The sequence below is a fragment of the Scleropages formosus genome, chromosome 18, assembly GCF_900964775.1.
Source record: "Scleropages formosus chromosome 18, fSclFor1.1, whole genome shotgun sequence".
In the NCBI taxonomy this organism is placed as follows: domain Eukaryota; kingdom Metazoa; phylum Chordata; class Actinopteri; order Osteoglossiformes; family Osteoglossidae; genus Scleropages; species Scleropages formosus.
The window spans coordinates 10209235-10497592 of NC_041823.1; the positions used below are offsets into that span (position 1 = coordinate 10209235).

The 288358-nt window shown below is 44.4% G+C and overlaps 8 protein-coding genes, 1 long non-coding RNA gene and 1 other non-coding gene across 26 annotated transcripts; 2 read left to right on the plus strand and 8 right to left on the minus strand.

The window, feature by feature from the left end:
* Positions 1–555: 555 nt before the first annotated feature.
* LOC108940616 (protein lifeguard 1) lies at positions 556–5418 on the minus strand. Of its 3 annotated transcripts, none has more exons than XM_018762880.2 (10): positions 5316–5418; positions 4311–4556; positions 3924–4002; positions 3608–3661; positions 3341–3431; positions 3196–3233; positions 2834–2921; positions 2016–2105; positions 1343–1390; positions 556–899 (listed from the first exon to the last, which is right to left on the minus strand). In XM_018762880.2, the coding sequence occupies exons 2-10, from the start codon at positions 4543–4545 to the stop codon at positions 750–752; spliced, it is 873 nt and encodes a 290-aa protein (XP_018618396.1). In that variant the 5' UTR covers positions 4546–4556; positions 5316–5418; the 3' UTR covers positions 556–749. The 3 variants fall into 3 exon arrangements, with proteins under 3 accessions (XP_018618396.1, XP_029101779.1, XP_018618395.1); XM_029245946.1 differs by having other exon boundaries at positions 4311–4601; XM_018762879.2 differs by having other exon boundaries at positions 4311–4635.
* A 1037-nt stretch (positions 5419–6455) lies between these two features.
* LOC108940485 (double-strand-break repair protein rad21 homolog A-like) lies at positions 6456–18527 on the minus strand. Its single transcript, XM_018762710.2, has 14 exons — positions 18374–18527; positions 14168–14350; positions 13794–13923; positions 13343–13442; positions 12625–12725; positions 12018–12236; positions 11729–11836; positions 11346–11483; positions 10890–11113; positions 10221–10374; positions 9728–9876; positions 8604–8762; positions 7889–7972; positions 6456–7394 (listed from the first exon to the last, which is right to left on the minus strand). Exons 2-14 carry the CDS (start codon positions 14309–14311, stop codon positions 7203–7205), a joined length of 1902 nt encoding a protein of 633 aa, XP_018618226.1. The 5' UTR covers positions 14312–14350; positions 18374–18527; the 3' UTR covers positions 6456–7202.
* A 4989-nt stretch (positions 18528–23516) lies between these two features.
* Positions 23517–76131, minus strand: LOC108940524 (exostosin-1a-like). The gene is made up of 11 exons (XM_029259932.1): positions 74327–76131; positions 39152–39245; positions 34841–34948; positions 32357–32476; positions 31478–31610; positions 29824–29942; positions 29119–29214; positions 27136–27225; positions 26717–26877; positions 26291–26462; positions 23517–25156 (listed from the first exon to the last, which is right to left on the minus strand). Exons 1-11 carry the CDS (start codon positions 75325–75327, stop codon positions 24971–24973), a joined length of 2280 nt encoding a protein of 759 aa, XP_029115765.1. The 5' UTR covers positions 75328–76131; the 3' UTR covers positions 23517–24970.
* A 95-nt stretch (positions 76132–76226) lies between these two features.
* LOC114912555 (uncharacterized) lies at positions 76227–79297 on the plus strand. The gene is made up of 3 exons (XR_003798317.1): positions 76227–76505; positions 76635–76676; positions 79022–79297. It is a non-coding gene; the product is annotated as an uncharacterized LOC114912555 (long non-coding RNA).
* Positions 79298–85597: 6300 nt separating this feature from the next.
* Positions 85598–101521, minus strand: LOC108940681 (carboxypeptidase Q-like). Of its 2 annotated transcripts, XM_018762994.1 has the most exons (8): positions 101387–101521; positions 99795–100248; positions 99309–99516; positions 98609–98816; positions 90414–90525; positions 88675–88766; positions 87101–87302; positions 85598–85966 (listed from the first exon to the last, which is right to left on the minus strand). In XM_018762994.1, exons 2-8 carry the CDS (start codon positions 100246–100248, stop codon positions 85806–85808), a joined length of 1437 nt encoding a protein of 478 aa, XP_018618510.1. In that variant the 5' UTR covers positions 101387–101521; the 3' UTR covers positions 85598–85805. The 2 variants fall into 2 exon arrangements, with proteins under 2 accessions (XP_018618510.1, XP_018618509.1); XM_018762993.2 differs by lacking the exon at positions 85598–85966 and having other exon boundaries at positions 86788–87302.
* Positions 101522–106421: 4900 nt separating this feature from the next.
* LOC108940474 (syndecan-2-like) lies at positions 106422–130741 on the minus strand. The gene is made up of 5 exons (XM_018762685.2): positions 130166–130741; positions 112736–112844; positions 110216–110361; positions 109959–110094; positions 106422–108096 (listed from the first exon to the last, which is right to left on the minus strand). The coding sequence occupies exons 1-5, from the start codon at positions 130229–130231 to the stop codon at positions 107933–107935; spliced, it is 621 nt and encodes a 206-aa protein (XP_018618201.1). The 5' UTR covers positions 130232–130741; the 3' UTR covers positions 106422–107932.
* Positions 130742–131153: 412 nt separating this feature from the next.
* Positions 131154–131226, plus strand: trnar-acg (transfer RNA arginine (anticodon ACG)). The gene has a single exon. It is a non-coding gene; the product is annotated as a tRNA-Arg (tRNA).
* A 7369-nt stretch (positions 131227–138595) lies between these two features.
* On the minus strand, positions 138596–204335 carry LOC108940645 (focal adhesion kinase 1-like). 13 transcript variants are annotated; one of them, XM_018762911.2, is made up of 36 exons: positions 204184–204335; positions 187840–187866; positions 182608–182729; positions 180238–180464; positions 179716–179882; positions 175898–175985; positions 175289–175368; positions 175045–175107; positions 173102–173156; positions 171835–171975; positions 169597–169674; positions 169064–169171; positions 167919–168036; positions 167219–167249; positions 166146–166198; positions 162920–162937; positions 162205–162261; positions 161321–161341; positions 160073–160170; positions 159484–159568; positions 159071–159171; positions 157950–158065; positions 157766–157866; positions 156614–156703; positions 156296–156500; positions 150270–150381; positions 149404–149490; positions 148383–148505; positions 148151–148282; positions 145298–145360; positions 143275–143314; positions 142754–142857; positions 141473–141481; positions 140073–140228; positions 139901–139981; positions 138596–139273 (listed from the first exon to the last, which is right to left on the minus strand). In XM_018762911.2, the coding sequence occupies exons 3-36, from the start codon at positions 182675–182677 to the stop codon at positions 139061–139063; spliced, it is 3291 nt and encodes a 1096-aa protein (XP_018618427.2). In that variant the 5' UTR covers positions 182678–182729; positions 187840–187866; positions 204184–204335; the 3' UTR covers positions 138596–139060. The 13 variants fall into 13 exon arrangements, with proteins under 13 accessions (XP_018618427.2, XP_018618429.2, XP_018618430.2 ...); XM_018762913.2 differs by having other exon boundaries at positions 204122–204197; XM_018762914.2 differs by lacking the exon at positions 204184–204335 and adding an exon at positions 199892–199935.
* A 4707-nt stretch (positions 204336–209042) lies between these two features.
* Positions 209043–214253, minus strand: LOC108940647 (solute carrier family 45 member 4-like). Its single transcript, XM_018762922.2, has 8 exons — positions 214028–214253; positions 213716–213917; positions 212432–212620; positions 212140–212319; positions 210509–211524; positions 209948–210047; positions 209595–209806; positions 209043–209507 (listed from the first exon to the last, which is right to left on the minus strand). The coding sequence occupies exons 2-8, from the start codon at positions 213900–213902 to the stop codon at positions 209244–209246; spliced, it is 2148 nt and encodes a 715-aa protein (XP_018618438.1). The 5' UTR covers positions 213903–213917; positions 214028–214253; the 3' UTR covers positions 209043–209243.
* A 1809-nt stretch (positions 214254–216062) lies between these two features.
* Positions 216063–235855, minus strand: LOC108940649 (diacylglycerol O-acyltransferase 1-like). 2 transcript variants are annotated; one of them, XM_018762923.2, is made up of 17 exons: positions 235178–235855; positions 231106–231193; positions 226207–226247; positions 225418–225503; positions 222950–223002; positions 222556–222661; positions 221539–221667; positions 220431–220505; positions 220220–220323; positions 219762–219800; positions 219621–219662; positions 219491–219535; positions 219202–219314; positions 218413–218478; positions 218138–218225; positions 217185–217247; positions 216063–217084 (listed from the first exon to the last, which is right to left on the minus strand). In XM_018762923.2, the coding sequence occupies exons 1-17, from the start codon at positions 235438–235440 to the stop codon at positions 216914–216916; spliced, it is 1572 nt and encodes a 523-aa protein (XP_018618439.2). In that variant the 5' UTR covers positions 235441–235855; the 3' UTR covers positions 216063–216913. The 2 variants fall into 2 exon arrangements, with proteins under 2 accessions (XP_018618439.2, XP_018618440.2); XM_018762924.2 differs by lacking the exon at positions 235178–235855 and adding an exon at positions 233421–233449 and having other exon boundaries at positions 216780–217084.
* Between the last annotated feature and the right edge of the window lie 52503 nt (positions 235856–288358).

A 288358-nucleotide genomic window follows, 5' to 3' on the forward strand; every position in this document is an offset into this window, starting at 1 on the left:
GGAAAAGGTGAGTTTTCAGACCCTTCTTGAAAATAGACAAGAGTTTCCGCAATTCTGAGTGTCAGGGGAAGGTCATTCCACCACAACGGATCCAGAACCGAGAACCTCGGAGCTTTGCCTTTCGTGCGCGGGACCACCAAGCGAGCAGAAGTAGCCGAACGAAGGGGGTCTGACTGGGGTCTGGAAGGGGTCTATCAGTATTCAGCCGTGTTTTTTTGTCTTTGTACCACGTTTCTCAGAGAGCAGCCAGTGTTGACTGTGTGCTTTTTCAGGGTCGACCTCATGATCTGTATGTGGGCCATTTAAATTTTTTTTTCTTTCCTGATCTAACCCGTTCAATAACTATACATTACTTCATGTTTCGAGATGCCAAATAGCCGAGATGAGGCGGAATGTAAAAAATGTATTTTCTATTCCTAACGAATGACAGACCAACCGTGCCAAAAAGAAATTTTTAGGAATAAAGAAAAACACATTTTCAAAGTACTAGAGGCAACCGTGTCAAAGGTGAAATCACTGTAATTACCTTTATTTATACATATTTGTATTGCTCACATCTTTACGGTATCTCATATAAATACAAACGAGTATAGTACAAATAACACTGGCAGTGTTTAACATTTCATAAAATGTTAACTAATTTGGAGTAAGTGGTAAGACTAGAAACACACAGCAGAATTTGACAAGAAACACGTGCACCAGACACACGCTTGGACGCGGGCAGCGGATGGACAGACGGAGACGGCGTGTCAACGACTCAGCCCGAAGAGCTGCAGTATGAAAAGGAAAAGCGAGACGATGTCCAAGTAGAGGTTGAGCGCCACGAAGATGTACTCCTCCGGACTGACGCTGTATCTGTGTTTCCCGCCCAGCATGAACTGCGTGTCGATCACCAGATACTGCAGCCATGAAGAGAACGAGTGATTATTAAGCGTACGCTTTACTTTCTGTTCTTCCATTTTCATTTTCGGCTGCTGCGGATTTATCAAAAACACACAGAGACTTCACGCATCACTAAGCTGCAGTTAAAATACTCAACATCCTATCTCTATGAAACGTTTACGTTTATTCGTTTAGCAGATGCTTTTCCACACACACTACGGGCAGTAAAGAGTCACCACTTTGCTTGACTTTTGGACTGTGGGAGGAAACCAGAGCACTTGGAAGAAACCTACATCCTCGCTGCGCGTGCAGTTTGCATGTTCACGACGGGTTTCCAACATCTTTATGTAAGCATGCATAAGCAATAATAATAACCAGCAGAAGATTGATCGCTGAGATCACCTACTACAGAAAGCGAAAATAAAACCATGTGACGCACCCGCTGCCTGAAGGTACTCACCACAGAAAAGATGAGCGTCCCGAGGCTGGCGTACACAATGTACAGATACTGTCGGTGGAAAGACAGCGTGTGAGTGAGAGAGTCGTGCACTTGTGTGTTTCTGCAGTTCGTAAACGTGGCCTAATTCAACTCGCCGTGCCAGAGGGCCGAGCGCAGCAGGACTCCATCTCTCTCTGCACCAGTAGAGCATGGAAAGGAGCTCAGAGAAGGAGATGAACGAACCCGTGGTCAATGCTCGACTGGCACTAAAACCTCCAGGATTCGGGCCTCCAGCATGACGTGTTGAATAGCCCCGGTGCCCCGACGCGAACGGCTGCCTCTTTCAATTAGTACGCGTAAATATAAAATTACATTTACTCATTTTGCTCAGTTTTCTCCAAAGCAGCTTTGTGCGGATGCTTACAATATTTACCCATTTATACAGCTGGGTAATTTTTACTGGAGCAATTTTAGGGCAAGTACCTCGCTCACGGGTACTGCAGCAGCAGGCGAGATTCGGACCGGCGGCCACCGTAGCCGAAGGCACCGGCTGTGACTGAATACAATATCGACTGGCCCTAAAATTAATCGTACATTTATGTTCGTATTAAGTGTAACAGGCTATGAATAGATAAGCTGGTACTATACATGTGTTGAGATATTTTTAAAAAAGAAAAAAGAAAAAAGGACTCACGTGTGAGCGCAGGATTGCACACAGGATACCGAAAGTGACCAGGGACCAGCATATGGCCCAAAGGCTTCCACTCAGTGCTGTGAAGTCCCACTGAAAAAGAATATTGGAAAACATTAATGTATTGCCATTGTTTTCGAAGGGGTGCAGTGATGCGGCGGGTTTGGCTGGGTCCCGCTCTCTGGTGGGTCCGGGGTTCGAGTCCCGCTTAGGGTGCCTTACTTGTGGTGGACTGGCGTCCCGTCCTGGGTGCGTCCCCTCCCCCACCAGCCTTTTGCCCTGTGTTGCCAGGTTAGGCTCCGGTTCACAGCGACCCCGGTCAGGACAAACAGTTTCAGCTGTGTGTGTGTGTGTGTGTGTGTGTGTGTGTGTGTGTGTTTGTACACATAGTTTTCGAACTGGGTTTTGAGCAAACCTCTGTATGTGACCTGTACCTCTGACATGGACAGAATGCTTCAAGTCAGAACTGAAATTAATTAGTGCACATTACAATCACAAATGAAAATAAATCATAATTCAGATAAATACTGCTATTTTAAGAGATTCCAAAAGTGCAACACCGAACTGTCACTTTTTAGTTAATTTAATAATTATAAAAGTTTAATTATTATTTACAGTTTATTTGTTATTGTAAAACACAGGCCAGACATGTTAAACAAATTTAAAAAAAAAAAAAAAACATCATGAAATGCTATCATTTACACTTTTCATGATTTAACCCGATACGTTCTAGAAGAGTAAGAAGCCGCGTTCCCGGCGGGGTCTCGAACCGCCCCCACCTTTACGCCTGACGTGTGACGTAGTGCTGTGAACGTCCTCACCTTTGTCTGCATCGCAAACACGCTCAGAGCAAAAGAGACGAAAGCGGTGGCCCCGACAGCCCAAAGCACAGCCTCAGCTTCGTAGAACCTGGACACGACAAAGTCATCGTCAACGCGCCGCACGCGGCTCCGAGCTCAGTAACCGTGAACCCAGACTGGGGTCGTGGCGGGGGGGGGGGGGGGGGGGGGGGGTGCCTTAGCCATTCCGCATCCTTGTGGTACACCGCAGATGCGCTATGCCAACCTGATGCTGTGTGGCAGGGGTCTCACTTCTGGCAACAAGCAAAGCTCTCTTGTTGCACAGTAAACAATGTTTACGAGAGAAACGTTAAGGTGCCAAGGATTGTGTCACATGTACTCACACAGTGACCGAACCCAGCGCCAGGCCTTCCGCCGCTGTCTGTACGGGGAAAGAAAAAACAGGAAAAGTGAAACGGGGCAAAACATAGCGAGTGAGTGTGTGTGTGTCTGTGTGTGTGTTTTAGAGCCAAAGGCCTCGGCACATACAAACAGTGCAAGGAAGATGAAATTCAGCGGCACTTTTCGCCGCAGGTTTCCACAGCACGACAGGACGAGGATGAGCGCAAACACTATCGCCCTGGTAACACAAACGAAGCATTACATGTGACAGATATGTGTCAATGTGCTCAACATCTTTTCACGTTTTGCATTTTATAACACGATGTGACAAAACACGACCTGGATTATTTTAAAGGCCTTCAATGTGAGGAAACTTTCTAAAGAGGTTTGTAACTATGATCTTTTGGCACTTACAGCATAGTGTATGTGAACCAGGTGCTATGTATCGTCCAGACTCTGAGTTCATGCCTACGAAGGGGGGAAAAAAAAAACAAAAAACACCTTTTACTTCTTTAAATTAGGTTTAAAGGCTCCGTCTACTGCACATCGGAGGGCAAGAAAATCTAAATGTTAAAAAAAATTACAATCAACAAAAGCAACAACCAGCGGATGACTAAGGATACTTTTGATAAGTGACGTTTAGGGTGTGAAATAAAACGTAATGATTACATTCAGTGCGATATTGCGGCACTTGGGTGTAGCGGTAATGAGCAATAATCATATTAGTCACCAGTAGAGAAAGGCGCAGATGATGGCTGTGGTGACCAGCAGCTGAACCATGAGCGTCAAGTAGACCTTTCTGACGAAACCTGGAGGAATGACGAATAAATGTAAATATACAGAAACTGAATTGTCCCGGCAAAAATTGCCCTCCTCTATCGATGGGTAAATAATTCTAAGCAGCTTACAATATAAACCTCACGCTGTCGGTCCCTTAGGAGAAAAGCATCAGATGAACGAATGAGATTCGTTAATTCGAGGTATGGGATCATTGTTCTAAATATGATTTGCATGTAATCTCCTCAGTGATTATTACGCAACATTTCGATGTATGATTTACGGGTTTGATATTCGTAAAGATTTACTGTGTTTTACAGTTGGACCGAGTATTTATCACCTCTCCTGATGGCTGCGTCCGAGAAGCAGCTGAAGTCCTCCAAACCCTCAGAGTATGCCGGTGGGGCACCGGGGGTCTGGCCCTCGGCATTCCCTGCGCAGTCGCCCCCCACGGAGCCCATGGCCATGTTTCCCGGGGCCACCTGGAAGGTTTCTGGTGGCGCTGGCTGCTGGGGGTAGCCGTTGTAGTTGTACGGTGGGGGCAAGTCTTCCGTAACGGTGGTGTTTTTCGCCATTTCCACCCAGCCTTTTGACAGAGCAGTTTTTTTTCTTTTTTTCCCAAGGCGGGTGTCTGGTTTTATTCGGAGGTTAATAATTGAAAGAGCCTATTTTTGTCAAAGGTGATGGATCTCAGGTAGATGTTGAATACTTTGACTAAAGATAAGACATTCTATCATTAAGGTAAACCATGTACCCTAACATAATGGGTATTGTTATCCGACACTGAGACATTAACGAAAACTGTTTCATACTTGATTTTAAATGCATTACAATTGAAAATAATTAAAGACGTATCGCTATTGACCTGTGCTTATCGCCCAGTCTCTCACTTCCTGAAATTACTTGTTCTGGCCAAAGTGTAACTCATTTACCTAATTTGTCCTGAAACGAAACACATTCAAAATATAAACATACTATGTTTTTTACTGCCATCTCCATATACGTTGACAGTTATTCATTTAGCCGATACTTTTCTCCAAAATAACTTCCAATGTCAAACTACCTACAATTATTTACACATTTATGCAGCTGCCTAATTTACTCAAATTTTTAGGGTAAGTACCTTTCTTAAGGGTACTACAGCTGGAGGTAACATTTGAACCTGCAACCTTTGGGTCCAAAGGCAGCAGCTGTAACTGCTACACTACCAGCTACCTCATTATGCACCTCCCACGTAGCTTGACTTCCGTCTACGGTAATTCACCGCCACCTACGAAAACAGCCGTTTAAGGTTCTCTCAAGACATTTACCACTTTGGTCTGGAGTTGTATTAATAATTACTTACCTTTTACAGTACTTAGGCTGGTAATAAGCGTTGATTGAGAGCGGTGATTCCCTAAGCAGGTCTGCTGGACGACACCTGTCCCCAAAGTGCTGATCTTTAGACTGGGCTCACGTGACCAGGTGCTAAACCATTGACTTTTGTTACTCACAGATAAGCAGGTGCTTATTCAAACATGGCTCAGTCAGACTGTTGAAATTTGAATCCAAGCAACACACATTTCCCATTCACTGACATGCTGAACATACTAAGTGTATATATGTTGCTGACACCCAGCCGTTCACTTTCATCCACTAGAGGACCCATCTGTAAGCGTATCCAAAAGCAAGGGTATCCAAAAGCAGTGTCCGATACACCTTACAGAGGATATTTAGGACGTTTTTAAATATTTTGGTGCAAGGCTTTCTAGAAATCCTAAAAAAATGTATCCAAATACGCACCTTTTTTTTTTTTTTTGGTGTCTCTTAGAAGGTTATGAAAAAATGTTTGCTTGCCATACATTATTTTCACGACTGGTGATATATTTTTTTTTGCATAATAGAGAGCTAGTAAAAATTATTCTTCAGACTTCGTCCTTCTTAAACATCTGTGTCCCTGTGGACTCATGGTCCAAAAAGCAATTCTGCCAGAATGAAGAGAGTACAGAAATTACTAAAGTGCTTAAAATCTACATTATTTGTGGTCCTTATTACTTTAACACTGTAGCATTTGAGTACATGCAATAAAATTTTGATATGGGGTTAGGACAAAGTGGAGTCATGTGCTTGCATTAGGAAGAAAGAACTCTGGATGGGATGATACAGCAGAAACAGCATCAGATCCCCAGACAGATGAGGTTTTTAAGGATTGAAAGTCCACAATATAAAGGAAACCACCTGAGTGTAATTTAAATAAATCAGTCTATTACAACAGCAGCAGTCTTCAGAAAAGTGTCTAATAATAATAAACTATTTGCAAATGTCTCAGTGAGAGACATTATCACTATGACTTGAGCGAGTCCTATCGTGCTTTCTGAAATTTGTGTTTCATTAATGCTACGTTTCATTTTGATATTAACATATGCATACACTGAAAAAATTAGGCACTTTCCATGACAGGCATAAACCAATACCTCTGTTTAAACGGCGCTTGTTTATTTAGAAAAGTTATGTATAACAGCTGCTATATTTTAACTAAACAAATCTTACAATCTATTGCAACAACATGATATCAGTGTCCAACAGTAGCATTATCTACAATTTTGAAATCAATTTTTTTCAGATGTACAGGCATACAAAGTTTGCCTATAAACATGACTTAAGTTGAAGCAAATTTACAAACAGTCGTACTGAAAACGGGTACATATAATAAGTGCAAACACAACGGGAATTTACCGTTTTAAATGTAAGAAAATACAATAAAAGTTTAAGGAAACATGACGGGGAGCCATTAACTAAAAAGCAAATATACGAAGAAAATTATCTTCCTTCCAATAATCTTTTTTAAACCTGGGTGCTTTACCTGGGTACGTATTGATACTGCAAACATCTTTAGGCCAAGTAGGAAAAGCAGGGAACAACTCAATAAGGCAATTTTAAAAACTCTGATAAAATTAAGTAAAACTTATATAAAATGTTTAAACATTGTTTAAACAGTCAATCTGCAGTTCTTTGAAATATTGATATCAATAAGCGATGGTTTCAGAGTGTAATAATATTCAGTGCTATGCACCCTAAAGTAAAAATTGCTTTTGCCAATATTTTTTTTTTTTTTAAAGAAAATTCTTGTGATGAACAAATAAAATAAGCATGAAAAATTGTGAAACACAACCAACAAAAGTTTTAAGGATAAAAATTGCTCAGTCTCTAAATGATATATAGGTGGCGTTTTCTTGTTTATCTGAGTAAGTTTTTATATAAGGAGAAATCTTGGCCCTGGTGCTGCAATGATGTCGCTGTACGGTGCAGCTTGAGTAACCTCAATGGCCTGCTGCTTCTTCAGCACCAGGAAGCTGTAGAACTTGGCAGCTGCCTGCTTCTTGTTGTTGCTCCTGCAGAGATCCATGAGGCTGATGGATTGAACTCCTGTCTTGGATATGACTCTCTGGAATGAGGGAGGGAACAAGTAAACGAGGCATCTGTAGCAACAAGGTTCTGCCAAAAAGAGGCAGCAAGGCGGTATCAATTAAAAGTAACATCTAGCCCATAGTGGAATATTTTAAAGCCTCTGATGGACTGGTGCCCCATCCTGGGTGTGTCCCCTCCCCCTCCAGCCTTGTGCCCTGTGTTGCCGGGTTGGGCTCAGGACAAGCGGTTTCAGCCAGTGTGTGTGTCTGTGTGTGTGTATAACAATGATGTTGCAGACTGAGGAAATTGAACACGCTTTTGTAGATTACTTTGGAGAAACCTAATAAACACATAAGTGTAAGTTTGCTTAAAAATAGGCTGACTTTACACACTCTAAGCTGTAATGGAAATGTAACCTAATTTTTTATTTGTACTTTGAACTCGTAAGAAAACTATAATTATTTTCCTCGCAACCAGTCTGTTACCAGAGTCCTTCCATGTTTATGCCTTTAATTCTGCTGTCACTATTACCTGAAGGGCATGGAGCATTTGTTGTGTCCTCTTGTTCCACCTCCTCTCCTCCTGATCCTGGTCTCCACCCTGCCCCTCCTCCTCCTGTAAATCAAACAATCAATGAATCTGAACATCTTAAATTAATCCAAATTTCTAATTAGGCAGATCATCACCCAGCACTAGCGTAATTAAAATTAGCCGTCACTGAAATATGCCTGAACTTCTCAAGAACATTGAAATTTAACTAATGTCATTTAAACAAGGACTATAACTAATGCATTTCACCCTTAAGAGAGACTTGTTTTTAACACATACATGTAACTGTGTCATGGAACATAACATGAAGAGGAAAATATGTTCTCATAGAACAGAAAAACCAGAGCAACTTATTTACATTTAATTATTTAGCAGATGCTTTTCTCCAAAGCAACGTCCAATTAACACTAAATAGAGTTAACAGCCCACACACCTTCTTCACCAAAGTGACTTACACTGCTAGATACACTAATTACAATGGGTCACTCATCCATACATCAGTGGAACACGCTCTCTGTCACTCACACACTATGGGTGAACCTAAACAGCATGTCTTTGGACTGTGGGAGGAAACCGGAGCACCCAGAGGAAACCCACGCAGACATGGGGAGAACATGCAAACTCCATTTCTACAGATGAACCTCGTGTAAGGCCCCCATCTAGCTGAAGGGTGATTAGCCCTGTTAGAGCTCCTAACCTCCTCTTCCTCATCATCCTTGTTCTTCTCTTTGCCCTTCTCTCCTAGCAGGTCCAGTTCTGGGATAAGCTGAGCCAGACTGGCCGTCTCTTCTGGCGGGAGCTCCACTTGAGGGAGGTCAAGCTGCTGCGACACTTGCTGTTTCTCTAGCGTCCCCATCTGCAGGCTCAGAGAAGAGAGCTTGGAGAGCACAGCTCCACCACTGATGAGCACAATAAATATAGAACATACCACACCACATTTCTGTTTTCAAATACATTTAATGTTGCTTCAAAGAGTTTTCTCCAAAGTGAGAACCACAGGTAAAAAATTTTAAGATTGTTTATACCAGGAGTTTTACAAACTTGTCCAGACAAACTTCATCATAAAGTAGACTAAGGATGAAAACATTTTACTGAAGCACTTTTTTCAATTGGACAAGCTCAAGTCATGTTCCTGGGAGTACCCGAATAACACGAGGATCAATACACAGTTCCAGTTATGTTTTATACTTACAAGCAGGATGAAGATGGCACAAATACACACAGTTCCCGACTTATGATGGGGTTACGTTCTGATAAACCCATCGTAAGTCAAAAATATTGTAAGGTTAAAATGCATTTAATACACCTAACCTAACAAACATCATAGGCTAGCATACGTGCAATGGCCATTACGGGCTTGCTGCCTTCATGCTGGGCAATTATCTTGAGTTTCCCCTCAAGAGTAATTGCTCTACTGTTCTTCTCCTCACCAGTAGCAGGAGACACAGATTCGTAGATATTATGGATCCACAAAACACAATGTAGATACTGGGGGTATCCAAAAAAAACGCTGGCAACACAGAACACTGTATCGGTTGTACACACTAGTGACTGCGTGGCAGACTGGGAAATGCAGATCGCTGCCGCTGCCCAGCATCATAAGGAAGTATCGTACCACATATCGCTTGCCCGGGGGGGGGGGGGGAATCAAAACGCAAAATTCAAAGTACGGTTTCTACTGAATGCGTATAGTTATCGCACCATCATAAAGTCAAAAAATCGTAAGTCGGACCATTGTAACTCGGGGACCATCTGTATATCCAGGTGTGTTATCTGGGAAATGTTTGAGGGTCTAAGTTCAAAATCATGTCATTCACTCACGGGTAATGAAGGCTCCGTGTTCTTGGACTTGCGCTTCACGGCACGTTGCGTCGAGGGAGGGGGCATGACAGACTCGTCCAGGGTGGTCCTGCTGCCTTCCATGGCCGACACCTGCAGCAGCATGCTGGGCTCCTCCAAGATAGTCTGGTCTAGGAGAGGTTGAGAAGGTTTTTTTTTTTTTTTTATATTGAACTACCATTGTGTTTCCACTGATTTCCTGAAGGTCATTCTAATACAAATATTACAAAGAACAAGTTTACATTGTTTTAAAGATTTTGGACATGTGGTCATATAACAAGTTTTTTTGTTTTTTTTATACATACACAGAAAGGTCACAGTCTGGAAAAGTGTGAGCAAACCTCAGCAAAACTATTAACCTGTAGAGGTTCTTTACAAAAGATCTGTTCTCCCCGTGACCCTCCTACAAACTTTTTCCCCTCTAAAGGGTCAGTATGTTTGTTTGTGGAATGTTATTCTTGGGAGAGGAGCCCACCAATGACATCTCTCTGATGAAGCTGTGCCTCTTCTCGGGGAACCTCAGGGTTCTCCAGGTCCTTCAGAAATTCGTCTAGGCTGTCTGCTTCACCCCCCTTTCGTCTCTTGCGCAGGTCATCTGGCACCAGTGGAGTCAGGCAACGTGTGAACACCTGACCAAAAAACAGTGTTTTGTCTCATTTGTCTTTCTTTTTGTTACCACTACACACAAGCAAATGCATGGCAAGGCCACTCTAGAGCTAAATGCATTTACAGGTAAAATGTATCACTTCACTTTAAAGTACTGTCAGGCAGATGGCAATCTCTGTAACCAAAGAGCAATTTAGCTTTGACTTTGTCACTATAAGCCACATATATGAACCAATATTGTAAAAGGTGTATTACTACAAATTACTAATATGTTCCTCTTGACAGGTGATTTCCAAAATGAGAACGGAGCTCTAGATGATTACTGAAGGAAGCTGGAACACATACCACATTTAAAGGTACAAGAGAGGTCACATTAAGAAATGATACAATCTCATGACTCCTTCACTACCTGCTGTTGTACTATCGACAACATTTCTGAACAAATGTCTGAAAGATTCTGCTGCCAGGCAGTACAGACGTAATAATCAGTAAGTGGTTTTCAGCTAAAGGCCGTAGCATTTCCTGACATATCGGGTACCTTGAGCAGCCTGCTGTTCCACAGGGGCTGAGCAGGCAGTGAGAAGAGCTTCTCCACGCCGCCTGTCTCCTTCCACATCATCAGCTTCTTTGTAGGTGGGGCCAAATCCAGTGTGGTGACAATGTCGGAATAGTCGCTCAGCTGGGCACGAATGGTCTTGCTGTCCAGTTCCTTCACACTGTCCACTATCAGCTTCCTCTTCCTTTTTGCCTTGGTTTCTTTGACTGCAATGAAAACACAGGAATGTATTCTAGCTGTTACAAAATACCAGTTCTTGCTATATAATATCGACCCCAAATTATTTCTTCAGGTTACTATTATTTTGCTGCTTTACTGAAACATTTGCACAAAGGCACTTACAGTTTTTCCTAATTATACAGACTGATACTTTACTGGAAAAGTTTAATAAGATTGTTGGGTTTCACCACTATTAAGATTAAGATTTCTAGTCTTCACCAGTGATGTCTATGGGCTCCAATGCAAAGGCCTCCTCCTCATTGTGTACCAGGGTGGTCTGCTCAGTCTGATCAGACTGGTCTGCCATCACAGGCTGGGGGTGCGCTGGCCCTGAGTCTGGGCTGTCAGGAACCCCGTCTACATTGTCACAAGAGAGAAAAAAAATAAAAAATTCCTGTAGACAACTTTGTAATGCCTGAATAAAAACTGAAGTAAGGACAAATAAACGGAGTCATAGTGTACCGGAGATATCCAACTTCAGCTATGATCAAGACATCAGAGAGAGTAAAATATATTTTAAGAACTAAATAAGTATTATTTTTCTCTGTATGACCTACGGTGAGGAAGAGAAAGAATACTGCTCGGTGTAGTCAATCACTTACCAGAAACATTGTCAAAGTCATCATCATCATCTCCACCATGGTCCTGAGGCATCATCACACTGTCTGTGAAAATGCCTCCACCATCATCATTGCTCAAGAGTTTATCCACTGTAAAAAGACATTTACAGGATATTTTTATACTAATTTTTGGAAGAAGAAACAGAAGTTATTCCTACTCCTGAATACAAGTCAGTACACTTGTTCATTCACGTAAATACTTCTCAGAAAGCTTGATGAAATACATCCCCATAACCCTCCCTAATGACCTGCAGTTCTGTTGACCTCTTACCCAGCATGCCTCCATCACTGCTCTCCATGGGGTTGTCTCCAAAGTCATCCTTGTACTGGTCATCATAGGTCAGGTGACTGGACTTCTCTGCCATTTGCCCTGCACTTGTCTCTGCCTCCAGCAGAAGGACAGTAGAGGTCGAAGGCCCATGGATGATGTCCACATCAAATGCATTCTCTTCACGCATTATCATCTCCCGGTCATCCATACCAAAGTTACCTGGAATACCGGAAACATTTACATTTCCTTGTTCACTGTCCATGGATACTATTCTTACTGGTTGAAAGAACAAAATCTTGAGAAGATGAGGAACTACCTATATAACAAGCCCCTGCATTGCAGGGTAATGCTAATTTCACTAACTTGCAAAAAAAGGTAAAATATCTAGATGATGTAAGACACTGTGCGAGGGCCTCCATTACACCATTCATTATAGACATTTGAGACATTTAAACAGCACAATGTTACATCACATACAGAAAAACAAGGTTTGTGTAAATTAACACCTTTTTAAACATGGTACTAATTGCACAAACTTTTAAACATTCACATGAAGTTAAACAGAAGTGGATAAACACATTGAAGAGAGTGCTCATGGGTAACATACCAAAGTCGTTATCCTGAAGGAGACTGAGATTTGCAACCTCCTCCCTCATAGTGATCTCTTCAACTCGACTCTGGTTCAGCTGCGGAGCCATGTCAATGTCACTAGAAGGACAATTCCAGACATCAGTGATAAAACAGCTGCAATGAATCCCATGCGAAGAGCCATTCACATTAGCAACATGTCTTGGTTTGTCCTGAAAATGATTTCATCATAGCAGTCATGTGGCAGGTCCTTTATTGAACCAGTTACACAAACTATAAACCTGTTGCAAACTGTGTTTCCTCAAAGACAGCTACTAATACGATATTTTGGCACTGGCCTGGCTAGAGAAGTATGGTGGCAGGTGCAATTTTTGTGGCTTTAATTTAACTACATTTCCTTGGCCTCCTGATATACGATTGTAACTCGTTGGGGGCAGCTGGAAGCATAGTGGTTACAGCTGCTGCTTTTGGACCCAAAACGTTCAAATACCACCTCTGGCTGCAGTACCCTTGAGCAAGGTACTTGCCCTAAATTTCTCCAGTAAAATTAGCCAGCTGTATAAATGAGCAAATAATTGTAAGCAGCTTACCACTGTAAGCTGCTTTGGAGAAAAGCATCAGATAAATGAATAAATGTAAAATTTAAACACTGGTCTCAACTGGCCCATTAAGAGCCCACAACCTACAGCACGTGCCATCTGTAACAATGCAAAATGCCCTTTGGCGCAAAGCCTCACTCCAGGTCTGGCAGTGGCTGATCAAAGTCGTGGAACTCCTCAGGAAGCGTGATGGCATTGTACGCAGCCTCACGGTTCTCCTCTGGCAAGTCCACAACCCCTGCGGAAGAACAAGATATCACGAAACAAGATACAAAAAAGTAATGTGTTATTTTCATATTAGAATATGAAAAACACACTGCCATAATGTTTAAATCCCTGTAATGATATTAAGCTGCTATCAAATGGACACTTCATGGTTTTTCAAACTGCTCAGCAAAATTAATTGCAAATGTTCCTACAAATATTTACCTGTATACGTGGTGCAAGTAGGTTGGAGCAAATTAATTTGGCATATTGATGATGAAATAAAAAGTTAATTGCTACACAGTACGCAAATCTTTATCAACTTGGACTGTAGGTGAACTTTATGAAAATTGTACAATACTAAAGCTATAAGTTCAAACATCACCTGGGCGGAAGGCCATCTTGATTTTGATGAATGCTTCATTACAGTCTGCCAGCAAGTATTTGGCTTTCCTGTGGTAGATTCTGACCACACCAAGGAGCAGGTGGCCTGAAGTGCGCAAGGCCATCTTCACCTGTAGTCAATGTAAAGCGGAAGACATGGTGAGGATGAACATACAGCCTAATACAGTAAACACATAATAATCCACTTCTTACATGTAAATTTCATACTTAAACTCAGCTAAAAGACAATACAAAGGCCTCCTTTTGTTGTCACGGAAAGCCATTATGCAGCAGGACACTCTTATGAGCAAGGACACTGTTTACTCCATTGTTTATTCCACATCAGTGCAAGGTGGCAGATGGCAGGCCCCACACCTTCGGGGAGATTATGCTCTCGACGCTGCTTTCCAGGTTGCACTCAAACACATGAGCCTTGGTCAGCTTCTTATCCCAGTGGGCAGCCAACCAAATTTTGGCCAGCGGCCCACGTTTGCTGAGGACAAAGTGGGCGTAGAACATCGTCCCAGCTGCTGCTCACAGCCAGGCGGACTGCCAAACCTGAAAGGAGAGGGGCAATTTGCAAGCTAAATTACAGCAGTCATGGATACTAGAGTGAAGAACGTCACATACATACAACACAGATGACAGAAATGGCAACATATCTAAATATCCATCTATCAATTTTAATAACCACTTCTCCTGAGCTGAGTTGCAATGATCCGAAGCCTAACCAGAAATCATTAGGAGCAAGGCATATGGGGGGACACCCTAGACAGGATGCCAGCCCATCACAGGGTTGCCACACACACAGTCACTCACCCATTCACACAGTAAATATGATTTAGAATTACCAATCCATCTGAACTGCATGTCTTTGGATTGTGGGAGGAAACCAGAGCACCTGGAAGACCCACGCAGATACAGGGAGAATATGCACTCCACACACATTGAGCAGGTATCAAATGAATGTCGTCTCACGCCACCCAGGCACTGTGAAGCGGCAACACTCATATCCAAACAGTCTGCACAAATTCTGTTTACTGTGCAACCTTCTCAGAAAGCGGGATTTTGAGATATTTCTCATTCTATCTGCATTTTTCAAAGATTATTTAACATGCTCTCCCAAGAAGGACTTTTGATATTTAAAAATGTTTGCTAAGTCTTTGACAGGAATTAATCTATTGTATCAGGATATAAAAAGATAATAAAGCTTGTAAGAAAAAAATAAGATGGCAAAATCCAGTAATTTTCAGCAGAAAATTGGAGGACACAACAACATGGACTACGGCAAGAAATCAAATCATTTGCTTTAGACTCAGATAATCAGACATACCTTAGGATCAAGAATATCAAAACCAATAAAATTCTTTCCTGGAAATCTAGTCTTGGATTACAAGCCAAAGGAGGAAAAAAAATCTATTCACTCATGATCATTAACTTGTCCAGTACAAACTCACAATGGTCCAGAGCCTATCCTGGAAGCTTAGACAGTGAGGCAACCTGTATGGGACACCAGTGACATCATACACAAGACTCCAATGAGCAATCACACACAAAAGGCAACTTTAAGGCACAGAATCACCAAAAACCCATCTGAATTTGGAAGAATACAGGAGCACTCGGAAGAAATCCACAAAAACATGCAAACTCCACACAAACTGAGCTGGATTAGAACCCAAAACCCAAAGACTGTCAGACACCAGTGCAACCTACTGTGCCACTACAACCTCCCCTTGCCCAGGAAAAAAAGTCAAATTGTCCCCAGCCACACAAATGGATTGACTAAGTATATCAGACTCTATTGTGACATAACCCATTTGTTTAACGTGGTTAGCAAGTCCCCTAAGATGAAATGGACAGCTCAGCTAGCTAATAAGTCTCTTTTAAAACTCCATATGTAAACTGTGGTTGTGGATTCAGACATGTTACACAAATGTCGGTTGTCATCTTCTTATGCAAAATATTGTAGACTAAACTATCAGTAACTAGTCTTTTTTCACTACAATGAGTGCAGCCACCCCTTAAATGCCATACATTCCAATGGAATCTTATGCATTTTAACTTTTGTGGAATCAGGTTGTGCAGCTGACCCTCCCCAAATTTTTTGCTACCCTTGTTATTTCATGATGCATATTAATATGACTTTGGAAGGCACTGCTTGTCATGCAACCCAGCTGTTGAGCTACATTACATCACTATAAAATAATTCCTCCAGCAACCCACTCATACAACTTTCAACTGATATGTGTTCTCACATCCATAAGTACACCAAAGTAATTTTTTCTAAGAAAAATTAATTTACATAACAGTAAGTATTTTAGTGTATTAGATTTTGAGTGGGGGTGAATTTTAGTATTTATTACCCCTTTAAATGAAAAATGGCAATGCATTATACATAACCGGGGGGGGTGCAGTGGGTTGGACCTTGTCCTGCTCTCCAGTGGGTCTGGTGTTCAAGTCCTGGTTGGGGTGCCTTGCACCAGACTGGCATCCCGTCCTGGGTGTGTCCCCTCCCCCTCCAGCCTTGTGCCCTGTGTTGTTGGGTTAGGCTCCAGCTCCCCGTGACCCCGTATGGGACAAGCCATTCATACAGTGTGTATGTGTGTGTGTGTGTGTGTGTATGTGTATACACAACCATGTATGTTACAGGTATTACTGTTCTTGTGAAGTACAAGCTCAGGGTGCTATATTCACATAAAGTTCATATGGTAAATCAGTTACATGCAATGGAAAAAATAATTTACCATACCCTCAATAAGCAATTTCTATTAGTACTTAGCACTTATAGACTTTTTTTTTAAAGCCAGGTCAACAATGGTAGTTACAACAGTTACCTTTGGACCCAAAGGTGGCAGGTTTAAATCCCACCTCAAGCTACAGTAGCCTTGAGCAAAGTGATTTACCAATGGATGGCATGGTGGCACAGTGAGTAGTGTTACAGTCTCACAGTGCCTGGGTGGTGTAAGAGGACATGAGTTTGATCCCTGCTCTGTGGAGTCTGTGTAGAGCTTGCATGTTTTCCCTGTGTCTGCATGGGTCTCCTTGGGATGCTCTGGTTTCCTTCCACACTCCAATGATATGCTGTTCAGGTTCACCCACAGTTTGCGAGTGACAGAGAGAGAGAGAGTGTGTGTTCCACTGATGTATGGATGAGACAGCAGTATAAGTCACCTTGGTGAATAAGATATGTGGACTGACAACACTACATAGAGTTTACTGGAAGTCACTTTAGAGAAAAGAGGCTGCTAAAATATGTTACTCCAGTAAAATTACTGAGCTGTATAAATTGGTACATTGTAAACTGACTTGGAGAAAAGCAGCAGTGAACTGAATAAATGTAGGAGTTTGTTGTGTCTGTATATGATTCGGTGTTTCATTATGTGTAAATGTAGTTAGAACTGTTACGTTACAGTCTGAAGGGCAGTAGTTCAAATACACCATACACTGAACTGATGCAAATGACCCTGCTGGATAAATGGAAACATCAATGTGAAGCTGAAAAAAATTCTAAGTTGCCTTGCACAAATGCACAAGCTAAAAGGTAATTAATATTAACCCATCTAGTATATACCTGGCTGTAATATCCTGACACTGATAATCATGAATGAAACCTGTCTCCTAATTTTGAGGACAACCAGAGGAAAGGTTTGAGACTGTCAAAAAGGAGGAAGATGATCATTTTTTATATAGTGATGCCATCAGCTCATATCTTACACACTGGTACAGTATATTATATCAATCTCAAAATCATATTTAAGTACTCTATACTATATAAATAATAATACAATGATCTGTAAAATAAGCACTCCTTATGTAATAAGTGGAATATAGGTAAGAAATAGGATACTGTGTTTATCATTTATGGTTATTAGGGACGAATGAAACCTGGGGACACAACAAAACTGGGTAATACCCGATCATGCCGTGCACTTTTAAATGAGTTTTTTTTTTTTTAAGTAAAATAAGAGTACTTTTAAATGTAGTTTGAAAACTACAGTATCTTTACTAAATCACTGATGTAAAGAGGAATGTGTTGTAGTAGGAGGCAGCCGGCAGGCAGCTTTGTGGTTAGCGCTCCTTCTTTTAGACCCAAAGGTTGTAGGTTCGAATCCCACCCCGGCTGTGTGTGTAGTACCTTAGGTAGCTTAACACTGAAGTTTGCAGAAACATCAGCGAAATGAAATGACAAGAGTTCGCGTGTCTCTGAATTGAGTATGACTCAGTGTTTCGTTTAATGAATAAAACCGCACATAAATAAAGTTGTAAATGTTCCGAGAAGGAGGCCCGCTCAGCTCGTAATCTGATCGACGATGAAATAAAACAAAAGTGTATCTGACTCACTGACTGAGCCTTAAGACGCGTACTACATCGTTAACCAAAACAACACGAATTTCGCTGATAATCTGACAGAAAAAAAACGACTCCTTTTCCCTTACAAACAGACAACTTAGCGAAGTAGAGAACAAACACAGCGACGTACAGTCTAGAGAGTTGTAAAGTGGACAGTAACGCGTGAGAATATCGCCTACTACTGCGCAACCGCGTCGACAAACAAGCCGTATTCACTTCATTCACACTCACCGCTTTAACTCCTGTTTTCTGTTTATTTTTCCCTCCTTTATTACGACCGTATTTTTTCAGGCTGCCTACGCGGAGCCCCTCCTCCGCGGAACCGACTAAAACAAACAAGATGGCGCCGGGACCCGTCTCCCTTCCTCGCGCCCAGTGTCGTTTTTAAAATCCACCGGAAGTTTACAGTCAAAATTCGGGCTCTCCCGACCGCGTGGGCGGGGCTTATACACCTGATTGACGCGCTGCGCTGCCCTGCCCTGCGCTGCTCACACATTCTCTCCTCACTTCTCACCGACGTTTCCAGCTTCGTATGATCAAAGGACCACGTTTGCCCTTCAGGTTTATTATTTTCACCATCGCTTTAGAACTAAGCATTTTCATCCACTTACACATTTTATCAAAAAGTTTTCCCACATTATCGCATAGAGCTGTGACCATAATCACAAAAAACACTGAGGAATCTGTGTGTACAGACGCAAACTTAGCACATGCACAAAATGTGACTTTCAGCGGAGAATCTGTTGACAGTGAAATGTAGTCAAACTTCAATCTGTGACTTACTAATTTTTATATAAAAAAAAAAAAAAACCCTTAGCTAAATGCAGCATAGGCATAATGGGAGGTTGTCCCCATAATGTTCAAACAAGCCTCATTCCCCCCCCCACCCCATATTGTAGTATAACTCCATCAAGTACTGTTGCTACTATTTTTCTGCTCCCTGCACTCGACAAGTTGCAACACCCCCCGAGTCAAAGATTACTTAAATTGCTGTTCAAGACATCTTTAAAATATAATTACTTTGAAAGTGCTCATCTCTAAATAGCAGAAGGGTGCTATCACTCCGGGCTGAAGTGCAGTTGGGTGATGCAGGTTTTCTTGAAAAGTGATCAGCGGAGAAACTCACTTTGGCACTGAGTGGTTTACATTTGACATTTACAGTTAGACACTGCTGTCATGTGCATGGAAGCAACACATTCACGGTTTTAGAAGGTCTGGGGGTAACAGAGAGGGGGGTGGAGGTGGGTCTGGGCTGCCAGACCGCGCTGTTGAGCCTTTCCGGAGGCATCGTGGGCCTAAACAACGAAAAACAACGAAAAACAGACGAAAGGGGGTTCCCGCTTGACAACCTCAGTGAAATACCCATGTTGGTACCCTGTGGTTGTGTTGGCTGGGGAAGGAAGTTAAGCTTCTTGGCCTCGAGTCATGGAGATGTATGTTGGCAATGGTGGATGTTGTTCTCTGAGGCTTCGTGGTGATGCTGGTTGGACTGGATCCTTGTGTACAGCCGTTGTAATATACGCACGGGGAGTAACATCTTGTCCTGTGTATCTTGAATGCCTTTTGGAATGAACCTGTATGACAGGGTTCTGACCTTGACATGGGTTAACTGGTAGCCTGGAAGGATGAAATTTAAATTGAAGTGACTAACCAGCCATCCAGTAGCAGTACTGGGCAGATATAAACTGATGTGAGAGCTGGGAGGAGATGGACAAAAAAAAAAAAAAAAAAAAAAAAAAGTTACAAGGCCACTGTGAATTGGCCATTAGTATTGACAAAACTGGAAAAAGACCCAACACAGACCCCTGTGGGACTCCTGTAAACAAGATCTGTGGTACAGAAGAACAAGATGCATGTATGTTAATTTATCAGCCCTATCGCATCACCTAGCTCCTGCTGATCTTTCAGCCACACATTCATGAAACTCCCATTCCACCTCATCCCAAACATTCATGACTCATCATCCGGGGAGTGTACAGCTAATTTGAACAAAAGAGAACTTTCTTGAAACCATGTGACGCATACTTCGTCATGGCACATTATTCTCCTGGAAGTATTCATTTGAAAAAGAGAAGCATGCCCATCAAGGGATGCAACCCAGAACAACACTTAGGTACACTCTGCCCTTCAAATGATGATCAACTGGCTTTAAGAAGGCTTCTGTCTGCCAAGAAAACATTCACCCTGTACCCTTACACTATCACCACCACACTGTGCCTTTTACACAAGGCAAGAGGGATCTTTGGAAGCATGCTGCTGATGCCAAGTATTGACTCTACCATCAACATGTTGTGATAGATATTGAGAATTGTCAGACCAGGCAAAACTTTTTCCCCACTCTTCAGTTGTCCAGTTCTGGTGATCCCCACTGTCACCTCATCATCTTGCTTTTGGCTGACAAAAGTGGAAGCCAGTTGATCTGGTTCTATAGCCTGTTTTCTTCAAGATTCAATGAGCGGTGTGTTTGGCGATGCCCTTCAGCACCCCATTATTGAACTTATTTTTGCACTCAACCTTTTTGTCAGTTTTTGAAATGTCCTCTATCCTCTAATTAACAAGATGTTTTTGCCCACAGAAGTGCCACTGAGGGGATGTTTTCTCTTTATTGCACCATTTTCTGTAAATTCTGAATGCGGCAGTGCATGAAATCCCAACACAATCAACGTCTGAAATACTGGGACCATCATCTCTGGCAACAACAATCATGCCACATTCAAAATCACTTAGATCACAAATATTTCCTATTGTAATGCCTAGTCCATCCCAAACTGAAACTGCCTACATGCTGTTACATACTGTACTGAGTCACAGCCACAAGAACCACTGTTTAGAGGAGCAGGGTGTTCGTGGTAACAAGTAGGAGTACCTAATAAATTGGCCACAAAGGTATTTTACAATGCACTTATCCTAACAGACCCTTGTAAAATCAGTTGTTAATATAGGCATGAGAATGCGAAAAAAAAAAAAAAAAATATATTTTTCTCTTATTTCCCAAAGCTCTGTAAGAAAAAAAAACCTGGCAAGATTTTTAGGTTTCATAATTTCAGCCAATTTTTAATTGACACTTTTTTCCAAAATTAAATATATGTGACAATGAAACAAAGAAGCTATTTAATAATAAAGGCAAATCATTCAACTAACATTGTCTAATGGGTATCTAATTAAGCTGCTTTGGCAAAGAACTGCTGGCCCAGATTCAGATTAGCATATTTTTTTTTGGTCAGGGAATGGCAGGCTCCTTATGGCGATGGTCACTGAAAATCGCAATATTTATTTTATTTCTTCAAGAACAGAAAATAAATTAGTTCTAGTTGCCTTTGAGAATCAGCATGTCACATGAAGCATTTGTAGGAGCAAGTCTCTAATTGTCCCTTTGTGCACATTTAACATAGCTGCTGCCAAGAACAGCCTAAATTTCAGTGCTACTAGAGAGCACATCCCTGGATCGTACACCACACATGCTTGGCACACCTGGCAAACCTGATGAAATTCACTCAGCCGTATACTATATAACCCATGTATTATCACAAGCTGGAAATTCGAACGTCACACAAAACGTTCATTAAAGTCGAAGCGATCGAGTCCATTATACAACGCCGAAATGGCGTTATGGCTATGATGTTTGAGTCTCGACCCATTTTTCCTAAAGCCAGAGTTATGCTTCAGCTGAAGTGCTGAAATACTGGAAATATACTCAAATGACATAGATATATCAAAGGAAAACAATTAACAGGCATATTAAATATTTATTTTTGTTAACTCAATACAAAACTGTAAGCTTCTGTCTATAAAATTATTTAATTACAAGAATTAAAGAGGTAGGAGGGAATCATAATTTTAGCCCAGTCTTTTGCTGTCATATTTTAAAAAAAAAAAAAAAAAAAAAGTTGAAGTCATCCATGCAATTTCCTGCAGAGAAGAAAGGAATATCAGTTACCAGTGCAGTATAATGGCCTTATTATGCAGGGAAATAAGCTATGGGAACAAAATCCTTTTTAAAAACAAGCAGTACAAGGAGGACAAGTGTCTTTCATTAAAGTCACATTGTGCCACCCCATTCCCCCTAAAAATAAAAATACAGTCCCACAACTGACAGTATTTTATCAGTTTTAAATTAACTATGTGGTTTATGAAAGGAATCCCCAAGAAAAGACACCAGCTACCCAATATCATAAAAATGGATTTACAAATTCATTGTGTTACCAGTTCAGTGTTAGGCTACTCAGCCCATTCCATTCGCAAAAACAATATTCCAAATCCTCTGGCTGATTGTAGTTCAAACAACCTGTGGCTGTGTTCCTTTCTGCTTGTGCGTATTCATAAGATTTCAGCAGGGCAGAAATGTAATTGAGCATAATTTACTATGAAACACTATGAAAGGTTGTACTTTATGCTGGATTCCTGAATTCCTCCAGCGGAGGAAGGGAGAGAAAGAAAAAGAAGAAAAAACCTCAGCAGCTATACAATATGCAGTCCACTCCTGGTAAACAAGGATATTGCAGTTTTTTCCTGAATATTTTATGCAAATCATCATGAATGAAGACTTAAAAACTAATGAACAGCCTATCGCAGACTATAATTTTACATTTAGGTATTTGGCAGAGGCTTTTCTCCAAAGCAGCATACAACGAGGGGTATTTAGAAGTATTTCCCACAACAGACGAAGGGCTTACATACATACAAACAACTATTGAAGCACAGCTTGTCTAATACCACCATTTCCCTGGTGCGCATATTCCAGTTGCTACCTACAGAAGTGACATACAAATAGCAAAATAGGCAGATATAAAGTAACAGGTGGTGAAGGACTAACTTACAGGGGCTTGGGGAGGGAAATGGGTCCGAAAGAGATGAGTTTGGGAAGACGCCCATCCAAACATAACTGTGTTATTTTAAAAAAAAAAAAAAAAAAAAAAAAAAAAAAAAAAAAAAAAAAAAAACAGCGGCTTGACTTAATCAGTACAATTTAACGTTTTTGGTTAAGCTGAAAGTCAAAGGGCTTTCTTACATTAACCTCTGGTTTGCACGAAGGGTTTAAGACGGAAAAAACCAAACGTCAAGCGTGAACCACTAAGTAAGGCCTGGACCTTTTGCTGTAACATGACTTATAGACACGAGCCCTACGTAAACTTGTGTATAATTTCCACAATATGTATATTATAGACAATGATGTCATTTAAACTGCAATTAAATATTAATTAGAAGTGAATTATTCTATAGCAGCAATACCTTACAGTCAGTTAGTTCCTTTCTATACAACGGACAATGCAAAGGATCTGAGTTATATTAAGCTTGCAAATCCAAATTGTTCTCATATCTCTTCAATGTGATGTCACGAAACTTAAGTTGGACTACTTACTCCTCCGTTCCCCCCCCCATTACTCATAAAATTTAAAGCAGTTTGTCTGTTATGTAAGGAGATTGTTAGATCATAGCTCAATCTGTCACTTCGCTCGTCACGTACATTGTGTGAAACAAGATTGTGAGTGCTGAGCCTTTTTTTTTTTTTTGCAAGAATCTGACAATAACATGTCAGCTTATAAATTGTAGTATGTCCTTCTTTGGGGATATTTATGGCGTAAATCAAAAGAGGTGCGTCGGATGTCTGAAAAGACGACAAAGAATGATAAAAGTGCGCGTGTAGACGTAAACTTGGCTCACTGCTGGTTAAAACCTGGATCGCACCACTTCAAAAAAGAGCCACTTGCACAGAAGGCCGCCGAGCCATCAGACACTCAACACATTTGAGCACAGACTAGCAAAGGCCCTGCTTTTAGAAAAATATATGTTTATTCACTACAAACAAATAACAGTGTTGTCCTTGCTTGAAACCAGTCCCTTGAAATGAATTCCACAAAGAGGGAAAAAAACAAGACAATGACAAAATATTAATTTGGCCATCCCTCAGGGGTCCTGGCAGCGAGATGGGGGATACTTAACTCAGGCTCTACGTGTAAGACACGAAGTGCTGCAATGTGCCTGTATCGAGAAAACATATTTAACGGTGTGTTGTGGAGAATTAAGCGAGAAGATCGAAGGTGTTTTAAAGTCGTTTTAAATGGGAACGGGTGTGGTGGGGCGGAGATGAAACACTCATTAAATCGTAACCCAGACGCTGCAGAGCAAGAGGTCTGATGATCCTTGGAGGAAGCTGAAACAGACACGGTGCCCACAGGTACGTGGAGGAGGGGGTCCCAGGGCCCACAGTCTCCGCTCTTTCAGTTGCGTCAGGGTTGATGGGCAGATGTGGTATTGGAGAGCAACCTCTCCAAACTCAGCTAAAATGCACAGAACACAAAGAAAACCTACAAATAACTTGATCATTAACAAAAAAACAAAACTAACACGAAGGCAAGAACTGTGCACGTGCAGAACCCCGCTCGCTCTATGTGGATTCTCAAAAAAGGAACCTTTTTGAAACGTTGGAGGCACAGCTGAGTCTTGGCTCAGTGGGAAAAACCTGGCTGCTTTCGCTTCTCATGTGGAGACTCAGGGCTTTGGGTGAGAAAAGAGGAGGGGAGAAAAAAGCAAACTGAGTTTTTTTTTTTTTTTTTTTTTTTGGCGAATTGATAGCTTCTTGAATTAACCGTGCATAGCTAAACAGAGAGAGAGTTGCTGCGAACAGGGAGGCATTACCTCCTTTTTTACCACACTTCCGCCAGAACACTTTGTGTTGAGGCTCAGCTGTCTGTTTATTGTAGTGATGAAAAATAAAGATCCTGATGGTAAAACAAACAAAGCTCCACCTGTCAAATCCCGAGTCACTCAAGCCCTGATCTTCCAGTTTTCCACCTGTTTGCATTTGTCGTCCCCCCCGTCCTCTGTATTTTAGGGTCTCTCAATGTCCCTGTACTTCTTCCGTAGAATTGAGACTTGGTCCTTGAACAGAACCGGGTCCAGCCTCATCTGGGAGTGGACCAGGGGCATGGAGCCAAACCAGCCGGCAAATTTGTTCATGCAGGTCTGGCGCTGAGCAAAGTGATCCGGGTCGGCCCAGCGAGATGCTCGGGAGGTCTGCGGAGATGGGATGGGGCGAGACGAGATCAGCAGGGTACAAACATGCCGATTTCCACTAGTTGTTTAATAGACAGCAATAGTGTGCTCTTTCACTTTTATTACTGATAATAATTACAGTGAAAGAGGCAGTATGCCAAAAATGTCCATCTAATGTGTAATTTTCAGTTTTTATGAGCACTGTCCTTTCCCATGTGTACTTTTGCTAATACAATGTCTTATGATGCTTAAGTGAAGCTGTATTGGCTGTTACACACCAAGTACGCAATATGGAATAACATCCGGAGGCATGGTTATGCATCACTCCAGTTTTTAAATAATGCAAAATTTTTCGAAAATGCTCCATCAAGACCAACACCTCTGTATTCGAGGAGCAAAAACAAAAATCCGTCAAACCCTAGCACTGCCGGCTCTATTTAAGTGCATTTTTTGACTTTCTGTCCTCTTTTTCTTACATTTCAAGGAAAAACAATCTGCTCCGAGCACAGAAATTAAGCTTTTTAAGTATGTTACCAAAGGCATGCTTTTTTGCTTAGGTGAAAGTTAGGAAACAACAACGACGACGACTGCAAGGAAGGTGAGCATCTGCCAAAGCCACAGGACGTCACTTTGAGACAAATGCCAGGAAGAACAAAGATAACAGAGAGAAAGAAGGTCTCTGTACTTCCAGACTAGATGCCATGAGGGCTGTGCCAAGCAGATGAGCATTAAAAAATAAAAGACAAATGTACGGAAGACGGAAAAAAAAAAAAAAAAAATGGTTCAATGAAAGATGTTGTGCCAACTGTAGCATAACTGCTCACAGCCAATAACGACAAATTACAATGCATGGAATAGCAAACATAATGAGGAAAAAGTGCTACTAAACACCTTAAACATACCACTACAGATTGGAAAATTCTTTTCTTTTTGTCTTTTGACTCCATTTACTTTCCATATTCTAGCCATCTGACGTTTCAGCTATCCAAAGCGACACGAGCAATATTTCAATACAAGCTGCAAATGTGAAATACGAAAATGGTGCGGCAAACATTTTAGCACCGAGGTTACAAGTGAATCAATGCGCTGCCTTCAGGAATCAAGTCCACGGCTCTCTTGATGCCCCGCACTTAAAGTTTCTTCACCGAGACGTACCTGTCCCATCATGGTTTCCTTGTACTGCTTCTTCTGCGTGACTTTAATGGGAGGCAGCCGGGTGACAGCAGACACCAAGAAGTTCATGAGGATGTCCTCACAGTTGACCAGCTGGTCCACCATGCTCTTCAGGCTTGCAGGCAGGTAATGGGTGTATAAGTAGTGGTAATATCTGGAAAGTTTGAGTGTAACCACAGACACAGGGGTCAGATGTAACATATGTACTTACCAGTCCCATTTTCCTTACATTCACACCTAGGCAGGTCAGCAGCAGATTAAGTAATCGCAACTGAACTATTAAAATATGCAATTACATAAAAAGGTTAAACTGTAAGTTAAGTCGATAAAGTAAATAAGAGGGGGGGGAAAAAAAAACGATCTACGGAAAGAAAGTCAGCAGTAGACTGCAGTGTTGTTCTGCCTCACTTGTGGTACAGAGCAGCTCCCGTGAGAACCATGGAGTAGTCATTGGTCCACTTAGAGGTGTAGCCCCATCGCTCCTTATTAGCGTCCCAGTAGTGACTGCGCGCCGGGTATCCCACAATCCTTTCTGGGAAACTGAGCCACACGGTGAAGGCAAAATCCACCTGCAAGAATAAGCAAACAAACACCCCAGAAGTAAATTTTTTTTAAAAAACTGATTAAACCATCTGACCAATTTTATCTCACTGATACCAAAACAGAAAACTACTTGTTATGTCAAAACCACCTATATGGGGAGGGTGGGGCCTGATGGTATTTTAGGGCAACTGGAAGTTCTTGACCGCTCGAGGTGCTTTTGGAATGAGGGTTTCAAGGTCTCAAGGCTATTGTGCATCCAGATGCATCCCTGTGTCTTCACTCACCTCCGTGGTGGACAACACAGTGTCCTCATCGAGGCTGAGCACCGCATCAGTGGCGATGGTGTCGTAAGGCAGGAAGCGGCTGCTCATCACCTGCAGGGGGCGGCAAAGTGCACAGCCTTCAAACAGCTGCAATAACGTACGGGAAAACACTACCGTAAGCTTGACTCTCCCGTGTATTAATGAACTTACTCTTTAACCCCATCGTTTTAGGTTTCAAATTTCACGCCTTAAAAAAATGCGCGAACAAAGGAAAGTCCGAGCGGCACCAAACTACGGCATCTTTAAATACACACGGTACAGCGCTCAAAAACTGAGCGATCATTCATTCACTTGGCTACGAAACGCCGTTTTGTGCCATCTGTACACAACACATGCTTTGAACGTGTGGCACACACCCACGCACAGTACTAGTCCCCCCAGCGCATTTTTTGCATCCCTTCTGCATTTCTATTCAGGTATTATTCGGTTGTTAGCAACTCCATACAAGCCACACCTTGCGCAACATATTTGTTCCTTTTTACCTTCCTTTTTCAAGTCCCTGCAGTACAGACGTTCCCCTGCACTGTAAACATATCTCTCTTTCCCAGGCTATTTCCTGTGAAGTCATACGCTTTACCCTCCCTCTCTCATAAACACATTCTTTGCTCAGAGCCGTTTCCCATTAAACCTCTTCCCTGCCATCCATTTTTGCTCGCCGTTTGCGCCCCTCCGCTCTCAAAGCCTTCGACCGTGCAGCTCGTGACAGCTCCTGCCTCGGTGTCCAGTCTGAATCACAGCCCCTCGCTTATCTTAAACCTTTCTGCAATCCAGAGCGCGCTCTTCCTCTCGCCACCGAAAGAGATCCTCCTCCTCCTCCCTTCCCTGCTCTTATTTCTGTTTTGTGCCAACTGCTCCCGATACCGGGAATCGTGCGCGTCCTTCAGCCGGTTCTCCTAGGAAAACCCGCCGATGGATCCTTTCCCTTCCTCGGCTCTCGTCTCACCGACAGACACCCATCTCCCAGACAAGGGCAGCAGAAAGCGACCTTGTCAGAACCGGGCATTTCAAGTCCTGCTACGGAAACTGCTGTTGTACCCTTTCCTGGGCAACTCTGCTTGCTCACCGAGACACGCTGCCAGGACAAAGCAAAATGTGAGAGACTGCGCAAGTCTCACTGGATGAAAACATTTGCTCAGCAATGGGTTCTGCTCGAGAACAGAAAGCAATTAATTTACAGGAGCGAACACTTTCCTGGACGGCATGAGGTCTCAGTGGTTGAGCTCAAGGACTGCAGAGGCAAATTCAGTCTTTGCATGGTGTTCTCCTCGTGTTCTTCCCCAGTGTACCCACACACACACTTTAGGTAATTTATCTATGATGCATTTGCCTCTGTGTGTGTGTGTGTGTGTGTGTGTGTGTGTGTGTGTGTGTGTGTAACTAGATGAACTGACATCCCTTCCACGGTATTTTGCACCTTATGTGGAAATAGCTCCAGGTCACAACAAGGCTCCTTGGATAAGTGGTGTCAATGAATGAATGAAGTTATGGGTATACAATTACCTGTAGAGGCAGGCCTGCAACACAATGTGTGTGACAGCATGTGGTGTAGCGATTAAGAACATGCAGCTTAAAGGTTGCAGGTTCGAGCCCCAGTCCCTGCCTGTACCGACCCTGAAGTGCTCCAGTACCTGCGCTGCATATTCCCCTTCAAGAAGGGTCTCAAAACATATCTCCAAGACGCAGTTCTCCGGATCACAGACCTCCGAACTGCCCCACAAATGACATCTTTGCTTCCTGTCAATTCTATACGCAGCTACACGTGCAACGCGTGCAGGCAAAAATAGTGGTGTTGGACTTAAGGGCTGTACTTCGACAATCATGTGACTGAAAGTGGACTTCTTTGCCTGTTGATGAAATGTACTTTGTTCACTCGGAGCTGTCTGCTGCTTTGGAGAAAAGGGATGTAAAGACTGGCGCGGCACGGAGCCTGCCGGGGCGCCTCACCTTCCCATGTCCCTCGAGGACAGTGACCGGCACAGCAGTGGGAGGCCAGCGGTGCTTGGGGGGGAGGGGCCTGTTGCAGTTCCACAGGATGAGGATCTGTTACCAGTCAGAAGGGGGTCAAGATGAATTTAGCATTTGGGATAAGGAAGGGGGTCAGAGGGTAGCATAACCTATATTTTTATTACTTTTAATATATAGTAAAGTTCTGTTAAAATGGTGAAAACAGTTGAACACTGAATATACACACACATGCATGTTATATATATATATATATATATATATATATATATATATATATATAATGTGTATATATGCATTTATTTCTATATACAGATTCATATATACAATTCCCCCAGCATGTACATTTAACTAGCAAAATAAATTCAAAACAAGCAATGGTAATAAATCACAAAGTATTCAAGTGTGGCCAACATGCCAACGGGAGGCCTAGATAATTACATCTTCCTGACTTTGATACTAGAGGACTGAATATTTAAAAACAATCTGTTTATTTCATCAAGCGTGGAAAAGCACTTTTCTTTATTTAAAGACATTTCTTAGCAATATACTTTGGAAGAGGCCACAAAACAACGAGTTTCAGCAGTACGGCTTCTTAAGCACGCATCCAAAAGCGTCACACAGAAATGCAGTATTATAAAGGTGCACGTAGAGTAATTCGTGTCAGACGGAGACAAGCTGCGCTACCTGAGCGCAGTACTGGGATCTGGAAACAGCAGCCAGGAGCTTCAGGATGGGCTGAGACTGGGAGACGAGCGGCGTGACGACGTGTATGACCGCGGTGAACCTGCGCTCGGGTCTGGTTCCTGCGGCACGGCCGAGAGCAAAAATACCAGACGTGCCGATTAGTCAGTCGGTTGTAACCGTTTCTGCTATTATCATCATAATCATCCTCTGCATGTTACAATATCATTTACTAAATAAACCAGTACAGGCACTCCTCACTTAACGACCTACCTGTTTATTGACCACGCGGACTTACGACCAGCTCTCTTCGACCAGTCGGTATTGTACGCCGTACAAGAACTTTGGTCGTGGAAACGGCGTCAACCATCTCATCTCGCATCACCCTTTCTCAGTCTCATTCTCGTTCCCGCAGCCGGTCAAGTATTCGCTACACCAGCGTTCGCAATCTCCAAGACTACATATTTCGTCTATAAATTTATACGTCATTGCGCACCCCGTAGTACAAGACATCGGCGAAAATATACTAAAAATATACTATAAATATACTGAAAATGCTATAAATGGGGCAAAGGTGACATAAAACAATATCTAAAGATGATTGACACAAACCCAATAGAGAGTACAGTATGCTTGAAATATCGGTAAGGAGCGGCTCCTCGCTTATCGACCAATTCGCTTAACGACCTAACCGTAGGAACGGAACTCGGTCGTTAAGCGAGGAGTGCCTGTATACAGTATAGAAAAATGACAGCCTTTATCAAACTACTTCAAGCATCCAAGACGTATGACAGTAAGGCATTTCAGAAGCAGCTACAATAACAATCATGTTAACAATAATAACACTTGTACGTATACAGTATATCACTTAAACACCCCCTGAATAAGAATACCAAGTAAATACTGGGGAACTTTTTCGCCGCATTATCTGAAAACGAAACAACGGAAGTAAACGAAATTAAAGCCGAGTGGCAATACTTGAGTGCAATTTTTAAAGCAGCTTTGATCTCCTCTCGCTTCGGTTGCTCTACTTCAACGAGCAGCATCGACGACCCCCTTGCAGTCATTACGGCGAGCTGAAGGAAGGCAGCGCCTTAATTGTTACTTCAAAAACACTCACCATTACCTCGTACCTAAATAGATGCATAAATACTGTCGTCCCACGCATCAGTCACGTACGCGTCGCTGAGCGTTGTTTTTAAAGGCTTCTCTTAACCTTTGCGTTCGCCCCTCATTTCCTCAAGCAGAGCATTTCAGGACAGCAAAATACAAACAAAACCTTCAAAAGCCAAGTTTTTTTTTTTTTTTTTTTTTTTTTTAAAATAAATCTATTTATGTAACATTTATATTTAGGCTATAATGCAGCGTTGTAGCAAAAAATTTGCCTGGGTGACCAGAAAGATATATTTTGAAATATGCAGCGGGGTTCACCTATCGTACCACTGAATCAGGACTTTTCACAATACCGTGGCTATGATATTTAGACTTTACTTAAAGCAACTGGCCGAAGCAACATAATTTGCATCCGCAGGTATGAAGGTGAATTTGACGTACAGCAATCTTCACGCGACCCAACTCGAAACGCGTCGGTACGCTCCGAACTCCTGGCCACCTGTCACGGTGTAAAGAGCGGTTCCCTCCACCAGGTGGGACTCACCCAGCTGGGCGTAGTAGAAGGGGAAGTCTCCCAGGTAGGTGGAGTACTGTGGCAGGGCAAACAGCCCCCCGGGAAGCCTGTTCCACATGAGGCTGCTGCGAGACGCGTGCCTGAGGACCCGGTCTCGGACGATCTGGGGGAAAGGGGGTAGAGACCCGGTTAGCATGGTTTTGGGGTTTGCGGGGAGGCTGCCGGCGACACGAGGCGCGGTGACCCCGGCACGGTAACGGCTATCGCACGAGGAAAGGCACGAGACGGGGAGACGGCCAGCTGCCATACATATAGCATACACACCACCTCAGAGTATTTTGAGTAAGTTTCAAGGTCATTAATTAAAACTTAAAAAAAAAGAGTCAAAGCCCGTGGCAAATGAGATGCCAGTGACAGGATAAAGAGCTCACTTCTTGGTTCTCTCCCTTTTCGGCACTCTGACAGTCAATACCGCTTCAGACCGTCATTTTGTCCAAGGCCTGAGGAATTATTTTCCCCTTTTTCTATCAAGACGACGTCTTGTGCCTTGAAGTAAAAACCGGTACATGCCTTACATGCGGAACACAAGCACTTTCAATAGAAGTGATTTCAGGACAGCCACCCACACCTAGCATGAGTAACAAACGAAACATCTGCTAAGACTTAACATTTTTAATAGCCCGGTTATGAAAGAACAGTGCGATTTAACAACGAACACAGCGGTGACTCTGATGCCTGTGAAAACTGACAAAATCGTGTTCAGAAGATCAGCTCAAGGTCAAAAAAAAGCATAGCTCCCATAGAAATAGAAATGCCCATCCGCGTATTGGAGCTGCTTGTTATTTAGCAGAATCCAACTCTTGTTATTTGGTGTCAACAGGTCACTCGTGGGTTAAGGTTGTAACTCACCTCTAGGGTGGTCAGTACGATCTTCTCCACAGAGGAGAAGTAGGCTTCCCACAGGAACTGCGTCTGCTGCCGCAGAGCCAGGATTTTCTCCGGGCGGATGGTCCGGACGATGGAGGGGATCTGGAAGGAGATGGATGCTCAGGGATCCGAACCGATGTTGCGTCTCAGGCACCGCTCAACGGTGGCCCTGGTCTTGCGCGGTGTTTCTCGCCCCAGGTCTCGATGGGCGGCAGTATGTTGAAGTGAACTAATCACGACCCCACCCGATCCAAGTTGGTCTCCTCCCTCAGTACTGGGGTTGTGGGTAAAGGCAGTCGTGACAATTTGCTAGGACTGGGGTGGAGAGCGGCGGGTCACGACTGGTTTGTTCTCAACATTTATAATCACACTGCAGATCTGCAGGACAAATATTCCAAAGGAATAAGGAAACGTGTCTTTGGTTTAATACGAGCCAACACTCTGCTTAAGTAAATGAATACGTCCACATGCTGACATCTGTATTCCTCAGTTTAACATCCACGACGCTGTTAATGTAAATTTAATCCTGATCATGCTGGTAAAGTACGGCATATTCCCTAATAGCAAGGAAAATTAATAATTTGATCATTCCTGGAAACGCTAGCAAAGTAACGGCCAACGGGTGATGCAGTAAGTGCAATGCAGGTGAGAAGAAACTGATGTGGTGTTAAGCGAGGCTGCCATCATACCCTTGTTGGGACTTCTCAACTTATTCCTGAGGGCAGTGCTGCAAAGCATGCTCGTTTAATCCATCACACAGCCTTCGTTCATGAATCGGACAAAAATCAGGCTCAATTTCCAATGAAATATTAAATGCATCAGCCAGAAGGGAAGGGCAAAGGGGGATGCTACTGCCTTTTCTGATTAGCTTAAATACCGATCTGTGTCAGTTTTGCATGTCCATGATGCCAGTCAAATCTGCCGGCGTCTGGCTCAATAAAGTAAATTAATATCCAGTGTGCCTGAGCTAATATACCATGTTCCAACTGGAGAGAGGAGGAGGAAATTAAGATAACCCAATAAAAGATTTCTCATATCCTGGACAGGTTCTTTTTGACTGGGACCAATAAAAAATACATTTAAAAGAGTATGGTGTAACCTTAGACTTTTCACTGGCACTGCACTATTTGCTTTAAACTAATTTTTTTTTTTTTTTTAAATCTATCACTGGATCCCAATCAAGTGTTGTACAGTGTACTCATACTTTTGACGGCATCCATACAAGAATCCATAAATGCACTTTATTCCTATATAATGGGCTCAAAGTACAGGTATACCCCACTATACAGAATCCTGGCTTACAGACTTTTGGTATAACGGCCTTAGAAAAGTTGTACCAATGTTCGATATTCAGACCGACTACTCCTGGTATTAGGTACTGTTTTTTAGGGTGTTTGGAGCAGACTTTTCCCCAATTATGTACAAGTAATGAGTCAATAAGGCACAGACTTCTTAATGTAAGATAACCTCTTCTTAATTTTGCATTGTTTTCAAGTTATTTTATTAGAATTGAGAATTTTTTTTTTTTTTTTTTTGAATTGTTCACGCACCTCTCTACATCTTAGAGGGCTCTCAAAACTCACCTCTTTCTGACTCACTTCTCCCCTGATTTCGTAAGTGCGCGATAAATGTGTATGTTTGTTATGCTTAATTTTTAAACAATTCTTTTTAATAATGTAAAGGCCTACACTCAGCTACTTGTGTAATGTGCACTGATTTATACAGTGGTACGTGACAAGTTGACTGTCCTCACAAATCACGTGTCTGCATCCAAATCTTTTCTTCTGTTTGTGTAACACACTGCTGTATTGGTTTCTAAGCTTTGGAGAAATGTGTCTGAAACATGAATAAATGTACTTTGTGTGTCTTTCATACGTTCATGTGCGCTTACTGTACAGTAGTTTAGTAAATAATCAGAGTTCCTAATTTAGTCTTAATTTCCTTCTTGTTTACTCTTAATAGCTTATCATCCTAATGTTTTGATTACCATTTCTTGAGTTTTTTTTTTTTTTTTTTTATTAAATAAAGTGTTTGTGGACATATTTTTCAAGTTCAGGTGGTTTTTATGTCATTCCTCTATATAACCTGTATACAGTGAAATGAAATGTCATTTCTCCGGGGACGATGGCGCAACACAGGACAGCATGCAGGACTACATAAAGTGCAAATGCACAACATGTTTGGGCATGTCCATAAAGTTCAGGAACACATCTCTTCCCCCCATTTAAAATCATAGGAAAGGACCGGCCAATTTACAGTCTCGGTATATGGACTATTTTCAGGAACAAATTAGGCACGTGTAACGGGGGATCCATGTACTGTATATAATAGTAAGACAGTCAGAAAAATGGAAAGAATCTGAATCAGGCCATTTACTTGTAGGAGAATGGAAAGGGGTCTTTTACTATACAAATGAAGGCTGGGCGAAAGGTTGCCGGTTGCGTGCGAGTCGGACGCGGCTCCCACCTGAAGAAGCAGCCTCTCGTCCCCGATGACAGCAGCCATGTTCCAGTCCATGATCTCAGAGAACGGAAGCTCCCAGCCATTGCTCAGAACCACAGGGATGCAGGCCGCCTGGACGCAGATGGAGCGAGCGCCACGTGTGAGTCACACATGAGGACTGCCAAAAGTTTGACCCAACAAAATTAACAACTACCGTTTACATTAACTCATCTAGCTGATGCCTTTGTCTAAGGTGACACACAATGTTAAACTGTACACTAAGCAAGTTAAAATTATTTACCAGTTTATAAAGTTGGTTTCCAATTTATACAGTAGGGACAGCTAGTAGCGTAATGGTTAGAGCTACTGCTTTTGGATCGAAAAGGTCGCAGGTTCAATCTCCACCTCCACCTCCAGTGCTCTTGAGCACGGTACTTACCCTTAATTGCTATAGTAAAAATTACCCAGCTGTATAAATGGCTACGTTATTGTAAGCTTGTAATAATGCTAACTTTAACATTGCAAGTCACTTTCGAGAAAAGCATCCGCTAAATGAATAAAGGTAAATGTAATACATCTGGTATACCATAGCAGGAGCAGGGATTTGAACCTAAGTCATTCGGCTTCGAACCGAAGAGTATAATCGTTACACCACCTGCCGCCCCAGGACATATTATACTAAGAATTCTGAGAATGCCACCAGCTGTGGAATAAACCTCTAAATCTTAACCGTAATTTCACAAGATCCACCTTGCTTAAAATGTACGGTAAGACTACTGGCCAAGTATACTTGCACATACAATGAATCTCATATGAGGGGTGACGCTTACTCACTCAAAATTCAGAACAATATGAGAGGTAGAAGTAAGCATATAGTAAAGTCTCAAGAAAACCACAAATAAATACTACCTAAACAGTAAAACTACTCAATTACTGTTACAATTATTAACATGGTAGCAGCACGATTAAACACAAATAGGTGTAGCTGGTGAGACAATATTAAATACATTAGTTAGACTAAAAACTATGTTGCCATTTCACATTGCAAACCGAATTCCACTTGGAGATCAGATGTAAAAAGGAATCGGGAAAATTGCAGAAAACCAAAACGCCACATGGCAAGGAAAGCAGCTGGTACGAAGCCCGATTCCCTCCCCTCTCGCTGTGTCCGCTTGCACCACGGCTACTTTGACAGAAGTCCTGCAGAAAGTAAACACCGCCATCGGCTGACTAAGCACAGATCAGCAGGTCTGCAATAAGTGCCGGAGAGAACAAGGATCCGCACGAAAGACGGAGGCTGAGTCATTACCCCGCCGCCGTCTGCGGCAACGCTGCGGAAAGTTTGCGAAAAGGCGAAAGATGATCTCGGAGAAGTTTTAAATCACTGGAAACACCGTGGGAGAAACGCAATGTTAATGAGCCCGAGCGTGGAGGTGGATTTGCGTTAGCTTCTTGTCATCCTCTGCAATATCTCAGGTGACCTTGCTCCATGTGGAGGGGTGGTGGTGCACTTCTGGTTGACGGCAGTGACCGTCACATCAGCATCAAGGTATGCCTGGATATCACGCATTACCACGGAAATAATGAGGTGTATTGATTACATGCAATGTGAGTAAAAAGCGGGTGAATAGTTTTCTCTCAATGCATTCAGTGAACGAGACTGTTGAGGAAATGAGGCCCCATGTCTTCCCAGCGCTTCTGCAGGAGTCCCCAGAAATGCACGACGCTCGCGTCTTCAGTTGCTTTCACTCTTCTGTCCGGCCTGTCCCACACAACGTAGCCCAGGCATTCCCACATTTTACTAGCACTGCGCATCTTGAGAGACATATAAACACATCAGTAACGTAACCTGAAGTCACTGGGTGTTTCGAGTCTTTCGACACTCTCGCCCAGGTGACCCGACCAGGGTTGACCGGACACCGGCCGGCGTACGTTTAGCGCTACCCTGAACCCACGGCTCACCTCACCTGCTCCGAAGCCACGTGGAAGCCCTGTCCACAGCCCCAGTAACAACTTTCATACCCTTCCTCCCCTAGAGAGAAGATACTTTGTCATTTTATGCAATGCAATGAAATTTTGTGTAGCAGCCCTCAGAACAATAGCAGCAGAAAGAACATAAAAAGGTAGGTCAATCGACTGCTCACTTCTCTGCTTGGGCAGGGTGGGCGTGATGGAGGCCACAGCTCTGGTAAAGAAGCTGTTCCTCAGTCTACCTGCCTGCGAGACCCAACACATTATGGCCCTATACAGAGACTTCCCTACAAATCCCTGCAGCTACTTCAGTGGACACACACCTTACCCTGTAGCATTTTGAGCAGTACTACTCCAGCAGTTCCTCTTATCTCACCATCTTTCTTTCATTGGCTTCTTCAATTGATTCTTCCAAAGGAACCGTAAGCTAAAACAAGATTACTTGCTTATAGGTTTCCAACAGCACCGCAACGTCTAGCCTCGGATGTTTCCGTGACGGTGGCTGGAAACCCAAGTGGCCTTCCTAAGTCAATCAACTCAGCCAACTCAGCAAACCAAGCACTGGCACCAGGAGTCCTGAACATTAGATCAAGAGTGATGAGCTTTGGGTTAAGGGCAGCACTTCCTGGACACAAGCTTGGGTTTGATCAACCCATGTAACCTGTGCGATGGTATCTCATGATGAAAGACCCAAACACACAGTGAACCCAAATGATGTCACTGATTATGTGTCTAAAAGCATCTTAAGATGTACAAAATGAATAAGCTGAAGAAAGCTTTCCCACCGAAACGCATCCGTCCCAAAAAACAAAATCTTTTGGCAAGCTTGAAGTGTGCTCTCCTATCATTGCTCAGAATGTTGCACATAACAGGGGGAGTCAAATACACAAGCCCTTCATTCCTTATTTTACTATAAGTTGAGGCGTCTTTTTTTTTAATAAATAAAAATGTCACAGAGTTGACAAAAAGCAGTCTGGGGACAATTATTCAAGTTCGCCTGTATAAAAGTACGTGACTGCACACAAAAAAAACAAACACAAAAAAAACACACACACACACACACACACACACACACACACACACACACACACTGGTGGTTAACTGTGCAGAGGTGAAAAAGCATTGTTTTCCAGCAGACATGTCCTCATTTAATGTTAACATCTAAATTTGCATTGTCTGTACCTTATTAGGGAACTATATCACGTTGAGGATTGACGTGGAATATGACAATAAAGAGTCAACCTGCTTAATGTTGCACCTTTCAATTGTTTTCATCCCAAAACAGAAAACGTTAGGAGGACCGAATTGTGGCACGGTCGCTCACGGCTAGGGAACAGTTAAGACTGCCGTTTCCCAGGCGACAGGTCAATAACGCACCGGCGCTGCCAGCGGGCAGTCCCGCTGAGGTTTGTTGGGACGAGTGACGATGGCGTTATCGCCAATTAAAAGCCTGAGACATGCTGGTTCGTAACTGAACAGAGGAACACTGATCAGGGTTAGGAGAGACATCTGCAAAAAAACCAAGGGTCGGAGCGCTAAGCAACAGAATTTAGTAGGCTAGTGTCACTCCTCAACTATGATTCTGAGGGTTTTCAATCCATTTTTTTATTTTTACATTGCTTAGCTAGCACTGGGGAAGAAAGGGTCGTTTTCAGTTGTCTCCCTGAAGTTTAAGGATAGAGGTTCTCATACCACCTCCTGCTGCTGTACCCATCAGAAAAGGTAGTTATCCTGAATTGCTTGGGTTAAAATTACCCCGCTTTGTAAATTGCGTAAATCACTGCAAGTAGCTTAAAAATGTAAGTCACTAAATAAGATTGGGAATTCCTTCTTATACAACTAGATGTTGTACTGGAACAACTGAGGGCAAGGGTACAACAGTAGGCAGTGTAGTGGTTATCTGAATTCCCAGGGTTCAAATCCCACTCTTGGTGGTGGTCATGATTGTCATCATGGTGATTGTGATGGTTACCTTGAGTGGATATGGTAAAATTTTCCCAACCATATAAATGGGTAAAATCACTCTAAAGCTGCTTGTATAAAATAAGGCACCTCAGAGAAAGACATAGAGGTTGACAATAATAATCTGTAAACAGAATTAATGGCAGAAAACCCCCATTCACTGTTAGGATGGATTTTGTTTGTCCTTATAAGTACATATCTGTTTATTGTGAATAAATGGACATTGGTGTCTAACAGATATGTTTCAGACCAGAAAGTAGTAAAGCAAAATTTCCACCCGGGTCTTGAACAAGGAACTTCCAATTAAGTCACATTTACATCCAATTCTTTAACTTGCCGTATTGTTTTGGGGCGTGCGCGCATGTTCATTTGTGCGACTGCGCGTCTTAAGTCTCTCCTCACCTGCAGAGCCTCCAGGAAGCGGAAGGAGCCGAGCCGACGTCCCCGGGGCACCAGGCAGAAAGTGGAGTTGTGCAGCATCTCTTTGTAGTCGTACCTGTAAAGGTGAATTTAAAAAGCAAGGTAATCTCACCAGCTCCAGCACCTTCTACATCAGTACCCTGCCTGTTGGAACACTGCACCTAGCTGCTCCCTCTGCTCCCTCTGCTGCCGACGATGCCCATCACCTTCACCCGGCTGTTGACACCCTCAATCCCCACCGTCCCGGCAGGATTCAGGCTCCTTTTCCAGCGTTCCAGCTGTCGCTCCAGGCACCTTTCCACCGAGGTTGCCAAAACTGGCCCCACAGTCAAGCGGGCTGCCAGGTGACCTCAACGAGCCCAACGCCCGAACCCCTTCGCCCACGGGGACGCAGACAAGGCGGCGGCTGACCGAACGGGCAACGAGCAAAGCCAACGCAAGCAAACAGTCAGAAGCCCGGAGTAAAGAAGGAAATTACAGCGTGCCAAGTTCACACACCAGCTCGTGGTCACATACATGAGAGCGTACCTCTTGTGGCGTTCTTCACTCGGCTCATGGCAGTAGACTATATTTTGTGTTGAACATCATTGACTGGAAAGTCAAGTGTGACGGCAGTGCTGGGCTTCTAATGCAAAGAAAAAGCAAGGGACCAGTAGGTGGCACAGTGGTTAGTGCTGCTGCTTTCAGACCCAAAAGGCCCAGGTTCCAATCCCACCTCCTGCTGTACTACCCTTGACCAAGGAAGTTACCCTGAATTGATAGAGTAAAAATACACAACTATATAAATGAGCGGATCTCCAAGTCGCTTCGAAGAAAGCCGACGTAACGAATGTAAATGTGTTTTCCTGCGGACAGATGTAGGCTCCTCGAGTGTTGCTTTGCTTTCGCCGTCTCCCGCCCAGTTCGTCCCATACAGATGTAGCCCAAGCGGACTCAAACTTGTCACTGGTGCTCTACCTGCTGTGTAGGAGAGCAGCTTCAGCACAATCCTGAACATCTCCTACTAAAGAGAACTTTTCAAAATTAATTACAGCTGGCAGCGTACTGGTTAACGTTTCTGGCAGTGGACCTAAAAGGTCGAAGGTTCGAATCTCACCTTCGGCTGTAGTACCCTTGAGCAAGGTACTTATCCTGAAATTGTTCCAGTAAAATTACCCAGCTGCATAAATGGGTAAATGATTGTAAGTACCTTAACGTTCTAAGTCGCTTTGCAGGGAAAAGAAAAAAAATGAGCTAATTGAATAAATGTAAATATAATTACTGCCAAGTTCCACTTCCTTACACAAAGACCCCATTATTGAAACAAAATTTTTTTGCGACTATTAAGGATGGGAACTGCTGGGCGTTCACGAGCGAGCGCTTCAAATATGAGCAGAACTCGACTGCGTAACGCGACGCCTCGTATGATGCAGCAGTAACGTACTAAATTAGCGTGTTAATGGCGGCAGTTAGGCCGACAGGGAGGCCCCGACAGCTATAATAAAGCCAGCCCATCACGGAATAAAATCTGTGACGTGCGATGTCCTCATCAGACTAAAACTCCCGTCTTCCAAGATCGATCCGCTCGGTGGTGCGGCGGGTAACGACGGTTCCTCGCTCCCCCCGATCTCCACATTTAGGCGCAGGTTCAAATGCGGCTCCGCGAGCGTACGGTTTGCACGTCCTCCTCGTATTTGGCATTTGTGAATATGATGTATACTTTTACCTCTCCTTGTCACCCCTTTAGGTTTGGGAAGAATACCACACTGATAAGACAACACAGCTGTTTTCAAAAGGCCCCCAAAGGCCCTATTACGGTAACCCAGCAATACTTCACTAGTCACAAAAATTACATTTGGCATCACGCGGTTTGTATGTTGATGCACTAGCGTGTATCCTGGACACGGCTTTGCACACCGAAGGCTGGTACTTACCTGCTGCCTGGAATCATTAAATAAACCAGAAGACTAAGTAAACTGAAGAAACACTGGTGTTTACATGTAAGAAGTTTAAAAATAAATAAATAAATAAACAAATAAATAAATAACAGAACCACTCGCAGTAGCGATGCTCGGCCAAGTGGGTAATAGAGTTCAGCGGATTCTCGCTGTTCTGCAACAAAACTATTACGGAGAGCCACCGGTTTGCCATCCCTCTCTTATCGCCAACAGCCTGCACCCTTGGCCCAAGCGCTCGTAAGCGCTCCGCCGCCCACTGTAAGGACAACGTCGACGACAGCTGGTTAAGGAGATGTTCCGCGATTTATCCGCGCTCCCCGGCGCCACCAGGTTGTCATTACGCGCCAGTTGATGCAAACCCAGGTAAGCGGCAGCCAAGGGACACAGCCGAGAAACGGAGGGAAAGCGTCAAACGGATTCAACGTATGTCCGGGGTGCAAGGCTACGTAGAAAACACCCTGGACGGGACACCAGTCCATTGCAGGGCAGGCAGCCACACGCACACAAAATGGGGAATTTAGAGCGACCGGTCAACCTGATACGCATAACTGTGGGAGGAAACCAGAACACCTGGAGGAAACGCTTCACCTCTACAAACCCATTGAATTCATACCTTTAAGTCTGATTTCTGATCAATATTTAGCAGATATGAAATGTTCCATTTGCATATGCGGCGAATTTTATTCAACTCTCTCTGTCAGCACCCCGTTTTCATTTTTGCTACTAGCAGCCCAGCGTTTACATCTGCCTGGTACCAGGTATCGTGGGAACGAATGCCATATTAGTTTGCACGTTGCCTCAAGGAGGCTGCTTTTGCTATGCCACGTTATAATAATACTACTATTATTAAATCTAAAAGGAGTAAACAATCACTTTTCAGTTCTGACTGCACTGCAGATTTTAAAAGAACATACGCATCCTCAAGAAGGTTCTTATTCCTGATTTCAGAGGAGGGGAAACGAGACGAGACGTGACGGAGTCGGATAGTACAGAACGGCACGGAGTTAGCCGGCCAACCTGGTCTCACTTTGATTTTGGATCAAGTGAGCAAATTGTGGTGTAAGGCAAACACAATCGAGCTGCATGACCACTGCCGCAGGGTCACGCTTCCACTTCCCACAATGCTCGAGCGTAATGCGCCGTGTCGACGGCGGGCCTCTCGGTGAGCCCTCTAATGGTTCTGCCAAACGGCCCCCCCAGGAGTGCCAAAATTATCAGATCCTGGCTACGGGTTGAACGTCTGAGTAAAACAGGGCAGCAAACGTAGAATAAGGTTGCTGAGAAAGCGGTCACTCTGTTGGGTGCGATCAAGCAATGACGACTTGCTGGTCTAATAGAGAATTGCATATTCTCAAAAAAGTGGAAAATCGCGAGGTGCCAAACGTCAGGGTCCGCACATATAAAGGTAAGACTGGGTCTGAAAATGCTGTTCTCAGACACAAGGAGAAACACTTGTAATATTTGGTTTTGCAGAGACAAATACTTCTGGTTTCAACTTCTTAATCACATAATATTTTTGTTAAGTCATATAAATCTTTTTAAAAAAAATCTGAAAACTTTTTTCCCCATAAGCTGGTATCGGGACCCTGCTACATGGGAGCTGAGGATACACAGAATCAGATCTTGTCTGAGGATCTTAATCTACCATCTATCTTGTATGAACCGTCCAAAGATCACAAGAGTCAGGGTCTAAAATGAACACAATCTACTTTGTTTAGCCTCTGAGAGCATGTGAAACAGAGGTTGCTTTTCTCCTTCGAAAACAAAGTTCTCCTGCAGGCTATGAGTAATTAAAGCTGGAAACCTGTCAGTAATTAATACGCAATTAGAATAAGAGTAAAAACCATACGGTTCCAACAAACACCTCTTAGAGTTTCCACACAGACGTGCCGATGAAGGCAGCGCGATAGCCGAGCATCACCTGCATCACGTTATTAAGTGACATTTAGGTGAATTTATTAAATCAAGAATCGTAGATCGTTTCCATCAGACAAGCAGCTGATGATGAGACAAGCTTGGCGGGTGATTCGGAGTATATTTCCGGAGTAACTGGCCCACGATGGACTGAAGCCTCCTTTCAGCGTTTGCTCTTTCTGCTGCTGATGACACGTGTCCAAAAACAGAAGCGGTCCACTGCTCCACACTGCCTTTTACCACTTTCAAGCCTCTTCAATATACAGAGCAAAGCCATTAACTAATATAAATGCTCACCGAGATCCACGGTTTTTGCTGGGTAACATTAGTCCATAAAATTTGCTGCCTTTGGACACGAAGGACCGTGGTTCAAATCTCACATCCAACCGTAGCACACGAACAAGGTACTTACTCTAAATTGCTCTAGGAGAAAAAAGAAAAAAAAAAAAAAAAAAAGCTATTTAAATTGGTAAATGATTGCAGGGAGCTTAACAGTGTAACTCGCTTTGGAGAAAAGCTTCAGCTAAACAAATGTAAATAATTAAAAAGCAACACGCACTTCTGTTATAATTTATGGTTTGAACAATTGAATCAATAAACCCCATGTTGCTGGACCTTTCTTCACTCCTTCACCTAGAAGCACCTGTTTTAAAAAAAAAAAAAAAATGCAATGTAACCAATCTTCTTATTATTCAGGCATACAAATACACGAAAGACAACATGCAACGGCGCTTGAATGTTATATGGAAGTCACTGTCTGTGGTACCAAAGGTGCTATTTTTAAAGGGGGCAGCTGGCGGAATAGTGGTTGATGCTGTTTGTTTTGCGGTTGAGAACCCAGATTTGAATCCCGCCTCAAGGCGCATCACCTTTGATTAAGTAAAATTTACCCAGGTCTCTCACTCTTGCCAGGCATCGCGAATCTGAATATGAATAGTACGAATTCGATTATAAATAGTTGTCCTGAACTCTGTTCAGCTTTCGGTCAGATGGCCAACTGTTGCTAGAGCGACATCCATAGCTTTTATGATTAAATGGATCCACTGCATTGCTGCTATTCCTCTGTTGTGTTGAACTTCAGCCTTGCCAGTCAGAAAGTGGTATAAATGCAGTATAAAAGGGTAAAATGTATGGAGCTTAGTGTACAAAACCAAGATAAGTCATTTTAAAGAAAGGAATGAGCTAAATGAGTACAAATAAGAATCTGCATCAACAAAACTGGTCAATATTCTTTAAACTGGGAAGTCCAGATTGCTGTGTTCACAAGGAGATGATATTAAATTATATTTTAAGAAGGGAAAAAAAACAACAGTGGGTTCACAGGTCAAGGTTTTCGAAAATACAGCAAATGGCATCTTTTGTTGTGCAAATCACCACGGCAATTCTTCGAAAAAAAAATGACAAGCCCTGAAAAGGTGGTCGAGGTTACTGTTGATTGTTAGGGCACTGCTCCGTTTTAAAGGGTCTTTATCATCCAGCTCGGTGAAATCACAGTTATCCCACTGAATGCACCTATTATTAAAAGAAAAGTCAACCTGCGTGCGTACAGAAAGGACATTAAAGCCCAAAAACCTCGCACGTGAACACACGCCATGGCGGAGATGCGCGTGTACGTCGATACACGCTTTCCTAAGCTCTCAGCTCGACCGCAGCTTGCCGTTATCGCGCCTTCCATTTGAAGACCCTTCCGGAACCACTTCAAATGAGACGTTCTTGCTAATTAAACTTCAAAGTTATTCCTGGAAAAGCCTGCAAAGACAACATCCGTACAGCACTTCAGCTGTGCATGTACCTGTCCGTTCATTACATGCAAATCTGAAGCATTTGCCTGAAAACACCAATTTACGACTGAAAAATGGATATTAATTAGTATGCCGTGTACTGATGACTGTGCGCCTCTCTCCCTTGTTATTAATACTGACAAACTGCACACACAACAAATTCCTTTGTACGTAAATAGAGGAAGTAAATGGAAGAATAAATCACCTGCTTCAGAAAGTTTTTGTAACCACTAAGTGTCTGTCATTTAACATAATTTTAAAATGACAATAGCTGAAATATTTTTTCATATCAATTGCTTTTAATGTTTATTTTTGGTGGTGTTGTAAATATTAGTGTGCAATCTTGACCTGTCTCCCATCATGGACATTCAAGTTACACATCCACTGACACTCCAATATGCGGTTTAAATTCATGCAAGAGGGACTCATCCGATTCCCTGGCAGAGCAAATAAAGAAATACAAGATACAATTTTCCATTTTCCCTTTTACATTCAGTGAATATCTTTATTTAAAATTGTGACAGAACCATAAAAAGACCTCAGGGTTGAAGGTGTCAACTTCGACAGATAAAGTAACACGTTATCACTATGTCAACCTATTAATCCCCGCCGACCTTACATTTACCTGATGCTTTTCTCCAAAGCGACTTACAGTGTTAAGTGTATAATTATTTACCCATTTATACAGCTGGTTAATGATACTGGAGCAATTTAGACTAAGTACCTTGCTCAAGGGTACTACAGCCAGCCAGAGGTGGGGATCGAACCTGCAACCTTTGGGTCCAAAGGCAACTGCTCCAACCACTACATTACCAACTGTCCCGACGACTAAGAATTAAAAGTGTGGAGAGGTAAACTGCCAAAAGGGAGGAGGAGGGGGGAAAAAAAAAAAAAAAAAAAAAAATGCATTATCTTTGCTCCGATGGCTCATGAATTAGATCTTTTCTAACTTTAGTGAAAAAGGTCACCACAAGAACTGTACATTCATTCATTTAGCAGACACTTTTCTCCAAAGCGACGCAGGTCTCATAGAAAATACAAATTTGTGCATTACATTAGGAGAAAGAGACATAGCTGCAGGTGTGATTAAGTACAAGGAAATCCTGCCATGAAACAACTTACTAGAATGAAGTCCTTGAGAAAGATAAAACAAAAGCCCTCTTTCAAAGACACTTCAACATTACAACAACACAAATACATGCAATTACAATTACCCTCAAATGGCCATCCAATATATAACACGAACTGGGTAAACCTTAGAAGCGAGGCCGGCAGTAGCCATAATCAGCTGTAAGAAACCTCCTGCAATTTCCAGACAAAAAAATCTTGAGGTAGTTGAAGCTGTATGCATCTCATCACAGTATAGGCTTCAGAGTTTGGTGGAATAAAAGCATTGTAGGGGTTTGAGTAGCAGCCCTTGATTTCTCCTTTCAAATGAGCACCGACACCAAGTACGGCTCGGCAGCAAGCAAATAAAGCAGGAATGCTCATTCACGAGCAAGAGTGCAACATGAAGACGTGAACGACCAAGAACGTACATCTCTCAAGCTTCTCATTTAGAAGGGCCAGGGGACCGAAGGTGAATGTGCAAAGAGGCTAGGTCAGGACTATGTAGAGGAAAAAAGACCCCCTACGATGACACAGCCGCTGCGGGCAAAAGGAAACACTTGTGCTTGCATCTCCCCTTAGAAGAGATGCAGGTGATCCTTTCGCAGAATCTTGTGGTCGGCACCATTGTTCGTTCAGTAGAGCGAAGCCGTTTAACAAAGCCGCACCATCACGCAGCACAGCGGCCCGCCGTCCTATACGTCGGAGGATTTGTGAATTCAGAATTTCTCCAAATCCATTCGAACGGGGATAGCATGACTCGTGCTTATTGCGAGAAGCATCACTGTCCGGGGCTGACGAAGCAAGTGGCACAAACTGTACTCATGAACACATCAAGGTTTAAGTGAGATGGCTGAACTTCTCCAAATGTCTTCAAGGATGTGCTGAGTTTTTTTTTTTTTTTTTTTTAAAATAAAGCTAGACATCATTAGCATCAAAGCACATTAAAGTGCAAATGAAAAGCGAGTCTTGACTTCTGAAGTACACTAAAGGGTTGAAAGATCATGAAAAAGGGAGCATGTGGATTGGGAAGAAAAAAAGTCAATATGAAAATGATCGCCTAGCAACACACAGAGATGGAGTGAAAAGGCCCAATTTCACATATCGTGCATCGCTTCCAGGGCTAACAGGAGCCTGTACTCATGAATAAAGGTCTCCCTGAGAAACAGACCTTTTGCACATTCAATGGGAGAAATGTAGAAATCCATCCAAGTTTTGCAAAATTCAGCATCCCGAAACGCACCCTAGTCATAAAAACACATTTTGCCCTCTGCGTGTCCATGTTAGGTGGAAGAAAGCAGTGGAAAAATGGGAGTATGAAAGAAAGTATGTAGTTTTCTTCTCTCTGCAGGGGTTCAACTGAAATATACATCTTGATATTACGCGTGTATTTCCGTCCATCACGCGTTCTGTTTTACTGGTTCACTTGTTTCTGTGTGTCGTTTTAACATTTAAAAAAAAAAGAAAAAAAAAAAAAAGAAAAAAAAGAAACAAGGTTTTCCATTACAACAGGGAACCCATATGTGCTCAGAGTGCTTAAAAACCATGGACTGGGTGGATCAACAGAGGAATTATCACTTACATTTATTCATTTAGCAGACACTTTTCTACAAAGCAAAATACATCTCAGAGAAAAATACAAGTAAATTTATCCTTTGTCCATTGACAGAATTTACCTTACTCCTATACATCTAGGAAGGATACTTTTAGGGGATATCTCAAATTCCTTTTATAAAAGTGAAGCTGCTCCGGATACCATGATACGTTAACTCCGAGAATGGGACAGGACACAACCTTGCTGGCGCCACATTCACCCAGCGATTTAAAAGATCAAAAAGTGTTCAAACAAAAACTAGTATCCGTTACGTTTGACACCAGACGCTCCTTTGACAAACTGGTTCTTGACCTAAATGTGCAACCTTCTACTAGATAGTCTAAAAGTTAATACTTGATTTGTAGGACATTTTAAATAAAACTTTGGAAAATCAGGTCACCCCACTGGACCTTTGTCCAATACAGGTGGTCCCTGACTTACAATGGGGTTATGTTCCGCAAAACCCATCGGAAGTCAAAAACATCGGAAGTCGAAAATGCATTTAATACACCTAACGTATCGAACATCGTCGCCTAGCGTACGAACGATGGCCATTACAGGCTTGCCGCCTTCGTGCTGAGCGGTTGTCTCGTTTCTCCTCAAGAGTAACTGCCCCCCGATGCTTCTTCCCACCAGTAGCTGGAGACGCAGATGGCAGACCGGGAGATGCAGATCGCTGCCGCTATCCAACATCGCGAGAGAGTACTGCACCGCACATCGCTCGCGTGGGGGAAAAACATCTAAATTCAAAATTCGAAGTACAGTTTTCACTGAACGTCTATCGCCAGCTCACCACCGTAAAGTCGAAAAATCGTAAGTCGAGGAGCATCTGTAGTACTATACGGTCACTCCCGCCGAATACTGCTAAATAACGCTTTGCCTTTGAGCTGCAATTTTGAACTGTACATATTTGCATCTTCTGGGTATACTAACCGTCTAAGCTGTTGCGACCAAGTTCTATTCTGTGACGTTTTATCTTTTAAGCAAATAAAAAAATGTAAGGGTGGATAAAGGGGCAGATGGGTCACCAGTGGCAGTACAGCGGTAACGGCGACGTTTCCAACCGACAGTGATAGAAAGGGGACGGGAACGAGCGTCGGCCATCTGTTTCACATTTATACTCTTCTGCAGCGAGACAAGAGCCTCTCATAAATGATGTCTGATCCTTTATTGAAGTGCTTGGCAGTGGTAACTGGCCAACTGCAATTATCACCCTCTGACATTCAGCACTGGATTAATTTAAGGATTATTCTGGAATAGCTATATATAGATGGCAACGTAGAGCATCGCAGACACGAAATGTCAGCAAAAAACTAACTATCATTATCCTAAGATGGTGCATTATTTACTACCGTTTCATGCTCTTCTCATATAAAATTTGTTTAAAAAGCAATAACAAGATTAAGTTAAATCTGAAACAAACGTGTGCTTATGTTACAGACCGGTCAGTTTCTTGCCTGAACACAAACACGTGCCGGTGAACCTTAGTGTCTTTTGAAATATTTGGCTCTTATCAGCGAGAATGCGGTTTCTCTCACAACCACCGTCGCCAGCAAAAACTAAAGAACTTATTACAAAGCTCATGAACTATGAAGAAGTTGACCCACATGTGCTTATTGAACCATATTATCCAGAACACGCGTGGACGCGCAAATACGCTCGCGCATACACACGACCTTCTCGACAGAGGAACATAATACCAGCGGCACCAGAGACCTCATTAGCCTCTTCATGAATCTTCACATCAGAGAAGAAACCCACTGGCAACGAAGCGACTAGTCAAGTACAGCACAGATTTTCATAACACAGGAGACGACACAGCAGGCTGCAAAGGAGGCTGCCCATTTTCGCAGCTCCCCAAAGGCCACAATCCTCCCCATCACATTTTGGAAACATCTTTTTTTAAAAAAAAAAAAAAATTAAAGTGGTCATCTAGATAGATCTTCTAAGACCATATAAAACATCTTGTAAGTGCATAAAAGCCCTACATCCTATTATTGAAACCGACACCATTCAATTTCGACTTTTGCCATTTCTACCATCTTAAAAAAAAAAAAAGGGGTATAACCTTTCAAGGCACATGCTTTCACACCAAATAAACAAGTAGTTCTAAGAAACCATTACCCTCAAAAGGCACAACTTCAATCGAGCGTCATCGTTCAACGCAACCGTGCCCCGCAGGAGACATCTGGTAGGCAGATGTGAACCATACCCTCTAAACAACACACACCTAGTGAACAGACCACAGCCCTGCATGTTTGTTTGACCCATGGTTTTTTTTAATGATTTACTTCTGTTGCTGCAAGTGGATGAGAGCCAGGTTTCAACATTGCTTGCAGTGTTGAAAACCATGTTGATGAAGCAAATCCTGAGCAGTACACAGCCCAACTCCATAAGTGAAGCACTCTTTGCCCCAAAAGGAATCGGTAAACATAAAGGGGGCTTTCTAAACCTCATTACGGAGTCATGGATTTCCAGCAGAAACTCGGCCAACTTCCCATTTTCTCCCAATCTGCGGAACGCAGCAGCTGCACGTGACATCTTCATCTCTTCAATGACAGCAGACTGAGGCAGAGTTATCGCGGAAATAAACGAAAGTCGATATCACTCTTTCAACAATTATAGTTAAGAGGAAGTCTGGAAATGCCACCCAAACTCTGACAATGATTTATATCTTGACTTGTGGGGGCACCAGAAATACCAACCATCCAACCAATCATTTAAATATGATTTCGCTTTGCCAGACGACAACTGCACTTATTTGGAAGTCTGTTAAGATGACCATTGGAAAAATCGAAATAAAAAAGCTCCAAAAGCCTAAAGCACAGAACGTACAAAGGTAGGGACATTCATTCAACATACACAGGACAAGACGTTATACCCCATGTGCATATTACAACAGCTGTACACAAGGACCCAGTCTAACCGTGAAGCCACGGCAGGGGGGGGGGGGACAGAACATACAATGGTAGGAAATGCTATATTAGTCCTGGTTAGCAGCAGATACATAGCAAATATACATAAATTATTTCTGGTTCACACATCGGTGGCCACTAGACTCATCATACACCCAAAGCCATACCAACTGCACAGATGTTTTATTTAATAGAAAAAAAAGTAGAAAGGAATCGTTGACATCCAGATAGTTTTATGCCGCTACGCATGTGACGTACATTGATTATATGATGGAAAGAAAGACTAACTGTACTTAAGAATCACACGTCTGATTATCTATGATTTGATATGATCTATGATTGATTTTCTATGAGATGTACGTTGCTTTGGAGAAAAACATCTGCAAAATGAAAAAATGTAAATGTATGAGGGTGTGGGACAGTGTTGCTAATGTTAATCCTATTGTTCATCATTAAGACTTTAAATGCACACTTCATAGACTTTCGTTAAATATGCATTGATAGTCACAGAGATCTATAGGTTACAACAATGTTGTTTCACATTAAATATGACAATAGGAGACATACGTCAGAGGCATCTTCACTAGCAGTGAAAGTACAGTCTTTCACAATCCACTTTTCTCGTGGTCTCAGAATATCTGCTCTGAAGTTAGTGACAGGGGGGAAAAAAAAAAAAAAAAAAGTTGTTCGCAGGAAAAAATTACATGCACGTAAAAAAGAATAACCAACCACTCAACACAATTCTGTTCCTTACATCTTCTGGCATCTGTTATTTTGAAATAGCAATTTTAAAGAAAAACGCTTTACTTTCCCCCCAGAAAGAAACGACACAGAGGGCTACACAGGTGGCTAAATTTATTCAAACCACACAGGACCTATGAAAACCTCATGTTCTGCTAAATATATAAATGATGCATTCATGAATAGAAAGGAGGAGAAATCCAAGAGGGGTACATCAGGGCGAATCTATTTAGCAGGATACTCGCGTGTAAAGATTAAAATAACTGAATAATTGTAATTCTATGGGAACAAATGACGAAATTTTCTACACTGATCTTTATCGTTGCCGAGAGTGGCAAATACAGTACAAAAACTTACCTGCTTGGATGATCAGTTTCTACAACTCAACTTCTCCAGAACTGGGATCCTTCACCTCCCAGGAGGTCCATCCATCTGTTGGGAACTCTGTCAAACTGGACCACTCACTTACATCACCTGGGAGTACCAACTGTCTCAAGTCTCAATCTTTCAACGCACTGATGCCATAACCCAGTCCTGCACAAACGTCCTGCATAACATGGGCAAGATCCACCCGTATATCACACCAAACTCTATACAGTTTGTAGACCAGGTCATGGTTATATCCTGCCTGGATGGTTGGAATTCTCTCCTGTCTGGCTTCACAGGGACCTCCATCAGAGCTCTCCAGATGATACGGAACACCACTGCACTGGTTGTGTTTGACCTGACAAAGCTTTCCTACGTTTCCTCCCCCTCCTCGCTTCTTTACATTGACTGCTTATAGCCGCTCACATCAAGTTGAAGGTCAAGGCCTGTAAGGCCATCAACAAATCTGCTTCCTGATATCTGCAGACCTGATCACTTGCTTTGCTCCAACCAGAGTGCTATGGCTCCTTCCTTGGTGGTCCCACGCACATAGATGCAAAATCAAAAGCCCCGAAAGTTCTGAGTTCCGGCTCCAATGTGGTGGAATGATCTCCTTCTCTTGCTCAGAACTGCCGAATCCCTCTCAACATTTAAGAAGGGTCTCAAAACACCTTGAGAAAACTGAGTCCGAAAGATGTCCTAGATACTCTATGCATTTACATTGTCGTTTGTCAGAAATACCTTTATGTTCCCTGCCAACTTTATAAGCAGCTACTCAGGTAATGCTGCCCGTTTTAAAAATGTGTGCTCTAGCAATTCTATATGTGGCAACCTGTGTAACGTGTGCCAGTTTAAATGGTGATATTAGACAAAGAGACTATTCTAGAAGTGTGTGTCTGCATCTGTATCTCCATATGTTAGCGAAATGCACTTTTGTTTGTACCGAGTTGTACGTCGCTTTGGATAAAAGTGCTTGCTAAATGAATATACGTATAAAGAAAAGTCAAGCCAATTATATTTGCGTGCGCGCATGCGTGGATGTGTGTTCAAAAAAAAAAAAAAGCCATAAAAAATTTCATGGGCTTCATTTTACTTTCAGATCTCATTAGGAAATCAAATTCCAAAACATCATCAAGGATTTCCATCAGAACTCACAGCAGTGCAACCCTCCACATTTTTATCGTGAGTTCAAAAAGAACTTCATAAAACATTTAGCGCTGCACAGAGCAGCATCTCCTGGCTTGTTAGAGCTCCGCATGACCTGAGGTTAATTCATCTAATTACAGCACAAAGACGCCACACACCACCTCTCTTCCCGTATCGCCGCTCGGCATCGACTGATCCCTCGTTTTCCCCCCCTGCGTTTAGTGACAATTCTGTAACTGTGTGCTGACAGACACTAGATTTTTATATATATATATACACACACACACACACACACACACACACGTATTTATATAGTTATTCATTTAGCTGATGCCCCCCAAGGAATCAAACCCACACCCACTGGGTCCAAAGGCAACTGCCCCCAGAATTACAAGACAAAACAACAACAGTGCTCACAGTAGCACAACTATTGTGAGGAGCGAAACCTCAGAATCAGGCTTATTATGTTATCAGCAGAAACTTGGAAGTGAGGAACGCCTGCACTTCCCTTAGCCAAGGAAACGAGGGGGAGAGAGAAAAAAAAAAAAAAAAAAAAAAACAGGATCGCTACAGGGCAGTGGGGTGGTTTGGGCCTTTCCTTCCGGAAACGTTTGCGCATTCCTGGGCTGAGGAAGTACTAAAGAGTGGGTGGTTCATCAAAATCCAGGTAAGTCACCACTTACTAATCCCAAAAAGTGTATGCCTGATGCAGAACAGTGTTTATTTACTACATTCCCAAGTTTATTATCACAAACCAGCTGCTCTCAACGCTGCCATGGAGTCCAGGACGTACCGAAGCAACCTCTCGCCGTGCCAGAACGGCCGTGGGCCGGGCTGTCGGACCGCGTCCTAACGGGCTCGGTCCTCGCGGAAAGCTGGCTGGCATCCGGTTTCGATGGCGCCGGACCACCGCCTTGGCTTCGGCCCGCTTTCACACACCGCCTCGCCCGCGCTTGCCTGCAGCCCGCGTTTGGAAACATCAAAGCCGGCGGAGCCCATCTGCCGGGAAGCTTATCTCGCGCTGCCCGAGCGTGCACCTCGACCTGCAAGCCATCCGTCCCCTGAGCACTGGGCACTTTGAGCTAATCCCTTTTTATGTCCATTTCTGCTTGGGATGACATCTGGAAATCTACAGCGTCACTCTTTAAACCCTCCCATCGTAGTACCGAATGTAGTCCTTAGCCATCTTACCAACCTTCTGAATGCCAAGCGCTCCCGTAGCACAAGGAGTGGAACATTACTTGGTGCATATAGTATAATTTACGAGCAAGTATGAATTTTTTTAAAAAAAAAAAAAAGTGCACTAGAAAAACAATTAAATTACACTTAATGGGATGATTAAATTGTTCCAACATATTACAAATTTTGTTTTTTTTTTTTTTTTTTTTTTTTTTTAGCCTGCCTAGTTTTCAGTAATAGTTTGGGGCAGCAGGGAGCACAGGAAGCATGGTTAGAGCCATCATCTTGAAATCAACAGCTCTGGCACCAAGGTACTCACCCTGAATTAATGGAGTAAAAATTACCAAGCTGCATAAACAGGTAAATAATAAGCAGCTCAGTGCACAGACAACACCGCGAGTTGCCTTTTTGCACCACAGTCCACTATTCACAATTGTGCTGCTTTACATGCAGAGCCGCTCTAGCTGTACATGAAGTATCATCTCAAAAGGAGAAGGTCAATCCAGAGTAAGCCATAGAAAGCATGATTTTTAATCATCTCTGGAAATAAGCAGATGCTCCTGGTCCATAGGGTCAAGGGGGTATAAGAGCTACCGTCAAATTTCAACAATGGCATCAAACCTTGACTACTGCAACTCAGAAAGATGATGGAAAGCCTCTTTCTTGCTACATAACAACACTCATCACTAATATTCTGTTGTTCACCCAGGTAAATGCAGACCATGTGACCTATGGACCACACTCCCACAAATACAGCTACAATGCGAGATGTGCTGGTGTGGCAAAACTTAAGGCCACATGGCTGCTCTATTTCTTTTCCTTTGGAAGCCTTCTGCTCTCACAGCCCTGCAAAGCACCACAGGGTGTGTGTGTGTGTTACTACAGTTTGTTCATGAATTGCATGCATTAGGCTGATTGTAACACACTGACAACGTTCACTATACGTGACATTCAAAGCCTTGTTTCAACACTCAAACCCTGTTAGGTGAATTTCATATACATTTCATACGTAGCTTTTCCCCTAAAAACGTTTCTGAACACGGTACTGAAGAACACTCGCTCAAGTAGCCGACCAACACTGGAGAGACGCTAAGCATTCAACTCTCGCATTAAATCGATCTCAAACTAAACTGGTGCATTTCCTGAAATTTCTTGCCGTCATAGGGGATGCGGCACCAACAGGGATCATACGTCACAAGACCTGACACTTGTGTGCACTGTAAAGGAGCATGAATGTACTAACGGCTTAAAATTATGACAAACGTACTAACAAGATTACACGAGCAAAAGATAAGAAGTCAGCCACCGCAAGAAGGCATACGTTAAATAAATTAAAAAATTTGTTCATACAAGATGGCAATAACCAATTCACAGCAGACATGAATTACAAGTACAGCGATAACACCAAACTCTTGGAAATTGAGTTCATGAACATCTAGCTCATTGGTGTTACTCTTTACATCTACTAAATGCGGTGATTTTCTGCAAGGACATTAATGACCTGTCATAAGATCATCCTCTCAGTCAAAGCTTCTCTGAATTCCGAGCCATTAGACGCCACATCTTGCAACTCCCACGTTCAGCCAGGATATAAATATGAAACTCTCAGAATGCCAAGAGTCTGGTTTTGGAGTATTAACTAGGACTGGCACGTCAGAGAAGGCGAGTCAGCGTAGTCATACGGCAGTATCGACCAGAATCCGAAGACGCTTTCCTCTTCCCGGAAGGAACCCCTCAACCCTTAAGGACCTCTCGGTTTGGAGATCTCCAGCTCCTGCCTGCACTACCGTGAGACCCCTTGCGCAAAACCAGAGTTCACCAGCTCATCTGGGTGTGAGCCCTCTCATATAGCATGCACGTACACACATGCACGTACGCTTCCATACATGGCTGGAGGCTTAATAATGACGGAGAACATCCATGAGGGCTCAGCGGACCTGCAGGGTCACATGCTCTTTTCTCATTAACTGAACCACTGCTCCAGAACTTAATTACTCCCCTACTGCCAAGAGTATACAGCGTTTAATGTCATTTCTCAACAGTCATTTGTTGCTCTTAAATGCAATTCAGGCCATTTCAGTGTTAACTACCATGTGAACCTCATATTTTGCCATAATAGCAGTATACTCTTAGGTAACCGTGGCCCAGCTAAATGCATTTAATTTAAAACACAGCACAGCTCTGACATTCTGGGTAGAGGCATCAGCTAAAGAAGACATGAAATTGTTCCAATTTGACACTCTTATTATTCTCTTTTTTGCTGCTGAAGGCTCATGACGGACCCGGGTTTGTATCGAAGAGGGATGGTGGGCAAAGCTCGCGTGAAGGGAGGTTCCTATAGCTGGAGGTCGCACCGACTGCCTGAGAAAGGTGTGCAGGAGGCTCCCCGTGGGAGGCTATGACATGGTGACGGAGAACAAGTCCCTCCTCAGCTAGAGAAAAGCAGAACGCGTAGCCTCACAATAACAAGTCGCAGCAGGGAATTCTCCAGGAAAAAAAGCAAGGCAGAAGCCTAGCGCACTGAGCTCGCGTGCCCCTTTCCGAGGGCATTTTCACTGACGTGCAGGAGTTGTTCCCCTTGATGCGTCAGTTGAGCACGGCAGTCTGCAGGTATCGGGGCGTCTGCCGAGGAAGTCTGGCCAATCTAACATCAAAGCCACACCGGTGACGGGATTTCAGGGCGCGAGAGGCGGCAGCGAGACACCAGGGCTGCTTTGAAGTTTCCCGAGAGTAGCTGATGGTTCAGACGAGAGGGGGGGGGGGATCTTTATTTTAAACTTTTGACATCGCCAACACCTCCGATTGAACTGAAAGCACAGGTTTGGATCGAGGCTCGGAAAGGAGACCTAGAGAAAAAAGGACCCAACCCATAAATACTCCTCCTAATCATTCAGAAGGAGCAAATGCCTGTCTCTCTCTGTGTGTGTGTAAAGTCTGAAAATAGAGATGTCTCCATCAAGCAGACCTTTTTCCCCAACTTAACTCTGTTTACTAAATAAACTAAGAGCAAATGCTGGTTTGCCGTCAACATCCGCATGCGCGCGTGCATATCTCCTCGCGTATGCATGCGGAAGAGAGATTTATTCATTTGCGAATTTCCACACTGTTCCATGCAGGCAGAAGGGGGAGATGGATCTCCCAGATCCGCAACATCACTCAGGCTGATTAATATCTCAGATAATCCGCCGGTTCGAGGCCGGGGAAAGAGGAAGCAAGGCACAAAGGCAGCAACTGCGGCGTTGCGGCATTAAGGATTAAGAGGACCTGGATTTGTCCGTGGTCTTAGCCCTGCCTAATTCTCCTTGTACATTTCAAAACATATTTTATTGTACAAGAAGGATAATGAGAGCCCTGACGTAACCACGAGCCAAAGGGGAGTAAGGCATTTGACAGGAATGCCGCATCGCGTTTGCACAGACGCCACAGTCTGGCACCTTACCTGCCGATGGATTCCCGAGGTCAGATTTCAGGAGTACCGCAACACCGTGGTACACAGGACAAAGCAAAAACGCTGTACTTGCAGGCAACACGAGAACCCGGACCAAAGGAACACATTCAGTCAAAGCTCACATCCGTTGGCCAGCCCATGATGATTTGTTCAATTTTCTCCAAAGCACCTTACTGTACATGACAGCGCTTCACAACAGATAAAGAGCTTTAGATACAGAGACACGTTTCCGAAATCCCAGACGCTTTTGTCCAATTCCATTTTATTTTTTTTGTTGGAACACGCCACGCAAGTGGTGCCATGTCGAATTCATAAGATGTGCAAAGGCGATTGTGGCACATGGCGTAACGCAAGTTTATGGAGCCGTTAGGAGATCGTTAAAGATGTGGGTAACTTATTTATTCAATGCTCTCCAAAGCAGTTTTCCATGTTAGGTTTTTACACTAAGCTACTTAGAATGATTTACCCTGTTAAACAGCTGAGTAATTTTTACTGTATCAATTCAGGGTAAGTACTGAGAGTGCTACAGCAGAAGGTAGGATTCCAACCGATGTCCTTCACTTGCAACATGACACCCTTAACCACGACCGTGTGGACAGCCCTAACACCATCAAGTGTTCTTTGTGCTGCTGTTCTTATGAGGTTTGTCATATGGAATTTCAACGTATCGTATACAGTGAGAGGGGGGCGCGGTGGCGCAGTGGGTTGGACCGGGTCCTGCTCTCCGGTGGGTCTAGGGTTCAAGTCGCGCTTGGGGTGCCTTATGACGGACTGGCGTCCCGTCCTGGGTGTGTCCCCTCCTCCTCCGGCCTTACACCCCAAGTTAGGCTCCAGCTCCCCGTGACCCCGTATGGGACAAGTAGTTGAGTGTGTATATATATTATATATACACACATACAGTGACAAAGTCTCATCTGCTATCATAGGTAGTCCCTGCAAAAAAAGAAAAAACAACCCTAAGGTGTAGTACGGTGTACCACACATACCAATTTAGTAAACAGCAGAAGAGCTCTTCTGACCACCTCCTCTGCACACAAATTTTTAGGGGGGCGGGGGGGGAGGAAGAAGAAAAAAAAAAACCTGCAGTCACAAACTGGGGAGTGAACATCTTGGAAGAGAAAGCAGTACTTGTCCAACGTTATGCATATCATTCTCCGTGCAACACACTTCTCGCGTTGCCATGTCTACGTGGGCAGATGCATAATGACAAAGACTAAGCGTACGAGGCTGACAATAACCTGCAGACACTGTCAAGCCTTGAGTATCGTCACCAACCAGCACGACGTGATGTCTCGCGCAACAAGACCAGACAGCCTCAAAATGTCATTCAGACATATAAATTGGTCTTAGAATAAAAGCAGTGGAACGGCTGAAAAATCTCCAAGCGGCACTTTAAGTGGTGAAATTCATTAGGCGATTTCCCTCCCATCTAGCCTTCATCCACTGAGTCAACTTCATTCCATCAGCTGCCTAGAGGACAAAAGACCCTTTGAACCCCCTCTTGTTGTATATTCAAAAGTAGACTCAAGATGTGTTGGAGTGTGGGCGTTATTTAGCTGACACTTTTCTCCAAAGCGGCTTACAGTAAGAGGTTTGTACAGTGAGCTCCTCACAATGATTGAATAGGAGGAATTCAAGGTAAGGACCTTGCTCAGGAGGTGGGATTCCCAAAAGGGACCTTAAAGTGCAAGGTGACGGATGTAACCGCTACAACACCTGCTGCACAGCCCAGGCTGCTGCTTTTCGGCCTCGTAAATTTATTACATATTTCACTTGAGCTCAGAATCAAGTAGTCAGCTAAAAACGTGACATTCGTTGATGAAGATTAAACTCGCTGAAGGGAAATGCCGTGCGAACCGGCCCCGCCAAACGTGGGAAAGCCCTCGGTAAAGACTGGATGCGCAGAGGAACTTGTGCCCAGCGTGCATTGTGATGCAACTCAACCCTGTGGAGAGCAAGGCAGTAATATCCTGGTGCTTTCAGTGCACTCGCTGACCTGGCTGTTCAGATCATCCTCATGCTGCCATCCACCCCCTCCATATAGCTGAAGCTCCTCAGCCCAGAAAAAAAAAAAAAAAAAATCAATCCATTTCAACCCAACATGGAATGAAAAATGAGAAAATACACTAATTCCTGGAAGATGAGATATGGCCGCTCTATAGACACTGAGGAATGTCACTATTGAGGTACCGGCTACATCATCACCTTTCATTTACTTTCTCAGATTAACAGATTTGTTACTGTTTTCCCTTCACATATACAGTATATCAGCTTCAACACGTAGTTCTAAGCTCTTTCAGAGTGTGTGGGGGGGAATTATGAAGTCTCTTCAGGTAAATGAGAAGACAAGAAAAAGGAGAAGTTCCAAAAGTCCCCCTGCTATCTTATCTACACTAGCTAAAGACCGATGGCATTCGCTACACACTCTGCGGTGTCCTAACAGCAAGCCTGAAAGTCTAAAGATGACTAGTGACTAAAAAAAGCAACCCAGAAGAGTAAAAAAAAAAAATCTGCATAGATTTGAGATGTCCACTTCAAGCGATAACCACAACAGGAATTATACGAGGACGGCTTGATGTTCGGTAACCGTAGCGATACTTTCGTACAAGTAACTAAAGAAACCAAAACGAGCTAAGAAAAGTTCCAGGGCGTAAGCGACATTTACATCTACTACTTTAGGAGAATTCTCTCAAAGCACTTTACAACTTCTTAACGGAAAGAAAAAAATAGCAGGTCCATAAACAGAACCATGGGGAACTTTGCATTTTATTTCATTCGCTATACACATGCGTGAGAACTGTGCAGTGAGTACGTGTCACAGCCAACTGACCAAAAATACCACCAAAAACAGGACTACAACATATTTTAGAATTTAGAAGCTGGGGGGGGAAATGTAGCAACTCACAGCTTGTCAAAAAAAAAGCCAAATGCAGGTTCTAGAATATCCACTGCAGTTATAAAAATAGACTAGAATTTGGAGCTAAATAAGGCAGTTCAAGGGTTTTTAAGAGAAACAAGAGGTAAAGGTTAGAAATTCTGCGGTTTGACACATCAAGCGCCATTTTTTAAGAAGGTATAATGATCGGCAGCTTGTTTGAATGCGGAAGGTGGGAAAGACCGCGGTACGGGACGCTTTAATGAGACGGGAAATAAAAGCAGGGAGACGAGGAGATCGGCAAGAGCTGAAAATTCTGCGAATCCGGAAAAAGCTGCAAGGGTTTACTGGCGCTGGAAAACGGAGAACATACGAAGGAGAGCGAAAGTAGGATGCACTCGTGAAAGCGAGAAAGTACGAGTGAGTCAATGATTCCGGTAACTTGCGGGAGAAAGAAAAACTTGCAAGAGAGACCACTAAAATGAATACATTTGCTGTGGCAAAAAGAGGCCAAGTGAGACTGAAAAAGTGCAAGACAGACCTGGAGGACTGAGGAAACACTCACCTCTTCCACGTGAGCGGAAGAGTAGTATACGGGGCGGCACGGCGGCACAGCAAGTAGCGCTGCCGTCTCATAGCGCCTGGGTGGCGCGAGAGGACGTGGGTTTGAACCCCTCTCGGTCCGTGTGGAGTTTGCATGTTCTCCCCGTGTCTGTGTAGGTCTCTTCTGAGTGCTCTGGTTTCCATCCACACTCCAAAGACATACTGTTAAAGTTCACCCATAGTGTGTGAGTGACACAGAGAGAGTGTGTTCACTGATGTATGGATGAGTGACCCAGTGTAAGTAGTGTATCTAGCAGTGTAAGTCACCGCGGTGAATAAGGTGTGTGGGCTGATAACGCTACATAGTATCCAGTGTAAGCCGCTTTGGAGAAAAGCATCTAAGTGAATAAATGTAAGTATACCTGTTGAAGTGGAATCTGCCACTGTAAAAAGAAATCAGTTTTTTTTTTTTTTTTAAAAAAAAAAAAAAGCATATCTTTTTTGCTTTTAATTGTACAGTCGTTCTGTCAGAAAACTACAATTATGCATTACGTAACGTCTTTCATCTTACCACTCACTACACATACAAAAGCTTCCTCAGTCTCCTTCCGACAGCTAGGGGACTTATTAAATTTTTTATTTCTGGGAAGGAACATTCTCAGTTGCATTTAAATCCAGACCGATAATTGCAGCCTCAACAATAGCTGCTGCTGCTGGAGTCCCGCTAAAGATTTCACCAGCCCGTAAATCTAACTGGCGTGTTTCGCTCCGGGACAAGCGAACCACTCAGCAGCGACTCCGGAATAATCATTTCCCTCGGATCAGAGACCCATGTGGAATACTGTCCAAAAAAAGCACCACACACACAGTTTGTATGATTAAGGAAAACACTCTAGGAAATTCATACAGAGAACACAATAACATCAGTCATCCTTTTCCTGCGAGAAATAACTTTTTACTTTGAAGACATTCACTCAAGTCAACCCAAGTCTTCAGCCACTTTCTAGTTAGAGACCAAAAAAAAAAAAAAAAAAAAAAAAAAGATGGGGATGTTGTGACTAATCAAAACGCAGGAGAAGCAAAAAGGGGTTGTGGTGTACTTTTTCTGTCAAAGAAAGGTCACGCCAGGAGAATCAAATGAAGAGCGTGATACAATGTTGCTTTCACTACGTTCATTCTAGTTATCTTGTACTTGAAATTACTATAAACTTCGTTATTTTCTTAACGGGGGGCACAGTGGCACAGCGGGTTTGGCCGGGTCCTGCTTCCCGGCGGGTCTGGGGTTCGAGCCCTGCTTGGGACGCTTTGCGACGGACTGGCATCCCGTCCTGGGTGCGCCCCCTCCCCTTCCAGCCTTGCGCCCCGTGTTGCCGGGTCAGGCTCCGGTTCACCGTGACGCTGCTCGGGACAAGCGGTTTCAGACAATGCGCACGCGCGTGCGTGCATTTGCTTAATTACTGCATTTGAAGGGCAACGCAAGCTGCTTCTGCAAATTTTATTTAGGAAGGGTCTAGCATATATGAAACATTTAAAAGACTTCATAAAATACACAGACAGAGTGAGTCTGTGTGTGGCATGGCTTGGGGAAGGCTCTAGGTCACATTACAGCAAAGGAATAATTGTAACATGAAATCACAGCGGCGGAAAACAGAGGACGCAAACACACAGTTAAGTACGTACGCAAGCAACGCCACAGAGTTGCGGACGGCAACTGAGCACGTGGCTTCGCGGTTCCCACAACGCAGCGCATCTCGGTCTCGAGCAGTCGTAAAGTACCATTTTCAAAGTTGGGTTAAGTTCTGGCCGGCGCACCAAACGTCACGGGCCTGAACCAGTTAGAGGAGACCATATAGATGAGCGGGTGGTATTAATAATCACAGACTAGATAAAAACCGGGTTTTGGGAGACTGAATAGTGGCGGAGAATGCAGTTCCATTCCATACCCTTATCAGTATAAAAAATAAAAACACACACAGTAGCTGCTTGACTTATTTTGGAGCTCAGTTTGTATGATAAGAGTAAAGAAGTTGTGAACCAAGTCTCACTTTGCCTTGTCGGCAAGGCGAACAACATTACTTGGCAATAAGCGTAGAGTGCTTTGGAACTCAAGAGTCCGACATCAGTTCGACCGTTTGCGACCTACCTTGGCTTTCGCATTTACCTCTTTTAAAAGCGAGATCGAAATGCCAGCATCGCTGTTCCCCGCCCTATTCAGAGCCAAGTCGAACGTAAAAGGACAAAGCGCACTTCCGCCACGCGAGCTTTTGTACAAAAGAAAGGGAACGAACGGGCTGTGCCGCAAGAAGCACATTCACCGGTGTGACACAAATTGACCGCTGAATTTTGCCTCCTCTTTATGAAGATTTCAAGCAAAGTACACAATGTTTGCCACTGCTGCCTCCCCCCCCCCACCACCACCATTCTGGACACGGGTTCACATTTAGTCTTGAAAAAAAGTCCATAATGACTACCTGCCAAGGGCTTAACATCAACTCGTTGTCATGGAAATGTCACATTCTAAATTTTTCACTACATGCAAGTTTAAAAAAAGAAAAATAAATCAAATAAGAAGGGAAGAGAACAGTGAACAGACAACATAAAAAAAAAAAGCGTAAAAGGAACACCTGTCAGCAACAACAAGAGCTACACAGGAGATACCCGAGCAGCAGAAACAAAAAAGATGGAAATGCACAGAACAGCCAGGAACCGTCCCTGTCGAAATGCTCAATCTTCCGTAGCGCTCGGAGGCAATTACTCTACAAACTAAAGGTACGAACAAGGCATGTTCAAGGAGAGAACACAATACAAGAGAAAACTGCCCAGAAAAAGACAAAAAAAACTTTGGAAACTTACTGTTCCTCCAATAAAGAAAGATCGCACATCCAGAAATGCGATGCCCTCTTTTAGAATTCCACAGCGAATACTACATTAATTCATTAACTCGCACCTTTGCATAACACAACTTGCAGAGTCAAGTTCGGTATACTATGCTACTTACAGTGCTTTACCCATTTGAGCAGTTGGGTAATTTTTCCCGTTTTACTAATTCAGGATAAGTACCAGGTTACTACGGCAGGAGGGGGATTCAAACCCAGATCCTATGACTTTGAGGCAGCGGCTCTTAACCCATGTGATACGTACAACAATACAAAAATTAGTAATAATAATAAGCTCTAACCACTATGCTACCTTTCAGGTTCAAAGATCAAATGTTGGAACCCCACCTCCTGCTGCATTGACCTTCAGTTTACCCTAAATTGATCCAGAAAACATTACCAACTGTATGGAAGTACATTTACACTGTATGCTGCTTTGGAGAAAAAAGTGTCAGCTAAATGAACAAATAATACTCACTCGGTATCAATAACCTCTTATCCAAAGGCAGGGTTGCAGTGATACGATTGATTTCCTAATGCATGGGGTGCAGGGCTAGACAGGGTATAAGCTAATATAGGGGAAAAAAAAAAAAAAAATACAGAACGATGTTCCGAAGGCCATTCCTATAAGGTAATGCCGCTAAAATTCGGACTAATAACTAAGTAACCGTACGTCCGCCCATAACACGAAGGGAAGCCAGAAGAAAACGAGGTCACATTCGAACAAGGGATCCCTCGGAAGAAAAACAAGGAGGACAAAGCGGAGTAGAAACGTGCAGGGCTACTAGCGGTCTTAAAACAGGCCTAGGAGTTTAAGAAAAGCAGCACAGGCTGCGCATTACCTGTGGTCCGTTGCTCACCGTGAGAAGTTGGCAGTGGTTGATAATGCGGGGTTAGAGAACGTACAGGAGAAAGCGCCATCGAGACAGCAGCACAACGGAGATACAAGAAATTGGGCCGCAAAGAGAGAAGCCGCTCCGATCTCCGAAGCTCTCCACGGTGAACAAGGAGCCAGAGCGGCTGCGCTCTCCAAAAAGTCACGTAGCCTCTCGACAGGTGGCGTGAAAACGACGCGTGTGAACTTTTCTTCCGCATCGGGGCAGCCGGTAGCGTAGCGGTTAGAGCTGCTGGCTTTGGACCCCGAAGGCTGAAGGTCACAGGTTCGAGTCTCGCCTCCAGCCGCACTACCCTTGAGCAAGGTACTTGCCTTTAAAAATCGCTCCAGTAAGATTAGCCAGCTATTTAAATGGGTAAATAATTCTAAAGTGGCTTTGGAGAAAAGCCTCAGCTCGATGGGAAGGAAAAAAAAGTAAATATCACACTTTTACGTAAAATAAGTAATTAAGAGCACTTATGGGTACTACGAGAATACCTGTAATTACCAACAATGGCATTCTCTGGAACGAGTATGCGTTACGAAATAAATATACCAGTAAATACAAGGCATAACGAGTGACAGCATGAAGCCCTTATTAAATTTAAGCCGCTAAACTCAAAAAGGCCAAATCGGTTACATAAGCAACGTCTGACCGGAGAAACATTCTTTTTCCTCAAGAAACGGCTCCGCTCGACAGCGCCGAAGAAGAAAGAAATGGAAATTTTCTGTCGACGGAATCCGTCTTCGCTATCTAACGAGCCGAATGGGGGGAAATAAACAGATCTGTGCGTCAGACATTTTCCAAGACTACTACATTTTAATAATAGGGTTTTTCCTGATCCAAGCTGGAACAGGTTTATGAAGCATATCTTCACCAGCACACTGTCCACACATCAGGAAAATTTCAGAATTGTTTTTCTTTTTAAAACGTATACAAAAAAAAAACCGGGGAAATAAGGTAATAATGGCAGCTTGAATATTTTTAGCTTTTATTTGCAACTAAACAACAACTAAGCTTATCTAAACGTTGTATTAAAAACCGTGCTTGAGGAAATGAAGACTAGTTAATGATTTTTCCAGTGACTTTCCAGTTCCAAGCCTATTCGTCCACCTTACAACAAGCGAACTTCTTTCCCGAAATACAACTAGGCTGCACTTGACGAATGGCCTCCATCATCAACCGAAACAAACGTCAAATTCCATCAGCAATCCATCACACAAGAATGGGAACCTTGAGCATCTGTTGGATAAAGAGTGTCTCATTACACACACACACACACACACACACACACACACACACACACACACACACACTGAGCGCCAGGGCTCTCCAGTAGGGAGCGTGTAGGTTACCTTCTGACCCGCCGGACACGACCCACAATAATAGTGACATTTCCCTTGCTGGATCACGTTGGACCCCAGAAGATGCGAGTGGCCAGCTTTGCCTTGCACTCAGACATTTTCTCCTCTACCAGAGGTTTTGTTTCCTCTCCTCCGTCGCCTTCTGGCTCCTCCCCAGAGCAGCGTTTTTCTGCACATCGCTTCGATTACTGATGCTCCTTGATGAATGTCATTATGTATTCATGCACTGTTCTATGTTAATAAACCATCAGAGGGAGCATGCTGGGAAGAGTGCTACACAAAAACGCCGGTTACTCTCCAAAAGAGAGGCGGAAACCACTGCAGAGACCTTTCCACCTCCTAACAGCTCATTTACCCATTTCAGCATGTTCCACATAACTGGGAAAGTGGGACTAAACTTGGGATCAGATGTTCCATCTCTTTTGACAATAACCCAGCCCAGTACTGTCAACTAAAATCATTTTTTTTGTTTAATGGCTTCTGCTATGCAAATACACACACACACACACATCTTCAGAACCGCTTGTCCCTCACGGGGTCACGGGAAACCGGAGCCTACCCGGCAACACAGGGCGTAAGGCCGGAGGGGGAAGGGGACACACCCAGGACGGGAACATGCTATACATTATACAGCCACATGAATAAAAAAAATGCTTATTGAAATTCTGAAAAAAATAGTAATGGCAAATTGTCAAATGAATGCGGCATGAACCGCAGTTCTCGTTTCAAAAAGCCTCAATCTTTACGAACGTGCATTAGTGATGCTCAACATTTTCCCATTCCTCATAAACAGAAATCCAATAATTCATTTGCAAACAGTTAAGAAAAAAAAAAAAAAAAATCCCAACAGTTTATGTGACGGATGCATATCACTGATACCTAGAAGCTCTTTATTAGTTATGGCACGAGATGCCTGAAGGGATTTAAAAAAAAAACACCCTTCAGTTTTAAAACTTATGGGACTCTCACCAGAGCTCAGACCCACGAGCATTATGCAAACAACATTCCAAGACATGAGAAATTCATCTTTTTTTGGGATCCCCGGTTTGAGCGCTGCACACATAATACTGGCAGAGCGTCCAGGATACGGGCAAGAGGCGGCCGGTGCCCCGCAGGTCCTCCAGCACTCGCAGCCTCCCTGGAGTTACTCGGTCAGATCAAGTTGTCGGAGAACTGCCAAAGAAGCTCCACCGTGCCCTGCAGCAAAAACACACTTGCCAGAATTCCTCTTCCCACAGCGCAGACCCTGGGGAATAAACAGGCATACCTGCAGCTAGGAATAGACCAGCAAACAGCATCTTTGAAAATGTGAGCAATCTCAGCTCCCCACTTCCAAACTGGTAAAAACTTTTTTTTTTTTTTTTTTTAATATAATTAAAAAGGGTGGGAGGATTTTCATGAGGAATGAGAATCCAACTATAAATCTACACTTCATATAGTAAACAAAATGTTCATATAATACATATTCCTTATAAATGTATAAGTATTTCTTAAATTGAGATTTAAAGGCAGAATCATAGGTGCAGAATTGTGGCTAAGCAAATCACACTTGCCCCACAGCTCCTGATCTGTGGGTTCCACTAAGACTGCAGTGTGCAGTTTGGATGTTCTCCCTGTGTTTGAGCGGATTTCCTTCAGGTGCCCTGGTTGCAACCCCACCGTCCAAAGACGTGTGTTTCAGGTGCACTGGTGTCTCTAAATTGCCCTTACCATGTGATGGCCATGGGATGCACTGCCACCCGACGCAAGGTATCCCGCCTTACACCCTTGCAATAGGCTCTGAACCACCACGACCCTGGATTGGACAGAGTTACTGAAAATAGATGGACGGATCATAGCTGCTTGCAGAGCGCGACTGTACACGTTCGAGCTGCAAGGGAACGTACCAAACGCTCGGCTACAAGGAGCCTTTCCAAAGATTTAAAGTGACAAAAATAACAGGATTATGCAGAAAGAACATTGGTCTGTGGAAATTTCTCCACAGCAGAAGAAAAACTGAAGACGTCTGAAAGCAATTTTCCTTCTTTTATGCGAACGCCTAGGTGGAGCCTGGGTGCAGGCCTTAATGGTTTAAAATCGAGCCGTGACCGAGCTGAGAACGCATGTACAGATGAGAAGCAGATTATAATTGAAAGCACAAAGAAATTTTCCAAGTGGCGCAAAAATATATCTCAGTTATAAACCATTTATTGTTTATTCTGCAGCTCAGCAACAAACCACAAAACCACAGATTAAAGTTCTCTTCCCCAGGAGACCGAAGAAATGATAGTTGAGGACCTATAAATATTTACCTTCACATTACATCCAAAGTAATATATGTAATTATGTTAAGAGAATTCTGGTCACACCTTATGACCGAACGAAAGCTCCGCAAGCACATCGGCCCAATTAATAACATCTCTGACGTGATCGTTGGGTAGCTCCTTACACCGGCTTCAACCAGCCAGAGCAATAACGCGTAACCAATTAATACACTGAAGCAACAGGTTTCTCCTTAGCACGGTCTATCGAATAAGTATGATGACCGGGCTTTTGCAAGAGATCTCCGAACTACAGTGCCGCAGAAAAGTAGCTGCTCCCCTCTTGGCGTCCTTTGATTGTTGCATGACGTTGACGTGCTTGTTGAATCCTTGGACTGGCAACTTGACTGACGGCGAGAGTCGAACTCGGCGAGGCCGATATTGAAGAGGGCTGGAGGAAGTAATTTCACCTGGCTGTGCTCAATCACATGACCAATTATTCCTTTAATTGGGCTCATCTCAGCAGGGCACAATTAATTCATCACGCAGTGCCGGTTGGTGTCGTGTGTGGCCGGCCACATGCGTTGTCGAGACAGCCACGTAGAGGGACCAAGGCAGGGGACAGCGGAATTTAACAAAACCGATTCATTTTAGAGCAAAGAGGATCAGATCAAGACAAGACTTCTCATTAGTCCAAAAAGCAGCAACCGAAAACAAAACAGCCTTCACCTCCCCAACTCTCTCCAAAGTCTTCAGGCCAACTGCTTTTATGGTCCTTCTACTGGGCTCAAAAGCTCTGCAGCTGGTCGTCATTATTCATCGTTATTTGGAGGGATGGCCTCTTGAGAGGTGTCAGTCAGGCACCACCCACCCACTTACACTTTCATAGCTTTGCTTTAAATCAAATAAACGTTTGAAGTGTATTTATTCTCTCAGGCCCTTTTCAGCTCTTTGCATTTTGGTTGACGACCTGCATCCGGTGTCAAAAATGTTCAATAATGGAGGAGATCAGGGAGGGGGCAAATACCTTTTCACAGCAGTGTAACTATTTCAGTACGAACCAATCGAATGCAGGACCGTGGTAGTCCAGAGCCGATACCAGAAGCACAATGTGAGAAGTAGGGTACACCCTCAAGGGGATATCAACCCATCACAGAGCAATCGCACACACTACAAGCATTTAAATGACCAACTGTGGGAGGAAACCAGAGCACCCTGAGGGAACCCACACAAATGCTGAGAACGTGGAAACTCCACACAGGCACTGCCGGATTTGAAACCAAGTCCAACCCCAGAGCCCAGCTCCTGAGAAGCACCTCTGCTTCCTGCCGAGTCACCCTGCTGCCCTATCACAAGCATCCAGCTCTTGCTGCCCAGGTGCTATTAAAAGAAAAAAAAGGTCCTTCTACACGTAAACTCTTCTCTTTATGGTGCTCCTGCCTTATCTGCTGCCGTCTTCAATAAACTGTTAGTGAGAATCTGGGAAAAGAAATCATACATAAACAGTTCCACCTGCTCTACCTTACAAAAATATTATGGGGGGAAAAAAGAAACACACACACACACACACACACACACACACACACACACACACACACACACACACACACACACACACACACACACCTGCCCACCAACTCTGAATCTACAGGAGGGCACACCGCCACAGACACCCTGAAGCGCTGCACTGTGCAGTCATCCACTGTTCGTTGTTTTTGAGCTCCATCTTTCACCATCTTGCACACCTTCAGGTATCGTGCCAGTTTACTGTTACACAAGCCTTTTGTCCAGGAACATAAAACATATAGAGCCTCGAACATTACAGGCTCATTATCAGCTGCGCAAAAGCCAGAATAGTGAGCGTGTGTGTGGCTTTGTCAGTAATCTAAAAAGACTCCTTAACTCCAGGTTAAATAACCATGTTAACAGATTTCTATTTTTAATAGCATATATTTATCTGGCTCTTTTAAAAAAAAAAAAAATAAAAAATTCAGATGCTGCTGTTTTAATGTTAACATATGAAGAACCCGGAGAAGAATGTGGGTCTTTCAAAAGCGAAGCGTCGCCGCACTACATAATGGATGCTGCGAAGTTCTGGGCAAAGCTGGTAGACCATTTAATTCATACCCAAACCACGGTCTGTGCTCTTTTCCCTTGATGTAGCCCACCACTCTATACAGTATTAGTCATGTTACATGGAGGATGCCAAAATTACCAGCAAGTTCTTACTCATAAGTCATTGTGACCTTTCCGTTTTTTTTTTTTTTTTTTTTTTAAATAAACAGCTGATTGCATAGCAGGTTACTGAAGCAGATGTTGAAAATATTTAGAAGTACATCAAAAACGATTCTCCTACTTACTGCACTAGACATCGCTGTAAAGCAACACATAAGCATAATTACTTGTAAAAGGTTGCATCACTTCATTGTTCTATTTAAATGAATGAGTATGCAGGTCATCCAACAGAATTTGGTATTTAAACATCAAAGAGAAACACTAACATGACCAGATAATGAGACTTTCTGTATGCAAGACAAGATTTCACATGTCACTCCCCAAAAAGCAGATGGAGAGCAAGATGTTCACAGAAAAAGAAACTTAAATTGCATGCAAAAAAAAAAAAAAAAAAAAAAAATTCCATAACACACTACCAAAAAGTACAGACACCCACAAGCATCTGCGTTAAGCTCCAGGAGGATCTCTGCAGAAAGTGGACCTCTTGTGGTAGACAACTGGTGGGGGGTGGGGCAAAGAGGACCACAGCATTATCGAAGAGGATATAGGAGATGGGAGCCCTGTATCTCCCTGCAGCATCTACCGCAGCACCTGAAATAGGAGCGGCCCTCCCTGGCCCCCCGGGATCACAAGGAGCACTGGCCTTGTACATTACACCGCCACCACCACCACCACGGATGGGGATGGTCGGGATCAATACTTCTACCTTCCCCCATGCACAGTGTTGCAACAGAGACGAGTCTTCCCATCACTTTAAGCCTGTGGTCTATAAGACAACTCTTGAAGCCTGTGCCAGCTACTATTGCTCAGGGTGCAAGAGGAAGGTTCTTCTTCTCTCCATTGAAAACTGCTTCTTTAAAAATATTCCTGCATCAAACTGCAAAGAAACGCACACACACACATATATCTGATTCACATGCACTCAGTAAGTGCAGAATGTTCAAATTAATGCTAGGGATCCCAGTGGGTTAATCAGCGATGCTACCAATTTCATGGTACGAGGCTCTGCAGCTGCATATAAACCAGTTAATCCGCAGCCTTGGCAAGCACTGAATGTCATGTATTTTAAAAACTTCCCGTGAATTAATGGCCAGAACGAGTCTAAGTTTCCCCGAGATGTCTCCGCATCCCAATTATTGTCCTGACATGTGCTGCAGGCCCTGTTCCCGCAGGAAGCGCGAGCTGACTTCCTTGGCTGGCAAGGTTGTTAAAGGAGTCCAAAACAGTCACCCACCGCTCACTAAAACGGTTTCTTTCCCCCAAAAATAAACACCTAATGATGTTTATTCTAATATCAAGTCAATACCAAGAGGAAGAGAGGAAAAAAAAAAAAAAACACTACTCAACATGGAAATATGCCAACAATAATCATAACGGATAATCTTGAAGTGTTTGGTCTAAAGAGGAGATGAACAGCTCACCCCGATGGTATAACTTATCTGATGAACTCCAGTGGTGGGGAGAGAACAACACAGAAAGAACACAGAAGGGGGGGAGAAAGTCTGCTCCTCTCCAAGGTCTTCCCAAATACATTTCACCGAAGGCAAGGGCTGTACCATCACCTGCGAGCAAAAGCACCACGGTGGCTTTCCCTGCAAAAGCACCGACCATCTGCCAGTTGCCACGGACGATCAAAGATGATATCTGCTCCAGCGTCCGGATTGTCAGGTCTTGGCAAGGGCTGAGAAGATATGATTTCTCCCTGACGGAGAGAGGTGATGATGAGCTCTGTGGGTAGATCATCGATTTTTAGCAGCTTACCAACTCTGCCATGGTGCATCTGTTGCCGTGACAGCAGATAAGTCCCACCCCCCTCCCAACAGTTGTCTACCACAAGAGGTCCAGTTTCTGCGGAGATCCCATACTCTTTACTTGACAAAGAGGAAAGACGGTGAAACCTGAAATTCCTGCCTTTCTTTGAACTCAGACCACACATTTCTCATCCCTCAGACAGTCCTCCAAGTTGTACCATCAAACACTGCAGTTACTCCAATTACTCAAACCTAAAATGCCCCAGTTCTCCTTACTCTGGGTCCACCTTTCTTGACACCTCCATTCTCTAAGTGAGCACAAAACAGGATGAATTCTAAGATTCAACAAGAGTCCTGCGACTTCACTGAATAACCATCAGTTGCTTTAACGGGTTTAGTTGCTCCAAGTGCCAAAAAAAAATCTGGTTTACTATATAGGAAAATTAACGTTTATTTTCATTTGAAAATCTTCGAAAAGTAAAATTTTACATGTGCATTTGAAAGACATCAGCAAATTACTGTAAAGGCACCACTGTGAAAAGCATCTAAAATGGGCAATCATACGAATGTCAAAGTGGAAGTTTAAATGAATATGACAGACTACAGATTCAATATTCATGTCTCCTCCAGATCAATACTTCTCAAAGCATGGCTTGCATACATGAGCCAAGGGGTCCAAAAGATGACAGTCACATCTACAAGTGTTGCTCATAACAAAAGCCAACAAAAATTTTCCAAAGTTCTTAGTTATGTCAATTTGTATGTTGATTATGACTAGTTAAAGTTTACTGATTACAAAAGTACCACTAGTTATTCTAGAATGACACTTTTAGTTTGACACTTTACAGCCATTGAAAGATTCCAGAAGACACCAGAACATTCTAGAAAGTACCAAAAAAATTCTAGAAAGCATCAGATCCTAAAAGGTACTGGAATATTTGGTGCTTGGAAGTAGCCAAAGTTTGCTACTTCCAAGAATGTGGAATATTTTTCCAAACACTGACATATTGCAGGAACTAACGCCCAAAGTACGTTTAATCTAACAAAACTGAACGGAAAATGCAAAAAAGAAAAAAAAAGACAAAAGTCCATTTTTAAAATTTAAACATGCCTACTATTCGCAGACGCATTACATCCTCAAGTAACATGACAGAATGAGCATCGTATCATCAAACCACCTCGGTCATCACTCCTTCGTAGGCACTGCACTTTATTTCTATGCATGGTATTCAAAACTCCATTCTGTTGTCATTGCTCTAAAAAAAAGTTTTTAAATTTCTTGTTTTTGTTCTCATTCTAGATAAAAACTGAGCACCAACTGTATCCTTTTGCTTGCACTAATTTTAATCTGCTTGTCACAGTAAAATTTAATTTAGCGGCATCAATTCATCCATCAACCAACATTTAAAAAAAAAAAAAAAAAAAAAAAGAAATTATGAAATATTTAGCCTGACATGAAACCAAAGTTCTCCAGCTTGGATCGAGATATCACCTCCTTATCTCATCAACAGCAACATTCTTCACATGAACTTTGTAATTAATGGGAAACTTCAATACATTCTTATGTAAAAAAAAATTCCATAAATACATTTAGTAAGAGATGTTGGAATACTGAACTGTGGAATTTATACTAAGAAACAGCTGTAGGCCACAGGTGGTCCATCGTATCTTTCATTTTGGCAAAGGGTCCATCTGTCCAACACATTTCGAGACCCACTGCTCTAGACTGACTTTGTAACAAAGACTCGTATAACGTACAGAATAAATGGCAATGCAGCAAAAGTATCCATTTCAAAAGTTACTTTTGGGCAACATAAAAAGAAAGCTAGCCTATAATAACTGACATGATAAAGAGGTCTTAAGTTTTCAGCTGTGCACTTACACAGCTAGTGCCTTGTTTGACTTGATGATTCCTATTATCATATATGGAGCTAATTAATAGCTTGAAAGCAAAGTACAGATGAAAGAAACAAATGTGGCAAAATTCAGAGCTTGTTTCAGTATGAATACATGGAATCAAAGGATAGAGTTAACCCGCTTACAGAAGGCCAACTACAGAACTAGATCAACGGCACAGGTGCCAAATGCAACGCGTGTGCCGGGAAACGACGAAGTCCTCCATCGGTTCACCGGGTGAGCCGCCACCTCGCATCCGCCGACAGCAGAACAGCGGGAGCGGTGAGGTAAAGCGAGGTAAAGCAAATGCCCGGATGTTCAGGCAGCGCCAGAGAGCAGGAGAAGAGCAGGCGAGGTGCTCAGGTAACCCTTACCTGTCGTACTCGGCGTTGTCCCAGTCGCAGCGCTCGTCCTTGTGTCTCTGCCAGTCCTTGCCGTGCTTGCAGGTGGTGAGAAGGACCATGTCCTCGGCGTTGTGGATGTGGTACAGGGCATTTCTGGTGTCCGAGCCGATGCCGGTGAGGTAGCGCTTCCCCTTGAACACCAACGTGTATTTCCTGAAAGGCGGGATGGTGTTGCACCTCAAGGAGCCCCTCTCCCCTCCGGTCCTGGGGTGCTCCCTGGAGAACAGCGGGATGGACACGTCGAAGTTGGGCCGGAACTTCTCGGTGCCGACGCTCGCCTTGGCCACCATGGCCCGGCCGGCGTCGAAGCCCAGGTCCTCCGCGTAGTCCGGCCAGGTCCCGGAGTACAAGTTGAAGACCAGGTGGTTCCTGCCACCGTTCCACAGGGGCTGACTCTGCACCTTGGTCTTCAGGTTGTGGACGTACTGGGGCGACAGCTGGTCCCGGTCCAGCGTGTCCAGGCTCAGGACGAAGAGGCACGCCTCCGCCGGGTCCGCCGTGTAGAACCTGGAGCCCTCGATGGCGCTCAGTACATTCTGATAACTTTCCGAGATCTTCTCGCCCTTGTGCCTGGGATAGACGTACACTTTAAAGCCGCTCCTCGACCTCGCGCACGCCGAGAAGTCGAAGCACGAGTCCATGGAGCAGCGCGCGCCCGCGGACGCGTCGCCGTCGGGCTGCGCGTGCCTCCGGCGGCTCCGCTCCTCCTCCTCCTCCGTCTCCAGCCGGTCGCCGGCGGGGGCGGCGGGAGCGAAGCGCTGCAGCGGGTCCGAGAAGCGCGGCCACGGCTGCGCGCGGTCGCGGGGACGCCCGCCGCGGGGGCTGCCGCGCACGGCTCGCCGGTTCACCCTGCCCTGCCTGGCGGCCGGGTCGCCCCCGAAGCAGAGGAGCAGGACGAAGCACGCGCCGCTGGAGAGCAGCATTAGCATCAGATAGCGCTTCTTGGCCTGCATGGGTCCCGCGGCGCGCATCCAGATGTTCCTCGACGAGCCCCAAAGTTTCGCTCTCACCACCGGCGTCACGGCGTCCGGCCGCGGCGCTCCGCCATCTTCCGCCGATCCGCCGCAAACTTGTCTCGGGGACAACCTTCCTCGGATTCCTCCCTTTCCCGAGCCAGCGACAGATGCAGCGCATGCATGGGGACCACTTTTTATGCGTGCACGGCGGCAGCCCCTCCGCCAGCGGCGCGCGCGCGCGCGAGCGAGCCCTCCGGGAGGCTGAGCGATCAATCTGCCCACACGCGAGCCAATGCGCACGCGGCTCGGCCACTTTTTAAATCTACTCCTGCTGCGGCGCCGGCTCGCGCCCGGTGCGCCGCGTCGCGCGGAACACTCGTCGCGCACCAACTAGTACCAACGTCGTAAACATTGTTTGCACAGCAGCCTATTGCACGTGCATTTATTTCATGGGTGGAAATAAGCGTCGCAAAAACACATCATGCGTTTATTTATTTCTCCATCATTTCTTCTTGGAAACAGTCCTACCCAGAACAAGCGCGTGTACACCACAACAACTGGCTGCAACACCCCCCGCTGAGTTCCCCGACACGACAGAATAAACAGCCACGCAAAAAAAAAAAAAAAAAAAGTGCTCGCGAACCGGAAACGTGTGTGACATTAACGACGTACAAAAGCGGTGCCTGACTAAAAGTGCATCTTAAACGGCAGATAACATCCCCTCATGTAGCGCCTTCCTGCTCTGGTTCCTACGCACCAGGTGTTGCGCTGGTTCCGCACGCGCACCTCCAGCATTCCTGGCTCCGCGCGACCGCAGCCGACGCCACGCTCCTGTCGTCACGCGACCGAACTTTTCCCATTGGTCCGCTCCCGCCGCGTGCGGATAAGGCGGCACTTGCACGGCACCCTTTGAGCGCGAGGGCCTGCCCGTGACACGCGCAGTGACGCGCGCCTCGGCGCAATTTTCGCGAGCGGTGCGAAGTTATACACGCTGACACAGGATGCTGAATAATATAAGGGAAAAATTGCATGCAACTCTGCCAGCGTATTTTTAGAAGGAAACTTTTTTATAATGAACTTCTCGTTTAATTAAAGTCAAGAATTCTTCCTTAGCATGGCGAGGAGCAGCAGCAAGACTTTGTGGATGAGCCCATAATGCCATATAATATGGCTGAATTTCTCTATTCTTTCAGGTACAATCATTGATTGATACAACCTATGAGTTTTGAAAGTGATGAAAGAGGCACGGAATGAGATGTACCTCCAGTTTGTGCACGAGTGTTTCGGCTCAGCCTAATCCGTTTTCACTTTCTCTGTCACAGGAAATCAAGAGAAAAGGAAAAGAAAGAAACCTCACAGAAGAGGTGACGCAGTTAAACGTTACACTTCTTTATAAATCGAAATACAAAGATCTTTGATTTTTGTGGATTTTTTTTTACTAGAACATTTTTAACAAGCTGGCATGAGGTATTTTGCGCTACCTCAACATTTCATTTCAATATGAGATATGTCACAAGGTGCGTCCAGCTTTTTGAAGCACCTGAGCTCCATCCTTGGACCTGAGAGATCCTTCAAAGTTGGGGTTCCTCACCCTGTAGATACAGATATCTGTACCATACTAGCACATACGTGTCCTGCATCTGCCACAGCACGTATCGTCTGTTTTCGAGGGACGGTGAACATTATGCAAAGGTCAACACGGGAATGCACAGTTTACTTTCTCAATATTTTTAACTGTGCGCAAGATAAAGGCGTACTGAAGAACTGTTAACTTTTTCCACTTAATTTGTGCATCAGTGTGCAGCAAAATTTTTTTATTAAGCATGATACAGTATAGCCAATGTAGCCGATGCCTTGGTTCAAGGCGAATTAGAATTTTTCACTCTTTTATCCAGCATGGTATTCTTGCTGTATCGATTCAGGGTAGGTACTTTGATCAAGGGTACCGCATTCACAGTGGGATTTAAACCAGGGACCTTCAAACTGCAAGGTGAAAGCGCTAAATGATACCCTACCTGCTGGTGAAATAGACCTTGCTGTGGGGAGCATCAGCAGGAGTGGGACTCAAACCCAGGACCCTCAGATTTAAACAAATAATTGCATTAAACTGGTCTTCAGTTGACAAGATGTTCGTACTGTGCGAATAAAGATTTGGAGCTTTGGCATATGCTTGATGCGTAAAATTAAAAGTTTAACTTGAGAAGAGTTTTCAGTTATAAAAGAGTTAGTATTAAGTCTGCAAAGCCTATCACTGGAATGTTTTAATGAGATTTATAATGACAGCCACATTTTGACAGCCAGTAATCACTGATCCACTCATACACATCCTAATACATTCTTATACAAATGCCTTATATTCAGTTTTCCCAGTGAGCTTGAGATGAGTTACAGTGACGCTGAACAGGAAACCGTTATCTTGTCGCCTCATAGCAGTGAATTTGAGTGGAACATTTTCACTGTATCTATTCTGTACAGTCATTACACATTGAAAATTAGCAATATTATTAGCAGTCCAGGCGGTTGTACTGGGTGTATCGCTAACTAGCCCACATCTGGTAGTCCGCTGACGGTGTCATTGGTTATGGTTATGGATTCTCTTTGTCCATGGATGGAAGCGGAACGACAAGGATGGCTGTTCTTGTGTAATTCAACTTGGAACAAAATCCCCTGTAAAAAGTCACCTGTGAGCAAATATGTCTGATGTATGACATTATATAAGTCTGAGGAGTCGTACGGGCTTTTATCTGCTCTCATCTTCCTTTCTGCTGAATTGTGTTTTAATCTTTCATTCGGACCGTCACCAAAAGAAATATCACCACGACTACACAAAGGTATAAATAGATATGCAATGTGCACAGAGAAGCCGAATATATTTTCTGGGGAGATGTATGAGGTGGAATAGCACAGAAAGAGAAGAAAGGGGAAGGAGAAAATGAGATGAGTGCTGCGATCCCAGATGTTGCTCTGTGGCATCCTCCCAGGTTCTCATTCCACAGACCTCTGGCTTTACACTTTTGGCTTAAAAATAGATCTTCGTGATGCATCACGATGCTATCACACATTGTGATGGAAGATGAATGCTTTCTCCCATCACAAGATTCGTGTCGTCTATTGTGGAAATCCAAGGCGAGAAACTCGGTGTCGCCTACCCCCTCATTTTAAATAAAAATCAATAGCAAAAAAACGGAGTTGCCTCAGAGCCGTTACCCACTCAAGTCCATACAAAATGATATTTGAGGTGGATTTACTATGCTCTTTTGATGCATGAACAAAAAAACTTGAAATTTTCAACCTTCCTTTCTTCATATACAGAATTAAATTGCATTGTTTTGGTTTGTGACTTATCCATAATGACTTCAATTTTATTTGTTGTACTTACTCCAAAAAGACTTAGAGGTTTTGTTGCAGCAAAAGTTGGCTCTACGAATGATTAACGTATGGGATCCGAATACTTACGACAACAGCATATTTCAGTTATTTTATTTTCCTGAAGATATTTTATAACAAAAACAATGTCACCTTGAAGTAATACATTTTGAGTTTCAGTGTTTTGAAAGAAAATATGAGAGAAAACACCGTACTATAATTTACTGCTTTTGATTCAGTAAAGTAAGAGAATTGGTGTAGGGTCTGAAAACGCTTGCAAGGTACTTTACGTATGTTCTTCACGCCTGTTGGTCCACTATTTCTCTCTGTTCTCTCTCACCAGCTCAGCACCCTGGAAATTCTTATCCTTCAATGTTAAATCTGAGCAGCTTGGCTACCTACAACGACCCCCCACCTATAATGTGCTGGTCAACATCTGGCAGTCGCAGCAGCACCCTGTACCAAAGCATCCACACGGCGACCTGGGCTCCATTACCTGTGCCAACCCAGCACACCACCAGGACCTGGGTGGGTTCTGCCAATGGCCTGATGGGTAAGCTGGAGCTTTCACATGCAAAGCAGATGGGGAAATTACAACACAAAGAACAGAGATGGAAAAATGGAAAAATGGGATGAAAAAGGAGTACGTATTGTGGTTGTTCTTACTGCAAGAGCATATGTTCCACAATGATGTGGTCGTGTTTTAGGGCCAATGGATACATGTGTTGCTTCATGTATCAAACATTGGAAAAGACCCCCACCCCCAAATTCCTGGTTGCATAGGTTTCAGAGGGCACTGCTATTTTTTCTGTTCAGTGTAAAATGTAACGTGAAATGTAACATGTTTTCTGATATACAGTATATACAACCTCTTCTATTACATATGTAATAATGGCTTGAATGCAGATTTGGACATTTTTACCTGTTTGTGTCAAAGCTGTTATGTGTAAAATGAAAGGTATGCTATTGCAGAACAGAACAAAAAAATGAAAATTTTTTGTTTTGTATAAAAACATCTTTGTAAGTTGCCTGGGGAAAGGCATAAACTAAAATAAATAGACAGGCAGACCTATAGATAGATAAAATCATTTTTGCAGGGTTGTGCAGAAAATACTCATCTAAAATTGAAAAGAACCATGTTCTTTCGTATATGAGAGGGAAAGAGCACCTTAGTCAATACTTAGGTGTCGAGAAACAGGGTTTAGGTGTTCCATATGTGTTCAAGGCTCCAAGAAGCAGAGTGACTGAAGCTGCTGTTTTGGGACACCTCAATGCTGGTCTAAATGGACACACTCATCCAGCTGTATTTAGCAGTATTGTTTCAGGTTTCTGTGTCAAGTGAGAGTTGCAAAAACATGACGTTAAACGTATGCTAATGCAATCTTGTGTTTTGGCCCTTTTCCCTTTGATGTTGCAAGGGAAGAATAATGTGGTTAGCATTATATGGTATTCAAGAGGCACTCCAACAAAATCCCATCATCCGAAACATGTTTTCTTACCTTCAAAAGCCTGGTTGTAATTGTCCTCCCATCAAAGTGACTGCGTTACTTGGAGACAGACCCTCAACATAATTTTGGTAGGTGAACTGGAGAGTTGGTGTAACAGGAATGAGAATAATTGCTTTGTGTGTGCACTGAAAGCCTGAACAGATTTATATCATCTCTGAATTGTTCATATGTCATTTGCCCTTTAGGTTATGCTATTTGCCTCATCGTTGAAACCCATGCAGGGGTGCAAGGTCACAAATTGCATTAACAGTGAAACGGCTTATTTACGTCTCCTGAATGCATTTGGCTTCAACCATCAAATACTAGGATTCTCGCCAGACACGTTCTGGTCACGTTATGGTCAAGTCATGAGACTCAAGACATTTTCTTTATCAACGTGATTGCTTCTAAATTTACCCTTCTGCCGCTGACTCACAAACACTTATTATGTGAAATGGCTTGTGCAATTTTGCAGGAGAGTTAACCGCAGTGAGGGGACTGCACAAATTTGGTTTAATTTGTTTCTGGGAGTCAAAGACTCCAAGGCCACACAGCCTGTCGTCTCGGCGCGGTCGATGCACAATGCATCTCTGTGCTCTGATCCAGAACACTGTTCTTGCAGCTGACGTTGATAACAAAGGGCATTTTATTCTTCAGAAAAATATGCTTATCTTTGGCTAAGGCACTGCTGGAGAGTTTCGTAAGCAGTTCTGTAGCGTCTCTCTATGTGTTTAGACTTTTTCTGACCTTGCGTTATTCTGTTGCCCACATGCTGTAGTATGTTGTATTTATAGTAGTCCTTTTCTTTACTTGTCATATTATTAGGCCAGATGGTGGCACAGCAGCAAGTGCTGGTGCTTCTCAGCTCCTGCCTGAGCTTTGGGTTTGGAGGTGGATTTGAATCCTGCTCAGTCTGTATGTATTTTGCATGTTCTCCTCATGTTCATGTGGGTTTCCTTTGGATGCTCTGGTTTCTTCACACAGTCCAAAGACATTTGTTCATGGTGAATTAGAGGCTCCGCATTGTTCTTAGTGTTTTTTGGGAGGCGGCGGGCAGCATAGTGATTAGAGCTACCCCCTTTGGTTTGGGAGCTTGTGCGTTTAAATCCCCTCTCTCGTTATAGTACCCCTTGGCAAGCTACTTACCCTGAATTGCTCCAGCAAATTTGCCCAGCTGTATAAATAGGTGAAGTCATTGTAAGAAAGTCAACACTAAGTCACTTTGGAGAAAAGTGTCAGCTAAACGAATAATGGAATATGCAAATGCATTTGTGTGTTTGCCCTGGGATGGAACTAGGTCCAGAATGTTATGCCCTGTGGTTCTGGGACAGACTCCAGACCACTGAGACAATGCATGGGACAGATTATTATTAATGTGGATATTATTTGATAATGTCTGTTATTAAATGCATTGAAAATGAATTAATATTCTTAAAACAGTTAGTATAGATGGATGGATGTGCCATCAAGACAAATCTAACAGAGACCACTTGCATGGTGGCCGAGGGAGGGGAGGAACAGAAGAGGATTGCCCAGGCTTTCTTCCGTGCATGTCTGAGAAATGCAAAAGATGGGAAGAAGCATGCAAACTCCTCATACCATGAACTGGACTTGAACCCCACGCTCACCATACACCTTAGAAACTGACACCATGTCTTCATAGTTACTATATACACTTTGACATTTACTGGAGCAGTTATGGTTAAGGGGCTTGGTTAGGACTCAAATGAACAACCTTCTGATTTTCTGTACTCTGTTCTTCTTTTGCATAGCCACTATGGCACCCTGTTGCCCTCATGTTAGTTCAACACTAGGTACCTAGTGCTGTTCATCCCTCTTGCTGGTACAATGTGTAGCCAAGTATAGAGACTCCAAAGAGACCAAATCTGCCACCCTTCTTCAAAACAATGCTGCTGTAATCTACAACCTCAAGACAGAGTGCAACAAATCCACAGTAAATCTATCTCGTGGGTGACGTAAATCACTTGTGTGCGTTCCCACTCCTGCACAAACGTCACAGAGAAGGACAAAGAATCACTCACTACAGTAAACAGCCAGTGACAGTAATGGCATTATTCCACATCAAGGAAACAATAATGTAACGTTAACATCAGTCCCTCCTGAAATGCAGCCAAAGAAAACATCAAGACTAAGTGTAATGTATATTGAAACGCTGAAACTAGGGGGGGGAGGTGTAACGGTGCAACGAGTTGCATGTCTTAATGTACCGTAACGCTTGCATAACTGTCAACAAAAATACCATTAGAACACATTAGACTGATTTGCTTAAACACTGATTGTATTCACCAAGACTATGAAAAGCTAACATGTAAATCAAGTTAATTTTTACCTAAACTAAAAACTTAGGAAAAACAAATTTTTTCTCCGTGTGTCATTTGTAGAATTTAAACAATTTTTGACAATATAAATTTCAACTTCCCCACAGATACTCTCTGAAGACTGACCCATAAATTTTAGAATAATCCACAGTAAACATATGGCTGCTTAATGCAGCAATTGCAAGGGGGGGAGGGGGAAAAAAAAAAAAAAAAAAGAAAAAAAAAATCTTGACAACCGCTTGTCCTAAGCAGGGTCCCGGTGAGCTGGAGCCTACCCAGCAACACAGGGCACAAGGACAAAGGAGGAGGGGACAGACCCAAGACAGGACAGGACGCCAGTCTGCTGCAAGGCACCCCAAGCGGTGGTTGAAACCCCAGACCCACCACACAGCGGGCACAGGCCAAACTCACTATGCCACCACGCCCCCCCACATGTCAAGATTTGCGCACACACACACACACACACACACACACACACACACACACACACACAGTCCCTAACAGGGTCACAGCCAACCGGAGCCCAACCCAGCAACACAGGGCATAAGGCAGGAGGGGGAGGGGACACACCCTGGACAGGACGGTAGTCTATCACAAGGCACCCTAAAAAGGACTCGAACCCCAGACCCACCAGACCCGGCCAAACCTGCTGCGCCACCCTCATGTCAAGATTTATCAGAATTAATTTAGACGTGTTGTTCTGACAGGCAGTTCTGAATTAATGCGGCAGATAACTAAAGCTTGACGTTTTTTCAACAGGAAGATGGGGGGTGTAATAACCTCACCATGGCTGGTTACATCTGATGGGCTGTCACATCCTGCAGTGAATGTCCTTATATGCAAATTGTTCATAGCTTGAATCACTATTTCGCAACAATGACATACAGTACCGATGAAAAGTTGGGTACTCTTTCTGGGAAGATTTTTTTCTTTTTTAAATAAGCCATTAGGATGAAATTTGGAATGAGGAAATGACGTACCACATCTTCAGAGGCTCTTCTGCAGCAGTTCCCAGAGATGTAGAACGCTTGTGTGTTACTTTGCTTTTACATTTTTGTCTAGTTGGTCCCAGACAGGTGCTTTCCAGGTGTACTCAAATTCCTGCCTTATACAAACACGTACATTTTCCTACACCAGCTACGCTAAACAGTGTAAAGAAGGGAGTGAGTATTTTATTTATATAAAGCAATCAATAGCCACTTATCCTAAGTCAGGGTTGCAGATTTTTGGAGCCTATCATAGAAGCATAGGGACCAAGGCTAACCAGGGTACACCCTAGATAAAATGACGACACCCCCCCCCCCGACTCTCCTAGCAACTTTCACATCTTAAACCTTTTAAGCTGCATTTGCTGCCAGGTGTTTATAGAAGCAATTCCATTACTTTCCTTGAGGATGCAACAGCAGAGTCACTCTGGGATCTTAAACCAGAAACCATTGGGTTTTCAATGTAGGTCTTTATCTGCTATACGACAGCCTTTAACATCCTCCATCTGAACAACACCAAAAACAAGGTGTAGCTCATTAGTGACGATTAATCAAAACTCACTGAGTTCTAGCTTCCTTGGTAAAACCACAAGTGTTCAATTCTCTGTAATAATAGAAAGGAACCATTTTAAAAACTTACCAATGAAGACAAATAACAGCAAAAATATAAGACAGAAAACTTTACTACCTGATGAGGTATGAGGCCCAGTCTAAGGGTTGGGAGGGTAAGGTCCAACTCATCATCACAACCTTGACCTACCTGTGTATAGTCCATTAAAACATTTTCAAAGTGCTTTGAGCAAACTTTCCTGGAAATAAAGCAACAAACTATTTATCTTAAACACATATGTGTTAAGGATCAGGCAATTAAACATTTCCAACACTGGAGAATCTCCACACGTAATTACTTTTATTGGAAAGCAGTAAAGCATATGAGCTCTCTGGGTCACTAATAGTACCAAATTATGTTGTATCAAAACAACTGTTGTGAAAAGATATAGCTAATTAACAAGAAACAACTCTAGAGAAGGGACTGATGGCAGCCTTAATTTTTTTACCATTCCTCAGTTGAATCAAGTGTGGTTTTTGAACTGTCCTCCAGATACATAAAAATAAACCTTCCTATGCATGTAGAATTACAACTTATTTATTGCTCCACAATATATACTTAATCAGAAAATCCTTAAAAAATTAACTAAAATGACAAATTAAATAAATACAAAAGGATTAGTAAAAGCCCTGAGATAACATAACATCAAATTTGGAAAGAATAGAGCTTGTACATGGCTCTAGTTTCACCACAGAAATAGGTGTAATTGGCAGCGGACGGTGTGATTTCCGATCTTCAACATGCTGCAATTGCCCTGGTGACAAAGTTTGAGAACACACTGCTATCAGTGTAGGTGAAGTGGAGATTGGATCTTCTGCAGGCGGAATGCAAGTTTCAAGAGAAATTACCACGTTCCGAAAGTGCCCTCGGACAGCAGCCTTAATGGGAAAGGTGTTGCAGAAGTGTTTTTTGGACACCCGGTTTGACGGAAGAATAGGGAATATCACACGCATTTATCACAGACCAGCGGCATAAACTGGGTTGCAGACATACAAATAAATCTTTACAAAAAAATAAGATGGGAACATAAAAAAATCCAGATCTTTCCATTCAATACTGATTTTATACTTTCTGTACTATAAGGTAAATAGAGTTCAGAGCGCAAAGTACTGCAGTAAGCTTTGTAAATTTCACTTAGATATTGGAATGATGTAAATGTTGGAATGATAAAAATAGAGCGCGATAATTCAGACTTCATAATAGAATCAAGGTGAGTAAGGTTTTAATTAATAAAAAACTCACCTATATAAAATTCTGAAAGTATAAAAATCATAATTACTTTAAAAAAAATGGTTTAGACCAACAGCTACAACAGACTAATGATGCATTTCCTCTTTTGTGAAGTGTTGTTATAACACATGCTCAAATAACCATGTACCCTACATTTTGTCCAACTGCCAGGGTTAGTGGGAACACATTTAAACTTTTAAAGGGAAAAATCCCTAAAACCTTTACCAGCCAGGCCTCACACACCACTACCTCACACTAAAGTAATTCATCCGCAATATGCCAATTTTCCACCACTTGGAGTAGCAGTAGCTTTGACTCCAACACGTTTCAGTGTTTTGCACCATTACTGATAACAAATAAGTTTAACTGCTGTGAAACCAGAGCCCGAAGGGAATCTTCAGGCACAGTTTTCAGTACCCAGGAGGCCATTTTTAGATTGTCAAACACCTGTGGGAGCGCGACAATCAGGGCAGGCCTATCGAGGCAGCATCTCTTCCAGGTCTGCAACAACGTAGGCCACAGTGGCCCAAACAGCAGCACACAGGTTCATCTCCACAGGATCCTGGACGCTCATGGTGTCTCCATTGGAGTGATGGAACCAGAAGTATTTCTTGTCCTCAGTGTGCAGGCTGGCTCCTAGATAAACATCACATGCACAGACACACACGTGTGCATTACAGATGTGTGGTTTTGATTACACAGAACTACAGAGAGCTCTGCCTCATCCCCACGGCTTCCCAGATAGCCTGTGTACCACTGTAATCCTGCGGTGGACATGTGGTTATTGATAACGGACAGCTAACTATGGAGAACACATTTTTCAGATACTGGCATTTTTGTATTTTACTGTTCAAAGCCAAAGCTGTTAAACTGGTCACCCTTAGATCTTTGCTTTCAGCAGTAAAGCTTCTGCATCCATCAGGAAACAGCCACCTTTAGCTTTACAATTGTTTTTCTTGTCCGATAACAGCAGATGCATCTCTGACTTTGACGTCTCGCAGCATTAAAAGGTAATATTGTGGAAATAGATGTGTGAGATGTATCGTCCCCAGCTTTTCCTCTTGCAAATTACAGAGGGTCTATTTCCCAGCTCTGTCAATGTTAAAAGACCTGAAATGACCAGTGGCATAAAAGAAAACTGAATTTATGGTGCACTTGCGCCACCTATTGTTACAAACGCATCACTCCAATGTCTTCAATCATTCCATTTCAATCAGCAGAAACATGTTTGTGACTAGTACAGAAAAGAGTGGATTTTAGAACATAAACTAGTGGTAGCAGAAAACTGAGACTGAAAGTAGCCTGCATTCAGAAAGATTAACAAGTGAGACTTTTCATCTAAAAGAAAAACCTTATATACTTTCAATAGCTACAGTACAAGTAAACCTGGACAATACCTGTAGATGACAAATTGGACAGAAGATTGAAAGCAAACTGACACACACACAAGTGTCCTACATCTCTGGGAACTGCTGTAGAAGAGTTGGGGAAACACAGAATCTCATTTCATCAACTAACTTGTTAACCAAAAAACTAGTTTCCCTGAAGCAGACTCACTTTTCACTAGTACCGTATATACTTGTACTGTACATTAAAGTATGTACTGCAGGAAAGTATGTAATATGCATGTACAAAGCAGGACACATCTCTCACGGACAGTACCACTTAGCCATGTGGTGCACCTTGCAGGAGGGCAATCCTCCCACCCCTCCCCAAATTCCAGTTTAAGATGCAGAAGAAGTGTACCTTCATGAGTTGGAAGCACCTTACCTGGCACCCCTGCCTCCATCCACGGGTTGATGTCAGTACCCTCGCCATGCTCCTCCAGTGCTGTGGCGTTGATAGGCTGCAGCAGTTTCATTACCTCCCTCATAATGGTGCGAGCCTGCTGACTTCCTGAGAACTGGATACCCAGAGGCCTGAAGGTGCCCATGTCCGACTCCATCACCAGGTCAAATTTGGAGATGTTCACCTGGGCAAGGATCATGCAGGAAATGTAAGCAGCAATAAACTTTTTAAACAAGACAAGACCCACACGGCAGCAGGATAGACCACTACTCTTTGGTCAGATATTTAAAAATCTAGACATGCCTTGTATATTTTATAAAACTAGTATTTTTAGGTTCTGAAAAGATGCTGTTAGATACTATAGCTTCAAATCTGACTCAGTAAACAACAGTATAAAATCCCCCCCCCCCCCCGAACACACAGTGAAGCTGCTTGTCCTGAGCGGGGTTGTGGCAAGCCAGAGCCTACCCCGGCAACACAGGGCGCAAGGCTGGAGGGGGAGGGGACACACCCAGGAAGGGATGCCAGTCCGTCACAAGGCACCCCAAGCAGGACGCAAACCCCAGACCCGCCAGAGAGCAGGCACAGGCCAAACCCACTGCACCACCACATACCCCTCTCAGCATAATATCCCATTCTGAAAATACAGGTATCCCCGTTATACAGGACTAATTCGTTCCCAAAAACAGTGTGTATACCAAGTGTCTGTAAGTCAGGAGGTCCTTTCCCATTATTATAAATGGGGGGAAAATGATGCATTCCTGGACTTCACGTGTCCAAATATTTTCATAAACAACTTTAAAAGAAGTCCATACTAAACAAAGACAGTGCGTCACAAAAGAAAAGAATGGCAAAAAACCCCTTCAACAGTTTTACATGACTGTGTTAACACTCCTTCACTTGGAATCTGGAAAAACATCTTGCTGTGAGAAACTATGGTTAAAACAGAGTAACCTAGATGCCTCCAAATCAGGCTTTGGCCCTCAGTGAGAAGAGGCTAGTGTTTAAATTGCTTTAAGAATGTACAGTAGCCTTGTGTCTTGCAGTGCACAGTAAATATGTCATCGCTGATCGAAAGCACGAGTCCTCAATCCCATCGCCCCAGGGTCCAGGCTGCCTGCTGCACCATTGTGCTGCTGGATTGAAAACTCCTGCTTCCAATCACCCTCTTTGAATGTGGATATAATTAGACTGAATTCTAAAGAAATGTCAAAACGATTTAACCAGCATTTGTCGGTTTTGTCATTTTACCCCATTATATCAAATCATTTATTCCATTCTGTGGAATAAGATTTGCCAAAAACCATCTCTGTTGAAATTTAGGGCATGAAGGAAAATGAAACATTATGACTTAAATTTTTGTAATCCAAAAGAACAGATAAAATATATTTTATCCAATTAAATTCTCTTTAATTCAATTTATTGCCCTCAGTTTTTATATAGGTTATCAAGACACAGAAAGACACACCAAAAGACCAACAAGACTTCACCCTGGAAGGACATAATAAGCCACAAGGATCCCGTGAGCCCAGTACAAGACCGCAAACCAAGCCGACCTTGTGACGCTGGAAGTACTGGGCGGCTCCGACTCCTCCCTGCTCCTCGGAGGTCCACAGAACAGCGCGAAGCGTCCTCCTCGGACGCAGGCCTGGGGAGCGAGAGACCAACAGCGCGGTCACCAAAAACCAATACAGTTTATACGTCCACAACCTCACGTTCCTATTACAGCATGAAGACATCAAGCCCCTTAGTCTGACATAGTCATGTAAACTATCAGAGCTCAGTTCTATACAACTACTTGTTTTATGCACTCTGGCAAAAATGGTGCAGTTGGATAAACCAACAGTGCCTTCACAATCACATGTCTGCACCCATAACTCTTCCTCAGTGGTCACTTTTGTTTATACCAAACTGTACAACATGTCACTTTGAAGACAAGTGTCTGCTAAAGGAATGAATGTAACATTTTATGCATTTATTAGTGAGACATTTGCAATTCCTTGCATTTTCTTCATTCATTCACTGAGATACTGGTAAATCAAAATAAACAAAATACAAGGAACACTTGTTCATATACACAGCAATTAATTTTAGCATTATTTTCTTTTAAAAATTACATTTTGCAGAAGGCAATGTGTTTACTCAGCAAGCCAATAGATGGCAGTGAAATACACCTAGACAGAAAATGAAAGTCCACCAGGTCAAATGAAAATGAAAGTCACTTGAACAGTGTTTACAGTTGGTATCTGGTGTTTAGAAGTGCTGGCGATTCTAATCTCGCCTGCAAGAAGAGGGCTAATACTACCATAAAGACAGGAAATAAGTATTAAAGCATTATCATTTTATTTATTTTTTTTACATGTACTCACCTTGTATAATCATGAAAAATAAGGAATATAATTCAAGGATCATTTAGAGAGATTACAGTATTTTGGGGGATACAGCAAAGGCTTGAATAGAATGTTAATGAAACAATGAGTTTAACAGCTGCATTCATGTCTTCATGAAAAATGGTTTAAACTGATTAGGTTCATCGTACCGTGGGGGGGGGAAGGAATTTTATTACATTTGAATGACTCCACTTATCTTTTTGAACAGAGGTCCAGATATCCACATTAGTAATGGTAGTTCTAAGGAGAAGCCGTAAGAAAAGTGTAATAGAAAAACAAATTTTCATGATTTGAGCCCTTAATCTGTCCACTTTCTTACGGCAATTAATTATTTTTTTCTTCCTCTGTCTCCCACATAAAGCACCCAGGCCAAATGAGGAGTAGTGAACACAGACACACTCCTGTTCCAATGTGAATCATCCTCCTGTCTACATCCTGCAAGGGCCATTGTGCACTCACACAAGCTCGGAGAAGAGTGCTGTTCACTCATCTCACACACCTAAGAAGGGCACAGTGAGGACTCGACTTGAACCTGCACCTCTTCTGTAAGGTGCAGGGCAATATATATACTACACTTATACACTTTAGGTTGTCTTTTCCAGTAATGACTACAGACCTCTGACAGAGTACTTTACTTCTCCACCTTTAACTCAAATATAATTTAACACAACACTTCCTTTCTATTTTATTTTGCTTCCCTGTTAGTGACAGTTAGTGTATCATCTTGCTCTGCAAACCAAAGACACACAATTCATTTGTACTTCCTGTGAAAAGCCCTTTGACCTTTTGGCATAACTGCTTTCATTCTTTTGCTTGAATTCCAGCAGTGGAAGGGTCCATAAGACCATTCATACTGGATGCTGATGACACTAGAGTGGGGTGGGTCAGGCCTGTCAGTCACTCACCCAGGTCCCTGAGTAAAGAGAGGGCCTCCCAGGAGATGACGGCACCTCCACCATCATCCATGGCTCCCTGACCCACATCCCAGCTGTCCAGGTGTCCACTGATCAGCACCACCTAAGTGCAAAGCACACAGATCAAAGACAGCACTTCTCTCCTTTATGTAGTATCAATATTAATGTTAAACAAGATTCACATGCAGCTGGTAGTGTTTTGGTTAGAGCTACTGCCTTTGAATCCAAAGGTTGTAGGTTTAATTCCCACCTCCGGCTGTAGTACCCTTGAGCAGGGTACTTACCTCAAATTGCTACAGTAAAATTACCCAGCTGTATAAATGGGTACATAACTGCAAGTAGATTAACACTGTAATTTGCTTTGGAGACAAGCATCAGCTAAATGAATAAATGGAATGCACCATGCTTTGACACTTGAAAAGAGGGTTGGGGAAAACAGTGCCTGAAAAAAACCCCACGGAAGACAATTACAAAGTACTGTTGAAATATTTCAACCAGCGACCGATGAGTTAATTTATGTATTGTAAAATAAGGGCACGGTCAGCTCAAATGTTTCAAATTGCTTTTCAGTATTTAGCAAACAGCCAAATGGACCAAACTGGTGCAGAATTAGCAACCTGAATCTGTGCAACAAGAACCCCAGCCACACTGTATAAATTATAGACAATTTTTGAGAATAATATCAGATATGCCCTCAAAACATATGGGGAATTAAAACAGCTAACTATAGTACCCACCATCAGCAAAACAGTAAGCTGTGCAAACACACAGCTCGGGACAGTAACACAAGTGTGACTCTCAAGAGAATGATGCTATGTTGCAAGATCAGTGAATCACACTGTCAGAACTAACCTCTGCTCTCGTACCCCTGATACTTCCTCTGAACATGAATTGACAGAACTATCTGTATAAAGGGGCAAAACTGTCAGTTGCTTTGGCTAAGAGCATTTTTGAAGCAACAAAAGAATAACAAATACAAATCACTAAGTTGCTTAACATTTCAAGATGCTTTGCAGAAAAGCATCTGAATAATGAATTAATGCAAATAGGGTGGCTCGGCCACAGATGTGGTAGGAAAGATGTGAATTCCTTTTCTGACTTATTCTATCTCCAATGGGGGGGAAAGAGAGCAATAGAGGAACATCAAAATACGTCGTCGATTCGCAAATAGGAAATGCAAAGAGGAACGGACTTAAAATGGAATTGGAAAGGATTGACATGTTCCCTCCAAAGACAGAGTCATCCTGCAGATGAACAAAGAGGTAATTTCCAAGCCATTCAACTTTTCACTTCTGCTTTGAAACAGCATGAATTCTGTTATGCTGACAGAGGCTCTAGCTATTACCTTCATAAGGTATATTAGCATCCCATGATTTTAATGGTCTTCAAAATAACAGTGTAAAAATAGCATTCAAATATCAGTTTTGCATCCCCTTTCATTAAAAAAGACCACACTAATTCAGTCCCATGGTTTACAGAGTACAGGAAAATACAAGACGACATTTCCATTTAAGGGCAGCCTTTGCCAATATCATAATTCTGGTAAAAATTCACCACTTAAGTTAAAACAGCCCCTGTCTAACCATCATAAAAACAAAATCCTGACAAATTTGTTTGTCTTTTGAAGCTCAGCATATGCCCACTTTCATCAACATATTGCATTGTTAAAAATGTGCAATACATTCGTTACTACTGAGGCTATTTAAAATAAATAAAATTAAATAAGAAACTTTGGCATATTAAGATCAGCCGCCTTGACAAGCCATAACCGTCAAAATAAAAGAATACAATATCTCCCCCCGTTAAACATATGAATATGTGGAGAAGGCTGCCTTTCCAAGCTGAAACACAAAGAGGAAAAAAAAAAAAACCTGACCAGGAAGAAGTTGAAAAAAGCCATTTCAAACACAATCATACTTTTGTATGAGATAAACACACACACACACACACACACACACACACACACACACACACACACACACACACACACACACACACACACACACCTTCTGTACCACTTGTCCCATTCGGGGTCACAGGGAGCCAGAGCCTAACCTGGCAACACAGCGCATAAGGCCGGAAGGGGAGGGGACACACCCAGGACAGGACGCCAGTCTGTCGCAAGGCACCCCAAGCGGGACTCGAACCCCAGACCCACCGGAGAGCGGGACCCGGCCCAACCCACTGCGCCCCCCACATGAAATAAACATTCGCAACCATATGTATCCTATGGGCCCGATTCATCTAACCTGGTGGTTACAGAATATTCTCTTGCAGGACTTAAGGGGAACATCTGTGGCATGTTTCTAAAATCAACTATGAAGTTCACATAGAACTTATTTATGTTAGAGAATGCCGTTTACTCCGCAAGTTACATTATTTGACAGGAGATCCTATATTTGGATACAGGATGCAGCAAAAGTTTGGCATTTCAAACTTGAGGAGGCCTGACATGTTTTTCAGGGAGAAAGAGATGCACCTGTTCATAACCTCAGCATGAAGTCCTTCCCACTAGCTCTATACCCATGAGACTTCAGGGCAAGACATAATGCAGATGGTTCAAAGTAGGTACTCTGCGCTCTCACTCAGAGATGTCATAGGGGAACTGTGCAGAACTAATGCCAGGAAATTTGGTTCTCAGCCCATTCGGTTTAAATCATTTCATAGGTGCTCCTTGTCCTGCCCCATTGGCTTCCAGCTGCTCCCTGTATCGAGTTCATGACTCTGGTCACGACTTAAAAGACGGTCAAAGGATCTGTGCCCAGATACTCATCTGATCACTCCATACAGCCCAGTCTGAACCCTGCGTTCCTCCACCTCTGGTTATCTGCTTGTCTCTCAGTATTTGTCCAAAACTGAAAGCCTCTTGATTTTAAGCTTAGGCTGTGACATTTGAACAAAGTCTCCCTCAGAACTGCTGAATCTGTCCAAGAATTCAAAAAGCATCTGAAAACTCATCCTTTTCAAACCCATTTCTCTTATCTCCTAAAAGCTCCATAAATTAATCAGAACAGGTGGGGTTGGACTATGTATGTATTTGCATAATAATTTACAAAAAAAAGTTAAATAATTATAAATTAACATTGTCAAGGAAAAACAAATCCTCAATTACATGAAATCACAGTGGTTTATGACTGCACTGAGGGAGAACCTTTGCTGAGCACAGAATTCGCACAACAGAGGTTAGTGTGTGAGCGCGTGCGCCTGTTTATTTTCATTCATAGCAAAGATCTGTTACATATTATGAAGAAATCACAGCAGCTGAATAAATGAGCTCGAAGCACAAATGTGCAGATGCAGATCTTTGAGAAGAGCTTGAACAGAGAAGTGAAAAAAAAATCAAACCAGGTAATAGCTTGCTGATTTTTTTAGTTTGTGAAGCGGAAAGCGAAGAAGTCCTTAATAAAATGTAATTAAATCTGATGTAATGACACTGACAAGGTTACAGATTAAAAGTAATCACTACCGTGTATTGTGTTTTCGAAATTTCCTGAGCACACAGAAGTCTCTTGGATACTGGGACATGCAGAAAGAAATTCCAGGAACTTTTTTGACTGTAATTTACCCCCCCCCCCACACACACACACATTCATTTTGAGAGTAATCTGTCCTTCATGCAAGTTATTTCTGGCACTGAAGAAAGTGATTTAAAACCAACACCATGTCTCTTTTGCTGTTAATTACATCTGGTACCATCTTATTAAGCTCCCTCGAATTTTCTCAGTTCTCTGTGATCGTATGGTGGAAAGTACTATGAATGACTGCTCCAAGACATCCCCCCCCAGAAAAAAAAAAAAAAGGCACAGCGCTCAGCTGTGCTCCTGATACCATGGGTACGTGAAGCACATGCCTTCTGGCACAGTGGACTCCACAGCATGTCAGAGACCTTTAGCCATCATTGGGTGACTCAGAGTCAGAAGACGAGATGGGTGAAGCCATCACTTTGACACTGGTCATAAGAAGAGCAGGCAAATTCCTTCGTCTGAATGCACTGAGGAACGTTAGACTCATCAAGAAGTGAGGCAACAGAGCGGGTGACTGCATGGGAGTTTACTAAACTGTGCCCTCAAACATACACAGCATGCTTTACGCATCTTGAGTGTGTGTCACTGAAAATAAACGAAATGGTGCCATTAACCATCATACGCTATATTTTACAACATGGTTGCCAATGAATCTTTAATAAACAGATTTGAAAGTCCCTATAGCTGCCCTGCGGAATTATTTCCATAGTTTATAAGGCCATCTTTTTTGTACAAAAGGGATGTCCGCGATATGGATTAATCGCAATAACAGAAAAGTAAGATATTTCCACCACAAAGTTTTCAGGGCAGTTCAGTATACAGCTCTTATCAAGAAGAATATTGGTAAAAAAATAGTAATCAAAGGGAGGGAACTGTTGTAGAACTGAGAAAAGCATTTCAACTGAAATGATACAGAATATATTCTACTGTACCCTGCCGTATGTCATATGCTTCCAGGATGGGCTCCAGACCACTGTAACCCTACATTAAAAATACACATACACACACATTTTCAGAACCGCTTGTCCCATACGGGGTCACGGGGAACCGGAGCCTACCCGGCAACACAGGGCGTCAGGCCGGAGGGGGAGGGGACACACCCAGGACGGGACGCCAGTCCGTCGCAAGGCACCCCAAGCGGGACTCGAACCCCAGACCCACTGAAGAGCAGGACTGTGGTCCAACCCACTGCGCCACCGCACCCCCTTAAAAATACGATTAATGAAAATGGGGTGGGGGAGGGGGGCTGCATGCTGATCAAATCAATTGTCTTTGGTAACTTTATGCATTTTGAACAGAAAACAAAATAGTAAATCCATTTGGGGTTAAGGCTTCAAGAGCTACTGTAGTTTTGGATGTTCACCTACATCTGAAGACGTGGCTCTGCATTGGTTCAGGATGGAGCAGGTACGGTGCCAGTGCATTAACAAACGCTCATGGTGCAAAGATGTGCAAGTTTCCATGTCATTATCGAGTTGCACGTTAACAGATGTGCTCACGGGATGGAAAGAATTACATGCTATGAAACTCGACTTCAGAACTATCCACCAGCAGCTGCTTTCCCCTCATAAAGATCACAGCACCATATGACCAGCAGCTAGGGATGAGTGCTGAAAGTAACAAGCCAATATCCACTTCCCTATATTGCTACATAGCAGTCCCCAAAAAGATCTAGAAAACATCCTTAAAATGTCAACACGGAGGTTCTGTGAATGAGGTGCTAAATGTTACCAAACATCTGCTACCCGGTGACCATGGAGCCTCTGACCATGGTAAAGGTGCTGGGGTGAATACAGTATAAAATTCAAGTTCTAACACTGACCTCAGCTGAAAATTTTAGAAGTAAGAAAAAAAATGAAAAAGGAAATTAGTGCTGAATCTATATATTTCTCTGCATGTCCCCAAACTGTCTCCCCAGTGATCCAGCTGCATGCTGGGATGAGCTCATCATGGTATGACACCTTGTATAACATGTATTTAGCAGGGAAACAAGGCCTCTTTCTTTCTACACATATACACCCTTGCCACTAAATAAACACAAGGACACAAGGGATTCTCGCAAGCGGTTATAAACCACATAGCTCTGCGCTCCACATTGTTCATCCTAACAGCTGTGGGTATGTTGGCTGCGCCTATGGACAGGAAGAGTGAAATTACTCCAAGATAATTAAACAGGATTTACATTTATCTTGAAATAAACTAGGTTTAGCATAAAGCAGCCAAAGAATTCTCCTCCAAAGTATTCCTGTTTCTGACCTCACACACACAGATTTCAAATTAAATATCAGGGATTGAAACTGTTGTGTGCTCAGCACTTTGAGTGGTGTGGTGGGTTCAGTTCCTGCTCAGTCTGTGTGGACTTTGCATGTTCTCCCCGTGTCCGTGTGGGTTTCCATCAGGGGCTCTGGTTTCCTCCCACAGTCCAAAGACATGCTGTTCAGGTTTCCTCCATAGTGTGTGAGTGACAGAGCAAGCATTATTCTGATGCTTTTCAGCCTCGTAATTTATTACATATTTCACTTGAGCTCAGAATCAAGCAGTCAGCTGAAAACGTGACATTCGTTGATGAAGATTAAACTCGCTGAAGGGAAATGCCGTGCGAACCAGCCCCGCCAAACGTGGGAAAGCCCTCGGTAAAGACTGGATGTGCAGAGGAACTTGTGCCCAGCGTGCATTGTGATGCAACTCAACCCTGTGGAGAGCAAGGCAGTAATATCCTGGTGCTTTCAGTGCACTCGCTGACCTGGCTGTTCAGATCATCCTCATGCTGCCATCCACCCCCTCCATATAGCTGAAGCTCCTCAGCCCCAAAAAAAAAAAAATCAATCCATTTCAACCCAACATGGAATGAAAAATGAGAAAATACACTAATTCCTGGAAGATGAGATATGGCCGCTCTATAGACACTGAGGAATGTCACTATCGAGGTACCGGCTACATCATCACCTTTCATTTACTTTCTCAGATTAACAGATTTGTTACTGTTTTCCCTTCACATATACAGTATATCAGCTTCAACACGTAGTTCTAAGCTCTTTCAGAGTGTGTGGGGGGGAATTATGAAGTCTCTTCAAGTAAATGAGAAGACAAGAAAAAGGAGAGGTTCCAAAAGTCCCCCTGCTATCTTATCTACACTAGCTAAAGACCGATGGCATTCGCTACACACTCTGCGGTGTCCTAACAGCAAGCCTGAAAGTCTAAAGATGACTAGTGACTAAAAAAAGCAACCCAGAAGAGTAAAAAAAAAAAAATTAATCTGCATAGATTTGAGATGTCCACTTCAAGCGATAACCACAACAGGAATTATACGAGGACGGCTTGATGTTCGGTAACCGTAGCGATACTTTCGTACAAGTAACTAAAGAAACCAAAACGAGCTAAGAAAAGTTCCAGGGCGTAAGCGACATTTACATCTACTACTTTAGGAGAATTCTCTCAAAGCACTTTACAACTTCTTAACGGAAAGAAAAAAATAGCAGGTCCATAAACAGAACCATGGGGAACTTTGCATTTTATTTCATTCGCTATACACATGCGTGAGAACTGTGCAGTGAGTACGTGTCACAGCCAACTGACCAAAAATAATACCAAAAACAGGACTACAACATATTTTAGAATTTAGAAGCTGGGGGGGGGGGGGGGGGGGGGGGAATGTAGCAACTCACAGCTTGTCAAAAAAAAAAGCCAAATGCAGGTTCTAGAATATCCACTGCAGTTATAAAAATAGACTAGAATTTGGAGCTAAATAAGGCAGTTCAAGGGTTTTTAAGAGAAACAAATAAGAGGTAAAGGTTAGAAATTCTGCGGTTTGACACATCAAGCGCCATTTTTTAAGAAGGTATAATGATCGGCAACTTGTTTGAATGCGGAAGGTGGGAAAGACCGCGGTACGGGACGCTTTAATGAGACGGGAAATAAAAGCAATGAGACGAGGAGATCGGCAAGAGCTGAAAATTCTGCGAATCCGGAAAAAGCTGCAAGGGTTTACTGGCGCTGGAAAACGGAGAACATACGAAGGAGAGCGAAAGTAGGATGAACTCGTGAAAGCGAGAAAGTACGAGTGAGTCAATGATTCCGGTAACTTGCGGGAGAAAGAAAAACTTGCAAGAGAGACCACTAAAATGAATACATTTGCTGTGGCAAAAAGAGGCCAAGTGAGACTGAAAAAGTGCAAGACAGACCTGGAGGACTGAGGAAACACTCACCTCTTCCACGTGAGCGGAAGAGTAGTATACGGGGCGGCACAGCGAGTAGCGCTGCCGTCTCATAGCGCCTGGGTGGCGCGAGAGGACGTGGGTTTGAACCCCTCTCGGTCCGTGTGGAGTTTGCATGTTCTCCCCGTGTCTGTGCGGGTCTTCTCCTGGCGCTCTGGTTTCCTCCCACAGTCCAAAGACATGCTGTTCAGGTTCCCCCATAGTGTGTGAGTGACAGAGAGAGAGAGTGTGTTCCACTGATGTATGGATGAGTGACCCAGTGTAAGTAGTGTATCTAGCAGTGTAAGTCACCGTGGTGAATAAGGTGTGTGGGCTGATAACGCTACATAGAGTTCATTAGAAGTTGCTTTGGAGAAGAGCGTCTGCTAAATGAAGTAATGTAAAACAGGGTATGGACCGCTGGGAAATGTAGCTCCCACACACTCAGTCTCCATCACACTGCTCCTACCTGCTCTGGGTGTTCTCTCCCAGTGATCTCCGCCACAGTGTTGAAGGAGTTGGTGTCCGGGAGGTTCCTGGCCCCCACGAAGAGGCGGATGACAATCTTTTCGCCACGCCGTGCCATCCTGGCCATCATCTCGGCATCCTCCACCGTCACGCATGCAGTAGGAATTTTGGGCACACCGTCCTGGTAGTCCTGCCACCCTGTGTGAGGGCTGTGGAACCAGAACATTGGGAAGGAAGCATCACCAGCTTAGGTGCAGTACAAGGTGTGAAAATCAAGTCACCAAATGAAAACAAAACAAAAATAAACAAAAATGCTAAACTGAAACAGTAAACCAAGAACGAAACTGCACAACGATTTACAATTAAATCTAACATCAGAATTAAACTAACACATACAATAAATAATTTAGCATGGAAGACTAATTTGTTCAGCTAAAAACTTCAAAAGCTGTTTGTTTAGGCAAACACAAAACTCTTCTGTTTTAGTCTGCACTGCAGGAAATTCTATAAATGCAAAAAAAAATAAAAAATCCTTCAAATATCCCTGCCTTTCCATGATATTTGTTGTAATGCAACATTTTTTATGAGCTCAACAGTCATGAAAACAAGTAATATGACAGATGCAACATGCAAACAGAGAAGAAACAAAAGCAGAGAACATCAGTGGGAGCACCTGTTTGTTGTCTCCTCATGCTCCTCACCTGTTGATGGAGAATGGGGTGATGGAGCGGATGAGGGAGGCGACCGCTCCTAGTTTAGCAGCTTCGGTGGCTCCGAAAGCCCGGTACTGGACTGTCTCTCCATAGCTGACGAAGGGCTGGTTGTACAGCACAATCTTGCCTTTGGCCTCAGCAGACCGCCTCTTCAGTTCCTCGAATGACTCCACCACCAGCACCTCCGCCTCCACGCCTGAAACGAGGAGGGGTACATCCACAAGTAAAATAAAAAAAAAAAGCCATGTGGGGAAACTGCCAAGTGGGGCGAGAAAATTTTTGAACCCTGCAGAATTTCCTCAGTACATCTGACTTGCAATGTGATCAGATCGCAGTATAAAAATAAAAAACAAAGACAATGTGATGAACACGAAATTATAGTTTCGTGGCCATCAGTTTACTTGACAGTAGTTGTATTGTTCGTAACTTTAAACGGTACAGTAATTTACAGGTCTTGGCACTTTTAGCATCTACCTCCTTTGGGAGTCCCAATGCTACTCCCCAGGCCGAGGATGGCCAGTGTGTGGTTGCGGGGCAGCACCATCTGCGCACTCTCCTCTCCTCGTACCCAGAATGGGACCTTCACTGGCTCCAGGTGGACATTCTCCAGCCCGTCCAGCCTCAGCACGCTGTATATGTACTTGATGGCCAGTTCCAGGTTCTGCGAGCCGCTCACCCGGTTCCCTACCGTATCAGTGAAAGCTGCCAGCTTCTCGTAGGAGCGGTTCTGGGCCTTGCCATAGACAGCGAGGTCGATTATTTTATTAGCTACATCAGTGTAACTCGCTACTTCCTTGGCAATGTCTCTGAAGGGTTTGCCACCATAGTTTTGGGTTCCACAGCAGATCGGTGGAAATCCAGCCATGACGAAGAGGAGCACTGGAAGCGAGACTATGCTCCTCCATGTGGATCCTCCACTCTCGGTCATCTACAGAACAAAGGTACTGGTTACATATGGTTATTCCTTAACAAATCCACAGCAAGGCACCTGATAATGTAACGGTTAGAGCTGCTGCCTTTGGAGCCAAAGATCACATGTTCAAGCCTCATCTCTGGCTTTAGTACTCTTGAGCAAAGTACTTATCCTAAACTACTCTAGTAAAATTACCCAGCTATAACAATAGGTAAACAGTGGTAAGAACCCTAGCACTGTAAGCTGCTTTGGAGAAAAGCATCAGCTAAGTGAGTACATGTAAAGCTACTTTATGTTTAAGAGGAAGGAAGGAATGAATGAAAGAGATATTCACACAGTCTCTGGTGCCCAATGGTAAACATACTAGGAGGACACCGAGGGTTTGAATCCTGGCCTGAACTGAAGCGGGTGTAATATTTCATCCGGGCGATAAATTCTTTGGATTATGATACGACATGAAAGACGAGAGCATTTTCATCAAAGCTCAACACACAGTGCTGTTTTTTTTTTTTTTTTTCTTTGGACTTAGTCCTTCAGCAAAGAAGTGCAGGTTCAGATCAGCTGACAGTCACACTGTTTAGATACAAGTGTTGCACCAGTTTGTCCACACAGGCAGGGCAATGCAAAAGGTGCTTTCACAAATTAATAACTGAGTATGACTAGTAGCAATGGTGCAAAACAGGGTACTTTTTTAGTGCTCCACAGCTGAAGGTAGTGCTGGATTGTTCATTGTAAGAGAACCAGCACAACACACTCACCCTTCACTCTCAAAGTCTCACTTAACTTCCAGATCACACAGGTTATATTATTATAATTTATACACATAAAACTTGAGGACCTATCGAAGCTTGAGGTTGCTGGTTCGAATCCCGTTCCAATGTGACACCTTACGCCGGTACGGCTAATTACCACAATAAGAAAAGAAAAAAAAAAACTATTTTAAAAAGTCCTGCCGTTTGAATAGGCCAAATACTCAATTTTTGTAGGAGTGTGTGTCTGTGAGTTAACAACAACGAATGACTAACTGTCACTGACACAGTGACAGCGGCTGCGCTAACTACTAATGGTGACAAAACCTATAGGAAGTTAAACAAACCAATCTGAAATCTGCACGAGATTTTTTTTTAACAAATGTCCAAGTACGAAAACACACCTTTGCGCCGCTCCAGTTGCCTCTTTCGGCCGCTTTCTCCTACTTCTGAGGCAGGACTTTATTAGCGAACATCGTTTTAAAAACTAGACTGTAAACTACGAGTATCGGAGTACGGCGGCTCGGCGGGGACATAAAGCGCGAAACTGCGCTCGTGCGCTATCGTTAATTTACCAGATTCTTTCACCGCCGTAACAACAAGGAACAGTTACTGTGTTCGAGTAATTCAACAGGATGCTGCACATGCACTGCGACAGCACGGTGAATCAAAGGAGTACATAAGGAGTAACGTCATATATGCCAAACTTTTACCTTGTTCAAGCCAAGGGTACCGGCATGATCAGCAGCACCAGTGAGTGGTGTTTGAACTGACAACCTTCAGTTACACACTTGGGGAAAAAAGACACATGTCCGAAATCACAATATAGACCCTGCTTCCCCTACTGCTTCACTTGTGCAGATGAGTTTGGTTCACTCGCAGGGGCAGCTGACAGCGTGGTGATTAGCAGTGGCAGTGCTGGCGTTGAACCTAAAGATTGCAGGTTCAAATCCCACCTCTAGCTCTGAAGTACCCTTGAACTGCTGTATAAATGGGAACCGAACGGCAAGTAGATTTGGCGAAAAGTGTCAGCTTAATGAATAAATGTCGATAATTTGTAACATCTTAAGAAGAACACCCAACATATATAAACAGGTACACTGAAAAAATGGAAAGTAGCTCTACTGAAAATACTAGAACAATACATTTACAATCAACTTAATACATTTGAGATGAGACCATAATTATATTGCATAAAGTCCAAGAGAAATTCAACAAAGTCACCAAAAAATGATATGATGATGCTGCAAATAAAATGTTCCAATCTATTTAGACTTCTAAGAGATGGTGTTCACTCAACATGATTTTTACTGCTTGTTCAATGTACTTAATTAAAATTAGTTAATGTAACACAATTCTTTTGCATTTTATCTCAACTTAATTTCATTGTGTACAATCCATCTACATTTACTTATTCCAGTTCTCTCGGGACTATGTGAATAATATTTGTTGGGTCAGTCAGTGTATTGCTGAAACTGAACCGAAAAAGGGAAGCTCTATAAAAATATATATATCTATGTATATAGTCTACTGTATTATATAGTTATAATTCATATAGTTTAACATTCTATCACTTTAAATATATATGAATGAGACATAATAATAGATAAAAATAATAATATTATGCAGATGACATAGGGACATATGTTTTTTCTGTCTTGTTTTCTGGAAAAAAGGAGAAAATCTGAAGCTTCTTTTCAAGATGATGAAAACAAGACAGAAAATGTTGGCTTCAGTATCATGTTCCGAGTCTCAACTGTTTGCATGTTTCCAGGTTTATCACACATTCACAGCTTCATTTCTATGGGGAAAAAAAACAGATGGACTTCTGTTGAAACTCTGCCCATGTAACGTATTTTAGCTTGTATTCAAGAAATATCAAGTTTGTTTATTCCTCACATATTTTTGTCTCTCCCTTCTGCGAGTTTTTTTTCTTCTGTTTGCGCGGAAGAAACTTCAAAGTGAGCGAGCGCGCGTGCATCGGACTATCGTGACTATCGCGCAACTGGCGCAACTATCACGATTGCTGTCGCAACTATCGCAATCGCCGTAACAGTTGCGCGACAGTCGCGACATTTGATCGCTATCGTGAAGGTCGCAGCAGTTGCGCGATAGTCACGACAGTTGTGTGATAGTCGCGACAGTCGATCGCTATCATGTCAGTCACGACATTTTGATCGTTATCGCGATAGTCACAACAGTTGCGCGATAGTCACCACAGTTGTGCGATAGTCACGACAGTCGATTGCTGTCGTGTTAGTCGCGACATTTGATCGCTATCGTGATAGTCGCGACAGTTGCGCGATAGTCGCGACAGTCAATCGCTATCGTATCAGTCGCGACATTTGATCGCTATCGTGATAGTTGCGACAGTTGCGCGATAGTCGCGACAAATGTGCGATAGTCCCGAAAGTCGATCGCTATCGTGTCAGTCGCGACAGTTGCGCGATAGTCGCAACAGTTGTGCGATAGTCGCGACAGTCGATCGCTATCGTGTTAGTTGCGACATTTGATCGCTATCGTGATAGTCGCGACAGTTGCGCGATAGTCACAACAGTTGCGTGATAGTCACCACAGTTGTGCGATAGTCACAACAGTCAATCACTATTGTGTCAGTCGTAACATTTGATCGCTATCGTGATAGTCACGACAGTCGATCGCTATCGTGTTAGTCGCGACATTTGATCGCTATCGTGACAGTTGCGACAGTTGTGTGACAGTCGCGACAGTTGCGTGATAGTCGCCACAGTTGTGCGATAGTCACAACAGTCAATCACTATTGTGTCAGTCGCAACATTTGATCGCTATCGTGATAGTCACGACAGTCGATCGCTATCGTGTTGCGACATTTGATCGCTATCGTGATAGTCGCGACAGTTGCGCGATAGTCACAACAGTTGCGTGATAGTCGCCACAGTTGTGCGATAGTCACAACAGTCAATCACTATTGTGTCAGTCGCAACATTTGATCGCTATCGTGATAGTCACGACAGTCGATCGCTGTCGTGTTAGTCGCGACATTTGATCGCTATCGTGATAGTCGCGACAGTTGCGTGATAGTCGTGACAGTCAATCGCTATCGTGTCAGTCGCGACATTTGACCGCTATCGTGATAGTCGCGACAGTTGCGCGATAGTTGCGACAGTCGATCGCTATCGTGTCAGTCACAGCATTTAATCGCTATTGTGATAGTCGCGACAGTTGCGCGATAGTCGCGACATTTGATCGCTATCGTGATAGTCGCGACAGTTGTGTGACAGTCGCGACAGTTGCGTGATAGTCGCCACAGTTGTGCGATAGTCACAACAGTCAATCACTATTGTGTCAGTCGCAACATTTGATCGCTATCGTGATAGTCACGACAGTCGATCGCTATCGTGTTGCGACATTTGATCGCTATCGTGATAGTCGCCACAGTTGTGCGATAGTCACAACAGTCAATCACTATTGTGTCAGTCGCAACATTTGATCGCTATCGTGATAGTCACGACAGTCGATCGCTGTCGTGTTAGTCGCGACATTTGATCGCTATCGTGATAGTCGCGACAGTTGCGCGATATTCGCGACAGTCGATCGCTATCGTGATAGTTGCGACAGTTGCGACAGTTGGCGATAGTCGCGACAGTCAATCGCTGTCGTGTTAGTCGCGACATTTGATCGCTATCGTGATAGTCGCGACAGTTGTGCGATAGTTGCGACAGTCGATCACTATCGTGTCAGTCGCAACATTTGATCGCTATCGTGATAGTCGCGACAGTTGCGTGATAGTCGCGACAGTCAATCGCTATCGTGTCAGTCGCGACATTTGACCGCTATCGTGATAGTCGCGACAGTTGCGCGATAGTTGCGACAGTCGATCGCTATCGTGTCAGTCACAACATTTAATCGCTATCGTGATAGTCACGACAGTTGCGCGATAGCCGCGACATTTGATCGCTATCGTGATAGTCGCGACAGTTGTGCGATAGTCGCGACAGTCGCTCACTATCGTGATAGTCACGACAGTCGATCGCTGTCGTGTTAGTCGCGACATTTGATCGCTATCGTGATAGTCGCGACAGTTGTGCGATAGTCGCGACAGTCGATCACTATCGTGATAGTCACGACAGTCGATCGCTGTCGTGTTAGTCGCGACATTTGATCGCTATCGTGATAGTCGCGACAGTTGCGCGATAGTTGCGACAGTCGATCACTATCGTGTCAGTCGCAACATTTGATCGCTATCGTGATAGTCGCGACAGTTGCGTGATAGTCGTGACAGTCAATCGCTATCGTGCCAGTCGCGACATTTGATCGCTATCGTGATAGTCGCGACAGTTGCGTGATAGTCGCGACAGTCAATCGCTATCGTGTCAGTCGCGACATTTGACCGCTATCGTGATAGTCGCGACAGTTGCGCGATAGTTGCGACAGTCGATCGCTATCGTGTCAGTCACAACATTTGATCGCTATTGTGATAGTCACGACAGTTGCGCGATAGTCGCGACATCTGATCGCTATCGTGATAGTCGCGACAGTTGTGCGATAGTCGCGACAGTCGATCGCTATCGTGATAGTCGCGACAGTCGATCGCTATCGTGTTAGTCGCGACATTTGATCGCTATCGTGATAGTTGTGAGAGTAGTCGTGGCCGGAGTGGCCTCTCACTATGTGCCGGTGTTCCGATGACTGTTTATGATACTAGTTCGTATGTAATTTGTGAAACACATATCCATAAAGATAATTCAGTGTGCTACTGAACAGCAACCTCGTTGGCCTTTGTTGTACTGTAAATATTGTCTTTTTAAATCTTGCACTTCAAATTTTTACATTTCCAGCTGTAAAAATACAAAAAATGGACAACATGCTCCATTCAAGACCACTCAGAGTTTAGACTTGAATGCTTGGCACGGAGTCACAAGTCTGTCTGCAGAATAAAGTACTGGAGCCTTTGGCATAAGGGTTAGGAAAGATTTGCGGGAGGGCAGACTTGACGGCTCAGACAGCGGCTGCAACACGACCCGTGATGAAAGTGGAAGTTTGGAATCGGGAACCTCAACTCCTACAAAATGTGTCAGAAATGATGACAGGTCCATTTATTACCACCACAGGGCAACTACATTTCCTCTATATACTTATAAATTGATTGTAGCCTCCAAGTTATTCAAGTTAACAACACAGGTTAGGATTGTTTCTACTATATACGTTTTACTAAAATATATAGAGCACATAGATTAATCATATCATACATTTTTACTAGTTTGTATTTTAGATGGTGGAATTTTGCACTTAATTTACACACACCAAATGGAGCAGAACTCCCTGCGCAGTAAGATCAGCAGTGCAGGTTTATGAGGAGGTGTCATGAGTGAAGTCATGCAAGAATAAGAGACCATTTGGAGATGTTCACAGACAAACACAAAGAAAGGGGTTTTAAAAACTACACGAAATCCAGATACATTTCAGGCCACAATGTTTATTCAGTAGTGTTTTTCAAATTAAAATACTGTCTGGTTTTGATCGTTGCCATTATAGTCATCTTTGCTTGTAACACTCCGTCTTGTGCTGTGTATATATCTTCATACCAAATTAGGAACATGCATTTCAGAATGAAAGGCACTTAAAAGGCTTTAAACAATTTGTGAATCATCTTGATATTTTTTTACCTATAAATCCCTTACCTGAAAAATCACCACTTTTCCACATACAATTAAAAAGAAACTATAATTGTGGCTTAATTACATGCAGCAATGGTTAGAATACTGTTAAAAATCATTTGGATATGTTACCCTCATCATTACATTCCTTTATTGGGTACCTTTTAAGTAGGGATGGATGGAGAAGGATGAAGTAATTATTTGCAACCATTTGTGATTCCATACTGATTCCTGTCAAAAGCCATTCTGAGTGTAAAGTTCAGATATACATATTCTAGGGTTTCATCCCTTCACCCTTTCCACTGGAAATAACATATGCTGGTTTGCCTTATGGAAAAAAGAAATACTTAAAAATATTCGGGAACTGCTAAGCAACTTGAATGTAACAGCTGTTCCATAGCTGGGAGAACAATTTTCAGTAAAAGCAAAGAAGCTGTAAAGCAGAAACACAGATTTTCTTCTTTTTTAAGCTTTGGCAACTTCGGAAAAGGAAAGAAGTGAGGTGTAAGACGATTCTTTTGGCTATATGAGTAGATCGCGGTAGAAAAGTACGACCAATACCCTAGTTAACCAGGGAACTTGGACATGAATGACATGATTTAGATTCAAGGAAATGTACATGAAAAATAGTAAGCTCACGTTTCTTCTTCAGCCCTTTATATACCTTAGTTTTTTTAAATGTAACACCTTTGAAAACATGTTCTTTATACTTATTAAACAACAAACAAAAAAACATTAATAGTTTCAAAGCTGAAGGAAAAAAATATTGCAACCTGGAGGGGGGTAATTCCTATTTTCTGAACTTAAGACAATGTAACTTCATGAAAACTACATAAAAGGCAATTGTCACACCTGAAAACACTTCATGAAATACACCTTAAGCACAATTTCAGAGATGAGACAACAAAATCTAAAAAACAATATTAATAATACAAAATACATACAGGAGACTTACAATCCGTATTTTCCCCACTGAAGTTTTTTTCTTCATTTTTTGTTTCTAATGCAAGTCTCATTTAAATATCCTCAAAGAGGTGATTAATGTCATCAGGGTTACAAGTGCAGTTTGTCGTTTTTAAGCCATTTAAGCCATAAGAATATATTGTATACCTGTAATAAAATATGAAGACATTTGTTATAAAATAAGCCCTGTTTGAACTTAGAAAAGAAAAAAGGACCAGTACAATACATTACACTATGAAGTGGAAAAAAAAAAAAAAAAAAAACTCTTAATATTTCCTCAGACATTATTAGTATGCAATTATCCATCGGGATTTTTTTCACTGTGTCAAGGTGTTATCCTGTAGCCATTATTTATGCATAGAACTCCTTAGTGGGCGCCCTCTGGTAGGCTGAACTGGAAGGCTTCCGCTCTCCGAGGTCATAGCTGCCTTCGTCCTTCTTCCTCATGCGATACACCAACAGGAGGACGAGGAAGGTGGCAAAAAGGAAGCCAATAACTCCACCCGCAATAACCGCTGCAACCATATTGGTAAGGCAGTTGGAGGAAGACAAAGGGCATAAGCAGAGAAAGAGGGACAAAGAGAGACGTTATGTTTCCGCTGTCAGACAGCGCCTTGAGTCCACCCTTAAAAGAACCATCTGATAATCTAAATAAACTCACGTAATTCTTATGACTCAACTTGGCTTCTATCTGGAATTTGGTTCTACGTCTAGTTTTTGCCACGTCACAAAATCTACTGCAAACATCCTTAACCTTTGAGGCTAACGCTTATCCTTAAGCAGGAACAAACACGTTGACGTGTTCTGTTGAATCATAACGAAGCGTGTATGACGGCACTTAGCTCAGTGGATTGAGTTTGGCGTTTTCCCAGGCATATAACTCTATCTGACATCAAGCCAAGAGAACACTGTATAATTGCTCGATCAACCCATCTGCTGGATGTCAGCGAAACAAAGGGTTGGACCGGGGAACAAAGCCATCGCGGCACGGGGGAGTCGCGTTTGCCTGCTGGACCGTCTCTTCAAGGAGCGGGTTTATGGTTTCAGTGACACACAAATCATTTTAAAGTTGGAGATGCTCACATTTGTCTGAAGTGTAATGTTTCTCCGTGCTTTTTTCTTTACTGGTTTGGTGTTTCTTTCCCTCTCCTTTTTTCAAAAGCAAAAAGTCAACAATGGCATTGTGTTTCTGGGTAGATACTGGTATGTGGCTGCATCCATCGAACGGTGTTCACACCAGCGACTCACTAAACCAGATGTCATTTTCTGCGAGGTGGCAGCAAAGAATAAAATGCCATAAACTGTGCTCGCGATTCAAAACGTTTTAACTTTTGCCGCGTGTTTCCACAATGCGGTAAAAACAAAAGAGCACTTTTTTTAAAAGGGAATGCGAAAAAGCTTGTAGTAGCAGTGCTGCAATCTGGCACAACTGATGACCAAATCAACAGAGCTCTCAAAAAGTTACCTGGAAGTCAAATTAGTGAAAAGGTTGCAGTTCCAGGAACCAACAGCTACCAGGATAAACTAGAAGCTGCAGAATATATCATTTTATTCAGTTTCTGCTTTGAGCAAATCTTCCATCCATCCATTTTCCAGCCTGCTGGTCCTTCTAGGGTCGTGGTGGCAATAGGGAGAGCAGAGAAGCCCAGACGTCCCTGTCCCTCACAACTTCCACCAGCTCAACCCGGGGATCCCCAGCCGCTCCCAGGCCAACTGGGAGATGTAATGGACTTCGGGGCCTCGTCCCAGTTGGCCGTGCCTGGTATACCTCCAAAGGGAGGCGCCCAGGGGACATCCTTACCAGATGCCCGAACCACCTCAACTGTCTCCTTTCAATGCTTAATGCTAATCTTGCTAATGCTAAACCACTTACTCACTAATGTTTCTCAGCATCAAAGTCCTTAGTTCAAAATGCAAAAGCGTTCCTTCCAATATTTCTCATACTGCTCTGCCAAACTTTTTTTTCCAGTCACCGGTGTGAACAAAGCTCGCGGCGTTTGAATCTACGAACGGAGCGTGTTCCAACATTTTTAAAATTTCAGAGCAAAAAAACATGTCCCTTGCTGCTGCTCGTGTGTCAGAATGTCGATTGTTAGGGTTAGAAGGAAAGCCGTGAGGTGTCGTCACTCCAAACACGTGCACTTTCGTTCGTCAACTTGCCAAAAAAATAGGTACAGCCTAAGGTATTCCATAAAATGAAGCCGAAATACCAGGGCATTTAGATTTTTCAAACCAGCGTACAACTGGTTAAATGCATCTCTCTTTTACAACATACTTCAATGCCTGATAAAAATGTATACAGTCCAAGTAGCGTTTAAAAACCCAGTTTGTTTAATGAGCACCAGCTGGCTAAAAGTCATAATAATCTTCTTCATACCTGCCAGGACCTCTGTTCTCTGGAAGAGGTTTTCTGAGCTCACTTCAGCAGGTTTATCGGCATTCTCAGCAGGGGAGCCTGTGGTGCCAGTCACCCAGTTCCCATTTAGAAGGTCGTCTGTCAGCAGGAATGGAGTCTAGGAGATGCAGGAAGTGGTCAATGACAGTGTGCGCGACAGATTTGCAAAACCGAGCATCCCGCCATCTGTGGTGCGCAGCGCTCCGTCACATCTGCCGCAGCCACGGGAAAAGGCTCACCTCCGTGTCGACGGCCTTGCTCGGCGTGTCTCTGAATGTGAACATCTCCCTTTGTGGCGTGAAGGTCTTTGTGGAGTCCTGGGTGGGCTCTGCCTCAGGGGCGATGTACAGTGTCTTCACACTGACCTCTGGGGCCTCATCAATGCCTTCAGTAAATTACCAGAGAAGTCGTTACACGGTACCACTAAAATAATACTTACAGTGACTGTTCCTTCAATCATGATTAATTCAATAACTTATTATTAATAACTGGGGGGGTGTGGTGGCTCAGCGGGTTTGACCGGGTCCTGCTCTCCGGTGGGTCTGGGACTCGAGTCCCGCTTGGGGTGCCTCGCGATGGAGTGACGTCCCATCCTGGGTGTGTCCCCTCCCCCTCCAGCCTTACGCCCTGTGCTGCCTGGTTAGGCTCCGGCTCCCCGCGACCCCGCACGGGACAAGCGGTTTCAGATGATGGCGGTGGTGATGATTATTAATAACTGATTCACCAGTGTGGGGTCCCGGTGGCCCCGAGGCTGTCCCTGAAGCAAAGGGTGTGGTACACCCTGGACAGGACACCACTCCATCACAAAACAATTCATATATTCAATACCATGAAGTTGAATGCTGTATAACCAATTTATTCAATTAATAATTTAAAAAATTAAATTGATAAATTAAAAATGCTCCACCTTCATGTGTGTCACTCTCAGCTGACATGAGGAAGAGGTGTATAATACCCACAGTGCATTAAGGCGCCTATTCAAAGTGTCCTTTCACCGCACTGGACAGCTCATATCCGAACAGCAGCAGACAAGACTGTGTTCCACCTCCTTTTTCCAGCGTGCATGAAGGACCGTGCTCACGCCACGCCGAAACAAAGCTCTTCTATTTACCAAAACGTCTGCACATCAGGGAGCCAAACTTTCCCCTTTCTCTTACAGGAGTACTTGAGCAGGCAATTACCATACCACCATTAGGTTGTTGTATTTGGCCCGTGCTTTGATTTGCAGTAACAGATATGTTTGCACAGCCCTGTTTCTGTGTGCAGGTGTGTTATTATATGGTTTCCATGTTGAGCTACACTTTATGCAGAAATGTGATAGCGAGCGGGTTGCTGCTGACCCTGAATATAGAATCGGCAGGAGTCTGGCGCTCAGGTGCCTGAATATGCTGAAACCTCATATTCCTTCACCTGGGAATGGTGCTGTAAGCCGCAGGACTACCTAAGAGGCTCCAGAAGAGAAGCCGAAGCGTTGGCACACCCATCTCAGCCTTGGGCCAGCGTGCCAGAGAAGGAAGTGGTGCCCCATCAATAATCCAGGATGTTTTTCCAACATTCCTGCCGACAGATTGCTGAAGCCCGAACAGGCCGCACTTGGCTACGGACGAAACGTTTACGCTCGTGCTGACTCAGGGCATAAAGAGTCGACGTACGGTCGGTGGGAAGCACTTACGGAAGAATTTTTACTTTTATTTTTAATATTAACAACCATCTAAAAAATACCATGCAGCACAATTAAAGATCATGCCTTATGAATCGTTTGCATTATCGAAGCTAAAGTACATAGCAGTAAATTGTATCAAGGATGTGTTTTGTGACAGGTATTTGCTTATATTTATGTATTGTTCATGCTGATATTGCTTATGTTTATTGTACATATTTAAACCAATGTGCTGGGTTGATGACTAGACGGAGGTAATGATGCTATAATATGTGTTTCAGTAATTAATCGTGTGCAGATTACCAGATGTAGAGGAAAAACGAGCACAGTGTTCCAGCCCTTTTTGGGATTTTGGAATTGTGTTAAACCACACCCCAGTATGTGCCGTTAGACAAGATGAGATGAACTATTAATAAGAACCAAAGGATCGACGGCATTTCCACATGATGATGATATAACAATAAGCAGAATTATTTGTAGCGTTTATCTTTATCGGGGGCACAGTGCTGCAGGGGGTTTGGCCTGTGCCTGCTCTCTGGTGGGTCTGGGGTTCGAGCTTGTTTGGGGTGCCCTGTGATGGAGTGGCGTCCCGTCCTGGGTGTGTGCCCTCCCCCTCCAGCCTTGCGCCCTGTATTGCCGGGTTAGGCTCCGGCTCGCCATGACCCCCATCTGGGACAAACGGTTTCCATCAGTGAGTGTGTGCGTTTGCCTTTACAGTTATTCACGAATACGCTTTTTTCCATAGCGATGCACAACTGAGCGCAAACGAGCTTTAGAAAGACGTGTGACTGGTGAAACTCGGTTAACTTATCTGATACCCCATCACATGAGTAGCTGCCTTTACAGTGGAGCCTGACTGGAAATACAAAGGCGATCGCAAATCACAAATGGCATGATGCAAATTTATGGAACACCTTTAATAGCACCCAACCTGCACCGACCCAGAGTTTCGTGCATCAGTAGAATGCAGATGCTTGTTTACCCTACAGTAAGGCCCCTTTAGATGGGCAGAGCTCAGTTTTGCTGTACTGCCTGCATCGTTATATAAAATATAGTTAGACACAAAATAAACAAACAAACAACAACAACAACAACTCACCAGAACCTGATCCAGAGCTAAAATCGTCGTCATCTATTGGGTCATCTCCCGATTGCTGGTCCAGGTACAGGTCTTCTGTTAGGGCCAGGGACTGCGTGGCGACAAATATCTGAACGCAGAACAACAAAATGCACACCTTTTTTATTGCTGTGCACATCGTTCAACAGGCCTCAACGGTGCATTTCCCCTCGCTTAACTGTTGGTAACACAAATTAAAAGTTGAAGCAATCTATTTTAGTAACACATTTTCACAGCAGCAACCACATTTAAATTTCATACCTGTTCAGGTCTTCCAGCCGAGTTTAAGTTATACTCATATTAATTCACACACACACATTATTGGAACCGCTTGTCCCATAGGGGGTCGCGGGGAACCAGAGCCTACCCGGCAACACAGGGCGTAAGGCCGGAGGGGGAGGGGACACACCCAGGACGGGACGCCAGTCCGTCGCAAGGTACCCCAAGCGGGATTCGAACCCCAGACCCACCGGAGAGCAGGACCCGGTCCAACCCACCGCACCCCCTCATATTAATTCGGTGTGCTCGTTTTTACCGTGTCCTTTACTGACAAAAAAAAAAATGTGGTCCTCCTTGCAGGTTATATTATTCATGCATGCTTTTTCTTTGGCGCCGTGCAGCACTGTGGGCCCAGTGTTTCTGCTCCAGCACCGCACCTGAATAAAAAACAGTCCCAACGTGTGACTGAACTGCGAACGAATGGTGCTGTACCGGGTTACAATGCCTGGTGAAAAGACCCTCTGCTGCACCCGCTCCAGTTCCCTCCCTCCGTGTTAATCTCTGCTCCCCTTTGCTCTCCAGCCACCCAGCGCTGCTTCTTTAGGCTGAGGAATAGCCCCATGAGCGCCCATGGAAACCCCTATTCAGCCCGGGGATGTGCAGATCGGGGCCCTCATATGTCAGAGGTGAGAGTGTGTTTCCCAGCCCCCTGGTGCCACGAGCCAGACACCCCCCCCCGGACCGAGTCCCAGCTCCAGCCTTGCGCCGCAGATCCCCTATTTCGTTTTCCATCGTTTGCCCCTGCAGAACATGAGAAGTGGACGGACTAGCGGGACCTAACAAAAAAGGCACCTCCTCCAGTGACGGGGGGTGGGGGGTAGAGATTGAAAAAATACCACAAGACCCCAAAACATGTGGCACGCAGAGATTGAAAGTACAGGATGATTAAAAGGGCACCACTGCGACTCGCAAAAGAGGACAGCCTTCTAAATAAAGCCGTATGCATTCGGCTCCCGCGATCGGTGGGGAATTTGTTCAAAACTGCAGAAACGTTATCTCGGCCGCTGACGTTATGAAGTTTTTAATGCTTTTATTTCCCCGCGCGCCCCCCTCTCGGCCGATACGGCGACATGTGGTTTTCATTGGAAGTCGTGTACGGAATTCTGGTCGACTTTCAAACTCAGAAACACGAAAAGCACAGAAAGAACAGCTCAGAGCTCTTCTTGGCGTTCTTAATGTATAAAGTGACAAATAAAGAGTAAACAGACAACAAACACTGATGAAACTGATAAGAAACCCATTACCAGAACATGGCAGGAAAGTAATGTTGAAAGCAATTTTAGGAATATTTCAATATAAATAACTATTCGTTAACGCCAACCCAGATGTGTAAGTAAGTGTTTTGGTCAGAGGAATAGGGGTTCGATTCAACGCAACCCTATAGTGCACAAAAATGTGACCCTGAACTGGACAAGCAGTTACTGACTCTGTGTGTGTGTGTGTGTGTGTGTGTGTGTGTATTTATAACCTCGATAGTATTACTAACAGATGTTTCTTCGTTATACTGCTTCATATGGTGGAATGTGACAAATTAACTGTACTCAAGAATCACATGTCTGCATCCAAATCTCTCCTGCTGGTGATATAATGCACTCTTTGTTTTGTTCTCCAAGACATACGGCGCTTTGGAGAAAAGCATCTGCTAAAGGAACAAATCTAAGGGTAAAATTCCACACTATGTGTTACATTATTAAGAAAATCTAATTTTACTCCAAAGACTGACGGCAATGATAATAATAACTGTTGAATGATTATTTAAATAGACAAAACTTGACAGAGCATTCACGGAAGCTTGTCTTGGGGGTCTGTTTGTTGGATGACTTGTTCGCGAGCATCTTGTTCTGATGTCACGTTAATAATAGTACAGTTCCTGTAGAAAATGTACGAATGCATTCAGGCTGGAAAAAGGGAAATGGGTATTTCTCCATTTATTTCTCATTTTTCTGTCCATTTAAGGAGCATTTCCCCATTTTCTTCTGCTGAATAAACATCCAAACTGCAGCAATTATTGAACAAAACGGAGACGCGAGGTTCAACTATGCTGATGTATTGTTTAAGAGATCCCACACAGAATAGAGTAGTTAGACTTTCTCTCAAAGCCCTCATAGCGTTGTGTACTTTTCACTATGTGCACAATGTTGTTGGTTCAATGACACATTGAAGACCAGCAGCCATCACTTTCAAACACCACAACAAGGGTAAATGCTTAAAAACAACATCGATGGTAAACCACCAACTCAGAGCACAGATGTATAATAGTTCCCTCTTGAAGCACACAGTGCAAAAAGAAATGCTGAGCCTTTTTTTCTTAAGTCACTGTTAGCAATTGACAATAACATTCCAGCTTAGCAACGGAAGAAAAGCTTCCGCTAAATAAATTCAACGTAAAACCAAATGTGTTGATGCAGCAGTACAGGTCCTGGATAATTATATTAAGTGCATGGTTTCATGTACCATTATTGTTTGTTTTACATTTATTAATTTGGATTAAAATTTGAATTAAAAATGGAGTTTGCATGTTCTCCCCGTGTCTGCGTGGGTTTTCTCTGGGTGCTCTGGTTTCCGCCCACAGTCCAAAGACATGCTGTTCAAGTTCCTCATAGAATCTGAGTGACAGAGAGAGTGTGTGTGTGTTTTCCACTGATGTATGGATGAGTGACCCAGTGCAAATAGTGTATCTAGCAGTGTAAGTCACCGTGGTGAATAAGGTGTGTGGGCTGGTAACACTACAGAGTTCATTGGAAGTCGCTCTGGAGAAAAGCGACTGATAAAGAAATACATTAATTTAACTGACACTTTTCTCCAAAGCAACTTACAACGTTAAGGTTACAACTACTTACCCACCCATTTAGACAGCTGGGTAATTTTACTGGAGCAATTCAGGATAAATACCTTACTCTAGTGTACTACAGCCAGAGGTGGGAAAGCAAACCTGCAACCTTTGGATACAAAGGCAGCAGCATTAACTACGCTACCAGCTGTCTAACTGGGTTGTTTTGTTTTTATACTTATAAATTACTTGGACTGCAATACAAGCGACCATGCTCACAAGTGGTCTCAACATTTAGTAAAAACAAAAAGCCTTGCCTACCACATTTGAAAGTTAAATCTTTCCCTCAAGCCAAAAATGTGTATGCCAACTATATATATGAAAAATCATTTTATATATATAGTAATTCCCATAGACCCTGAATCTAACAACTATTACAGCAATTAGGAATGAACATTAGAACTCCCTTGTTGACCCCTTTCCACTATTAAACACCTTTCCTTCTGCTAAACTGCACTTCAGCCAAATACGCTGCCATGTGTAGCTCACACACTCAGTTTGAAGGCCTGGTTTTATAGCAGCACACGCTGATGGCCATATTTTAAAAGAGCAGACACTGTAAAAGCACACACCCATCTCATACTGTAAATTCCTCCGTTGTGGGGGTGCGGTGGCGCAGTGGGTTGGACCGGGTCCTGCTCTCTGGTGGGTCTGGGGATCGAGTCCCGCTTGGGGTGCCTTGCGATGGACTGGCGTCCCGTCCTGGGTGTGTCCCCTCTCCCTCCAGCCTTACGCCCCGTGTTGCCGGGTTAGGCTCCGGCTCGCCGCGACCCCGTGTGGGACAAGCAGTTTCAGACAGTGTGTTTGCGCGCGTATGAATTCCTCCGTTTAGAGTTCAGTTTTTGTGTGTATCGTCAGACATTTTTCCCCCATTTAAATAGGACCACTTCAGAGTAGTTATAGTTATCTAGAGCACTTTAGGAAACGCAAGACCCCTGATCCTATGGGCTCTGACTTCAAGGCCAGAAACGATCATCTCAAATTTGTCTCTTAACAAGAACGGCGATGGCAAAAACCCCATCGAAACAGCATTCTGCATCCCGGACACGCTCTCCGAGGGGCGCAGTTATTGCTAAAATGTACATTTTCTTTAATCCTTCATGCGTCTCACCCTTGGTGCTGTGGGGGTTCACACATTCCTCGACTCAGTTAAGCTGCTTCGCCACAAAGGCTGGAAACCCTAAACTCTTTGTCAGCTCTGAAATATTACACTCTGGGAAATGGGTTTTCACCCAAACGGGAGAACAGGACAGCAGCAGGGTTCATTCCATTCAAAATTATTAGAGAAATTAAATCTGCAGATACACAGGAAATGCACAAAAAACATGGTAAAAACAGCTAAAGTATCATGGATACAACAGACAAAAGGTGCATTCATTTACAACCACGTGCTTTTTTGCTCCGCTACAATTTCATTTAATTCCTTCATTTCTTCTTCATATAAAAATAATGTGATGTACAGTTATCCTCCGAGATACTCCCATTCGAGTTAAACGAATTCAACTTTATGAGGTGTTTTATTTAATACTCCTACTTTGACTAAAGAGGCATTTTTTCGCATTTATGAGGATGGAACTCTGATTTTGCATCTTCCGGCATCTGATCAGTGCCCGACATTTACTTTTATTCACTTCACAGACACTTTTCTGCAAAGTGATGTGCACTGATCATTAGCTAGTGCTTCACGGACACCTTTATTCACCGTGATTTACATTACAGTAAACTCCCTATAGTCATTCATGTATGCAGCAGAACAATGGAGCGAAATCTCTATGGGCCATTTATAGGCGCCAGTTCACCTGAATCACATATCTTTAGACTATGTGTGGAAACCAGAGTACCCAGAAGCGACCCTTGGAGAACATGCAAACTCCGTATAGACTGAGCAGAGATTAAACCCATGTCTGATCGCACAGTCCAGGCACTGTGAGCCACCAGCACTTCCCGCTGCACCAACATGCCACCAAGACCAAAGACCAGCATCACCTACTCTTATTTGCAGTTTTAGTTTGACTTGTGCTGCGTTAAGTTTGCAACCCCCATTATCCTTTGGATACTAGTTTCACTTGTTATAACTTCTGTAATTATGGCCACTTGTTCAGTAAGTATGAATTCATTTGCATTGTTTTCATTTATTTTTTTACTGTTCTGTATTAAACATTGAATTAATACACAAATATTGAGTATCATATGCATACACATTTTGTCTGTGAGCATTCCTTCATTGTACAGTATGTAATAGCTGGGAAATGACTGAATGAGCCCAGGCAGACAGCCCTACAATATTCGAGAGTAATTAAGGGAGGGAACCTGCCATGTGTTGTATTTTAACTATTATTCATTACTGAAGTAATTGTGTCATTTTTAATGGGACTTGGTGATATTTTAGCAAAAATGGGTGTCAAATTTGAAGCTTAGCAACACACACTTTAACCCTTGAACTTAATGATAATTAAATCTTTGATTTATGACGATTGACTTTACTAATGTTTTAGGAACAAATGACCTTTAGGTAGGAGGAGACTACAATGAGCTCTGTTGCAACTAATGGACATAATTATGGCATAAGTCCAAAATTTCTGAACTGGAATCAGCCTCCCCCCTTCTCAGTGTGCCCATGTTTCTACTGGTCTCCTGTGAATTATATTTAAACAAAAAAAAGTGCCGTAATTTTCATTCTTTTCTGACATGGATAAACAGCCTTGTGCATTCCGAAATTTTTGCTAAATTCCAGCACTAAGGATGTTCAACTGGGCCGTGAAATGCAGAGCTAGAAAGACTACAAGTACATAGTTTAAGGCTTGTTCACTAACCTGTAGAGTCTGAGGTTAAAAATATGCACAAACTTCATAAAAATGCAATTATTTCTCACTCAAAGGAGTGCTTTTTAAAAATTTTGCCTTGCATAAGTCATGTAAAAATAAAACAAACAATTACGGCTATAAACCATGACCAAAACTAATATTTGCCCCAGATCAACTTAATATCCAGTTCATATTCATAAAAGGTCAAAGTTTTGACTTACTATTATCTGAACAGCTATCGAGTGTTCCAGGGTTCTCAAACGGTCTGCGACAGGGTTTGGCTGATAATGATTATTGCACAGAACTTGAAACAACTTAGTGCTGTCAAAAGGGCCGCTGCGGTAATGTTCTTGACTTCATTGAACACATCTAAATCTTCTCAACCCTTGAGCTTTGCCTTTTCGGCTCTGGGCCTGAAACTCCTGGTTTCATTCACTCACAAAAAACAGCGGATCAAAACAGGTTTAAATAAACAATTGCAGTTTCTTTCCATTTTGCACATATGTCCCAAGTGGGACATCCCAACCCTAACCTGAAAAATGTCCACAATGATTCAAGATTTGAAAAGGGAGTGATTTCAGTTGTCACCATCCCACATCAATTACATCTGAACATTTAAGCAGTTTTTGTGGCATAAGCAATACACTTATGAAAACATTCATGACATTATACATGGTCAAGCAACTGACATTAATATTTTAAACCTTGGCCCCACATTTTTTTTTTTTATCTGATCCTGTCAACTTTTTAATCCTCATTATTTTATAAAGCCAAGTGAAATTTAAGTATAAACAGTTGTTGTAAATAATAAGCTGTATTTCTCTAACTTGAGAAATATCTTGGCAGTGGGACGCATGAAGCTCTACAGCACTCCCCAGCAAAACTGTTAAGGTTTGAAGTCTTGTCTATTCCCTATTCAGGGTAGATAGAGATACAGGCAAGTAAATCCAGCACAGCAGACTAGACCTTGATCAGCAGACTCAAGAAAGCAGGCAAAGGACTCAATCCTGGTTAATAAATCCAGGAGAGTAGACTAAGAAAAGAAGCCCCAAGTTAGTAGACCTGAGACAGTAGGCCTTGATCAGCAGACTCAAGAAAGCAAACAAAGGACACTCAGTTCAGCTCAGTAAACCTAGAGCAAGAGTCAGATTAACAGACTGGAATTGATAGACCCAGGCACTATATCCATAATAGCAATTCAAAAGACAAGAGACCCACGTTGGCAGAACCAGGACGGTAACCCTAGTACAGCAGGCAAAGATACTTGATCCAAGTCAATAAACCCAAGACAGCAGACCCAGATTAGTAGAACCATACCAACAAACCAGATCAATTAACCCAGATTAACAGAACCAGAACAGACACAGATCAATAAACCCAAGACCTAAATCAGCAGACCCAGATCAGTAGACAAAGAATGCTAGATCCAAACCAGTAAACCCAAGACAAACACACTAAATGCTCAAGACTCCAGTGAGTCAGCTTCCTGCACTTGGACCACGAGATACTCTGAGTAAACAAAGGGCAATATTACTCTCATTTATCTCTCACAGGAAGTGAGAAACACACACATTGTCTGAACCACTTGTTCCATTTGGGGTCGCGGGGAGCCGGAGCCAAACCCAGCAACGTAGGGCATAAGGCTGGAGGGGGAGGAGACACACCCAGGACAGGACGCCAGTCCATTGCAAGGCACCCTCAGCAGGACTTGAACCCCAGACCCACCAGAGAGCAGGACCCGGTCCAACCCACTGCGCTACCATGCCCCCTCTAAGTGAGAGGAAACATATAATGGTTATTTTATTATCCAAAACAACGGTGGTGGTGGTGGTGGTGGTTGCCCCCCCAACTGGCTAATCTTGACAAGACCAGTTCAGGTTAAATACCTTACTTAAGGATAGCCCCCCCCCCCCCCCCCCCATGGGGATTGAACCAGAAACCTTGAGTGCCAAATCGCATGTGATTAAGCACCACACACCTGTTGCCTCCATCTTATTAATCGTTCTAAAGGTCCTGCTTTGAAAAGTCTTTCAGTTTAAACTAACAGCTGTTTTTTTCCCCTCATTAATTTCAGTTTTTTAACCAAAACATTGCAAAGACAAATAACCAGTGACTGCATCTGACAAAAACTCTACATAGATTAACTGTGAACTCATCACTGCCCCTCCATAGTTACTGGCTATATTATTTTCAGGCGGATAGTTATATACACACACACACACACACACACATTTTCAGAACCGCTTGTCCCTTACGGGGTCACGGGGAACCGGAGCCTACCCGGCAACACAGGGCGTAAGGCTGGAGGGGGAAGGGGACGCACCCAGGACGGGACGCCAGTCCGTCACAAGGCACCCCAAGCGGGACTCGAACCCCAGACGCACCGGAGAGTAGGACTGTGGTCCAACCCACTGCGCCACCGCACCCCCTAGTTATATACAGTATTAATAAATTGAAGGCCCCGTCATTCTTTGAAAATTAAGAAACACCTGGTGTGTGTCTCAAAAAGCTTTATTTCTCCGCTAAGAAGTGTTTTTAGTCAAATCTTAGCAACGACTCAAGTTATTGTGCATTATTACGAAGAAGACACGCACACGCACTTTTTGAACCGCTTGTCCCATAGGTGGTTGTGGGGAACCGGAGCCTAACCCGGCAACACAGGGCATAAGGCCAGAGGGGGAGGGGACACACCCAGGACGGGACGCCAGTCCGTCACAAGGCACCCCAAGCAGGACTCAAACCCCAGACCCACCGGAGAGGAGGACCCGGTCCAACCCACTGCACCACCGCACCCCCACAAAGAAGACAGACAACCCTAAATGAACTTCAAGTCAGCGATAAATCCAACCATGAGGATTGCGGAACAGCCCATCTGAACGCTGCACCAAAATCAGAGGCTTCACATATTTCATATTCCACATATTTCATACAATGATAAACGTACAATGTTGAAAACTGAAGATGATCACCATGGAAAATATTTCACAAGTAAAATCCTGGATGACAGCAGCACCCGCATACGAGCGGCACGCCACGGAAGGGCGAAGTGTGTGAAAACTAAGCAAACACGGGAACGAAAAAACACCGAGGCCTGAAATCGGTGTTATTTTGAAAGCGGAAGCAGCGGATACAAAACTGGTAGGGTCACTCTGAGCAGGTTCTATTCACGTAAATAACACCTAATACATCCTAACCTTTCATCTTTTATTCCTTAAAAATACTGGCAATTTCTACACTGTATTTCACTCCTAAAAATGCTGTTACTAGGCAATTACTGCCTACAGGGAGACTCTTGTAATAATAATTACCGCACTCAGGAAGGGTTTTTTTTCTTTTTTTTTTTTTAATTTCCCTTGAAACGGGGATAATCCTGGGTTTAGACAGGGATAAGGAAGCAACATTTCTTCTGTCTGGAAGCGGCCCGCACGCGGACACGAACACGGGAGGAAACGTACGCTTACGCAGGCGCTCGCACGGACGCACGGTGACACACAGACACATTTCCCAGTGGATTACGGGTTTATGAAGTCACCTGGGGTGTAGCGGCATATGCTAAAGATTAGCGGGAATCCTCAGAGTGCTCTACCCTCAGAAATCCTTGGCCCGCTGGGCTCACGGGGAGGAGCGCAGGGCTGTGCGTAATTACAGTCGAAACAACATCGCTTTCATACTAGGCCTCGGCACACCAGGCAACGTCGCCGGCACGTGAAGGTAGCGCCTCGTCTCCTCATACTTGCAACTTTAATTTTTCTGAACGTAGCCGTTAAAGTGAAGCAGATAAAAGAAAAGTTTTATTCAAAGCAGCTTGAATGTTGCTGCAGCATTTTTTTTTTTTGTTTTTTTTTTTAAAAAAAAGGGTCACCCGCTTATAAAACTGCTTACTTGAGTGCGGCAAATCATGTTAAGTACCGCTCTCAAGGGTAAGATCAGCCACTCCCTGCTGCCATTTGCACCTGACACCTTTTCTGCTTGTAAATCCCGGAGCTTAACCAACAAACCAGCTGCCGCTAATGATCACTCAGTCCGTTCGCGAAGGAGCGAGAAAGTGACGACGGGTCGGCAGGAACGCAACAAGGCCTCTCGCCGCAGCGAAGTGCCGGTCGTTCGCCCCTAAAACGATGGTGGCTGACAATCAAAACATTCACATTAATCTGATATTCTTCTCGAAAGCATCTTACTATTATTAAGAACCCATTTATGCAGCTGGGTAATTTCACTGGAGCAATTCAGAGTGAAGTACCTTGCTCAAGGGTACAGCAGGTAGAGGTGGGACTTGATCCTGCAACCTTTGGGTCTAAAAGCAGCAGCAGCAGCAGCACTAACCCCTCTACTAGCAGCTGCCTCCACTTACACCCTGCCCTGCTTTTTAATCCCAACTACCATATGAGCCACGGTAGTAAAACCTGGGCCTTTACGTGCACAGTTGAATCCAGCACGATCCCTGTCACTTCTGAAATGCTGCTTTTCTAAGTTGCATATTGCAACACTCCTCTGTCCAGCTCAGTTTTATTTCCCTGGCACAGAATTAGTGTCCGTTTAGCATCAGAATCCTCCATCAGCCGTTACCCTCGTTTACCGGGATTTCCCATGGTCCGGGCACTTCCAGAATTAATTCACACGAACTGCACTTAATGTCTACTTAAAATGTCATAAAATATTGTCTGCACAAACAGCACTGAGAAAAGGGACATACAACACTATGCGAACTTGCCAGAGCTGGAGATGTTGTAGACACACACACACACACACACACACTGCTATGATACAGTAAGATGGAAAACTAGTCACTATTGCATCATTTTTGAGAATTATTAGTTCATTAAGGTACTACCAGTGATCAAATAAAGGTTTCAGATCATATGGGCCAAGCAAGAGGGTTTTGAACATGATGGTGGCAGGATGTGCTCTTTTTGTAAATATATACACAACCATTAAAAGCTAACACAGCTGCAGTGAGATGATACTGTCTCTACTTAGACCAATTACAGATGTGCAGTTTTCTAACATAACTGTTTCCGAGATGATTGGCATGAGGGGTGGCACAGCAAGTAGTGCTACTGTCTCACAGTGCCTAGGTGGTGTGAGAGGACAAGGGTTCGACCCTGCTCAGACTGTGTGGGTTTGCTCTGGTTTCCTCCCACAGTCCAAAGACATGCTGTTCAGGTTCGCCCATAGTATGCGAGTGACGGAGAGAGTGTGTTCCACTGATGTATGGATGAGTGACCCATTGTAAGTAATGTATCTAGCAGTGTAAGTCACTGTGATGAATGAGGTGTGTGGGCTGATAACACTACATAGAGTTATTGGATGTTGCTTTGGAGAAAAAGTGTCTCCTAAATAAATAAATGTAAAGGTAATGATATGAGTTGTGTGGAGAGGCTGCTGTACAGTCTAAAGGACCCTATGATGATGTGCAGTCCAGACTGGTGTAGCACAAAGGCAACAATCTGCATGATGGCAGTAAGACCAAAGAGCAGTGGTGGGCGATGAAGTTTTACCGGACCCCTGCATTCTTACAATCTCTAACCCGAAAAGCACGCCGACAGGCAACATGTCTTTCGTGTCTCTGCTCACCACCTGACCTAAATCCCATTAGAGCATTTGGGGGATTGTCCGCAGATATGCCAACGGCAGCAGTTTGCGGCCTCCGTCAAGCTGGCAGGGGTCGGGGGTATCTGTGTGCAAGTACAACATAAAGAGTCCCCTCTCACAACTGTATATCTGTGTATGGACATCATGTGAGAGATTAATTGGGACTCCTCCTTTAGAATATCTCTCCTTCTCTCTCTGAAATGTAGCTCCAGCAGCTTACTCTAGTTCACATGCGTAAGATGAATTTCATGGTCCGAGGTATTGTGCAAATATAATATTACTCTACGGCTCCATCGCAGAGGAGTGAAGGTCCCACAATGGAAACGCTCATCAGACAGACCCTAGAAGAGCTACACACGGGTGCACACGGAGCTTCGACTGCTTACAATCCCTCCTAGAGGTTGTGACTCGGTGACCGATGACATGGCACAGTTGAAGAACAGGAGCCTTAAACAGCGAACATGAACCATCTTAAGCCTGACATTATTAACCATTTTCATCATTCACTATTATTTAACTGATGCCTTTATGCAACGTTTGCATTTTATTCCCAGCTACTTACAATTATTTACCCATTTATACAGCTGGTAATTGTTATACCTGGGTAATTCCATGCAAGGGACTCAAAGGTACTACTGTACGAGTGGGGATTCGAACCCGGGTCTTTTGATTGCAAGTCGATATTGTCACTGAACAATGGGAAAGAGAGGGTTAACCCATGAATATGAACACAATATGAGCAAACAAAAAAAACATACATATAAATAGAAAACTGGAGGACGTGTTTTACAAATAAGTTCAAAGGCAACATTATGTGTTCATTAAATGTTCACCATTATATCATCATTGTTTAGAGATCTATTATATGCATTTCTATTACTGAGAACCACAGATTTAACTGGTGTAGAAATCAATATGTGATCTGATTTTATCCCGAGCTCATCAATTATTTGTCTCCACCTGATTTGCGATAAAGCCCATAATTAGCAGCTATTTATCAAGGGTTCGTCTATCAGCAAGTAAGGGCTGATCCATGGGTTTGCGTTTAAAGCAGCGCAGGGTCAGAACCGTTTGAACCCAGCTGAAGTTTCATATGCTCATCATTTCGTTCTCCACGTCAAACGTGCGCTGTCATCAAAATCTTTGCCACCGTGCCCTAGCAGCTGTAAACATCACTTCAAAAAAATGCCAGACATCTAATGTGGAATGGAGTGGAGTGAATCGCAGGAGATGTTTAGTTTCCTTATAATTTTAAAAAAAAAAAAAAAAACAACATTAAAGTAAGGGAATGGTGTAAGCACCATAAATGTTGACTTTGAGAAAAGAGTCTCATGCAAGGTCACCCACATCTGACCATCTGATTTCCATTTTGCTCACCTACCTGATGCTGCTGCGTGGGGCGTAGGGCTGGAGGGGGGAGGGGCCACGGGCCACACCCCGGATGGGATGCCAGTCCATCGCAAGGCACCCCAAGCAGGACTCAAACCCCAGACCCGCCAGAGAGCGGAACCCGGCCAAACCCTGCTGCGCCACCGCACCCCATAAAAAAACACGAATAATTAATTATGGATGAGGAGGTTCTTGTACGTCTTACCGATCATATATGTATCTAGTTCAGAGGTGAAAAATACAAGGGCAAAAGAAGACTGAGTGCATGTGGTTACAATGAGCTGCTCATAGGCACCTATGCGGTACCGCCTCCTGAAAAGCCATCTGCCAAAACGGGACAGACGTGTGTCATCGTGCCTAATTTCTTGGACAAGTAACAAAAGCTGTAGCAGCAGCCTGAAAGGTATTACTGAAGAGTCCGGGATTTAAGGAAGCCGGCTCATCTCTGTGTTTGTCTGCAGACAACCTGGTATCAGTTGAGGGTGTGTCATGACAGCTGCCAATACAGTGACTGGCACATATGTTTCTTCCTTCCTCAACACACAGACACACACACAGGAACAGGGAGCAAGGAGACCAAATGGGAATTTCGAGCTGGAACCAAAACTTTGTCGCGAGACCTAAATGCCTAAAGCAGACGACACGACCGCATTGCAGAATTTCCCTTTTCAGAGCCGAACCCCAAAGCCTGCCACGAAACTTTCCGTTTTGTTGGGCTAATTAAGAGCCTAGGAGCGGGTGGGGTGCGTGAGGGGAGGGGGCGGCTCGAACACACCCTCGCCAAGGATTTTTCAGCCCTGCGCAGACCTTCGAGTTGACTTTTGCGCAATTCTCCTCGCACTTGGTGTTTTGTATTTTTGTGTGTGTGCGCGCGTTTTTCTGAGCGTGCTGGTATGCTGAGCTTCCGCGTGAGCCAAAGGGCCTTGGGAGGAGCCGCTTGGAGCTGGAAAGGACTTGCGGAGCTTCCAAACAAACATACATACGTTCGGCAGATGTGTTTAGACATACCGGCTCTTTCCGAGCAACTTGGAGCTACGCGAACAAAACCAGAACTGGCTCATTCATTTGTTGATTTTATGTGTGTGCGCGTATGTCTGCGTGTGCGTTTTTGACAGGCTTAACTATTTCCATGTGTCGAAGTGCTGAAAACAAAACAAAAAAAAAAAAAACGCGAAGACAAGCTCACGGAACATAGACATAGCCGTTTTCAAACTTTTTTGTAAGCTTGATTTTCAGTGGTTATATTAATATGTTAATATTCATATTGATATTGATATTAATAGTGAATTAAGCGAAGGATTCATGTACATGTAGCACCTTTATGTGTTTACAGACTTCACGTGACAGAAGTTGTCAAAAAAGTTCTCAGCCCAAATATCATAAAACAACGTAGCTGTGGTACTGGCACTATTTGTATTCGTCACGCTTTTTATTTGGATTTTAGATTTTTTTTAAATTTAATAAACCTTCCGCTTAATTTCAGTTGTCAGAGTTGTGAGTGTTCTGGGTTGGGCACGTTTAGACAATCTTTTTTTTTTTTTTTTTTTCCCTAAAAGTAGAACTCATGCTGTCCCACATGTGGTCTACAGCATCTGTGAGGACTCAGATCGTTTCACTTTGATTATTAAGTATTTGCTGAAAGTGTTACGTCTGTGAACATCATCACATGTTTTTCCATCTCAGTACCGAACTGTTCAATATCTTTTTTATTTATGCTTTTGTCACTCAAAACAATAGGCCAACAATGAAGCAGGTCCCTCTGGGAAAGCAACTGGTGCTCGTGGAGTGTTATTTCCGTATTGCCTCCCAAACACCATGCTACTGACTCCAGGCTGGGAGGTTACAGGTTCAAATCCCACCCCTTATTCTAGTAACCGGGAGCAAAGAACTTACCTTGAATTGCTCCAGCGAAAATTACCGGGCTGTATGTAAATAACTTAAGAACCTCAAATTCTAAGTAGTTTTGGAGAAAAGTGTCAGCTAAACGAATAAATAAAGGGAATTTGCACCAAAATATGGTTTCCCAAAGCAGCACAGATATCTATGCATCCAGTCTGCTTATATAAACTCTTTGCATCCTCCATGAGCCGTTGGTTCTGGTCTCGAAACATCTTGATGCTTTGAGAAAAGAAGATTTTATGAAAAAGATACGCTCAGGATGACTTAATGCACAGAAATGACTCATTTGAACATTGGAGTCTGCTTTAGCAAACTACAGCAAGATTGGGTTTTAAAGAAGCCCAATGCCAGGAAATGACATGCTTTAAAAGACCCGGGCAACAGTTAGTGACAGATGACTCACCACACTGGCTATTTTAACCATAACCGCACAGACTATATAATAATGCAGACTGCAAAAATGCTTGGTTTAGAAGATCCACATTTGCTTTATTTTTCGGAATCGTAAATGCAATTTCACTTTTCAGAACTGGTTTCCTCGTAAAATCCTGTGTATGGAATGCGTTTGCCCCATTGGCCAGCTCTAACTAAAATGAATATGGTTCACGTTGTAGTCGCTGCTGATCAGATGTTTACTGAAATACTAATAATGCAAACATATGGGCTCTGGCTCAGATTCACACACCCGGTGACTCTGTGCATGAGAGATGCGATCGCTTGCCGTTTTCAAGATTCTAACAGACATACGGTGCTCCAAGAAAACAAAGCGCCCAAATATTAAACAGCCGTAAAGGGTTGGGGGTATCACTGATGCTTGATGGGTGTTACAATCTGAAAAGCCTGTTGTGTGTGTGTGTGTCCTGTACAAGTTGTACCCTGCCTCATACTTGGGGCTTTCCTAAATCACTCTCAGAAATGTTTTAATACTGCAACAACTGACTAATAACTGAATAACTGAGATTTCAACACTCTCAGGCATTAATGGGTTCAAGATAAGAATTTCCAGAGCTCTGATCTCCTGTTTACCCATGTTAGGAGGTAAGCTTGAGCGTTTACTCCTTGCGTATGAAGAGTGCAAAGTGTGCCCAATAAGGCGATGAGAACAACCCTGACATTCCTTCTCAACTGCATGCTGAGGTCTGTAAAGACATTCTATATGGAGTACATTCCCGTTTGAGCCACTACAAGAGTGAACCCTGACCACCAGATATCTCACACATATGCAAGGTAAGATCTCTTCCCGTACACCATGCTGCACAGCGTCGTTTACACAAACATGATCTGCATGAGAGGAAAAAAAGCCGAAGCACTTGAAGAAAAGAACACGGGGGTGGATCTGTTATGCTTTGGGGTTGCGCGGCAGCCGGCAGCGCTGGAAATACAGCGCGGGTAGCGGGAAGGACGGGCCGCCGAGCATCAACAAATCCTGCAAGCTGATCTTCCAGAAACCGAAGCTGAAGAGAGGCAGCATGTTACAAGGACAAAGATCCAAAACACCCCTCAGAATCAACCATGAACTACAAGACTCAGCTTTTCTCCAAAGCAACTTCCAATGAACTCTATGTAGTGTTATGAGCCCACACACCTTTTTCACCATGGTGACTTACACTGCTAGAAACACTACTTACACTGGCTCACTCATCCACTCACACACTATGGGGGAACCTGAACAGCATGTCTTTGGAGTGTGGGAGGAAACCAGAGCACCTGGAGGAAACCCACACAGACACGGGGAGAACATGCGAACTCCACACAGACCGAGCAGGGCTCGAACCCCTGTCCTCTCGCACCACCCAGGCGCTGTGAGACAGCAGCACTATTCGCTGTGTCAACGCGCCACCCGTGTGTTTTGGGAACGTCCTTCACGGCCACAAGACTTGAATACTTTTGAAAAAGTGTGGGGTAGATCTCAAAGAAGGGCCTGAGAACATTTCTCAGCTGGAAGTGTTCAGAAAGGAAGAGTGAGCGGGGAGAAATTCCTGAAACAAGAAGTGTTGGGACGACGACGACGAAGTCCTCACTCAGGCTGCGATTTCTAGCGAAGCGGACGTTACTACGGTAAATGCGGGTTAAAAGGGTGCCAACACTTTTGCGCACGACGGTACAGCGAAAGTTTCCGCTATTTGAACCACGGCACAGTGCATCAAAAGTGCTGTTTTACAAAGGGAGCAAAGAAAGCACGTAAAGCGGGTTTCGTCTGCGTGACGGATGGGTTTTGTAACCGGCGTCTCCTGAGCCTGAGGAGGAGCGAAAGAAAGGCACCGAGTAAAACCGCAAACCGCCTGACGCGAATTATACAGTCAAGTTTCCCCCGTCGCGCCGCCGCCGCCGGTGTCTCGAGTCGGGAGGCGTTCAATCACACTCGACTCGAACATCGATCGAGCCAGGAAACACCAGAAAAAGAGACACAAACAACACACACGGAAATACGCACACTAAAACTTCAAGGAATTTTCAAGATGATCATTGAATTCCGGTCCAGGATGCAGATGGTAATGATGTGGACAACAGTTCTGTTTATGAAAATCATGTCACTAAACTTTACTCATCATCATCATCATCATCATCATCATCAACAATAATAATAATAAGAATGTGTGCCCTGGAGCTGCTGCTCACCGCGGTGTCCGAGAGAAAGGCTGCGAGACCCACGGCGATGATGATGATCATCCGCATGTTCCTCATGGTTCCTCCGACCAAAAGCCGAGATGTTTCCACGTGGAGCTGCTCTCGCTCGGCCACTCCGTTCGTGTCGTGTCCCTCCTGTGCGTCCCTTCGACGTTCGCCGAAACCCCCCCCCCAGAGTCTAGTTCTTGTTCCTCCTGCGATCTCTAGTAGGAGGACATAAGATCGTGAAGAAAACGCACGAGTCCTGCCGCGCTGGAACCGGGAGCTCCGAGCTCCGCGTCCTTCTTCTCCTCCTCCTCCTCCTTCTTCTCCTCTCCTCCTCCTCCTCCCTTTTCCTTCTTCTTCTTCTGCTTCCTCTGCTCTCGGTCCACTTTCGTGGCTCTATTGTCCATCAGAAGGAGCTCTGCTGAACTTGGCGGCCATTCCTGGCTGGAGCGCAGCTTCACACTGGACCAGGAGAGACCAGGAGGGAGGAGGAGAAGTGAGGAGAAGATCCCAGGAGAAGCTTCTCACGATGACTGACAGCAACTCGGACCATCTGGATTGTCCACGGGAGGCGTGGAGAGACGCGGACACCGCGGGACGGGGGTGGGACGCGGGTACTCCCCTCTTCGGGACTGTTGCGATGCGGTGTGAAGGTGGTGGGTTCGAATCCCACGCCTCCTACGGTGCCCTCAAGGTACTGAACTGATAGTGAGAGAGAAAACCGCGCAGGTCTCCCTTTAAGTCTTCAGCTACAATATAGGAGAATAAAGGCAATAAAAGACTGCACTGTATCCCAAAGACAAAAAAAGTGTTTCATATATAAAACGTAATCTATTTTTACTGCTTAACTTGAGTAAACTGTGGTGAACCTATTGCTTTCCCATTCCCAGTAACATGTTTCTTGTGCTTAGAGATACAACTTCTTTTTGATAGATAGATAGATAGAAAGAAGGACAGATGGAATTTATAATTATATGGTATCACTAACACGCATTATCCAGTGGCGCAATGGATAACGCGTCTGACTACGGATCAGAAGATTCTAGGTTCGACTCCTGGCTGGCTCGTTCCTTTTGGGGGTGCGGTGGCGCAGTGGGTTGGACCAGGTCCTACTCTCCAGTGGGTCTGGGGTTCGAGTCCCGCTTGGGGTGCCTTGCGGCGGACTGGCGTCCCGTCCTGGGTGTGTCCCCTCCCCCTCCGGCCTTACGCCCTGTGTTACCGGGTAGGCTCCGGTTCCCCGCGACCCCGTATGGGACAAGCGGTTCTGAAAATGTGTGTGTGTGTGTGGTATCACTAAATGTTGACTTTGCTAGACAGAGAGTTTCATAATAAACTCAAAAATTGTGCTGATTCCCTTCATGTACGGAGGAGCTGAATATTTGTTTTTGGCCACTCAGATATGTTATGCATTATCATACGTAGCTGCGGTAGGAAAGACTCTTCGACGTACCGCTGCCTCCGATTTATCCGGGGAATTGCTCTGGGACTCGGCCGAACTATTTGTGGCCGAGGTGTCGGAGGGGGAAAGGCCATTTCCTTGAGGATTTACCCCATCCAGCTACTGATCCGGCTACCGTGTGGCTCCGGCCCCCTCCCTGCTCCTGACTCATGGCTCCGTTGCACATTCTGCCCTATGCGAGTGACCAGGCCTGTGTGTGTGATGTAAGCAGAAACCGGGCTTTTTCTTCTGGACATTTATAGTAAAGGTTAAAACACGAAAAAGCATTCAAAATGCATGTTACATAAAGCAAAGAAGTATCGCACAAAAAAAATTAAATTCCACATCATGGCAATGTTTCCCTAATAAAAAATAAAGAAATCTCAGTCTCCTGCTAGAAATTATAGTTTATTGTGTATAATTCACTGTACTGCAATGGACTGGTGTCCCATACAGAGTGTATCCTGCTTCAGGCCCTATGCTCTGGACCTCAGCGAGCCCACAAATTGTTATCCATATGAAGGGTTGAATGAATGAGTGGATGAATGGATGAATGAATGAATGAATATTTCACCGTATCCCCCAAAACAGTGATGTACACTTACACTGAGAGAAGTGTGGCTGACCGTTCTGGCACGGAAATGTCACAGAAATGGGCAGAGGACATTGTGTGACCATTCAAATCCTCCCGGGACGTGATTCCTGCCTCCTCGGGGTGATCCAGCGGTAAGACCACTTGCAGAAGATCATCTCCTCCCTCTACCACCGGCACGCTAAGTGGGCTTAGCGCTCCGTCTGCTAGCCCAGATTGCCAAGCCAATTAGGCTGATGACAAAAGGTTTCTCCTACCCGACGCACGAGCGCTCCTCTCGACCGCCTCATCCTCCCAGTCCCACATGCACCTTGCGCACAGTCGCCCCACCGGTGGGCAATAGGTGACATTGTCCACGTGTTGATAGGGCTCCTTTTGTTCTGTTTTTTTTAGGGGATGACTACACAGAGGTGTGACGATGAGGCTATTAAATATTAACAGCAGACATATGGAAAAGCAGCTCCGGCAAATTCTGCGGGCAGAAAGTTTTCCGTGTGTCTGCGGAATATTATTCGGTGTTTTCCATGGGCGTACAATCCCTTTTCCCCTTGAGCCGTGGTCCTCCGTTGACCTGCCCTCTCACCCCGTTGCATATATTTACCCCAGTCTCTCTGCGTGCATCCTATCTGAGGAAATTTACCATGTTATTTTCTGCCTTTGTTCTTGCCCTTTCCACCTTAGAGAAATACTTTGCATATTCATTTTATGGGCTGATTTATGTATGATGCCCCTCAAAGACGAGACGGATTGTACTGTAGCGGTACAGAAGTTGGGGAGGGGCAGAGTGACACGACGAGCAGAAGGGAGAGGTGGAAAAAGAGAGGAGCTGGTGGTCTGGATGTGTCTGTCCCCCCGAATCGTAGTGTTACATCTTGTCTCCTTTCTCTTCATCGATGGAGCAGAAAAATCCATGGAGGGACTCAGCTGGACAGTGGTCAGTGAGGGGAGGTATGCCAGGACCATCACACTACCTAGAAGTGTCTCACATTGAGATGGACTAGCTTTCCGTCCAAGGTGCACCCTGCCTTATGCCCTACCCTTCCGGGACAGGCGCCGGATCTCCGCAACCCCGCACTGGACAAGAGGTTATCGACAATGGATGATGAATGAATGAAGTAGGGCTGTAGAAATTCACAGCTTCTGCACAGAAAAGTGCATAAAGTCCAACACACACACACACACACACACACACACACACACACACACACACACACACAACTCCTAAGGTTTGCTTTTACTTGTATGGTCACATTTTTTAAAATCATAATGGCATCAGCACCCTGATTTACTCACCCTTCATTGAGAGAGGGAAGTTAAGGTTGGGGGTGGGGGGGTGGCACAGCGGGTTTGGTCAGGTCCTGCTCTCTGGCGGGTCTGGGGTCCGAGTCCTGCTTGGGGTGTTTTGCAATGGACTGGTGTCCCGTCCTGGGTGTGTCCCCTCCCCCTCCAGCCTTGCGCCCTGTGAACGCACTTGAGACAAGTGGTTGTAGACATTGTGTGTGTGTGTGTGTGTGTGTGTGTGTGTGTGTGTGTGTGAGAGAGTTAAGATTTTCCTCTGACTTCCCTATACTTGTGACTGGCACCTTGTCGGGACTGTTGGTCCGACGCGGAAAGACGCACAATTTAAAGGCGTAATCGAGATGTCCACATTTCAATGGCGACGGCTTCAGCCGCTTTCTGTTAAACTGAGAAATTATACAAGCAGTGCTAGAGAGAGCCATTTCCACTTTGACGTCCACTTTTGATTCGGACGAGCTCTCGACTGAGGGGGAAAAAAAAAACTTACACGTGGGGCCATACGTATGTTTTCAGCTTGACTTAACATATGTTATGCCTCCCACTGGTATTTTAGAGATCCCCTCTAGATGGATCAGTATTAAAATCAAGAGAACAAACTCGTCAGAATAATTGGACTAATAGGTGCTCTCAGCATTGTGCCACCAGTTCTGGGTTCCGTTCCATTACTGAGCCCAGAGAGCTGTATGAATCATTGTTAATTGCTGCAGATTTCCTTATATTGCAAATAATTTTTTTTTTTTTTTTAAAACAGAATGGATTTCTGAGGTTACTGTAAGGCATCGCTGCATCCAAGAAGGCCTCCTTCAGCAAACAGTGTGCGAACGATAAAGAAGCCCTGACACAGCACTGCTGGCACTGGACTGTCAGAGGAGGATGCTCCGGGATGCTGCTCCTGTTGTGAAACATGGCATCATCCATACCGGTCCCCATCACAAATAATACTCCTGTATGAATATTAATAATACCGTTGCACTCACTTCTGTTTTATAGCAACTATTTCCTATCCATGTCATCTTCAAATTCAATGCCAGTTTCTTACAGGTTCAGTTCTCACATTCTCAAGGTTGTACCGAGTAGCAATAACGATAACACCTGGGGCAGCTGGTATTCTAGTCTTTGCACCCAAAGGTCGCAGGTTTGAATCCCACCTCTGGCTGTAGTACCCTTGAGCAAGGTACTTTCCTTAAATTACTGTAGTAAACATTACCCAGCTGTACGAATGGGAAAACAATTGTAAGTTGCTTAACGCTGCGAGTCGCTTTAGAGAAAAGCATCAGCTAAATGAATTAATGCAAATGTGAACAAGTCGATACAAGTGGACCGTTTGTAAGAATCGACCCCTTGTTTTAATTAGTAGTACATCTATGTAGCAGAGAAGTAACTTACTGAAAAAAGTGCACAAGAAGAAGAAATCGGAAGTAAACGAAAGTATGATGGAGACGTGAGTAGCGTGACACATCTATAAATGCAGGAAAGCGCCGAGGTGCCCGACGTGCGGCGCAAACCTTTCTGTAGCTCAGCATCACCCCCTGCTGACGGAGCCCGAGAGCCACACGACAATATTGCGTAACGGTGGCACCGCGGGGCCTTGGGGTGATTTTGCGCCATCGGGTCAGGGCTGCGGCCTTTGGACCGGGAGGAGCAGGGTTCAGATCTCACATCCTACTGCAGTACCATTGAGCATGGTACAGTACTTACCCTGAAATTAATTCTTTCATTGTCACAAACTGCTTGTCCTCGCCAGGGTGGTGGAGGTCTGGAGCCCATCCCAGAATCACCGGGCGCTGAACTAGTAACTGTACTGGTCAACATGTTACCGTGAGACGACCGCACGTATGTAGACCAGCACCATTTATACCGATGCGTTTCACTTCCAGATAAAGCACTGGCATCATTTAATAAAGCGTATCCATTTTCTATCTCCATCATTTTCTCCTTTTCCAGAGCCACTTCACAGCCACACGGAACGTGACGGTGTGTAAATCCGTCTCTTCAGCTTCGAAAAAAAAAAGTTAGTACTTTAAAATCTAAGTGGCTTATTATTATTTCTGTCTTTTTACCGATGAGCAGCACATGAAGGTTTCCGAAGGTGTGTTTTACTTGAGAAACTAAACAGGACACCGGATCAGCGCATCTGGACACTCGCACACGCACACAACTTTCTAAATACTATAACCCTCTTGTTGAAATAAAATTCTGTTTCATCAGTGCAGCATGGACGGAAGCATGGATCTTTAATGTTACCATGTTTTACTGCAGCGATCCCTGCACTACGATGAGGGGGATATTGCCACGTTTGCCATGTGCACAACAGGTGATTTTATTGTTCTTGCTCTGCTGTCGGCTTAGAAAGTCTGCAGGTCCATCAAGATGCAACGTGAACCTCGCCGCACACAGCAGCACACTCGCTGAGCTGGATTTCTGCACTTCTTCACTCATAATACTTCAGTGAAAAAGCATATTGAATCTCATAAATACATCGATTTTTTAAAAATTATACCCATTCAGCTGTTGCTTCTCTAAAGAAACCTGAATGTTTTGCTACTACTTACAATTATTTACTCATTTTACCATATCAATTCACAATAAAGGACCTTGCTCAAGGTTATTACGGCAGGACCAAGATGTGAACTTGGGTTCTCCAAGTCTAACGCAGAAGACCTAAACACTATCCAACCTATTTATGTTTAATACGGGAAGCGTGGTGGTGCAGTGGGTTTGACCGGCTCCTGCTCTTGGGTGGGCCTAGGGTTCGAGTCCTGCTTGGGGTGCCTTGTGATGGATGGATGGATGGATGGATGGATGGGTGTCCCCTCCACCGTCAGCCTTACGCCCTCCATTACCGGTTTGCTGCGGCTTCAGACAATGGGTGTGTGTGTATTTATAATATATAAAGCACGGCATATTCTGCTTCCTTTCCACTGCATTAGAATGTGTCCTTTACCATTAGGAAGTATCCTTCACATTACCAAAAATGAAAAAAAGCCTCTTAGAATTAACAAAAATAAAAATGGTGAACAACACAATATAAAATATCACTAATATTTCTTTGTCTTTGCAAGCTGTCTTCACAGAATGGAAAGTCTGAGCAATCAGAGAAGGTGACTATAAAGAACCTGATACCGCGGTTAGAGAAACATGGTTGTGAGTATCATCCACTTGTTGCTGCAGTGACCAGGAGGGCAAAGCACAGAATTCAGTGAGTTCTGAAACTAATCGGTTAAATGTTTTTCCCCATTTCCATTTTTCAGGCAATACTGTACCTTTTGTGTAAGAGGAACATGAAAAAATGTTGTTTATTAACAGGAATATATTTTAACCCGTCTAAAACTTCAACAGGTGATCTTGGTTAATCCGCAGCCCAGCCAATAATGAGACACCTGATAAATGTGTATGAGCCTTTGAAAGAGAAGATCGGGCTGCCTGTAGGAAGCAGTTTCTGAATTACTCGACTTCCACAAGCTGCATCATTACGATGTATTATACTTTACCTTCATTAATGGTGCCTTTGCCCTTATCTTTACCATGCTTGTCTCCCCTCGTCTCTTCTGCATCAGGGACGATATGGTATTTCTCATCTAGCGGCGTCAAGGACAGCGGGCTCACAAAGATCCTCTCTTACCCTGCTGTGACACCAAATACAGCCGTGCCTCACATACCAGGGTCTGTTCATTCCATGAAATCACCGCATCAGGCAAACTCCCCTTGTGAGAGCATCACACACACACACACATTTTCAGAACCGCTTGTCCCTTACGAGGTCACGGGGAACCGGAGCCTACCCGGCAACACAGGGCGTAAGGCCAGAGGGGGAAGGGGACACACCCAGGACAGGACGCCAGTCCGTCACAAGGTACCCCAAGCGGGACTCGAACCCCAGACCCACCGGAGAGCAGGACTGTGGTCCAACCCACTGCACCACCGCACCCCCCACTCGTGAGAGCATCACATTACCAGTTATTTTTTATAAAAAGGTTCCCAGATGAAAACCATTATTATAGTGTGCTTTTTTACATTGTTTTTCTTCTCAGTTGTCTGAAAATATCTGATTTGTGGGACATCCCCCTCTGGGACAGCATTAAGCAAAGGGACAGTGAGCAAGTACATGTCATGTATGACTGGGTAGCAACAGTGCTTTGACCAAATACTTCTCTCCCAAAATCTCCTTTTTTATAAAACTCCAACGTTGGACAGCAGCCTGTTAAATCAGATATGAGTGAATATAACTTTATTCCAGTGATGGGTTACTGTAAAAAAAAATAACTGATAAATCTTGTACACGTACTCTCAAGTGTGACTGAGGTCCATTTTACACATTTCACCTTGATCTGCTCCCTGACAAAGGCCACAGCTTCTAACTACAGGTCTATTAAGAATGGGGGGGGGGGGGGGAAACGAAGAGCTATAAAGATTAAAGATGCAAAATGTTGGACTTGTTGCTGCTCATCATGTACATGTCTGTCCAAGGCTGGATGGGGACAGAGTAATGGAGGACCCTAGAAGACAGATGGATCTTTTCTTCACACCAGTCCTGCCAGGAAGCCTGGAGTCTTCTCTGAGATGTTCTCAGAGCACACTGACTTTTACATTTAATTAATTTATTCATTTAGCTGATGTTTTTCTCTAAAGCAACTTAAAAAGTTAAGGTTACAATAATCACAAGTTTACAATTATTTACCCATTTATACAGCTGGGTAATTTTATTGGCACCATTTAGGGTAAGTACCTTGCTCAAGGGTACTATAGCCACAGGTGGGATTCATACCTGTAACCTCTGGGTCCAACGGCAGCAGCTCTAACCACTACTCTACCAGCTGTGCCTTAACAATACTGGTGCGAATGAGAAATATGGTATTACCTAAAATCACAGTAAAGTGCAAACCCCTACCTTTGCAGTAGAACTCTGCTTTTACCCAACCATAAACACATGGTCCACACCCGAGAACAAAACTGTAGCTACTGTAATGCTGGAGATTCCAGAAACATCTTCACTTCCTTTACTCATATTCATGAAGTATTAAGATGTGTAGTCTACTCTCGAAGGACTGTTACATACTGTACCAGGGTACTGTAACAGCAGGGGAACAAGGACGAGTGACCATCCATCTGTTTTTTTGTCACTTTATTAATTCCCTTAATGCCCCCTATATGATAGAGGTGGAACCAAATTAAAAGAACCAAATATATTTATACTGAATTCTCCACACTCAGTGGCATGTAAAATGAGTGAGAAATGCAAAATGAAATGTTCCTCAAGATGAACCCTAAACCACTGGTTTCCCAGGACTGCAATATGTACAACAGGTGTACTGGGGTTCGCCGCGGAGCTCCCCGTGTGCCCGGGGGTATCCTTCTGCGCAGACTGTCACACTGTAGCGCCCCCTTCAGGTTCATCCAAGGCTTTCAATTATTCCAGGATCCTGGGAGGAGGTGGAAGAGTACTGGGAGAGGGTCCTGCTGGGAGTACTGGGAACGCAGTCCCTTCTCGCCACGCCCGAACCCAGGAGCGAGGGTCCTGCCGCCGCAGCGCTGACGTGGCGCATCGAAGTCCGAGTCCATCCGGCAGGGGGCCCTAACGAGGCCGTGCTCCCGTCGCCATCCTGAGCCGCACCTGGTCGATGACATCCAGCAGGTTCTTGGCGTCTACGGCCAGCGCGTGAGCAGCCGTCAGCATCTGCTTCTTGTAGTCCTGCTGGAGACTGGTCATGACGTACTGCTGCGCCAGTTTCATCTTGTTGATGAGCTCCGCCAAGTCGGAGTTGAGCAGCTTCTGCGCCATCTCCACCTGCATGACACAGGTGACGAGTTTCACCGTCAACACACTTCGCTCATTTTCTTTGCCTGTGCTACTAAACAATGTGAAACACCCAAGACCAAGACCATTTGACTAGTGTATGGAAATAGTCTGTATACATTACTACACACAGACTACTTTCCATAGATGTCAGCAGGTGGCGCAGTGGTTAGAGCAACTGTCTTGTACACAAAGGACCCAGACTTAGATTTCCACACCTTGACCAAGGTACTACTCTGAACTGGTTCAGTAAAAGCTTCTCAGCTATATAAATGGGTAAATAAGTAGCTCACCACTAAGCTTCTTTTGTGAAAAGCATCAGCTAAATCATTGAATAATTATTTCATGTCCAAACAGTACGTTGGAAATTAACAGGTAATAGCAAAAAGATCTCAGTGTGTAACCTGATGACATGACTTCAACCATATTGGCCTTAGACATTGCACATGGTTATGACGAGAACTTCCCACCCCTGGAAAATTGAGGCAAATATGCTCATTATTGCATCTTTCCTGCATGTTTTCAGCAGTAGCGTATACTATTAACTTCAACAACTCAGTGTCCAAAGTGCAATTTATTTGGTCCGACTTATCAGCAACCCGAACGGGGCTGGCTTACCTCCCGATGCGATCCTGACGGAAGCGTAGGTATCGTTTCATCCACAGCAGCCAGCAGCGTCCTGAGCGCCAGACCGACGTCCTGAAATGAGAACTCGTGTCACGAAGCCTCTCCCCCCCCCAGCGAGTATCTCGCATGACCCGCAATGCCCGCGCTCCTCAAGCGGACGCACCTTAACCATGGGCACGTACTCCTCGGGACTGGCTGGCTGGATCTTGCTGGACATCTCGATGACAGCCTTCACCAGTCCCGTGACGTTCTCGTAAACCTTATCGTTGGAGCGGTCCAGGTTGGCCGTGGGGGGAGGGTTGATCTCCTGGGGCTGGATCTGAAAACGTGGCAAAGGTCAATGTCTCAGCACACCAAACAATGGCTGTCACTTCCCTGCCACCAATTCCATACATCAACGCTAACTGCAGTCTCATACGGCACCAGCACGTGTTTTGGACCGAAAGCCAAATTGTTAAACCAGATCGCTACCAATTTTTTAAACACCAACTGAGTAAAATTCTATGACATTCCTTAAATGTGCACGAATATTTCATGGGTCTCTCATACCTTGCATTTGTGTTATGTCTCATGCACACCAGCAGCCACGTGAGCCACGCTTCCACGTAAAGAAGTTAGCAATCGAAAGAGTTGTCAAACAAAAGGGAGCCCGTATTTCTCCAGGCAGTTTGGAGTTTTATACATAGGATATTGTCGTCAGAATACATTTACATAGATTCATTTTGTTTTGAAGAAAAATGCCAGCTAAGTTACTTCACCCAGCTGTATAAATAGGGGATAATCTTACTAGAGCAATTCAGGGTAAGCACCTTGCTCAAGGGTAGTACAGATAGAGGTGGGAATCAAACCTGCAACCTTTGGGACCAAAGGCAGCAGCACTAACTACCATGTCCTTCATCTGGAAGAAGACAGTTCCTTACTTCAGCTGGTGAAGTACATTTCAACACACACTCTACCCAGTATCACTTCAAGATGTAGACGTATTTCATGCATTCAACCCACAGTTTGCTAGTCTGATTTGGCGTATAAGATTGCACAAGATGAACATTATGAACGCGTAAATTATATTTAAAGAGGCCGAGATGTACCGAGAGGTACCCCAGCCCTGGAACGAACAGGTAGGCAACGACAGTTCCTCCACAGATATATCCAATTTATGGTGTGATCCAGACAGCTGGTAGCGTAGTGGTTAGAACAACTGCCTTTGGACCCAAAGGTTACAGGTTTGAGCCTCACCTCTAGCTGTAGTACCCTTGAGCAAAGTACTTACCCTGAATGGCTCTGGTAAAAATGACCCAGCTGTGTAAATGGGTAAATAATTGTAACATTCTAAGTTGCTTTGGAGAAAAGCGTCAGCTAAATGAACAAATGTAATCTTCTGCTCCACCTAAAAATTTTATTAAAACTGTGAATCATATAAGAGTTCCTCTTTTGCTTGGTCTTATGGGATGGATTTCCCCACACCTTTTCTAAAAAAAAAAAAAAAAAGTGACCCCTGTCCAAATGTGTGCAAGTCCAAAACAGAGTGACACACAAACACACACGAAACACACGGTTTCTTACCCTCCAGGGCTTAAGTTCAACAACAGTGAGGCACAGGCAAAAAAGGGGGAACACAGACGGTCCAGGGGAAAGGAAAAGGGAGAAAATATGAATGAGACAAGCTTGTTCTAAGTTAAAAAATAAAATAAAAATAAATCACTATATGGCAGCAACGCGAGAGAGACAAGTCTACAGGCCCTGCATGTTAAAGTTTGGTTATAATGTGTATGTGGGGTGCACTCATTTTTAATTCTCATTAACTGTTTTAATGTGGTAATTGGGAGGTTGATTCCACCGTGTACCAGGTGTCAATTCAGTTTCTCCTGTGCTCTTGCCTTCTGAAGAGCAGGGAGAGCTCCCCAACCTCTCAGTTCCCCTCCTGCACCTGGCTGCCATACAGATATACTGTAATTCAGGGTTATTTGAAGTACTTTCCAGCTACACCCTGGACAAAAGCATCGGGTAAACACTACAGCAAATCATTTCAAAGTCACTTTCATACAGCGTAATGCATCTTACTGAAGCAATTCGGTTTAAATTCTTCTCTCAAATGACCCTGTCTGGATCTCAAGCCTGAAACCTTTAGGTCACTGGTTTAGTTCATTAACCAGCAGGTCACTTGGTTTAAATAATTTCGTAAGTGATGGTTAACGGCACCGATGGACCGGTCAAGTGACGCTGATCCTATCCCCGTCACCCTATCCTGGGTGTTAGGCAGTGCAGAGAAATCGCTGCTCATATTTTGAGTTTTTGGACCCCAGTTACTGGGCTCAGAGAAGAGAGTGCGGCTGGTGTCTTGGGTGCTGTAAGGACAGGGCATTAGCAGTGTGTAACGGGGTGTGGGGTGGAGGAGAGGCTGCCCGGGAAGAAGGCATGGGTGCAGGTTTAAGCAGACACACTCCCTGAGCACTAATAACTGGAAGGAATTTTAACAAATACCCAGTAACCAAGGAGAACCTGGGAGACTATTACCTGAATTATGCAATCAGTGTAGCAATAATTTCCAGATTGTGTTTATTTAGGAAGCCATTTGATTTCTTTAGCAGGGTGAAAAAAGCCACAGCATGAAAACCGGGGATTTGAAAGCAAGTAATTGGGTACAAACGGCACCATGCGTTAAAAATAACCGTGCAAAAAGCAGCCAAGCCTTGACACACATTCCCTCGGTTGATTCAGCGTGTGTTGCCGAAGGCCAGTCTCAGCCATGCGGTGTGTGGAACTGCAGTCCATACGCTCACGTGGTCCGCCGCATCGCTGCGTGCAAACGTGCAAACGTGACTGCGCTCCGCGCTGCGAACGTACCTTCACACCTTCATTGTAGCCGTCCGTGGAGTTCGCGTTGGCGTGGCCTCCTCCAAGGCCAGGGGCCCCTGGGCGGGGGGGCTTCTTTGGCGGTGCCACCTGCTCTGGGGTGGAGAGAGGGAGGACCACTGTAAACCAAGACTGAGGTCACATTATGGAATCTACTTCCTAGCCCACAGTCCACCACTACCGCCTAGTATTGCTGTTACTGAGGATGTATGTCGCTGCTGCTCTCATAATGATAAGGAGCAGTAGCCCCAGGATACCCATTTTACTGTAAAATAGTTCATTAGTGGGGGTTCAAACCAAACTGCCAGCAGATCAAAGTATTTTACACAGTCGGGCAATTTTTACTGGAGTAATTCAGGGTGGGTTTCATGATCATGGGCACTACAGCAGCAGAAGTAGGGACAGTTGGTAGTGTAGTGGTTAGAGCTACTGCCTTTGGACCCAAAAAGGTCAGAGGTTTGAGTCTCACCTCCAGCTGTACTACCCTTGAGCAAGGTACAAGGGGGATTTACCTGGTTTGCCTATGGGCTGGTATATGTGCTGGTTTCCCGTCTGCAAAGAGACAAAAGGCGATAAAAAATAACCATGTTTGCCTGTTTACTGCAGTGGTTCTCTGACACATATGCCAAGAAGCTCTCACGCCCCTTGTGTTCCGGTTGGTGGTCACTTTGTGAGCAGCCAAAATATTTCTCATACTCAGGAAGCACAAATAGTTCTCCCGCAACCACTAGGAATCACAAGGGATGGGGGGAAGAGAAGAGATCCACTGGTGTGATGCGAAAACCGCATAAAGTCTCAGCAGGGAAATATCTCTCACTCACTGATGGAATGATGCTTGTCTCAACAATTAATTATGCACTCTTCTGGAAAACAGCAGTTTCCATTTTAAGAAAGGCTAAATGACAAACTAATACAACCAGATGCCAGAGCGGAAGTTCCACCTTTGGCTATCGTAAATAAGTTATTTTGTACCGCTGCCTGCAAGTGCATCCGCTGGATTCCTTCCATTGCATTGAACCTGTATTTCAAGTGATGTAGTAACTAAGTTGTGTGTGTGAGAGAGAGAGAATGAGTGTGTGTTGCATTGTCTGCTGCATAAATGGGTCAACGGCAGCAGGCACTTCAGTACCGCTAGAATCGTATACTGCCCGGGACAAAAAGACACCAGCTAAATGACAGAAAATCTTTTACGCTACTGGTTCGGCAAGTATTTTTGGAAAGGAGGAGGCCGATTCTCTCCCAGAGCTGACGCCTAACGGTTCTGCAAATTGCCCAGTAAATCAGAACAAACAACACGACAAGCTGCTTATTGTGACCAGAAACGGCTGCGTACACAGCAACGGCTCCGCTGGGTTCGGGACAGGGATGAGCAATTGGGAGTATTTACAGAAGCACGCCGCTGGAGCCTTTGAGGAGAACATAAAGCATGTTAGTTTGCTCACCATCCAGGAATTCAAAACATAGCCCTTTCATAACAGCCCTGTTTTCTAAGCGGAGTTCAACATACATAGAAGAACTTTAAATCATGTATTGAATAAATCTTTCAAACAAAGGCAGTTGCCAAATTACACTGGTCCGTGTGGGACATTCTTAGGGGAGGACAAAAACACACAAACAAAATTTCCATTTCCACATAAACACACATCCAGCAATATGCTGGTGTCCAGTTTCATTGTGTATATTTACTGTATGTTCACCCTGGTGAGATCCCATGAGACCAAGTAAATTATATCCCAACTTTTACTCTGAGACCTTGCCATTTCCCTCCAGACACTAAAAGGTTATATTTTTTCCCCCCCACTTCACATCACTCTGCTTTCCCCTGACAAAAATAACCAGTATCCTCCTTAAAGACCCTTCGGCAGTAGAAAAGGGAAACAAAGCACTGCAATACACTCCTGTAATGCTACACATTCCAAATATAAAATATTCATTCCATCATGTCAGCATGCTCCCTGTACTTAAGGATCAACTTACATTCCTTGTCTTTTACTTGTAGGCAAATTATTATAATCATAGTAAGAATACAATGCGCACAACCTTTTTCTGTCTTACACCATACGGTACAAATAAGGTTCCATATTAACCTAAATGTAAGTAGCAGCATAAACAGGTTCTGGACATTTCAGACTCTGACATAAATCTGTTATTCTTGCTCTTGGGTTTTTGTTTTGAGAGCAATCCAATGCTGAACAAAACCCAGTGGGTACCTATTCCACCACACATAGAAGCTGTGAGAAACTCACTGTAAGTCCTAGCACCCTTAGTAAGTCTCCCAGGGGGAGGAGGAGGAAAAGAGAAAAAACTGAATAGCATGGTATTCAATGATGATTTAAGCCAGCAGAAATAGAGATAGAGAAGCAGAATGACTAATCGGGAGCAACGCTTCTCCACGAATGCTTGGAGTTTCATTCTGGAGGAAGTACTCAGCAGAGTGCATGCAGGTGAGGTGGTTGGGCTACATCGTGCACCACGCTTCCATTTGGGACAGCAAAAAAATAAATAAAAAAAATTTTTTAAAAAAGCCAGACTCACCGGACCCTGCAAGCTGCCATCCTCCTGGTCGAGGCTGCCTCTTGAATTCCTCGATTCTGGCTTCTGGCAAGAAGAGAGGGTTATTAGAGTCAAGTATGGGCTTTCCCCATGTCTCAGAGAATGTGTGAACTAGGGAATGCGTTCATTTTCTTCAGCATCTTCCACCACCAAGTTGTCAGTGCATTAGAACTAGACGCAGCCTTGCGCTTCAGATGAAACATGCAAAATTCCCCACTTTCTCCACACAAGGGCTCCTAAATGATTACACAACCCTCCCGGACCACGCGGACTACTCTCGATCAAATCTCATGGCACTGAGCACTTGAAGGAAGTTCAGTTCATAGCTCCCTCCCCCGGCCATTGTAGCCAAAGTGGGGGGGATGGAAACACTTTTCCTATACCAGTTCTCCAAAGCAGGACTTGAAAATCTGCATCTTTTGAGTGGTTCCCTTGCGGAAGCCTTGCTGCCTGTAAGCATGGGATAGACGGCGGGGCATTCCAGCTGCAGCACCAGCAGGCCACTGGATAAATTCCTATTTCCTGCAGGAAGGAGGCTTATATGTACTTGGCTGACTCACGCAGGGCGAACACACAGCCAGTTAACTGCCTGCTTGGATGCTTGCCTGCCCGCCCATCTCCCTCCCTCCCTCCCTCCTTCCACGTGCATATGACTTTTCAGCAGCAACAGCACATTCACCATGGAGCATCTGGCCGTTCAAAAGTTACGTCAACAGCAGCTTTGTCATACACCGGCTCCACACGAAAGACTACCTTGCCCTTAGTTCAGGCAGGTTTCGTTTCCTAAGCCAATAAGCTGTGGTTCTGCAACACAACACCGGCACTGACCTGTCCGCCATCGCCACCCTGCAAACAGGCCAAAAACTATTAAAAAAGGTTCATGCTTTTCAGTCTCTGATCTATGAAGACCAAAGTCAGTGAGTCTGCAGCTGTGGGTGAGCTTGTGCACGACATGAGGCACATCAAGTTACTCCATCAGGCATATTTTAGATGACACGGTAAAATAAAAATAACTGGGAATGATTTAAGTCCATCTTCCAACATCTGTACACAATTACCAGCCCAAGTACTTCCCCCATTTCAGGAAGGGGGAGAAAAAAAAAAAAAAAAGCTACAGCTATAGAGCCCCTTCAGAACAATGGTGTTGAAAACAAGCTCTTGTAAAACATGTTTCTTGCATTAAGCCTGTAATCTTTGAGGGCTGTTTCTTTTCCTCACAAACACATTTGACTGGAAAACAAACTGTAAATTAGCAACTAAGGAGGGTATTTCCCAGTTGCAACAATAACCCCATTAATAAAATCTAATGTAAAAAAAAAAAAAAAAATTATGCATTTCTCCGTTACATAAATATACATCGAGAGTAACTTTACAGAAATCAAAACACAACAGTGCTTCATTTCTTGGGCTGAATTTTCACGTAAAGGGAATTGTTCTCAGTTTTGAAATGCAGTCATGTTATATAATAAAGTTAAGCACATCACATCTAAAGCATGAAAAAAAAATCTGCAGAATAAATGAAGCATTTCGAAAGATGGCAAACTAAACTTGATTTTCAGGCAGGGAAAAATACAAAAATATCTGTAATGAGTGCAGTAGTTCTGTTGGCAGCTTCATGAGCTTCAGCTTAGCACCAATCGTATCCTTGAGTTTACTTTCAACTGGCTAGCAAGATAAGCAACCTGACACATTATAAATACAGTATAAAATTCCAAGTATTGAGCATTTAAACAAAAACATGTGGCCCAAAAACACAGGAAGACTGAAAATGACAAAATGACCCCATTAATAAAGGTCAAAGGGTTTGTTATGAAGAGTTTTTCCTTCAGTCTTGGAAATAGATCAGTATTTAACAGTTTACTGAGGGCAAGAATAACACAGATTGTGTGGAAGAACCATCCCAACAAGGGAATTCTGAGCAAACATTTCCTTAAATAGGGAAGATACTTGTCTGAAGGCTTCCCTTCAGAATTTCTGAAGCAGTTCTAAGAATCTCACGACCGTTCTTGAGAAAGTAACACCAACACACCGTTCAGTGGTCTTCTCTTACCCACTATGCTACATTTGTATTCTGATAACAATATTCATACTTCCACATTTATCGATAACCCCTTGTTTCTCCTAAATGCGGGTTTCAAAATTCCACGAAAGGTATTAATTGGCAGAAAAACCCTTTTAACGCACTGCTTCGACACAGATTTCTCTAAAAGGTTTAAAAGCAAAGGAGAACTACACAACAATTTGCTGTGAGGTAGGAAAAGCTTTCTGAAACACTACTGAACTTACTTTAAAAAAAGTCTGAAAAACAATCAGGTTTTTGCAGGATCAGTGTATCGGCACTATTTATGTTCCATTTTCGATTCTTAATGTTCGCAGCACACAACCCTTAAAAGTCATTCAGGGACAGAAAGAGCAGCATACCAGAAATCTCAGAAAACCATTCTTTACATCATGCATTCATCAAATACGTTCACCCTAAATCCAGTGTGACACATGGTATCAGCCAGTTTCATAGATCTCCTACAACTGGCTGATAAACAGCTCACCTTTGTAAAACGGCTACATATATCTCTCATATTTTCCCAAGACTGAAACCATAAGTTAAAAGTAACTAAAAAAAACTGTTGTGGGATAAATCAGAATACTCTACAATTTTCCACAGTTGACACCACAATCGTTAAACTGCACCTGAAGACAAAAAAGTTCAAACGTTTAAAATACACGCTCCCTGAAAAATGGAAATACTCTGAAATAATGAAATTTAAGAGCATCTCACTCATTATCTTTGTATAAAATGTGATAAAAGGAGGAAAGTGAGAGCAGAAGAGATGTTACCATAAAGCGCTCCTCTTGCTCCAGCCACCGCTGATCTTCCTCCATCTGGTGCTGCTGTAGAATCAACTGCTCCTCCATCTCAGAAGGTGGAAGCCCCTGGCCCATCCCCCGCAGGTCCATTCGACCACCGTCCTGGTGGAGAGATGGCCGCTCATCAAATCTCACATCAGGCAGAGTGCAGAACAGCAACGTCAAAACCCAAGTAGCGCCGTGACACCATGTGGATGCTCACTGTGTGGATGTCTTGTGGTTGATGGTGCTTCCAGTGGTCCTGTGTGTCCAGGACTGACACCTGGGGCGGATACAGCCTGTTGGGCATACACGGCCTTCCGTGGGGGTCTGTGTATGCGGAAACCTAAACACAAGGAGGATAGGCTGAGCATCAACCGCATGGGTGAATTCCAAACAATGTGAACCGGCAAAGAGAAGATGCACTAACAAATGAAATGCTAACATACTAAAAATAAACTCAAGCAAAGGACACTAAATCTTCTCTGAAAGGAGAACCACAGAAAGCCATAAGCTAGTAAACAACATAGTGGCTTTTTTCACAAATTGAGTAACGTTAAGAAATGTCATTGCCTTTAAAAGAACAGGAAACCCAGTCCTTCCATATGTTTATGAGAAGACGACATGCCATTAAATAAATTTTCAGTTTTTTTTATGGTGGGTTTTTTCTAATGTGCAGAACACACACCAGGACACATTAGGATAACCTATCACATTCAAGTCACCTGAATAATGACTTGCAATGTAAAGGTTGCTGATTCAAATCCCATTGCTAGATTTCCTCTGAACAATGGATTTACCCCGCACTGTTCCGGGATAAACACACTTGTATACACGGATAAAGAGTTAAACGGTTCTGGATAAAGGAATAAGCCAAAATGCAAATGAATGACAAAACTGTTCATTTTGGCCAGCAGGTAACGCAGTGGTTAGTTGCCACCTGGATGAGGAACAATTAAGAGACTCGAGTCCTTCGGTATAAAACCCTTGATCAAGATACATAACCTGAATTGCGCTACTAAAAACACCCAGTTGTATAAATGGGCCAAATAACTGCAAGTAGCTAGGTATTTAAAAAATAAAGATATAGATGAATTTGGACAAATGCAAGAGCTAAATAATGGTTAATAATAACAACAACAAATAGATTCTGGTCATTTGAGTTTTACTCAAGAACTTTACAAGTTCTTTTGCTTGAGAAATTCCTCTCTTTATGGTAAGAGTACTTTTACTCGAGTTTGTACCTGATAATGATTGTGCTGGCCCATATGCTGGGGGCTCGGGTAAAACCCTTCGCTGCACCGGGGGCTCGGGTAAGCGGGGCGACTAGGCTGTACAAGGGAGAGCAACACATACGCATCCTCTGCTTTTATCTGTTTAGGGAAAGTGGTTAACATTCACCAGGTCAAAGAAAGCAGACATTTCTTTCGAGCAAAATGTCGAAAGGCTACAAGGAACTTAAAGCAGAAAAGCTACAAAACAAGAAATGAGCAAGTTTTTAAACTGAGCACCACACGCCACAATGCTTCATCTGTGATTTCTAAAGACCCTTATCTAAAAGGATGGTCAAATAAACAGAATCATTTTTGTTTCTTGCTCCGAGTGCCATAAAAAGTAAATCAGACCCTGCACCAAAGCTTGGTGGGGCAATAAACCCAAGAGGAGGCGAGAGCTGTCGTCCTAATGACATTACGCTCTAATTTTTTCTGCCGTTTCTTTGGAACAATCTGTACTTGTTAAATTTTGAATTGCACCACCGGGGAAAGTCAAACCTTATCAAATCGCCAAATAGATATTAAAAAAAAAAAAAAAAGAAGAAAATTGTGAGGAATACAGAGTCAGTTACTTTAGATAGTGGAATAATATGTAGCTAGAAATGAGACAGCAGGAAGATGATCACATTTAAAATGTCTGGGGGAAAAATAATGTAGCAAATGTAAGTGAGCCAGACATACAGGGAAATTCAGTTTTAAAAATGGGAATGAAACCCAGCTGAATAAAACATCTTTCTGCAACAAGACATTTTGCCTATGCAACACGGAGAGAAGAAACGAGGGAGAGCGTCACCCAGTGGCGACACCGAATCGCTCCGTGGGGGGTGGAGCCTTACTTTTGGGGGAGCCTCGTCATTCCCCCCCGTGTCCCAGGATGAGGGGGCCTGGCGTCTCATTTCCATGCGAACACGTTCTTCTTGCTGAACTTTCTCCTCCTCCAATATTGTGCTGCGATTCCAGAAAGAAAAAATGAGACGAGGATCAGTCTGTGAATAAATCACTCCTCATATGGACCCAGGACGGAAATCGTGGTATCTGGCAGTACGTTCCTGGAAATAGAAAAATATTTGGAGCTTTAGATAAGCAACAGCTCGTCAGTGAAATGTTTAAAGTCAACACCAGGATAAGAAACACCTGAAACGAAGTAGCCCATTGCGTATACAAAGTGTCTCAAAAATGTTTCACGCACTTTAATGAAAAAATTAAGAAAAAAATGTTCCGGACACAATTTACTGGGGTACGTAATTGGTATACATTTACACTTATTAGTTGGCCTCATGCTTTTCTCCAAAGCAACTATGACTGCGAAGCTGCTTACAATGATTCCCAATTTATACAGCTGGGTAGTTTTCACTGAGAGATTCAGGTTTAGTACCTTGATCAAATGTACTACAGCTGGAGGTAGGACTCGGAGGGGGTCTGTCGAGAGTAAGGTGGCAGCACTAACCACCATACTACCTGCTTCCCCACAGTGTACAAAGGTGATGTATCAACATTTGTTACAGACTGTCCTTTGCACCCTAAATACGTACCTTCAATAAATCACTCAAGCGTTTATTGCACATTCACATTTAAGTGTGAAGATGCTATTTATTTTAAAAGAAGAAAAAAAATCACAGCAGGTCAGAAACGAAAGCTCTTTTCCTCACATGTAACATTTCTTTTTGCAATTTTTCTGGACCCATTAAGTTTTTACAGGGTTTCGTGTCTAGTGTCTACTACGCCAGACTGATGCTTTGGTCAATTTGTAACATGGACTGTAGAACAGGTGACGAGATCTGTTTCAGACAACTGGGACTCAATGCTCAAGTTGCTTCCTCTTGTCAGTAACCGCAGAACCTTGACCAGTCAACCTCGACTGTGAAGCAAATGAAAAGAAAGCCTTAGAACACGCTGGTGACTGATTCTCTGTCTCCAATACAACGCACTTTACAAACCAGAGGAGCGATGCAGCTAACCCAAGTGCAAAATGTTTCCCTCCCTTCAAAATCTGCTTTACGCATTAGAAATAACAGGCCATTTATAGAAACTTGAAATGCTGAGTGAAAACGACAGTTCTATAAAAAGTCTCACACTAGTGCTCTTATGATCTTATTTTCTCTTACGCAGAAAGCCACAGATACCGCACTGAGCATAAAATGCTGATTACGTGCCAAGACTAATATTACTCAAAATCTTGAGAAAATCTATCGCGTGGTATTTTAGATGCACGGGGAAAGGAAAAAAAAAAATAAAAAAAAAAGCCCGCATCATCCTGGATCCAAGTCCCAACATCCTCCTCTCCCTTCAGTGAGATGGCATGGATCTATTTCTGGAAACTGTGCTCCCAATGACAGAGCAACCAGCACAAGTGTTCAGAAAAGAACGCGAATTAGACAGGTGTGGAGACCATCAGAACACGAGACCCTACTAGTCCCTTCCACGAGAAGACAGTCCTAGCAATTCGAGAAACAACTGACTCATGATCTGTAAAGAACCAATGGCTTACAGTTGGTTAAAAAAAAAAAAAAAAAAAGTGAGGGGGGGAAAATATTTAATAAAAAAAGCCAAAGTGCATATACTGGATTTGCTGCTACTAACTGGATAACCTTACCAGATTTGCGCAATGCAATGAACAGTAGCTCAAACTACATTTTTAAAGACTGAGCGATATTAGTCTTTTAGCAAAGTTCTCTCATAATCCATTTCATCAAAAGGTTGCTTTTTACAATTTTTAAATGTATGAATGAGCGACATTCCGTAGTAAAATATGCTTCGTCTTGCAGCGTAGTAAAAAAGAAAAAAAACACACACACACACACACGAGCCGACTTCCTTCAGACAGGCAAAGTTCACGCCATTACCTGACAGCTGGACAAACTCCTGCGTTTTTGTTAAGGACATTATCCATCTGGGTGCGAGACGGCGATCCCACGCGGAAGGCCGGGATGCCGGCGACAAGGCGGCGAACGCGCACTGCGGAGCCCACAAAAAGCACCAGCGAAACCACTGCGGGACTTACCAGCGCGCAGCAAAAGAGCTTCAGACCGAGCGTGGTGCGACGCAGCCGTTCGGTGGGGGGGCGGCACCGGCCCTTCCCTCCCCTCTCGTCCCGTCCCCTCCCCTCCCCAGTCGTCTGAGAGCAGCGCTCCCGGCTGCGGCTCAGGGGTCGTTCGAGGGCAGCGCTTCCCTGTGCCAATTTGGCGGGATGCGCACATGCTAACGGTTAACGCAGCATAGCGAGCGCTGGCGAAGCTTGATATTTAACGTCGTCCCTTCCCCTCTCGGGGCCCGATGGCCTCCTGCCAAAGCCCAAATCTGCCCACAGCCCTGAGCATTTCAGCAACATGGCGATGTCTGTAATTATTAAAACACGTTGGAACGTGAACTCTAACGGTACAGGAGTTTCGGGGTCCAAGTTCGGCCGTCGCGCAGCAGCTTGAACCGACATCAAATGCACCGCGCAGCCTGCTGACGAATCCGCTTCGAGTAGCGGTGACGTTCTCAGTGTGAAACACCCGGCGACTACACCTTACAGCACAGAAAATACCTCCCGCACCGAAGGGCCGACGGCGAGCAGCTACGGCGCGACCGCATCAGCGCGGCAGCGCTAACGGCTTAGCGCGTCCGTACGCAGAGATGCAAGACCAATCCAATGTCACGATCGCTCTCGATGCCTCATGTCCGTTTTTAGCGTCATGTCTCAGCTTTCTAAGTTTGCTTTTCCTACCGCGAGATTCATAGCAGAAGTTAACGCAATGAGCAAGTTCCACTTTAAAATGCGGCTGGTAGCTATTTAGGGGACAAAAGGCGATAGCTGGGACCACAGCTGCCCCCCGAGGCCACGGCGACGAAAGATCCGGACGGATGAAGCCGGGTCTCCGTTCTCCGGAGGATGACGGCTCCGCGACTCATAAACCCGGCGCTTGCGCGTCTTTCCTTCTCAGGAAGGAAAGCGCGGCCCGCTTTCTTTATTCGGCAGTCCGCCGACACACAATCCCCGTGAGACACAAACGCGGCGGCCGCGTTACTGTCCCGTCAGCGAAATCGCGAGAGAGCGTGGCAGGGCCCCTTCCGAGTGTGGCGGCTGACCGCTGGGAGTTCACCGACAGGTTGGTTGGGTTTCCTGTGTCGGGAAGAGGTGCGCGGGGGCGGCCGTTCCCAGCAGCGGAGGCCTACGGGCGAAGAAGGATGTAGAATACTAAATATGCAGGTGACTGCTGCTCGGCTTCGGTTACTCGGCTCAACATCACTCAACCTCGTAAGTTTTTTTCAAAAGTTGCATTTAGGGCCAGCAGGTTGAGCACCGCTTAGATCTGCTGCATTTGGACCTGGAGGTCACAAGTTTGCATTCCACCTCCTGCTGTTGTACCCTTCATCAAGGCACTCACCTGAACTAATACAGTAAAAGTTACCCAGCTGTAAGTGGGTAAGTAGCTTTATGCAGTACATCACGGGGGGGGGGGGGGGAGTATCGGCTACATGAGAAAATGTAGGCCAAGAAGTGAAAGTACAACAATGTCACCAATCTCCTTCATGCAGAGCTGGGGTTGCGTTAGTCGCTGGCAGTTTCTTAATAATCAAATTCTGTGATTTACTTCAGAAACTCTGCTCCACTTAAGGAAAAAAAACAAGGGGGGTTTTTTAAGGATTGAACTGCGGAAGCCGCTTAAAAATGCACGTGCTGGAATGTGCCGAGCCATTCTGGGGAACAGCCTCGAGCTAGGGGACGGTAACGAGGGCTCCGGGAGGCTGGAGCAGCCGGTCAGCCCCATCCTCGTTGGGCCAAGGTCTGGCCAACTCCCACCTTCTAGCGGCAAGACCTCATTAAATAGCAACAGGGTACAGAGGCCGCAGCTTCCTCACACCCAGGATTGTGCTTTTAAAAACGAAGGGAAGGCTCTAAGAACTGTTTTTACAAATTCGCCATATTTCACATATCCATACCCATGATCAATAATCACTTGTCCACCGCAGGGTTGCGGTGGTCCAGAGGATGTCAGGGAAGCAGAGAGCGTGAAGCAGGGTACACTGCTCTCCAATGCCGTAATGTCCCATCCACAATCCCTCCCTCATACGCAGTCATACTTTCACAATACGGGCTATTTAGAATCACCAGTTCACTTGAAACTGGTCTCTGGGCTGTGGGAGAAAATAGTAGCAGTTGGAGGAAACGCACACAAACACAGGGAGAACATGGAAGCGCCACACAGACTCACCTGGATTCAATCCGCATCCAAACCGACAGCGAACGTAGCAACACGCAGCCAGTATTTCATACAGGCCATTGCAATAGGCTCTCTGCAGTTATGAGCGTATGAGATGAAAAATGGCTAAACAAAACCACCAGCAAGATTACCAGCAATTAGGGAGTAATTAGTTCAAATTATACTGTAATGGCACTTGACTAACAGGAGTGAAACGCAGAGGCCGGTGACCAGGTGTCCCTGAACCCAGACCAAGAGGCTTAGAATCCCCCAGCACTATTTACTGAAAAAAAGCCCTTATTTGGAGAAGATACTTCCATTTTCACGCAGTTAATATGATAAATACTGTACTGAAAGCTGCAAATAGCACACATAAGATTACTGCAGGAAAAAAAGCTGGCTACACACAGAGACACACAGTTTTTTGGCTCAACCGCTGAAATTCCAAGTCAAGTTTTATGATGACGGAAAGCCTGCCTTAACCAAAGAAACCGAAAATCCACTGCCTTATAAGGACTGGATTCTGTATAAATAGTATTAGGAGCCTAAATATTTACACAGTTTCCAAGAACACGGTCACAGCCCCTATAAAGAGCAGCACGGGACTGACGTAGTGGGAAATGTATAAAATAGAGAGGCGTGACTCATGAGGACTAAATGGCACGATAAACCCACTGGCATTTGGCTCTGCATTTCCTCAATTTTGTGTGTCTATATAAACTCAGTGATGGGCAGCTCACTGTGTACGGCTGCAACAGATTTCGAGTGGCAGCTGTGTGCGCTTACAGTGAAGAATGTCGACTGTCATCAGGTCTCGATGTAACTGGGAACTGTGGGCAGAAATCTTATACATGAATTATTAAATTATTTATTTGTACCCATATATGTTGCCACCATGGAACGGTTTCATTTTTTCAGCGCAATTTTCACAGTGTTTTCAAAGGTAGTGCAGCAAGACCACCTCACCGGAATGTTGTTGGTTCAGTACTCATGAACCACTTGTATTCATAACCGCTACTGTACTTGTTGCCCAAGTCCACAGCCGTTCCTCACCTTCTTTCTACAGCTGAATAGAAGACCCACAGTGAGGGATCTGACGAGCATAAGAGCCAAAGACCGGCTAATAATTTAAAGGGATTAAGAACTAAGTCTTTTCATTTAAAAAAAAAAAAAAAAGGGGAAAAATATACAAGCTGTGCTGTCTAGTTACTCGTGTTTTGTCCAGGGTGTTATGAGTACAAACTGTATTAATCTTAATGCTGCTTCCCAAGAGAACGATAGTATAATCGGAATGTGCAAACCCACAGTCCAGGAGCGATGAGGCACCGGTGCTACCTGCTGTGCCATTGTGCCACCCACATTGGGAAAAAAAAAAAAAAAAAAAAAAAAAAACACAAGCTAAATGAAATAAGAACATTTAAGCTAACAGCTCATAATATGTTGCTAGGTATGCTACAGACAAAGGAAACCAAGACACCAAAATGTCAAAATTAGCTACTGTTTGAGGACCTTAAGCTGAAATTAGTCATTCGGAAAAAACCCATAAACACGTAGTCTGTACCTGGAAGTACCGTAGAGAGAGGGGTGATCTTGACCAGGTACACCAGCCAGTACAGTAGAGATGGTGCTGGACTAGTATAGGGTACTAGATGTACAGAGATGGGGGTGGGACCCACCTAAGTTGTGCTTTTAGCTCCGTGAAGCGGGGCCTTTTGCTGGGGTCGTACGACCAGCACTTGGTCATCAAGCTGTAAAGGGTGGGCGGGCAGTTGTGCGGCATGGCCAGCCGCTCGCCGTTCTCTATTTTGCCAATGACGTCATTGTTCTTCACCCCCTGGAAGGGCTTCACTCCGTACATGAGGATCTCCCACATGCACACGCCTGTAACACATGGGGTTATAAATCTATTACATATATATCTATACTTGGTTCTCTCCTTAAAATGAGATGTTATTTTAGTAGACTTGCTAAGATTACGAGCTGCAGATACTCACCGAACATCCATACATCACTAGCTGAGGTAAAGCGCCTGAAGTTAATGGATTCGGGGGCCATCCATTTGATAGGAAGTTTTCCTTTGGAAGCTTATAAAAAGAAAAGAAAAAGATTTATAGGTATACCGCTGTGTTTTTATACCCGTAGCATTTTCCAGCGGCAATGTTGTTCTTTACCCACCGAAAAGGTTTCAGTCTGTACATAAGTGTCCAGAATGCTGTGGCAAGAGTTGTGTTGAACCTAGCAAAGTGTTCCCATATACCTCCCCTCCTCATTTACGTCCACTGGCTTGTAGTACCTTGCCGTATCAAGTTCAACAGTCCACTTACAACCTACAATATAGTCAACGGAGCTTCACCCCGACATCTGCAGGACCTGATCACTCCCTACAACCCAGCAACAGTGCTGTGCTCCTCCACCTCTGGCCTCTTGATGGTCCCAGTCAGGAGAGGATCAAAACCGAAAGATTCCTGGTTCAGATGTGGTGAAATTAGCTTTATCTGTCCCTCAGAATTGCTGAATCCCTTTCCGCAATCACGAAACCTCTCGAAAGAAATCTCTTTTGAGGCCACTTCTTTCTGGATCTCCTAACTGCTCCACAAGTCACACTGTGTGTCCTGATTGTATTCCCTCTCAGTTCTACACAGACAATATATTTCAACAAAAAAAAAAAAAAAAAAAAAAAAAAAAAAAAAAAGCAAAAATGATTGTATTGGCTAAAGTGACTGCTTTTAAAAGTTTATATGTGCATCTATAACTGTATGCTGGCAAAATTCACTTTTGTTTAATCTAATCTGCCAAGTGGAAAACATGATTAAATAAGAACCCTCAATCTCATTTATTCAGTTAGCAGACACTTTTCTCCAAAGCAATTAAGAAAAGAAAAAACTTACAACTATTTACCCATTTCTACCACTGGGTAATTTTACTGGAGCAATTATGAATAAGTACCTTACTCAAGGGTACAACAGCTGGAGGTGGGATTCAAACCTGCCCCCCCTCTGGGTATGAAAGGAAGCTTTAACCGCTACACTACCACTCATGTGGCTTATATGAAAACATTCCCCACACACAGGCCACTGAAAACCTTGACACAGGTGGTCCAGATGTGCTGACATCGCATCGCCACTACACACGTATGAAAGCGGTACCTTTGTAGTAGGAGCAATCCTCCATGTATCGAGAAAGGCCAAAGTCTCCCAGCTTTACACAGTCTGTGGAGGATACCAGTACATTCCTGGCAGCGATATCCCTAGGGCAAACACACACAGGAGGCTTTCGGAGACATTCAGAAGAAAAGGGAAGAGTAATATCGAGCGTCGCAGTGCGACTCACCTATGTACAAACCGCTTGCTCTCCAGGTAGGCGAGCGCTGTGCTTAGCTGGTATGCAAAGAGGATCAGCGAAGCCAGGTCCAGGTTGTATTTCCTCACTTGTAAGAAGGAACGCAACTGCGAGAGAAAGCAGTCGGAAGAAATAAGTTTTGTTAATAATCCCTGCCCAAAATGCATTACATCTAAAGGCTCATGAGAAGTTCAGTGTACAAGCACGCCGAGACCTCTTTGCAATGGACAAGCGGTTCTTGATAAAGGATGGATGAATGGGAAATAACATTGAAAGAACCTGCAAATAATTGTTGCAAACTGTAAATTTTGTTGGTGCCACCATCATGCAGAAAAAGCCTTTTATTCATGTCGCAGATTTTTTTCCCCCCAAAAAGAGACGTACAACTATTGTGCAGTATTTCACTGACACCTGTTTCCAAGGTGATTTACACTGCTAGAAATACCCCACTAAACCCTCTTTAATCATTCACATGTCTACACACCAGAAGAATGTTACACACACAGAAAAAAAAAAATAAGGGCAGTTTAGAGCTACAAATTGACCCAAATCACGTCTGTAGATTGTGAGAGGTCACCCCTGCAAACATAGGGTGGAACATGCAGTCCACAGACTGGGCGAGGATCAAACCCACATGCAACAGCAGCATGCAGATACTGCGGGGTATCAGTGCTATCCACCGAGCCACTGGTTGGTATAATTAGTTTTAGAAGACATTTATCATCCAGGAAATAACTCCCGCTCCCCTTAAAAAAAAATAACAGTAGGCTGACCTCATCAAAAGGGGAAATCTGCCTAATGGGCGGGGGGGGGGGGAGGATTTCATGAAACTGATTAACCCTGTTATGTGAGGAATCTCTACTATTACTACGGTATTTCAAAGTGTTGCAGTAGAATTTCAGGGTGGAACGTACACAGAACTAGCAGAAGATGGCGCCAGTTTTCCAGAGACCACAAACACGCTTCACCTGCGATTGCGACAGGACGTGGGCAGGTACAACGTCTGAGCGGCTTTATGAACGACGTACGAAAGCATCTCTTGAATACAGCTGCAGATCAAAGGTTGTTAAACCCGCCATCGGCGCACGCCGATTCCACGGGTCGTGCCTTACCTCCCCGAGCATGCAGAGCTCCATGACGATCCACCCCGGGTTCTCCGTGATCACGCCCACCAGCTTCACGATGTGCGGGTGGTCAAACTGCCTCATGGTCACTGTGCGACAGGAACGCGGTCAGCAAGCGGCACCGCAAACCTTCACAAGTGGCTCTCATTACTGTAGCAGGACAAAACTGAGTGGAGCAACATTACATTTAGCTGACGCTTCACCACGTTACGGTACTTACAATTATTTGCCCGTTTATACATCGGGGGGGGGGGGGGGGGGGGGGTAATTTTATTAGAGCAATTTAGGGTAAGCACCTTGCTCAAGGGTAGTACAGCCAGAGGTGGGATTGAACCTGTGACCTTCAGGTCCAAACGCAGTGCGGGAAGATAAAGGTGATGGGTTAGGAGATCAGCACTTACAGGCTTCTTGTAAGAATTTCTCTCGGACGTTGTCAGAAGTACAGTTTTTACACGTCTTAACAGCTACAGGCAAACAGGGGTGTTCCTGTGGAGAAACACACATACGAACAATGGAATTTTTTCAGCTCGGCAGAGTTCGTTTCGAGAATGAGTGCAGCACGGATAAAACCGTGAAACTCGCAGCTCAAAAACGTGAAAAAGGACACGTCCCAGGCAGAACCGCCTTTATAATAAGTTAATAATTGCAAGATGCTATAGTCCTGATTAATCTTCTCATTAGCCTGATACTTTTCTGTAAAGAAAAATACGATGTCAAGTTTGTACACTAAACTTCTTACAACAATCTACTCATTTACAGTACGCAGCTGGGTAATATCTACTGGAGCGATTCAGGGCAAGTGCCTTGCAGGAAGTGGGATTTAAACGCGGGTCCTCCAAGTGCACGGCAGTAGCCGTAACCACTACGCCACCTGCAGGTCTTATCTTACAAACTCCAAACCACAGCAGCGGTTTAAAGTATCTTCTGGAAATGTAGCCCAACTCTAATGATGGTCTTGAGGCCTGGATCAGTGAACCCAGAGGGTCATACCGGGGTGGAGTAGATACCCTGATGAACATCCCCAAACTGTCCTTCTCCAATGCAGCGGCCCAACTCCACTCGGTCCCTCTGGATCTCATAGTCCCTGGCTGGGTAAGAGAAACGGAACAGATCACACCCACGATCCGGTGGTACTCCTACGCATACGTCGTGCGTTCCGTCATCCACCCATCCTCACGTGTTCTAGGCAGGGTCTTCGTGGTCTAGAGCCTGTCCCAGAAGCTTAGGGTGTGAGGCTGGGTACACCAAGGATGGGACACAGGTCCACCGGATGGCAGTACGGAAAATATGTGCTTTGCCGTCACCGAGGAGCTCTTGCTAAAAGCACGACACGAAGGCCATTTTCCATTATAAAGTCATAAGATGTTTAATGTAAAGCATGAAGTAGAAAACCCAGTGATGGATCCCTGGCGCACAAGACCCACAGATCAACATCAAGCGTGAGCAGCATGCGCATTTATTACACAGCGGCCAGTTCAGTCGCACAACAAGCTTATCTGTGACAGGACTGCCGATAACGGTGATGCACCCAGCGGTGAACACACAGACAAATAAACGCCATCAATCTCGAGCGCTTCTCGGTGTCTGACAGCGCAAGCGCTCCCACAGGCATATCCTGACGGGTAAAAATAAATAAATAAATCAAAGGGCACTGGCAGCGAGAAGGTCAAACCCAGCACTCGGGACTGGGCAGCCGGTGCGTGGTGATGCGTGTCGACTCCGGAAACATGCAGGCGGCACACGTCTCCGCTCACCTAAAGCCCTGAGGTGTCGCAGGATACGTATACATCCCATTCTGGACATGCGTGACCCGTTTGGCTCAGAGCCTCACCGATATGGAGTTTGAACACCACAAGTCAAAAGTTTGAGCACGCACGGGCAATCCGGACAATAGCTTTATGGAGCGAGCCGGACAGAAGAGCGAAAGCAAAGCGACACGCGGGTGTCCAGCGTCTTTGGAAACTGTTGTGGAACATCTGGGAGGAAGCACCTCACTTCCTCAAAGTTCTTCAGACTAATTCCTTGTGGAAACAACCGTCCAGCGGGCGTACTCAAACTTTTGACTGGCACTTTAGATACGGGAGTTTCACACACGTCGCTACATGACAAGGGAATAAGGACTTTCTCATTGTGAACCGTAACACTCGTACTTCCGGTTCTCAGTCGTGCACTCTCTATAACGACAACACACCGACACACAGTCGCAGAACGAAGAGCAAGAAAGAGAGGGAATATTACCTTTATAAAATCCACAGTTTTCTGCAGTGCATTTAATGTGAAGGGATAGAAAAGGAAAAAAAAAAAGTTGCATTTTAACACAAGCGAGAAGAGGACGCAGGATGAGCTGCGTAGACGGATCGCACGGGTTACAGATCGTCGCTGGGGGAGGACGACCACACGAGGACAGCGTGCACAAGGACCTCGTCAACCTAGACACGCTGACAAGGCCAGGACCAAAACGTATAGGAGCAGGGACATGCGGAGTAACCTTGCGATCTACTTTAGATGACTAGAGGGTGACTTGGGTTCATCCATTCATGCACAAGTTGTACTGCTGGCGACACTATGCAGCAATGAAGCTTAAATAGTGACCGGGAGGGTGTTGGTTCAACGCCTACTCCATATTACTGTTGTAGTACCCTCGATGAAGGTACTTACCCTGAATTACTCAGGGTAAAACACAGAACTGGATAAATGAGTAAAAAAACAACATGTTAACCATATGAGAAATTAATGTACCGTGTCTTGCACAGTAACAGTAAATTCCAGTATAATTTTACCGCCCCTGGAAACCATGTACTGTAAGATATTAAACACAGCAGGTGTAAACCCCTGTATTAATACCGTGCAGTTTGAGAAATTAAATGGACTCTCATTAATTCAGCGATCTTTCTGTAAAATTAGACCGTTGGAGGAATTTTTTCTTCAAGGTACATCTCCAGGATTTTTTTTTTTAAACTATTCTAAATAAAACAGCAGCCCATGCAATACACCGCTTATACACACACACACACAGCACAGTCAGCTACTACGGTGCGGTGGGAGGGGAACTGGGTGTTAAAGGGAAGTCTGGCGACATGTGGCCGCCCGCCCGCCCGCCCCCGATGACACACGGTGCTTACTGGAAGGCATGGTGTGGACGTCCTCCTCGTCTACGATCTCCGCGTAGTCGTCCGTCTCTGCGAACAGAGGACGTTCTGCGTTTAGTGCTCAGCTGTGGTTGACGGGCCTCGCGGCACACCAGCCACCAACATGCAGGTAACACAGCGGACGTCGATGAGCAACACAGACAAGGCCAGAGGCTGTGCGAGCGGGAGTCTAACGACTCCTCTGACGCACACGCCTCTGAACACGTGCTGCGCCGCAGAGACTTCAAACCAGTAAAGCGAACACGGCGGCTGTACTTGAGGACACACGAGACGCATGGAAGCGGCGGATCATCTTGAGAAAAACGTGTCCGTGAGCCCGCAGTTCAGAGTCGCGCGGCGGCCGAATGGCTCTTGTCGATGCACCCGGAGCAACCCGGCACGACTCAAAAACTGGCACATGGGTCAACTTTAGAATGAGGATGCACAAAAAGCAGCGGCAGAATTACTCATAAATGAATACAATCCAATTCACTTCATCACTGTGGTGTAATAATTAAAGCAAAAAAAAAGAAAAAAAAAAAACAGTAGAGGACAGATGTTCTATATTTAGAATTTATGAGCATAAAGCTCATGTGCGGTTGAAGGGTAGAAGCAGATTTCCCAGTCAAAGGATAATGGCGCTCGTGCAAACAATGAAATTATTTTGGAGAGACGGAAAGAGTGAAAACAAATGCAACAGTATCCATACCATCCCCACTAATCTCATCTGCAGGTCCCCGCAGCAGGCAGGCAGGCAGGCAGGCAGGAGAGAGACAAGGGGGCATTAGGAGTCGCATTTAAAGCCTGGATACAAAACTAGACGTTACCCACATGCGTAGTATGACTGGAGGTAAGAAAACCGCCTTTTGAGGAGCCCTGTGAGGTACGTGTGTTTGACAAACCTTGTCACCATCACTCACAAAGGACACAAGGTGGCGGGGGGGGGTCTAAAATTTAACTGAAACCTAAATGTCCATCTCCATTCAACTGTGAAAGAAAAACCACAACATATTAACACAGATGTGTGAAGGAGTAATAATAGGGCATTTGTTTGCTCCAAGTTGCTCTTCATTCCTAGAAAACTTCCTCTGTGCACAAGGCTCACAGTCACAGCACACGGCCGAAAATAGCGCCGCTTCCTCTTTATAACAACATTTTTACATGGGCCTTGGAACTAAAACTTTTCCGACCTGCTAATAAAATGGAAAATACTACACAACACCGGGGAAGCCTTTCATTTATTGAAGGCTATATATTACAGCAATGGTTTATGGTGGTTAAGCACTTAGTTTGAGGACAATTAAAAAAATAAATAAAATAAATAAATAAATCACAATACGTCCGATTCATCTAAGGTGCATGGATACATACATCCATTTCCCAAAAATGTGTGTACAAAATCTTATCCCAGAAATACAGGGATTAAGGGGATGCTGTTTTCTTAGGTTTAGGTACATAAAGACATGAGACATTTAATCGGGTACAGTCACAACTCCATTTATGCCAAAACTCAGCTGTATTTTCCAGTGGAGGGTTATTATAACACTAAAAAATGAGTGTTGCCCCCCCCCCCCAAACCTATTGTAGCGTAGCAGTCAGGGACTTCTAATCTGAAGGTTCCTTGTTTGAATCCCATGCTTACCCTGAATTAATACAGTAAGATCCCACCGTAATAATGAGTAAATTATTATAAATTTGATGATCTAAGATTGTAATTCACTTTGGTAAAAAGCATCAAAATAGTTGGAGGAGCTGGTATTGTGATGGTTACTAACATTTGCTAACGTCAGTGATGGTCAAATAGAGAAACAGAGCAACTCGTGCGGAGAAAAGCAAAAATGTGTGTGTGTTGGGGGGGTAAATGAAAAACAAACAAAGGTAAATGACAGAAAATCAAAATGCACTAAACAGACATTTGATCAGGATTTCATTATAAGACTAATTACTGGGCCAAAAAGACCTTTAACGCCTATAGAAACGTCATCACTTAAGTGTTAATACCAGAGGTGAAAAGAAAAAAGGGGGGGGGGAGGGAAAAAAAAAAAAAAAATCAATTATACACACACACTTTCTGAACCGCTTGTCCCATACAGGGTCGCGGGGAACCGGAGCCTACCCAGCAACACAGGGCGTAAGGCCGGAGGGGGAGGGGACACACCCAGGACGGGATGCCAGTCCGTCGCAAGGCACCCCAAGCGGGACTCGAACCCCAGACCCACCGAAGAGCAGGACCCGGTCCAACCCACTGCGCCACCGCGCCCCCCAAATCGATTATACTTTTCTTGTATTCTGCTCTCATTGCTGTAACTTACTATACAGCTTCTCTTTAACCATTTCTCTACATTTAAACAGCAATTAGGAAACTCTAGTCTAATATAGAAATAACCATCTGGAAAGAGGAAGCTATTCCAATTCTGCATAAAAGCCATACGCAGTCAAACTGTTTCTCAATCACTGGAACGTAATACAGACAAGCACCCCAAGTTTAAGGAACTGCGCTTGTGGTTTAACCCGCAAGCAGGCACGCATTCAACATGCTTGACGAACTATATAAAATAAGCCCTGAACAATTTAAGTGCGGAGACTCCAATGTTGACTTCAGTGCGAATGTCCTCACTTACAGCGAATCAATGAGCTTCGGCGATAAATATTACGCCAAAGCTCATCGGCAGCGCTGGCCACGGAGATCGACGGGGCTATGAGTCGCGTCTCGCACCGTCTCGCCAGGGACACGGTGCAAGATTTAGAACCCTACGGTCCCCCAAAGCACAGCAACATCATAAACGTCAGCTATTACTGCAGTTACCATTACTATCAGCGATCACCATAATTACTAGGACACTGTAAGGGTCCCCAGGCTCCAGTTTGATTATACATTTCATGAATATCCAATGAATAGAATAAAACAGTATTACAGAATTAAGATAACTGATGCACCATCATCGGGAATAACAGAGCAGCAGATGGCATAGTGACTAGAGTCGTCATGTAGGAACTATTCTACTCTGTACATTATACTTTAAGCCATTTCGGGAATTTTCAGTCATAGCAATAAGTTTATTTTCTATATATATATATATATATATATATATATATATATATATATATATATATATATACACACACACACACACACACACACACACATACACACACACACATTTTCTGAACTGCTTGCCCCACACGGGGTTGCGGGGGAACCGGAGCCAACCCGGCAACACAGGGCGTAAGGCCGGAGGGGGAGGGGACACACCCAGGACGGGACCCCAGTCCGTCGCAAGGCACCCCAAGCAGGACTCGAACCCCAGACCCACCAGAGAGCAGGACCCGGTCCAACCCATTGCGCCACCGCGTCCCCTATCTATATATATATATATATATATATATATATATATATATATATATATATATATATATATATATATATATATAATTAACCTAGCTGTCATTTCTTCAAGAGGACAAAAAAAAAAAAACTGTTTTTCACAGGCTGAGTTCAAATTTCATTCACACACACACACACACACACACACACACACACACACACACACACACACACACACAACTGATCCCAACTCACATAGAACAGATGGGGAGTACAATATTACTACATATATCAGGAGGACATTTCAAAAACCTTTACAGCATTAATTTTTTTGTAATTCTGCAGTTAATCAACTGTGAAAAATAAACCAAATATAAAAATAAACTAAAGAAATACCAATGCAGTTTAAATCAAGTTTGAGACTGACTTGATGGGACAAAACTTCTTGCAGAACAAAAAGGACCTGGACTCAGCCCTAATCCAGCAAAGGCAATTTTTCAAGCCATTTCAGCACCCAGTAAGGGCTGAAATCTGTGTCAGAAGGGCCCTTTGTCAACGACAAGTTTTGGGGAAAACAAAAAAAAAAAAAAACGTGGTGCGTTCACCTTACCCGAGACGACCTGTGTTCTGATTCCTTGCAGTCGCTTCTCACTGTTGGCAGCTCTGAAAAGCACAGCATTGAAGAGCTGAACGGTACACATCATCCACAGAGGACAGGCACTGAGAAATCCCCGCCGTCTGCATTATATCATAGACACCCGCTGGGCGGGACCATTCGCTGGAAGCGCTTCTTTCAACAGGTTCTGCTGTTAACACGACACATGTGTTGCACCAGGACTATACGCTCGAAATAAGGAAGGGCTGATATACATTTTTCTGTCCCCAGCACAGGACAAAACATATTGAATCTGACCAAAGGCTGTTTTTTTCTTTTTTTTATTTTTTTAAAAAAAAAATTCTTACATTTGATATACAAGCCAAGCATTATTTCAAATGTTAGAAAACAATATGCATGGCCATCAGGGCCAAGGTCCATACCCCCTTCCCAAATGAGCACCAGGTGCAGGCAATGAAACCCCATTACTTTAATTTATGGGCCAAAAGCGGAGTAAATCTTTCTCTTGTTATGAGAGGCAACGTTTTCATTTTTTGCTGCTTCCTTTCAGGTGCGTTCTGGAAGTTGCGGGTATTATGGGAAGTTAAGAAAAAAGCCACCACCCTCTGCTAATTGCCAAAAGATTTATAAAATCAGTCGGCATTACGATGCTGTTAATGTCAATGAAAGAAGTAAACAAAGACGCTCATGCTGGAAATGCGAACGCTTTCTGTGTTAGGGCATCAACCTATGACTTCCGCATACTATGGGAAAAACAGGAGTTACCACTGTTGTCAGTTGATTGGAGGTGCCTTCTATACATAATTGGTCCCAGGGAGGATTTGTCAATGCTCAAACACGTTTAATGTGCCACGCTACAATTTTATCTTTAACTCTACTGAGTACTATTGACGATATGTTTCGGTCCCCCAATCTCTAATGAATGCTTGCGCCACTGGTACCATGTTATTTTCCCCACTGCTTGAGCAACTAAGAGAAAATTGATATATTTAAGTAGCAACACAAACACTTGTATTCATTACCCAGTAGGAAATTCAGTGCTGAAGATACGGAAGCCTTGTACTCACTTCGGTATTGAAGGCAATGCTCTCTCCCCCTCTGTGGGACAGAAGAGGATGTATAAGGAATGAATGAAACAACTTTGACATAAACAGGAAACTGCAGTAAGGCAGTGACACTGATCCTTGTGCCCATTACGCGAGGTATACAGCGTAAATTTCCTGGAATTAACCTTTAAGAAACATCACAAGAAGACAACGAATATTGACACAACCGTTAGAGGGTAAAATCCACCTTATTCAAGTTTACCGTGACATAGGTATTAGTGTCTTTTGGAAACTTTTTCCATCACACCAGTATTAAAACTGGGTTTTTTTGGTCCCAGTCAAGCAGATGTGAAAAAAAACATACTCAAGAAAACATACCCCTTTATATTTAAAAAATAGTACATTTTGTGCGAAATTCAAAAAGGTGGCTAGTTTCAATACATAGCCATGAGCGTAAAAAAAAATTAAACACAGAACTATTAACATGTTAAAGATTTGTGCACAGCATTCTACCTGTGGAATGACCACTTTAATGATACTTTTATCTTGCTTTAATTTTGCAAGAAGTGATATGGTAAAAATTATATAAAAATTTTATTTCGCTTATTATTTCCAGGGGTGGTTCAAATCCCACCTCCAGCTGTAGTACCCATGATTAAAGTACTAACGTGGTAAAAATTACCATGCTGTATAAATGAGTAAACCCAGAGGAGAGGCCTACCTTTGTGAGGTCGGACGATGAAGGACTGGGACACACCCTTCACGAGGCGGCAGTAACCGTCTATCAGGTCGGCCATGTTCTCCGCTGTGGTGAGCGTCGTGGTCGTCACGGTGAGCGGCTGCAGCGAGGGCACGGGAAGTCCACAAACAGCATATGGTAAGGTGGACACACTCCGTGAGACATCCACACACCGGCACATGCTCCCGCCTCTCCGAGAGGAGCTCAGACAACATACACACGCTCTCAATCCCCCTGAGCACTTGAAACTACCAAAATACCTCAGTCATTAATTGCAGCCTTCTCTCTCACAGCAGGTTTAATGCTGAAACTAATCACATCATCACAGCTCCTGTGGTTTTCTATTTTCCGAAACATTTTGAAGCCCTTTTAAACAAATGTCTGAGTAAATCTACTTGACACTAAACTTGTCTAGACCAAAAAGCACGGAAGCTGGACATTTGCGGAGTGTAAGTCTGTCTTAAGAGCCAATGAGTCAAAACGTTAAGTATCTGGGTCCAACCGCAGAGTATATGAAAACGCAAAGTTGTGCCAGAGTGATTTCCACTGTCCAGCATGGAGGTGGCAGGGTCATGCTGCGGGGATGCTTTGCTGCCCGCAGAGTTGCGGATCTTTACCGAGTACACTGGTACCAATATTGCCCAGCATGGCCACCATATTATACTTAAGAGGCATGCTGTTCCGTCAGGGTTACAGCGAGTTTGGCAGTCTTCGTTCTTCAGCAAGATACTGACCCAAACCGCACCTGAAAGTTGTATTAGAACTACCAGGTAAAGCAGCAGGAATGTGGCAGACAGCTTATACTAACTGGACAGCTAGACAATAAACATTGTCAATTACAAAAAAACCTTATTGCAGCAAATGCTTTAGCTTTAAACAGCCCAATTCAACAAAATATCAGACAAACAATAGCTCTCTCTTTCATAAAAAAATTCACTTGCAGATGGGAATAACAAAACGCAAATCCTTCTGTCCCAGTGTCCCAGTGCAAGTGAACAATCCTGAGTGGGTAGACTATTAATGACCCCACCCAAGGAATCGGTATGTCAAAAACTACACACGAGTGAAGAGTGTTAATACAGCTGCTTCCGTGATGGTTCCTCTGCGCGTGACCTCGTTCTCCGTACCTCCGACGCCCCGGCCACGTCGAGCTGCAGCATGCCCTTCCTCTCCTTGTCCTCGTTGATGGAGAACTGGATGGACTGAACGTGGCTGAAGTTGGCCAGGTGGGTTGGCTGAATGCGCAAACCAGGCAGAATGTGAAACGCAAGAACAACAACAACCGATAGTTGTCATAAGACAGCAGTGTATAATATCGCTGAATACACATACGCACATTTTTTGCAAAATCCTTTAATCCGTAAATAAATTAACGTTATGATCAATTGTGTAACGTTTTGTTGCTGTCCTTTCATTAAGAAATAAACGTCAAGTAATAAACATTTAACACCTTACACCAAATGGTAGATTTTGTATCGTCAAACGATTTCTTGACCAATACCACCCTTAACTTTGATGATATATTTTGGCACGTCAATGTTTTTGAATCGCTCCGCTTTGAAAATGCAACATCAAAAATTGCAATTATGCCGTTCGTTTCACAACGGACGGGCCGTTTCAGAAAGAGCGAGGTCTCCCAGGCAGGAACGCCAGCACGTACAGTGGAGCCCTTGTCTGTCAGGTAACTGATTCCTTCCTCGGGTCCAATAGCGAGTTCCACTGAGATCACCCAGCTCGACTGTCAGGGAGACAGAGGGAGAACATGAGAGAGAGCCACAGACAGACATTCCCTCGTATCATTAACCATGTATAAAATATTTTTCAGATCAAACATGACAATGACTCCCCAAACACCTTCAAAAGGACACATGGGTTTATCCGATTAGGAAAATGGAGCCGAACCAACCGACTGCAAACTCCGTCTACTCCTGCTTGTCAGGTTCACCTGGAACTAACTATGACAGGAGAGGACACCGCGAGAGAAAGGAGGTACGTGAAGGAGAGAATAACAACTCGGTATTTTAAAAACATAACAGAGGCACATGAAAATGTGCACATTAATTTCTGCACCAGAGCCATACAAAGCTGCTTACAAACCATTGACATTTCTAATAGAAACTGAAAGTGTGGTACTTCAATACAGTATGGTCTCAGCTTTACATGGTAGTCAGAAATTAGTTTTTATTTTTTTGGCTGGGAGGAAAAAAAAAGGCAAAAATGGATTGGAACGGAACACTTCTGAACGCACCACACACCAGCTGAACTAGTGGTCGGCCATCAACCATCTCCTGGATGACACCCTTAGACATCACCCTCAGCAGGGAGGGAAAGTGTAAAAGATATTAACGGGGTGAAAATATTACCAGAATTACCACACACAGAACGGTTTAATGTGTTTATATTTTTTATTACCATTTTTAGGTTTCTTATTTGAGTCATTATGGAAATACACACACACACACACACACATTTTCAGAACCGCTCATCCCATACGGGGTCACGGGGGAACCGGAGCCTACCCGGTAACACAGGGCGTAAGGCCGGAGGGGGAGGGGACACACCCAGGACGGGACGCCAGTCCGTCACAAGGCACCCCAAGCGGGACTTGAACCCCAGACCCACCGGACAGCAGGACTGCGGTCCAACCCACTGCGCCACTGCGCCACCCATTATGGAAATATGTTTTTCAAATTCATGTTTTATTATACACACAACAGTTACATGTATTCATTTAGCAGACGCTTTTCTCCAAAGCGACGTACATCTCAGCGAAAATACAATGTGTGCATTACATTAGGAGAAAGAGACATGGCTGCTAGTTATGACCCCCCCTCATAATGTATAGAATATAGTGCTACTGTCCCAGAACATTAAAAGCTTGTTGTAGGAGTAATTTTTGAAACTGGAATTTTCCAAAGTTGGAGAAATTTTTCCACAGCCAAGCCACTGGATTCTAAACTGATACCTTCTGTATGATTTACTGAGTTATTGAGATTGCTGGGGGGGGGGGGGGGAACCCAGTTTCTTATACAGACGGTCGCCGAGTTACGATGGTCTGATTTACGATTTTTTGACTTTATGATGGTGCGATAGCGATACGCATTCGGAAGAAACTATACTTCAAATTTTGAAGTTTGATTTTCTTCCCAGGCAAGCGATATGTGGTACGATACTCTCTCGTGATGCTGGGCAGCGGCAGCAATCTGCATCTCCCAGTCTGCCATGCGGTCACTAGTGTATACAACCGATACTCTACAGTGTTCTGAGTTGCCAGCGTTTTTTTGGATACCCCCAGTATCTACGTTGTGTTTTCTGCATCCATCATGTCTACGAATCTGTGTCTCCTGCTACTGGTGAGAAGAAGAGGAGGAAGCCAATTACTCTTGAGAGACTCAAGATAATTGCCCGGCGTGAAGGAAGCAAACCCGTAATGGCCATCGCACGTGAACCTGGACTTTCGCAATCGACGATCTCGACCATCTTAAAGGATAAGAAGCGACGGTGTTCGGTAGGTTAGGTGTATTAAATGCATTTTCGACTAACGATATTTTCGACTGATGATGGGTTTATCGGAACGTAACCTCATCGTAAGTTGGGGATCGTCTGTAGAGTATACACAAAAAGAAAAACTATTAACATGCTGTCCAGTAATACACAATGTGAACCCTTTCTCTATGTAATCAGCCAGCACTAGTGATGGTGGCACTGAAATGGCGAGATAAATAAAAAGACGAGTAAACAGCCAAGGGACATCTCAAATAAAGCAGATGCGAAGATCCAATTTAACTCAACCCAACCAGCAGGTGGCAGCACAAGACATCACTCTCCTACCCAGACCACCCACCCCCACCCCCCACCCCCAAGAGCAAATGCAGCCTGGTTAACAAGGAAGACCTACCCCGAGGGCACATTTGAAACACTCTTTGTCGTATCTGTAAATCGGCGAGAGGATTTCGAAGAACTTGAGAACGCTCTGCTCCTCGTTGAGGTTGGCAAACTGCTTGAAGGTCTGCTGAATGGATTTCCGCAGAGTTTTGGGCTACGAAGGAAGCACAAGGTCATAATCACAATCGACAACAGCGCATTGCGTAACTTCCCTTTCAAACAAAACCGTTACACAAGCCATGTGTGCCATACATTACGGGAGCCTAAGATGACAGCGCATTATTTCAGTCGTCTGCGAAACGCCGATCTAACGGTGTGACGCCGTCTGAAGCAAGATAACTTGGAATTAAATAGATTAGTACCAATAGGGCGGGATGGATGAGGACTGCAGCGGTGCATCGCGTAATGGATGTGGATTTCATTTGCATACGTTTTCCGCAGTCATTTCAACAGCAATTTACAGAGTACAAAAAATACTGATGAAAATGTGAAAGCAATTTAGGGGGCGTGATACCAAATGACATATCTCTGTCTGATGTGCCTCTTTTTCTCTGTCTTTCTCTCTCTCTCACACACACAGCTCAGGTATGGCAGTAGGAATACCACCAACAGCTGTTCTTTAACAAGAAAAGTACCGGCTTAATGAAATCCTCTGGGGTTTGGCTGAATCACTCAGTCACACACACACACAGAGGCTGGCATAAAATGAGCAGAGTGTGTATATGGCCTCTGCACTTGATCTGTAAAGACCATCTTATGTAGGATCTGTGCTTGAAAACACCATATATGCCCCAATGTGCTCATATATCATACATGAACAAATCCTTTCCCAGGCAGCATAGAGCACTTCTAAAAAGTACTGACCCCCCCCTTGGACTTTAATCTATTTAATTAGGAGTTTTTGACATTGATCAGAGAAATACTCTTCAATGTCACAGTGAAAACATCCCTACCAATCAATAACAAATACATAATGCACATATGCATAGTATATTAATTACCAATATAACACAATGCAATAAAATGCTACCCAAAAGGGCAACAGTAAGGAAATGTAATAAAAGAAAAGGAAAGCAGATTAAAGAGGTGAAATTAATTACTTCTTCCGAGAAATTGCTCCAGCATGGTTGTTTTCCGTAGCAGAATTTGGAGGAAGGGTCTGGGCACATTGTCTGCACTAAATGACGCGAGACTCGAAAAATAGGACTGGAATCTTAAATGACACAGAACCCATTATCTTCCTGGGGTAAATAAATAAAGAATACAGAAATACTGCTCACCTTAACAGACTCCAACAAACTTTTTGGGAAGAATCTTTTCAACCCCACATCTTTTCTGTAAACAAACACAGTTAACAGAACATTGCTGTTAAAAAAAAAAAAAAAAAAAAAAAAAAAAAAAGAAAGAAAAAGCGCTCCTTCAGAATTGTCCAAATACATTATTCTTCTTGTTCCCTTTATTTTTATTCATTCGCTTATCCGGTTCTCTTCCAAGGTTACATGTGCCTTGTATACTTTTTCATGCCTGCGTGTTTCAGTTCAGGGTTAAACACCATGCTGAAGGTTGCGCAACACCTCTCCCGGAACGCCAACCTTTGAAACCATCACGTCACCCCGCGCTGTGTGTGTGTCAAGGAAAACTAACACGGTGCTCTTAATAAAAAGCATAAACTGCATTTCTGGGGCTTTTAAAGGAGCTTTTCCAAGAACCTTATATTGCACTGAGTGAAGAGATTTAAGAAATAAAAGACACACACACACACACACACACACACACACACACACACACACACACAGGGACATGGACAGAGTCCCTAAAGCAGGGCTGTAAATCAGGTCAGCACCAGTGCGGTGCACCGGCCACATGTTCCCTGCCCGCACGCGAAACCGTCCGAGTCTCGGTCGGCCACGTGTTCCGCCATCTCCCTTGGCATCTGGCAGCGCGCTACACCGAACGCCAGCCAGACTGAGATCGATTTTTACTGGAGTACCGTTCGATGACACCCGCCCCCTCCACCTGGACGGGAGCCAGCGCTCCCCGTGTCTATGGAACCGGCAGTATTGCGCGACCTGGAAACAACACGAGCGTTTGCACAGTCTGGCATTAAGGCTGTTGCGACAGGATGGGGTTACTGCATCTAGCCGGGGGGTCGGGCCTGCAGGAAACACGTGCTCGTCGGGAAGTCATCCGCCCTGCGCTCGTCCCGCAGCCTGCAGCAGACGTCCTGTAACACGAGCCCTTCGGCAGAACTTCCGACCACCAACGGCGGAGCCGTTTGGCGTTCGCTCCTATTCATCCTGCAGACCGCAATCCGAGGTACCGGAGGTCCTCATACGCGTAAGAAGTATGAACTGCACTGTAACCGGGCGCTTTCTGAACACATTAACTTTATGAAAGAGAGACTGCAACTCATTGACTGTAACGGAGCCCCGGCTCTAATTACGACCGGAGGGGTGCGTGTTCCGATGGCAGCGAGCACACTGCCGTTATGAATCCCTTCCTTTTCAGCAGGCGTAGGTTTAAAAATCCTCTTTCGGGAGGACAAACGCCTTTTTGATGTGAAACCCGACTCTTTCAGACAACGCTGCAAGCGGAGATAAAAGCACGCCGCTACCCCGGCTTCTCGTTATAACTTTGGAGCTTCTTTAAAATTCCGAGCGCGGACGCGCGTCTGGAGGCATCATTAGCACGGAGCCTCGGTCGTGTTCGTCGCTCTTCCGCCGCTCCCCGAAGGCGAGCTCCGGTTAAGGCTCGCGCCTCGCCCGGACGCTTCCAAAATATGCAGACGGCGAAATCCGAACTGGAGGCGAACGCCGGGAGTCGCGAGCCAGGCCACGGGTCGGACGCGGCAGCCGTGCGCCGTAACCCGCCGTAACATTGGACGTGTGCAATTTGTTCATGGAAATATGATTTCTGCCGGACAGAATGAGTCGGAGTCTTCTTTCATAAGGTCAGTGTAAGAAATTTTACATTTTTAACAGCTTTTCAAAACCAGACCACCCACGTCTTACACACGATTTCATCCCCATTGGCTTCCTAGGCTACACACATTCTAATTCCTCTTCTTTGTCTTACCTGCAGCAAACTTTTACCGAAGGGACCGAAGGAGTGGCCTTGGGTCATTTAAAAAAATGTGGTTGGAATATAAATATCTAGAGTAGAAATATAAATCGACTGGAGGATCTATAGACAAAAAAAGCAAGTCCTAAATGACATCACTTACTCTAATAATTCATAATTTGACTTCTTGTCCAGCGCATTCCCTCGCAAATCCCTGAAAAATCTCCTACAATAAAGACAAAATATTTATAATTAGTAAACATGTATTTCACTGGGATATAGCCAGTGCATTGAGAGGGGGGAAAAAAAAAATTAACAGAATACATTATCTGAATTGAGTCACAGGTTTTTTCTGGTTTATTTTTCATAGAAGGATAAAACGAAAGTTGTTAATATTAATGTCTTACCTGATTTCCAGACAGCCCAACTTCAGAGCAACATCTTGGTCTACGTGGTCAGCCATAGCCAGCATGTAGTCATTCCTCACCTAGGAACACAATCATGCAGCACGCCATCACTCGGACTCGGGTTCGAGTCTACGCGATACAGGCAGCTCATCCCTTTATAGCACGGGATCAGCTGCACTTTCCACGCGTTCCTGTTCGCGCAAGATGTGCGTGAAAGGAAAGCAAAGGCTTCGCTTGTTTGTATGGACTGAAAATGACTAGGAAGAATCTTTGCGTATCCCGTTAATGCAAAAATTCCTCTCCGGAACAGAAATTTTGCAGCAGAATGAGAGTGTCGTCCTTAACCGTGAATAAGTGGAGGATTCGGCCGGATCATTAAGCTTTTAATAATCGTAGCAGGTGGACTTGCAAACAATTCCGAGTAACAAACAGACTACTGGTCCCAACAGCTCTTGTAAGGTATAGCACAAGCGTCCCCAGAGACGCGTGCGGCCCGCTGTAATTCAACTTGCGTCAGCAGAGCTCTGGCACCAAAGCGCCGGCGCCGCACAAATAGAAAAGTAAAATGATTTTGCGAGAAGATCACCGGAACTTGGAAGTCAGACGTACTTGGTGGTAGAAGAAGTTCAGCGTTGGCTTGTCTTCCGTGAACTTGTTTAAGAACCCTTTTGGCAGATAGCGAATCCGTAGCTCATACCTGTGGAAGAAAAAAGGCCGAGTGCGACTGAGGGGGACCCTGAACGAACCGTGGGTGGAATCTGAAGATTTTTCATTTAGCTGATCCTTTTCTCTAGAGCCACTTACAATTATTTACCCATTTATACAGCTGGGTAATTTTACTGGAGCCATTCAGGGTAAGTACCTTGCTCAAGGGTACTACAGACAGAGGTGGGAATTGAACCTGCAACCTCTGGGTATAAAGGCAGTAGCTCAAACCCCTATATTACCAGTACAACTGATGAAGGGCAGTAAGTGCTTCCACCCCCTGTAGAGTCTGTGGTAATACCTTCTTATGATTAAAAAAGAAAAAAAGAAAAAAAGTCACACAGTGGAATCACTGATGAATTCAGTCTCACACGAACTCTGGCCACTCCATTTACGCACACAGCTGTATGTGAAAATCTGTTCACAATTTATTTCGTTCGTAAGTCAGTCGCTTCCCTTGACTTATCGATGGGTTTGGTTCCGTACAAGTCTCAGACGTCGCTATACTAAATTAAATTAATGCCCAAATTACTTTTACTCAGCTCAAACCGTAGACTAAAACTAATGCAAAAGTGAAAATAAAACAAAAGTGTAGTCTCTAAACTCCCGTCTCGTGGCGAGCGTTGCCCAATTCATCCCATAAACATGCGCAGTTTGTCATCTTGACATTAATCACCAACAGCTGGGAACGCCACACCGCGGAAGTGAGTTGAATTGAGGTGCTCTCACTCCTGTTCTCTTTGGATGTGCGCTACTACCTGTTGGCTTGGCAGGTAAACACAGGAAATTCAGGAAACAGATAATTGGATTAATGAAGAACAGAAGAATATGTAATAAATAAATAAATGGTTTGTATCTTGGGGGTGCGGAGGCACAGCGGGTTTGACCGGGTCCCGCTCTCCGGTGGGTCTGGGGTTCGAGTCCCGCTTGAGGTGCCTTGCGATAGACTGGCGTCCCGTCCTGGGTGTGTCCCCTCCCCCTCCAGTCCTGCACCCTGTGTTGCCGGGTTAGGCCCTGGTTTGCCGTGACCCCACTTGGGACAAGCTGTGTGTGTGTGTGTGTGTGTGTGAGAGAGTGAGTGATATTTTGTGATTTATCCATTTATCTAATGCTTTTCTTGCAATATTAATCTATAATTATTTACCCATTTAGGGGCACGGTGGCGCAGCGGGTTTTACCAGGTCCTGCTCTCTGGTGGGTCTGGGGTTCGAGTCCCGCTTGGGGTGACTTGAGACGGACTGGCATCCTGTCCTGGGTGCGTCCCCTCCCCCCTCCGGCCTTACGCCCCGTGTTGCCGGGTTAGGCTCCGGTTCGTCGCGAGCCCGCTCAGGACAAGTGGTTTTGAGACAGTGTGTGTGTTTGTTCAAATATTTGTAACCGGAGGACTTATCGCATGAAGACGTTGTGTACACAGCTGAACATATTTTGCGGCATAAGAATAAACACACACACACACACACACACACCGCTTTACAGGGAGAAAATTCAAGTCGCTACGAGCGGCAATACAACTCCGAGCTCATCGCCAGGCAACCGGCACGGCTGCTGCTTTGCAGAATTCGGTCGGCAATTTGCACGACTGCGATGCAGAACCGCTATCCCGCGCAGCACCACGCGCTATATTTAGTTTCCGCGAGTTATAAAACATTCTTACGCATCCATAGGGCTGACAGCCACGCCGACGAAGATGGCTATTTAAGGGGAACGTCACGTTCACCAACGATGCCTCACACTCTCAACTTAAATGGGGCGGCCCGGTAGCCGTCTTCCTAAACCAGATATCGCTTCGTGACGAAACGGCAGGGCTTTAATAAAGAATGCGGCGCTCGGGATCCGAGAGGAAGGCCGAACCCCGGGACGACGATAACTCGGGGGCAGATTTCCTCTTCCGCGAAGTCCTGCCGCAGGGGGTGGGGTACGACCGACCGTCACAACGCCAGGATGCGTGACCTCGCTTGCCCCCAGCGAACAAACGCTCTCCAACACACCGACAAGCGCAGGCAATCGCATAACACGATGCACGACGGTGTATTTTAGAACGATCGCGAGAATAAGCCCCGGCGACGCGCCACACGTCTGCCTGCAATTAACCCGAAGGACTTACATAAGAGTTGCCAGCGAATAACATCATCCACACAGTCACAGGCTGCTCTTACACACTTCACCCCGTAGATTTCTCAACAATGCTGGGAAAATCCGTTCCGCTACAGCGCAAAGCTCCCGACCCGCAATAATCAAACGCACATCTTTTGGTTTTCGCCGATGGACTTACAGAACGTGTCTGCCGGTGCGAACCGTGCAACCCCTTTAACCCCTTCGAGTAATAAAAATTGCTGTGTCATAATTAATGTACAGCACAGATTCCATAAAAAGCATATATAAAATCATACGTGGTTCTCTTGCTTATGTTACGTTTCATTACACCGATTCAATTTTGTAATAATAATAATATAATCATCAGTGTGATTTATCATCATTATGATAAAAATAAAACCAATATTTATTTTTTATTTTTATTTACATAGAGCGCTCTTCTCACACAGTGACACAGAGCGCTTTAACATGGGAATACAGCAAGAAAAATTGATACAAACAAGAAAGACAGTCAAATAATGGCTACCATAATGAAAAAATTATAGAGCTATATTATCATCATTATTATTAACAAACACTTAGCTGACACCTTTGTCCAATGTGTCTTAAAATGTTAAATATACAAAGTAGTTCACCCACCTACACACACACACCCACACCCACCAATTCACCTGAAGCATGACTGCAAACCCACGCAAACCCGGGCAGAACGTGATAACGTGCAAACTCCATCCAGACTGTGCCGGATTCAAACCCACGTCCGGACCGACGGCCCAAGAGTCGCGATGCACCAGGGCTACTTTAAAGTACTAACTCCACATAGAGAGGAGAGCCACGTTTTAAAAAAAAATGTTTCGGCAATGAGGCTGACCGAGGAACGGGCCAAACGGGATGGTCTTCGTACAGCAAGCGGGACCACAATAAACACCTAAAACATCAGCACCGCAAACAAACACGCACATTACAGCGCATCAGCCGTCAGGCGAACGCCCACGCGGTGCAAGCCGCCACACCGACTTGAGGGCGAGATGTTAAAAATCGCGCAGGCAGAGCATGCTGGGAAGATCCGGTGACGCCGAGGAGGAACGACCCGACAGCGAACGACAGCGAAACCATGTTCTCCTTCCAATTAGCTACCGAGCGACACACACAGAGATGTACGAACGCCCCCGCGAGCTCATATCTGTCGACGTATAGTAATTAACACCGGTGACCGATGCCATGCGCCCGTCCCTGGTTTCAAGCATGGACCTACGCGAGGTTCATCATATAAATATAACAGACATCTTATTTCTTTGCTGGGCTGCAGTTACCGGAGCTGTATATATAATTCAGTTAGCCTGATTTCAAGAGCACGAAAATTAAAACGCTATCAATATTTGGAGCTGTACCCTCCGCAGCAGTGCCGCGAACTCCCGCGAGTAATGATGCTGGAGGCATCTCCATGGCAACGAGGACCCGCTGCCGACTCCCGAACGCCATTGGCCTTTTCCTGCGGGTTATTACACCTTCCTACAGACCGGATACGTTTCTCCTAAAATATTAACGGCACGTTCCTATAATTTAAAAACTTGCGAGTTGTCTTTCTGTTGCGTGTATCCCTCACGCTTGGCGGCTGAGGGGGGTACCTGCAGTCGTCGTGCGGTTGATTCAGCTCGTACTTCTCCCTGACGTGGGACACGCCCAGGTCGGGATGGAGCCAGTGGACCTCCCCTGAGCGCAGGTGGCTGAGGCGCAGGCCGAAACAGGGGGCGCTCCTCACCTTGTGGATGTCCACGAACCTCTGGATGATACCCTGCCAGTGAAACACACACACACACACACACACATATCACATCTCCCTCCCCTCATAAGGGCCAATACTAAGAAGATGCCTCGGGTTCGGAAAATTTTTCATTTCTTCTTGGGGTAATGAGGTGTGATAAAGGTGCAAACCCTATTTATGAAATAAATAAATGAATAAAATAAAATTGCCTGATATATTATTTTGTGCAAATTCACATTTATCTCATACCCACAGAAATTAAAGCTGTCAGGTCGATGGCTCATATGCTCTAATAACAAAAACAAGGCGCATCTCCCCACCCCCCCGCAAGCCCTCGGCGTGACCCGTGACTGTAGTCACACGACCTCCGACCCCTGCCGCTCACCCGCACGTCGGTGCCGTCTCCGTGGCGGATGTTGCTGGCCCAGACACCAGGCTCGCTGTCGCTCTCGAAGTAGTGGAAGACCTTGAGCACCCGGTCCGGGGCCCCCGGCGAGCGCTCGGGCCCCTGGCTAAACCGGGACCTGGCCCCGGGACCCAGGGTGTGGTTTAACCTGGGGTCCAGATTCGATGCTGCCATGGCTTTGTTGGGTGCTAGGGGCCTGTCATATTCTGCCCAAGGAAGGACAATTTACACAGTGAGGTTACTACATTCGTGGCTGCGCTTGTATAAATTGTAATAATAATAATAATAATAATAATAACAACCATACTTGCAATAACAGAAGTCTGAAATATAGTGCCTTTCAACAACACATATTGAAATGATATTACAACTGAAGCCTTATAAAGAGCAATGTAGAGTATTTTTGAGAAAAAAATTAAATGTTAAGAGTGCACTCAACACAAAGCCCTACATTCTGTACACTATCTATGTGTATTTGTTACTGCACATTGCAACCTCAACATTTCACGGAATGTGACACACTAAGTACTCAGCTATATATGGCCATACAAAAGCTGTTTAAAGTGCCACAGTGGTTAGAGCCCTCACCTTGCACCTAATGGATATGGGTTCAAATCCCCCTATTGCCCGTGAGCAAGGTATTTACCCTGAAGTGATACTGTGAAAGTTCCCCAGCTGTATAAATGGGTAAATCAATGTAGCATTGCGCTGGTGGGGGGTTAATAAGAATGGAAACCACCTCCAACGAGACAAACAGAGCTGGTAAAATGTTCCTATAAACACATGTATATATGTCTGCTACAGTGGTGTAACAATGGGTGTAGTGCGGTAACCAAAAATGAGCAGTATACCATATAGAGTGACACATACACACACACACACCTACAGGGGGTGACAATTACTTGAACGTGGCGGGAACATGCCTACCCACACCTCACTCTTGCCGTTTCTTGTTAACATCTAATACGTGTTAATCTAATATAATCCCTAATATGTGACAGTTGGACTTTTCCCAACACCAACACAACTCTGTATGGCACAAACATCACGCAAGCTACGCGAGGCTACTTCTACAATTTCGCTGCCGTGCTAAGATAAATACTTAATAACGCACTTCAGTTCTTAACCGGAGGTGACGTTCAATTTACCCAAACCGAGTGAATAAATTACACTTATTTTCCAGTAGTGTAAAACGTTCACGCGCCAATTTACCCAACCGCCTGCCTTATTTCGCACAGCCTCGGCTCGAGAAATGACCCGTTGGCGCTCGCTGGTCCGTTTTGGCTCGTTATACCAGTTAAATTAAACACCTGGTTCATTATGGGATATAAGAATCCCCAAAAGTAGATCATTAACGCATGCTTCGCTTCAGTTTCTTATTTAATTGAACACAAAAAGGACCGGTACATGGCCAATCTAGGGCTCCGCGTTCTAATGTCTCATTCTGCTATAGAGGGGTGTTTTTAATAGTCATAAATTGCAGATATATATATTTTTTTTTTAATAACAGCAAGCAATCTATTATTTCAACAGCCGGTTAGATATTTGTGCATCCATTACAACATTTAAACGCCCAATTTCTCACACCGTCTGTCATCAGTTTATAAGTTGGGCTCAAGAACAAGTAAAAGGTAGTGGTCAACGGCTGGACCTTCCTGTGCACCCAGCGAAAAGCACGTGCGCGTACACACATGCACACACGCACACGGGATACTGCGTCGGTATACACACTCGGTGCTAAGCAACACACTGGGATTTCTAGAGCAGCGCTTCCTTCCCGATTTACCCCCTCGTCTGCAAGAAGCGTCTGAAAATGAAACGCAGCGCAAACATGAAATAGAAACTGCTGCTACTTTTCGTTGTGACCCTATAAGAAAATACAGATAATGAATAAAAGGGTGGAAGGGGGGGGGGGGGAAACACCACACCAAAAAATATATAAACTATTTGCATATATACTGTATATATAAAACCTACTGAATGAATTAATGTAAATTTAAATACAGACCTATCGCACACCAAGCCCTGGAATGATGTGACAAATATTAAAATGAACAGCTGCTGTTCAAGGTATAACATAACTAGAGCGGACTACAGGCGGCCTGGATACAGCAAGATATTATTCATATTAAAATACAGCCGGGGAGATGACACACATAAAGTGCTGAAGACAAGAGAAACGTTTCGTCTACGAAGATGGAAAGCCGAAGCGAAGCGGCGAGAGGCTGCCGGGGGGGTCCCGAAGATCGGACGGCCCCCACCTCCGCCGTCCTTATGGACGCAAGCGAGGGCCCCGCCGCTGTCCTTATCTATCTCCTGCAGCCCAGCCCAGGCTTCCCACGTTCCTACCTTTGATTCGCACGGGCCAGCAGGTACACACCACCTTGGACTTACGCCGGGACAGGTACCCATAATCCATGGGAGATCATGGGTGGCGAGGCGGAGCGCTCCACTGCGTGCGTCCACTCCCGCTGCGGCCAAGGGAAAAAGGTTCGATTCCTGACCCCGTGCAGTTCTTCCTTGGCTCACACATCCGTCCTCAGAGTGAGAGGCGTACGCACGCACGCACGCACGCGCGCACACACACACACGCACACACGCACACACACACACACACACACACACACACACACGCACACCTCCAGCCTCTGTTTCCCTCCGCCGTCACGTCACATCCTGACTATCACAATGCTCCTCGCCGTTGCCGGTATCCTACTGAATCATCCCGGCCTCGTTCCTGCCCCTCCCCGTGGGGCCTCAAGCACGCCTTTAAGTGCACCTCTGGGAAAGGGAGTGTAAAAAGAATTTTTAAAGAATTTAAAGAGTCTCTCAGAAGACGTCGATTGTTTTAGCTGCTCCTGGGAGCTGCGTGCAGGGGTCGGAAGAGAGAGTACCATACGAGAAAAAAGCACAGAGGCAAAAGGGAACGCTGCTAGGTAGACGGCTTAGGGGCGGAGCCGGAATGCTACCAGGTAGACGGCTTGGGGGGCGGAGCCTGGATGCCATCAGGTAGACGGCTTGGGGGGCGGAGCCTCAACACACACTACCTGGTTGTGGACTGAAAGTTAACCCTTTTGCTGCAAAACGCAAACACTTGTAAACGTTGACTTGTTTGAAGTGCTCCGATTTTTTTTTTTTTTTTTTTATCAGTATAGGTGTCATGACATGAGATGTATGACCAACATATGTATATATAAGCAGAGTTTTATATACGTATGCAAACTGTAGAATTCATGTATGCAGTATTACTGTACCCCAGACTCAATCATTATATTGTGTACGTATATATTTATGTGCATGTGCATATAGGTATACAAACACAAATATACATGGAATTTATTCATATCTATACACACGCGCATATGCATATTCAAGTATATCCACTTATTTTACCACTTGTTTGCAGAACAGGATGAAAAATGCTAAGTATGTGAAGGATCAGCATTTATTTGGTTTTTAAAACATTGGCTTAAAGATCCTTCCGTTTCTAAAATCACGTACGCTTCACATAAAGACAAGGAAAGTGACATCATCTCAAGGTATTCCGGAATTCCTGAAGGCGTTTCCCCCCCCAAACAGCGTAAACAAAGGTGGTTAAAATGACAATAACACTTTTACACAATGCGGGTGTGAGGAAGTCGGCGCTGCGCACGTGTCTGAGATCAGGGCATTGCGGATCGCAGCCGACCAAACCCCACGAATCACGTAGCGGTTACCGACTCACACCTGTCCAGGTGAGTAGATTGGTCATGATCCTGAGCACAGACACAGTCTAAGGACTAAACAGAGCGGTAAGGGAATATTTTCTCTGCAAACTTCCGATCAGGAATAAAAAAAGACAAAAGGCAATAAATTTGATTTCCCTGATTCAGAAGATCCATCTTCCCTTCGGTGCACAGTTACCGCTGCACTCAGGCCTCTCGCTGAACGAGGTCATTATTCCTGCCAGCTGTACCGGTACTGACCGCCGCAGGTACCGACCGCCGCACTGCGCTCCTGTTCCATCTCCGCTCCCTGCGCTGGCACCGACGGGGTGTTTGGTTGCCTACAAATGAACCGCTGCTCAAGGCAGCGCCGCGGCTCGTAACGAAAGCTCCCCCCTTCCGTCGTCGTCGTACCCGCAGGCTTCCCCGGCTGCAGGACCGAGAGGAGCTCGGCCGCCGGGGTTCAAAGGCAGGACGCTGCCCACGCCGCTAGCCGTCGGACGCGACGCTTAGAGGCCGGACGCGAAACCCACCGGCGTCGGGGTTCCTCCTCTCCATAATTAAAAGTGACAGTGCTGCCGCAGACAGAAACAAGTGCTGGAGAGCGGTCTTCCGCCATCACTTACACATCAAGTGTCATACTGAGCCAAGCGCTTTCCACACACACACACACACACACACACACACACACACACTTTCTGAACCGCTTGTCCCATACGGGGTTGCGGGGAGCCGGAGCCTACCCGGTAACACAGGGCGTAAGGCCGGAGGGGGAGGGGACACACCCAGGACAGGACGCCAGTCTGTCGCAAGGCACCCCAAGCGGGACTCGAACCCCAGACCCACCGGAGAGCAGGACTGTGGTCCAACCCACTGCGCCGCCGCACCCCCTTTTTGCACTTTACACAGTTTCCCAAAAAACCCAACAGTTTGAGAGCTGCTCCCCTCCGGTGAGTTCACGACACAAAACAGTCATCATCATTATTATTAAAGTGATTATTATGTATTCATTTTAGTTGACCGCTTTCTCCAAAGCACCGTAAAATGCTTAGCCTGGATACTTGGCTGTACAGCCGGCTAATTTTTACTGTATTAATTCAGAGTAAGTACCTTGCTCAAAGGGGGGTATGGTGGCGCAGTGGGTTGGACCGGGTCCTGCTCTTCGCTGGGTCTGGGGTTCGAGTCCCGCTTGAGGTGCTTTGCGACAGACTAGCATCCCGTCTGGCGTGTCCCCCCTCCCCCTCCAGCCTTACGCCGTGTTAGGCTCCAGCTCTCCATAGCCCCGTATGGGACAAGCGGCTCAGACGGTGTGTGCGTGTGCGTGTGCGTGTGCGTGTGCGCCTTGCTCAAAGGTACTCCAGCAGGAGATGGAATTCCAACCTGGGACCTCTTTGACTGCAAGGCAGCAGCTCTCACCACTGCACCCCCTGCTGGCCCAACCCTAGTCTACCCTGAACACGTAGCACAGAAACACAGAAGTGTGTCAGGCATCAACACTAAGGTCCAGGGCACCCAGGAGGAGGAAGGTGGTACTGAGTCCAGCGTAAAATTAACAACCACACAAGTATGTACTGTGTGCGTCGCCAACCGCACTCCTCACTGGACAACAGAATCGCACTTTACTGTGACGTGAAACACTTCCAACAGATCGACACCACTAGCTCTCACAAATCAGAACCAGCACTGTTTGCGTCTGCTAAATCAAGTGAAATGTAAGTGGGATCAGGTCACATTCACATCATTTTTAGTCAAACAAAAAATGAAAATTTTCATGCCCATTTATTCCTAGAGCTGCTGTTTTTTCCCCCCCAAAGTGATTTACAGTGTAGCGCTACCCACAACTGTTTACCCTTTTAGCTGGGTATTTTCTTTTTACTCCACCAATTCTAGGGTTATTACATTGCTCAAATAGGGGGTGCGGGGGCGCAGAGGGTTTGGCCTGTGCCTGCTCTCTGGTGGGTCTGGGGTTCGAGTCCTGATTGGGGTGCCTTGCAGTGGAGTGGCGTCCCATCCTGGGTGTGTCCCCTCTCCCTCCAGCTTTGCGCCCTGTGTTGCCAGGATCGGCTCCGGATTGCCGCGACCCCAACTGGGACAAGCAGTTTCAGTCAGTGCGTGTGCGTGTGTATACCTTGCTTAAGGGTATTAAAGCAGTAGATGAGATCTGAAGGCAAGAGCCTTTGAACCACTAGACTACCATAAGTCATATCCTAAACTCCTTCACTGTGGCTGCTGAGCAGGCTCTGTCCTGCGGTACATTGATCATGCGCAACACGTCCGAGCCAGTAACGAGCAGAGAGTCTTCACCCCGCCGACACCGGAGATCATTCTCGATCCATTTTTCATCAACCATTGATTCGGAATGAATAATTTAGCGTGTTGCGGTACACGGTCGTCGTAACAAGGTCAGAACCACAATTACGGCCCGATACCTTATTACGAGAACGAGCCGAGCTGCGCGATCAAAGATGATGCCGTAAACGTGGCTTCGCTCAAAGAAGCCAAATTGCTCCCCTTGACTCCGTTTATGCTCCTTAAAGCTTCCGCCTGCTAATCACCTTAATGTTCTGTTGATTTAATGCTTACTAGAGTGCTCTTTCAGTCAAATACAGTCACGAGCAGCACTGCCGCATCCATATTTATACATATCATATTTCACACTGTAATGTTGAGCTAACACACATCACATCTGTACCAAGGTAAAATAATGCCATGGTAACCAGGTGTAAAAACATATTTCCTACTGTGGTAACTATTTCCTTTACACTGCGGTCACTAGAATATAAATCTGGTTTTTAATTTGACACCTTTGTCCAAGATTACGTCCAACCTTAGATGATGAGACTTTACTATGGTTTACCCATTTATTCAGTAATGTATTCTTACTGTGTCAATTCAGGGTAAATATCTCAGTCAACAGTGGCACAGAAAAAGTGGGGATTCAAACCAACTGGAACGGCATCATTATTGTGACGATTATTATTGTTATCACTGATGTTGCCATCAGGGGCAGCTGACAGTGTAATGGGTAAAGCTGCTTCTTTTTGGACCCAAAGGTCACATGTTAGATTCCCACCTCCGAATGTTGCACCCTTGAGCAAGGTACTTACCCTAAATTGCACCAGTAAAGTTACCCAGCTGTATAAATGGGTAAATAATTCTCAGTACCTTAGCATTGTAAGCTGCTTTGGAGAAAAGCATCAGCAAAATGAATAAATGTAAATATGTCATACAAGGTGGCACACAGTGTTGCAGAGTCAACTTTAGAATGGTTATTACCGTATCAATTAAGGGTCAGTACCTTAATCAAGGGCACCACAATAGAAGTCTGGATTCAGACCAGCTGGAATTGGATTATTATTATGATTGGCCAAGGCAGTTCATTGTTATGCAATCACTTTTACAATGATTTTACTGTATCAATTGGGGGGTAAGTAGAAGTGGGGATTCAAACCCAGCACTCTCCGATTGCAAAGCAATGACTCTAACCACTCCACCACCTGTTGTACACTGCTGCACAAGCCCATGTAGTCCCCTCTGAATATACGGATTATCCACAGATACAACGTTCTCGCAAGAACGCCAATGAAGTAAATGTTCTTATTGTGCAAAAACTGCACTCTGGACTGCGGTGCTTCGTCACTGGTAGTAAGACCAGCAGCGACGAGACACCGTCTTCGTTACGCCGTTTATTTTTTAATGCGCTTTGGTGTCGGAAGAACAGCGACACAGGTGAGAGTGGAAGAGCAGGCTTTGCAGCACCCAGGGTACTCAACCGCAGTGATTTACTGAAGCCATTCACTCAAGACAGAAGTGAGGCAAACAAGTATAGAAAGTGACAGCACTAAGGGCTCAAGTGTTTAAAAGGTGGCGCACTCACCTGCATAGTAGGATATCCTTGAAATATCTGGAAAAGAAAGATAAAAAAATTAGTATGTTTGACAGCAGTAGGTATTAATAAAGACACATTTACGTTACTTCATTTAGCAGACAGTTTTCTCCAAAGCGACTTCCAATGAACAGAACAGTGTTATCAGGCCACACACCTTATTCACCGCGGTGACTTACACTGCTAGATGCACTACTTACACTGGCTCACTCATTCACACTCTCTCTGTCACTCACACACTATGAGGGAACCTGAACAGCATGTCTTTGGACTGTGGGAGGAAACCAGAGCACCCGGCGGAACCTCACGCAGACACGGAGGACATGCAAACTCCACACAAACTGAGTGGGGATCGAACCCAAGTCCTTTCACGCCACCAAAATGCTACTCGCTGTGCCACCCGATACACTGCTTTGTACACTGTTTCTGGTGATATCTGTTGATGCACAGCAGAAGAAACAGAGCAGTGCCTGAGGCCATATGGAGACCACCCTCCAGCTGGAAAACGCTTGGCCCTGCCAGGAGGGGGCGCCCCCACATTCCTTGTTGCTTTGGATGGCATCATGCAGCGCAATGCACTGGTGTGGGCTGAAAAAAAAAACAAGAATATTCGACACAGGAGAGCATTGATACAAGAGAGCCTTACTCTTAGTCTGCATGTGCTTGCTTTGCATAGCAGCCCCCCTGTGCTCTTCATATTCCAGCGAAACTCCTACAAATTAGACCGTTTGCATAAATTCTGCTTGAAATGCACAGTTTCAGCAGGTAACATGCAGAGCACCTCCATCACTAATGAACACAGGAAAAAAAAATGACAATATATGTTTTTTCTTCTGTTTTAATCCCTAATAAAGTCAGAGCTCAGCCAACAAATATTTATCCTGGTGTGGAAACATGCGCGAAGACGAAGGAAACTCCGCCACCCCTCGAAAGCTCTTTGATTCTGAGCGGCCCGGTTTCCGTCGCTGGACCCGAATCATAAATCACACTGTGGGTCCCCGCGCCCTCTCGACCCCTCCCCCGCAGCGCACTTTCAATGCCGATGCTTACCCCACACACACACACACACACACACACACACACACACACACACTCTACAGTTCTGTGCATTCCCACACTCCAATAATTCAGACTACTTGCACTGAACTATGGTGTGGACACACCACCCAGTGTGTGCAGCATATTATAGTAAATATTAGTGTAAAGCAGGGTGTCGGGTAACAGTCAGGGAGAGTGTTTGCGCTGAAGTGCCGCAGGCCGCTGCGATGTGCATCAGGCAGGACGCCGCAGTGGAGGCAGGGACAGACGTACACGGGTTGAGCTGGAATTAGCGTCGGACCCAAATCCAAACCCCCCAGCCCAGGAGGTGCGCGGCACCAGCGCTACACACTGTGCCACACATTAAGGCCCATTGCCTGGTGTGATGGAGGGTGACATTCACCTGCTTGCACTTTCACTACTTCAAAATGCCAGTGAGGCATACACACATCATCAGAACACACACACACACACACACACACACACACACACACACACACACACACACACAAAGTGGATCACATGAGATCAGTAGTGTGGGAAAAATACCATACTGTACCATCTGGCACCTTTACCCAAACACTGAATAGAAGCACAAAAATAAGGTATCAGTAGAAATGGAAAGAAGGTACACGGAGAAGGCAGAGATAACGCCAGCGAGCAACGGGGATCTATTTATAGTCCCGGTTCTCCTCCACGTCCTGCTTCACGGCTGCGTGAAACGCACGCGAGAAAAAGGGACGCATCTCAGAGTCCGGGCCCTAACCGGACCGGCGTCGCACGTGTCCCGTCTCCGAGCGCCAACCGAGCCGATTGCGTCAGTTTGCAACGAGCAATTATTACGTTCGCGCACCGAGCCGCTCGCAGCAACTCGCCCGTTAAAATAGCAGGGTTATCTTTACTCTATCAAGAACGGCAGCAGCAGGCGGGCGTCTCAAACCAAGAATCTTCACGTGATGCGGAAACCACAACCACTACACCACCTGCCGGCCATGCAGCGCAGCACATTTACACAGGACCCCCCCCCCCCCTTTTGCTGTCATGCCTTTAAACTGTCCGCACACAGACTTTCACTGCCAACAAACCCTTTTTTACGTTAAATCTTCACCCTTTATACATATTTAAATACCGGCACACAAAATCAACAACCAGTTTAAAAATTCTAACCATAAAAATCAGAAATTCCCTTAATACTTACATTGTAAGTCTCTATTAATGGAGGTCTTGCAGAAGTAAGGGGGGGGGGGGAGGCTTATAGCGTAATTTACAACTTTTCGAAAGCCGACAGCAGTTAGCAGTTATGAAATGAACTCAAAGTCACAGCACAACTTCTTCTTTCATAAAAGCCAATCAATGAAGGCTTAGAAAGGCTGCCGTTCCGAAGCGTGAGCCACGTTCGTACCGAGGAAGGCGGTCGGAAAAGCGCTTACCGCACATCACAGTGCTCCCATTGAATCGCGCCGGAATGGGAATAAGACCCGAGAGCGGCATAAACGCGTATTCCTCAGCAGGTCGAAAGCGCTTTAACCATTTTTCGGCGCGCGCTCCGGTAAGACAGGAGGACGAGCGAGCCGGCGGAGCCTCCCGCGTTCCAGAAGCCCGTGCGAGCGGCACAAACAAAAAGGCGGCAAACCAGGATGGATAAATGAAGAGGTGGGGAAGGAGGGCGGGTGCGAGGAGCGAGGGGCACGCAGCAAACGGGACGTATCCATCGGCAGACAGTCGCTGGCTTCCCACTTGGGGAAATGTGTGTGAGAGAGAGAAAGACCCTCCGTGTTACGCAAAACACCTCCTGTGAATCAGAGGCGATTCACGTTTATTCGTCTAGCCGACGCTTCTCTCCAAGGCAACTTACGACGTTAAGATACTTACAGTTACTTACCCATTTACATTTATTCATTTAGCTGACGCTTTTCTCCAAAGCAACTTACAATGTTAAGGTCACAGTTATTACTTGCTTATCATCATTTACCCATTTATACAGCTCGGTCATTTTTTGCTGGAGCAAAAGGGTAAGTACCTTACTCAAGGTGGGAATCAAACCTGCAACCTTTGGGTGCGAAGGCAATAGCGCTAACCACTCCACTACCGGCTGTCCTGTACACAGCTGGCTCTTTCCCTCCCCCTTTCCTCTTCTCACTGGAGCAAATTAGGATAAGTACCTTGCTCAAGGGTGGAGGTGAGACTCAAACCTGCGCCCTTTGGGCGCAAAGGCAACAGCTCTGACCACTACGCCACCAGCTGCCCCTGACATCTCTTAAACACCACAAATTCAACCGGAAAAGAACTGCTCACAAAAAAACACTCAATAATATTAGTTTTAACTCCGAGTGTCCACAGATCCATCCCTGGAAACAGTGAAACCAGGACCTGTCACCACACAGGACCTACATACAGAACACTCTCTCTCGGACGGAAACTGCTTGTCCCAAGTGGGGTCGCGTTGAGCCGGAGCCTAACCCAGCAACACAGGGCATGGGGCTGGTGGGGGGGGACACCCAGGACGGGATGCCGGTCTGCTGCAAGGCACCCCAAGGAGGACTCGAACCCCGGACCCGCCAGAGAGCAGGACCCAGTCAAACCACTGCGCCACCGCACCCCCATCAGACAGAACATGATTTATTATTTATCATATGGCGTCTCCAGCTTATTGCTCAGCCATTCTGGGGGGTGCGGGCGGGGAGGAAGTGCTTCCCTACTGCGTGCGTCCGTCCCATAGGGCACCCTGCCGGAACACACCGCTTCCTCGGTCACATCTGTTGAGGCCGAGCAGCGCCATCGCGCGCACCGGACCGGGTACGAACTCTGGGCTGAGCCCGAAACGATGGCCTCGAAGTGGCGCTGCTTCACCCTCCTTCATGCGATCTAAGTCGAACCCGCGCACGCAGCCCCTTGCCACCCTGTGGGAAGGCACCGTACCAGCTTTAAGCGGCAAGACGCGAAGTTGGACGCTGCATTTAATGTGACCCTTGGAATGAGCAGTCCATTGAAAATATGCAGCTCCTATGGTTTCTAGCTCCACTTGTGATCATTTACATTATTTATTTATTTATTTAAATATTTATTTTAATCGCTCGATGCAAAAGATGACAGCAACAGTGTGAATAAAACGTACTGTGCGCCAGAACAAGCTCGGCTTTTCGCGTCCGTATGCTTATGTCACATGGCAGAGCGATGAGGACAGAGCACGTTAAAAAGATGAGGTGTCACTCTTATCGACAGAGCATCCGTCCTCAAACGGGAATGAGCAGAAGAAGGAATTAATACATAAATCTGGAAATTTCCTTGACCGCTTTCGGGCTTTAAGTCAACCCTTTCTCCAGCGTAGCGTCTCGTATTTATCAGCTGCAGTTGAAAATTATTCTTTATACTAATGAACTAATGGGGGGGATCCGGTCATATGACTGACCGACTCCAGCTCATCATATATGTGTTTTTTCCCCTCATCATTCTGAGCCGACAGTTACCTTGTTCCAAGTAAACAGATTTTTTGCGATTTAACAGCTTTTCAGCAAATTTTATTTCAACATTTTTTGTGTGTTTATTTTAATTAGAGCAAATATTGCGCTGTGTGCTGAGCTTTTTTTAAAAAAAAAAAAAAAAAAAATTGTACAGCATTTCATTTCACCCAGTATCCTAGGGAGAAAAATTAACAATGACCTTAATGAGAGTGGAGACTGATGCAAATACACAATACAATGATTTATTCCAATTCTGCATTTCTAAAAAATATTTATGTTGCTATTTACTGAAATGTGTATACTTGAAAATGAAATTGTGATTTTTTTTTTTAAAAAACATTTAAAAAAAAAAAAACCACACACCTTAGGTTTCATTTAGCTGAATAATCACTTAAAGCAACTTATTTCTCTATTTCCATTTAGGTTATAAGACCAATAGCCCAACTGGATGTGCACTCCAAAGTTTTATTAAGTTTAATTTTTTTTTTTTTTTTTAAATTAAATAATTTTGCATCATCATCATCATCATCATGCCCAGGACAGCGGAGCAGCCAGTTGGCCCTGGACCAGAGGCCAGAGGTTTTTCCACTTCTTTTTTTCCTGTTCCGGGGCTTATTTTGTTATCCTCTGTGGCTTTTTCGCTTTTCTGACACCTTAAAATATGCAGCTCAGTTGTTGTTACTCATGTCAACTGTGTGCGTTTTTAATGTGCATTTTCTGTAAAGAACCTTAAAGCAAGTGCTCTAGAAGGGCACCAAAATGAATCTCAAAAATTTAATGCATAAATAGTACTGTATTTCATTCAGAAGTATTACTACGGTCGAGAAATCCTTCGTCATGCATCCTGCCAGCTGCCTAAATGGGAAATATTTAACTCTTTCACATCCGGACCATTTAACTGTCTGACACGAATGGCACAATCAGACAAAGGAATAAAGAGTATTGTGACTGCACTCTCACGGTACCGATAACATTAATGCCCATAACAAAAAGGAAGTGGCTCATTGGAATCTGCAAGCCATTGCTTCACTGGGTATATGTTGAAAAATGGTCTGCGCAACTACTTGTCCAGGCAACGGTGACATCCCGTCTGGACTACTGCAACTCTCTTGTCTGGCCTTCCTGCTACTGCCATCAAACCTCTACAGCTGAGGCAGAACGCTGCTGCACGAGTTGCGTTTGACTCGTCGAAGCGTTCCCATGTATCTCCTTTACTTATTTCTCTGCACTGGCTTCTTATAGCTGCCTGGATCAAATTTATGACCCTAGTTATGGCCTACAAATGTGTCAATGGAACTGCTCACAGTTATCTACAGGACTTGATCATGCGCTACACCCCAACCGGACCACTACGCTCTTTCATATCTGCCCACTTGGCGGTCCCACACATGAAAGGTAAACACGGAAGTTCTCGGTTTTGGCGGAACGACCTCCTCCTCTCACTCAGGACTGCTGAATGTTTGTCCACATTTAAAAAAGGTTTTAAAACCAATCTCTTACGAACTCACTTTACTCGTGATCTCTTCAGATCATCTAAGGTATAAATGTTCATGCCTGTAAGATACACATGTTCACATCATGCTCAGATCAGCCCTTTACAGAGCCACTCCTGCAATGTAACAAATGTTTATATGTACGTTCAAAAAAAACTACTAGGATGGTGACTGGGAATCGGCAATATTCTGGTAAAGGTTTATGCAACTACTTGTGTGATGAACGCCGGTGCATACTGTGAAGGGAAAAAAAAAAAAAAAAACTAACTGTACTTAAGAATCAGTCATCTGCAACTACGTCTCTTTCTCCATGTAATGAACAAACTATTTTCTATGAGATGTAAGTCGCTTTGGAGAAAAGCATCTGCTAAATGAATAAATGTAAATGTAAACCCTAATTATAAACTTAGAATGGTGTCACTACTGCCTTCCTTTCAAAATCCCATAATCAATCACTGCTTTGTATCCCTAAAAATGATGGGAATGGAAACAAGGCAAAAATTATGGGGAAAAAATAAAACAAAATGCCATGCATGTTGAAATAAACCAAAACTAAAACATCCCACGCCGGTTTTGAAGCCAAAACAGAGTCTGCAGACACCTGACAAAAGTCACAACGTAGAGTGTGCCAATGTCTTTAAGAAGCTCTCACACGTAGTACAAGTTAAAGATCAGAAGGAAATGATATAAATGAACCCTCTTCATGGTCTATGAAAAAGGGGACTTGGGCTTTGATTTGATGATTTCACTATGTTCCGGTTTTAATAAAAAAAAAAATAAATAAATAAAAAAATTATATATATTATATATATTATTAATGGCCCGATGTAGTAGAAGTGACAGGCAGTGAACATGATGAATGATTAAATGTTTCACCCGAAACAAAAAAACAAACCACTTTTGTCTTCTCAATCCGCCGCATGATGCACCGGTGACCTAAAACACCTGCAGCACCTCTATGCACTGTATTAAACTTATTAATTTACAATACACGTGCAGGATAATTAATCAGGGCAAGCATTATCAAACGGAAATCCGATATCCCAGGGCCGTCTTCGTTTTTACACACCTTTTTAAATTGTTGCTTTTTGCAGCGATGCACAAAGAGGTCACGTCATCCGCCCGTCGCCGCAACGGCTTCTGGTCCAGAGAGGACGGAGCAGTTCGTAGGCTGGGGAAGATGTGACCCAGATACACATGTGATCCGTTTTCCCCCCCACGCGCATGGTTTTTCATAATTATAAATAATCCGTGTCAGCTTGTTTTACTAGCAGCAAGAGATGCACATCAGTGCTTCCGCATGACTTATTATGCAGCCCTTTCTTCTGTTTGCAGCTTATTGGATAATCATCGCTCAACGCGACAAAAATAGAAGGACAAAGTCGCATTGGAAGCCAAAACGTCCGTGCATAAAAACATCGACGGGCGATGCTGCCAAAAAGCATTCAGGCGCCGGAAAACAAAGGGACTTGGATATTTGAAAGTCTGACTTTAAAATCAATTCACTCATTTAAGAAAAGAAAGAGTAAGAAAGAACCACTAAAGAGGCCAGATCATTCAGACTAACCACGTGCATGGTGACAAAATTATTCCACTTAATAGCTATGCATAAAAAAGCCAACGTGTCCCACAGTGGCATTCGGTACATTTCTCTCATTATCCCACAATAACCTCCTTGCTGGCCTGGCAATGAATTTTACAGCATGGGGTTTTATTTCCCCTCCTCCATCGCCTTCTTGCGTTTGCCCACAGCTGCCTTAACCGCACTCCACCCCTTTTCTCAGCGCTGCTTGCTTCACGTCATTCTGCGCCCCACGTTAAGAACACCGACATAACTATCAGCAATAATATTGACAAATGTATGGCGGTGCAGCAGCTAATATGGGTTTGACAAGGCTCGGCTTCTGCTCGGTCTGTGTAGAGTCTGGAACGTTCTCCCAATGTTCTCATGCGTTTCCTCCCAGTGCTCTGGTTTCCTCGCACATCCCAAAGACATGCGTCTCAGGTCAACTGGCAACTCCAAACTGGCCTCAGCGTGTATGTGGGTATATGTGCGACTGTCCTGTGATGGACTGGCATCCTGCCCATGGTACCCTGCCTCACCTAACCTACTGCCCAATGCTTCCAGGATAGGTTCTGGACCCCTGCGACCCTGCCTCGCACCATCGGTTACTGGTAGCGAATGAGTAACCTTAGCCAACACCGTAATCCACAACAGCTCATGATTCCTCACGTCTAAACAGCTTGATTTTTTTTTTTTTTTTTTTAAACTTCAGTCCAAAATTTATTCATACATGTTTTGCTAAACCATAATTAAAATAATGAAAAGCCATAAACTGAGGAACCAACACCTGTCTAGGTAAGTTTTATAAACAGCCCATGTATGAAAAAGGAAATCTTATATTTTAATTACTACTTTATTTTTAAAGCTCAGCACTGAGGTTGACTACAGATTGGAACATGCTCCTAAATTCAGCTTTTAAAATAATCTTTCTTAGATGTTTTAAACAACACAACAAAAATTTTCAATGTTCTTAGTTATGCTGATTTTTGTGTTGATTATGACTAGTTAAAGTTTACTTATTAGCAAAAATAACACTAATTCTTCTGGAGCGTCAGTTTTAGTTTGGTACTTTATAGCCACTGGAAGGTTCTAGAAGGCACCAGAACTTTCTAGAAAGTACCAAATCATTATAGAAAGCATCAGATCCTAAAAGATACTGGAATATTTGATGCTAAATTTCAGTGCCAAAATTTAATTCCAGGAATGTGTACTATTTTTAAAACCTGACAAATAGTAGGAACTAACGCCAAAAGTATGTTTATTCTAACAAAAATGAATGGAAAATGCAAAAAAAAAAAAAAAGTTTTGTTAAATCAGAGCAAAAATTGCAATGTATTTATTGAATAAGAGATCTGGAAAAAAGAAAAAAAAAAAAAAAAAGACAGATTTGTTCCACAAAGCAACTCTAGTACGTTGCCCAAGAGCACAGTAGCGGCACCCCTCCTTCGGGGTACGAACCCTAACCCTACACCATCCAAACTGCTCATTCTTACCTTTTCTCCGGTCGGTTGCAGCACACGCGCACCAAACCCGGGCTCTCTCTCTTTTCTACAAAACTATTAGGCTTCGTTGTTTTTCCGACGAGCCGAGCGCGTTTGCTCCTGCCGACGGCGTTTCCACTCGACAGGTATCCCGCAACTGGACCGAGAGACTCCGCCCCCCACGATGACTCGATAGGTTCTTTGTTCAATTACCAACCAAGGTTGGAAACCCTCGCCGCTACAGCTCTGCGTTGCAGTGGATGTGTACAGACTAGCAAATCATTTCACACATTTCAACAATGCAAGTTTCACAACAATTCATCTGTCGTCTTAGGATGATATCCTTAAATGATTTTCAGAGGAACTATATCCAGGATTTTCGGTAACAGGGCTTTTATATATTCTACAAGAATAAATAGGCCATTTTACGAGGCCAACAAATCAATAGCTCCAGACACCATTTAAATAAGCGGTTTGCTCATATTATCCTATGACGCCTTCACCAATAATAGATAATTTGGCCGGCAAATTTTGCATCACCTGTGAATTTCCGTAACGTCATACCGGCATCTATAGACGTTCCCATCAAATAAACTGACAAGCTGCCACATTGATCTAATAAACAGAAAAATCCATTACGCCGTCAATACCTTCCCCACTTGTACCCGCGCAGCAGTATGGATTGTGTGATGTTAACGCTCACGGAGCTCGAAGGATCACGTCTATCTGTGTGTGACATTCGACAGCGACAGTGTGCGAGATGAGCAATAGGTACCGACTGAATAAAGGGAAACTCAAATCTGACAACTGTTATCAGTCATCCAGACAGGTTGTGTCGAGTCTGACACACAAGCGAGCCTGTCTGCAGTACTATATGTATAACCACACACACACACACACACACACACACACACACACACTCATATGCATACACAGCGACTTATTTATATACCACTTACCGTATCAGGTTTGTACTGTAACCTACCTACATACAATCACTTACCCACTGGGTAATTTTTACCGCAGCAATTTAGGGAAGTAGCTTCATCAGGGGTACTACAGCAGGTGCCCAGAGCCTGGGACCCTCTGAGTGGAAGGTGATGCCTCTAACCAGCATGCCACCTGCTACCCTGTCTGTATTCCATTCACATGGACATTCCAAAAGGGGGGCGCGGTGGGTCGAACTGGGTCCTGTTCTCCAGTGAGTCTGGGGTTCGAGTCCCGCTTGGGGTGCCTTGCGATAGACTGGCGTCCTGTCCGGGGTGTGTCCCCTCCCCCTCCGGCCTTACGCCCTGTGCTGCCGGGTTAGGCTCCGTGACCCCGTATGGGACAAGCGGTTCGGATGATGTGTGTGGACATTCCAAGACAGCCAATGCCAATAAGCAAAGCAGTAAGTTAGGACAGTGTCTATTTCATTCTACTATCACATTTACCATGGTTATGAAAAGTGTCCTTATTGTAAAACAGGCCCGATGCATTTTAAATCAAATACGGTTTATACTAGGTACATTTTTTTTTAGCCACATTACAAAAATGTCACCCACTATAAACATATCTGCATGTACTAACACTCTATTAGTGTTGGGAATATTTAGTCCAGGATAGAGAACTGTGTATCGCTTAAAAATAATACTGCGACGATACATAATTGTGATGTAGCAAAGGAACGTGTCATCTGTATTGCGAACACACAGACGGCCCACGGCGGAGGATGGATTCCCTCCTCGGAATGCGCCGACGAGCCCGACGAACGGTATCGATCAGCGGCAGGTCAGAAGCAGATGCGCCGCTGCCTCCGAATTTCATCATTAACGCGGCAACGGGGCCGCGCTCAGCGTCCCTGGTGCGAAAATACGCTCAGATCCAGGGAAACTCTGCCCAGACACAAAGCGCACTGCTTTCAGACCGCACTCCCGAAATAATGCCACATTTACATATCCCTTCCACATTTAATAATTATTCATTTTCTGATCCATTTTTCCAGGAAGATGTACGTAGCAATATATCAGCCAAACACTGGAAATGGGTACTGGGTTCATTAATTATTCCCCCCTCCCTGAAACCCTTCCTGTGTGACTCATGGATGTTTCATAGCATTTCATCACTACAAGACGTCTTGATCAATAGAACGGACGGATTTTTTCCGTCACGCTCCTAGGAGGCGGTTCAAGGTATCATGACACCAGGTGACACCCTCTGATGACATACAAACCCAGATCCAGCGTTTTCTTCCCAGCTGCAGACCCACCGGCGTCTCGCCCGGAATCGAACCAAAGCGGCGGAAAACGAAGGCAAAAAGGGGTGAAGGTGGCGCGGACGTCACCGAAGAAACCCAGTCCGAGGCATCTGAGCGAAAGCGTCCGTTCGGATGAACGCAGCTGGTTTCCATTACCTCCATCTCATATTGTTATCTTTTGGAATACCGGCCTCCGGCTACTCCAGCGCTGGACAATCTTAAGGAATCAGGTCGCAGGAAAGCCGCGAGACGCCGCCGCAAGTCCAGATCTAATTAAATTTACGAGAAGCTCCCGACGACAGTCTGAGCTTCATTCCACCGATTAGCCTGTGCGTGAGGAATTTGGCGATATCGCCTACGCGAGTGTCGGAAGGCCTGTTTTCATCGAGTCGAGCCCTCATAATGAAAGTGACACCTGGGGCTCCGCCGTTCCATGACTCTCCGGCCTGTCGGTGCCTGTAGACGTCAACACGGCGCGGTAGGTGAGCCCGGCGCGAGAATCCGCGACCGCGACACTACGCGCCGTTCCCTCGCGTCTGGAGTTCCGACGCAAGCGGCCGCTTGCACGGCGAACGCGACAAATTCCTTACCCCGAGGACGCTCGCCCGTCCGCGGCGCGGTCCCAGGTACGAAGGAGGAGCGTCGCAAGGCCTGCGAGGCGCCGCTTCACAAATACGCCTCGTCGCAGCGGTATCGCACACCCCCCTTCCTCTCGCCGGCCCTGGGCACCACGTGGACCGACAATACACCGAGGCGACACGCACACATACCTCCGGAGGCACAGCTCAGGAAATTCCAGAACTGCATGTCTCAGTAGGCTCCGAGGGGAGAGTCCTCGAGCGATCCTCTTCCTGATCTGCTCCGCACGCCGTCTCGCACAGGCGCTCACCTTCTCCTTCCTCCACCCCTCCGCCCAGCCCACACCCCGAGTCCCGAGCCGACGCTAAATCACCGCAGATCCACAGGTAGGATAACGCGCCGCGCAATCGAGCCTCGATCGAGGAAGCGTGTCAAGACGGGCAGCCGGGAAAAACGCGGTGCACGGTCTCGGGAGTTCACCTGGTGAGAACTTAGATGTGCCACAAAAAAAGAAGAAAAAAAAAAAAAAATCTATTTTCAGTCTAGAATTTTCAAGAAAGCCACCCTAGACGGAAGCCACCACATGAAAAAAGGCTTATAAGGCCTGCTTCCAAATATGGACTTTTCAGCTGCAATCTCAACACACACACACACACACACACACACACACACACACACACACACACACACACCCATTTCGTGAGGTTATCATACAAAAAAGCAGACCAATTATTATTGATTAATAACACCTAATTTACATTTATTTATTTAGCAGACGCTTTTCTCCAAAGCAACTTCCAATGAACTCCATGTAGTCTTATCAGCCAACATACCTTATTCACCATGGTGACTTACACTGCTAGATACACTACTTACACTGGGTCACTCATCCATACATCAGCGGAAAACACTCTCTGTCACTGACACACTATAGGGGAAACCTGAACAGCATGTCTTTGGACTGTGGAAGGAAACCAGAGCACCCAGAGGAAACCCACACAGACATGGGAAGAACATGCAAACTCCACACAGACTGAGTGGGGATTGAACCCACATCCCCTCATGCCACCCAGGCACTGCGAGACAACAACGCTACTCGCTGTGCCATCCACACACATAATTATATCCATTACAATAATACACTATATAAAGCAACTACAACAAAACTCACAAAATCTGCTTTTGGACAATTAAATCACGTACAACACCAACACGAATGCATCCTTGAAGATCCCACAATCTGTCAATATGTTTAAGATAATAAATCAGTCAAGTCTTCACTGCCCTTAAAATGCTCCCCTCCAGAGGAATCTCACCATCGCTGCCTTTCATTCATCAAGAGAAAAGCAAGTACATCTCCAAATTATTTTAACAGCTTGACAAAAGTGGAAAAAAGTGGAATTTGCAATATTCCAGAGTGTATTTTGAGCAGTGACTCTATTCCTTCTTATGTTTTCTTTACAAATGGAACAGTAATGACACATTTGCTGTCACCGGGTAAAGTAATGCGGAGTAAATGTAGCAGCGATATTTGACAAGACACGCTTCATTCGCCTGCGACCACAGTTTATCTTCTGGTGCCGTATTAAATCGGCTGGAATGACTTCTGGCTGAGCGCACCAATGCGAACACGACTCCCGCTGTACTCAGACAGTATCCGTAGGCCTAAATGTTCTCTCCTCAAAAAAGCAAATTGCGTTATACCATACCGTGTGTTGGGGTCCCGCCCCTTATTTCAGAACTCAAAGGCTATTTTTCCGTTGTATCATTATTCTTCATTAATTTTTACTCTATAACTGTCCAGGATGCCTTAGATAGTTAACTTTATAGTGATTTACCAATTGACGCTGCAGGGGATTCTTACTTTATCAATTCAGGTTAAGTACGTTGATCACAGCTGCAACAGGAGCGGGTTCTCGACCCAGAACCTTCACACGACCAGGCGGAAACCCTAACACCTATGCTTTTCAATACCTCTTCATTATAGCCTCTTGAGACCCAATCATTCATCTTGTCCACTGTAGAAGACAATTTTTTTTTAAGTGCATCTCCCAAACTGTACATGCAAAGTATGCTGCGTGCCGAGTCCGAAATCAACTTAGAGAGGATATTTTATGCTTTTAAATGCCACATGTTTGGGAGGAGGGGCTTGGGCAGCTTCCTTGAAATCACAGAAATTCACCCAAATACCTCCATCGCTGCGTCTCAGGAGGAAACGCAAAATTGTAATTTTTTTAAACTATGCAAATTTCTTTCAAGCTGATTTGAACAGTGATGAATTAGTGTGTGGCATGGTGGCACAGCGGGTACCGGTGGTGCTTCACAGCGCAGCACTGGCCTCAGTGGCACTTATCCTACCTACCCCACCTCACGTATGAATACAGTTTAGGCTGAAATGCATTCAGTTGGGTAGTTGTGGAGTGAAGTGATTTATTTACTTTCTAAAACTATTACCCAACTTCTTTTTTCCTCTAGGAGTCAGCAAGCTGAACTTTTCAGTAATGACCAGACATTCAGAAACCTATAACACACCCACAGTGTGGAGCCAAATACCACAGGCTTGCAGAGTAATATATAGCACATCGATACACTCCTCATTACCACACGCCAAGGATATTTTTCAGCCGTTTTCTCGGGTCTATTCTGGATGCAAGTTAGAGACAGTACCAAGGTGAGAGACAATACCACTGAAAGAACAAAGACATATTCTAAGCAGAGTAAAATGCTACACCTCAGTGTGACCTATAGCCCAGATGAGCCCTCCTCACAGCTCAGACACTCTCGATTATGGGGCACAAGGCAGTCGACCAGACTGTCACCCCAAAACCTAGCGGACACGATCACTCTCTACAGCCCACTGAAAGCGACCACCAGTTCTCAGTCTTGGCACTGATGCGGTGGAACGATCTCCCTCTGTCCCTCGGAACTGCTGAATCCCCCCCATGAATCATATCTCTAGACAGTTGATATACAGTGTTTTACTGCAGATGCAGAATTCAGTCAGAGCCCATTTTGAGTTGAAGGTGATTTACAAATGATGCACATCTAATTTAGAGCTCATCTACAACTGATCTGCAGCTGACGGATCCTCCACGCTGGTCAGAGCTCCTGGCCTCCTGCACTGCGGTCTCCTGCATACGTGGGACAGAAAATGTACCGCACTTTATAAAGACAACGCCAACCGTTCAGCACATGTGCAATGACTGGTAAATTCTCCCAGCAAGACTGCTAACCTTGACCTGCTGTGCAATAATAAACACACACACTCACTCATGTGATGTGCAATAATCAACACACTGATGCCATGTGTAATAATAAATTTTATAGACTAAAAGCATACACTACATTTATAGAAGTATGACGATGCAACACAGTATAGACACATACTGTATATATTACATGATATATTAATTTTAATTTAGAATTGTTTAAAAAATATGAATACATGAAACTATGTAAACTTTGTTACTTGTTCTCCATGCAAGAATATTTAACCTTATGATGTGTATTAATAAACACCATGATCTGATTGTGTTAATTTTGCCACAGACCCGATGTACAGTAATGAACAGCGTGACCCACTGTGTAATAGGACGTGCCACAACACACACACACACAGAACCGAGGCACAATAAACGGCCCGATCGGACGTGCAGAGTAATGACCACGGTGAGCCGCGGTGGAACAACAACAACAACAACAACACAGTACGAGTACAGAGTACCAGGGTACAGCGCTGCAGTCGTGACTCCGGACACTGGAGCGCGACCGACGCGCGCGGCGAACATTTATTTATTGTTCGCCGCGCCGCAGACAACGCACGGAATTCCGAAGTGGAGGAGCCGATCCATCGATCGACGCCGGATCGATCGCACACCACTATAGCGACATTGTAACAACACGGTAAACGCGAATGCAATCGCGATGCTACACACACACACACACACACATTCACATTGTGTTCTTGTAACAATCCCATCGCTGCACGCGGTGAGAGCACGCGCGCACACACAATGTTGTGTTAGGGTTACAATGAATCAATCCCCTCCGCTCCGATCGCTGCACAGACACAGAGCACGTCAAACGACACCGGCGACGGTATTATTATTAAATGATGAAGATGATGAACCCTCATTCAATTCTCATCTCCATCAGATTTTCACCCAGAACAAAAAAAGTGCGTGTTGAAGGAAGAGGATGAGGAGGAGGAGGAGGATCAGTGTCGCATACCTCCTGTCGGTGTGTCCTCACCCACTGGGCACCAGTACATACTGGGCTCGCACCTCAGCGACCTCACGGTCACGCTCGCACCTCATTGTCCACCATGAGCATGAGCCCAAGTTCAACGCGTTCACATGCAGCGGCTCCAAGATTTAAATAAATAAAACGGACAAACAAAAACGGTTTCGATGCATGATTACCGTTATCGCCTCGAGCTCATGAAAACTCGGCGCGTTCGAACCCGAGCGCGAGCGCTGCTCACCTTCCCCGCGCGGCTCGGCCTGCGCTTCCGCGCTCGCGTCCTGCGCCGAAGTTTCACCGCGATCCGGTGCGAGTGGGCGGCGTTAGCTCCACGCGCCCACCAGCGGGTCCGCCGCCTCTGTCGCCGCGCGCGCCCCCGGTGTCCCAACATGGCTGACGTAATGGCGAGCGCGCGCGAGCGCGCGGACCTTGTTAGCCGGGCACGAGCTCGTGGCTAACCTGAGCGAGTGTCAGCTGCTCACCTGCGTGCCGATGGCCGCGTTTGCGGCGCGCGCTTCTTTTTCTAACGCTTCCAATTACTGTGAACATTATATTTTTCCATAATTACACAGAACACCAGGCTCATTGTTAGGATGAACCTCAGCAGAGCACGTGATTCACTCGTAATTCTTGTCAAGTGAATTGATTGATGGCGGTAAATGGATCTGATCAGTTACCACACACGCGCGTTTTTAAATATCATGTGTCACGACTGTCACGTCCATATACAAGGGGGCGCGGTGGCGCAGTGGGTTGGACCGGGTCCCGCTTGGGGTGCCTTGCGACGGACTGGCGTCCCGTCCTGGGTGCGTCCTCTCCCCCTGCAGCCCTACGGCTACGCCCTGAGTTGCCGGGTTGGGCTCCGGTTCCCCACGACCCCGTCTGGGACAAGCGGTTCTGAAATGTGTGCGTCCATATACGCAACCTAGCTGTAATTACATAATTTTGTAGAACCTAAATATGTATATGCGTACACACCCACACCAGGGTGTATTGAAATGAATACTGTAGCGACCTGCGTTACCGTGAGTTTGTGCGGGAGACGGGTCTATTGTACATAGTTAGTTGAATTATGGGAAAACTGTAAATTAATAGTCAGTGTTCAACCGCTGTATTCACGTAACTTGGTGAATAAGGTGTGTGGGCTGGTAACACTACATAGAGTTCATTACCATTCACCAAGGTGACTTACACTGCTAGAGAAACTACTTACACTGGCTCACTCATCCACACGCTATCTGTCACTCCTCACACATGGATGAACCTACGCAGCATATCTTTGGACTGTGGGAGGAAACCAGAGCACCCGGAGGAAACTCCAAACAGACTGAGCAGGGATCGAACCCACGTCCTCTTGCACCACCCAGGCGCCGTGAGACAGCAGCGCTACTCACTCTACAAGTGTTCACAACACACAAAAAACCTTTCACGACAGTAAATGGGCGGGGGGGTGTTTGTATTTTTACCCCACTTTACCACAGCGTCACTTGGAGCGAATACACATTTACTGACAAAGAAGAATCAAGACGCCCGATGATCACGATCATTAATTTTTATTTAATTGACACCTTTATCAAAGGCGACGTACAATTGTGGATAGTCAACTTACACTGATTTACCCATTCATAAAACAGGGTATTCTTTCCGCATCAGTTGTGGATAAGTAGCCGTCCTTGGCCAAGGGTACTACGGGAGTGGGATTTGAACCCAGCACCAGCAGCACCTGATCAGCGCTGCACCCCGTTTTTGTCATAATAGTGTGACGCACATTTTCACCGAATTGCGCTGCCACGCAGGGGGTCAGTGGCGCCTCGTGATGGAGCACTGGTACCAAACTGGGACAGCCGGTAGCCTAGTGGTTACTGTCTTTGGATCTAGGTTGCAGGTTTGATCCCCACGTCCTCTAGCTGTACTACCCTTGAGCAAAGTACTTACCCTGAATTGCTCCATTAAAATTACTGACCTGTATAAATGGGTAATAATTGTAACCTTAACATTGTAAGTCGCTTTAGCGGAGAGCCTCAGCTAAAAGAATAAATCAATGTGAACAGGACATCAAACTCCTGGCGATGATGTGAAGCCTCTAAGCCAAATGGTCTCCAGCAGTATTCTAAGTGGAAATGATTTAAGTATTTTCATTTCACATATTAAAACGTAGCAGGCGTTATTTAATTCAAATGCGTATTTGACAAAAGGCAGCGGCTGTGCCCCCACAAGAGTGTTACAATGAGACTAAAGAGTTTCAGCCGACGCCATACTGCCACCTAGTGACCATTTAAAGAGTCCAGTCTGTTCTCATCTCAATACATCGACGCAGAGAAGTCCCCGACGTACGACGCCCCGTTTTACGCTGTTTCTCTCCCGCACTTCCTTTCTTACGACCATGACTCGGTGTAAAACGCTTGAAACCCTGAGATACATCATCTGGCTCAGAAGATACATGTTAACTCAGTTTGAAAATACTTTCATTCAAAATTGTGTAGTATGAGTATACAGGAATATTAAGAAATATCACAGCACTTTATTTTACAGTATAGCACTTTTTTTTTTTTACTACAGTACATTTGTCATGGCCCCCTGGTACTACTGAGTTCAGTAGTAGTAGTTCCCATGCAGCAACTTATTACATCAGTACAATAAATTATCAATTGTTAGATAATGTTTGGGATCAATAAAGTTTTTATGCCCTTATTCTTTTTTGTGCAGGCTGGTTTGCTCTTTGCTTCCCCTCAGCTGTGTGTATTGATACCTCCATTTGTGTTCCCGCCCAACCCCCACCTTGGATCCATGTAGCATGACAGAGCTTTTAATAGAGCCCCTTTATTCATCTCCAGAATATTTAAAAATTCAAGTATCTTTAAAATTGACAAAACAGTTTAGTTACATTATATCGGTCCACAGTATTGACATCTTGAGCTACTGCGTATGGGGAAAGTATCCCCGCTAAGCATCATTTCGCTGTAAGACGCTCCTTTTCCACACATCAATGAGTGCGATCCTCCAGTAATAGAGCAGCGCGTTTTGCTACGAGACACAGAAAAAAAGTCATTTGAAGAGCAAAAATACATCTTTTACAGACACATACTAGCCCTTTGCAGTTCTAGAAATACAATTAAGTTAATTAAAACATTAATAAAACAATTACTGGGGAAGCTTATTACTGGTCCAACTCCTAACAGCACCACAGAAAGAGGCTGCCTGCAGGAATTCTCTGTATCACTATTACTGTATAGTATTGAACAGAATATCAATTTCACTGTATAAAATAAGAATAGCAAAAACAGAATGACTTTAGTATGTAAACAAACTTTAAGTAACTGTTACAAGGACAACTAGTATATACCAGAAGGAGATATTAACTGTGTATGAAGTGTAAAAAAGGCCCTTGTGGGAACTGAAAATAGAAAAAGTGAAGTCAAAATTTCACAACCATCACTGACAGTCTGCTTATTTCAGTTGCATGTATATCTAAATGTTTAATATTTAAACAAGATAAACGGAAATAATGATTTCTAAATATATTAATTTTCCAAAAAAATTATCTTGCTAGTCCACACATATCTGTATAGCTCATTAACTAAAAACCAATTTCTTCACTTGCTGTCCATCAAAGTAGAAGTAAATTACACTTTCACTACCTGAAACAGCATGAAATAACCCAAGAACTTCTAAAGGCAAAGAAGAAAAGTGGGGAAAGACATCTTTCACTGGTTCCTATTCAATGAGAATTTGCATTTACCTGGATTCTATCCTACTGATCTTGAATTTACATCGATTAAATGTGAATAATTGTTCTTTCACATACTGTGGCCTGTTACATTTGGATACTCCCAAAACGCAATACTGCCCAACCCAAGTCTCCCACAGTGCACAGCTTGAGGAATTAAAACCCATTATCAATGACATTTGCTCAGAAAAATATGCAAATGACGCATTAACTTTTTTCAAAAAAAAAATAAAAAAAGTGTTCCAGAAGTGTAGACGTGGGTAAAAGTGCAGCTGTATGAATGTGTTCTAGCAGCACATGGGGTAATTTGCTGTACTCCAAAATACTAAAAAGAGCTAAAATCAAGTTTCATTATAAAACACGGATTCCAGCTTAAATTTCTGGTGAGGTGTGCAGTGGTGGCGCAGCGGGTTTGGCTGGGTCCTGCTCTCTGGTGGGTCTGAGGTTTGAGTCCAGCTTGGGGTGTCTTGCGATGGACTGGCATCCTGCCCTGGGTGTGTCCCCTCCCCCTGCAGCCCTGCGTTGCTGGGTTAGGCTCCAGCTTACCATGACCCCGCTCGGGACAAGCGGTTTCGGACAGCGTGTGTGCACGGGGAGTCAAAGTGAAACCAGTTAGAGTATCAAGACAGCAGCAGCAAGGTGGCACAGTGGGGTAGCCCTGAAGCCACACAGCCCCTAGGCTGTGGGTTTGAATCAGGTTGAGTCTGTGCGGCATTTGCATGTCCTCCCCGTCTTTTTGTGGGTTTTCTCCCAAGGTCCAAAGATGTGCAAAGGCGAACGCAATGGTAAACAATTTCAGAATCCCACCTCACCCACCTGCCTTAATCTAGAAAAATTATGCGAATGGTGGGCAAGAAGCAGCTTTGACTCGACAATGCTGACTTTACCTACCAGCTGGCAGAGTTTCAGAGAAGTCCTGCATAGTGTCAGGACTCTTAGCTCCTTGTATCTTGGGTTCTTCCAGTTCACTCTCCCTCCCGACAACTGATTTGTTCTATTGCAAAATTAAGTTGTAAGATTCCTCATGTTATGGCTTGATGGAGCTGAAGTTCCCCTACACTTCCCGTAGAAGCCAAATCCTTTTGGTTTTATAAGGCTTTATAGCACGTTTCATCCTGCTTCATCCTTGGCCAACTCATTTGTTTCACGTTTGGTGGTAGTCCAGTGGATTACAGGCTTTTGATCACTGGTACCTGAGTGAGCATTTTGGCTTCATGGCATCGAGGTTCAATACCCTTCCTTTATATTATACATTTTTCAGCCCCTACCAGTGGCATGCTTTCAATAAGAGAAAGCGTTAAAAAAAAAATTAAAATGTCAGTGCCCCAAATGTCTGCTTAAAAATTCTTGTGCTCTTGAATAAATAGACTTCCTTTAAAAATTTGTATTTGGCAAGCATATTAATTCTCGTGTAATGCCTTAGAGCTGCGAGATGGCCACCCATTCATCCACGGCTCCATCCTGGAGGAGGGTGCGTTTCAGTCTGTAGGTTCAGGGCAGGGATCCAGTTCCTTGGACTCGTGGACTTTTTGTGTCCTTAAATTGCAGTCTAGAGGACACACTGCTGAAATCTGCTACTTTTTGGTCTTTTCCTCTGCCTCTTCTTCTTCCTCTTCACCTTCCACATTGGGGTAGATGACAAAGAAGGCGGAGGTGAGGAAGCCCAAGAACGCACCACCCGAGGCCACCATAGGGATAACCCTTACGGTGCCTACAGTGTCTACAACTGCTCCCAGGGCAGAGGCCACCAGGATCTGCGCCACATACACCTGGCAGGAGAGGATGGCACAGTCGATACCGAAGCCTCGCTTCGAGTTCCCAGGGCTGTGGTGGATATACTGTCACGAAACAAACAAATACTTAAAGTCTCATACGTGCAAACTGTAAAAATTCTGAATTTTCATACATCGGATGGGTGGTCGTACCTCCTTGAGATCGTGGTACTGTCCTAGGAGGGCATAGGGGCTATAGGAGATGCTCATGGTGATGATTCCCATGGTGGAAACCATAACCATGGTCACGTAGACATTGGGGAAGATGGCCATGGTGGCGGTGCCGACTGAGAAAGACAGACTGCCCATGATGTAGACGACCCTAATGCTGAGGTCGTAGCTGTCTAGGTACTTTTGGAGCAGAGCTGTAAGTAAATACAACAAAATTTAAATATAGAAAGCAGAGCAGTGTCACGTGGCATTGATGTGAGAATTTACAACCTTATTCATTGTCAGTGTTGGATCACAACCCATCAGTCATGGATGACCAGTCAGATCACACACACCTGAGCAAACAGCAGCTGTGGCTGCGTAGACGACGAGCCCCCAGCATCCCATCTGCACTCCTCTGTGGTAGTTCTGCCGGGCTGTGGAGTTGGCAGCAGCCTGAGAAAACAAAGATGAACATTTAACGCAACGCTCTGACAGTGCAAGTCTAGATTTGTTTGTGATTTTGACATTGAAGAAAAGTGAATGGATGAACTAAACAAAGCAACTTAAAATGGCAGTTAAGCCCTTACAGTGATTTACCCATTTATAAAGCAAAGTTATTTATGGAATCAATTCATGGCTAGTACCTTGATTCGGGGAACTACAGCAGAAAGTGGGATCTGAACTCAGCTCTTTTCAAGGCTACAACTAACTACTACATCATCTGCTGCCCAGTAATCAATGAAACTGGTACTGCTCTGATAATTAGAATAAACATTCCGGTTTGCACAAATCAGACATTTGTCTACAGCATTTCCATTAGTATTACAGGGTAAAGAAGGGGGGGGGAAGGTGAAATAAACACGAAGCAATAAAACAGAAGCTTCATGGCTGGGAGGGTGGCGGGATGTCTTTACCGAGGGATCTCCTTCAAAGACTACTTGGCCCATGAAGTCGGTGTAGAAAACCACCTGAGCAGTGAAGGACAACCAGGTGAGGAGGTGGCAGACGCACAGCCTCCGCAGCTCAGGGGGCATCTTCAGCATGGAGAGCCAGAGGAGACGCACGGTGGTCTTCTCGCCACCCTCCTCACTCTCCTCATCTTCGCTGCTGGCAGGGCTCGCTCTGTGCTGCGCCCACTGTCTCTGGGGATGCCTCTGGCCATCATAGATGTCGTTCATGCTCCGGGAGAGCTTGCCTCCAGCCCTCCGCAGACCGCCGCCTCGCCTGCCGTAGTAGGAGAATGTGAAGGAGGGCTGTCGGAAGTAGGAAGTGCAGCGTGGGTGTGCGGAGGAGACGGCACCGGCCGCTTTGTGTCCGGCTCGTTCGCTTTTGCTCCAGGCTGCTTCCCTTTTAGGTGCTTTGACCTTTGACTCTTGGCCGTTGAGCAACACTTCCTCACTGCAAAGGACAGGGTCTTCTCCCAGAGGGAGAGACGATGAGCAGAAGTCCTCGTGGATTTTGGCACTGCTGTGCTGACGAGACATGGTCCCCTGGGAGGAGGACCCCTTGTCCTGAAAGATGGAAGGATTGACCTCCATCGGGATCAGACTGTGCAGCTCCAGGTTCAACGTGGGCTTGGCCTCGGCTAGCGCGGAGTCACTCTTGCTCCTTACAATGTCCACACCCACAAAGGCTTTGTCCAATGCCTGCCCTAAGCGGATGTCCCTGTAGTCCAAACAGTATGCGCTGGTGATGCTCAGCTGGGGAACGCCCCGGGCAGATGACTCAGAGGACACCTCATCCTCCCGAGTGCCCTTCTGCCCACCGTACTGCTGCTCCGGGATGCTAAACATGTGGAGCCCCACTGATGTGATGAAGATAATGGAGGCAAAGAAGAATAGGACTTGTTCCTGCGCCTGGAAGACCTGCCCCAATCCAGTCTGAGTCCAGTCCAGACCACCCATCATGTAGCCCACTGCTCCTCCCAGGCCTGTATTCACAGACAGGGAATACAGCTCATTACTCAGTCTTGCCTTAGGGAAGAACAAGGTTCAAAAACAGATATTTATCGCATTAATAGGGAACATCAAGTTCAGGCCTACAGCTCAGACTGCTGTACAAGTTTGACCCATTTCACCTACTCAATGTGTTAAACATCTTATTAGCAAATGTAAGATTTGTTCGAATTTTCCAACTGTCTTTATAGAACAAAACAATCACACAGAGCAGAATGTCTGCAATGCATTGTAGCCTCCACGTTATAGTCAAGTTAAGAATTTTGGAGGCACAAACATAATCCAGTGTTTTTATTTTTAATTGCACTTTCTAAAGATCATTTCTACAATTTGTCTGCTGCGTAGTGAATGCCACCTGTATTTACCTTGCCAGCCAATAGATGGCAGTGAAATGCACCCAAATAGTATACAAGTGTGGGACCGGAGGAATTCTTTGGTTTATGAGAGATCTCATTTTGAATACTTAGCTCACATCCTACCTGAGACACTGGTTTTGTGTCATGCATTAGAGTTCGTTTCACCCGAAACTCATTTTTACAGTAGGGTATTCCTATTCTCATTTAGACGAGCAGGGTAAACGCCGAAGGTACCAGCAGAGAAAGTGTGGATGTTGAGAGCCATGTCCTGCTCCTCGGCATCTGCCACATCCAGCAGGTAGGCCCGTATTGGCCCCTCAGAACCATCCGCGGAGAAGTCCAGTATCACAACACCCAGGACTGTTAGGATGATGCCGATTGGCTGATCACTAGGCATGTCCCCAATCGCCAGGCCTGTGACAAACTCAAACCATCAGAGGGGAAAAAAAAAAACTATACAAAGAATGTCTGAATTACGGGGAAAAAAAATAAAAAAAAATTAAAGAAGGCGATCATGCAATCTTGCCTATGCGGGACCCATTGAGGAAGAGCGCTAGTCCCAGCAGGATGCCCACGCAAAGACCCAGGATGAATGGCCTCCGGCGACCCCAACGTGACCTGCAGCGGTCGCTGGCAGAGCCAATCAGGGGGGTGAAAATGAGCCCGAGGACTGGGCTCAGAAACCACGTCAGGCTGTAGTACTGCTCCGGAAGACCTGCGCAAGGAGGAAAGAATAGCTTTTGTTCAAACAGGTTAAAGTCCTGCACAAAGAAACGCTAGCAGGTCATTCATAAAAACTACACACCCGTGGCTACAATCAGACAAGTTCACAAAATGAGAATGGGGGGTGGGGGGGAGGCACGATTACTACTATAAGTTACATCCATCAATCTGTTATCAGCACTTGATAAGTAAGACAGCATCATGGTACTCTTTCACAATTCATAAATAATATTTTCCAGGACAATGCAGATGTCGCGACAACAGCAACTGCAAATGTGTCAAAAAGCAAACGTGATATTTCCCGAGCACTTCTGAAATCAGTCCCTCCATTTCGCAACCTTTGTGAACTTCCCCTTGAAACGACGACGGTGTGTTCTTCAGGTTGGTTATTAAATAACTCTTTACTACAGGGCGTAAGACACTAAAACTGCAACACTAGGATTTTCTCCTGGAACATTTCTCCCGAGCAAATTGCTGATCTGCATTTTAATGCTTATAGTATTCCCACTGTAAAACCTTTGTAAACCTCAGCAGCAAAATACATATTACACTTCATTTCTCTGATGTTACATTTGCCTTGTTTAAATTTTAATCTTGCGCATCTCACCCGGCCATCCAATTTCAATAACTGCTTGTCCTGATCTTACGCATGATGCGAAGATATTGGAATTTACCCGAATGTTTTACTTGTCTACCGCTCACATTGAGTAACTTACACTACATGCTCCTGCAAGGAGGAGTTGCGCAACTGAGGTTAAGTAGCCAGTTCAAAGGTGTATATAAAAAATCTACACTTGGACTTGAACCGGCAAGTGTGTGTGTGTATTACATTTATTAATTTAGCTGATGCTTTTCTCCAAAGCGACTTACAAAGTTAGTCCACCTACAATTATTTACCTATTTATACAACGGGGTAGTGTTACTGTAGTAATTTAAAGTAAGTATCTTGCTCAAGGGTACTACAACCAAAAGTGGGGATCGAACCTGCGACCTTTGGGTCAAAAGACAGCAGCTCTAACACATATGGTAGATGTATATAATATATACACACGCACGAGCATGTGCGCAGCTACACAGGTGTGCTCACCTATCTGCAGCAACACAGGTGTGACCAGGGCCGTCTCCATGGCGTAGCAGAACTCCCGGCCCAACATGACAGCCCCGTGCATGAGCCATCGGCGAACGGGCAGGGCTGCGCGTTGCACCGAGGGCTCCCTGCGCCCCTCCTGTGTGCAGACAGACACCTTGTCCCAGTTCTCACTCTGAGGGGCCATGTTCGAGTGCTTGTGCTAAAAAAAAAGGGGGGGGGAAAAAAAAAAAAAAAAAAAAAAAAGCATGCAAATTCCAATTCAGATCCAAAACAGAGGAGTTTGGTTCAGGGAAGTCTGAATGCACGCACTTCCCCGGACTCCTTTAAAAGTCCATCAAGGCTCCTTCCTTAGTCCGTCTGCGATTGCTGGGGTCATTGTCGCTGTGATGTGGCGGAGGAGGCGGGTTGGTTTAAATAAATCCCCAGGGCAGGAGCTCGAGGTACAGCAGCAGGGTCCCACAGCACCCAGAGAGAGGGAGGAGAACCATCTGAGGGGGGGCTCAGAACTGTATTATACTATAAGAACAGGAACCCAAGGACACACATACATAAGAAAGCATATCAGCTATGCAGAGAAACAAGTGAGGAGGCACTAATTATCACTGTTTCAGTGACCACGTCAGTTTTATCGTCAGTTCCCCGAAGGCCACGATGAGTGGAATCGGAATCCCACACAATCAGCCTGCCTCCTCCTCAGGCTTCAAAAAAGATCTTTTCTTTGTTAAATTGTTTTGAGATTTTCTGCCCAAAACCTTCGCAGCATCGCAATAAAACGTTAATCAACTCCACTACCCGACATGTAAATATTCACTCACTGCACTCGATCTACTTTGCTTCGGTTCCCCTCTCGTCTCTCGCTGCTTGCCGCGGCGTCCGTGAAAACGTGGTGGCCGCGAGCACCGGCAGCACGCGCTTGCGCTCTTGTGCGCATGTGCGGCTAATCGCCTGGGTTACCGCGGCGCCGCACCGTGCTCAAAGGCGCACGTGACACCGTTAACTGCGCAGTCTCGAGGGAACGCAGCGTGGACGGTGCGCTATCTAATTACTTATTCTCATTTAAACGGCATTAACGTCCACCCGTAAACACAACGAGAAGAGAGAAAGAAAAAAAAAAAAAAACTTTACCGAAGTTACACAAAGTCACTGACAAACCCGACAATTTCTAACGCCACGCCCGTGAAAGTCTTTACACAGTAACAGTCAACTTCGGTTAATATATATATATAATATATATATATATATATATATATATGACCACACGTTAAGGTATCGCACAAACAGGGAAGATTTGGAGCAGTTTTTACTTCAGTCCGGAGCCTCTCTTCCACCCTATACGATATTAGTCCTTCTTAAGAAGCTAAAAACCACACAGCTGCACACCATTCAACTACTGCAGTTTTGATACTTTGCTTTTGAAATCCCTTTAAACACAGAAATATACAGTATCGGTGCATATGGCATATATGTTTGACACAACTAGGAGGTCTTATTTTGCGTTAATTTTTGTGTTATTCTCCAGTGGATGATGCCAACTATTCAGAAGTCCGTAAATCTTATTTTATATTACATTACAACTTCGTGTCGTACTAGAGCGGAAAAGGTCTGAGGTAATTATACTGCCAGGTTTTTCCCCTTCGATTTCTGTTACTGTGGAGGCGTCTCTCATGCCTTAATAGTCATACACACTGCTTCCTCATAGGCTGACATCTTATGAATATTAATCACTTCCGGCTGGTACACTGATTCGTTGCTTTTAAACTACTAACGCTTGCGATGTCGGAAACGACACCGGATTGCGACATTAAAGAAGCGAATAAAAGACGTGATAATTAAATGATCTTCCGGCACGTCCCCTGCCAGAACAGTACAGAAGTAAATGTACACTAAAATACTAAATAGTTATTGTTAAAATACTTACAATGTTAAGATACATACTTATTTACCCATGATCTATACATCTGAGTAATTTTACTTGGGGGGTTTCATGGTAACTACCTGGGTAAAGTGTAGTACAGCAGGTGGAAGTTGTCTAGCTGTAATTTATGGGTCTATGCTACCAGCTGCCCATGTAGCCCATGTTCAGCAACCAGCAACCAACCCCCCGCTCCCCCAATATTAACACTGTATTCTGCTAGAAACCATTTCAAAATAGATCTTATACAAAGCCTGTACAGAAAAAAATCTGCTTATTTGTTAAAGTTGAGTAATTTCACCAATTCCTCCAGCCAGCTGTAACCTATACATTGTTTGAAATATAAATGTTGTCAAATCACCTAATTCCAAAGTTATATTTGTCATTTATATTTACACATTCCTCAACACACACACAAAATCAAACAATAAATGCTTTAAAAAGACAAATTTAATAACCAAAAACGTAATCTCTGCACTACAAGCGTAGACTGTTGCTGGTATTAGCAAAAAATAAATTAACCTCTCAAGTGTTCAATGGGAAAAGGACAGCATCACACTTTTACAAAGAACAGTTGAATATCAAAAATATAAATGCCAAAGATATTTTGGTTAGGATTAACATTTACAATGCAAAAAAGAACTGATATGTCCAGAGGTCACAAAAATGCAGATTAAATTCATATGAAAATTATATTGACTTTGAACAAAATTACAACGTTAGTGGAAAAACTGCTGAACATGATCTTCATCATCCATGAAATAGGTGCACTAGTGATTTTGTTTATAATCTGTGTACTGTTGAAACATGTTACCTCATACAAAAAAAAAAAAAGTTAATCATACAGACCATTATCATTCTTTACCAATACTGTCATTTCTTTGACGTTAATAGATTTAAAAAGATGCATTGCTTCTTCATTCTTTTGCCTAGTTCAGTATGCATAGAACTTTCAGAAAGGCCTCTTTATGGCAGGCAAATATTTTACGGCAGTAGGGTTGGAAAGTGCAAGATTCACAGTGTCGCAGAATAACAGTACATGGAATCTGGTCTCAATAGCGAAACTACAGCAGTAGTTCATGGGTTTAGTTGTCATGGAGATTCACATGGCTCATATTAGACCTTTCTCTCAAAAACTGAAGTCATCAGACTCTGCTGCTCTCCTACCAAGTCCTCCCAGTTGTAAATATCTTTAAACATGATTTTGACCATCTTAATTGTCCTCATTGAAAATGTGAAACTGAAGCGTTGATTCCTTTCCAGCTGAATATGTCACTCTCTGTCTATGACAGCAGCACAGGAGCTGCCGGTTCCTCCCCGCCGTAGTGAAGAACGTAATAGTCGTGGACGTACATGAGCACGGCGATGGGTTGACCGATGATGAGCGAGATCCACACGGCGGCGTTGCCGTAGTTACCTTGGAAAACTCGCCCCACAAGCCATGCCAGGGGAAGCTGCAGGATTTAAGTGCCAGTGAGTGATTTTTTTCTTTTTTTTTTTTTTTTTTTTAAACACTAATGAAAAGTACGGTTCCTTTTTACATCTTGTGCTGACCTGAGCCATCATGCCCATGAAAGCCCAAAGTCGGAACATCTTCAGAGGAACACTGACCAGGTACTGAAAGAAATAACAAGGATGTGGTCAAACAAGTGCAACTGAAGTCACACATGATCATGGATGGATATATGTATATACACACACACACACACACACACACACACACACACACAAACAAACGTTATCCGTTCGTGTAGGGAACAATCGTGCAAGTAAGCTCCTGTTATTCCGAGTTTTTTTCTGGCAGCACCGTTGGAGCCCTGCAGTGTACCCTCCTTGGGTTAGCACTAGAACACACTCCCATCTTGGGTCCTCTTCATGGACAAATCCTGCCTACTGCCAAACAGGACTTACCCAGCAGGCCTGGCTCACTAGTCTGGATTTTGTTTGTCTGACTGCACTTTCAAACAACAACAACACAGGTCTTTTTTTCAGGAATGAACAACTTTGATTGCAAGCCGTGCAGATGTAAGATAATGAACCAAAACTAAAAGTGGAATTGAACTGCAGAACCTGTTAAAAAGCACATATGAGGGCACTACAGATAGCACAGTGGTTAGGAAAAATTTTGTTGCAACTGGAAGGTCCACAATTCAAGGCAGATGATAACCTATAACCTGACGGTTATCAGGGAAAATCTCATCGGAGGCCACTCTGCTTTAATAATCTTGATTTTATACTGAATTTCAAGTTAAAATATTCACAATACATAAAAGTATATTCAAATGAGTGGAAGTACAGATCACTCTGGAGAAGAGCATCGTACAGGTATTTTATTTTACCCCCAGACACCGTGCCGTTTTAAACATGTCCTTAATTTGGGCTGACCAATTTATTCAGTTCATCTAACCATCCTGGGGGAAAACCAGTACCCCAACAAATTCCTGTCATCATAATAAACATCAACAATAACTTATAGGAGGAGAAAGGAATGGCCAGAGGAAGGTCACCTCATGAAAGAAGGCCGAAATCAGGAAAACCGCAGTCTGGCCCACCCATTTGCTCATTCCTCTTTTCAGCATCGGTTTGTAGAAGTGGCTTCAGGAAGAAAACACATCACATGGGTTTGTCTACAGTTCCACATCACTTTGAAAACTCACCACTGAGCTCAACTGAAGTTTAGTTGCGGTAGACTAAAAGGACAACATAGAGAATCTAAAAAATGTTATTTGTGTTGGATGGGAGGGTGTGAGACCGACAGCCCCCGTCGGGCCCAACCTCTCACCGCAAACACCACTTGTGCACAGGGATGTTCCAGTTCTGCCAGAAGTAGGTGATCGTCTCCGAGTTCCTATTAAACAGGAAACCCCATTATTCATATACTACTGTAAAAACATGTAGAGTGACCTTTACAAAGAGAAAATTTAAACTTTATTCCTCATATTTTCTTATTCAGACTCCTTTATTTGCGGGGGTGGGGGGGCACATTAACCTTTGCTAGAGATCGATTCTTTTAAAAACTATTTTCTAATATATTCCTCTCTTACCCATGTGCACCCCTGTTTACACAAATACTTTGTATAAAAAATTTTATTCAGTTGTTGAGAAACTCATAGGAAACTTAAGGCCATGTAAGGATGTACGGTTGTTACCCTGACAAGAAAGAACACCAATGTTAAAAAAAACAGGAACCCCGTTTCTCAGTAATGTTTTACAAAATATCTATTATTCATAAATTTATGTGCGTACACACATACAGACTTATATGCGCATAAATAAAACAAACCTATAGAATTAGGAGGTGTCTGGGTTTGAATCCTACCTCACTCTGTAGTACCCTTCATGAAGGTACTCACCCTGAATTAATATAGTAAAGATTGTCTGGCTGTATAAATGGGTATACATTGTAAAGGTCTTATTGCTGTACTGGAGAAAAGTGTCAACAATAATGAACTGGTTGTGTAAACATAAATAATTATACATGCTATAAAATTTCTATTTATTGTTTTTGTCTTGAGGACTACAAGGAGCGTGCAGATCCTAGGAGCACACGGCGCACTGTGCTGTTGCTCACCACCAGTCTCTGTAGAACTCCCTGTCCCCGAACTGCATGAGCTCAGCCACGAAGTTCAGGGAGGAGTGGAAAAACCAGTAGAAGAAGATCAGCCAAATAAAGTGGTTGGGGACCTGTCGGGAGAAGGGGAACAAGGAACACAAAGGCAAACCAAACAAACAAAACTGCTCACCCACCCTTCCTTGCAGATACTTAAAAACTCAAAATAAACATGTTTTGAACAATGCAGTATGTGTCCTTGTCATTTATTTACCAATCCATTAATTGGCATTTTCTCCTGGGAACTTACAGCAAGCTTCAGCAGTCGTTCAATCATTCTGGAATAGTCCATATCCTAATGCGCCGAGGAAGAAACAATCCATCATTGAAAATAAAAGAAGAATGTCTGCGTCGTTATAAAAATTGAAAAAGCTATTTACCTGGAACGGTTTCATCGAGTTCTGAATAGTTGGCACCATCCACTGGAGAATAACACAAAATCAATTAATTCTGAACTGAAAACAGAACATAATGTTCTGAACTGTTAACACTGAAAGTAAACACTTTGAAATATAATATACCTGTTGTATTAATCCAACCAGTAACTGCATGAAGAACAGCTGCAATAATAAATGACAAAATGTAAAATGTCTTGTATATTCTGAAAGAGAGACAAAAAAATAGGCACGGCAAGTAGTGTAGAGCATAGGGCTGTTGCCCTGCACTCCAAGGACCCAGGTTTGAATCCCATCTCCTGCTGCAGTACCCTTGATCGTGGTGCTTACTCTGAATTGCTCATGCAAAAATTACCCTGCTGTATAAATGGGTACACCATTGGAGAAAAGCGTCAGCTCAGTGAATAAAAGTGAACCGTACTGTACACAGGAGTCGGTAAACCGAGACGTTTCATTCCCAGGGGCTCACGGGGACAAATACAAACGGAGCGTTTGGCGAGAGCCAGTGAGTGATGCCCCTAGAGGGACTCCAGTTAATAGCAGAGTCCCTTGCAGTTGGTCTCACCTTCTGCTTTAAAACTCACCATCTCAAACAGCCTTCTGAGCAGGAAGCGCTTACGTATCCGTGGTGACCGCGGGAAGTTGAGCTCATAGCAGAGCGTTGGTGCAAAAACGAAATAGTACATATCTGAAATGAAAGCAGACACAGTTGGTGAGAGGCTAGTGGCATGAGAAGGACACGCTGTCCATACTGCGAGGTGGTCAGTACTTGGGCCCCATCTTTTGTACACCCACCTCTGTGAGTGAGGTTGCCCGGGTAGTGGACCTGAGAGCGTGAAGCTGCTCCGTTCAGCCGCTGAACTGTAGGGCCTGTGGAAGAGGGTGAACGGAATGGGTCAGGGGCATCAGCGCTGTACCTGTACCGTTTTAATGGGCGACTCTGCCAGTTGACAGCAGATGGCAGTATTATTTTACAAGTGGAATACATGGACTGGACATACCAGCGTGCATAATCATCATCATCGTAACCATTATTCATTCATTCAGCTTTCTTCAAAGTTGCTTATAATGTTCAGTTACTATTTACAGTTATTTTTGCCTATTTTTACATTTTAGTTTTTTTACTGAAGCAATTCAAAATTTTATATATTTTTTTTATTGTATTATTCATGTGTATAATTATAATGTATAAATTAAAGCAAGCTCAACAGTACAGCAGGAGGAGATGGGGTTCAAATCTGCCTTTCATCCCAAAGGCAGCAACTAACCACTAAGCTACCTGCTTCTCCATAAAAGCAAGTAATTTCAATAATCTTGGACACTTTTTTGTACATATCCTTATTTATTTTAATCAAGGAAAAATAATCTAGCATAAAATAACATTAGAAGGTCATCAAGGCGTGGCAGAAGTATGATGGACAGTTCAGTCTAAAATCACTGTGAAGGCAAAAAAAAAAGCCACATGACTTTGGTTTTACTAGTTTAAGAGTTTACTTTTACTAGTATTCATTTAGTTGACGCTTGTCTCCAAAGCAACTTAGTGTTAAGGTTACAACTATTTACCCATTTACACAGCTGGGTAATTTTACTGGAGCAATTCTAGGGTAAGTATCTTGCTCAAGGGTACGACAGCCAGAGGTAAGATTCAAACCTGCAACCTTTGCGGTCAAAGGCAGGAACTCTAACCACTACGATACCAGGTACCCCATAAGTCTGTAACTTGCAACCATATTTTTTGGCATAGGAAATAACTAGTAGTAGTTTAGGAGAGCTACTATAATTAGTCCATAGTTTTAGGAGAGCTGTAAATAGCAAAGTTTCTTTGGAGGGATGGTGTCTATTATAGAACTGGTCCTCATGAAGTCATATTAAAAAGAAAAAAAAAAAAAAAAATTATACTCACATGAAAAGGATCTCGACATGGAGAGGGCTTTTGCGTGCTGGATCTCTCTACACCACTTGTTCACGTCTTTGTAGGAGTACAGTTTCAAGAAGAGGATGGTGTACACAGCGAGAGCAAGCACCCCTCCAACTGGGGACAAATTCATTATTATTCATCACAATTATTACAATCATCAAAGTCATCGTTTGTTTTTTGTCCCTGTGCGGACTGAGCCAATTTTAAAATTTTAGTGACTTATGAGGCGGGCTGTTTTACTGGAGTAATTCAGGTTGAGTACTTTGGTCGAAGGTACAACAGCGTGGGCTGTAGCGCGAAGGAAAACAGACGAGCGCTGCGTGAATGGGTCTGTAATGAAATCACGCGATTGGACAGCGGGCCGGAGGTGGGTGCCAGCATCCCCAGCAGACCTCCGCTGCTTTATCAATAGCGCCCATATGGCGCGTGGAAGCGGGCCTCGCCGGAGCCCAGACGGACAGCGGATGGCGTCAGCGCAGGGAGGGGTCCGCGCCCAGCCGCGCCAAGAGCGGGAGCTGTGCCACCCCTCCCCACCCCCGCCGACCTTGCTGTATAAACAGTGGCCCTGCGCGGGGCGCCGCTGACAGATGGTACATCTTTGTCACTTCCTGTTGCGATGACATACGAGGAGAAAACACTTTTGAGAAGGCCGAAGGGAGCCAGAAAACCAGTGTCGCCGTTTCTCCGCTTCGGAGCTGCCGTTTTTTAGGATCTAACCTTCGACGCATCGGCGCCGTGACTTTCGATCAGTCCGAGACGCCCGGAAGCCAGCAGGCCCAGACACGGGGACAGAGCTCATCCGTGCGAAGGGTCGCTGTACGGAGCGAATGGCCTCGCCTTCAAACCTCGCTCGCCGACGAAATATAGGCAGATGTAAATTGATTGAATGTAAAATATATGCATACTGTATATATAAATAAATAATGCAATAAAGCTGGGGGAAAATTAAACCAACAAAAATAAACAACTTATGTATTGGGTTTGCATATGGAATGGGCTCACCTGGGGTCACAGAATTCACCATCAGCAAGGTGGCCACGGGGAAGAAGAGAACGGTGGAAAGATTGATGGAGTGAATGATGATGCCGACGTTCTCGCCGATAGCCCCCTGACAAGGAAAACGAGGCCAAAGTTGCGGTGATGAAACCGCAGGTCAGACCACAGCGACATCACTTTACCTTTACAAAACCACACAGCAAGTGTTCAGGCTTGTCTGTATTTACTGTTATTACAGTAGACATGCAGAGGATGTGCTGCTCTTTCTAAATAATAACCTACAGGTATTAGATACATCACTCTGGTGGGAAGATCACTGTATAAAAATACATTTAATTGAATCTCACGGCACATGCGAATGTTTAATGACTGGTTTAACACTCGACGGAACTGCACTCACCACGGACAGCCTCCTCTCGGTGTACAAGGCTATCATTATAAAGATGTTCGAGGCTGAAAGAGAGAGAACAGAGCACTGTAGGTGTGTGCAGATGCGTAAAGCTGTCAGTCGTGCCAAGGTACGCTCACGTGGAGCGATGTACCGGCAATGCTGAGGTCATTTCATAATGGCATTGAATTATAGCATTTTAATACAAAGTCATGCTTCAAGGTCACGCTGCAACAAAAACACCGACACAAAACCTGCACAGTATTTTTTTTTTTTTTTTTTTTTAAACCCCATATCAACATGGAATGCCAGCTCTAACTCTAGCCCTTTTCCCCTCACCTGAATCTCCAGCTCAAAAAGATACACTGCTTTATTTGCGTAAAATTAATGTATTTAAAACGGATCAAACAAAAAGTACCCGAGGATGCATTTATATTAACATTGCTTATTTATTTTTGTAGCCTACGGAAGAACTGTGAAAATACACCATAAACAATAAAAAAAAAAAAAAAAAAAAAAAAAAAAAAAAAGAAATATGGAAATTCATCAACATAATTACAATTTGTTATCTAATGAATTTGTGCATAATTTGGATCATAAAAGAAACTGTCACTTTAACGCAATTTCCCAACACCAAATATATACGCTATTCAGCAGATAGAAAATGAAAAAAGCAAAATCCATTTGATCTTTACTTTTCAAAGACTCTCCTACTATATGAATAATAATAAAACGAAAAGCCCATAGTGAAACACAAAATATAAAATTGCATAGAGAATTAAAATCCAAAAAGGTGAAGCAACCTCTAAATTTGTGATTTAATTTCCTGGGTCTAATGGCATTTTAAAGTCAAACTGAAAGCAAAGCAGCTCAAGAGAGAAGCTTGTAATGCTCAGCACTTCCAGGCTGGGTGGTCAAAGGGATCACAATTTTCTGCATGGAGGCCCAAAAAAAAAAAAAAAAAAAAAGAACTTGCAAAAAGTATAAAATAAAACCTTTGTTAACATTTAACGTCTCACCTGTAACCTCTCTGAAGGCACCGTCTACAAACACCTGCTGCACTGTCATGTGGCCGAGGTTTTTTTTTTTGCATCACCCATTTTATTACTGATGTTAACATATTAGTGTGCAAAGTGGGAAATAAAACCGTAAACCAAAGTTACCTGTAACAGGTAAGTTAGGAATAAAGCAATATTCTAATTAGCAACATAGTCTTGTTAGCAACTCGGTTTGTTATAAAGGAAAAAGTCACAAGTGCTGAGATAAATTCCACAAATGGCAAAATAAAAATGACAAGGCAGGCAGGAAAAAAGTGCGCACAAAAGCACTACATGCCAATTAGGAGCCATTACCTTGATGTCACCAACACCAGTCTGCACAGGGAAACAGCAAAACTCATGAGAAAACACATTTACAGTATAGCCTCTATAATAAACACTATTCATAAGCAGAGCCGACAAGGTGCACAATAAAGACGGATCTGCAGTTTGTTAGTAACCTCTTGAAATGTGGAACTTGAAAGCTGAATATTTTTTCCTTTATGATTATATTCATAACAGGGAAAGATGAAAAAAGGAAAAATAAGGTCGCAGTTTCTTGAAGTTAATATCTACGTGAGTTATTATGATCGAATGGAATGAATGTTATTGTTGGTTCTATCATCGCAGATTCAGCCCCCAGTTTCTTCACCATTGATAAACAATTACTGGGCTCTTATTCAGTCCTCTGCCATGGCCCAGATTTCTTAAAAAAAAAAAAAAAAATCGATCTGAAATCTTAGCCTATAGTAGCATCTACAAGTAAACAACTTTCCTTTCATGAACACAGACAAAATATCCATATGTTTATATGTATATAATATCATTAACATGGACCACCTCTTAGTTCTCCAGTGTTGGAAAAAGAGACCCTTAACAACTGTAAATTAATTTCTATACTCAAATGCACACACACGCACGCACAATTGGCTGAAGTCGCTTGTCCCGAGGGGGGTCATGGGGAGCCGGAGCCTAACCCGGCAACACAGGGTGCAAGGCCGGAAGGGACACAACCAGGACGGGACGCCAGTCCATTGCAAGGCACCCTAAGCAGGGCTCGAACCCCAGACCTGCCAGAGAGCAGGACCCGGCCAAACCCGCTGCGCCACCGCATCCCCCTCTCAAATACCATGTAATTACCATTTCCTTAAACTGCTGTCATATTTAATAACATAACTAAAATCAGGCAAAATATTGCACTAATAATTAGGCATCCAGCTGACAGTGTATTGTGTTGTTTAATGTTAAACTTCACTTATATCGACTATTAATTGGACTCCAACTTTGACGTTGCGGCCACAGTGCACCGAGCAGACGTGCTTTATCCACATAGAAGGGCAAGAAGTTGCTCAGCAAGTGCTTGCAGGGTGATCTCTCTCTGACACACACACACACACACACACACACACACACACACACACACACACACACACACACCCTTACCAATAACAAGACATGCCGCAGGCCACCTGTAGGGGTCCTTCAAGAACAACGAGATCACCTGGATGGGGTCCACTAAGATTCCATACCTAATTGAGGAGGGAGCAGAAGCAGGACATACAGGCTTAGTGCTGATATTGAGCATTTCACCCAAGACGGATGACTCACACCGTCAACGACAGAGGATGCGCCGCAAAACTCTGTTTAGCACGGCAACTTTGCCCGGGTGTTGCCTGGGCGATGGGATAATTGGCTGCAGCTTTTACGTTCACCTGGGAAGCATAACAAGCTTCAAACTTGCAATATTGCACATCCTAACATATGGTCTCTCAGCATTAGCATGGGAGGTAATACACGGGGTGAGTCGGCAGATTTCCCTATAAAATGAGTCTCGCTGGTATCATTTAAAAAAAAAATATATATAAAAATGCTTACAGTTCCTGTGCTTTAAAGAAACGTAATGGTGATGCCCATCAGCGGGCTTATTATTTCATCGTTAACTTACAATGGTAAACTACTCTAAAATGCTATTTATACAGCCTTGCTGATGCCCAGAAGGTTGCCGTGTAAAGAGGGGGTGACCAGTTGTGGTGCATCAGGTGGTGAAGCGGAGCACCCAGAGGTGCCAGAGAAGGCATATGTTACGGTAATACTGTACTGTAAATCACCTCACCTGCTACCTAATGAGGAAATAAAAATCTTTTTGAAAGGCAGATGTAAAACCCGCCGGACTCAGGGGGCCCCAGAGGATGGCATCTGGCCCCCTTGCCTCAAAGCATCCGACATACTTACTTGAGCAAGTTCTCCAGGAAAAGTCGCGCGTTGCTCAAGACCTGGCGAAGACAAGGTTTCACGATCAGTGCACGAAAAGCAGACGCCGTAAGAGCTCATTATCCACCGGTCAGCATCAACATAATAAGTACCTCAATATCAAAACGTACAGCATGGGCTTAACAGAGAATAAAGTCTTTCTGGGTGTGAAGATGGGAGGTATTTCTGAAAAGGCACTACGCCGGGAGATGCATGCCGACAGTACGGTGCACGAAAGCAGGCAAACCCTACATCTCCCGGTTTAAAGGGCACCGAGAGAACCTACGCTGCCGCGCGCCGCTTGCGCGCGTTAAAACTTGGCGCAGCGGGCGGACGCCGCTTTCCGTAAATCCTCCCTTGACTGATGCTGCATGAAACAAAGTCAGGTAAAGCGTTTCCCCATGAATTACAACAGCTGTCGCAATGCACACGGTAGAAAAACCAAATTGCTTCAGGAAACACCAAATCAGAATAGCGCCAAGCAGTAAAAATATAAATGTATATATACACAGAGGTACTAAATAAAATTACTGTTCGGTAAGTATGAGTGCATGTGTTGTATATTAGGGATGGTCATAATTCCTGTATAAAATATAAAAATAAATGCACAAAATTTAAATCTTGATTCTGAAACCTGCAGAATGAATAAATGATTACCATTCGTACGCCCGATTCTACTTCCCTACTTGGTTGACGCAACGCAACCACATGGTACCGGTCATTACGCGCCTATTATGTCAGACGAGAAAGACAGATGGTCGCTGGACGATGATTTTGTGGTAAAACTGAGGGACACAAGGGGTTCACATACTTTCAGGCAGCATTGTATAGTCAATCTGGTGCTTATAATATGTGTCATTGAATAAACCCTTTATTAGGTAGCTTTCCCTTTCCCCCCCAAGTACACCACTTAGTCAGCAACAGAATCACATGTTCACACTTTGCTATTTAAAGAAGGTAGGCAGGTGTCTAGGGATTTGCTGTGTGTGTGTGTGTGTGTGTGTGTGTAACGCAGATGGATAATGGGCAAGAGAAGAGATTACTTCCGCTTGGCATTGCAGGTAGCGCCGCAACTAGCAAGGATTCTCACGCACAACAGTGTCACCGCTAACAAGGATGGTCCATCACCCGAGAAAACGTTAAGGCAAACGGCAGTGCCGACGTTGGGAACGGCCCGACGGTCGCAAGGGCCCCACGGGGGGAGGGGCAACGCGACGTGCGCGGAGCCGCAGTTGAGCCGCAGCACGTGCGAGTACAAAAAGGAAGTCGAAAGACGCAGTCAGATGAACGGAAACACTTGGTCGTACCACACCGCAGGAGGACTGCTGCGGCCGTCAACCAAGCCAGGTTCCGCTCCTACTGATGGAAAAGGGGAAAGTGCAACTTCAAGGCTGTAAAGACACACCGCAGGTTGACCGATCTTGATTTTACCTATTTATTGCCGATTGGAGGACCAGAACATGGTCAAAACCCACGCTGCTGGTTGTCACCGGAGCAGGCTGGTGGTGGCGGCATGACGGCGTGTTGGATTGGGTCCCTCGATACCGGCCATATACATTTATTCATTTAGCTGACACGATGTTAAGCAACTTACAATTATTCACCCATTTAAGCAGCTGGGTTATTTTACTGGAACTATTTAAGTTAATACCTTGCTCAAGGGTAAAATTGCTGGAGGTGGGAATCTAAGCTGCGACCTTTGGGTCCAAAGGCAGCAGCTCTAACCACTACAATAGGCACTGCTACCGGGATCCCCACAGGTTTTTTTCTTCCTCCCATTTCTTTGACCTGAGAGTTCTTTTTTTTTTTTTTTTTCCTCTCCTCAGTTGCCAGACAGTTTTTTTTCCCCCAAATTAGTACATGAGCAAACCGCCTTCTACGTTTCTTATCTCAATGCTTTCGTTAATCACCGTTGAGTCACTGAACGCGCTCAATTATCCAGGGCTCTAACACTTCGTTGAGTAAGTGCTTTATTAAATAAGCTGAAACGCAGCTGGCAATTTATCTTGGCACTAGCAGCAGTGCTGTACCCATCCATGAAAGCTTTGTACTAACAGAGGATGCCGCCGTGACCTCAGTCACGTGCACAAGCGCATCGCCTCAGCTAATCTTCGTGGGAAAAGTGCTTTCACGAAACTAGCATCCGTCCATCGTCCTCAAAATGCATATTACAAGAGATGTGCTGCAAAGACAAAACACGAATGAAAAACGTGTTCTGCAAGCATAGAATTCCATTTACATGAAAGGCCCACTGAGAAAAGAGGGGGAAAAAAAACTGAAGATGGGGGTGAATACAAGAGGTTTGATTCCACGGCTTCTCCAGACTTGTTGCATCTTGCAGTGTGGAATGTAACTGGGTTCTTATGAGGAAAAAGCACATATGACTCTTTACCTTTCCCTGAATATATGAAAAGCAGATCTTGGTTAAATTACTGTCAGGATTTAACAAATGCATATAATAGCTTATGTTAATTGCCATGTCTCTCTTTATAATAGAGACTAAAATGATATATTCCGCAATACCCAGAACCTCTCTATTGGTTTGGGTGCTCTTTAACCCGTAAGGAGGTAGGTCTGTCGCCTGGTTCCATCAGCTGCCTGTATGTGTAAATTTCTGGACAAAGGATCAATACCTACGGAACATATTAATTCTTTAAATCCCAAAAATACTGGGGAAAAACTGCCAACATCATGTTATTTACTTCTGCAAGCCTTCTTCTGTAACATGGCACCACCTGGTCTCCCAGGGCTGATGTGCCCAGTTTGTCTGATATTCAATCACCCATCAGTGAATGCTTCACATTTCTTCTGAAAAAAAGCAATTGTAAATATTTACATAATCCCTTCTGTAATACATAACTTTCCTTGTACACCCATCACACTTGTCATGTAGGGAGTTTACATCATTACATTGGGCAAAGCTGGAACCTTGTACATATTAGTTCCTAGTTTAGTGAGCCTCAGTTTTACATTGTATTATTTGTTGTTAAGGTTGGTCCTGCTTTGATTTATAAATAAATAAGAAACTGAATTCTGCATCATGTGATAAAAAATAAAAAAAGAAAAAAATACTGTACTGTGGTACAGCTGGTAGTGTAGTGGTTATCGCCGCTGCCTTTGGACCCACGGGTTGCAGGTTCGAGCCTCACCTCCAGCTATAGCGCCCTTGAGCAAGGTATTTACCCTAAATTGCTCCAGTAAAATTTGCCAGCTGTATAAATGGGTAAATAATTGTAACTTCAACACTGTAAATCACTTTGGAGAAAAGCATCAGCTAAATGAATAAATATAAATGTATAATAACTAAAGTACACTGCTACATAGCCATATGGGCAGCACTCAGTACAGTATTCACTTTGAAGTCAGAGGGCTGTTTCTCTTACTGGGTCACAAAATTTTTCATTAAAAAAATATTTAAATAAATAATATTTAAAGAATTTTTCATTTAAAAAATTCTGTGCCACAAATACATAAAATAACATTATTAAATTAGCCATGGTATGACTAAAACATTTCTCAACTTCAATAATAATATTGCACTAAAAGACAAAAATAATTATTGCTGGAATAATTGGCCAGAACTCAATCATTATCTCACTCGAGCCTAATTACGAGCGCAAGAAATCTCTACATCGAGCATCACAATCAGTGTCACGGTGAGCCTGACACACATCCCGGTGCTCCGTGGATCTCGAGCTCCAACGAGCCGCAGGTGGAGAAGGGGAACGGTACGGTCCCATTTATGTTCCATGCATGTTGTACAAGAGCTCTGAAGTTCTCCAATGGGTGAAAACAATGAAACGGAAATAACGCGGTAACATTTTGATGAATGTAGGGAACTCGGAGCATTTTGAATTGCCCCTCACGTCCTACATTACACATCCCGTACGCGCTGTGTGAATTAACACTGCGTAGAGAAACCAGTTAGAACCCACAGCGCCGGAGCTGTGTGGTACCGCTGATAACTGCTGTGCCACCTTGCTGACCAGTTACACAAATATGTGAAAAATAAAGATCCTAAACTTATAAAAAGCTTATAAAAGATTATAAAAAAAAGATTATAAAAGCTAGCATTGCCTACATACCGTACTGAGATTTTTTTTTTGTTGAATTTTAAATAATTTGAATGGGTAGCATGGTGGCACAGCAAGTAGTGCTGTGCCACCATGCCACCCATTTGAATTATTAAAATTATCAACTAAATTATATATATATTAGTTATATATAACAACTAAAATTATTAATGACCACTCTTAAAACTGTGCTTGTGGATCCACATCTCCACTGTATAAGATGTGGGTTCGATCCCTGCTCGGTCTGTGTGGAGTCTGCATTTTCTCCCTGTATCTGCGTGGGTTTACGCCGAGTGCTCTGGTTTCCTCCCACAGTCCAACAACATGCTGTTCAGGTTCCCCCATAGTGTGTGAGTGACAGAGAGAGAGAGAGAGAGAGAGAGAGAGAGAGAGAGAGAGAGAGTGTGTTCCCCTGATGTATGGATGAGTGACCCAGTGTAAGTAGTGTATCTAGCAGCGTAAGTCACCTTGGTGAATAAGGTGTGTGGGCTCATAACACTACACAGTTCATTGGAAATTGCTTTGGAGAAAAGTGTCTGCTAAATAAATGAACGTAAACTTAGTAATATATTATTAATGAAGTATAGCCTACCCTGCCTTAACATATGCAGAGAAATTTGCGAAATTACCGACTATAGCAATACATTATTAATAACACGATCATATAAAGGCAGTGCCAGTCGCAATTATATTGTAGCGCAACGTAAAGACTGGAAACATAGGTGTGAGGCTGCATCCGGACTCCACGGACGCTAAGGCGAGAACCGGGGCCATCGGCGGGAGAGCGTCGGCACCTCGAAACACTCACCAGCATGATGACGCACCAGTTGAGGATGCCCCGATAGTTGCTGTATCCACTGGCCGAGCTGAGCAAGGACTCCTGCAGCTTGTGGCAACTGGCGAAGAAAGAGTTAAACAGGTGTGACAAATTAGAAGAAACAAAATATATATATATAAATAAATGGAGCCTTAAACTTCAAAGCTAATTTGTGACCAACATTTCTACGCACTGGCAGGGATCTGTGGCACATGGCATAGGATTCATGGCACATCCTGTGCTAAATGGCACCATTGTCCCATCTCACAGTTTAAAAATAGCACTTAAAAGTCATCAGAACAAACAAGGTCATCAAGATCCCACTTCGACAGTGCAAAGTCACATTTAATATACTCTACGCACAATATAAAGATGCGCTGTTACAAAGGCGCACCTGTACTTCCCGTACCGTAATCCGTAGAGCACGGCCATAGAGGAAAGGCATTTAAATCTAAGAGTGACTTAAAAACTCTGTTTTTGGTCATTAGACATCCTGAGATGCAGCCAAATCACATTTATTTATAGCACTGTTGAAAGGCCTGCGCTGGAACAGATGGGGAATTATACAACACATCCCAAAGAAAAGCGAGGCACACGGAGAACGACTGCTCAGCACTTTGTGAGCTCCGGACCGCTGGGGAACATCAATCCAAGGCGGAGGGAGCGAACTCCCCAGCCAGGCGGACACACGCAACGCGAGCGGAGAAACGTGGGAAATACTGCGGGAAAATGGGAGAACCATCTGCTTTACCCCGTCTGATCCATTAGGGCATCCTCTCATAATAATCGGGAGTGCCAAATAACATGGCAGTTAGGGGTATGACCTTGGAACCTTAAAGCTGCCTCTTTGTGCCCCAGAAGAGCAGTAAAAAAATAAAAAGAAATAAGATACATACAAATTAAATGTGAGCTATTTGATACCTTTGTCCAGCAGTACTTACAATGATTTACTCATTTACAGGGCTGGGTAATTTTTCCGGGAGGAGTTGTGGATAAACAGCTTGATGGGATTCGAACCCGGGACGAGGTGTTTTCAAGGCAAAATCTCTGACCGCTAGGTCACATGCTTGTAAAATTAAAAACTTTTTAAACCTCAATTTCTTTTTCCTGTCTCCCAGCAGGTCCACCTAACTGTCGGGACCTCTGTGTTACGCTGGCAAATTTCTTCATTTGATCCCCTTCATCAGCCAAGAATTGGAGAGTTGCAATCAGCTCAAATCTCTGCTTCTCCCAACACACTGAAGCCGTAACCTTGTCCTGCGGAGACATCCCGAGCGACACCCACAGCATCTGCCCGTAGATGACGACATATAAGACGCGGCTTCCGGACCGGGCTACGGCGATATCTTTCCCGGGCTGCCGCAACTCCCTCCTGTCCGGTTCTCCGGCCGATACGGAATGCCGCCGTACGAGTTGCGTTTGACCTACCGAAGCGTCCCCGTGCGTCTTCCATCCTTGCCGCACTCCGATGGCTGCCTGTAGCTGCCATATCAAGCTTAAAACTCTGGTTACGGCCAAGTGGACCACCAACAGATCTGCTCCCCAACACCGACAGTTAACGGCCACTCTTCAAACTATGCTGGCGGATCAAATCTCCACTGATCTCCTAACGGCTCCGAACACCTACATCACATCATCCGTTGCGATCGCCTGCGTGTCTCCCATCGGGCAAAGTTCTACAAGCAGCTATCGTCCAGCTCTTGGTCTGCCGTGAAATACACCGTTTACGCCGATTTGTACATCGCTTTGCAGAAAAGCATCTGCTAAATCAATACGCATAAATGCAAGTTTTAACTTGCTTCGGATCGAGGTTTTGAGTCCGGGAGGCTAAAGGAAAACAGTATTTGCAATCTCTAGTTTCACATGTGATTGTTAAATTTGTTGGTAGCGGCAGCTGGTAGCGTAGTGGTTAGAGCTGCTGCCTTTCGACCCAAAGGTTGTGGGTTCGATCTCCAGCTGTAGCACCCTTGAGCAAGGCACTTACCCTAAATAATTCCAGTAACATAACCCAGCTCTGTAAATGGGTCAATACCTCTAAGTACCTGCAGATTGTAAGTTGCTTTGGGGAAAAGCGTGAGCTAAATGTACTTGGCAGCCAACGTTCATTTCCCTACATTATTCATATTCTTTTTCCAAATTGCACACACTGGACACAAACCAACCCTGAAACACTTAATATTCCAGTTCATAAACCTTACTGACAAATGAGTCACCTATTGAAGTGTCACAGTTCCCGGTTCGCCCACAACTGCACCTTGCGCCACCCACACACCCGTACGGATGACACACACACGGAGAGCACATACCTGCAAGAAGCCATTGTGAAAACTGGTGGAAAGGTGAACGGCGTTCAAAGCGTCCCGTCACTCGAGCTCAGAGACGACAGTAACCCGACGGGTAAATCGCGGTAAATTTCCCCACACGCAGCGTCTCACCCCGATTGTACCGTATCAGCTCTTTGAAAGTAAACGCGGTGTCAGGGCTCACTGCGGCTGCACCTGTTCCTTGTCATCCAGCGACAGTCGCTGCTAGTGATGGGAGCTGATGGCACAGGGAGGGCAACACACACACACACACAAGTAAAATAGTAACAAAACGCTGTCATGTTCAAGACTCCACACACACCTCGTGCTCAGAAAAGTCCATTTAAAGCATCACATTTGAAGGATCTCACTTGAACTCTTCTGTTCAGAGATGCCATCAGCGTGTATAAGCAGCAGGTGGCGCAGTAGTTAGGGACTTCACCTTGTGGTCTCTGGTTTGATTCACTCCTGCTGCAGTACCCGTGGTTAAGGTACTTGCCCTTAACTGATCTGCCGTATAAATGGGTAAATCACGGTAAAGGTGACTGTGACATTGTAAGCTGCCTTGGGCTAAGGCCGCAGGTAAATAGAGCTTAATTCATAGAAATCCTTCCGTTTCGGTGGGATGCGCTGGTACCAGGGATCCGACTGCAGCACCCGGGTGGACCTCCTAGTAGAGGGGCCTTGCGAAACCCATATTTAGAGAGCAGTTTAGTCAGTGTCGGCGCAGCTCATTGACACATCTCAGCTCAGCTACGAGAAGAGGTGTGAACGTGCCAAACTGAACGAACATTCTGAAATTTCCGCGTTGCCCAAGACACGGCTCTGACAACTCACGTCCTGTACGAGCGCAGCTCACCAGAGGCTCGAGAAAGAGTCGTGCCGGCGCCTCGTGCGAAAACACTCCACTTCCCTCGAAGCCTCTCCGGCGGCGGGAAAATCAGAAAAGCGGATGGAGCCGCACATGGAGTTTAAGGAAAGCACAGGCAAAGGGAACCTGCACTCAGAAAACAACCATCCACCTTATTTCTGCCTGTTATAGAGGCCCCTTTACGACATTATTTTAATTTCCTGCTGAATATGTGCAAATTATCACAGTCCATTCAACTCAAACTGTCAGCATGACTTAATATTGACAACCAATTCAATTAAAGGACAGGAAAGTCCATTTAAAACACAAAAGTAACTATCAGTTCAAAGGAAAAGCCACAAGAAGTGACAAACGGGATGAGAAATAATTCTGAAGCTCAAAATGTAACTATAACTTTACAAATAAAAGTGAGCTGATGAGGAACTTTAGAGGAAGAAAGTTACGACGAGTTTGGAAAATTAAATTACAGAAAGTGACTGAAATTTGAAATTTTAAATGAAATTACATCATTAGTAATGAAGGTATTAAAAACTAACAGAAGGTAGAAATGTTTTCAAAGCACAAAAAAAAAAGTTACTAGGAGTTCTGAAAATACAAGTTTAGAAAGTGTTTCAAAAGTATCAAAGGTAGTTGTCAGTTTAGGAATAAAGAAGCAAAAAGTAACAATGTGGGGTTTATAATTAAATGTTGATCTCGGAAGTGGTGGCAGGACTCAGACTCGTTTGGGGAACATGGTTATGGGTTCGAATCCCCCGGTTTTACCTTGTAACTGAACACCTGAGAGCCGTGAGTGAGGAGCAGAGACGTTATTTAAATGTTAGTAGAGGGAAGAGAGTGAGATTCTGGACCCGATAATTACTATTAATGATGATGATGACCTCACCTCAGCCTCAGGGTGTCCCCCGGGGGCCCCCGCTCCCCTCTCTCTCCGGGACTCTTCCGTCCCTTCTTCTTCTCCTCGCTGCGCCCACATGGACGTTCTCCAGCATCATCATCTCCACCTCCGTCCCGTCCGTCCGCGACCTGCTGCGCTCCGCAGAAGGTGGACCTCCGTTTGAGGGACCCAGGCCGTCTGTCCACCGCGTCCATCGCGATCATGTCCTTCTCCGCCGCGCCCGTCTCGTGCGCCACGTGTTCGAGGGACGGCTTCATGATGTTCTCAAGAACTTCTCCGCACCACCACGGAGATCCCGCACCTCCCGGAGAAGCTCACCGGACACAACCCGCGGGTCTGATCGCGGGTCGCGCTCGCATCTCCAATTTGGGCACTGACTCCATGTCAGAGACACTCCTGGGACTTCTGGGAGTTGGAGTCCTCGTGGGCGCCGCAAGTCTCACCCGCGAAGAGATCGCGGCTAAAGTTGGGGAGGGACCCCCGTCCCGTCATGGTCGCAGTGGACCCACTTCAACACGGAGTACTAAATACCACGCAAAAGAAGCTAAAAACGACACAAATGTCCGACAAATGAGGTTACGGGCGTGTGGGGATCGTGCAGTGCTCGCCCTCTCCACCAGGGGGCGTAGTTCCTGTTCCCCCAGTAAGGCTGTAGGGGTTTCAGCGCCACTTGGGGAAAGAAAATAAAGATGGAGCTCAAAATAAAGAAAAAAAGCGCCTTTCGGATTATTATTTCATCACAAGTCGCATTATTGAATGTCCAAGGCAACTTACATTTATTTATCAGACACTTTTCTCCAAAGCGACTTCCAATGAACTCTATGTAGTGTTATCAGCCCACACACCTTATTATTCACCGCGGTGACTTACACTGCTAGATACACTACTTACAATAGGTCACTCATCTATACACCAGTGGAACACACTCTCTCTGTCATTCACACACTATGGGCGAACCTGAACAGCATGTCTTTAAACAGTGGGAGGAAACCAGAGCACCAGGAGGAAACCCACGCAGACACGGGGAGAACATGCAAACTCCACACAGACTGAGCGGGGATCAAACCTACATCCTCTCGCAGCACCCAGGCACTGTGAGACAGCAGTGCTACTCGCCGTGCCACCGTGCCGCCTCTTCCTATGTTACATAATAAACCTTATAATTATGTGCCCATTTACACAGCTGGGTATTGTTTCTGTATCATTTCATAAGTGCCTTCATCAGGGGTTCTACAAGAAGCAAGAAGGGGATTCAAAACCATTTTATGGAGAAGGGGTGCAAACCCTCTTCTAACGGGACTGTTTCTGCAGCAGCCCCTGGATGGGGACCAAGGAGACCACCTGCAATCCACCGCTTTCTCCTCCGTGCATAGCCGTGACCTTCGGAACGGACGAGCCTGTTGTGTGCAAGTCCTCCGGCTTTAAATGAAAAAGTAGATTTCATTTTAAAATGTAAACAGCAAAATGTTCCTAATAAATAATTCAGCGCCGCATCTTGGGAGGTTTACCAGCTGATGCTTGGGCTGGGATCCAGAGCTAAAAGTGAAATTACCTTTTGGATGGAACTGAGAAGGGACTGAGTACAGTGAGCAGTAAAGCATGGGGGTGGGGAAGGGAGGGGAGGAGAGGGGGGTTCATAACTATGAGTACAGTATGACTGCATTCTCTACATGACAAAAAGGCCTTTTTCATAACCGTCTTGTCACGCCCCCCTCGGCACAACGAGGAGCACCTGTGGCGGATCAGGGGACGGGCCCATAAAAAGGAGACGCAGAGCATACACAGATGAGGAACTTTATTCAGCATTATTACTCATCTGTGTACCTTGCCTTTGCTTCCCTGACTCTCCTCCTCATCATCATCATCATCATCATCATCCTCCTCCTCCTCGTTTCCCTGAACCCTCTCCTGTATCTCCACGACTCCTTGCCTGTTCCCCGGATTACGTCTCTCGGATTCTCCCTTTGGATTTCGTACGCGCATCGGTGACCCTTTGCCTGCTTTTTGATCGTGTTTTCTGGATTGCCCCTTGAAAGAGCTTCCTGTGCTCCGCGCTTGAGTCCGGCGCTCCCGCCCCGGGGAAACTCGGTGACGCACCTGTTTGACTTCACTTAAGCATTAAGTACTGTCAAGGTGAAATGTTGCATCATTTTCAACACAGACACCAACACAGCAATAAAAAAAGCAGTAATAATGTGACATGATACTGATCGAATCACCACAGTGAAAACAACGACTGCTTGTGTTTCTTGGCTGTTGTTTTCAAAACTTTCTTGAACAAGCAGTGGGTGGCATAATGGTCAAAGCCATTAACCTGCACTTAGGAGGTGCTGGGTTCAAATCCCTCCTCCCGCTGTAGTACCCTTGAACAAGGTATGTGTCCTCACTTGCTTCAGTAAAAATGACCCTGCTGCATAAATGAGTAAACCACTCTAAGCATCTTAATGTACACACCTAATGTTGTAATTTGCTTTGGACAAAGGTGCAGCTATCTGAATAAAAAAAAAAAAAAATACTTCTATGAACATGAATAAAACCCTGAGGTCCAGCCCTTTCCTGCTGGGCTTGGCTGGTGCAGCCCAGCAGTTGTGAAATCTGCAGAAGAGTGTGTGGTAACTTTGTCCTTGGCGCAGTAATGAAGTTGTGGGAGGGAAAGGGCTCATCCCGCACACCTTTCGCTCCGAGTCATTAGTGGTCGAGAGGCAGTTTATCTCCGCTCTCATCTTGGCAGTCCGATAAGCACATCACAAGCAGCGCCCCGTCAGTGCCGTCAGCACTTTGGCGGTACAGTCAAGGACTGCGTTGCCTCATACTCTCTTCCCAGGCGGGGCAGGCTGGGAGCGTAGCCTAGGAAACCGTTTCTTGGCTTACGGTGCTCAAACAGGAATCTCGTGGAGAGTGTGAAGCTGGGTCAAGCTGACATTTAACTGATGCCTTTCTCCAAAGTGACTTACAATGTTAAGCTGCTTACAATTATTTACCCATTTATACAGCTGGGTAATTTTACTGGACCAGTTTAGGGTAAGTACCTTGCTCAAGGGTACTACACCCCGAGGTGGGGATCAAACCCACAACCTTTGGGTCCAAAGGCAGCACTCTAACCAGTACGCTGTGTTATTGTGTAAAATGTACACTGTAACTGCATTTCCACACTGTAATCACAGGCTGTCTGAGGAGTTAATAATCAGAAACGATTGTCCTCCCTGACCTGGCACTGCTTTATTATTTTACTGGATGTTACAGTATTTACAGCATACTGGTAAGCCCTGGAGGTGTTGGACCGAATTCACCTGCTCCACTCATCTGTTCTGCAGATGCAGATGTTGTGTGCTGGGGGGGGGGCTTTCACCGGCTGAGCCACATGGGGCATTTTTTTTTTGTTCCATCACATTTGTGCCACAAAAAGATTAAAAAGTGTCAGTCTGGCTCCTTCATCGCGACACCCGACTTGTAGTTCTAGGGTTCGGGTCGGCAGACATTCCTGCTCTGTTATGATTTCCTCACAAATCATTATGATGAGAAGGCACAGCTTTGGCCAATGGTGTAACAACTTGTCATATTAGGTTTGAACATCGGAGAACCCCCCCCCCCCCCCACCTCCAAATTGCTACTTGTCCATTAAAGGGTCACTGTGGTCTGGAGCCCACCCGATATGCACAGGGTAAGCAGCAGCGTACATGCTAGACACCACTTCATAGGAGGGCACTCACACACTCTTTCACTCACCCTATGGGTGATTTAGCATCATCAATTCACCTCAAATATATGTCTTTAGACTGTGGGAGGAAACCAGAGCACTCGGAGGAAACCCATGCAACTTCCACTCGTGCAGAGCTGGATTTGAACCCACATCAGAACCTACAGCCCAGGTGTAGTGAGGATCCAGCACTACCTTCTGTACCACCCTTTTCTGAGAAAGTCATTAATAATGGACTCAATGCGATATATACGTTTTGTGGGTGAAGGCTGAAATATATTTTTCTGGAAAGCCACAAAGTGAGAGTAGTTCTTGCAAAATCACACATAGCATCTCACTTTGGTTGCACTACTATACATTACATTTTACATTTACACTTACTCACTTAGCAGACACTTTTCTCCAAAGAGACTTCCAATGAACTCTATGTAGTGTTACCAGCCCACACACCTTATTATTCACCGCGGTGACTTACACTGCTAGATACACTACTTACACTGGGTCACTCATCCATACATCAGTGGAACACACTCTCTCTGTCACCCACATGCTATGGGGGAACCTGTAGAGCATGTCTTTGGACTGTGGGAGGAAACCAGAGCACCCTGATGCAATCCATGTAACATGCAAACTCCACACAGACTGAGCAGGGAATATAAAATACGCTATCATAAAATGCTATATTTTTGACATAGTTATTAATACTAGGTTGCAATAAATTCTACAAGCAACCAAACACTAAGATCCAGTTGTATGTTTGAAATCTGCTTTCATATCACATATTGCTCCGCATACAACTGCAAAATTTATAGTCCTTAAACGATGGTCTTAAATTCAATTTAATCATGAACACCGAAAAAGTTTCAATTTCATTCGTTCTACTTGTTTTTAAGTGGATTATATTTTTTCCTTTGTCTGCAATTAGCAAAGTTGAAACAGCACTTCATTAAAACGCGAAAATGAACCTTTATTATTATTTATTTTTTTTAACCGCCAAATAACTTTGAAAACCCAGTCATTTTTAGTAAAATTGAGGGGAATCCAGGGCACTTTGTAGTAGTCGCTTAATTAAACGGCTCTGAAGAATTCACCCAGGGTTTATTTGGAGGACTTGCGCTGTTTTGTGGGATTAGTTGAAATGGCTTCTTTCTTCTCGCTTCGTAAGCCGGTCCCTCTTCTCCTTCTGGAGGGGGGCCAAAGGGGCCGCGCCGCTATTTGAAGTCTGCGTGCGAAATGCGCTAGCGGCCGGGAGGCGCCGTTTGGGCCTGCTTTGTGCGGTGCCGAGAGGCAGGAGCCCTTAACCGCTCCAGGTGTCGCCTAAGCAGCTAGGCAGATCTGCGCAGGTGCGTTTCGCACACACCTGAGGGCGGCCTTAACGGGGTGACCTTGAGGGATCCGTGTGCCGAGCGTCTTCCCTCCCGACCTGTAGATGAGGAGCGGTGGGGGGGAGGGGGGCCGAGGAGTGCGCGCCGTACAGTGAGGGTACAATTCTTCCTGTCCCACATTCCACGTATGCAGCGCTGCCTTCGCATCCACCTGGACATGCTGGGGTGGAGCCTGGGGGGGGGGGGGGGGGACGACTGAGCCGTGAGCCAGAACTGCTGATGCCACGCTTTTCCGGACTGTTCTCAGCACAGGTACCTGTGTAACTGGTATCTGTGCCCATATGGTAGATGTGTATGAAGTGTGTGCTGCCACCCTTCCTTTGCACCCAGGACTACGTAGCTCCTCCCTCCATCACACCACACTGTTTCTCCACACTTACATCTCGGCCGCGTGGAATTTTCCGTCCCATAAACACATCTTTTAACGTTTGTTTCCTGGCAAGTTGTCAGAATTAGGTCAATTTCGTTTCATCCCGCTGACGAGGACGGGACATATGTAAATACGAGCACCGTAAAGACGTTCTTCCCAGCAGTAAAAGATGGGAATAATCAGAACTGACAGTGTTTTTTTTTTTTTTTTTCCCAGGCAGATGAGTTCATTTGTGTTATTATGTTTTCTTATTTAATTGTGGCGGATCTAATTTCTTGCGGATGTGTAACGTGTGTGATTGCACATCTTCTCGTTGAGAGACAAGCAGAACTGACAAATGAACTGGAAAGTGCTGGTGCTGATGATGTTGCTGCTGAAGTGACAAAAGCAAAGCGCAAGTGTCCTTTTAATAGCGACGCTTTGTTCGGCTTAGGAACGAGCCCACGTGGCCGTGTGCGACGGATCGACTCAGGATTGTTTAAAGGCTCAAGGAACTGCTTCAAGGACAAGTTCTGCTTTATAGGCGGACACTGTTTAGACCTGAAAGATAAGGATGGTAGCATAATGTGTGTCTGGGCGAGTGTTAAACACTGTAAAGTAACGGAAAAGCATACTTTACACATACACACACACACACACATTGTCTGAAACCGCTTGTCTCAAGCGGGGTCGCGGCGAGCCGGAGCCTAACCCGGCAACACAGGGCGCAAGGCTGGAGAGGGAGGGGACACACCCAGGACGGGATGCCAGTCCATTGCAAGGCACCCCCAGCAGGACTCGAACCCCAGTCCTGCCTGAGAGCAGGACCCAGTCAAACCCGCTGTGCCGCTGCGCTCCCCCTGTGTCAAAGTACCTACCACAAATTTATGCAGTGAGAATACCGTGCTGTAAAAATGTGTAAATCACTGTAAAGTAGTTGTGAGGTGAGTGAAGGGCAATAATATACATAATAGGCACTTTACTGCTTGGCCCTTTTCGGGTGTGATGCACAGCTTGGCCAGCAGATGGGGACATTGAGCAGCACAATCACACCCTGCAGCTGCTGCCTTGAGAAGCTGAACTGACACAACAATGTCCTGTCTGTCTACATCTGAATCCTTTACATGTAAACACTACCTGTCAGCTAAGAGATTGAATTTGTAGATCTCATTTCCTACGGAGAGATGGTGTTTTACAAGGTTAGGTAGAAAAAAGCTGCCGTTCATTGGGGATCGATGCATATTTATACCTGTGCTTGTTTGGGCTTTTGTCGAGGCATCTCAGCGTAAAGCAATTACAACAGGAAGGGAAAGAGAGAGCAGAATCCGGAGTGTTTTGTACGGGAAGTTGCTCTGTTTTCTTCCGCTTTTTGTCTCTGTCAAACAGGGCTTAAAGGCCCTCTGCAGTGGTGGGTTCTTCACGCAATAACTAAAGCCTGGCCCTCACTAATTATGTGCATAAATCAGGCATCCTCTCAGCATCGGTTGCCAGCGGAGGCCTGGGGGGGTGGGCCCTGGGGGTGAGCCCTGGGGGGTCTGCCCTGGCATTGTTATTATTGTTGGAGACAATGAATTGAACTCACGGGACAGCTTCACCTGCTTCTCCATCGCCCAGGCCGACCCGAGCGCTGCGGAGGATAATATCTTCAAAACGCTGTCCATCCCAACTGTTTCTTTATGTCCCCTCCGTGTTCGTAAATGTGTTTATGGTATTGGTACATCCACGCGTAACTCATACTTTTTCCCCAATACTCCTTTAATCCATCAGTACAGCCTGATGTTTCCACTGTAGCATTTTGGGATATGTCCCCTCTCTATGGTACAACAGCACAGCTCCTGATAGGATGTGAACCAGTAGCCTTTAGGTTCCAAGCCTGCGTCCTTAACCATGACACCACCTGATACGCAACATGACTCGATAACTTTATTTTCATATTTTTCACAGTTTTAAGGCTTGTAAAAAAACACAGAGCTCATAAGTTGAAAGGCGAGTTAGGTGTTGGTGTCAGCAGCCTCACTTGTGAAAGCTGTCAGATGAGGGCGATGGAACCTTCCAGGCACTTTCACACATTCTGCAGCAAGTGGTCGCCATGTCTCTGTAAGCGAGGCTTACTCACCTGGGCCTGCTCTCGAGCCGCCATATTGCGATGCCAAAAGTAAGGAGGTGTCACACCTGGGAAACGCAAATGACTGGATTCAGAACGTTTGTCTCTGTGTGTGTGTGTGTGTGTGTGTGTGTGCGTGTGTGTGTGTTTCATTCAACCAACAAATCAGCAGTCACCCAAGTCAGACCCCCCACTGCATCCCTACCCGGCATAATCCTGAGTGTGGCACTGCCCATCCTGGGGTCTTCTGGGATGGCCTCCCTGGCTAGGCCACTCTACACACACCTCCCCACACGTGAGCTTTGAGTGTGACTGCCGAACGTGTGCCAGTCCCATCCAGAGTCAGTACAGAACATTTGTTTTGAGGAGGGATGACTTGCATGTGAGGCCAGACAAGTCAGATCAAAGAGCTCTCTGGATCTAATTCAAGACTCTGGTTAAAGCCCACAAAACCATCAACGGATCTGCTGCCCGATATCTACAAGACCTGATCACTCGCTACACTCCAACCAGACTGCTACTCTCCTCCACCTCTGTCCTCTTAACGGTCTCACACACAAGAGGTCCAAAATCAAAAGCACAAGGTTTTCGGTTCTGGCTCCGATGTACTGTAATGACCTCCCCCCCCCCGTCACTCAGAACTGCTGAATCTCTCTCTACATGTAAGAAGGGTCTCAAAACTCACCTCTTTCAGGACTCACTTCTGCCCTGATCTCGTAAGTCCTCAATAAACGCAAGTGTTTGTGTTTGATACTTTTTAATAACAATTTGTTTAAGGAAGGTAAAGCCTTTATGCAGCTCTTCGTGTGATGCCTAATGGTCCATATGGTGGGATGCGACAAACTGACTACTCTAGAATCACGTGTCTGCATCCAAATCTCTCCTTCTGTTGATGTATAGCACTGATCGTATTGTTCTCTGAGGCATACATCGCTTTGCAGAAAAGCAACCCATACAGAGTGATGCTGAAAATCACAAACCAAACTACAGATTAACGCAAAGAGCGCTGCCGTTTTTGTCGCACGTATCGATCACGCACGCCGGGGAAGCGGACGGAGCTCCTTGCTGAAAGGTGTCTCGGCTCCCTGCCGGTCCTCCCGTTGCATTTTGTCAGATGCCGCTCGGCGAGCACCAGGCAGGTCCACCTGTCTGCACATGTGAGTTGTATTTCGCAGTAATTTGGCACCTCCCTGTAGCCAGATACAGATGTACCGGGAGCACCACGTATGTCGTGACAGGAGGTGCCACTCCAGACAGATCGGGGTCCGTCAGTCCAGGATGGAGCATCGCAATGGCTCAACTCTGTACAGTAACAAACTGTAAAACATGTCACTTTAGCTCCACAGCTCTTTTATAACTCTTTCCTATAATAATCTGTGTCATTTTCGCTCAAGATCCACACTTCATTCTTACATTTATTTTTAACAGCACACTGTGATGTTTCACTTCAAATTTGTAATTATAGCTGTATTATTTCATGCCTTGTTTGTCAACTGTAGTATTATACTATTTTATACTATAGATTAAGATTTTTCATGGTACTCTGTACTCTCACCGTGCTTGTCTCACTCATGAGGGTCCATAACTGAAAGTCTGCCCATTTTCAGTCTGGGCTCCAGTGTAGTGGAATGAGATCCCTCTGTCCCTCAGAGCTACTGAATCCTATCCAGCATTCAAGAAGGCTCTCAAAACCCATCTCCTTTGGACCTGCCTTCTCTTCTGATGTCCCGATAGCTTCATGAATTTGTCCTGCATCTGTATATTTGGTCATCTGTGTACTGCTATTGGAATTTCACTTCCATAAGGAGGTACCGATGTGTAAAGTGCAGCAGCAAATTGGTGGTATGAGGAAAGACAAGCTGTGCGTTGATGATGTGTCTGTGACCAAAGCTCTTCTTATGATGAGGGTTCAACTTTTTTGCATCTTCTAAATTCCGTGTTTATGCCGGTTTAACAGCAATGCAGCCTCAGGAACTCACATGACCCAATACCTTTCTTTCCCAAGTGAAGTCTGACATAACACACCGGACTGTTGTCCACTCCTTGGCCCTTCCACATCTCACTGGACCCCCCCAGAAGCTGGAGACCGCAGTCTATGCCTCTCCAGTTGCTTCAGCCTCTAATGATGAGGCCAGAAGGACAGCGGTCAGCAGGTGTTGGTGTTTTCAGGTTGCCCAGGCAGTTAAGTCCTGCGGTTCTGCGGTCATTCCAACCGTAATCCTGCTGAACCATAAATTCTGCACGGCCCACTGAGGTCAACCTATCGATCAGATACAGCACCAGCAGAGGAGTGTGGATCTGGGATGGCCTGTAAAATCAGCTCATTCCTCTCACGATGTGCAGTGTCCCACACCCGCCAGCCGACAGCCACGGCTCCCTTGCTAAACGAGCACATGTGAACAAACTAATTGAACGCTGCGTCAAAGCGGAGGGAATTAGGGTTCGGCGTTAATGTGAAATGAATGTCAGAAGCTCGAGCGGTGCTTCGGGATGCCAGGAGACACAGTGATATAAGTGCGCCGGCCCCCTGTCTCTTACGGGATTAAGATCCTGTATTAATAAATCTTGTCTTGTGGGCTTTAAGCTGTTAAAATACAAGTTTAGAAGTTAATTGCGCTGGTGTTACCTATCAGATGCTTTCATGGCATTAGCTCTAGATCAAAAAGAGAATAAAGATCAAGCAGGTTTTTTTTTTGATTGGCAAATTATGATTTTAAATCCGTGTGCATGTAAATGCAGAGCTGTATGTGTCATTTTTTATGCTTTATTTTTCGAAAGGACAGGTATATTTTACATTTTACCAGTCCCACTGAATTCTGCACCTGTCCAAATCTATAACATAAAGGAAAGGCAAAAAATAAGCAAATATATATGTTTAAAATATCCTTTAATGCAAAGGAACTCAACACAAATGTGTATTGTTCACAAGTTTACCACTTATATTTTTGCTTGTAATACAGCAAAATTAGCCTGTGATGCAAATTAAGAGGAAAATTATAATCTTAGGTGTCTTTACTTGCTGTGTATTGATCCAAGGCTAAACTTGAAACACTACCTGTAGCAAGACTCCAATTTAGCAGCATACTAGGGTTATTTTGCTTTACTTTGAGTGCTTTTGTAGCAAGAGAAATGATTTTACAACCGAAATGCACGTGATGAGTTTTCCATAGTGTTACTTCACTGTGTGTCTTTCTTGTTTTCTTTGTTTTGCCCATTTCGCTCTCCATACATGCACTCCTATTTTCTCATGGGTCCATCAATTTTTCTGTTTATTTTCATTAGTGATGGCATCAGATTTGCACCCAGCCAACGAGGTTCACCGCAGCAAGTTTAAAACCTTGAAAGATGGAAGTCACCTGCGTTTGCATTTGTTGACCATCTTAACATTCTGTTTGGTTCTGTTTGCTTCTGTTGGTTTCTACAAAGCAGTTGCTTATCGCTATTACCTTTGCTTCATTTTGTGTGTGAGTGTGTGTTCTGTGTTCATTGTAAGTGATAGTGACTTGCTTCGTGGCTTTGATGCCATTTGTGTTCACTGTGACTCTGCATCTCAAGGGAAAAGCGAACAGCTAAGATCATCACACGTCACCTACACCTTGAAATATGTAGGTTTCTTTCAGTTGTCTAGGCTCACGAGGTGAGGGGCGAGTGCCGCCCTTGTGTTTGGGGTTAGAATTTTCTTGTTTGGTTTTGACACATTCTTTTCTTTGGCACTGCTCACACCCCTTTTCCCCGTGTGATTTTATCTCTTTGCATTGACTGTATATACTCTCCTATTCCACACATTCACTTACATCTGCATTTATTTATTTAGCAGATTCTTTTCTCTAAAGCGACTTCCAATGAACTCTATGTAGTGTTATCAGCCCACACAGCTTATTCACCGCGGTGACTTACACTCCTAGATACCCTACTTACACTGGCTCACTCATCCATACATCAGTGAACACACTCTCTCTGTGTCACTCACACACTATGGGTGAACTTGAACAGTATGTCTTTGGAGTGTGGATGGAAACCAGAGCACTCAGAAGAGACCTACACAGACACAGGGAGAACATGCAAACTCCACACAGACTGAGCAGGGATTGAACCCACGTCCTCTTGCACCACCCAGGCGCTGTGTGCTATACATTTATATTTATTCATTTAGCAGATGCTTTTCTCCAAAGCGATGTACGTTTCAGAGAAAATACAAATTTGTCCATTACATTAGGAGAAAGAGACATAGTTGCAGACATGTGACTCTTAAGTAAACTTGGTTTGTTTCTTTCCACTTTATGCACTGATGCTCATCGCACAAGTAGGTGCACAGAACTCAGAATAGACGATGGTACACAAACATTTACATATGATGCAGGAGTAGCGGTTGTGTAAAGGCTTGTCTGGGCATGATCATAAAGTTATGGTGCATGAACATTTACGCCATACATGGGCCTTTTACTCTAATGTACCGTTTCATCATACATCAGTTCCCAAACGAGCAGTTCTAATGTTACAGCCCTACACCCCTAGACAACCGGGGCTCGTAACACAAAGAGTTTCTAAATATTTTACCTAAATTTCTTGTACCCCTGTGTATTGGATAGATGTCAGAACGATACTACCTGTCTGACTGCGGTAATTTAAGCAAGTAAAGTGTCCCAAACATTGAGACAACTTTTATGTTGAGCGCTGAAATGGTATCATAACCCCAACCTCCCAACACCATTGGGAGTAACTGTTGGCTGCTGAGTAACCGCAGCACCTCCCTCCCTCGGCAGGCCAGAGAACGTCCCAACTGGCTGCGCCACAGCACCGTTAGCTCTTCTGGAGATGTTATATGCCAGGGAGAGCTGAAACATCCCTGGCAGCGCTGCCCTGTCCAGCTGACCCTCTCAGGACGCACGCCTTGGACCGCGACCAACTGGCTCGACCGAGACGCACCGGCCTCTGCGGCCTCGCTCCTCCTACCTTGTCATTCTGGCACACTTGGCGAAACGTGGCGGAGGCATCCAGGCGTTTTGTTCGGGCCTTGTTGAGGCACTTCGGGGAGGGAACGTGTGAGGTTTTTTGTTTCGATATAAGTGGTTCAGAATGTCGTCCATCAGCAATAAGTCTCAAAGGCTGAAAATTGCTGATGCGCAGCAACAGAAGCTGGAATTATTTAACGGGCCTTCGGTGAAACACCATTCATTCAAGAAAGAGGACTGTGGAGTTGTTTTTTGGTGATGCCTGGTATGGGGGGTTCTTTTTCACAGTAGGTGTTGACTTGCAGCTCTGCTATGTTCTTTTCTTGTGGTTCACGAAAAAACTTTTCATCTCGGAGTAAAACGACAAAACAAACATTCAGCCGAGCAGCTTCTGTGAGCCCGCAGTCCCATACCCATCAAACCTCACCTGCATCCTGACAGGTCTCAGGTACGAATCTTTCGGTAGAAAAGTCATACCAATCTCCAGTATCGGCCCCCTCCTACGGAGCCTGCGGTGCGGCAGCTGGCGCTATTTCCGCCAACGATCACAACAGCAATGAATTTGGATGCTGTGGAAAGCAGGTTGCACGGGGTAGTGCAGTGGCTGAAGATATACATGCAACATTCCCATGATCCTGGTATTGTACCCTGAAGAAAGGGACCCGACATGCTCCAGCGAAGCATTCGTCAGCACAGATATTGCAGTAAGCTACTACGTCCAGATCAAAACGTTTCTTGTGGGCTCCTAAGTTTTCCCATATATGACACATTACATAAAGTAAAAGTCTTTTACAGTACCACTCAAAAGCTGAGTACCCCCCAAAGCAGGTTTTATATATGCTTTAAAAGTGTATAGGAGTGTCTCTAAAATGTACATTTTAAATGAGAATGAAAATTTTGTAAATTTCAGTGACATATGACCTGAAAATGACTAATTATGAAAGGATAAACAAGTTTTCAGCAAGTCTACTCAAAATTTTGACTGGTTCTCTACACTTCACTCATTATGTTTTGCGAAATAACTGGTTTCTTTTTTCTTTTAAAAAGGAATGTTTGATTCTAAGAATTTGATTCTAATGCTTCATGTTTTAAATAATGTTGCCCATGTAGTCCTTGGTAGGTACGGCTTCGTACAGCTGTGCGGTTAGTTAGACACTCTGCACTGGTAAAGGGGTGCTCAATGTAAGTTCAGTTCGAACCCTTGGCTGCGTCTGGCCACTAATGAGGCCTGGGGTTCCGGACCAAATCCTTTCTTCTTCGTGAAGAGGATGACAGGAGCACCCTTTTCGGCAGCAAGGACAAAAGTGGGTCTCTTCAAACCATTTAGACAGCAGTAATTAATTTAATTAGGCAGGTTCCGGGAATAAAAATCAGCAACCTTCGAGCCCTCCAGGGCCGAGCTACAAACCATGTTGTATTCTGATTAGGCTTGATCTTAGAGGGAATTACTGCAATTTAATGCTTTAAAGGGCCTAAAATGTTATTGTTAAGGCAAAGAATTTTCATTAATATATTCACTTTAACCCATCAGCACCCTAATGTGTAAAAAGAAATCTTTTCAAGAAAATTCTTTTTCTCTGTGTGTATGTGTGTTTTATTACAGCCTGTTCAAATGTTTAATGTGTAGAATCAAGCCTGTAAATAATAATAAGTGCAAATGTGTATTATGCTCACTATGTAAACATATATCAAGTTCAAAACACACATTTATGTTCTTTTCCTGCCGTTATGCTCATGTATGAATCAGAAAGATTACTTTTGCTTTTATCTATGACTTTTACATTTGCTCCTCAACTTATGAACACAATTACAACTGTAAGTCTCTTCACAACTCCTCTACTCCTTCACTTTTACCACGATATCAGCATTAATAAAAGCTTAATAATACAGATGTCCTGCAATTTATTCCCTACAGTGTACTGAAACTAAAAATATAAATAAAATAAAAACAAACTCGTGTCAATCCTGACCGTTGACTGAGTCATCCTACAAATGTGCTCACTGCTCATCATTTTTAATTGGTCACCAGCACTCATGAACCCCATGTACGAGCTGTAAACACTGTGAGGGTGTGTTGAATTGTTCTATTTGTGTTTACAATCCTGAAACCTCATCAAGTTCAAGTTCAAGTTGTTTTTATTGTCATTCCTCTATATAGCTTGTATAGAGTGGAACGAAATGTCGTTTCTCCGGAGACCATGGTGCAACACAGAACAGGAGTACAGGACGATGATGGCTGAATGTGTACATACACCTTGCATTCACTCATCTACAGCCAGATTTCTTAGGAAAAGAATAACTAAAAAAAAGTACTTTAAAAATAAATGCATTTGGAAATCAATTGTTTGTGACCCGAAGAGCTGCTGAATATGTAAAAATATAGGTATTCATAGATTAATATTCACAAAATCGGTAATTATTTCAAAGTTAATCATTAAAAAATAGAGAGCGACGGTAGTTTATCCATACAGCAGAAGGCAATACTGTATTAATTCCTTTAATGGGCAGTGGAATAGAGGGACAGTTTTGTCTTTTGGCATCTTCGACAGAATCAAATCAGTTTGGACAAGTTTTAATCAATGCAGCCTTCAGTCTCAAACACTGTGCAATCATATTTTCACAGGATGGGGTAGAGTGGCTGTATCAGTTGTCTTTTGAAAGTAGGATAAACAGAGAAACACTCGAGCTTTAATCAACAGCATTTGGCAGCACTTTCAGTTCGGTAACAGACTCGGCATTTCATATTTTTAGATCGTCCGTTTTCGTTTTGATGAAGTACCTTTGGGTGTATGAAGGCCTTCCAAAGTGAGACTACTCACCTGTGAGCACAGATTTCCTTCACCTCTCCCTCTATGAAAGTATGCAGCCTAAAACAGTTTTAGTGGCATGTCTCGCTTGCCAAAGATTTGGGCCCATCTTATCTCCTGAAGGTCTATTAACCTCTTCCATCTAGCTCACTATGGTCCAAACCATCGGGGCCGTGAGTGGAGCAGTGGTTAGAGGCTGTCAAAGAACCTGGGTTTGAATCCCCGCTCTTGCTGTAGTCCCCTTGTGCAAGCATCTTATCCAGAAATGCTCCAGTAAAAAAGAAAAATATTACCCAGATGAGTGAATGAGTAAATAACTGTAAGCAGCATGATATACACATGTGACAATGAAAATTTCCTTGAACAAAGGCGTCAGCTAAATAATGGTTATTAATAGCAATAATAATCTTGGTGACCTTGTTTTTCCTCTAAAGAGCTGAGAATCACAAACCTTTATTCTCTCACTCTTGGCCCTTTCCCTAGTTACTCTTCAAGAAACATCATCTTTTTAAATTAAACTTAAGCCCATGAACACTACAGGGATCCAGGATGCCTTCTGTTATTTAAACATGAGTGCTATATATAAGCAACCCTTTTCTGCCCACGCACTGATCTTCCGTTTCTGCCATCTTTGACATTCGTGATTTTGGCGTGATATACGCACTCATTACCGCACCTGTATTCACAGGTATGGCAGTTTCACTCTGGTGAAAAGCATGCTGTAAATAAATATGGACAAAAGTGCCTTTTTCAAAATGCAGCATCGGTGCAACCACAGAAAAGTCCTGTTTAAACTTCTGAACTGCTCTTCTTCTGAAAAAGGACAAAGTCCAACAAAAAAATCACTAACTGCATGAGGTTTTAAATAATGTAGTCATGTAAAATATGATCCTCACTGTTTATCATGTTCTCTAGGACATCTTATTTTTGTCCTCAGGTGGGGACAGAGCATTTTCCCTCCCTTGTGTCTCGTAGTACTGTGATGAACTGGTGTCCTGACCGGAATGTACCCATACTAGCTTCGCTTTCAGGATAGGCTCTGGACCACAGAGACACCGACTTGGTTGAATGATTGACTTAGCATTTGTGTTCACATTTACATTTGTTCATTTTAGCTGATGCTTTTCTGCAAAGCAACTTACAATGTTAACGCCACACCTATTTACCCATTTATACAGCTGGGCAATGTTACTGGAGCAATTCAGGGTAAGCACCTCGCTCAAGGGTAGTACAGCCAAAGGTTGGGATCAAACCTGCAACCCTTGAGTACAAAGGCAGCAATAGCCTTAACCACTATGCTACCACCTGTCCGGTAGTATTTGAGTTCTGCACATGCAGTCCGGTGACTCTGAAATGATTAGATGCACCTAATAAGATGTTTGGTACAACAGGTAGCATAGTTCTGAAAGTCATTGCCTTACAGCTGAAGGATACAGGTTTCTATCCCACGTCCTGCTGTAGCACCTTTGGTCAAGGTAGTTACCCTGAATCGTTACAGTTAAAATTACACACTCGTTTAAGTAGGCAAACCGTTGCCAGTAGCTTAGTGTACAAACCTGACACGAGTCTTTTGGAGGAAAGCATCCGCTAAATGAATTAATGAGAAATCTGTCACGCCCACATCTCAAACGACAACACCTGACTCTGCTCCAGCACCAGATTAACCACTCACCCTTTGAAAGACCCTCCGCAGCTCCCATACCTTTGCGGAATCTCGTCAGAGACAACTGCCCTTCCTTGTGACTCCTCGCTCATCTCCAGTTCTCAGTTCACGGTCTCTGGTTATTGACCTTTCGCTTCGTTTCTCGAACACGTCCACGGATCTTCCTTCTGACCCTGATCGCCGTTGACCGACCACCCGCCTGTCCCTGACATCGAGAACTTGCCTGATCCTCCGAATCCAGACGAACGACCCCGCGCTTGGATCCTTCTGTCCCGGTTCACTGTGACAAAATGGTAACGCCTTTAATAATTTTGCAAGGGCTCCAAAAGCAGAGTTTTCTCTTCGCTTTAGTATGTCTGCGCCACTGGTGCGGTGTTCTGTTTTGACTATGGGCCTTGCTGGTAGCTGGTAGACCCAACTGAGCACCGTACCCTCCTCTGCAAACACACAGCGCCCAGAGCGCTCACAGTGAAGCGGCCGAGGGGCAGATGCTCTACGGCTATACGTCCTGTGCCAGGCGCTAAGGAGACCTGAGGAGACCTGAGATCAGTCGTGGAGGAACCGACCCTGAAGGCAGTCTGGGATGTTGTCGCTGCGAGATAAAACGAAAGATGCCTATTCATGAGCTGGAGAATAATAACAAAAACTTCTGTGCTGTGAATTTCAGCCATGATAGTTTTATTAATGATACTTCTGTGAAGCCAATGTGTGAGAAAGGCATGGCTTGGTATACTTTTACAAGTGTGATTTATGTCAGCTCCGCACATGGTAGGCCTGTCGGAAGGCCGTGGGACGGGGTCAGATTATCGTGAAGGTCACAACCGGACACCGTCCTGGTTCCTGCCCCTTGTTTTCCTCCCCGTGGCTGGCGATGCGTCGGCTTGTTCTGCATCCAAGGATGAGGCCCTGGCCGCATGACACTGCTTCCATACAGATGAGGTGAACCTCAGTACACACCCTCCTTTCGTTTGTTTTAAAGGCGTATGGCTCTTTATTTTGTTCTTGGCCGGTCACAGCCACTTTCTGCAAAACAGAACCATGGTTTTGTTGACTAAATGAACTGAATGCAGCGCACCATATGGTAACTGACATGCTGTAACAACTAGGCCTGTTTAACACAAACTTCCGCGGCACAAAGACTGATTAATGTACCGTGAGGCGACTTAGACCATAGCTGGGCTCTCCTGATTGGAGGATTTGTGTAATCATTCCCATGAGTTCTTGCTTTAAAGTCACATTTTAAATTAATAAAGAATTAAAAATAAATATGATTAAAATCACACACGCATCATCTGAAACCGCTTGTCACATGCGGGTCACGGCGAGCCAGAGCCTAACCCGGCAACACAGGGCGTAAGGCTGGAGGGGGAGGGAATACACCCAGGACGGGACGCCAGTCTGTCGCAAGGCACCCCAAGCAGGACTCAAACCCCAGACACAACAGAGAGCAGGACAGGGTCAAACTCACTGCACCCCCTTGATTAAAATATAATATATTATTATATATATAATATAATTATTATTAAAATATAAAAATAAAGAATAACAATTTATTTAATAACGGGGGCGCGGTGGTGCAGTGGGTTGGACCGGGTCCTGTTCTCCGGTGGGTCTGGGGTTCGAGTCCCGCTTAGGGTGCCTTGCGACAGACTGGCGTCCCGTCCTGGGTGTGTCCCCTCCCCCTCCGGCCTTACGCCCTGTGTTGCCGGGTTAGGCTCCGGTTCCCCGCGACCCCGTCTGGGACAAGCGGTTTCAGAGAGTGTGTGTGTATTTATTTAATACTTTTTTTATTTATTGTTACGATATCTTAAAATGTAACTAAAAAACAACAAGACAGAGCACAATACCAACAACATCGGGGTGCATATTACAACACAAGCACACATTATGAAAAAAAGATTAAATAGAGTGAAGAAGAATAAAGAACGCCACTCTTTAGTATTGGTCTTTACTCGTACTAATTTACTAATCTGCTTTTTCTAATTTAATTGTTCAAAGGCAGAACTCTTCCCTAAGCATTTTACTTTGTGCAATGCAGCAACGTTGCAATATGATGTCAACAACTAAAGATATTTTCTAAATAATTTTCAAAGTCCCAAAACTTTATTGGCTTTTGGTTATTCTTCCTGATTGTTTCCCACGAGAAAAAAAGGCAACGACTTAAGGCAGAGTTGTGGCCCAAGTGTGTGTGTGTGTGTGTGTGTGTGCGCGTGAACATTTACCATGACAATCATCGGGAAGCTCAAAAACAGGCCCCCGAGCGGCGCAGGGTCACTTTTCATATATATATTTTTGCTTCGAGACGGAAATGATGCCTGCCTCATATTTAAAGCGGGAGAGGAGGGTGACTACCTACTTAGTTCGGCGGGATGTCATTAGCGAGACGGGGCCCTTGGAAGTGCTATCAAAGGTTCTCTTTATCGGCGAGGCTTAAGCGCTACCCTGCTGCTAGCCCGTTCTATTCCGGCTTCATCACGCCGGAGCCTCACAGAGAGGCGCTCTGAAGGAAGCTCACAATTGCATTCCTTGACAGCAGCAGAGAGATTCCGGAACCCCTTTCATCTCCTGGTTCTGTTGTGTGCTGCCGTTTCATTGGATGGACAGATTTCGGGGGCCTTTGTCTGTCTGAAACCTCTCCAGGAGAAACAGACTGCTCGCCGGCACCATTTTGATGTGCCGATACCCAGTGCAATTCACCAAAGTTGTCAAAAAATCTTGACTTCCTCTTATGGAATATTCATTTGTTGTTCACTTGGGAAAATGACACATGAAGGCTTCAGAATATTGTCTTATTAATGACTAGGCTAATTAAATTTTAGAAGGGATTTCGTTGTGTTGCTTGTCTGCAGGTATAAATGATCCGTCCAAAAGGCTAACTGTGATGATTGATGGAGAAGAAGATATAAAACAGAAAGCGACATGAGGGGAAATGTATTATTGAAACCTCAAAAATGAATAGATCATTACAATATTTATCACACATTTTCCTCCAGAGCAACTTAGTATTATGCTAAGATACTTATAGCTCTTTAGCCATTAATGCGATAGTGTAATTTTTACTGGAGCGGTTCAGGGTGCTCAGGGGTACTATAGGAGGAGGTAGGATTCAAACCAGGGTGCGAGGAGGCAAGTTTCAACCACTAAAGCACAAAGCAGCCCTTGATCCAGTTTGTTAATCAAAAAGCATGGTAATGGTACTGTAGCCACATCTGGTGGCCCAGAGCTCTCTGTTCATAAGCTTTCATTCTCTAAATTCATTAGCTTGGTGCAATTATTAACAATACAGTGTAAATGTATCTCAAAAGGTAACACGTGATTTGTCGGCATCGGGGGATCAAAAGGACTCCACACACACACACAAACACACACACGCACACACGCACACACACGTCTCTGGGCCCTACCTGAAGGTCTGATGTTAAGGCTGGAAACAACCGTTGGGTCTCTCAGGCTCCACAGCTGGTCTTCACAAGCAGCTGCTTGAGCTGTGGGAGACCCTCCAGAGCTTCCCTGCGCTCTTGTAAGCGTGTGAAGCTCTGTGCACCACCTAGCCGGCTGCGTGTGGCTGGGAATATCCAGTGGACACGTCACGTTATGTGTGGGGCTGCGAATAAGAGACAGGCAGCACGTTGAGTTCACACCTGCAGAACAGGCCACCATGCAGCTTCCGAAAAATAAAAAAATCACGAGAAATGAAAAGTACAGATAATGAACTCTAGAACACTGATAAAACTCAGATTAAATCAGATTAAAAACAACTTTAAAAAGCAAAGATTAGTTAAGTACTTAGTTTTTAGTAGTTAGTTAAGTGCCCGTCGTATTGGCTCTTTGCGACCACGTAATCCTTCCAGAATGTTCTGTCCTTAGTCCTGAATAGAGTGAGTTCACCGTTGTATCGAGCGGTACGCTGCTTTGGAGAAATGCACGTGCTAAATTAATAAATGCTGAAAGAACTAAGGTTTATGTGAAGGCACATCGTAGCTGTGAACGAATCCTTCCACCTGGCTGCTGGTTGTCCTACCCCCTCACTTTTCCAAGCATATCAAAGGATTGTTCTACCAGCCCAGTGCTTCTGTAACGGTGCTGGCCCATGACCACATCTATACAAGGGTTTCCATCTTAAGAAAAGAAATGGCAGTGCCTGTGTTGGGACGTGTCCACACAGTTCCATACCTATTGTCCAACCTGGTTCTCCAGTATCCTGAGATCCTGGTCCCATGACTGTCTGTCCAGCACCCATCCACAGCCCACCTGTGTACCCACTTGCCCTTTTGTGCTGCGGACCTGCTTTAGCCTTTCTGCAGCTTTTAGTTTCTCTCTCTTGCTCCATGACACAGATACCCCCCACGGAGTAACAGGCTTTTTTCCAGCATCCGAGAGCAATGACAAACTCGGATTTCCCTAAAGCCGCCAAGCCTCTCTGACCACAGTCTCCACGATGATGATTATGTCAGTCCTTCCAGGGCCACCCGGGAACCTCCGGAGATCCCTCCTCTGAGCACCACTCCGACACCTTGGCAAAAAAAAAATAAAATCACAAGTTCTTCAAGGTTTGCTGTTGCAGAACTTGTAAAAATTGCTGAACATCACTTGGATTATTTTTGCGCAGACACACATACACTTTGAATTTTAAATTTGTATGAAACTGCTTTCCAGGAGTTATACTTGACTGACTCCCAGCAATGGGCCAAAGGTTCACAGATTGCTCACTCAGACTTAATGACTTTTCTTGCTCTCTTTTTCAGCACTCTGCGAAAAACCTCTGACAAGTCTCATTCTAAAATAGAGATGTGCTAAAATAAAACTGAACTGATGTTCTTAACATCTGCTTCGAGTGCGTTATCGGCTTTGACACCGTGGGCACCGCTTGCAATACGATCCAGTAATTTTTTCTAAATCAGAGAAAGAGATATGAGTGTCGGCTGCTCTGTCGGAGAGAACCGGGCCTGTTGCAAAGAGGAGGAAGAGGAGAAGGAGGAGGAGGAGGAGGAGGAGGAGCGCTGGAAAATGGACCTGGAGCTGTGGCAAACACGAGATACGTCACTTTGGATGACAGCTGCGTTAATGCGCTCCAGCAGCAGCGGGGGAGACAGAGCATATGCTGGGGCCCAGGGTCCCTTGTAGCACAACGCAGAGGAGGCGAGAGGAGCGTCTCGTGGAACGGCTGCACTGTTTATGGGAGCTGTTCCCTCTGCTCCCCGATCCTACACCCCCCTACAGAGCTGGACCTTGTTTCAGCCCCTCTCTAAACTGGCTTCTTCGGTACCGATAAACTCTTGCACACAATGAAATGCTAATATCCCCCTTTGTTGTCAATGGTTGGGAGCAGCTGGCAGTAGAGTGGTTAGAGCTGCTGCCTTCAGGCCCAAAAGGTCACAGGTTCAAATCTCATCTCTGGCTGTAGTTCCCTTGAGCACAGTGCTTACCTTGATTTGCTTCAGCAAATTTACCCACCTGTATAAATGTGCACATAATTCTAAGCACCTGAACATTGCAAGTTGCTTTGGAGAAAAACATCAGGTAAATAAATAAATGTAAATGTGTTGTATTTAATACATAAATGCATTATAAATGTTAGTGGTGATGTGTAGAGCATCTGCCAGAGTGAGGGACCCACGTCGGGAGCCCCTCTCCTGCTGTAACACCCTTAAGGAAGGGGCTTATCCTGAAATAATAACGGTAAGAATTTCCCTGCCGTACAAATGGGAAAGTCATCGTAAGTAGCTTAGTATACTAACCTGACATTATGAATTGCCTTGAATGAACGCAATATTAATTTCAGAAGCTGGTTTAAAATCTAAAAGTGTTTCGTGAAGTGTCTTAAACTGGATTTTGCAGCCAGAATAACATCAGAGGCAAAATGTAACTGAATGTCTTTTGCACTCTTGGTGTTCATATTATGTGTGCAGCAAATGAAACGTCATCACGAAACAGCCATAAAGCACAAGAAAGGCCCCGAAAGGCCTACGTACCGCGCACCGCCATGGGAACGCAGGCTCCACTCCAGTGATGTCACTCTCGGTTAAAGAGCAGTGAAATATGAAGCTGGGATAAATGTCAACAAATGTGCTATAATGGAAAGAGTGATTTATGTGTCTCCATTTCGTTGCAGTGATGCTTGTATAGCATCGATTTGGAACTGCCCATCCTGCCCCTTTTATCTGGCCTACATAAATTTGGAGAGTGATTTTAATGCCCCATCATAATTTGTATGAAACATTTGGAGCATCAACCTTTTATTATATCGACTGCAATAATAATAACAGCAGCTTTTTGTTATTAATATGTTAAAAATCATGCAGCGAATACTAACAGCACAGCAGGGGGATGTAGCAGGTGGTGGTCCCAGATTGTGGGTTTGGACGTGGGTTCAAATCTGGCTGAGTCTATGCAGAGTTTGCGTCTTTCCCCTATGTTCATGCGGGTTTCTTGTGGGCGCTCTGATTTTTTTCCCCACAGTTCAAAGACACACATCACACATCTGAACCGCTCGTCCCATACGGGGTCGCGGGGAGCCGGAGCCTAACCCGGCGGAAGGGGACACACCCAGGATGGGACACCAGTCCGTCGCAAGGCACCCCAAGCGGGACTCGAACCCCAGACCCACCAGAGAGCAGGACCCAGTCCAACCCACTGCACCACTGCACCCCCCAGTTCAAAGACATGAGTTTCAAATTAATTGGTCACCCTAAATTTCCATTTATGTGTGTGTGAGTGTGTTTGGAATTGTGACATGTGACAGACTAGCACCTCGTCCAGGGTGCAGATCGCCTCCTGCTTGCACTTCCAAGATAGGCTCTGGACCAGCGTCGCTGCATTAGACAAGCGGGTGATGAAAACGGAAAAAAAAAACAGCAATGAAAAATACAGTCATGGCTAATAATATGTTTACATCCATGCACGTCTTTGAAACAGAATATATTCCGTTAAAGTCCCACTTTTCACTTTGTTCTTCACTTTCCTTGGAAGCCCACTTGGGTATGAAGTTATTCCTGGAGATGGGTGAGGACTGTCCCACATGTCTCTGGTTGTCAAAATCAAGTGCTCCTTCTGTCTATTGGGGCTCGCATGAACTCAGCCTGTCTGCGATGCCTCATCAAGGTGGAAATGAGTCCTCATTTGTCCCCCCTCACCCTCATGACGCCTTCCGTTCCTTAACCGTGGCGCTACAGTGGCCATCCTTGAGCATCCTTGTCCGGGCTCAGAATCCTGCCCCCCCAAGTCCTGCTGTCTTCAGCTGTCTCGAAACACACGGGGTGTATAGCCTGTAGCACCAGCGTGGGAGTCTGAACCTCACCTTTACTGGCACAAAGATGCGGCTCACTAAACGTCCTGTCAGTGAAGATGACGGCCCCGATAAATAAATAATTTTTGTTTTATAATAAGTACAGCATTTTTGTTGATATAAAATTATTTGCTAATGCATATTTAATGGAAACACATTAAAAACCAATAAAAACTATGTTAAATGCAAATAAGATATTAGCTCCGACAAACAAAAGGGTTGTTGCTGCCAGCTAAAATACCTTCTCCAGCGAACTAAGAAGAGCTGCCAGTAAATTTTTGTTAATCACAGGCAGACTCTAATGACGCTATTAGAAACTGTTGACTGAAAAGCTGTTAGCTTAAACTTTATAAGAAACATTTTCCATATTCAACAACTGTTTTAAGTGAAACCTCAGAAATGGACAGAAAACCAACTGATACTGAATAGCACTGAAATTCATTATATTATTTATAAGTAAGTGGGGTGCGGTGGCGCAGTGGGTTGGACCTGGTCCTGCTCTTCGGTGGGTCTGGGGTTCGAGTCCTGCTTGGGGTGCCTTGCGACGGACTGGCGTCCTGTCCTGGGTGTGTCCCCTCCCCCTCAGGCCTTACGCCCTGTGTTACCGGGTTGGCTCCGGTTCCCCGTGACCCTGTATGGGACAAGCGGTTCTGAAAATGTGTGTGTGTGTGTGTGTGTGTGTGTGTGTGTGTGTGTGTGTGTGTGTGTGTGTGTGTGTGTGTGTGTGTGTGTGTGTATTTATAAGTATATACATCCTGCATTACACACACACGCAGTCTGAACCGCTTGCCCCATTTGGGGTTATGGGGAACCAGAGCCTAACCCAGCAACACAAGGCGTAAGGCTGGAGGGGGAGGGGACGCACCCAAGACGGGACACCAGTTCGTCGCAAGGCACCCCAAGCAGGACTTGAATCCGTGCCACTGTACCCCCCCCCGCCATTCTACATGTTATATTTTATTGAGGGTGACTTTAAACATCTGACTTGGAGTCATTGTTTTCATGCAAATTTACATGCAAATTTGTGATATTTGAGTGTATTTATATACTAAAATTAGAATTGATTAAAATTCAAATTTCATTAGGCATGTCAGCCCATGTGGGGTTGTGTGGTGGTACAGTGGGTTGGACCAAGTCCTGCTCTCCTGTGGGTCTGGGGCTCAAGTCCCAGTTGGGGTGCCTTGCGATGGACTGGTGTCCCGTCCTGGGTGCGTCCGCTCCCACTCCAGCATTATGCCCTGTGTTGCTGGGTTAGGCTGTGGCTCCCTGCAACCCGACATGTGACAAGTGGTATCAGACTGCGTGTGTCCGTCTGTCAAACACTGAATGTTGTTACTACATGGAACCAGAACGAAATTCCAGAACCACCGCATCCTCTGTTGTGAAACAAAACTCATATGTATTTATTACTTAGGGTTAGCCGAAGACTTTTCTTACGGATGCAAACTCCTCGTGAACCTACGAGTGCGTAAACAGTTCTGAAATTTACGACGGCATTTCTTATAAGCTCTTGTACAGTTTTACACAGATTTTTAAGTTTGTGAATTTAAGTTTGCACTTGTTAAGTTATTAACAGACAGCAAACCCCTGGTTCCAGACCCAGGTTGTGCGGACATGGAGAGAGGCCACAGGTGGGACATATTTAATCTGTGTTCTCTCCCATTTGGCAACATACCTGTTGCCCTCTGGTGTGCATAACTAGACCTGAAAAATCAATACATGCATCTTTAAAACCAGAGCATTTCATATGTGCATGCATCAAGGGTCTCATGTGTTATCAAGTTCACTCACCCTACGGATGAAAAAAGGATGTTTCCAGGCAGGAATAATTAGAGGCTCATTTTTAATCGCAGTTTGCGGTGGGAGTGGGCTGGGAACGGAACGCCCAAGGATACCGTGATCTCTAGCTGTGGGATCGTGCATGGCTCCTGTCTGTTTAATAAAGGCTCTCCATCACTTCTGCTGCTAGTGGAGGAGCACGAGGAGGGAAAGGAGGAGGAGGATGAGGAGGAGGAGGAGGTGGATGCACGGCCAGATGGACGCTCTCAGAGACAAACTTCTTCCGAAGGCTCCGCATCCTCGGAACGCGCTTTAATCATCCTTCCGCCATCTCGGATCGAACCCGCGCTCCCTTGTCATGCAGGACATGGAGCCGGCCCACGGTGAAACACATTTAATATGAGTAATACATGCAAACAGCTGTCCTTGGGTCAGCCCATATGGAGATCCCCCTGTGCTCGTTCTGTGATGTTAGAAGCCTTTCTCGTGGTGGTGAGAAGTCCACGGTCAACCGTTTTAGCGACTTTCAATATTTCAAAATGTCGTTTTCAACGCGCCCCTATGTTAAATTACTAGCAGCAAGCATTTCTGCTGTGTGTTAACACAGCAAGCCCGATTTTTCTTGTGAACCATAAGGGAAAGTGCAGCTATTATCAACGGTGGCTATTTGCACTTTCTCCTTTTGGAGGGACGGCCTCCTGCTGCCGTATTTAAGCAGCCTGCAGCCCAGTCGGTGTGTCCTCTCCCTGGCTCAACACCACATTTGGAGCAGTGAAATGTCAAGCACCGTGGTTATTGTTCTGTTTGTTCTCTTTTTTGCCCCCCTGTGGCTCGGGATGGGGGAGGGGGGCTTCGGGGTTTAGGGGGAGGGGGGTGGGTAAAGGGAAGCTGCCCTGGCAGTGGGCATCGGAGCCCTGGGATGCCAAGCTGGCACAGCCTGCTGTCAGATCCGCCCCTGCTGGCCGAGCGGCCCCTGGCAGCCCCGCGCACACAGCCCGTACGCCCCACCGCCAGCCGTCCTCTCCATCCCACACGGGGTGGGGGGATTGTACGTACGGCGATATTTATCAGAAGGAGCCGTCCGCCAAACATATTGCGATGTATTTACATTTACCACTGAATGCAGTCCAAGGAAAGCATCATGCATATGCTTTTACATGTGAGAAAAATGCCTTGCGCATTAAAAAAAAATCATTCAACATAGAATATATTACACATTTAACAATAGTTGTCTTGTATATATGAGCCTGCGCTATCTTGACGCTTGTTCTGTATTACCATCCTGACTTAGCTGTATTATACCGATCCTTGTGAAATCAACGATGACAGGCGCTATTATATGAGAATACTTTAGTGGTCAGAATTTTAAGGTCATTAAAAATCTATTTCCTTCTCTTGAGTAGCGCCTTTGAGTCAGGAGCGAATGCCGTGCTGTGGTCCGGGATCCTTTTTTTCTGCCCGACACCTCGAATCATTTCGGTTTGGTTTGAAAACAGCAAAACGTGCATCAGGATGCTGCTGAGACATAAAAAAGGGGCTTCGCTGATGCTTTTGTGTAGTACAGTACGCGGCAAGGCTTAAATGTATGGAAATGAAACGGGAGCGGCTGGATGGTACTAATTATATCTAGGACACAGACAGGAAACAGCAGGGCATGTCTGTACACTGTGACCGAGGGGGAAGCACAGTGAAAACAAACAGAAAAATGCACCCTGCGTCAGAAGCCAAACAGCAAGGAAAAAAAAGAAACCAAATTACATGCAGAAAAGAAATGCCATGCTGAATAATAATATAGTGACACGTCGCTGAGAGCTACAGATTTCTAAAATACCTTTTGAAGTATATGGGTTGGTTGAGGCTGCTAGCGCAGTGTGTTGCACGTCTTCTCGTTGAGGCTGTCCTTATATTTGTGTTCTTACCTAATGGGTGTTGCAGTTATGTTTGCGATGACCCCGCATGAACTCCTTTTTTTTGTGTCTCAGCTCTTACTCCGCTAATTGCCCTAGGATGCAGGTAGTGTGGTGACCTGAGGGTTGCTGGTTCCAAGCATCGGGGCATGACCGCGAATGCTGAGAGCTGACTTCACGTTTGAAGGTTGTGTTGGGCTGCATTCTTGGACAAGTGGTGAAAGCCTCAAACAGAGCTAGGTCCTCTTCCCTTACAGTGTAACCGTGAAGAAGAAGGAGAAGATCATGAAGATTGTCCTGATGTGGGCCATGACTGTTCTCAGGTGGACTGACCATGATTGCTCTCCAGTTCCATATGGATTTTTCATTTGGCCGATCAAGATCCATCCTTCCTACCGTAATAATGTAATAAAAAATAAATAAAATAATAAACTTTAATATTATATAATATTACTAGGGGGGTGCGGTGGTGCAGTGAGTTTGACCGGGTCCTGTGGGTCTGGGGTTCAAGTCCTGCTTGGGATGCCTTGCAATGGACTGGTGTCCCGTCCTGGGTGTGTCCCCTCCCCCTCCAGCCTTGCGCCCTGTGTTGCCGGGTTAGGCTCCAGCTCCCTGGGACCCCCCGCACAGGACAAGTGGTTTCAGACAGTGTGTGTGTGTGATAATATTACTAATAGACTAATATTATATATTGCATAATACAGTATTTAGGGGGGTTCAGTGGCGCAGCGGGTTTGGCTGGGTCCTGCTCTCTAGCAGGTCTGGGGTTCGAGTCCTGCTTGAGGTGCCTTGCGACGGACTGGCATCCCGTTCTGGGTGTGTCCCCTCCCCCTCCTGCCTTGCGCCCTGTGCTGCCAGGCCAGGCTCTGGCTTGCCATGACCCTGCTTAGGACAAGCAGTTTCAGTCTGTGTGATAATACAATATTAATAATTCCAAAATTTTATTGACATTCTTGTCCAAGGCCATTCACCTTGCTAGACACCTATACTAATTGGTCTACACATGGAAGGAATATACCAAACACACACAACTCCGGCCAATTCAGAGTCACCAATTCACCTGAAATACATGTGTTTAGACTGTAGGAGGAAACCAGAGCACCTGGAAGAACATACAAACTCACTAAAGACTGAGCTGGATTCAAACCCATATCTACAGCCACATTTCAGGAGCTGCAAGGCACCAGCGCTACCCACCGTGCCACTCTGCTGCCCAAGATGCACTCTATCAAAACCAGACAGCACATTTACCGAAACCAGATTAGTTGAGTGTGAGGTCAAATGGGTCTTCTTGTGCTGGGTTGCTTCAGTTCATCCGTGACAATCTGGATAAAGGAGGAGTATGAATCTAAATCCTCCAGTGCTGGAAAAACAAAGTGAAATGGTGACAGGAGGCACAAAAGCCATGTCAAACCACGGTCGAACTCGGGGAGTCGTATACAACTCAGAGCTTCTGAGAGCTTCTGAAGAAAGTTCTCCCTGCAGTACCTCTACTCCTTAAATTTTATTATTCTTTACGGACTGGGTTTCTCAGCAGGAGCTGTTATTCAAAGACAATTATGTAACAATAATTTTACATTTTGCTTACTTACAATGCTGGATGCTTTTCAACTGACCCAAGGGTTGCAGATCTATATCCCCAAAAGTCAGAAGTGGGATGCTGATAAATTAGCTGCTGCTGCTTTGTGGTTTGGAAACTTGTAGGTAAAGCTTCAACGTCTTCTCCTTGACAGTTTAAACGTAATTTGTAGCTGAGAGTAGCAAAAATAGTACAGTACATTGATTCTTTCTTCGTGTCAGATCTCATACGGAATTGCTCAGTACTTCCAGAATGCTTTGGAAAAATATCCTTTTTCCCCACAAAGCATTCATCTATGGCTGCCCAATCCTTGCAAACTGCTGACGTTTATCCGTTTTACACAGCCTCTTCAATATTAATATTGACCGGTAACGTAAAATCTTAAAGTGACCCACATCATTTTCTGTAGGAAAGTCACGTCTCGCAAAGGGTAAAATTAAAATTATGTTGCGGTTTGGCCTTCATGCTGAATTTAATCATTTCAAAAACGTAACATTTACTCAAAAATGTGGTTTCAAGTTAAGGCTGAACACACAAAGCTAGGGAACTGAGTTCCACCCCGGGGCAAATTTCCAGTCTTACACTTAACAGCTGTAAAATTCTTGAGTAAGATGTGGAGTGTTATGTTTCCTTCTCAGGAAAGGGCACTTCTGTCTTCAATCGAGAAGAAATGTTGGTCTAACAAGACATGTTTCACTTGATACGTTCTGGAGGACTATGTTCTGCGCTTTGGGATTCTTGCAAACCCAAGTTACCGAATCTAGTCCTCCAGAACGTACCAACATGATGGGAGAAAAGCCAATGTGGTCGATCATTGATCCACTGTGGGCTCTGCAGGAACAGAATAAGGACCCTTATTTTAGGCAGGAAAAATATTATTTGATGCATATTTTATTGGCTGTCTGAGTAAAACATTCTCCTAATTAATTTAATTGTGTTTGCTTGTGACTAAAGGTCACGAATGCTAGCTTCAGATAAGTACAAATATCTTTGACTCTTGAGAGAAAAGAAGATGAGACAGACAGAGCAGATGGGTGGGGATAGGATCAGGGCAGACCTTATCTTTTCACAGTACATTACATTTATTCATTTCTCCTAGGCAACTTACAATGTTAGTTGCACTACGCTGAACTATTTACAATTATTTGCCCATTTATACAGCTCGGTAGCTTTTATCGGCACAATTCAGGGTAAGTACTTTGCTCAGGGGTTCTAAAGCAGAAGTAGGATTTGAACCTATGTCCTTCAGTCTGAGGGAACAGCTCAATCTATTACGAAAGCCGCTACACTCTACTGATAGACCGGATGTCACAGACAAGGTTTTATTTCGAGTTCAAGCTTGTCAATGAACACCGATGAACATCCACGAAAATCAAGTTCCTGCAGACACCCTGTACAACTGGAGGAGGTAATTTCCAAAGCCATGCTGGAGAACATCCTGAACTTCTACTGGTGTAATCAGTGTCTCCTTCCGTTGAGCAGCGAAGCACATCTCATGTGCGTTGCCAGTCCTGGTGGTTAATTTGGCTGCAAATACAAAAGAAAGAAAAGGAAAAAAATGCATACAGGGACAAGAACTCCTTTTCATCACACCTGTCTTAAAGAGATGGGACTCCCATGCTAATAGGAGAACCTTCAGAAGATTGGATTTCAGATCTGTTACGAGGGTCCACTGAAGCTGAGCATACAGACGTTTTTAATGAGCAGCACGTTAGACTCTGCCAGAGCCATGGGATACATTGCAAAGAGGCTCCAAACTGAGTTGGAGATAAAGAGGGAGTATAAACAGTGTGTTGCGGCCCACAGGGGCTGTCCCTTCTTCTCCCACTCCGCAATCTGATCATCACCATGCTGCTGGTTATCTCCTGATTACCCAACTCATGTGACAGTCCACTATTCCCTCGCACCTTGGCTGACGGGCCCACTGGCCGTGGTAGAGCGTCTGTTTGCCTCTCTGTTTACACTGACGTGCAGCAATAACACATTAAGGGGTTATTGGTTGTTCACCCACAGGGTTTTTGGTTCTATCATTTCAGTTAATAACCGCATTGGCTCTCAATCATCTTCAAGTTGTCTTACAATGCAGCCCAAGGTTCTTGTAAATCTCCGTATCACGGCGCCACGCGATACTCAGTGGAGTACATTAACGGCCTGGTTTTCGTAGTCTCCGCAGGTCTAATAGACACGTTTGTGTTGGCAGCCATTGAAAGTGGCTGCAAATTCGGGACTCGTGTGGCTGAAGCTAGTCTTCTGGCTCTCTGCTGAAGTGGTGTTAACTTCAATTATACTCATCCATCAGAACATAATGAAACGATCCCCCTGAGCGGAGGACTGTAATCATAGGCATATCACAGTGGGCTGCAGATGACCTTCTAATGAATTCAATTTTCTGCAATTGTGAATTGAGCTAGGAGTTCAGAATTGTAGAACCAGCATTAACAGGAAAGACCACTGCTTATTAATACCAAAGTAATATTTATTGTCCGACCTGTTCCGTTTAATTGGTATTCAATTATAGTGCAGGATACAGATTTTTTTTTCTTTCTTTTTTTTTTGAAATAATAGGCCAGTCATCATTACTGTTGTGAGAAGAACAGCCACAAGATTAAAAGTTTCTGTGAGGGAAAAGCACATTACGAAGGCTGGTGTACAGAAGAGCTTATTGTAAGTCCCAGCGGGAGACACGTGTCCACTCTGTCCTTTTAGGGACAGCGGAAACTAATTATATTCCAGCCATGAAGGCGCATGGGAGATGCTGCTCATTGGGCAACTCAAGGTGAGCAATTGATATTCACCTTGGGTGAATGCACCTCTTCTGCATTATCTCTGTGCCGAGCCCAATCTGAGCGTTTAGGAACATTTCACCATCACAACCTGTAGTGTGTAATAAATCACTATACTTTAGAATCAGAAATCAGAGAATTTCAATATATATGAATACGTTTTCAGGTGTAAACATCTTCAAAAGTAAAGTGCCCTACTGGTTCAGAAAATGGTTTTTCACCTGCAGTTGTCAGCTCAGATGATGTTTTGGAAAGCCCGTAAAATGGCAGGAAGAAAAAAAATAATTAAAAAATTTCAAAGAGAGAAACATGCATTTTATGGATAACCTAACAAAGCGGTTAAGCTTCATGCTGCAGATGCTTATAAGGGCCAGAGTTACAGTTTCCTTTGACAATCTATCCTCTTATGCTTCTACAGCACTGTCTTGATGTGTTTTGAACAACACTGCTTCTCCCTCTCATCCTGCACACAGGAACTTCCAACCACAGATGTCTGCTTATAAAAAAAAAAAAACCTGGTTCTGCCTCATCAGTCAACAGCTTTGATCAGGTAGCTCTTCCGTTCTGCTTGCTTCCGCCTGTCAATCATCCTCTGAAATGTACTCCCAGGCTAAGCTGAGTACTGTAACTCCTCACTATATATATATATTTATATATATACATGTTCTGTAGTTTACACATGCGATGATGCATATTCACATTACAATGACTGAAAATGTACTGAAATGCCGTCAAAAGGCCAGACACCAATATTGTTGAAAAACCACATTCCTTAGACGTTCTTCCTGCAGAGAACACCTGACGCAGCTGATGATCATCTGACGGTTCCCTTCGTTTGCGGCAGGACGGATCCTCCTTCAGCTGAAATAATTTCAGCAACATGAAGCAGAGAACCTGTGGCTGCAGTCGTGCTTTTCTCCAGTGCAGTTATTTAATGGCAAAGGATATTAAACAAAAACCTAATCATAGTGCCTCATTATGCAAAGCAGTTTCATGCTGATAATAATTATCAATAATGTTTCAGGGCTCTTTAATGTGATTCTGTTTTTTTTTTTTTTTTTTTTATAGAAGTAATCCATTGCTTACTCAAGGCTTTTGGATAAATTGGCTCACATCTCAGGCAGGTTGGTGCTTTACTGCGTCGGAGCAGTTTGGGTTAGACTCAAGGGTACCGGAGTGGAGCCCCCAGACTGCTGAAACCTTACGTCCTACTGTGCGACCTGCTGCCTCGCGTGAGACGGAGCCGGGATCCAATAACGTGAATGAGCGGATCGCGGGTCTCTCTGTCGGAGCAGGAGCCCGTGAGACAGCTGAAGGCTAACGCCATGCGTGACCATGCTATTTACACAAATGACCCTGGAAGCTGACACAAGGAATTTCACATGGTTTACGTGCTCCTGTCTGACAGCCATTCAAAGTCATTGCAGAAACAGGAGAGAAAATGCCATAACCGGTAAAAGACCCGTCACCGGCTGGCGCGCGCACGCAGGTGCGAACGCGGGCCCGAGCTCAAGGTTGGGCCCGGCGGGAGGGCGGAGGGGGCTGTTCGGCGGCTGCGGGGGCGTTCGCGCCAGCTCCGCGTTTAAGACGACGAGGTGGGTGCCGGGCTCGCGGCGGGGCGGGCCGGTCGCGGCGGGCCGGCTGAGCTGCATATGCTCTGGTGCGGAGACGACCGCTGCCAGCCGGTATTTTTGGCCTGGCTTAACAGGACTGCGAACGCTCCGAGACTTGAATCATCATCAAAGGCAGAAAATAGCCACCGAAATTGGTGTGATTGCACTGTTTGAGTGTGTTTATGTTCGTGTGTGTGTGTGTGTGTGTGTATTTGTGGGGAGGGGGTTTGTACGGGGATTTAAATACTTGGCAAGTGCTAGTAAAAGTTTATTTATAGATTCTAATTGTATCAGATGTGCCTCAGAATTGCGAGCAAAACGGGCCTCTTTCACTGAAGGATTTAAAATAAAATCTCATTACAGAAATACAAAGAGGCTTTTAACATGGTCTCATTTAGCATAGATACCTTTCATTCTAGTTATTTACCCTTGACAAACAATGTTAAATTATTTTATTACTTATTACTTTTATTAATCTGGCTGTACTGCCGACACGACGTGACACTAAGTGAAAAGTGCATATACGATACATAATGTCTTTAATGCGAAAATGCTTCCCCGGTAAAATCATTAGGCCTTTCCACGATAATCCATACGAAAAAGATTTATGTAGGGCCATTCTGATTTACATGCACAATGTCATAATTTCACAGGAGTAGAAATATACTGGCATTAAAATTTCATCATTTGTCTTTCTTTCAAATTCTCTTCCGTTTTTAGAAGCGTGTTGTTTTTTTCATGGAAAATCTGTTTAAAGACGATCTCAATCTCACTTGCTTTCATGCCAAGCTTCCTTTTTATTATTAACCTTCCACCGCAGAAACTGCGCGAACGAGGGACCGTGTTCCTTGCTCACAACATGTACCAACCAAGTTTCCATCTATAACAAATAGAGACCATATTTTACATATTTTCGGGTTATAATCGATGTTGCTACTATTTTAAAAAACATCGGTGGCCGCTTTCAGGCTAAAAATTTGCCACTATCTGGTAAATGGGTAGAAGTATGTAGCATTTCACCTGACTAAAGTACTACCACGGTACGCACTGCAGAGGAACATCAGGGAGGCCTTCCTGACACATCCTTGCAGCCAAATGATCTCTGTGCATAACATACATATTTCACAAGGCCTGCGTGCAACAAACCAAACTATATACTGTATAACACCCTTTTGCGTGAGTTATTTCCAATCCTCCGTCTTACCCCGTGCGGGCCGTCACCACCTCGGCTTCCCCGTCACCTGCCGAACATCGTCACCCCGGAGAGCGTGTCATCCACCAGTTCACACCCTTGGTGGCCAATGGCTGTTTCTTGCGCTGCGTGACACGCGGCGCCGAGCAGGAGAGCTTCCCGAGAAGTGGTGCATCTCTCACCGCAGGAGAACTGTGACAAACACTTTTCTTTGACACTATGAAATTCAGAGACTCTAGATGGGGTAAAAAGACATTACCTGTGACTTCAGCAAACTGAGCTATTCAAAACATGTGAGACGTCGTCCCGACGAAAGCAGCAGCTGCGTACGCCGATTTAATTTTGGTGCTTTTGCATTTTAAAAATCAAAAGAAATCATCGAGGAGACCGTCTTTGAAAAGACTTTGAGAAACAATACAAAACGTGAGAAACAATTAAAAGGATCCACAACTAACGAAACTAAAACAAAAATAGCATGTCTTTTGTTTTAGAGCAAAACATCAGCAAAATAATACTTCACTAGAGTAAAACTGTCCTGAACAACCATACTGTTATAGTGTTTGATTGCTCTTTACGCCATCGAAAGATAAATGTTTCCTAATTAAAATAAATTTAGGGCACTGAATAATAAACTAATAATGAAATATAAAGGCACACGATGATTAATATCCGACACAGAGACTTAAATAGTAAATATACACCTTTTTTTCTTTAATTAGAGTCATACGTTGGGACCAACAGGTGGCGTAATGGTTAGCGCTGTGGCCTTGCAATCTGAAGGGTCCTGATTCAAATACCGGTGCTGCAGTAGTACCCTCCAGTAGGGTCTTTACCCTAAGTTACAACAGTAAGAATACCCTAGTGTAGAAAAGTTGTGACATATCCCTCCTTGCTTGCAAACCCCTCCTCCTTCCTCCTTCTGCCACCCCAGGGCAAGAAGCACTTTGCATGTGGTAATAAGGCGTGAGGTTCCGTGAAGGTGATTCCGTGCACGAGACATCCGTTCCGTCCCATGGCGCTCGTGCGCTGCTCGTTTTTCCTGGTCATAAAACACAGAATGCGTGATTCTGCCCCGCTGGGATTCCAGAAGTCCTGCAGGGGTTCAGATGCTCCTTAAGATGTTTTTAAAATATATTCAGCTTTTGCTCCAGCTTAGCAGCAACCCATCTCCATTCTGGCTTCCATGTTCTTGATGAAGCATCTACAGTGGGGATCCTGGGGAATCACTTATGAATCACATTCGCTCTGTTATCCTAGACATGACTCCTGTAGTCACCTGTTTAATTGGGCCCTGCATCCCACCACTGAGACACTTCCCTTTAAGGCGAGACTCCAATCGTTGCTTTAAGACTGAGGCCAATGTTTTACAATTTGAGAAATCCATTACGGTGGCATATACTGTATGTGTAGCGCTGGTGCATCACAGCTCCTGTCTAAAAGCAGGTTTGAATTCAGCTCAGTGTACGTGGGATTTGCTTGCTCTCCCCAGGTTCATATAGGTTTCCTCCAGATGCCCTAGATTCACACCCACTGTAAAGACATGGATTGGTGACCCTAGAGTACCCTGACTGTGTGCGTGTGTGTGTGTGTGTGTGTGTGTGTGTGTGATTGCCATGTATTGGACTAGTGACCAGTCCAAGGTGTAGGCTGCCTCACACTCTTTGCTTCCGGGATAAATTCCAGCACTGGGCTCTCTGTATTGGACGATACTGATAAATGATGGAAAACTGCAGGTATTCAGGCGAGGAATAAACTGCATGCAGACGTGTTTGTTTCCCTCGTGTTATAAACGGGAAAAAAGTTTGAGTATGTGTGCATCTGCGGAACCACGTTACATGGAACGGCTAAGTGCGTAACCTACTCGTTCTCAAAAAAAGGCTAGTTGCCTTATTTGGGCGATAACTGTTGATGAAACAGTACAACGTCCAAGGTGCTTTAAGCCCATTACTACCTGTTGCCATTCAGATCCTTCCCAATTCGTTTCCACATGAGTGGTTATCAAAACCTATCAAGTCATCGGGGGGATTGTGTAATGCAAAGTGCGCATCGCCGCTCTCCACACACCTGGCTTTGATAAAGTTCTGTGCTGGCTTCAAAGTCCCCGGCTGAGTTCTGCCTTGAACAGAGGCCCGTTGCCGGATCTCCCGCTACTGAAGAGGAAGGATCAAATGGGCGTCTCCCACAGCTGCGCTCCCTCACCTGGGAAGGTAACGGAGGCCTGGAATCAAAGCCCCGTTTAATCTCCGGGCCCCGGGAAGACGGGTTCAAGTGCAAACGAGCACACGGCGAGGAGGAACTTCAGATGTGGAGCGAACAAAACTGGCCCATCCTCCAGGGAGCAAGCGGAGCCCGTTGCTGTTTTGTTTCCACCATAGTATAACTCACGAACTGACGAGAGCAGGTGGTTAAATTAATGTATTATCTGAAATAATAGCAAAAGAATCACAGGCAAACACAAACATGAGACACCTTCCCCATTCTGATCTTCATTCGATGCAGGGTTCTCTCGCAGTTCAGGAAGAGGACAGTACACTATCTGTGGTTTTCCATAATTCATAAAAACAATCACTGCTTACTTTTTATAGCCTACTGCTAGCGAACATCCCTACCAACATAACAATATTATATCCGACACAATTTGCTGATGTATTTCTTAACTAACCACCTATAACTCCAAAATCTAAGTTAAGCATACACTGCAGTGTAGAGCAACTCAACCTAGGGGTCAACTGCAGGAGGCTGTTCTTCCAGCCGGACAGCGAATCACCAGTTTAAACTTAATGCCTTGATTAAAAGCGCAATAGCTGCGGTGCAGCATCTAAGCTGTCGGCTTCCGGGCCTCGGTGTCTTTCGTGGATAGTGATTTACAACATGCAGTACTCTGAAGCTCTACCAATGGCAACCACTTCTAACTGTGAGAACCTGAAAGTGATTTCTGTTGGAAAATAAAGGGTTTTTAATCACGTTGCAGTCCAGTACAGCTGTCCCAATTTTTTTGTTTTTGTCTTTTTCGTGTCTTACGACAAGAATCTCTTGATTATTTCTTTCTGCATCAAATACAATAGGTTATAAATATTATTTGTGGTGCACATTGTTTTCCAGTCAGACATCGCCATTTGTAGCAGTGCCTCCATGTGTTACTCAAGTGTAGCATTCATCTGGTGTGACAGGCCTACGAGGGCTGATCTTTTAGTCAAGGCTGCAGCTACTACTAGCCTTGATGTTTTGAAAAGGGCTTTGTTTGAGCACAGGAATGCTGTAAGTTGGGTTCCCGTGGATTTGCATTCACAGGACGGCTTGCTTCACTTCCTGTGTCAGAGGTTAGCGCAGCACAGTTTTTGATGCACGCCAGTCTCTGCGGCCAGGTCGACGTGATGCCGTGATGTTCTGTAAGGGAACTGAAGTCTGAAACAGCTGCAAATGAGCTGATGTTACATTTGTTCAGCACTCACATACTGTACATTACCAATTCACAGCACATACCCTCACTCTTTCCTACCGTCACAAATATATTTGCTTTTTCTTTTAGAAAGCAAAAATAACAGCAACTGTAAGCAATTTACAGGTTCCCTGATCAAATCATGTGCAGACTCCTACAATTATGCAGCATTCAACATGCATATCTATTTTTGGTTATTTTGAGGTTACTAAGGTACCTTTAAACACCCACATGTGAAAACCCATACAAGCAAGAAGGACAGACTGGCAAACAGTGAGAATTTGTGTGTAACCGGTATATTTGGCCATTCATCATATATCTGAGGAGTTGAGGCATTAGGAAAAATGAGAATATTTTATTTTCAGATATACTCTATGTGGCTTAAGTGCTTTCTGAGACCTTTCCCTTGTGCGAGTGTTTTCTTCACACACGTAAAGTGAATCTCTTGCCCATACAACATTGTGTGTATGCTGGCTCCTCGGATTTTGGATTTTGATTGTTTGTCTGAGATTGTGACCGTGTGGCGAAACATCAAGTTATCAACTTCCAGTCCCAGATTTATTTCTAAGAAGAGGAACCAGTGAAGTGGATTTTTGTTCTTCTTTGCTTCTTGGCTGGTGCTAACAGACTCCTACTGCTTTGTGCCAGTTAACTCATTCTATAAGTGGCCATCAATCTTCACACTGAAGTCTTGGCACAATTAAATCCTGAGCGTATCACATTTGCCTGGTTTACAATGGCAGGTGTCAAGGAAACTGCCGAGGGTGGAACGGAACTATCATCTGTGTTTTTACACTTGTCTTTCAGAGATTTTGTGCATTATCTGTGCAAAATACATGATGATTTTCAGCTGTCATACCAACATTCCTCGGTGAAGGTAGTGTTGCTGGAAAGAGAGATTGCTGGGTTCAATGATATCTTGGATGGCACAGTTGTAGATATAGAAGTACAGTGCTAGTGAAAGTATTTAATGTTCTTGTGCACAGTGCATTTTATTTACAATATTTACAGGTCCAAACAGATAACATCAACATCAACATCAACATCAACATCAACATCAACATCAACATCAACATCAACATCAACATCAACATCAACGCCTTATTTCTTGTCTCTTCCCTTTTTTCCCCTTTCTTCCCGTTGTACTCAGGGCCACCTTATATGCCACAAGCCCCACCCTTTTCAGAAAATACCATATTTATAACTTGCAAGATTATTTGTTATGGCCATACAAATGCAGAATTCCTGAACACAGAATTGATGTTGACATTCACTTGATGCATATAACATCCAGTATTCAGATATCCAACCAGACACATAAATACACATTTCAGACTACAATTTCCAGAAGATTTGAACACCCCTACCATAATGGCACATTCTTCAGAAAGGGTGGGCAGTTCCCATGAGACACTATAAGGCCAGAAGCCATTGCTTCTGTTTTTCAGTAAGGAAACAGTAAGTTTGGCAAAACATCAGAAGCAAGCAAAGGTAAGTATTGCAGTACTGCAAATCTATATGATTACAGACAAAGTAGTTGAACTTTTTACCTAAGGCATTGGATAATGGAATCTGTTAGCAGTAGAAACATGGCCTAACATTGTGTGTGTGTGCGTGTGTGTGTGTGTGCACACCCAAGAACACAATGCTCTGATCGTGCTGCCAATATGGTGACAGCGGATGCATGTTCCTGGTACTGTTTGTAAGTGAGGATACTGTACACATAAAGGTTTTCCTGTCGTCTCTAATTTAGCAAATCGCGAACATCCCAAAACACACTTCCCAGCCCATGCAGGTGAAACACGTGATTTCGAGAGTTCTACGTCGAGTTAATAAACGGCTCGCTGGTCGTTTGGAGAAGAATGAGAGAGTCTGTGCCGTTTGTCTGCCACGGGTCAGCTGAAAGCTCATTAGAAAGCTCTGCAGTCTGCTTGTCACAAAGATTTTTCAAAGCTGCCACTTGATATCCATCTCATGCCACAATTGGTTGTAATGGATATATAATAACAGAGAGAAATGCCAAAATTAAATTATACACGCCGGTTTCAGCTCCACCGCAGCACCGTCCCTTTTTGACTGGGACATTTCAAAGGCCTTTTCACAGCTCATTGGCTTTCAATTAGCGAGCGACAGAGACGTGTCGTCTTTGTTAACCAGTCGAACCCGCTGACATTTCACCGTCAGGCCTAAGGAAGAGACACACATCTTCTGGCAGCGCAGGGCAGCATGAAGAGGGCCAAGTGGGGCAGGGGGGTGGCCTGGATGATGACTGACAGGTCCAGCCGTCCAGTGGCGGCTCGGGGAGAGAAGATGATTGACGGCGTTACGAACTCCACCCCCTACCCCGCGTCTCCCGCGTTTGCGGCTTTGACAGGGAGCAGATGTCTCCAGAAGTCAGCTTTTCGGTGCCATCACACCACCACGCGTGGAAGAGTGGCAAGAGGAAGAATCTAATTCTACCAGACAGCTGTTGGGAACAAGTTGTCAATTATTTTTAAGCTGCTGTGACTGGCTTTTTGGGCTGATGGAAATATGTAGATATTTAGCAAAACTTCTGAGAAGCTGACTGCCGCCTTCTACAAGGGACGTGGCGCAGAATAAGTCACATCCAGAGGACATTCCCCAGCTTTTGAGGCTTACACTCTTAGCCCCCACAGCACAGGCAGCGTGAGGGGAAAAGGGGTGCTCGAGAGACATGCTTAAAATATACACTCTGGAGCTAGAAAAAGCTACACTTATATATGTAAATATATTCGCATACAAAAGCGAAGAGAACGCGCGAGAGCAGAACTTTAAAAGAGGAGTAATCATGGAACGCCAGAGAGATCCCTGCTGACAGGTAGTAGTCTGAGGACGCTGCTGGCCGCAGGAGCATCTCATTGTCTCCAGGACAGTAAAGCGGCTTTAGAGTCTCAAATCGTAAAGATGATGCTTTTATTCCTTCTTCCATTTCAGAATAACAGGCTGCATGGCTAACAAAAGCCATATACAGCAGCATATGTAACTGGAGTGTATAGGCTCTTGACAGTGCGTAATTGGATATCCGTTCCTTGCTGAAACTGCAACGAAGGTAAAACAACTGGAATTTCACACTATTTAACAGCAGTTTGAACTCTAAGTGCTTCGGCTTTCCTTTGAAGTGATGCATTTCTGTGCCTGTAAATCCGTCACTTTATTGAAAACTCAACAGGCTCATCGCGGTGGCGAAGCCGGAACTATTCCGAGAGAGTAATCGAAGAGAGGTCAGAGAAATTTTGCAAAGAAAGGATGATTCATTGGAACCATGTTACAAGATTATTGTTTAGATTTTTAGCTGATCCAGGGAAAGGAGACTTTTTCCTCTTACAGGAGGATACTTTATTAGGGCTATCCCAGGTAGGTGTATTGCTCAAGGCTGCTTGTAGAGGGTTCTTCCAAGGAGGAGAGCTTGTAGTGTTCAGGAGGGAAAGCTGTGTCCTTAATCACTACGCCACCAGCTGTGCCCATGGCTATAATGAAGCAGCAGGAGCCTTGGTGTGGGGAAACAGGTAGTGCAGTGTCAGAGCTTGCCTTACCTGGGATCAAATCACAGCTCCTGCTCTAGTAGCCTTTACTTACCCAGAACTGATACAGTAAAAACTACCCAGTCGTATACGTGGCTAAATCATTATATGCAGCTTAGTGCACAAGCCTAACATTGCAAGCTTTGTAGAGCTCTTTGTTGCCTCCACTAAATAATAATAACCTAGAAAGCCAACATCTGTACAGCCCACCGAGCATGTCCAGCCATGCCGAACCGTGGCACAGGTTAACTGCAACAAGGTCGTGATTCACACTCGGCGCCTCGCTGCAGTTTTGTGTTTTTTGTTAGTGCTTAAAATAAAGTGTGCTTCTTGTTTAATTCATAGTTATGTCAGGCATCAACATACAAATGGGAATTAAAAGTGAGTGCATTTGTATGGTGAATTTCTAATATGTTCCAGAAATATTACAATAAACTATAAAGCAGATGGAGCAGGTGGTCCATAACAAGATTTAGCAGCAGGCTGTTGACAGCTTCAAAGAATTGTTACAAAAAAGGGAAAGAAAATATGACAAGTGATAGCTTCTTTGTATTGTCTGGCTTATTGGGAAAAACAAGCAGTGCATAACTAACTTATGAAAAATAAAACATCTCTCCAGATCAGGAACGTACAGTTTCATCTTGTAACTTTTCTTCAACACATATCACTGTAAATGAACACTTGGGCATGAGTTATCACTCCTGCAGACTAATCAAGGCTTCCTCCCGTCTCTCTTACAAGCACTTGCGCGCACTGCTACACACACACACACACACACACACACACACACACACACACACACACACACACACACACGCTCCTTGTCTTATGCCACCAGTTCTCCTTCACTGGCAGATGCAACCTCATAGACATGGTCACGCACCATCAACAAACGAGCTGAGGGACTCTGGGCTTTGACAACCTATGACTCACACAGAGGCAAGGAGAGCGAGAGAAGAGTAGATGGAGGCAAGAGAGGGTCACACAAAGATCAGGCCAGTTACAGAGCATTCAGTCACTAGGACTCTCCAGTGATCGTCCCCGTTCCTATGTCCTGATCTCAAAGTGGACCTTGTCCTGCTGCAAGAGATAGGCCCTTTCTCTACCAGGACCTAATCCAAGGGCATTAAAGACCTTCATGAAAAAACTGTGACTCGTTGGATATTTAAATTGAAAGGAGGTGAACTGCAATAGGTATCAATACCCGATACGCTGGACACACAGGAAATCAAACACAGGATGAATAGTTTCAGGTGGATCAACGAGATTTGCGATTGAATGCTATTAATTATTAAACATTATATAGCTGATGCCATTGTCCAAGACAAGGTATAGTGTTGGATAAGCAATTTTACAGTGATTTACAGTGCAGCAGGGTGTTCTTACTCTATCAGTTATGGGTAAGTACCTTTATCAAGGGTACTGCTGCAGGGATTTTAACCCAGCACCTTAAAATTGCAAGGCAAAGCTATAATCACTATGCTTCCTGCTGTAAATATAATGTAATGCTTATATTATTGACCGTTTTATTGAGAGTAAAACATTGCAAGGGGAGCTGACAAGATGTGAATGATGTGTCACTTAAGTCCTGGGATATAGGCCATTAGGTTTTTTTCCTGCCATATTTACTGTTTCACTGTCACATGCTATATCAAAAGAGCTTCTGTCTGAGATGACATGTTACAAAAAAAGGAAAAAAAAACAGGAAGAGCTTGAAAGGGAAATTTCCCCCTGGCTCCCACAGAGCAGTGAAAATGTCTTCTGTTCTGCTTGACTTCTCCTATTTATTGTAACATCTGATGAAGTGGAAGGATCTGTTTGTGAGAGGGTGGGAAATCAGACGTTCTGTTGTTTAAGCGGGTCGGACACATCAAAGGGCAGAGAAGGCAAATATTCGGAGCGCTCGGAAGTGGCGGCGTCTCAGTCTGACGGGAAGTGTTAATAGATAAAACACTGACGCAATCGTCGCCGTGCGCGGGATCCGAATTGAGCGCTATGGGTTTCCATACCGACGGTTACGACCCCGAGCAATCACCCGTTTACGCCCAAAGTTAAAATGTTACCCAACTCTTACTGCCGTACTGTTCCATGTGGGGGGAAGAAACACTAACGCATTTGCTGAGCTAGTAAAGTGGTTTAATTATTCCAGCCAGTGTTCTAGTACATCATTGTATCACTAAAGTCTGTGGCATGCTCTTTGCTAATTAACATGCTCCAGAAGAGCAGATGCTGAGAACGGCTCAGTAAACGTACGACAACTTTGCTTCACGAAGCTCTAGCAGATCAAGTCATCCAGAAATTCAGATTCATTATGCAAATCTGCATAACTGTCAGAATGAACTTATAACATATAACCCCACACTAATGGTTTACTTATAAAAATAGAATTTTGTTTACTTAGGCAATTTCTAACAATATGTGATGTTACTCGACTCCAGTTTTGCTGGTACGCAGCTTAATGTGCTTCTAATCATTTGCTTTATGATCTGTGCAAGGAGAGATTAGCATTTAATTGAACATTTTTAATTTTTTTCCCCCCCCCCGATCTATTGTACGGCCACAGAACACTGTGCCAAACTGAGGACAAATGAAAATTTTGGGAAGGTAGAGATTTTTTTGGAGATCCTGTTTTATAGCCAAGCTCACAGATGAAAACAGGCTGTCTCATATTAACTAATTCATTAGCGCAGCAGCTGGGAGGGCAGTCAACAGTGGACCTCTGGAGCTTATCTTCATAGATCCAAATGGAGCCATCCGTTGAGCAGAAAGACACAAAAGCGAACGTGAACACACACACAAACTGGTGTTCTCAGCACATAAAAGAAGGATAAACAGGGAGCAAAAGAGGTCTGTCTTCCATGGTATGGACAGAGGAGTGAAGACTGAGATTAATGTGCTCAAGAATGTTCCCCAGAATCAGATACCGAATGCCCATTTCCTCAACTCTTTTATTATCAGCGCTATTATTTTCTCACATAACACCCCATTTCATCCAGAATTCCTCACAATTCATTCGCTCACTCACTCACTAATGTAAACCGCTTGTCCAAGGCAGGGTTGCGGTGGCTTGGACTTTGTCCCAGGAGCACAGAGTGTGAGGCTGCTCAGATTACACCCTGGAGGGGATGCCAGTCCATCGCTGGGTAATTACAGATTTTACCAGCAGACATACCTTGCTCAGGGGTTCCAGTGCCACTGCTTGGTAATGCAATGGTATGATTTTTAATGGGCTAGCTTTGCCAAAAAACCCAAAACACTTTTTTCGTGACCCTGAATGACCCCCATGGTCATCTCCATAGACACTGTGTATGAGACCCCACTATATTCGATGGACAGAGGGGTGGAGTTATTAGTGTTCCCAGAACTTATCACCAATGACTGGCAGTCCTTTGGTCCCTCTACTTAGATTTGACATTATCATAGTAATACTATTAGAGCCCAGGATGGGGGAGGGGTGTCTCCAGCGCTGAGGAAGTGTGCCCGATCTTCAGCGCTTTGCCCCTCTCCTTCCGCCAGGGGATATAATGATGCCACGCAGAGCAGGCTCATGAATCCTTTTACATCACCACCAGTAAGTGATTATTCTCAGAAGGCGGCGCGCCTTGCAGATAACTGATAAAAAAAAAAAAAAGAGCTGTCTAAAGCACAGCGTGTCAGTGCAGGGCTGCATAATAGAGCCTAATGTTGCGGGAGAACCGTTTCCAGCTACGTGAGCACTTCTGAAAATTGTGACTACTCATTCATAACACGCCTGTAACAAAATGCCCAGTTTCCCCAAGCAGTCTAGTAAAGGCTTTAATTGTTTTAATTAAACCTTTTCTTCATAACTGTGCAAGTTTACAACGTATTGGAGAGTAACACAGCTGCTGTTGTTGAGCATTTGTGTACCTGCAGTCACACTTCATTGGACACACACACACACACACAAAGAATAGTGTTTTCATTTTCCCAGTGGTACAATGGTAAGCTGAGATTTTTGTTATCCTTCTTCAGTGTCACATGAACTTACTACTGTTCCTGAAACATTTCTGCTGTCCATTACACATAGCTTGACACAGAAATCAGAAGCAAGACTGAAAAAACATAACTTCTGAGAAGCTGTTACGGTACAACTGTTTAGGACATTATTCGCTGTTAATGCACTATAATTTTAAGATCATGCCTAGATCAATCCATTACGCAGCTACTCCTGTAATGTAATGTAAATGTTTATATGTATCTCAAACAAAAAATTACGAGGAAGGTGACCAGGAATCGTCGATATTCCAAGTTTTATGCAGCTACTCGTGTGATGAACATCGGTGCATGTTGGGTGGCATGGTGGCACAGTGAGTAGCACTGCTGTCTCCCAGAGATAGAGTGGTACAAGAGGATGTGGGTTTGATTCCTGCTCATTCTGTGTTGAGTTTGCATGTTTTCCCTGTGTCTGTGTGGGTTTCCTCCCACAGTCCAAGATATGCTCTTCAGGTTCACCCATAGTGTGAGTGATAGAGGGAGTGTGTTTCACTGATGTATGGATGAGTGATCTGTGGTAAGTAGTGTATCTAACAGTGTAAGTCACCTTGGTGAATAAGGTGCATGGGCTAGTAAACACTATGTAGTATTCATTGTAAGTTGCTTTGGAGAAAAGTGTCTGCTAAATAAGGAAATGCATAGAGTGGAAATAAAGTAGCTTTACTTAATCACACATCTGCAACCATGTTCCTCTTTCTCCTAATGTAAGGCACACATTGTATTTTCTATGAGATACACGTCTGCTAAATGAATAAATGTAAATATAAATGTAGGGCACGGATTCTTTAGTCAATGGGCCTAAAAGATTTATAGCTCCGTTTTCTCTGGTGTTTCTCTTTATTTTCCCCCCTCAACAACTTCAGAAACATAGAATCGACTTGCTCCTGCTGTTTGAAATCCCTTTACTCCAGTACTATGTCATAATAAACAATCAACTTACGGCAACCTTTCCGCGACCTTTCAGAGGAACACAATCAGCGCTCTGCTTTCTCATAACTCGTAAACTGCTTTATGACACTTGGCCGTAAGTAGATTGAGGAGGAGAGTCCAGAACCTCCCCGCCAAACAGCTTCACCCATGCATCATGTACAAATAACTGCATCCACAAGGGGAGAGAAGCTTATTCTCTGTATATGAGCTGTAAAAGTCAAATGTGACTTTAACCATTACGGGGTAAATCAGCAAAACCCGATTTCTGCCCATATCTTGTTAGGCACAACATGAGTCTGCCTGAAAAATGTTTATCTTCCTTCCCAAAAAATATAAACCTGAAGCATGAAATGGAGTGAGATTTTACAGGGGAGCCCCTATTTTGCAGTTCTGACATTTCCACAGCTTTCGACTACCATTCAAGAGCATCAGTTTTCACAAGTATCGGTAAAACACAGATTGCTGTTTCTTTGTCATCTGGTGTCGTGCCACAATATACTCCAAATATCAAGCGCCTTTCAACAGCTATCCGTGTATTAGCATAACCTAGTGTACACACTTGTCACATTTATATTTGTTTACTTCACAAGCAGCTGAATACACTGGGTTCTAACAGTGATGTCAGAAAAGTAAACCCCGTGTGTGTTTTCGCTCGGTTCGCATCAGCAGCCAACGCAGTGGCGTTCAAACTGAACACGTTATTTCTTTGCGGGGCTCACGCTTTTGTCTTCGGCGTTACGGTAAAGGAATTACGGTGATGCAGTACATGGGAAACGGCAACTTGTCACATTAACTCAGAGCGGCAGGTCGCCTGGAGTGCAGATGCATTGCAGGTCCCACAAGTTCATCCAAGTTTTCTCTGCTTTACTTTGGTTTCCCAGCACATTCCAATGACGTGTAATTCGGCTGAATTTGTCACCTCAGAGTGGCTTCATTTGATAAATTTCAGTATTTCACGCTCCAGAACACCAAGAACCTAACAGGACAGGTCATTGGCGATGATGCAAAGGCCATTTTTCTGATCCCTTTATCGATGGGTTGTGGTTGTGTCCTGTGATTCTAACCGTTACGTTTGACCCTTGAGCAATAGGGGGGTTTGGGGCGCTGACCCCCCTCGCACCTGAAAATCTGCGTATAACTTTTGACTCCCCAAAAACTTAACTACTAACTACTTACTGTTGACCGATAACATAAACAGTCGGTTAACACATATTTTGTATGTTATATGTGTTATATACTCTATCCTTACACTAACGTTGGCTAGAGAAAAGAAAATGTTAGGAAAATCATAAGGAAGAGAAAATACATTTACTGTACTGTATTTAAGGGGTGCGGTGGCGCAGTGGGTTGGACCGCAGTCCTGCTCTCCGGTGGGTCTGGGGTTCGAGTCCCGCTTGGGGTGCCTTGTGATGGACTGGCGTCCCGTCCTGGGTGTGTCCCCTTCCCCCTCCGGCCTTACGCCCTGTGTTGCCGGGTAGGCTCCGGTTCCCCGTGACCCCGTATGGGACAAGCGGTTCTGAAAATGTGTGTGTGTGTACTGTATTTATCGATACAGTAACTTTACATCATCTGTTTACAAGATGAATCGTCTGTCTGTCTATCAGTACCTCCATCAATATTATCTTGTGATACAAAACACTGTAGATGTTATACGTATTACTAACGCCAGACATCAAAAATGAAAAGATAATGTGAAAAAGAAATTCATATTTATTTAGAGGTATAACAATTCATGCACTGATAACGAAGAAGCAGCAGTAGGATTGCTTCACGGTAGCCTGGTGTAACTGATACGATTGCTTTGCGGTAGTCCAGCCTATACACTAATGAATGAATCGTTAAACTTTTACAGCCATATTCATTAAAGAGCACTGGAAAAAATATCTGCGCAGAAGTGGACCCGCACAGTTCAAGCCTGTGTTGTTCAAGGATCAACTGTATTTATAAATGCCTATAAATGTACAGTTTATAAGCATTTTCATAAATATGCTACGAAGTACCTTTCTCAAATGTATTACACAGCAGGGGCAGGGATCAAATCCCTCACCTGCAATATGATAGTTTTAGCAAGTATGCTACTCACTACCCCTTAAGAAACCAACACTAAACTGAATTAATAATGAATAAAATTCATTGTTTAATAAGATGATTTTTTGCTGAATTAGTTCGACGGATGTGCCATTGCAGATGGTATTACATGACAGGAGGGTAAAACTGCTGATTAGAAACTGAAATATCGCCCCACTCTCAGGGTAATAGGTAAACCTTTTGTCGAAGCAGGAGAATAAACAGGACTCAGGTTGGAATTTAACATCTTTTAGAAATCGATACTCTAATATTTCACAAGGTCCACAAGGTTTTGACAAGATGTTCTGTCAAGGAAATTATCCATCAAGGGCAAGTACTGAAGCCTGGTGGTATTACCTTCTAACTTCTTGCTGGTTTTGCTGTCGAAAGAAAGATGGACATTCGGAAGAAATACTGTTTGGGTGTAGTGGCCCAGTTGGGGGGGTGGCGGGGGTTACCATGTGGGACTCCAAATGCTTACCCTTTACCCCTCCTCCACCTCCCCTCCCACACTGATGAATCACTAGCCCTAGACATTTGCTGGATTGTGTTCCGCTCCTTTTAACATGACAACATATGTGTGCAGCTCACACTATCGGTTTGTTCATGCTTTTAGACACGGTGTAGTGTGTGTGTGTGTGTGTGTGTGTGTGTGTGTGTGTGTGTGTGTGTGTTCCTGGTTATAATTCAGCAACTCTTTTCAATTAGGTCTCAGAATTAGGAACAAAGAGAAGAGATGAGTTCTCGATCCCAGGGGAGTTTGGCGAGGAAGAAAACACGGGCACGTCCCTCTCCGGATCGTTTACGGCGAAAAGTCTCACGCGGGCACAAAGGGCATGAGATCGGAAGCTTTTCCCAAAAAAAATTCTCAGCCACAATAACTGTCAGGCATGTTCTTCATGGACCCACAGCTGAGGCTGGGAAATAGATCAAGATCTTCCGAGGCGACGGCAGCGTTTCGGGCCAGGGTGTATGATTAAAACCAGCCTCCTTTCTCTCACCAGCCTCCCGTGAGTCAGATAAGATGGCCCAATGGAAGCCGAATCCGTCTTGATCTCAGTTTTTTGCACCTTCAGGAGCTGCAAAACAGGAAAACGCTCCTGAATCTTCCAAGGGCATCAGAATTTCCACAGAATTCAAGGCTCAGCTTTATATGCTAATGATTTTCAACAAGTAACACACACACACACACACACACAAAAAAGTCATATGGCCTCTTCGAAGATTAGTGAACTAGCACCTAGAAAATTTAATTGAAACTTAACAAAATTAATTTCACTCAAGCCATTAACTTCTGCATGCTTTACTTTGGGGATTTAAAGATATCCATCCCATGCTGAATTCTGTTACCGCTCCTAGCCTCTTCATAATGCGCCGATAATTATCTGCACGCACCCATGGCGTGAGGAATTGCATTCTCACAAGATGACACCTTTGAAGGAACTACATCACTTTATATGAATCATCTTTTCGCAAATAAATTTACATCTTATGAGAATATTTACAGTGTGCCGTGACTCAAGATCATTACACGAATTCCCCAGGAATTATGGAAATATTAACGAATCCATTTCTGAATAAAAGGTATACAGATTTTGCTGCGCATCAGCCGAAACGCATTTAGATTGCGCCGGTCTACCGTGAGTCACCGGATCAGGGTTATTCTGTGTAATCGTGCCCGGTCTTATCAACAACTTTTAAAAGGATTTTCTGCCGCGGCACCTTGAAACCTGATTAATTGGCTTGTCAGCAAAGTATTTTTATCCCACTCCCCAGCCGGATACGGATTCGCAGTCCTTCCCATTGTCCTCTGGTGTCCTGCCGGGAAGCGTGTGACGGCTGCAGCCGGGGGGAGCGTTCAGAACGGGTCTTCCCTTCGTTGGCAGGACAGAGCAGCCTGGCAGTGCGGTACCCCCTTACCCTCTAAATGCCCCAGCTGACTCTTGCCCCAGGCTGGTGTGATAACCCCGAGAGGCTAAATTACCGCATTCCTGAGACCCAGTCATTCATTTTAGTCTGATGCACCTTAGAAAGGAAGTGCTTTGCTTTTCAATGATACCATGTTTGGGGATGGGGCTTGGATGGCTTCCTAGAAATCCTAGAAAGATATCCGAAACTCCTCTTTTCTGTGGTTCGGGAGGATGAAGTGACATTTTTAATGTCCCGTTTATTTGCAGTGAATTTGTTTGATCCGTTGAATTAACTCACCTATAGGCAGAATGACAAAGTTGACGTTGATGCAAGGCTTTTACGATAATGAATGGTAATCGTGCTGGTTATTTCCATCGCTGGGTGTGATCGTTCTCCTGATAACTAACATGTGAAAAGTCCAAATCAGTTGTATCACTGGCCTGACAAGGCGATGAAGTGTGTGTTTGCATGTGTGGGCGAGAGAATGTGTTTGTTTATGTTTGTCCAGAGAAAATGTGTTGCTATTCCTGGAATGCGGAGCATTTATCCCACACCGGTGACCAATGCTCACCAGATGAAATGTGCAGAACGAACTTGTATTTTTGAAACAATCCACCAAAACCAGCCACGTCAACTAGAACCATTAATCTGCACTCATCTGAGGCTACAGGGCTGGTTGGTTAAAAAAATATATATCTTAAGACTTACAGCACAGTAAAAAAAAAATAATAATTTTGCGGAAATAAAAAAAATGAGTCAAATAAAAGAGTCATAAATAAGAATATATAAACATGTTAGAATGATGATCTGCAGTGAACAGAGCAATTCTTACAGATATTCGGACAGGAATACAGGTATTTTATCCAGCTGTATATTTATCCGGACCGGCATCTTCTCGGCATGTCCGTGCCTTTTCTTGACGGGCAACTTAACCTTCGAAGAGCATGAAATAAAACTTTTCCAAATCCCCCTAACCTAAAATACTGCAAACATCCAAGTAAAACCAGGAAGAAAGAGGCTTGTGTTGTGAGCCGGAAGCTGTCATTTTGTGCCAGTTGACAAAACCCCCAAAAAAACGGCTGTGTTGGCCACACATTTTATGTCCTTCCTTCATCTTGGGTAATGATTCATTACCTAGAATAAATAATTTATAGTTCATAATTACAGTCATGTAACGTTATACATGACACCTCGTACACAGAAATGCCCAGCAAGCCGACGGTGTGTGATGTGCTGTGCCGGAGGGAGTGTATGTACGCAGCCATATGTTGGCGCGGCATTAATATATCAGCAAGTGCCCATGATGCCATCCATAATTGCAGAGCTGGGAAATAAATGCTGACCCATGGGTAGGCTGCCAGTCTCAACATGAGCAAAATGTGCTTGCAAGTACCACAAGACCTTGACCAATGATAATTTCTCATAAATATATGTTTAAAATCTATCTGGCTCAGGTGCACATATGCAGTACTGCCTCTTTATAGCAAGGTTTTTTTTTTCCACAGCTGTATTAAAAGCAATAGTTGTTATTTATGTAAAATATTTATGACTTGGTACATACAGTGTGCAGTACGCATGATTATATAAAAAAAATGTCTTTAAAATATCTTTATCCATACATGATTCATATTTATGTGCGTGTCCTTCCATAATTGAGCACGCGCGCAAGAGTCGTGCTGGATTCCAAAAATGCCAAGTAATCACAACATTTTTAGAATGTTATTTTTGTATGTTCCTTTGTTAAACTTTTGCTGGATTTCAAATGCTTTATGTGCTTTAATGTGGCACCAAGTGTAGATGCACTTCACTTGACGGCACGGTGAACTGTAGTTACTTAGCTTTTTTACCCATTTGGTGCCTGATGGTGAATTTTGATGCCGCCCTTTGCAGGGGGTTATCGTTGCACTTCAGCTCTATTTTCCCAGACAAAATAAATGTTGGAGGTCAGATTATTGATCGTTGGATTATCGACAATCTTCCCTGGCGCAGAACTTCAGAGTATATTATTACTCTGTAGTGAGTCCAATCTAATGTCCTCCTTAGCCGGCACGTGAGGGTGGCTCGGTGTCCCTCCCAATGTGAAGTGCCCTTGCGGAGAGCGGTGCTCAAGGTGACGGAAACCGAACCCCTGTGCAGCCCCCCAACAACTAGATACCGTGACTTCATTATAAATGTCC

Coding starts and splice junctions, on each gene's coding strand:
- LOC108940616 (XM_018762880.2), bottom strand. CDS start 4,545: ATGGCGAAAAACACCACCGTTACGGAAGACTTGCCCCCACCGTACAAC. Junction 2,106..2,833: donor TGTTTGCGATGCAGACAAAG/GTGAGGACGTTC, acceptor ATTCTTTTTCAG/TGGGACTTCACAGCACTGAG. Junction 1,391..2,015: donor GTGCAATCCTGCGCTCACAC/GTGAGTCCTTTT, acceptor TTCCACCGACAG/TATCTGTACATTGTGTACGC.
- LOC108940485 (XM_018762710.2), bottom strand. CDS start 14,311: ATGTTCTACGCCCACTTTGTCCTCAGCAAACGTGGGCCGCTGGCCAAA. Junction 12,237..12,624: donor CCTTCAGGATAACGACTTTG/GTATGTTACCCA, acceptor CCGGTATTCCAG/GTAACTTTGGTATGGATGAC. Junction 7,395..7,888: donor AAATGCTCCATGCCCTTCAG/GTAATAGTGACA, acceptor CCCTCATTCCAG/AGAGTCATATCCAAGACAGG.
- LOC108940524 (XM_029259932.1), bottom strand. CDS start 75,327: ATGCGCGCCGCGGGACCCATGCAGGCCAAGAAGCGCTATCTGATGCTA. Junction 31,611..32,356: donor TCGTACTGACCACCCTAGAG/GTGAGTTACAAC, acceptor CCTTTCCCCCAG/ATCGTCCGAGACCGGGTCCT. Junction 25,157..26,290: donor AGGAAACCATGATGGGACAG/GTACGTCTCGGT, acceptor CCATCTCCGCAG/ACCTCCCGAGCATCTCGCTG.
- LOC108940681 (XM_018762993.2), bottom strand. CDS start 100,248: ATGACCGAGAGTGGAGGATCCACATGGAGGAGCATAGTCTCGCTTCCA. Junction 98,817..99,308: donor ACCCCATTCTCCATCAACAG/GTGAGGAGCATG, acceptor CTGGTTCCACAG/CCCTCACACAGGGTGGCAGG. Junction 90,526..98,608: donor GGAGAGAACACCCAGAGCAG/GTAGGAGCAGTG, acceptor CTTTGCACTTAG/GTGGTGCTGATCAGTGGACA.
- LOC108940474 (XM_018762685.2), bottom strand. CDS start 130,231: ATGAGGAACATGCGGATGATCATCATCATCGCCGTGGGTCTCGCAGCC. Junction 112,845..130,165: donor CCTTTCTCTCGGACACCGCG/GTGAGCAGCAGC, acceptor TTCTGCGTTCAG/ATATTTGTCGCCACGCAGTC. Junction 110,095..110,215: donor GCAAGGCCGTCGACACGGAG/GTGAGCCTTTTC, acceptor TGCATCTCCTAG/ACTCCATTCCTGCTGACAGA.
- LOC108940645 (XM_018762910.2), bottom strand. CDS start 190,377: ATGCCGCTCTCGGGTCTTATTCCCATTCCGGCGCGATTCAATGGGAGC. Junction 168,037..169,063: donor ACGTGGCCGGGGCGTCGGAG/GTACGGAGAACG, acceptor CCCTCGCTGCAG/CCGCTCACCGTGACGACCAC. Junction 139,982..140,072: donor AGTACGTGCCCATGGTTAAG/GTGCGTCCGCTT, acceptor TTCTCATTTCAG/GACGTCGGTCTGGCGCTCAG.
- LOC108940647 (XM_018762922.2), bottom strand. CDS start 213,902: ATGGCCCCTCAGAGTGAGAACTGGGACAAGGTGTCTGTCTGCACACAG. Junction 212,621..213,715: donor ACCTGTGTTGCTGCAGATAG/GTGAGCACACCT, acceptor CTCCTTGCGCAG/GTCTTCCGGAGCAGTACTAC. Junction 212,320..212,431: donor CCTCAATGGGTCCCGCATAG/GCAAGATTGCAT, acceptor AGTTTGTCACAG/GCCTGGCGATTGGGGACATG.
- LOC108940649 (XM_018762923.2), bottom strand. CDS start 235,440: ATGAAGCCGTCCCTCGAACACGTGGCGCACGAGACGGGCGCGGCGGAG. Junction 225,504..226,206: donor TTCCTGGAGAACTTGCTCAA/GTAAGTATGTCG, acceptor CTCCTCAATTAG/GTATGGAATCTTAGTGGACC. Junction 220,506..221,538: donor CATGTCGAGATCCTTTTCAT/GTGAGTATAATT, acceptor CCTCTTCCACAG/GCCCTACAGTTCAGCGGCTG.